This window comes from Peromyscus eremicus, chromosome 1 (genome assembly GCF_949786415.1).
Source record: "Peromyscus eremicus chromosome 1, PerEre_H2_v1, whole genome shotgun sequence".
In the NCBI taxonomy this organism is placed as follows: Eukaryota; Metazoa; Chordata; class Mammalia; order Rodentia; family Cricetidae; genus Peromyscus; species Peromyscus eremicus.
The window spans coordinates 7,665,574-7,953,931 of NC_081416.1; the positions used below are offsets into that span (position 1 = coordinate 7,665,574).

Consider the following 288,358-nt stretch of genomic DNA (forward strand, 5'->3'; position numbering starts at 1 on the left):
CCCGGTATGTTCCAATACAATGTGGTGATTGGAAAAACCTCTGAGATGTTTCAGTAGCATCACTGGCCAGCTGGTAATGGGTGCCAACCAGTTCTGTTTTAGGAACCTGCATTTGGAAGGATCCTGAGGGGGCACGATTTTCAATTCCTCTTCCAAACGCTGCCCAAAGGTTGGAAGAATGTAGAGCTGGCCATTCTTCTTCTAAGGCCTAGAACTCTCTAGCAGCTCTTTGTTGAGTGTGACACACCCTTTCTAGTCCTACCCAGCCACCATATCCTGTCACCAAAATGACCCAGAAGAGCTCCTTAGGACCGAGTTAGGTAACCAAAGTCAACACACTGTTGTTATGTGCTTGAAGAACTAACCTGCTGCCTCTCCCAGAAAACATATTTGCATTTCCCTGGGTTTTCTAGAGACAATGGTTTAAATCAAAGGAATGAACACAAATCCATTCTCTCGACAAATATTTGTGGCTTATGAGTCTCATAGCTCCAGGAGAGTTTACAAGGGTGGCCAGGTTCCGTGTCTCAGGGCAGCAGGGGAGGTCTGAGTTAACTTGCCTCAAGGGAAAGAGTGGCTGAAAGCTCCCCTCTACATGCTGGGCACTGCCTCTAAGGGAGACCCTTGGCCTCCATTCTCTCTCCACTGACCTAATTCCACATTACAAGAATGGCCTTAGGCTGTGAACATCCAAAGCTCAGCTCCAGCCACGTGTGCCTCTAACTGCCACATTTCAAAATGGGGATCAGGAGGTAAACAACACTGATTCTCTCTCATGTGATCACACAGGCTGCCTGAAGAAGGGGTGTACATCTGTCGTTTCTTCCTCTTGTGTTTTATAGTTGTGAGAATGTTGGCCCCACACACAACTTTTCCAGCTAAATTCCCTCAACTCAAAACTGGACCTTGAAACAAGCTGAAAATCATCCCCCAAATGAACTGCAATAGGTTTTTTTTTGGGGGGGGCATACATTTTGCTGAGAGAAAGAAAGGATGAACTTCCCATCATGGCTACGGGTTCCAGGCAAGAAGAGGTTCACAGTTTAGCTTCTTCCTTGAAGAAGGCAGGGACATGAGGGTTCTGATAGCTCAAAGCAAGCCAGGCCAGATAAGTAACTCCAGCACAACAGGGTAGGAAAGGGGATCGAATGAGGAACCCTGGCCTTAGTGACAGAGTGACACTGTCCACTTGTTTAACCAAATAATCCTGTCCAAGAACATGACAACAACTACTGCCTCAAAATACGTCTAACAGATCAAGTGCGTCTGCTTTACAGAATCTTTTCATTTAAGAGTTGTTTGACACTGGCTCTTTTCCTCCCCTCCTCCCCTTCCTCTTCTTCCTCCTTCTTTTCTTCCCCTTTGTCCTCCCCCTTCTCCTGCTCCTCCTCCTTATCATTTGTGTTTTGAGTCAGTCTAATGTATCCCAGGCTGGCCTTGAACTCTGGTCCCTGTCTCCCCTCCTGGTGATGAAATTCTGGTTGTTTATTCAGTACGGAGTATCAAACCCAGGGCTGCATTTACACCAGGCAAGCTTTCTGTCACCTGGGTGCTATCCCCGGTCTTGCTGTCTTCTTTATAAATGAGGGCTCTGAGATACAAAGACATAAGCTGAATATGAAAGAAAAAACACTTGCAGCTGCCCTCACCTCCCAATAAATGTCCGAGAGCTACATCCTTCAGCTATTGGCTCATTCATCCATAAAGTACACCTCACCTCTCTAACTAGAAGTGTCATCTCTGTAGCTCCCACCCTAGGACAATACTTTGCCTGTTTCTGCTCTTCTCTCTGCAAATGGGACACACTGCCATCCCGTCTGTACCAAGGCATGGTTATCTGTCCTGGGTCCCAACTGAGCTGAGCCCAGTGCTAGAATCGATGTCTCTAATGATATATGGGATGTCACAAGAGAAAGCTGCAAGGACACCAGGTGTTAATTCCTGGGGATGCTAACATTGAGACCACTATACACCCTGTCCCCATCCTCAAGCCAAAAGGACAGCCAGCTGATCCTTGACACATACCCAGGCCAGACTTTGATTGTACAAACCATGTATTTTCTTAGTCTTATGTAGTCATTTGCCTTGAAAATGCCCAACAGCTGTGCAATCCGCTGCCAGTTGTACATTACTCACGCATCACAGGGGAAAGTGCCACCATGGCTTCCAACTCTTCAGCTAACATCCAGACGGGCACCTAGCTTCTGAGCTGCAAAGGAGTAGAGACGGGTCTCCAAATTCCAGCTGGCCCTGTCCAATGGCTGTGAAGCCTCAGACATCTGGCTAGGGAGGTTGGCAACTGTGTGGTCCCTTGGCTGTGGCAGGCAGGATCACAAAAGGGTTTGAGCTCCACTGAACAGAGGCAGATCTGCTCTCTCCAGCCCAAGTCTGCAAACGTGTTCTTCCGGCTTGTCTTTCTGTTTCCGTTGCTCTCCATCTCTACCTCATCCATACACCATCTTCCACCCACTCCTAGGTTCCAACAATCCAGGGCAATGCATGCTGTTGTTGTTTTTTTTTAATTAGACTGTAAATACTAACTGTAAAAGACAATTGCTGTTTGCTGAAGACCTACTAGATGCCAAGGATTTCACAGGCTCTGCCTTGATCCCCATCAGCACCCAGCTAGCTGACCACTGTGATCCCTCATTTGCAAATGCTGAAGCAAATGAAACTTGGGACTTCCCGAACCACTCAGTTGGGAAGTGACAGAGCCAGGAGTGGAACCCTGAACCCATGGATTCTCAGTGTTTACTTTTATGCCTCAAAATTCTCAAGGGCCCTCCTACTAAGATCAGTATCCCTAAGCCTAGAAATTAGAAAAATGTCACCAGACAGGCTTCCCTGGGGTGGAGCAGGGACAAGGGGAGAGGGACAGAGGACCAGAAGGCTGTCAGAACAAGAGAAGCCTACCGAGGAGGCCATGCAGAAAGAAACTGCTTGTTGAGAAACTTTCAATTAGTGCCCTTGGGGCTAATTTATAATCAGGGAAATGAAGTGATTCCATTGGCCTCCTGTCGCTTTCCAAAATAAATCTGCCAGAGTCCGGGGCGAGAGGGAAGAGGGGAGGAGAAGAGAGCTTCGCTGTTTTAATTCGTTTTGTCCGCACTTTGCCAAGTGTAGGCCCAGGCTCCATTTATCCATGGGAAGGAAGCTGGCGACTGTCCTGAGGAGCCAGCCACTCTGCTGGTCTTGGTCCCTCTGCGGCCACATTTCCAAACGCGAGCAAAAACAGAGCCCAGCTTTGGAAAATGGGGCAAGTGCCCAGTCTGCACCGAATGAGAAGGGAGGCTGAGAGCTGCAGCCAGCTCTGCCACTGAAGGGCCTGGCACTTTGGTTAACTCCCTCCCAGCCAACAAATCAGGCTCCATAATGATGACGCCCCTCCCCCCAGCATCTCCAGGCGTCTGCGGACTCCCGTATTTTGGGTCAGTGGACATAGACTCAGAGTGGGGTCCACAGCACCCTTCTCCTTCCATCAGCACCCCCATCCCTCTCTGAGTCAGAGACGCATCTCTAAGGAATTAAATGGTGGGGCCAGCTCAGAAATCCAGGTCCGAATGTTCAGCTGATGCTCCAAGCTACAGCCCCAAACCATTGCCTCCATCCCCGCTTGCCACGTTGTGCCAACCTTAAGCGTCCCAGGCACAGTCATATGAAGTGTTGTCCCCCAGAGCTGTAAGCAACCAAAGACGAGACACCGTTCCTTTATTCTTCATCAACTAGCTCAGAGGCAAAAACAAAAACAAACAAAAACCACGGTGCTTTATTTTATTTAATCCCAGTGCATTGCTCTCTATAGGAACCTAAAATAGACTTGTTGTATTAATTAATCACTCTGTCATATGAGGTGTCACTCTTAACTAAATGGAGAGCCAGATCTTCACCAAGAGAGGGGACATATACCTTTTTCACAGACAGCTCTAAATAGATAAGAACAGAGCTGCGAGCAAGCTGGTGATGCTGGTGGGGAGAAACCAAATTATGCTCATTTGCTCAGAACTCCAGTATTCTGAGCAACCGTGCTGGTTCCATGGAGATGAATGTCACCAGCTGATAAGGTGCCCAAAGCCATGGGCCACTGGAATCTTCCTCTCCCGGATGCCCAGCACTGACCATGTCTGCAGGGAGCTGTAATCTTTCTCTTGGCACAGCTTCCTGGTCATTTCCTCATCTGTAGCCTTCTAACAGGGTAGCCTTGCTCAGCCGCTGTAGCAGAGGCAGGAACTACAAGGGTGCTAAGATCTATGTGAGATCTTCTGGAAGGTTCAGCACCCACCAGGGAGTCAGGGTCCTTTAAAGTCAGAACAGACATCAAATCAACACCAAGGCATACTCTCATCACAAAGGATCCATGACACACAGCTGCCATCATAGAGAAATTATCCCAGCTCCTAGACACATCAGCTGTCCCCAGTGGGACCACGTGGACTCCATGCCCATCCCATTACTCATGCTTTTCCGAAAGACCCACAGCGGAAGGAAAACACATCCTAGACACTCTCTGTGAGTGGTTTTTAGTCAATTAATAGCTCAGGTTACCAGCAACTGCTCAAACTGCCTGAAGATATTCCTGCCAAAAGAGCCAAGGAATACAGGCTGGGAAGGTGACCAGATGTCCAACCAAGCCCTAAATACCTTGGTTCCTGCTCTCCTGGCAAGGATGGGGCAAAGCGCTTAGAGTAGGAGATCATTCTCATCTTTTGAGTGCTGGCTACCCTGGTCTGCTCTCCAGGAGCTACAGAGCATCAGATGAGGGCTCCCGTCAGTGTGTCTCATGCACCAGTGTATTGATGTATCACTTGGGGAAGTGTATGCGGATTTGGATATAGGACATGTGAGGGTCCTCTGGTTCCACATCACTGGAAAATCTCAGAAGACACTCAAGTTGCTGGTCTACAGACCTCTTCCAGCACGAATACTATGTATAGATATATAGATATAGATGTAGATAGAGAGAGAATTTAGGATTCCTAACCACTCAGCACAGACTAAGCTATGCTGTATTAACAAATGAGTCCAAAATCCCCATGGGTAAACATAACCAAAATTTACTTCATGATCCTGCTGTGTCTGAAATTGGTCAGTGTGAGGGGTTTATGTCCATACTAAAAAGGCTTCATCTCAACATACAAGACTATGACCATCATGGATGAAGGAAGGAGTGTGTTAAGCCACACTCGGGCTCTTACAACATGTTTATATATTCCCTTCCCTTCAGATTTCTGAGACTGAAACAAGTCCCAGGACAGTGGACTGAGGTCTACTGTATCTTGTATTCTATGGGGACAACACGATAGACCCAAAGCTCAGGACTGGGGAGATGGCTCAGTGGGTAAAGCTCACCATGTGCAAACGTGTGGCCCAGAGTCTAGCTAGCAGTCCCCACATAAAAGCGAGGTGGCCTAGGGGCCTACCTGAATACCAGCACCTGGAAAGCAGAGCCAGCGGGTCCAGAGCAGGAAGGGTAGCTTGACTAGCCAAATCAAGAAAGTCTTACATGGAAGACCATGCCTCCATGTAGAAGGTGGACAACAATCAAGGAAGACATGTACATCAACATCTGGCTTCCACACATGTGCATGTGGCCATACAGGTGAACAAACATACATACACATTCATGTACATAACACACACACACACACACACACACACACACACACACACACACACATACACATTCACAGTCCATGGGCTCATAGAGTTTATATTCTACAGAGGGTGAGCAGGAGGCACATCAGGAAATTACAGCAGACGGTGAGTGTCCACAGAGTGATGGACAACAGGGTGAGGGAATGGAGGGTGAGGAAGCGAGATGGGACCTCCTTCACATGGGAAGGTCAGGGAAGGCCATTCTGACGTGAGAAACCAAAAGATGAGAAGGAACCAGTGGGGCAAGATGGGAAAAAAGCTGCCAGGCAGAGGGAAGAGCAATTGCAAAAGCAGGAAGCAGGAAGGTGCTGGGTGCTCACTGAGTGCCGTGGGCAGTAGCAGAGGATGACAGGGTCAGAGATCAGCAATGTCCTGATAGTGTAGCTCTGCTAGATAGTCCTGTCGCCTGACCCGGATCCTGGGATGCCCTTCTAAGGTCTAGAGACAGATGACACTAGACCCAGCAGCCTGAGGGACACGACCTTCCAAAAACACCCACCTATCCAGTTTTCTTGTCTCTCCTTCTAAGGCCTCGCCCGAGAGCTCCTGAAACAGCCTCTGTAAGCTCAACAGATTGCTCGTTTTCCTACTACCAAGATTTATGCTCGTCTCTCCGCCCTCAGCTGTGTGTTTGGTGCTCTGTCTCCAGATGGTCTGCCTTCTTAAAATTCTGTTCTATGTCCTCTCCACCAGTGCATAGACAACACTTCCTGTTTTTTTAAAAAAATCCTAAATCCCATCTCCTCCATGACATTCTAAAGACCTCCTGCAGCTGGAGCCAGCTGGTCTGTCCTTGAGGATTTGTCTTCTCCACAGGACTAATTTGGTCCAATGGCATGGACTACTGGTTCTCCCAGGATCCTTCTCTCTCCAAAGAAACTGTAGGCTCTTGGAAGACAGGAATGATGGAGCCGAGTCAATGCTCCCTTGAACACACACCAGAGTCTCCAGCATAGAAGCAGAGCTCAGGAGTGGTTTGATTCCTTAAGAGGCAACAAGTGACTCTGTTACCCATGAGCATGCCCATATCTGTCCAGGTAGCGCACTACTTCTATATGCTCAGCTCCCTAGCGTAGCACCTAAAGCTGGCCAGGGCTCAATAAATGCTTGTGGGATAATTCACTAGCTATTGGGATGTGTGACCTGTCATCTTTCGGTCTCCACTTCTCCAGCTCTAGGTGAGAAGTAGTGTGAGCTCCTTCCCATAAAGCCACCCTGAAAGTCAAGCGGGGCACAACCATGCACGGTCCGAGAGTGGATGGACAAATCCTGGCTTCGCAGACCTTGTAATTTTCCCATGGACACCACACTCAATGGAGAAGGATATGAACTTGAGGTGGTTGAGCACATCCTGCTTCCTAGAAGAGCAAGCAGGACCAAAAGACAAGAATAATAACAGCATCGTGTTTCAGGGAAGGGTGCCTGTGCTTCTAGAGGAGTGCCTCACTCCTGTCATGATCGGTTGTCAAGTCCACCAGCCCTCTAATTCTTTCTGCTTGAAGGGAAGAGGGAGAGTTGGAGCTGCCTGGTGAAAGGGGTGAATTTGAATGGTGAAGTTTCACATTTGGGGGGTCACACATCTCCTTCTCTCCTTTTTGTAGAGGCTTGTTTAAATTGGGTTACCCTCCAAAGGTCTGCTCCACCATCTCACACATCCTCTATATCAGAGAAGAACCCTGGGTTCCTAGAAGTATCCAGAAAAGCCAGTGAGTCCACCATCTGCTCAGAACAAGAGGTTCTGCTCCTCCTGAAGTTGAATAATACAGAAAGGAGACCATTCCCAGTACCCACATTCTCAAGTAACGTTCCACAGACACATAGGGCTGAGTAGAATTCTGACTGCTGTGGGCCAGCATTCTGATCTTAGGTGGATCCTTTAAACCCTCAAAATTTGAATTTCCCCCAGCACCTACTTCCCATGATTGCTGTAACAATGCATTTGGATGGTGCTTACAAGGAACTTACACAGTGTCTGTAATATGAACATACACAAAATATCTTAACTTATTTTCATTATTCTACCATTAAGACACAAGGTACAGGGGTTTGACAGGTCTCCATGTGGAAGCCTGGACACTCTGGTCTATGGTCTTCACATAGCTCTTCAAAATGTAAAAGTGTTACCACTTGATAATGCATACTCTCAAGACACAAGTGTCTCCTCCATCACTCTTGCCCACTTACACACTCTCAGAACAGCCACTGGATAATGATGTCTCAGTCCAGTATATCTGCACATTATTCAGCCTATCCAGGACAAACAGCAATGTCTACACCAGGCTCTGATGGCCACACTTTGAAAGGGAGATGGCAGAGACACACGATGAAGATAAAATCAAACACAAGCCCAAGTGCCTACTCAGCACGCACCATGACGAGCTTCCTTTGTCTTCCCGTGAACCAGGAATTAAGTCTGCCTCTCCCATTCCCCAGAGCAGAATGACAAACTGGAATTTGTTACCTAGCTCTGTCTCTATTCGGATTCTGAATCTTTTAAAGACAGAGACAAGTTTATGTATCTTTAGAGACCCCACCACCTGACACAACAGCATACATAAGAAATGCTGGTAAGGACTGAGGAGACACCAGCCAGGAGAGTGTCTGCCACACAAGTGTGAGGACCTGAGTTCACCCCTCAGAATCCATATAAAAAAAAAAAATCAAGCATGGGAGTGTATGCTTGTAATCCCATTGTTGAGGGAGTAGAGATAGGTGGATCTCTGAAGCTCAGTGGCTGGCTAGCCAACAAGGCTAGCCAAGTCGCCGAGCCCAAACCTAACGAAAAGACTTTGACTGAAAAATTACGAATGGTTCCTGAGGAATGACACCCAGGGTTGGCCTCCAGCCTCCACGTGTAAATACACACACATGTGTGTGCACTCACAGGAGCACTCACAAATGCAAGAAAAGTAAATAAATTAGAACATCAAAAAATGTCTGTTAGATACAGTTGCTTTGAGATCATCCTATGTATCCCTCCACCAGTGCAGAGAGTAGCAAGCTCTTGTCCATAATGATAGAGGCTGGGAAGCCAAAACCTTCACTGTAAGACGAAGCCTGCAGGGAGTGGGGGTGTGGCAGTTCAAGTTTGAAGGTCCTTTCCCAACAGAAATCCCTCTTCTTATTCCCCATTACGAGGAAGGTTGGACTTTTCCTATTGAGAAGATCTTCAACTGATAGAACGAAGCCACCCACATCACGAGCCACAATCTACTTTACCCACAATCTATTCATTTAAGTGCTAAGTGCATCTAAAAGATAGTGTTCCTCCTAGAGAGAAGCAGGAAGGAGACAGGGGAATCAAGGCAGGAAAGAGAAGATGGACTAGCCAGACAGACTTGAAATGAGGTGACCACCGAAAGAAATGAGAATGTCCAACTGGCTTGTGAATTAAGTAAATCTCAGGATGTGGAGTACCATGGGAACCCAAACAAGCCCTGGGCGTAAACAAAGTTGGCAGAAAGTGAAGTAGGTCATGTGGCCTGTCTGTGTACCTGCCACCAAGGTCAGTGACAAACTGTGCCACCTCCCTCTGCAAGCCAAGAGGCCAACTCCACAGTTTCATGAGATGTTGCCCCAAGCCCTGCAAGTACCTCAGGACCCAGGACAGCTAAGTGGTAGATCTCCCTGGACATGGGCTCCTGCAGAGTCCTGGCACCATGACCCCACCATTCAAGAGCTAATCGTGGACAATGCTTGCAAATTCCAAACTTAATTGAGACTCATAAGACATTTATATTCCGATTTCTTCAGTTCCATTACCAAGCTCTTGGGGAGCCAGATGAAACAAAGGATTAGCACATGTGCCAGCCAAGAAAGCAGAAGTGTCCAAACAGCCTGTCCCACCCCTACTCCCCCTCAAAACACTGATCTGTTACTTCCTCCAGTTTTCCAGAACAGGGCTGCCATGTGCAGGACACTCAGACAGCCATATTTCTTGGTCATATGCTGAATATTTTGTGTATCAGTTGGTATGGCTCCCATTGCTTAGTCTATGTAGGTCTGGCTCAGCTCCTATCCCAGATCTCTCCAAACTGCCCCACCATCAAGCAAATAAAGGGCTCACACCTGGGACAGCAGAGGCCTAGGTGTGCTAAGTTTCCAGGCATGAGCAGTGGGATACTTTGCATATCACCTCACCCCTTCTGGATCTGCCTAAAGGGACAAGTAGCCAGTTAAGCTGTCCCTTGTCTCTTGTGCATGGCCGAGCTCCCTCTCTGCAAGAACAGCTTCACAGCTGGAAGCTGTTGTGACACTCAGACCTCCAAGTGAGTGTGCAGGTATGACATGGTCATTGTCATCTCAATACTAAAACAGCTGTGTTTACCTGCATGAGACCCTCACCTTTACACCTGCTAGTGAAAGAACAAGAGACTCATAAGAATCATAAGGCCCAACCCCTCCAAGAGAATGCATAAGCAATTAATGTCTACCCAGGAGGAAGACTCTTAGGTAGTGTACCTGCCCAAAAGTTGTTCATGCACCTGCAAGCAACCCCAATAAATTCATTGATTCACCTGGCTGGACTTGGGTAGAATCACTTCTTCAGCCTGTGACTTAGTTAGGTTTCTGATGCCACCTACATGCCACTCAGAGACAAGAGCATTGCAGAATTCCAGGAGCCCAGACTCAGATGAGTGAAGCAGATGTACATTTCAGCCCCCGCTGCTCAGCTGCTGCGGTACCCCTGCCACAGGAAACAGGGGGGCTTTCCACAGGCAGGCCTAGCTAGCTACAGCCTGAGCTCTCCTCCTACTCCAGCTAAAGGGCCTCTTCTCAGATGCTCGGGCAGAAAATCAGAGGGTGTCAGAGCCACAGCTGGCACAGCTGTCCCCTCCACAGGTACCATCACTCCCTGGCCAACCCATGGAGACCTACAGGAGGCTGTGACCCGGGACTCAACTCTCAACTCCCTGAGTCTACCTGCCACTGATCTGAGTCTGAGCAGCTCAGTTAGGAGTTGGACATCAGTCTCTGAGCAGGCGCAGGACGGAGAATACTGCACCCATGCCAGTTCTGAAGCAGCAGGGAGAATCTCAGACCTCTCACCAATGCACAGGGCTTGGCAACGCAATCCCAGGACACATCTACCAGGGAGGTGCTTACAGATCAGTGAAGAGATGCATCTGGCAGAGGATGGAGAAATAGAACAATGTCTTTGAGGATAAGGCAGTAAGAACAAGAACATGAAACAGGAACTTTTCTTTATGCCTGGAATCTAAAACTAGCGCCCTGGGAATGCTCATGGAAACACTGCAGGAGAGAAGCAACCCACCTGCAGGTGTCTGGGGCAAGAGCCAGGAAGCTTCTGTGGTTCCAAGGGCAACCTCAAGTCCCTGGGGCTATTGCAGAAAGCTTACTCACCACCCCATCACAGGGCTGCAGGGGGAGGGGGGAGGACAAAGGCCATCACTCCCTCCTCCCTCCCAGGGAGTTACAGATTCTGGGTTCCCATCCCATTCTGCAGATGGTAGAAGTGAGACTACCAAAAGGTAAGTCTGATGGCTCCAAGCCAATCACGGTGGTCCCTTGGGTCCTGGACATGTGATTCTGACAAGATACAGGCCTCCTGGAAGGCTCTAGGAAAAGACCACCTCTGGGGGGAAAAAGTCATGGCAGTCATATCTGGATTGTCATATGGAGATAATGCACCTATCTGGTGACCTGAGAGGTGCCATTCCAGGGACAGAGCAAAAAGAACCTGAGACCACTCTACTCAGGAGGCGTAGCTGGACAGCATAGCCTCTGAACTCATTACCAAGCTAAGTTCTAGATGCAAATGTTCTGATAAACATGGTACATTATGTGAAATATGCTTTGAAGAGATCAAAGGATTTAAAAATAAAAATTTGTCCACTCAAAGAGGAAAATGGCAATTGGGATTGGAATGTGGGCAGTCTCGCTTTAGAATCTGGTAATCTGGTTTTGTTTGTTTGTTTGTATGTTTGTTTGTTTGTTTGTATGCTTGTTTGTTTGTATGCTTGTTTGTTTGTTTGTTTTACCAGTGACTGACTTATAAAATACCAACAGAATTGGAGGGGACATGGGAGAAGGCACAGGAGTAGACAGGCTGATTCTAAAGTTCATAAAGAAAAATAAAGAGACCAAAATACCAGTAGACATTCTGAAGACAAGAACTATGGAAAAGTGCATGCTATCGAGTTCCAGTATTTAAATCAATGTGTCACTAACATGCCCAGAATAACATCTCAATGAAATAGAAAATGTGAGAAACAGACAGCTATGAGTGGGATTGAGTGTGCAGTGAATGTGGCCTCTCAGAGGAGGGAAATGCGGAGAAATCCGTAAGTGTATGGGTCTATCTGGAGAAAAGGACAACGTAGGATCCGTGCACCACAATGAACTCCAGAGGGACCAGAGATTTAAAACCAAAGTGCTAGGGACTGTAAAGTGACCGGAAGGAAGCAGCAGAGTTCCTCCATAGCCTGGAATGGCATCACTAACTGAGGCTCGGATTTATAGAATTCATGAAAAATAAAACATAGATCAATTTGACTGATAAAAATTAAAATTGCTAGGCTTAGTCGGGAAAGTGCTACAGTTGGCATGGTGGAGCACACTTCTAATCCCAGAGATAAAGAGCTGGGAGAGGCAGAGCCCCAGGGCTTACAGGCCAGTCAGCCAAGTGTCTTACTGCAGCCCGTAAGAAACCCTTCCCAATTTACAGAGAGAAAAAGGAGCTGATGCCCGAGGACCTGGCCTCGCACTCTCATACATGCACACATACACACAAACAAAACTAAAATTTCTGCATGGAAAAAATGACAAGAGAAATCTAGGGGGACTATAACCAACCCATGTCACAGACTAAGGCCTGATCTCTCTAAGATGCGCAAACTTTTACAGTAGAGGAAAGAGGACAGTGACAGAAATGAGCGAATGGAAGAGAATTTACAAATGACTTTAAGATATGAAAGGATGCTCGACTACGTTCCTAATAAGAAAAGCGCAAACCAAATTGACGCTGAAATCGTGTCATGTACCTAGCAACTTGGCCAAGAGCCAAATTTGAACAGCCCTCTCTTTGGCAAGGCTGTGGAAACCAGGCCCTCAGACAGCAACAGGGAAACCTCCACAGACAGCAGTTTAGTAACTTCTATCCAAGTGACAATGCCAACCTAGACCTTGACCCCACAATCGCAGCCTGAGAGCCTCCCTACTAGACTTGCAGACACTGTGAGCGACGTGTTTGCAAGGCTATTTGCTGCAGCGTGATTTATTATAACAGAGGATGGGAAACAGACAAGCATTCGCCAACCAGGGTGGTGAGATAAATTATGGGTTATGGTTCATCCACCAAACAAAGGGAGATGCACAGCTGCTTGGAAAACCGAAGAATGGGGAAGCTCTTACGCACGCACACAGAAAGCGCCCCAAGATACATTCTGTTTAAAGGAAAGTGCGTGCAGGCTAGTGCTCATAATATCATCCTTCATGTATTAAGAACAACTGGGGAGCGAGGGGGATTTTCTCTTAATTTACTTGCATTTTCAAAAGAAACTAAGTGAACAGATAAAAGTGTTTTCCTTTTAGCCTGTGAGGCAGTGGATACAGAGAGGGGAAATTGGATGGGGGGATTTTTTTTCACTCTAAATCTTTTTGAGGGTTTTATTCCAAGAGAAGCGGAATTAAGGTACATGTGTACATATGTACATACACGTTACACACGTGTGTGGAAGCCAGAGGCCAAACTGAGATGTCGTTCCTCCACAGGTGTGGGTATACTTTGCTTTTAGAGACAGGGATCTCTCTCTTGGGAGGCGTGGGGAGCTGGTCAGCAAGCCCCAGAGATCTGCCTGTCTCTACCTTCCCCAGCTGGAATTAGAAGTGCATGCTGCTACACCCGATGTTTTACTTGGGTTCTGAGGACTGAACTCTGGTTCTCAGGCTTGCAAGGTGGGCACTCCACCATTGAGCTATCTCCCAAGCCTCTAAGCATTTTTGTTTAAATCATATGGATATATTACCTACCCAAACATTCATTTTTTTAATCTAATATTGTGTTTTCAACTTCTTTCACAGTTTACTAAGTAGGTGTAAGAACAGTGTCCTGTGGTCCCCACTCAGCCTCCTCCTATTCCAGATCCTGTACTGAGGCCGGGGACTGTTTAAGTGGAAAGGGATCAAAGATAACTAACTGCTGGGGGTGTTGCCTGGAAATAAAAACTATTTTTTTCATTTTGGTGGGTCGGCATCAAAATACTCCAATGTAATTCCAGAAATAGGAGACTGCAGGGGTACCCAGGTGCAGAACCCACAGCCTCTGCTTCCACTCTGAGCACCATCTTTCGTGATGGTTCTTGGTCCTACCAGCTCTTGGAAACATCTGGGAAGCTTTAACGATACAAATTATCAATTTAAAACATTTACCCATGTCAAATCAGCTGGACTTCCCTGTGATTATGGCTGAAATCACACATACGTGTGCATGTTTGATTAGCCACTCACTATCTTGAACAAGAAGCTCATAGGTGCAGGGTCTGTGTTTACTCTGCTCACCTCAGTGGAACAAGTGCCTAGCAAACAGTTGGTGCTCAACGTATTTTAGATGATTAAATGCATGAAAGGATTCTAGGATCTGCTGAAAAAACAGAGGATAAGAGAGATGTTAAGGCAAGGGCTATGTGGAGGCAGGCCCTGCAAGGTCCTAAGTGAGACCCTGTTAGGCCCAGCAGCCCCCAGGAAGGTGTCCCAAGCTTCTGTCCCCGCTAAGCCCTGAGCCATCTTGGCTGTGTTGAGATCCTACCAGGAGCTCAGGACATACCCATCCTCAGACGTAACTGCTTCACTGACAGCTCTCCAAGGGGCAGAGGACACCAAGTGCTTTGAAAGGAAGAGAGCAAGGCTCTCTTCTCTGGACACCATCCCTTCTAGAACCTCTAATAAAACCCAGATTTGCACATGATAGAAAGTAGCCAAATGAGCAATCCCCGTGTCTTTCTTGGGGTCCTGTTTTCCAGGTAGCCTCCCTGGTGATGTGAGTAGCAGTCCAGTCATCCTTGTTCCACATCTAGTATCCTCCTATGAGTGAGTACATACCATGTTTGTCTTTCTGAGTCTGGATTACCTCACTCGGGATGATTTTTTTCTAGATCCATCCATTTGTCTGCAAACCTCATGATGTCATTGTTTTTCTCTGCTGAGTAGTATTCCATTGTGTATATGTACCACATTTTGTTTATCCATTCTTCAGTTGAAGGGCATCTAGGTTGTTTCCATGTTCTGGCTATTGTCCAATGACAGAGAAATGGAATGAGATCTACATGAACAGCCTGGACATGAATGAGGGTAGTAAAGGGCAAGGGTTGAGGAAAAGAGAGCTTGGGGGAGCGGGAGATCCCAGCTGGATCAACAACAGAGAGGGAGAACAAGAAATAGGAGACCATGGTAAATGAAGACCACATGAGAACAGGAAGAAACAAAGTGCTAGAGAGGCCCACAGAAATCCACAAAGATGCCCCCACAACAGACTGCTGGCAATGGTAGAGAGACAGCCCGAACTGACCTACTATGGTGAAGGGATGGCCAAACACCCTAATTGTCATGCTAGAAACCCCATCCAACTACTGAGGGATCTGGATGCAGAAATCCATGGCTAGGCCCCGGGTGGATCTCTGGGAGTCCAATTAGCGAGAATGAGGAGGGTTTACATGAGCGAGAATTGTTGAGACCAAGCTTGGATAAAGCACAGGGACAAATAGCCAAACGAATGGAAACACATGAACTATGAACCAATGGCTGAGGGGTCACCAACTGGATCAGGCCCTCTGAATGGGTGAGACAGTTGATTGGCTTGATCTGTTTGGGGGGCATCCAGGCAGAGGGACCGGGTCCTGTGCTCATTGCATGAGTTGGCTGTTTGAAACCTGGGGCCTATGCAGGATCGCTTGGCTTGGCCTGGGAGGAGGGGACTGGACCTACCTGGACTGAGTCTACCAGGTTGATCTCAGTCCTCGGGGAAGGCTTTGCCCTGGATGAGGTGGGAATGGGGATTGGGCTGGGGGGAAGGTGAGGGGGACGGGAGGGGGGAGAACAAGGGAATCCGTGGTTGATATGTAGAACTGAATTGTATTGCAAAATAAAAATAAAAATAATTAAATAAAAAAAAAAAGAAAGTAGCCAAATGAAAGATGCCCCGTGGGATATCCTGCACATGCTCTGGGCCTTTTATCCTCCTTGTGTCTTGGTCCCTGACCCAACCAATCATTTCATCCACTGTTGCACCTAGTCTCTCTAGACCAATGGTTCTCAACCTTCCTAATGCCGTGACCCTTGAATACAGTTCCTCATGCTGTAGTGACCCCAATCATAAAATTATTTTCATTGTTACTTCATAACTGTAATTTTGCTATTTTATGAATCATAATGTAAATACCTGTGTTTTCCCATGGTCTTAGGCAAACCCTGTGAAAAGGTTGTTCATCCCAAAAAAGGGTCTCAACCCACATGTTGCGAACCACTTCTCTAGACCCTACTTTCTTCACCTGTAAAATGGAGCAGCAATATTGCACTTGTGCTTATTATAGAACAATGTATCAGTCCTCAACAGATGCCCCCTGGATCCAAATAAACCCAGTGCCCCTGTCCCAAACCCGATGAACAAAACAGCCCTTGAGGAGATCAAGGGTATGGGGCATATATGCTTTATGGGTTTTTGTTTGTTTGTTTGTTTTCTTGCATGTTTTGTGGAGCTGGGGACTGAACTCCAAGCCTTGCACGTGCTAAGCAAAATTGTATTACTCAGCTGTGTCCCCAGCCCTCTCTGCCCTCAGTATCATAGCTAGTGTCTCAGAGCTTAGTATTGGCATTCCACTAGTCTGCTTCCTGGCCACAACAATGGAAACCGCCCTGCTCTCGCATGCCTTCCATAGGGATCAGTACTTCCGAGATGGTAAGGCCACATAAACCCTTCCTCCCTTGAGTTGCTTTCGTTGTCTATGTTATCACAGTGACAGGAAAAATTAACTAAAATGTGCTATTATATGTGGATATGAGAGAATTTGGGAGAGCTTGGATAATATAAAATATATCATATGTAGTTCACTTGTTTCTTTTTTATGGTTTTTAAATGATACTAGAAATCTTAAATCAGGTGTACGGCTTACATTGTATTTCTGTGGGAAGCACAATTTGACAGCATAACTAAGGGGAATCAAGTCTGACAAAACTTGATGTCAAGCAGAAACTTCTTTTACACAGTTTTCTGAAGACAGGTGTCCTGGCTAGTTTTATGTCAACTTAACTCAAGCTAGAGTCATCAGAGAGGAGGAAGCCTCAAGTGAGGAAATGTTTCCATAATGTTAGGCTGTAGGCAAGACTGTAAGGTATTTTCTTAATTAGTGATTGATGAGAAGGGCCTGGACCATTGTGGGTGGTGCCATCTGTGGGCTAGTGGTCCTAGGTACTCTAAGAAAGCAGACTGAGCAAGCCATGGGGAACAAACCAGTAAGCATGGCTTCTGTATTGGCTCCTAGCTTCAGGTTCCTGTGCTGCTTGCATTCCTGACCTCTCTGATTTTGATGATGAACTGTATTGTGGAACTGTGAGTAAACTAAACCCTTCCCTCCCAAGTTGTTCTTGGTCAAGGTGTTTCATCACAGCAGTAGCTACTCTAGACAACATGTTGAGATTATATCCAAAATGTGCATCAGTTGACTTCCAACTGTTATTCTCATCTCTCTAGCAAACTCTTAACATACAGAGGAGATACAAGCCAGAGCATGTGTCAGATGCCCCGAATGGTCTAGGTTAGACCAGAAGAGGGTAGATGCTAAGAGAAGGAACCTCTGCTCTCATCCAGGAGTGATGTGCAAAAGCCTTCCTTCCTCCATGGAGGAGATGCTGGGGGCCCAAGTGGTGGGCTGTGCTTTTTCATCCCTGTGAAGCATCTAAGCCAGCTCTGTCCTTGAAGAGAGATAGGTTCTGGGGATACTTGGGGGTAGCCTGAGCTCCTTCTCCTCTCTGCGCATGCTAGTTCTAGGGGCTCATGATCCCCCTTCCCTCCCTGTGTACTAACTGAGGGTTGACCTACCTAGTCATGAGATAGATAGCAGGCTAGAATGGTGGCTTTAAGAGGAAGGGTCACCCTCAAACATAACTCAAAGGTGTTCCCCAAAGCTCATATATAGGAACTTCAGCCCCAGTGCAGTGTTGAGAGCTAAGACCTTTGGAGGAATGCCTGGGCCACACGGGTTCTTCCTGACAAACAAATCTATGCACTCCTGGACTGGTGGCTGTGTAGGATGCTGTAGGAGTGCCTTTGTTATAAAAGCAAGCTCTCTCTGGCCATGTCAGCCCTCCCACCACATTACAATGCAGCAAGAAGGCACCCAGGAGACTCTGTTCCTTTAAGGGTGTGGTCCCTGACAGGTTGACCCTGCTCCAGTAGATGGTCTCACACCCACTTGGACTCAGTGGATTATTTGAAAAAAGAAAAGACACAAAGTTATGAGGAGATGGAGGTAAGGAATAGATCTTGGAGGAATTAGGGAAGTTATGTGTATGAAAATGATCAAAATACACTGTATACATATATGAAATTCTCAAAAAATTAGTAAACATGTTATATTTTAAAAGAAGGCCCTCAGATGCTAAAGGACACTTTTCTCATGCTGTTGAAGTTCCCTTCTTCCAGAACCATGAGTCAGACAACCTTCTATTCTTTATAAATTACCCATTTGTTCTCAGGTATTTTATCACAGCCACAGAAAATGTCTCACCACAGCCTCCACCCTGTGCTTTCAGCTGGTAGGTGTTGGTTGTAGTACTAAGGCAACTCCACATAGTTAAAAGGGAGGTTTATTTTGTGGGGTAACTTACAAGTAAAGGGATAGGTTACAGGGTCCAGGAAAGGTGAGGTGCAGTCCAGCTGAGTTCTCTGGAAAACTCTGCTTGGTCTACCTCCAGCGTCCAGGATCCAGGAACCAAGAGAGCCAGCCCATCCGGATCTCAGGTCTTAACTGTAGGCGTGACAGTTCCAAAGCCTCAATGGGGGTAGTACTTCCAGGTCAAAACTGGAACAGCTACCCACTGCAGGTGAGATAGGACAAGATGGGTCTAGATCCAACTCAGAGAAAACCTATGGCTCAGCCATCACTGAACAAGGCCAGGTATCACACACATCAACAGCCACTGAGGGAAAGAAAGTGAGAAGCCCAGTCAACCCCTCCTGCTGTCACCATTTGTCCCCACAAGGTGAGGATCTGACTGACGAATACCTTCCCTGAAGGCTAGGTGTGCCCCATGCCAGACACAGTCTCCCCACCCTTCCTTCAAGGCCCAACATGAGCTGTTCTTCTATGAAAGCCTCTGCGCCCTCCCGTGGTAGCAGGCCCTCTGCTCAGTTGCCACCTCAACAGTGACCCCAGAACAGCACCTGCTGCCTCAGCTCTGCCATCCTCACCACAGTCTTCCCACCTGGAGAAGCCGCGTTGTTACACCCCAGCTTCTCTGAGGTCTCTGAGGCCCAGTCAGTCACGGCCCCTTCTCTGCTCTCACCACCACAGTGTGCTAAGCCAGCCACGTCCGGTCCGTGGCAGGCTGGAACAAGTGAGAATCAAAAGTCACTTAAGACTGGGGTGTGGGGTCATATCCACCTGTAATCCCAGCATTTGGGAAGCACAGGCAGGATTGACAGCAAGTTCCAGGTTAATCTGGGCTATAACATAAGACTCCAAAACCATTGTTTTCAAATCACTTTGCAATGCTTCCTGAAGCTCATTCAACTTGACATGGATTCAGAGAAAACCTTGAGTGAACCCTTCCGGAGAGCCAGGGGCCCCACTAGGGTACAGCGTCTCACAACCGCTCTGCCTTCTACCGGCTGATGATGTAATGAGAAATGGCTCACTGTGTCTTTAGTTTTCTGTCTGTAGGGCCACAGGCAATGACAGAGAAATAAAGAGAATGTTCCGAGGAAACCAATGCCACAGATGATCTTAGAAACAGACACAAAGATCTCACCTAGGAAGTGGCACTGTACCTGGGTCTTAGATGAGAGAAAAATGGGAGAGTTGTTTCAGACCCCAGAAACCGCAGCACCTGCAGAGGCAGAGGTAGGAAGGGGCACTGAACTCAGGACACCGTGAGAAAAGGGGTAGTCATGCCTACACTTTAAGGTACATGGAGCGCAGCTAGTGAAAGGCGCGGAAGAGGTGGGGTCCAAATTTTGAAGAGCCATTTGCGTAACTGGAGGCTGCAGGGTTATGTCTACGTTATTGGAAGATCCTTTCATGAAGCTGAGTGGAGGCTAACTCCCTATAGAGGAAATAAAGCAATACAATAGATACTGGACCCCTGTAAAAGAGAACAGATCTTTTATTTTAGACATCTGCTGACCACAAACTGGATAGTTAGGAATGGGGAAATTTCACTCATTCCCCCAAATAGAAGACAACATGGACACCCTCACTTTTACCTCCCAATGGCAGGCATTGCTAATCAATTGTAGCACTATTTTCTGCTGAGTCTGGCCCTAGCCACTGACTTCTTCCCAGGTGGCCACCATCTTTAATCAAGGTGGCGACTGTCTTTAAGCAAAGTGGCACACAAAATGAAGGCTTTCTATGCTTGCCCCAGGGAAACAAAGTCCAATATTGACATTAGTCCAAACCAAACATCAACTAGATAAGAGTCATGTAGAAGTTCCAAAGAAGTAGAATCCACAATAAGTACAGGGGTGGAGGGGGAAAGCTTGGGACTAATTTCACTCCAATTCAGAAGGCTCATACTGTCACCACTGCACCATGCATCTGGCAATATAAAGAGTTTCAAGGCTCTACCACTGCTGTGTCGGCCTTCCAATCTCCGTTCTCACCCGCACAAAGAGAAAAGCAGAGAAATCAAGTTGGGATTCCTGCTCAGTCCTAACAACAGGAGTTGTACCCTAGCCGGGAAAGAGCTGAGACTCTGTCTGACCTTGTCCCGCTGTACTACCCCAGCCCGGGGTTCCAGAGTGACAGCAGGGCCTGGTGCCATAGAAGAACACAGCTCTTGCTCTCTCCATGCAGCTCTTGGCAGGCGACTGGGCCATGTAAACAGCACTGGAGTCTTTTGATCCTTCCTTCTCTGTACTTGACCTCTGCCCAGGCCTACACTTCCTTCTCACACCTCAGTGTCACCTGAGAGAAGGAAATCAATGTCAGGCTTGTCTCGATGGAAGGGCTATCATCACCAAATCCCAGCATGGTGCTGGGTGAAGGAGTCTGCCTCCATCAACTCCCTCTTCCTTCCCTGGCAGGGTGCCACAGACAACTACCTGTTTGCTATTTGATCTCAGGTACAAAGCCCCAGGTGGTTATGACTGTCTAATAGTCTGAATCTCGCACCAAGCTTGAGGAAGAAACCAGTTCCCACATATGACACCAAGCCGGTGTCTATGAGGCCTGGCATTCCTTGGCTCCCAGAGGAAACCTCACAAGGACACACCATGGAGGAGAGACTTAATCCAGTGTGTCCTTTGGAGACAACAGTCTTGTCCATAGGCTAGTCTGGGGGGAGGAAGACTATGACAGCAGGGACTGAGGTTAGCTTGTCATAAGCAAGACTCATTTGGGAAGAGGGAACCCCAATTGAGAAAAATGCTCCTCCCAGGCTGACCTATGGGAAAGACTGTAGTATTTTATTGATTGATGATTGATGTGGGAGAGCCCAGCTCATTGTGGGTGGCGCCACCCCTGGGCTAGTGATCCTGGGTGCTATGAGAAAGCAGGGCGAGCAGGCTGTGAGGAGCAAGAAAGCACCACAACTCTATGGCCTCTGCATCAGTTTCTGTACACAGGTTCCTGCCCTGTTTGAGATCCTGCCCTGACTTCCCTCAGTGATGGACTGTGATGGGTAACTATAAGCTGAAATAAACCCTTTCTTCCCCAAGTTGCTTTTGGTCATGGTGTTTAATCACAGCAATATTAGCCCTAACCAAGGCAGGAGCTTAGCACAGGCTGACTATCATTTGAGCTATGACTTGCTAGCTCCTGGTATCCAGGAGTTAGGAGCTGGCCGTCCTGCGAGGTGGTTGTCCTAGTCTTTGGAGAGAACAAGAGGCCTGGAGCCATCACACCTTCCCACCAGGCAGCAGGAAGCTTCTTATTCTTGTCAGAAGTAAAGAATGAAGTTTCTGCTGTGGGAGGAACCCCCTTCGCCTGTGTCCTAGAATGTCAATATGGACTGTTTTCCTGCAGGCTCAAGTGCTCAATGCTTGGTCCCCAGCTGGTGGGTGCTGATGGGAGAGATAGGACCTAGCCAGAGGAGGTAAGCTACTGGAAGCATGACTTTGACATTAGACTTGGCTGAGGCTGAAGAGATGGCTCAGTGATGAAGAGCACCAGCTGCTCTTCCAGAAGACCTGGGTTTGATTCCCAGCACCCATATGGTAGCTCACAACAGTCTGTAACTCCAGTTTGTGGCAATCTAATGACATCTTCTGGTCTCTGCAGACACCAGTGTGCAAGTGATACATGGACATACATTCCAGAAAAACACCCATACACATAAAATAAAAATTTAAAAATAAATCAGTTGTAGTTAGACTTGGTACCCTGTGGTGGTTTGAAAGAAAATGGCCCCCATAGGGAGTGGCACTATTAGGTGTGGCCTTGTTAGAGGAAGTCACTGTGTGGGCATGCTTTGAGGTCTCATATTTGCTCAAGCTATGCCCTGTGTGGAACAGTTTACTTCCTGTTGCCTGCACATCAAGATATAGAACTCTCAGCTCCTTCTCCAGCACGATGTCTAACTGCACACCACCATGTCCTGCCATGATGATAATGGACTGAACCTCTGAAACTGTGAGCCACCCTAACTAAATGGTTTCCTTTATAAAAGCTGCTGTGGTCATGGTGCCTCTTCACAGCCATAGAAACCCTAAGGCATACCCTATCCCTTCTTTGTGGTCTGCTTTCTGCTCACCATGAGGTAAACAGTCTCCTCCACCACAAGTTATTGATGCCACTGTGTTCTTCCCCAGGACATGGTCCTATAAACTAGGGACCAAACCCTCTGGAACCCTGAGTCAGAGTAAATGACGCTGTCTTACACGGTTACATCCCTGTCTGGTGGTCACAGCACAGCAAAGGTCAACATGCTACTATCTCCTCCCAGGCCAGTGAAATTACAAGCAGATGCTACAACAGTCTTGGAGCCACAGCCACAGCCAGTCCAGGCTCCTGGAAACCGCGGTCTTTAATAATGTCACACCCCACATGATCCCATCCCAAAGCACAAAACTGGGCTATACAGCTGGCCCCAAAATGGGAACAAGTCATGGTTCTCCCATGTGAACATTGACACACACTATGAAAATAGAGAGGGACAGGGGCTCTGCCCTGTCACTGGCTGGTCCCACTAAGTTAAAGGAAGCGCTGGAGCTTCAGAGCAGGCAAGATCAACAGTGAATTGGCTGGTGGGGAGGAAAGAAGGCTTTTTTTTTTTTTTTTTTTTTTTTTTTTTTTTGCTAATGGAACTAAAAATACTGTGAGGTTTTTTGGAGGCTGAGTACTGCTTGAGGATGTGGCTGCAAGACATTTTTCACAACAGTATGGGCCACTCAGAAGCCTGCACAATGACCCACTGCTGTTCCAGAGCCCGCAGCCAGAAAGGCCTGTGTCTGCCCCCGCCCTCCCCCACCCCACCCCACCCCTGCCTCTGTTCATTCAGCACTCTAGTTCTGGTGCCTGCCCTTCCCCCACAGGCTGAGTCGCCCACATCCTGAGTTCCAGCCACTTTCCAGGGAATCTTTCTCAAACTTTCTCCCCAAAGCACCTCACCACCCAAGGGGAATTTGCAATGGGAGAGGGCTGTCTGAGATAGATGCCTGTCCACACCTCTGCAAGCGTGCAAGTCCCTCTAACCCTGTCTCAGCCAAGAACTCATGGAAATGTCTTGTTCTCCTTCCCTCCCTGGAGTTCAGGTTTGCTTTTGTGCTTAAAAATCCATTTCTCCAAGTTGTTTTGTTACTCCAAAAAAGAGGGCCCTGTCCTGTTAAGAACCCTTTGCTACCACGGCCAGCCAGGGAGCCCTGCAGCAGTGAGGCAAAACTAAGTACATCAGTCTCTGAGCTCCTGTGGTCCTTGAGGACTCATCCATTAATTCATTCACTTATTCACTAGGCAAAGAACATGGATATGCCATGGAGAAGCCCAGCCCTCCCTGGGACTCAGTGTATGGAAGAAACACGCGAGGAAGCTAAGTATCATCCATATCCGTGATAAGTGCTCCATTATACAGTAACCAGAGGTCATCCATATCCGTGATAAGTGCTCCATTATACAGTAACCAGAGGTCATCCATATCCGTGATAAGTGCTCCATTATACAGTAACCAGAGGTCATCCATATCCGTGATAAGTGCTCCATTATACAGTAACCAGAGGTCATCCATATCCGTGATAAGTGCTCCAATATAGTGTAACCAGAGGTCATCCATATCCGTGATAAGTGCTCCATTATACAGTAACCAGAGGTCATCCATATCCGTGATAAGTGCTCCAATATAGTGTAACCAGAGGTCATCCATATCCGTGATAAGTGCTCCAATATAGTGTAACCAGAGGTCATCCATATCCGTGATAAGTGCTCCAATATAGTGTAACCAGAGGTCATCCATATCCGTGATAAGTGCTCCATTATACAGTAACCAGAGGTCATCCATATCCGTGATAAGTGCTCCATTATACAGTAACCAGAGGTCATCCATATCCGTGATAAGTGCTCCAATATAGTGTAACCAGAGGTCATCCATATCCGTGATAAGTGCTCCAATATAGTGTAACCAGAGGTCATTCATATCCGTGATAAGTGCTCCATTATACAGTAACCAGAGGTCATCCATATCCGTGATAAGTGCTCCATTATACAGTAACCAGAGGTCATCCATATCCGTGATAAGTGCTCCATTATACAGTAACCAGAGGTCATCCATATCCGTGATAAGTGCTCCATTATACAGTAACCAGAGGTCATCCATACCTGTGATAAGTGCTCCATTATAGTGTAACCAGAGGTCATCCATATCCGTGATAAGTGCTCCATTATAGAGTAACCAGAGGTCATCCATATCCGTGATAAGTGCTCCATTATAGAGTAACCAGAGGTCATCCATATCCGTGATAAGTGCTCCATTATACAGTAACCAGAGGTCATCCATATCCGTGATAAGTGCTCCATTATACAGTAACCAGAGGTCATCCATATCCGTGATAAGTGCTCCATTATACAGTAACCAGAGGTCATCCATATCCGTGATAAGTGCTCCATTATACAGTAACCAGAGGTCATCCATATCCGTGATAAGTGCTCCATTATACAGTAACCAGAGGTCATCCATATCCGTGATAAGTGCTCCATTATACAGTAACCAGAGGTCATCCATATCCGTGATAAGTGCTCCATTATACAGTAACCAGAGGTCATCCATACCTGTGATAAGTGCTCCATTATAGTGTAACCAGAGGTCATCCATATCCGTGATAAGTGCTCCAATATAGTGTAACCAGAGGTCATCCATATCCGTGATAAGTGCTCCATTATACAGTAACCAGAGGTCATCCATATCCGTGATAAGTGCTCCAATATAGTGTAACCAGAGGTCATCCATATCCGTGATAAGTGCTCCAATATAGTGTAACCAGAGGTCATCCATATCCGTGATAAGTGCTCCAATATAGAGTAACCAGAGGTCATCCATACCTGTGATAAGTGCTCCAATATAGTGTAACCAGAGGTCATCCATATCCGTGATAAGTGCTCCAATATAGTGTAACCAGAGGTCATCCATATCCGTGATAAGTGCTCCAATATAGTGTAACCAGAGGTCATCCATATCCGTGATAAGTGCTCCAATATAGTGTAACCAGAGGTCATTCATATCCGTGATAAGTGCTCCAATATAGTGTAACCAGAGGTCATCCATATCCGTGATAAGTGCTCCAATATAGTGTAACCAGAGGTCATTCATATCCGTGATAAGTGCTCCAATATAGTGTAACCAGAGGTCATCCATATCCGTGATAAGTGCTCCAATATAGTGTAACCAGAGGTCATTCATATCCGTGATAAGTGCTCCAATATAGTGTAACCAGAGGTCATCCATATCCGTGATAAGTGCTCCATTATAGAGTAACCAGAGGTCATCCATACCTGTGATAAGTGCTCCAATATAGTGTAACCAGAGGGCTCCGGGAGCCTAATGAATGAGAGAGTTGGCAAGCCCTGGCAACCACTGAGTCCCTTGGCTGTAAAATGGGCATGATAGTCACACGGGTTAAGTGAGTCTTCATTAGAGCAATTCAAAGTGCCTTCCCGTGGTGCCCACCTGGTCCTAAGTGTTCACTGAGTGTTACATATTTACTTGAGACCTGAGGGAGGCCTGGCATAGGGGTGTAGGGATGAAAGGAGATAAATAACAGAAGTGTGTGCTAAACAAGGGTGCATCATGCTGAAGAACAAACAGTGAGTATCTCCTACACGAGTATATTCATTAAGAGACGTGATCCGGACAAGCCTCACCCCCCAGCTGTTGTTCCCTGGCATGTTCCTGCGGTTGGTACCGAGTGGTAATTAAGCCTCCGTGTTTTCCCAGGAAGAACAGCAAAGATGCCTGAAGGGCGGTGGCGGTCTTTGCCCTGTGGGATCCCACAGACCTGAGACAGACTGAAGAGTCTTCTTCCTTGGTTCCCCCAAGAATGACCAGATCTCCCCTTTTCCCCCTTTCAGCTGTTTGACTATCATTTCTCCACCCGGGGGTGTGGGTGGGACAAGACCACTGGAAAGACCAGTGTGGAGTGCAGGCTAGACCAGTGTGGAGCACGTAGAGAAGTGCAGACTAGACCAATGTGGAGCACATAGAGAAGTGCAGGCTAGACCGGTGTGGAGCACATAGAGAAGTGCAGGCTAGACCAGTGTGGAGCACATACAGAAGTGCAGGCTAGACCAGTGTGGAGCACACAGAGAAGTGCAGGCTAGACCAGTGTGGAGCACATACAGAAGTGCAGGCTAGACCAGTGTGGAGCACATACAGAAGTGCAGGCTAGACCAGTGTGGAGCACATACAGAAGTGCAGACTAGACCAATGTGGAGCACATAGAGAAGTGCAGGCTAGACCAGTGTGGAGCACACAGAGAAGTGCAGGCTAGGCGAAGGACATGGGTTGAAGCTCCAGGACAACCAAAGGGTAGCGCTACAGCTTTGGCATGTCACCCAGGACAGCTCAGACAGCTCGCTGGACTCCTGGCAGGAGCAGATACAGGGTGCAGGGTTTTAATGAGGTACAGTGGGGTGGGGGGATACAATGAGGTGGGGGTGACGGGGCATAACGGGGCATGGGTTTTGGTGGTGAGGCACAATGGCTACCCATACTGGTTCTCACTGCAAAGAAACAGTTCCTGGGATTCAGGGCTTTTAGTGCCCAAACCAGGACAGTCTGAGGCAAACAGACATGAGTAAATCACACTATAAATCCTGCATGGTGGTCCTGGAAATCCATCCTAACTGACTGTCATTTTCTCCTTTCCCACCTTCTACCCCACCGCCCCTTCAGCTCCCAGAGATTCCATGTGGGACAAAACCGAGGTAGCCCAGGCAAGAGACACTGAACCCACCACTGTCCTGCAAGAACTCAGTGGGCTAGTCAACCTGGTGTTGCCCTGCTTGGACAAGGGGACCAGAGTTTGCAGAAGTTGCACTTGGCCAGGACTCGATTCTACCCATGCTGAGAAATCTGAGGGAGTCCCCAGAGACCTGCCCAGCTCTCAGGGGTGTGCCCTGACTTCAAGGTTGCAGCAGGCTCTCTGCCATCCCATCAGAGAGACATTCTGTGGTTTCAATTACCAGTCTCCACTTGCATCCTGGTCCGAGCTTGAATGCCAGGCTATATTAGGTCATGCAAGCCAAGCCTGTTGTTCTTTCTCATTGGCCACACCATATTGTATTTTAAGGGGTAGTAGAAACAGAGGACAATGCCAGAGGGCAAGTTTCTCTCCTGAGTATACCCATATGCTACCTCCATAAATACGTCACATGTGGAGGTCCGAGGCCCATCACTTCTGCCATAATCTGGGACCAAGCTCTGAGACCAGGGATAAATCACTGAATAAGCCTGAGGCCTATGAGTCTTGTGCTCTCATGTGACTTTTCCATCCACTCCAGCTACTCCGACATCCATGACCATAAAATCATGCCGAACATCTGGTTTCTTGTGGCTCAAGGTGGAAGGACAAAGGTTCCACGCTGTTGAGAGGATCAGATAAATCACCATGGAGCAGCCCTTCCTGTCTGTCCTATACCCGCACAGACCCACCATAGCACTGCAGTATGCATGTCCTGTGTTCTGTCATGGCAATGGCAAGACACAGACCATTTACATGGTATAGCTTCCTCACTAGATTTAACCAAGGAAGGGGAGGCAGGATACCCATTTCCCAGTTGAGTACACTGAGACTGTGAATGGGGAGGTGATGTCATCATAGAGATGACATGTGAGAAGAGGATTGGTGCCTATTTCATTGGACCCAGAAACTTGGCTTACGGTCCAGGCCTTCCTTTCTGAATGGCCTACAGTGACACCCAATGACATTGGCTTCCTTTCCTCAGTGTTTGCCCCCAGGAGGGGAGGAGCACTGGGAGCTCCTCTATACTTAACTCCTGCTTCTAAGCTCACAGGGCTTTGGGCAGGGAAAAGAGGAAATGCTTTCAGTGACCATCCACTTGTGGTCTGTCCTTTCTTCCTGTGTATTCTTAATCTCTCTCTCTCTCTCTCTCTCTCTCTCTCTCTCTCTCTCTCTCTCTCTCTCTCTCTCTCTCTCTCTCTCTCTCACACACACACACACACAACACACACACACAGAGAGAGAGAGAGAGAGAGAGAGAGAGAGAGAGAGAGAGAGAGAGAGAGAGAGAGAGAGTAGAGGCACATGCAAGAAACCCCAGTTCCCAAAGACCATCTCTGGAACGGGCAAGGGAACAGAACTGTCCATCTGACGAGTCATGAGCCTGATGCCAGCGTGCCCAGGACTATGACTGTGGCATGGCTCCCAAGGGTGGGTAGTGGTTAGACTAAGGTGAAAGCAGTGGGGATGGAGCCTCGTGTCAGTGTTGCTCTTTAGGAACAGGGTTGGATCATAAGATTGCTGCATCCACAATATCCAATAAGGTTGCAGCCAGTGGAAGGGAGTCACAGATCAAACCTAGATGTCCTTCTTGATCTCCACAAAGGAAGGACAATGGCAAGTCCTCTGACCATAACTCCAAGTCCTTCACACTCTGTGGGTCAGAACACAGACCACCTACCAGGGATGGTAGATACATGAGATGTCACCAACTAACACAACTTGACCATGTTAATTTTCCATTTACATTCTATCTGGGATGCTTAAATACAACACATTAGAGGATGAAATCAGGATCCTCTTCTTACAATATTAGTTGATTTTTTTTCTTTACCACCATCTCTCCCTCCCTTTTTTTTCTATGAACGCTTCTCACTTTCTAACTGAAATCTAGCATGGTACCCTGGCAGAGATGTTTGGTATGGACTTGTGGATCAGAGGGCCTTTATTGACAGGTGGACTTGGTTAGCCAGTGGGTTTGAGAGAAGGAAGAGTCTAAAGTCAGAATTAGGTTCAGGAGGATGGAGAAGATGCCAGTAAAAGGATTCTGGAGCTCCATTCTTTTGTTTAATGAGTGTTTACGACTCCACTGAGCCTCAAAGGATGATCTTGCGTCACAGCTCGAGTTAGGGACTTGGAAACAGAATTAACCTCAACCACCTAAGCTAGGAGAATTGTCTGCTGCTCTGAAGTCCATCCCCTGGGCCAGCTCTTCCTCTGTGCCACCCCAACCAGACTGAGGGCTCCACTGGTATCAATATGCCAGTTTCTTCCCTCTGTCAGAGTTCTGTCATCTTCCACGATGGCCTTAGATGATGGGTAGGCACAGTGTGGACCGTGGAAAGAACATCTGCTCCCTTCTAACAACCCCAGCCAGTCTTTGGCACTCCATTATCCCAATCACTGTGGGTGGCAATACACTAGCTGCAGCCTGGACCTAGCCTATAAGACCATCTTGAAGCCCATCCCAAACTCCCAGACTGCGAGTGCTAATTTTCCAGCATCTGTTTGTCAGACCACTCATCTTTTATCGGTGTGTGGAGCACCTGAAAGACCTAAAGGAAGAAAGGTTGGTTTGGGGCAATGGCTTTAGAGTCTGCAGCACACAGCTGGCTGACACCACTGCTTTCGGACTTGTGGCAGGGCAGAAGCATCATGACAGAGAGGGTGTAGTGGACCAGCACGGCTCAGCTCACGGTGCCTAGGAAGCAGAAGAGTAGCAGGAAGGGGCCAGGTCAAATACATCCTCACTTTCTCTCACAAGACCCACAATTCCACCTACCAATGATGTGCCTAGATTTTGAATCTATCAATGAATATTGAGACAGAACCCTCATGATTTAATCATCTCTGGAAATGCTCTCACAGCACACCCAAAGGTGTATTTTTTTAAAGATTTATTTATTTATTTATTTATTATGTATACAGTATTCTGTTGCATGTGTGCCTGCAGGCCAGAAGAGGGCATCAGATCTCATTATAGGTGGTTGTGAGTCACCATGTGGGTGCTGGGAATTGAACCCAGGTCCTCTGGAAGAGTAGTCAGTGCTCTTAATCACTGAGCCATCTCTCCAGCCCAAAAGTTTCTTTCTTATTTATTTATTTATTTATTTATTTATTTATTTATTTATTTATTTATTTATTTATTTATTTATTTCGGGTTTTTTGAGACAGGGTTTCTCTGTGTAGTTTCAGTGTCTGTCCTGGATCTTGCTCTGTAGACCAGGCTGACCTCGAACTCACAGAGATCAGCCTGGCTCTACCTTCCCGAGTGCTGGGATTAAAGGCGTGCACCACCACCACCCAGCCAGAGGTGTATTTTTACTAACTTCCTAGATGTCTCTCAATCTAATAAGTCAACAATTAAGATGAACCACAATAGTGTCCAAACATATATAAGAAGTGGGGTTGTTGTAAGAGAAGAAATATATTTGGTAGGCAAACCATAATTTCACCTTGGAGCGTATAACAATTTATACATAGTCCCCATCATACACATGACACCAAAGAAATACAGACCAAAGCCAGCCATCTTACTATTTTTACCTCCATTTCCTCTGCTCCAGTATGGGGCAATTTCTAGAAATACTGCAGAAAAGCTGTGGATATGAAGAAAATAAAACCAAGTGTCCTACCCCATGAAGAACTTAAGATCTGCAGCCTACTGAAGAGGATCACATGACTTCTGCCTTCCTCACTTAGTTCCCATGACCTTTCCCCAGCCATGGGACTGGCTCAGATCTCATCTACAAAGCTGGACCAGCCGTCTTGCCTTCCCCAGGAAGGCCCAGGAACTGGGTCAATGGAGGGATTCCTAAGACCTTCACCACTGTTGCTGAGACAAGAAAGCAGGGCACCAGTGTCACCAAGCAAGTATCATCATCAAGAGAAACCAATACCCATAAGACAACAGCAAATGCCAAATCTAAAGCCTAGACAACTAAAGCATAAAAGAGAAAGTAACCACGGAGGTACAGGGATCACCATAACGACCAAGAATGCACTATGACAGTGTGAAGCAAGTGAGTTATGAGAGGCTCAAGATGAACACTAAGGACATGAAGCACAGACCATAACTGTCCACAGATGAACAAGAGCAGTGGTGAAGAGGTCCAGGTCTTGCCAAATCCAGGACACAGGACAAGTGGCCAGCCTCTCTCATTCTCATGTGCCCAGAGCAACACTGACCTTGAGGCTGTCCTTCAGCAGGCTCCATGGTTTCTATTGTTGCAAAACCAAGCCACAGCCTCCCCCAGAGAGTGGAAGCCAGGCTTACCTATGGCATAATAGCACTACACTGTCACACACACACACACACACACACACACACACACACACACACATGCATGCATGTTCTATACATAGGCTCTACACCTATAAATTCAACAACTACGGATTAAAAAGCAAAAAATGTTCAGAAAATAAACTACATCTGTACTAAACAGCTGTGTGTTGCTGTTATTCCTCAAACAAGATTATAATATAACTGTATATCATTAATAGTGAGTGTTAAAGGTAATACAGAGAAAAATTAAAGTCCATGGGAAATTATACAGATTATATACCATTTCATATAAGGGAATCACTTCTTGCAATTAAGTGATGGTTTTGTACACAAACATACACACAAATGCATATATGTGCTGCTATGCTCTCAAGGTACAGTGAAAAGTTGTTTACTGGCGGATGCCTCCGTGACCTTCCAGCCTGCTCTTCTCAGGCCCTTCTAGGACTCTTTAGCCTGCAGGACTGTACTAGCATGCCTGTACATACTACCTTTAGTCTCCAACTGTTTGAGGTTCTTGGAAGTCAAAAGCCCTGTGGTCCTATTGGGTTCAATCTTTTTTATTGTTTTGCTTTGTTTTTTTAGGTTTTTTTTTTTGTTTTTTGGTTTTTCGAGACAGGGTTTCTCTATGTAGTTTTGCGCCTTTCCTGTAACTCACTTGGTAGCCCAGGCTGGCCTCGAACTCACAGAGATCCTCCTGGCTCTGCCTCCCCGAGTGCTGGGATTAAAGGCGTGCGCCACCACCGCCCAGCGTGTTTTGCTTTGTTTTGTTTGAAAAAGATCTCATCTACCATAGCCCGGGCTAGCCTAGAACTCTCAATCCTGTGACTTTAGCCTATCAAATATGGGGATTATAAGAATGCTCTTCCACATCTGGCTCTTATCTCTGTAACTAAATCAACCTTTGGGACTATTTAAGGAGCAGGGACTGTGGTCATGAAGACAGGATACCTCTGCAGGACAGCAGTGTCCTGTTCCAAAAAGACATTATTTCTGTAACACACATCAGCATCTGTGTGGTGTGTCTGTCGTCTGCCTGTCTGCCAGTCTGTCTGCCTTCCTGCCTGCCTACTTTCAGCTTTCTGTATCACTCTTGACACCATGTACTCACATACATACCCACAGGGCCTGTGTGGTGTGGAATCATTGGAAAATGCCCTAAGAGAGACCATTTGGAATATTTTCATTGTTTTGCTAATATAAACGACATCACAGGGACTGAAAAGATGTCTTAGTGCAATGAAGTGCTTGCAGCAGAAGCATGAAGATCTGAGTTTGGATCCCTTGCACGGCACCCATACAGAAGCCAGGCAAAGCAGCGTGCATCTATATATAATATTATATAATACATATATATAGTCCCAAGACTGGGGAGATGGGATGAGAATCCCTAGGCTTTCTGGCCACCGGCCCAGCCAAATTGATGAGCTCTGGGTTCACTGAGGGATCCTGACTCAAACACTAGAGAGGAGAGCAAGAAATGTATCCAACATTGGCTTCTAGCCTCCAAGTGTATGATGACACACACATACATGCACCTGTACACATATGTGCACACACATGCATACAAACACTTATGTACACCCACACACTAAAAAAGAGTACCAGAGATATCTTGGAACAAACATCCCCTTTTCTTTCGCATCTTAGTATTTTTAGGAGCACAGCAATGAAAATAAACGATGCAGGCAGCATAGCCCTTTTTATTCATTGCCACATTTCTTTTTGGGCCCATTGTATATATCCTATCAGTTTATGCATGAACACACATATTTTCAGGGTGTCATTCAGAATATTGGCACTGGAAAGCAGACAGACATCAGCTGTGGCCATCCTGTACTGCCACAACCTTCCAAGCACTGGACTTTATGATTTTCTTTTTTTTTTTTTTTTTAAATTACTGCTCTGTCAAACCTCACAATTGTTCTCTGACTTATTTCTTATATTGCTAGGACACTGTTATGTTGGCCAGATGAAAATGCACTCACGTCCTCATGTGTCAGCCCTCAGCAAGGATATCTAATTCCCCTCATCATAATTAGCCCATCACAAATGTGCAGGATATGAGATCTTTCTTGACTGTGCTTCTTCCCTCTTGCCATTTCCCACTGTATCTGTTCCCTTTGGGTGGCTTCATTCTCGGTTGTGAGTCTTTTTAATTCTCATGTTCACCTTCTCTCCTCACAGGAGCACTCGATTCTTTAAAACAACAGTGATCGTTCATCTCCTCTCCAGACTGGAAACACTGCTATGTGTCCTCTTTGACCTAAAGAAAATGTCACTTTTGTCACAAAGGTGATGCACAGTCATTCCAGGAAAATATTTAGATGTATGCAAGAAAAAATTTCAGAGTAAAACTTGCCCACAAATGAATTTTATAATGTTTTACAGGCCGTTTTTTTTTTTAATATGTAGCAGGTTTCTCTATACTTTGTAATTAATTAATGAGATTTTTTTAATGGTCTGAGTAATTTTATGATGGTCAGAAAGGTTAAAGCGTTCGGATCGCCTGGTGGACTTCAGCCTGTGGAGTCGGTGGCAGGAGTAACAGCTGATACTTTCTTTCTTCCTTTTTGCCCTTTTCTCCCCGAGGACTGGGGTTGGAACCTGGGGCATCAGGCACATGAGCAGCCGCTCGACCACTGCGCTGAAGCTTTGCCTTAATTTGTTAGTTTCTAATTGCAGAATGAAATCATAGAGTGCGTACTCATGAGCATTGCTAATTTCTATATAAGATCAAATTTTTGTTGTACAGGTGAGTTTTTATTTTATGTTTTATTAGAAATGGTTATGGATCCAGAAATATCTAAAGTCATGTATTGAAAACTCTGCCTTTTACTTACTAAGGTTTTAACATTTTTTCTTTTTATTTTATTTATTTATTTACATCCCAACTACAGTTTCCCTCTCCCTCCTCTCATCCTAATCCCTTTCCCACCTCCCCTTTCCTGCCCCCATCCACTCCTCCTCTGTTTCTCCTCAGAAAAGGGCAGGCCTCCCATGTGTATCAGCCAATCATGGCATATCAAGTTGCAGTGAGAATAGGTACCTCATCTCCTATTAAGGCTGGACAGGGCAACCTGGTGGGAGGAAAGGGTCCCCAAAGCAGGCAACAGAGACAGAGACAGCCCCAGCTCCCACTGTTAGGAGCCCCACAATTGTAGCATATGTGCAGAGGGCCTAGGTCAGTCCCATGCAGGCTCCCTGGTTGTTGGTTCAATCTCTGTGAGCACCTATGAGCCCAGGTTAGTTGATTCTGAGTGTTTTCTTGTGGTGCCCCTGACTACCCTGGCTCCTGCAATCCTCCCCCACCCTTTCACAGGATTCCCCAAACTCCACCTAATGTTTAGCTGTTGATCTCTGCATCTATTCCCATCAGTTGCTTGGTGAAGCATCTGTGGTAACAATTGGGCTAGGCACCAACCTATGAGTATAGCAGAATATCATTATGAACACTTTCAACTATGTTTATAGCAGCTTTATTTGTAATAGCCAGAAACTGAAAACAACCTAGATACCCCTCAACTGCAGAATGGATAAAGAAAATGTGGTACATTTACACAATGGAGTATTACCCAGTTGTTTAAAACAATAACATCAGGAAATTTGCGGACAAATGGACAGAACCAAAAAAGATCATCCTGAGTGAGGTAACCCAGACCCAGAAAGACAAATATGGTATGTACTCACTTATAAGTGGACATTAGCCATAAAGTAAAGGATAACCACGCTACAATCCACAGACCCAGAGAAGCTAAGTAACAAGAAGGGCTCAAAGAGGGATGTGTGAATCTCATTGTGAAGGGGAAATAGAATAGACATCGTGGGTGGGTGGGGGAGGGGCTTGAATGGGAAGGAATGGGAACAGGAAGGATCAGGTTGGGGGAGAATGGAGGGAGAGAGTACTGGAAGAGACAACTGGAATCAGGGGCATCTCTGGGATGAGCTAGAAACCTAGTACAATAGAAACTCCCAGCAATCTATGAGGGTGACCCCAGCTAAGACTCCCAGCAATGGGGGATACAGAGCCTGAACCAACCATTTCTTATAACCAGGCACGACTTCCAGTGGAGGGATTGGGACACCAACCCAGCCACATAACCTCCGACCTATAATTTGCCTTGCCTACAAGATGTGCTGGGCTAAAGGTGGTGCAGAAATCGTGGGAGTGGCCGAACAATGATGGGTCCAGCTTGAGACCAGTACCATGAGAGTGAGTCACTACCTGGAGGGCCAGGACCCAGAGGCTAGATAGCTCAGAGACCTAGGATAGAACCAAGCAAGAATGGCAAAAAAAAAAAAAAAATTAAAATTAAAATTAAAAAAGTCAGTGAAATTATCCCTAATGATATTCTGTTATACTCAGGTTTTTAACAATTTTGTTTACCCTGTTTCAGAAATCTATGCTTGGTCATAGCTCCTATACTCATATGCCATCATTGTCTCTTAAATCTGCTAATTGAATGAAGGAAATGTTAAAACATGACTGTGAGTCAGCTAAAAGAATAAACATTTGAACAACAACAAAAAAGCCTTACCTAAAAACTCTCACTCTGAAGATAATCATCAAGAGCTTTTATTGTTGTTGTTATGTTGTTATTATTGTTAGGATGTCGTTATGTTGTTGTTGTCGTTGCTGTTGTCTCTATGTGACTACATTTGACTAGTATTAACCAAGAGTCTTCTCTTTGGAGAAATAAGGGACTGGAGAGGCAGCTCAGTGGATACAGCACTTGTCACTCTAGTGCGAGGAACAAAGTTCAGATCCCCAGTCCCCCCGTAAATGCTGGGTAGAAATGGGCACCTGCAATCCCAGCACTGAGGCATTGACAAGGAAACCCCAAGTCCCTCTGGCTGGCAGTCTAGTGGAACTCAGTGAGTTAGAGTTCAGGGAGATCCAGTCAATAAAGAGCATTTGGGGAAGGTAGTAGACATTGATGGATGGCCTCCACATGCACATGAACTCACACACATGCAAACACACATACACATATGCAGTAAAAAGAGAAATGTTCTATAAATATCAACATAATCTGTAATTTTTCCAAGCGGATTTGACTTCTCTTTAAATATGTAAAATGGTCCACTCTTTAAATGCTGCAGCGTTAAAGTTCCATTTTGGCAAGACTTTACTGTTTTTGGTTTCTCTCTATCTATTCTTACACACACTCACAATGTGTTACTCCAGCAGTGTGTGTATCCTCTCCATCACTGACAAGGCAGGGACTAGGTCTCTTCACCCTGGGAAGTCAGAATGGAAGCTAGCAGACCATCACTGATGCTATCGGGAGCTACTTTACAGCAGAAACTGCCGTGAACTCCCGATGATGCATCGTTATGTACATGCACACACGCCATTTTACAGATGATTCATTAAGGCATAGAGCAGTCAAGAAACTCATTATGAGTTCCCTTTGCTTCCCTTTATTTTATGTTTCTTCTCAGAACATACACCTGGACGGGCTGGGCAGGGAGCCTGGGAAAGACACTCAGTAGAGCGTGGCTCTGGAGCGTTTCCCTCACAACTCCTGGGGACCGTGGGGGCTGACTGCTGGAGGATGGGTGGGAATGAGGTAGAGACATCCACCCAGGACTCTTGAGCATCTCTGCCTTTCACAGAATCCCCTCTCCAGGCAGCCCTACACAAGTTTAAGGGAGCAGAGGAAGAGCATTTGAGATGCTTCAGGCAAAGCAAGCAGAGCCCTACAGAGACAGAAGTTATTGCATCACATCCAGGAGACAGTAAAACCAGCCTAGGACCACAGAGCCGTGAAAGCACTCACCTATTCCAGGAGCCTAGTTTCGAGGGTGTTTTATTAGAAACCCACTAGCCGACATGGGTCTTGTGCAGGTCTTGAAGTTCATCCAGTCCACCCTCTCACTCTATGGGTTGCACAAGGTCTTCAGCAGGCTGCAAAAGAGAAAGCCCAAGAGCTCAAATCCCTGTTGTGAATTCCCCTAAAGCCCGGGCTCTGAAGGCTGATGAGGGTGCCACACAAACCTGCCAGTCCAGCCCATTCTGCCTAGAATGGCTTCCTAAGAAAAGCCCTCCCAGCTCCCGAACTGGAAAGGAAAAGGCCAGCAACACAAGCACACACTGATGTGCCTGATGTCACACACAGCCTAAGCCTTGAACACCAGTGATTTCTTGTCCAACTTACACCTGAGGAAACTGGGGCCACCTGTTCAAAGCGAAAACCAAAGCTGCATGGTAGGACAAAGATTTCATTAGGTCTTTCTGATCCTGAAGCTTAGCTTTAAAATGGCCACCTCAGAAATGCCAGTGTGCGGTTTAGGTTTTATTGTTAATCTAACACAGCCTAGAGTCACCTGGGAGACTCTCGAAGAGGGATTGTCTGGATCAGATTGGCCTGTGAGCACATCTGTGAGGGATCATCTTGATGGTTACTTGACCCAGCCCATTGTGGGCATCACTGTTCCCTAGGCAGGGGATGGTGAACTATTTAAGAATGAAAAAAGCTAGCTGAGTAAGCCAACAGCAAGAATATGTTTGTTTCTCTCTACTCTTGACTGTGGGTGTTATGTGACTAACTGCCTTGAGTCCCTAACTTTAACTGCTATGACTTCCCTCGATGATGAACTATAACCTGGAATCATAATCCAAATGAAGTCTCTCCCCCCCACCCCACCCAGGTTGATTTTTTGTGGGAATTTGGGGCATAGAAATAGAAACAAAACTAGGCCGCATATCTTTTCAAGCCTGGGCACCTCTCTGTAGGCTCTTGGGAAAGGTCTCCGAAGAGAAAGGAGAGGGTGCAGGCAGAGAAGCAAGCACAGAAAGCCACGGGAAAGGCTTGTCCCAGAGCAGTGAGCTGCCTGGTTCCGGGCAAAGGAGTTAGAGTGTGCCACCGATTCCCTAAAGTCTTTGAAAACAAATGACAATTCTGAGGAATTGCTAGCACTTCAGTAAAGAGGGTGAGACCCAGAGGTGAGGCTTTTCAGAGGAACCCTGGGTGGTGACACTCCGAAAATACTTTTGCCCTTTCCAGCCAATCATGGCCATGCAGTGTGTGCTCTGGGGTTCTCCTGTGAATATCCCACCCACATACCACCCCTATTCCACCTCACCCCCACCCCCACCACTGCCTGAGAGTAGACGAGGCTGCAGAAGTTAGGAATAGGAAGGAAGGAGGGAAGACCAGCTCCATGGCCAGTTTCTACATCACCAAGGCCGACTGGTAATTCTCCAACGGAATTTTTGCGTTTAGCCACAAACAGGGATCTCTGAGACCAGGAACTGCCCTGAAAATTGGCTGTTCACAGAAGTGGGTGCCCTGGTGCAAGAGGGACAGCCCTAGGTCTGCAGAGATGGGCACTGCAGGGTGACCTTTTCAAGAGGGGGTACCCCAAGCTTCCCCGGGTGTCACCGCATCAGCCCCTAGTGAAGCCATCTCTAGCTCGGGTGACTGACACACACTCTCATCAGTTTCCACCCAGTGGCCACAATGATTGTTCCAAACAATTCCATCATTGCCCTCTCTCATTTAAAAAGACCTGAACAGCTCCCACTGCCTCCAGGACAACTATCTTCCACCAGCAGCTGCCTGGTCTGCTGCGTCCCCATCTCTGTTCACTCAGCACCACACCATCCTCCCGGGGAGACTTCATTTGGTTGCTCCCATCCAGCTCCCCCTCCCCATCTCCTTACCTGACTCACCCCATTCTGCCCCTCAGTTCTCAGCTCGCTGTATACTTCCCCAGCATCCTTTTTCTCTGGGATGGGAGCCTTTGTCTCTCATCTGTCACTCCTCTGGTACCATTTGTATCAGTCTCCCTCACAAAAGCAGTAGTTCTGATCTCCTTGTTCACTACTCTGCCCCCAACTCTACCAGTGTAACCACAGCTTTGAAACATAACCCTTAGATGGAAGAAGGAAGGAAGAAGTGAATCTGACATTTGCTCACTTCAGTGTCTCCATGCCTACACTAGGACCAGAGTATAAAAAAAAAGTGTGTCCAGGGAGTGTGCTAAGACAACAGTTGAGGAGAGCCCAGAGATAAGTGAGCAACAGAGTCAGGTAAGGAGATGGGGAGGGGGAGCTGGATGGGAGCAACCAAATGAAGTCTCCCTGGGAGGATGGTGTGGTGCTGAGTGAACAGAGATGGGGACGCAGCAGACCAGGCAGCTGCTGGTGGAAGATAGTTGTCCTGGAGGCAGTGGGAGCTGTTCAGGTCTTTTTAAATGAGAGGGAATTTTTAAATGAGAATATCCAGGGCTATGTGATGACATTGGCTTGGGCCAGTCCCTACTTCCCTGCACCCAGACCTCAGCCTTAACGGCATCTTTTCTAAGCAACTTAGTGGCTGCTTCTTGGCCTCTGAAGCTCATGCTCAGAAGCTCACACTCAGACATAGACAGTAAAGGCCCAGAGAAGTATGGCTGTGATTCTCTGGGGCTCCCCAAACTGCAGAAAAGAAGAGTAAGAGGATGATGTGTGGGTACGCATGTGTGCACACCTATCTATCTGTGTGTCTGTGTGGACACACATATGCACACACAGTAAGCCATGCTCATGACAGTGTGAAAACAGTCTCTCCCATCCACAAAGGAGAAGGCAAGGTCTGTGTTACTTTCTCTACAGCTAGCTGCCCAGGGATGCCAGTGACTGGCCCATGGACAAAGCGCAGGAGTTAGGCAGATGGCCTCACCCCAGCTCATCTCCCAAAGAGCAATCGTGTTGCCTCGTCCTGGCTTCAGGTCTGGTATGAAATGCTCTGCCCTTGCCTCTGCAGTGGCCCACCTGAGCTGAGCCATGGCAGGCTGACCCTGAGAGCTTTCTGTACTCTCTGAGTCTGCAGTGAGGACTGCTACCAGCAGATCCAGGTGCAGAAGTAAAAGAGGCAAGAGTGGAGATTCTCTGCTTCTCTTCCTGCCCAAAGGCAGCCTGGCTAAGGCCTCCCATCAATGGCATCTGCCAACGCTTTCCTTGCAGCATCAGCTGTGGGAGTTTGATCAGCAACTCTCTCACTTGGGCCTAAGGATGCTGAACGCCCCCGACCCGTACTGTCCCTTCGAGGCGTCTCTCAGCCCTGCCTGCACCTTGTGAACAATCCTTCAGTCTCCCTCATTCATCCCTTCTAAGTGTGCCATCTTCTCTGTTCAGATCCAAATTGCAAAGAGGTCCTACATTTCTAGCTTTGACCAAGCTGGAAAGAGCACTAACGGCTTCACCAGCCTGGCCTCCCTCTTTCCCTAGAATTCCTTGAGGCAGGAGAGTGTGGATGCTGAAGAAAATGGCGCCGAGAACTGGTGTTGGTCTGTCCAAGATACTTACATCCATCATTGCTGATCTAGCTCTGTACTGTTACCCTGGTCATGGGCAACTCTCTGACTACAGAGAGCCTGCTCTAAGCTTGAGGAGGGTCTCCTTGCAGTTAGAATCTGTGAGCCAATTTCACACTCCCCTTGATCTTTCTTTGCAACTTCCTCCTCTGATGCATGCATGTCTGCCTTCAATATTCTAGATCTTCCAGCCCAGATGAGCCAGATGGTCCTGTGTATCCATATACACAGAAAGCACATGCACACACAGACACACCATACAAGTGCATACACCCATACATTCCTGTAGTCGCACATGTACACATGTGTCCAGGCAAGCTTAGCCAACATCTGCCAACAACAGCACAATCCCAACCCTTATGAAGTACAGTGCTCCAGGAAATACCTGCCCTCAGGAAGCACAAGGCCCATCCCTACACGTGCTTCACCCGACGTGGACAAGAAAAAACAAATTTAGTGTTTTCTATTGTCTTAAAATGGATCAGCAAAAAAGCCCCCAGAGATCCCTGAGACAAGTGTCCCTGCAAACACGATTCACTACAATTTGTGAAACACAGCAACTGAAGGGACCTGTCAAAATTACATTATACGGACTGAACATATTCTATGTGTGTATTTATGCATACACACATACACGCACACACACACACACACACCATACACACATACACAAACACACCATACACACACACACACCATACACACACACATACACATACACACCCCACACAACAACAACTGATTAAAAAGAGGCCATGAATTTGAAACAAACAAAAGACAAGGAGAGGTGGTACATGGAAGGGTTTGGAGGGAAGAAAGGGAAGAGGGGAATGATGTAACTATAATCAAAAACTTATTTTTGAAAGGCACTACATAATAATAATAGATGAATAGACAGCAGGTGACAAGTGGTCACAGGTGGAGGAGAGATCTAAGGTTGATGGCCTTATGATGTACGTTTGATAGATAAGAGATAAATGCATAGACACATGAATAGACCAGAGATAGATTTAATTAGCTCTACAGAACACATGTCCAAATAACACTAAACCAATCAATGAGTTTCCTTTTGCAAATCCTTCAGAGAGATGGGCTCAAGGTCACATAGTAGTTAACAGCAAATTTGAGACTAGAAACCCAGCTTCCTGATAGCGCATCTACTTTCTTTCCAACAGGCCTTGATCCTTTTTCTGTATCGAACTCCAAACCCCAGGATTTCTGTCAATTGAAGGGATAGATGTTATTTCCCAACTAAACTCTGATGTTTGTGACTCTGTGCAGTAGTGTGGCCTGGCTCCCATTACAGGTACACTCTTTCATGAGAATGGTGTTTGTGACTCTGTGCAGTAGTGTGGCCTGGCTCCCATTATAGGACTCTGTGTAGAAGATGGTGTTTCTTTGCAAGACAGACTCTTGGACCCACTTGGAGATTGTCAAAGCCCAAGGTGTACTGAGGGCACACTGGCAGTGAGCTCTAGTTCTGGAGAGAACAGGGTCCTGGGGTCCTGGATAAGGAAGACAACCCTTTTAACAGATATCTTGAGTAGGGACAGGAGCTGGCCTTGCCACCCCCACAAACAGGCTGTTGAAATCAAAGCCAAGGTCTTGGCTGGGCCTGGGGGTCCATGGCCTGACAGCTCATCTGCTAGAACTAAAGCCAATCGCCCTGTTCTGACCTCAGCCAAATCTCAGAGCCCAACCCCATGTCCCCTTTGAACTTCTCCTTCCTATGTGCCCATTACTCCTTCTGCCACGCTGCCACTGTTCTTCTCCACACAGGCGCATCTTGTCTTCTTGTGCAACTCTAAAGCTAACAGAGGGTGGTGAAGACTCCCTGCCAGCTCCTACAGGGACAAAGGATGACTGCACAGTGCATGCAGGAAAGGAGAAGGTCCTGCAGCGCACAGCATGGTGCTAGATGCAGAGCAGGCAGAGAGCCAGTGTTTGGGACTTCTCAGCAGCCTTTCACACCCTACAACCAAACAGACTCTGTGATAGAGATAGGTGGCCACCGACAGAAAGTCCAGGGCAAGACGGGAGTAAGCCTGGGGTGATGCATAACCAGGCAGCTCTCAGGATCTCTTGGTTAGGCAGTGTGGAGGCTGAAGGGGCTCAGGCCACATCTGGGCTCTCAAACTCTGATTGAATTGAGTCATGAAGAAGGGAAAGCCTGAACCATGTTATTACCATCTCACCTGAGCTCTTGAACAAAGCCTTGTGGGAGGCAGCTGCTCAACTATCCAAACAAAAATGAGGCTCCTACCCTCCCCGCAAACCCATTGTCCTCACAGCAAGGAATCCAGCCAGACCCAGCAGTTTTACAGCCCAAGAAAACTGTATGAAGTAGCACCATCTCTCTTGGCCCAGAGGAGAACCAGGGACTGTGGACCGGGGATGCTGGACCATCTCCAATCTTTTGCTCCTGATGGTAAGATCCATTCGTCACCCCCACTCACTCCCACATGCACCTTCACAAACTGCTGCTTGAGCCCTTTAAATGGACAGCAAGTCCTACTGTGAATTCAGAAGCCCGATAGTCCACCATGGGCTCCAGCCCTCGTGTTCTCATTTTCTAGGCTAAACCCATTTCTAAGGCTTCTCTGCTAATGTGTTGAATGGGAGATGCCACAGTACCAGACCCTCCATACATACCACTGCCTTCACTTTTTGCTCTAGGCAGCAGTTGGCCTCCGGGGATACAGGCAAGGCAAACACCTTCTCAGCAAGCAGAGCAGAATAAAGCCAAGGGTGAGCTACGCGTCTATCTGCCTCTATGCCTGGGTCACACAGCTCTGGTCCTGGAGGCCTGCCAAACTGGCCTATTGTCTAGCACTGTTTGCCTTTAGGGCAATGGGTGCCCTAGAATAGAGGGATTGGAGTCTGGGTAAGGTAGGGTGAGAGCAGGCCTCAGTACCCGACCAGGGAGCCAGCCCTGGTGTCATGGGCCTGGGGATGATCTGTGAAGCCCGTGAACAAGGGTTACTGGAGTCAAGTGCCTGCCTTTCCTCCAGTCTTCAGGCTTGGAGAACCCAGATGACTACAGGACCTCCTCTAAAATCCCTTTGTCTTCCTCTCCCAGGCTCCTCTGTTCTGGGTCTCCTCTCAAGGCCATCTACTGCCCATCTCTGCACATGCCCTTTCACGGTAGGCATGATGCTGCAAGCCTGTCCGAAGGCACTTGGGACCCACTTCTGGGGCATGCAGAGCTGGTCTGCACACAAGCTACAGGTGGCTGTACAAAATTCTCTCTCCCATCAAAATCACATCCTGTCATTTGTATTTGTCCCTCAAAACCAGCTCCTCACTAAGGTCTCTCCAACCAGTTATAGCAGGAGACTTTCCTCACAGTCATGCATAGGGCTCAGCAGCTCCCTAACTCAGGGCAGCCTGAGGCCAGGGCTCCGCCATCTACATGTGTGGGAGCCTAAGCAAGCTACTTGCACTGGGCTGCCTCCTTAGCTATGGTATAGGGTGGGATCACCAGATCTCTAAGACCCTTCAGGCACTCAAGTACTTTACCCATCATTGTGAAGGTCTTGAACACTCAGAAGCAAAGGGGCAGATGTTGACATGAGAGACATACAACAAGGATGCATGCTTCTGGCTAGAGAATAGAAGCCACCAATTAATATATTATGTACTGATACCAAGCTATGGAGTAGCTAACCACATTGACTACTAGCACATTTTACTCTATGATACGCATTTTCAAGTGTATTCCAGACTTTGTATACACATGTCGCACTTTGGGATAGATACATGCTTTGAGGAATACACACACTTTGGGACATATAGACACTTTAGGATATGTACATACTGCACACTTGGGATACTTACACTATGTGTGCAATGCACTTACACTCAGAGGAATGTCAGCACCACAACTCTGGAAAGTCTGGGGTTAAGAACACAGACTTTTCAACCAGATGAAATGGAATATAATGAACTTACACGTCTGTTGACTCCGAGTAAGCCAGTTGCCCTCTGCACTCAATTTCTTTACCTGTAAAATGGGAATAACAATAGGACTTACCTCACAGTGTTCTAAAAAAGATTAAAGAAGGCAATGGCCAGAACAGGCACACAGTGGCTGGCATGGAAGGACGCATGAATGGTAGTTTGTCACTGCCCAGAGGTTTAAAGATAATTTACAATGTGTGTGTGTGTGTGTGTTATGGATAAGCCCAGAGCTCAAAGATTTGAAAACTCAGACAAGAGGACCACTTAATCCATGTTTATTTCACATTTGATCTGTAAACTTTATTTTTTAAAAATCCACTGTCATAAGCAACAAGTGCTGACATTTAGTTTTTTTTTCGTGAAGTCAGAGCACAGGCCTTCCCTGTCCACCTAAAATAAGTAGAAACCCTGCTGTAAACACGAAGTTCCTGCCCTACCCCACCCCCACTTTGGCAATTGTTAGTGACATGATCTCAGCCAGAAAAGCCGGGGGAAGGGAACACTTTCAGATGGAAGAGCTCTTGGGGCTGGCCCTGTACAGTGTGGCAGTCCATTTGTCTTCCTGTTGTTTACCTTGCGCAAATTGTATCAGGTTTGTTTCTTCCACATAATTTCCACTCCTGTGTAGCTAAAATCAGCAGCTAAAAGATTCCCCTTAGTCAGCATTTTCTGGGGGAGGGGCAACACACAGACAAGATAGAAACATACATGTTCTTCTTCAAGCCTTGGCCCCAGAGGAGTGGGAACCACAAGGTCAGTTTTAAAGTGAGTTACTGGGGCAAGTGGTGCCCCAGAGGATAATGGCTTTATACACAGGGCTGATGCAAGGCAGAAGGTTCATTTCCTTCTGTCTTTGTCCATCGCTGTAATATTTACATAGGAAAAGGCAATTATGCTGTTAGGCACAGGGGAGAAAAATGAACAGAAACCCTTTCCCTGTCAGAAAAATCTCAAAGCAGGTCCGTGTCCAAGAGACAGTCACCAGTTACTGGTGAAAAGCACTGAGAGCCACATAATAACACTAGGAAAGGGCTTGCATTGCAAAGGAGCTTGGTCTGGATCAGGTACAGCCACTGTCTCTGAGTCTCTAACTGGAGAGCATCTCCACGGCCATGATTCCAACATCACACCAAGGCCAACATTGAGGACTTCAAGGTACGCTATCAAAAATAATGTGTATTTACAGTGGGGGTTGGGAGGGCAGGCAGGGCTGCCCTGAATCGGCTTTTTTGTGTTTTTTTTTTTTTGTTTTGTTTTTTGTTTTTTAAGAAGGGAGAGTGGTAATTAGCCAGGGCTAGGAATCTTGGTTCATTAACCCTTTGGCAGTCATGCCCTCTCTAGCACTGCGCTTGCTCTGAAGAGTTTGGGAAAAGTCAGACTAGGGAGGAGGATGAGAATAGTATTAGGAAACAATACTGATCAGGGTAGCCCACCAGGAAAATGGCTATGGGTGGGGAGCAACCATAACAGCCACCAAAAGGCGCATGTGTCCCTCTCAACCAGAACTTCACACATGTAACAAAAGGTGCCCTCAGAGACCAAGGGGCTCCCTCCAAGTTAGATGATAACACATAGAGCAGGTAGGTCCTGGGTTTCAGAGTGCTGGGGCTGCCTGAGTAGACGCCCCCCTCGAAGCCCAGGGCCTGCATCGGACAAGCATCTGTAAGCTGGGCACATCCCACTCGCTCACACGATGCGCTTTCTGTCCCCGCGGCAGAGGATCTTCTTGAAGGCGCGGCGGAAGTCGTGGTTGAAGATGGTGTAGATGACCGGGTTCAGCGAGCTGTTGCAGTAGCCGAACCAGAAGAAGAAGTTGAAGAGCTGGTATGGCACGGGGCAGCCGACCGCTATGAGTGTGTAGGTGAAAAAGAACGGGAACCAACACACCACGAACACGCCGATGACCACGGCCAGCACGAACGTGAAGCGCTTCTCGCGGTTCTGCCGCCCGCGCCAGCGTGACGCTTTGGCGCCCCCACCGCGCTCCTCTCCGGGCCCCGACCCCGCAGCCCCGGGCCCCGCAGCCCCCGGCCCGCGCCGCGGCAGACTGTCCCCGGGTTTCACCTGGCTCGCCCGGGTCTTGCCCTTGGCCCGGGGACCGCGCTCGGGTCTACGGGGCCCCGGGGGCCGCTCGGCGTGCTCGGACGACGAACTCTCCTCTAGGTCCAGCGCATTCCCATCGCGCGGCCCAGCCGGCGCGGGCTCCCCCGGGGCGCCGTTAAGCTGGGTGGGGAGAGGCTCGGCCTCAGTGCCCCCGGTGCCCGCGCCGCGTTCCGGGCCCAGGCCGTTGGGCCTGCGATCGGCGCCCCCAGGCGGCGCGGAACAGGCATCCGGACCCCGGCGGCTAGGCGGCACGCGGGTGCGACGCTTGGCGATCTGGTAGATGCGCACATAGACCAGGATCATGATGAGGCAAGGCGCGAAGAAGGAACCGATGGACGACGAGATGACATACCACTTCTGGTCGTTGATCTTGCAGCTCGGCTCGGCCGGCTGCTGCCCGCCGCCAGCGCCCTTCTTCTCTATGGAGATCAGTGGCGGGAAGGAGATGACGGCCGAGATGACCCACACGGTGACGATGATGGCCTTGATGCGGCGCGGCGTGCGCTTCAGGTTGTACTCGATGGCCTGCGTGATGGACCAGTAGCGGTCCAGGCTGATAGCGCACAGGTGCACTATGGACGACGTGCAGAAGAGCACGTCGAGCGCCAAGTAGATCTCGCACCACACCTTACCAAAGTACCAGTAGCCCATAACCTCGTTGGCCAAAGAAAACGGAATGACCAGAGTGGCCACCAGGATGTCTGCTGAGGCCAGGGACACCAGAAAGAGGTTTTGGGGCGCTTTGAGCGCACGACTGGTGAACACCGCAATAATAACCAGTACGTTGCCAAACACTGTGAACAGCATGAGCAGGCCAGCCAAGCACACCAGGGTCAGTGTCACCTGCAGGGAGTAAGGGGTGGCCCGGGTGCCGCCCCCGGGCGCCTCCGTCCCATTCCAGCTGGTGTTGCCGGCGTCCGGCTGCAGGGAGCCCATGGGCGCAAAGCTGCCCTCGGCCAGCGGCTGCTCCTGGCGGAACATGAACGCGGGAGCCGGTTCTCCTGGGCCTGCTGCCAGCTGTCTTCCGGCCCCGCGTCCGTGGGTCCTCCTCTTCCTCCGGCACGAGGATCGTCCCGCCGCGCCTCACATAGGGAGAGGGCCGCAGGGAGCCCGGGCCCAAGCTGGAGGACCTCTAGTGGTCCATGGACTGGCGCCCGCGAACTGGCACCGGCTGGTCCTTCCGACGCTCCGGGTGGGCGCCTTCTTTCTTCCAGCTCCCCAAACACAGCCAAGTTTTATTTCTACGCGGCAGGATAGAGTAGGGCCAGCTGGTGGTTAGAGATTTATTCTTCAAGAAAAAAGAAAAGAAATCATCGGTGGCCTGATGATTTGGAAAGATGTCAGAAAATTATACAAATATATTTAAATAGACATCTATACCTTGACTCTTGAGCTGAGCCAAAGCAGGAAGTCTTACCCCAAGAGGCAGCCGAGGGGTGTTGGCGAGGTCTCAGGGTCCTAGGTCTGTCTTCTTACACCCTCGAAGCGATTTCCGACTCTGTCGCTGCCCCTCCGGCGCGATGGCGCGGGCTGGGCCGGACCTCGAGCGAGGGCGCGGACTCTGCCTTCTCTTGGAGAACCACGGGACTTCCAAAGTTGTATGCCTTGCTGGGGCTGGGACGCAGCGCACAGAGCTCGGGGGCGGCGGCGGCGGTGGGGTGAAGGGTGTGGGGGCCGCATGAAGGCGCCCCCCACTCCCTGTCCTCAGGGCCAAGCTAGGTGAGCGAGCCGCTCTCCAGGAGCCGCGGCCGAGGCAAGGGTGGCTGTTAACGGCGAGCTGAGTGGGCGCTGAGCGCAGCAGACCCGGTGGGGGGTCCGAAGACCTTTTGAGTTTTAGCAGGACTCTGGGCTGAAGGCGCTGGGGCGGCTGGGCGGCGTGCACCGGCTGCTGGGCGTCTGCACAGAAGCGGGAGCCGCTGCTGCTCCGCCGCGCTACGGTGAACTGGTTTTATAGCCCCAGGATGAAGCCGGCGTTGCCGAGCAGCTAGCGTCAGCCCCCACGTGGGAAGCCGACCCTCCTCCGCCCTTCGCGCCTCCCCTCCTTAGCTCTAGAGCCTGCACTAGCGTCGGACCCCAGAGAACGCTGCCTCGCAGGCTGGACCAGCCTTTTGGAAAGGCGGGTACTGTGAACGAGGGGCTTTAAGAGAGAGCCTAAGGAGTGGGGGAGCGGCCCCTGCTGGGAGTTGGCCGTGCAGCTCCGGGCGGGCCAGGAGATAGTAGCACCCAGGAAGGCACCGATCTAGCTGGGTTCTAGCAGGAAAGGGTGTCAGGGTGCTGGGACCCGAATTAGGAGACGCAGCGTTGCACAGGGGGTCGCTGGCGAAGCAGCCCCGCCCCAGGCCAGGCGCAGGTGCTCCTGGTGGCCGGGATGAAAGGTCCTGGAGATAAGCATGTGCAGGTTCCTATGGAACCGCTGGAGTGGAATGGACAGCGCCCACGCGTGAGCAGATCAGGCCTGAGTTATTCATTATTGGGAAGGAGAAGGCCACGTAGAGCTGTCTGCCCGACGCTCACGGCTTGTGGTCCGTACCGCGCCCCTTGAACAGCAGTGGGGAAGGGTCCTGGAGCCGTAGGCCCTGAGCCGAGACAGAACGAGAGAGCACTGACACCTGCTGGCCGCTGAACGTCACGGCTGGGAAGCGACTTGAGGCTCCAGGCTCCAGTCTCTAGTCCTTTCCTACATCTTCTCCTGTCTTGGGGCAATTCTGGATCTAAGCTCAAGGGAAAAAAGAAGAAAAAAATCCAAATTTTAAACTGCACTGTGTCATGTTGCAGAAATCTTCGGGTTGTATGTGTCTACCTCCGACGAGAGTGAGGCTCGAACCTTCTACAAATGTGAGGGAGTCCTGCGCCCTCCTCTCTGCTTGCCTTAAACTGCTGAGAACCGTTAAGCATTTGTTGAGGCACAGATATTTTATGAAGAACTAGAAAAGAGGAGCGCCACAACATCATAAGTAGATGTAAGCCTTAATCACTCTGTTTTAATCAGTACATTTTGTGTGCATGTATTAAAGTATCACACTGCAGTCCACAAATGTACACAATTATTATGTGTTAATCAAAAAGGTTTCTTCTGTTTATGGAAATAGAAATGTTAACTTCCCTGATTTGGTCATTACATGCTGTGCAGAATACCGAATTAACATACAGCACCTCACATTTGTACAATTAAAATTAAGAGAAAAAAATTTTAACTTAAACTCCACCCCACTTACATGTGCCTTCCCCTTACACCCCCAACACACACACACACACACACACACACACACACACACACACACACACACACACACACACCGGCACAACATCTTTCAGTGGGGGCAGGGTGCTAGCCAAGAGGAACGGCTATTCGCATGCTCTCTGGTAAGAACAGTAGGAGCGCAGGAATTGATCAAGGTTTCCAAGCATGCTGGATATCAGTAGCACCAGATTCACTGTGCCATCTGCACTCCAGATGAGCAGCAGGCAGATCGGGAAGTCCAGGAGAGCAGGAAATGTCAACAGAGTGGACATAAGACCTAAAGAAACAGCTGTCATATACTTCAGAGATCACTAAATCAAATGCCATATGCTGTCATTCAAGCCCAGATTCCAAGCTCTGAGAGGAAACCCCCGGACATCAAGGTGCAGGCTCAGGTCTGGCTGAGGACTGCAGGCTAAATGAATGACCTTGACCCTCAGTTCCAACTCCAGCTGATGTTTTCATCTCTGACTAGCAACAGGGTATTTGATGATGCTACTAAGTACTTCTCGGATGTCTCATCTGAATTCAGCACCTTTACTCCCCAACCTTTCCCCAGGTAGAGAGCCTCTGCTCCTGTCTTTGTGCCAAGACTTTCTTAGACTCTCCAGAAAACCAAGGAGGCTGACTGTGGCCTCTCTGTTGAGACTCTTGTCCCCTGTCTTCTCCTAAGTCTCTGCTCTGAGTCTCTTGGCAGGAGCAGGGACATTGCCAGTGTGTTCATTTGGAAATGTGACTGCAAGTGGTCAGCAGGAAGTGTCCCAATGATGTGAAGATTTTTATAAAGCCAATGAAAGCTACAAAGAATGAGCTCAGGATGAGAACCGCAGTCTGGATCTCGGATATGCAGACTTCTAGAGTGGTATCACAGACCCCAAAGGAGCTGAGGTGGATCACACAGTGGGAGTTGTCATTGGTGGCCTGAGGGAGATCCATCCCTGGACATACCCATGAATGTCTATAAATATTAGTAAAAAAAAAAAATAAACACCAAAATACCACTTCTTAGCACTGGCCCAGTCCAGGCAAAACACTAAGCAGTTTATAAGCTGCATATTATTTTGTCTGATCATTTGCTTATATAAATGGGGAAAATAAAGGTCAGAAAGGCTAAGTACATTGCCAGCCATTTATTGGACTGTTTCCTGAATGTAAGCCCAAGAATTTTTCCACCACCACTCCACCAACTGAGGCTCTGCCCTCAGGACACTGGCAAAGGCTCATCCAGAGAATGTTGAGCTATGGATGTTGCTCAGGGTGGAGTCCTTAACTAGCGTGTATGAAGCCTTGGGTTCCATACTCAACACCACTGCATAAACTGAGTGGGGTGGTGCATTCCTGCAACCCAGCACTTGGGAGATGGGAGCATGATGGTCACAAGCCAAAGGTCATCCTCTGTTACATAATGAGTTTGACCCTGTCACAAGGAAGGAAGGGTGTTGGGAAGTTACAAGTGCCCTTCTATCCTGGGAAGTCTCCTCCAGTTGTGACTACTACAGTAGGGCACATGTGGGGCACAGTGTGTGACTCACTCCGAATCTTATGCTTGCTGTCCTGGCATAGCATGGGCACACTCCATGGGAGACTGAACAGTTCTCATGCTCTGATATAGAGCATGAAGAGATGAGAATCCCTCCCTCTCCTGGGTATCAGTGTTAACTTGAATAAATTTACCCACTCACACACACAGTGGGCTTATGCTCAGGCCCACCCACTCACACACACAGTAGGCTTATGCTCAGGCCCACCCACTCACACACACAGTAGGCTTATGCTCAGGCCCACCCACTCACACACACAGGGGCTCATGTTCAGGCCCACCCACTCCACACACAGTGGGCTTATGCTCAGGCCCACCCACTCACACACACAGGGGCTTATGATCAGGCCCACCCACTCCACACACAGTGGGCTTATGCTCAGGCCCACCCACTCCACACACAGTGGGCTTATGCTCAGGCCCACCCACTCACACACACAGTGGGCTTATGCTCAGGCCCACCCACTCACACACAGGAGCTTATGCTCAGGCCCACCCACTCACACACACAGGGGCTTATGCTCAGGCCCACCCACTCACACACACACACACAGTGGACTCATCTTTTATTCCTAGAGCATCCCTGAAGAGGGATGCTTACAAATCACATTTCTGGGAGTGAGGATATCTAGTTTGCATAAGGCCCTGGGTTCCATGCCCAGGACCACTAAATATTTTGGAACAGACCCCTTGAGAATGTCAATTCACTAGGATTAAGGTGGGGTCTTAGTACTTGCATTTTTAATATCAATAATTCAATAAATACTACAGAGAGCACACACAAACCATTTTCTAAATGCTCATGAGAAGAATGAAAGAATGAATTCCACATCTGACTGAGCTGCCAACAAGACAGCAGGCCCACAAGTAGAAAACCAAAATGTCTAGGATTTCAGTCCCAAATCAGGATATAGCTACACTATGAACTAATTCATGGATATAGATAGGCATAAGACCCTCCCATTCTTATTTTTTTCTCAAAGGACGTTTAAGTTGGCAGAGGCACTCTAATTGTGTCAGTTAGACGATTTGCCAAAAAGTGAATGCTACTTAAGCTAAACAACGTTTGTCCTTGGCTTACATCTGGTTCCAGGGTCAAACAAGACCCAAGTGTGCCCTGGCCTCTCAGCCCCACTGTTACAGCTTGAATACAAAACGTCCCTCATAGACTTAGGTGTCAACAGTTTGATCCCAAGCTGGTAGCATTATTTTGGGAGGTTGTGGCAACATAAAGAAGTGAGAGACTTAGCTGAAGGAAGGGCGTCACTGGGGGCATACCTTTTGCTGTGCTTAGAACTCGCATGTCTCCCAGAGGCCCACCCATGTGTTTGAACGCTTGGCTCCAGCGGACAGCACTGTTTGTTTAGGAAGTTGTGGGTCCTTTAGGAGGAAGTGAGTCATTGGGGGTGGGCCTTAGGGTTTTATAGCTGGGCCTGACTTTCTGTTCACTGTGTTCCTTGATTGTGGGTAATGTGACCAGGACAGCAGCCTCCTGCTCCTGTCACCCACCATAAGGGACTGTATTCCATCAAACTATATGCCAGCATAAACCCTTTCTACCTTACATTGCTTCTTGTCACAACAAGAAAAGTAACTAACATACCTTTGAAGAGTTTGCCTAGTGCCTGTCCCTCCTGCTACCATGACACTCTTTCCTTCAGGGGCATGGGGCTAACCATGGACCAAACCCCCTGAACTGTGAGCCTAATTGGTTTCTACCAGGTATTTGGTTACATCAGTGAAAAGTAATTAATCGGCTTACCTTGATGGTAACTTCAATTTAACAGAAATGGAGAGCTGAGTCGGGGAGAACATTATTATTATTACTGTTGTTATTTTGTTTGGGGTTTTTGTTTGTTGTTTTAGAAGATGTGATTAAGGAAAAAAACAGCATACCTATTAGCATGTACTCCTAGGCAGTGTCAAAACTCTCTCAAATAGAAATCTGCCACACATTCATACAAACACAAGCCACCCTTCACCCCCCAGAGAGATGGTTCTTAAACACAATACTCTCACCCATCTGAACATGATGAGAAGGTGTGGAACACAATGTTCCCAACTACTGCTCATGCTGTGCACACAGCTGGAGCCACAAACATCTGTTAACTCAGAGCCTTTGCTGATGAGACAGGAGAGAGGGCTCACTAGAGGAAAATACTGCTTTTCTGGGCTTTTACCTAACTGCTCCATCTTACTTTTCCTATGCTGAAGCTTGTGGGCATGCTATGATGACTGTGAGTTGACGGGAGCCGGAAGGAAAGGGCCTCTTCCAGGCGTGTTGTTTGGGGCTGTCTTCCCCACCCCTCATGTCTCACACTGGTGCCCTATCCCTGTGGCTGTTCACAAACTCCACTAAGCCCTGCCACTGCCTTTGTCTCTTCCTAAAGCATTAGCCCGCCATGTGCGGGCCTGGAAACTGAAGCCAGGTGTTTTCCTTTCTGTGAAAGCCTCCAGCCAAGGCCAGAATCAATGATCTTGATGTCAGTATCAACTCCACTCTGAGGATGCCAAGGAAGGTGGGGCTCCCTGCAGGCTCTCTGCTGCACCCTTACTCTCCATAGTGTGTTTGTGTCTCCACTAAAGTGTGACTTTCCAGAGTTTGTGTGTACACATAAAGCATATCATCACCTACCGCAGGGTTCTGGAACAGTCCTCACAGATAAGTGCCTACCCCACCCCAACAAGCTGAGGAATAATGACCCTGCTTTGTCCAGACACATGAGGAAAAGCAACCCTTGAATTGGCTACGGTGAGCAATGGCTTTTTGTTCTCACACTTGACATGTGAGATAGCAGCACCAGCCCATGGGTACAAAGTAGACATTTGTTACCGACAGTAATAACTCTTAAGCTAACGTTCCATTAATCTAATTAGGTAAAGTGAGTCACCCTTCATGTTTGCTCAAAGAAACTACAGAGACAATGTGCCTAAAGAATGGAGACAGAGAGAGAGAGAGAGAGAGAGAGAGAGAGAGAGAGAGAGATGACTCTAGCTATCACTATTACTATTACTTAAAATGATCTTTTTTCCATTCTCCATAGTCAACACCACCAAGCACAAACCCTTCCTTGCTAAAGAAACTCCTGCCCAAAAGGTCCTGAGAGACAATTCAAGTGAGATATTGAAATTTTGGACTTGGGAGTAAAATAAAAATGAGTTCTGGCCCTGTTTCTGCCATTTAATAACTATTTCCTTGACTTCTCTGGCCCCTTGCTTCCTCATGTGGAAGACAGGAAATAGTTCTAGACACTTGACACGTGCTTTTAAATGGAGATTAAACGTGTGAATGCATTAAAAATACTCAGCTTAGACTTTGGTTTAATGGCTACAAACTATACATTAGGTATTTTTTTTTAATCTAGCAACACTGTCTCCTTTATTAATTTAAATATTCATGGAACCAATGCAAATAGATCCTATGATCTTAGCAATGGATTGTTAATAAACCAGCACTAGAATGTCTTAGCAATGGATTGTTAATAAGCCAGCACTAGAAACATGAAGGTAAGCAAAATTAACATAGAAGTGGGAAACACAGTTTTAATAGGCTTAATACATCTTTCTTAGATTTGTGTGTGAAAGGTAAGGGTGTACGAGAACAGCAGTTGATGTTCTGAACTGTTCATAATAAAAGAGGAAATGCATGGGGTTCCTTACACCAGAGAAGACATACAAACATGGGTAAACTCAGAGAACCAATAAAGTTGGGCTTAACAGGGAAAGCCTCTTGGCAGGGTCATCCATACTAAAATTTATAACAGATGGAAACTAGGAATCACCTCTTTTGGAGGCAATTCAAAGTAGGATTCACAAGTGTGTATGGATCTAGAATGGGGTGTAGACTAGACAGCAGGGGTAGGAGGCAGAAAGGAGGAGAGGAATCCATCTGTTAAAGCTGAGGAAACTTAAGCTGGATAAACAGACTGATGCTTCCAAGATGTTGTCTTCTGCAAGTTAACTCCACTGAAAACCAACAGAAAATAGATTAATTCAGGTAAATGACATATGGTTCAATCCAGGGGCAGAGATGGCTTTGGGGCAAGGTGGATGCAGCACTTTCTACCAGTCGCTAAGGAACAGGTTCATCTTCTGCTCTCTTGCTCTCCTTTTCTCTCCTTCCCTCCCTTCATCCCTTACCAAAGGAAAGAGGATGAAGCAAAAGCACAGGTTAACAGATACAAGGAGCCATACAGTTCCCAGCACATCGGGAAAGAAGCCACCACCATCTGTCCCAGCTCCTTGTCCAGTTTCACATGTGAAACAGTGCTGAGTCCCTTCTTTCTCTTCCTTCGACCCTCAGTGACTCCACAGCCCACACAACTACTCCCCACTTCCCAGTTGGTCTCTCCTCTGTGCAATCACACTTGGCTGGAATAAATGGATGCAAGAGCTTTAATTAACAGTAAAACTATTTATTGAGCATCTCAGTGAGTCAGGTCCATTGATGGAAATCATGCACAAAACATAATTCAGTCCATCCTGAGGACTCTGGGGGTAAATTTTATGTTGGGCTTGAAGATACGCAAAATATAACTGAGCTTTTCTGAAAAACAAAAAGTAGTGGGACACAAACCTTTAATCCCAGCACTCACAATGCAGAGGCAGGCAAATATGAGTTCAAGGCCAACCTTGTCTAAATAGTAAGATGCTGTCTTTAAAAAAAAAAAAAAGTATTTACAGAAATGATGGCACTCTTTAAGATCAGATTTCAAGACTTTTTGTCCAATCAAGTGGAAATAAGAAAGAAAAGAGAAATTTTAAGATGCACTATTCCGTAACAGAGGCATTAGGAAGCAAATCTACCCCAGCCACCAGATAGTCCAGTGACATATACTAAGCATTAACTAAAACATGTGAAAAACACAAAAAGCAACAACCTAAAAAATAAACAAACAGATTAAGAAGAAAAAACAAAAACTGAAGAAACCTACATGAGAAGTGTCTTTACCTTTCACCCCTCAAATCTGTCCTCTGGGTCTTAAGCTGGAACTCAGTGGGAGGTGTGAGCCACTGATGAAGATTGAGAAACTCCATCTCTGTGGTCAGGGAGCTCGAAAAGGGTCCTCTGTAGGCCAGAGAATGTGGGAACTCAAAGGAGAATAATTGCTTGATTTTTCTTCCCTCCAACCCTTGTCTCGGCAATTCCAGTTGGAAAAGTGTTGGTAACAGAGTGAGGGGGGAAGGTTCCTTTCTAAAGGCTGAATCAAGAAGGAAGGGCTCCAGTGTGCTGTGTCAGGTTGGGGAGAGCTGGCAGACACTTGCAGGTACTTACGGTCTTCCTAAGCACAGTGCATTTTGCATCTCCACCAGCAATCAGCAATTTGCCATCATCCTTAGTTTTCTTTTTGAGGCTTTAATAGGTACAAGAGGCTTCTTACTCATTTGTAACGCCCTGGTGACTGATGTCCAGGGCTCCTTTCAACTTCTTTGCCATCTGCATATCACCTGAGTTGTCCATTTTAAATTGTCCATTTTTAAATCAGTCATTCCCTTATGCTGAATTTTAAGAGTTCCTTGGGAGTTTTTTGTTGTTTTGTTTTTTGTTTTTTCCAAATTAAAGTCTTTATCAGATTTATCCCTTACCAGAATTTCCTCTCAGTCTATAGTGATTTTTCCTTTTGTTTGTTTCGACATTTTCCTGATAGTGCCTTTTGCAGAAAAAAAAATTTAAATAAATCTATTGACACTCAACTTACAAATGCTTTCCACAAACGTTCCTTTGGTGCTATACCTAAAACTGGATAGTCAGACACAAAGACCTCTAGAATTTCTCTAGGTCCCACTGCAGTGAGTCTCCTGCTGGGCGTGATGATAGCTTCAGCGTTGTGTTGGGTATTCTGGTTTTTTGCTCTCCATAGAACTAGAAGCTTAGAGTTTTATACGATCTATGTTTGTGCACATGGTTTATTTTAGGTTTTAGGAATTGGATTTGATTAGATACACAGACATACAAACAGAGACATAGTCAGATATTCCCCTATCATTGAAAAGGCCATCACTGCTGCATTGAATTGTTTTTGCTCCTTTGGAAAATTAGCTGCTGGAAGTTACCACAAAGAGGTTCTGAGTTTTATCAAGCAATTTTTCTGCACTGATTGATATGATCATGTGGTATTTTTCTTCTTAACCTGCTGGTGTCATAAATCATACCATGGCTTTCTAATGTTGAAATAGTCTTGTGTATCTGGCATAAACAATGCTTTGTTGTGTTGTATAATTCTTTTTGTACATTATTTTACTGGATAAAATTTGTTGATATTTTGTTGAGGATTTTTGCATCTAAGTTCATGAGATATTTGTGTATTATCTTTCATTGTAAGGATTTTGGGCTTAGTATTAGAGCAATTCTGACCCCAAAGAATAAAGTGATGGCCCCTCCTCCCATCTTCTGGAAGGAACTAGAGAACAGGCTGTAGAAACCATTTAAACATTTTTTTCTTTATATGCTTGATGAATTCTACTAAATAGAGGTACAGCTTCAGTTTCTTCAATAGGTAACAATATACATATTTTCTTATGTAAATTCTGGCATACTGTATCTTTCAAAGAAAGATACATTTTGTCTTAGCTATCAAATTTAGGGCCATAGGAATTTTTATAGTATCTATTACCTTTTTAGCCCCCATAGGAGCTGTAGTGACATCCTTGCTTTAATTTATGGTAAGAATTAGTAGGGTAGCAGGTCTTAGCCTGGCTAGGTTATGAGTTTACTACTGTTTTCAAATAACTCATTTTTTTGTTTTATTGATTTTCTCTATAGATTTCTTGTTTTATATTTCATTGATGTCTACTCTCTATTCTCTTTTTTTAAGGTTAAAAGCTTCATTTTATTTATTTTTTTTTTAAGTAAAGGCTCCTCCAGACTCTGCTTTCACCACAGCTTCGGAGGCAGAGTCCATAACAGCCGAAAGAGGCTTGGCAACAGGTGGCTGGGTCAGGAGGCTGAGATCAACTGGAAAGCAGAGAGAGCAGACGGAGTGGGTTGTCCACTCTTTCTTCCCAAGATACACAATGTAGAAAATATCTATAGCCTAGATTTTCCAAAGGTGTAGATATACTTTCCAAACTTAGGAATTAAGTCAACCACCCTACAAAACACAACTGTTATTAATTTATATTTAGACATGTTCTGGGTCCTGGGGGGAAAATGCAATCTGTCTACAACATCTGCCACTCCTTTACTCCGCTAGACTCCCTGAAGCCGTTCAGGACTACTGCCAGGAAGCTCCCTTTCTTCAAGGTTGTACTTACAACGCTAAACAACCTCTTCAAAGATGAAACTTCAGAAAGGAGGATTCCTTAGTGATCAACTAAACTCCCTGCCCCCACACTCAATGTGAGACAGAAAAGCACTGCCTCAGAGTGTTCCGCTGCATTATGTACTTCTAAACTAGTATTTATCTGAGACAGAAGATAATCTCAAATTCCTAAAGTCATGACCCGTTAAAAGTTTCTTGTACTAAAAAAAAAAAAACTATGCAAACAGAAACAGCTGCAGATGATGTATACATTACATACAGCAGACTTGAGTCTTGCACTTGAAGTGTTTTGGCTCAGAAGGATGACAAGTGTGAAACTTCAAGTTTAGTGTATGCATTTTGGAGGGTCTGAATAAACCCTCACTGGCTAGCTTAATCAGGCATCACTGTTTAATTCACAGCCAGGGCTGTGCAGGTGTTGTTTTATTGAGGGAAGCAACACATCGGAGTCACAATACTGCTTAAGGGGCCAAATGTCCCTGAGTAATTTCAGCAATGATGTGATACTAGATGAGTATGTAACCCAATCCCTTCCCTAGAAACTCCCTCATCTTGAAAGTAATATAGGCAAATTGATTTTAAAAAGGGGGAGGGGATTAATTTTATGACTCAATACATAACTGACCCCTTAAAAACAAACATCTTAAAACCCTAAACAAAGTAAGTTTTTAAAGGTTTCAGAAAACAACTTGGATCATATTCAAAAATGTATGATCAAACTGGAATTCTGATAATCCAAATTATCAAAAAATTCATGAACAAGTAACAGTGGAAGAAAACATTATTAATTTCCTGTTTGGATAATTAAGTACAAAGAAACTCACTGCATTAAACATGAAGGCAGCCTATGAAGAATAATTTTTGCAGTGGTTGTTCTAAAGGCTGACAGTCAGTTCATGGTATTCAAGTATCTTCCATGTTGTCATCTGCAGTCCCTAGCTGCAGACATTACTCTGAAGGCTGAAAAGCCTACAGCACGTAGGCCTGGCTGAGAGAAGTAGGCCACTCAGGTCTGGGTCTAGCCAGCTTTCTCTGCTTCCTGGTCCACTAAGTCACACACTCCACTACCAGACAGAGCAAATCTGCCCTGCCTTCCACACCATACCAGACTTAAATCTTTCTGAAACTAAACCAAAACAAACCTTTCCTCTCTTACTTCCATCAAATCATTTGCTTTAGTAACAAGAAAATAAACAAAATTGGTACCAACTAGGCATTTGGAACTTGGGTTTGGGACAGGGATGGGGTGGGGGTTGGAAGAGTACAGTACAACAGAGTAAAGCAGTCCTAGAACTGGAGCTCAGTGGGAAATTCTGGTGAGAATTCACCAGAGCACAGGGCTGACAGAAACACAGCCAACACATGCTGCTTACACTTCAGGTGAGGGAAAAAAGGAAGAGTGGGATGGGTGCTGGAGGCTATTCATGCTACATTCTGACAGAGAAATTTGGCCACGCTTTGTATGTTGAAATTCTGAGTGAAGTTGAATTTAAAAGTAATGGACTAATAGGAAATTTCAACAGTTTAATATCTAGGCTGCTGTGGTTAGTGCTTGCAGCTTTTACCCAATTTGCAATGATAACGAAAAGGTGGAAAAAAAGTCAGAAGATTTGAAACATGCAGTTTGGTGAAGAAAGAAGTATTAAACTCACTTAAAGCCATTGTTGATCTATCCCCTGTGATCCGGAAGAGATTCAGCATGATTAAAGAGGAGCTAGGCACTGGGCAATAGGGCAGATGCCTTGAGGGCAAGACCCCACCCATCAAGACTCCACCCATCAAAAACTCGGGGTAAATGACTTTGAAACAAAAATGCCTGCTAAGCCTCCAGAGCCCCTTGCAGTAAAAGGCACAGAGGCTGGCCATTTCCAAGGTTCAGCCATACAGCACTCATGAAGTTGTTACAGCTGCAGCTCAACAGGACATCTGGTTACTTCTTGAGCGGCAAGAATGTTATTTTTGAGGATTTGGGGGGCAAAAGATCTCAATACACTACCCAGACTATTATTGAACTTGAGCTCATCCTGCATCAGCCTTGAGTTTGAACCATCATGTGTGGTTAAGTGTATTCATTTCTTTTCTTATGAGGTAGTTTTTGTATTATTGGAGGTGGGGGTACTGGGGTTGAACTAAGATCTTGTGAATGATAGGCTACATTTTAGACTTAGCTACATCCCAGCCAAAATTTGTTCACTTTAAATAGCTCAGACTACACAAATTTAATTAGAAACTTTCAGAATTAACTCCAACTGCATTCCCCACCTTTTAAGTAAGCATGAATGAACTTTTGTTTTCTTGTCTCTCCAAGAGTTTCTGTTTTTATTAATATTCATCTATAAACCACCACCTCTCCTTTCTGTATGAAGTTCTAAATAAACACCTACAGAAGAAACTCTGAGGTTTCCATTTTACTGCTACAGACTAACAAACCAAAATTTACATGTTTCTGACAATAGTCTATGATTTTTATTTCATTAATCAAATCTTATGGAGTGTCAAAACATTATTCTTTTAAAAGAAAGGTAACTTTTTGTTTATTTTTTGTTTGTTTTCAAAACAGTTTCTTCGCATAGTTTTGGTGCCTGTTCTGGATCTCACTCTGTAGACCAGGCTGGCCTCAAACTCAGAGATCCACTGGCTCTGCCTCCCAAGTGCTGGGATTAAAGGTATGCACCACCACTGCCCAGCTAGAAAGGCAACTTTTTAAATATGGCAATTAGTCCCATTGACGTTTCATGAAAAAAAATTAACTCTCATATAGCCAGTCATTCATCATCTCTTCCTCAAGGATTAAGTATCTTTATTTCACTGGTATTCCTCCTCCTAATTGGAGTCTAGTTTCTTAGTAGAAACAGTCATGAAATTAAAGGGATCTTCCAAGACAGCTCTGACGATCTACAGTTTACATCTGAAAAAGGTTAATAATACACTATATGTAGCATTTCTACGTGTAAGACTGTGATCATTTTCCACCTCTATTGTAGAATAACTTAAATAAATGTAGGGAAACCAAATTGTTTAACATTTCTCATATATTTTCATTTCGAAAAACCATGTTTTACAAGGAAAGACACTAGACCACTACCTCTCAAGTTTAAGTTCCATGACCTTAATATCAATACATAAGGATATGATTTAAAAAAACAAACAAACAAACAAAAAAAAGCACACACACACACAAGCTCTAGGTAGAACTGTAATAAATTCCTTTTATAAACAAAATCTTAACTGAAAAGCCACAGTAGATGGAAAGGAGAAAGGATATTACTTTGTAAAATCCAGTGAACATCTACAATAGTTTTACAGCACATTTAAGCACTCAAGGGTTTTATATCTTTACCTGCCTTCCATTTCTTAGTTGCTCCTTACAAATTTGACAATTATGAAATCAGACTTGACCTCAAACCCAGTCTTGAGTTTGAGTGCCAGGAAAAGCAAAAGTCCTAATTTTTATCTCGATATTACAGTTTTAATTGTAAAAAATAGTTGTTTAGAACAAAATGCCCAAAAAAGAGGGGAGGAAAAACAGAAAAATAAGCAGCAATATTTAATTATATATAAGTTATTCATTATATGGAAGGTATGTTTTGGGATGGTATCTAGGATGCACTTGCTCTGTTGGGGGGGGTCTCTTCAATAATTAAACTGACCTAGACCAACACTACCAAAAATAAGAGTACTATGTAAGGGGCACACATTTACAATTTTGCTATTTGTAAAGGCAGTAAAGCAAAAGAAAATACTATCAAATAGTACATGCACATCCCACATAACTTCCATGGAACTACCAATGGTGTCAATGCAAGGTGCCGTCTTTCCGTAACTGTACTATACCACCTACTAACAAGGAAAAGATGAGACTGAAAATGATGGTACTGAACTGAATTGTTTGAAGCCAGTGCCCCACACATGGGGAAAGTGCATTTAGTTCAGCAGCAATACAGCACAGTGTGAAGATATTGTGCTTAGACACAGATACTCCAGAACAGAAAGATGTACAAGGCGAGTCAAGATATAAAACCATAGTACACTGTTAAATAACCTTGAAACATACACAGACTGCAGTCTTTAGAGAGAGACATTCATCTCATTGTACAAGGAAAGGGGAAAGTCTTTAAAGTTACCTACTGTAGTTTATGATATAATAAATACATATCTATATAGCATTGTATATACATATATAGAATGTGAGTTTATGTGTAATTTATTTGCCAAATTTCCATTAAATTTTTGTGGATCTGCAACTTACAGGAATGGAAAAGAAAAGAAAACCTTTCACCACAGATTTCTGCTCCCCAAAAGTAAAAATACTTATTCTAGGAAAGGTCTCAGTACCCCACCCCAAAGATTCACTCCAGATATTTACTTTACAGTTCATTAAAGAAATGAAAGTAATGGAAATTTTGATTTCTAAATGTATATTTTCTGTTTGCCAGCCGTTTCAACAAAGTATCTTATAATAGTTAAACTAACTGATGCAAATTCTTTAACAGAGAATACAAACTCTGTATCTGATTAAAACAGAGCAAATCAAAATAATCCAGTGATTCACTCTGACTGTAAACAATATATAAAATTTAAATTTCAAATTTCAAAATAAGTTAAAGAAAAAGTCTACCTTCAGGGCTTATGCTATTATAAAAATCTGACAATTTTAAGGGGAAATGTATATGAAAAGTTGCAACAAAATTTTTTGGCCCACATTTTCCTAAAAAGGAACACATATCTAACTATATTACTTTATCCCTTAAATTTAATGATTTCATAATTTGTTGGAAGATTTTTAAACAAACTGGCATCTCAGATTATATAACAGAAAACCATCCATCAAATTTAGCAAAGAAAACTTATATAAGCCTTTTTCTTTACAGAATTAAAAAAATCTAAATGGCTATGATTCCTCTATTAGCAGAAACACATAATGCAGTCTTTATAAATCTGCCATAGATCAATATCCACAGATACAGATATAGATATGAAACATTAATGGCAGTCTATTTTTGAACAGTGTGTGGGACCAGCAGTTTACATCAGACCATGGCACGATATGGACCCTGCATCTTTAAAAACTGAATAATGAACGAAGGCCCTCCAGCAACAATTTGAGGTGGGAGGTGACTGAGTGGACAGTTCTCAATACTCATGATTGATAGCTTGCTGCAGAGAGCCAGCTCAAAGGGGAGGCTGTGAAGATTGGGGTTGTCATTCAAATACAGTTCTTCTAGGTTTTCCAGTGTACCTGTTTAGGGAAAAAAAAAATTAATTACTACTCTTAAAATTCTCACCTTTGTAGATTTCAAACTGCACATATTGAAATCAACTGGGGAGACTTTTTAAAACCCCAATGTATAGGTCACTCTTTATACCAATGAAATCACAATGGTTATGAAGCTTAAGAAGTTTGTGGAGCTGGGCGGTGGTGGCGCACACCTTTAATCCCAGCACTCGGGAGGCAGAGCCAGGCGGATCTCTGTGAGTTTGAGGCCAGCCTGGTCTACAGAGCGAGATCCAGGAAAGGCACAAAGCTACACAGAGAAACCCTGTCTTGAAAAACCAAAAAAAACAAAAAAACAAAAACAAAAAAAAAAGTTTGTGGAAAAACTCCATTTTCAGACATTCTTTTGGCACAGTTGAGAATTCACATACGGATTTTTAAACCTCTATTTTCAAAGTCAAAACGTGGACTACTTGCCAATGGCATTAGGAAAGTATAAAACAACAGCCAGCAGGACAAATTGGTCTACATGTAGGATATTTAATCTCAGAACAGCCTATATGAAATAAGTTACTGTCCTGGTTTACAGTAAGACATTAGTGGCAGACATTCTCTATCCAAAGCTACAAAGCAAAGAAAGTGGTAGAATCAAATTTTAAATTGTCTACCATTTCCAAAAACATTCTTTACTACTTTATCTTGCTTCCAGAACAGGACACTATAAAGAATATATCATAATTCATAGAATTACTTAGGAACTACTCAACTATTACAAAACAGGATTACAACTTGCACTGTCTAAATTTAAAGTGGTCATGTTAATTTTATAAATAATAGATATAAATATTTGGAAAAAATTCTAAAAGTAAACTCAGGTATTGATAGCAATAAACTACTACTGTAAATCTAAATCCTAAATCTCTATGAGGAATGTTCTTTTGGAAGCTACGAATGGTGGCTTACACTTGTAGTTCCCATACTGGTTATTTATTATAAACAAAATCTAAGATAAAAAACACAGTCATGTCCTCACAGCACAGACATTGCTAATTTAATTCAAGCCCATCTAACTATTAAGTTTGGGAGAACAGAAGGTAATTCTACATTGAGAGTCACAGATAAAGTCTATTGACAGCATAAACACTCTAACCATTCTCCATACAGTATTAGCTCTAAGAACTCACGAGAAAACCACTGGCATTCCATTAAAAGCCTTGAGTTTGATGTACATGACTTTACAAAACAGTGTATTTATCAAGCCTATCTGTTTGAAAGCACAAATCAATCAGCAGTGTTAAGCATCCACAGGTTCATACCAATTTCCTCAGGAAGGTGAGTTAGCAGGTTCTCTCCAAGGCCAAGGTGTGTGAGGTTGGTGAGGTGACCAATGCCTCTGGGAAGAGTGGTCAACTGGTTGTTTGTCAAGACTAATTTCTACAAGATTAACAAAATAAAAAAGTTACACATACATCTCCTACAACTGATGTAAACTTAAAATGATATAACTAATGAATAAAATAAACAACAGAGAAATTAAGTTGGGTAAAACTTGCTTGGTAAATCACAAGATTTTCTCTCAAAAATTTTCATTTGTTAGGAAAATAAAAGCAGACAGTGTATTTTATGTTCATAAAGGAAAATAAGACAAAAATCTTTAGTTGGAGAATTATATCAGAATCTTAAGAAAAACTTGTAATTTCGAATAGTTTCCAAGACCTTTAGTCATCCAATTCTAAGGTCACCAGGAAGGAGTTTCACCTGTAAATCCTTGAGGTAAGCAATCTCATTGGGCAAGGACTCCAGTTTGTTCTCCTCTAGGTCTAATTCTCGTAACTTTCTAAGGTTTCCAAGACCATGGGGAAGCTTCTTCAGAAGATTGTTCGATAATATTAGAACCTAAACAGAAACGATTGAGAGCATGTCACGACTCATGAAATAACATTACACAGGATTCTTATGCAGATTAAAGCTTATTAAGCAATACTAATTCCCCAAAATTACTATTAAGCATAACAATTATAAAAAAATTAAATATTTAATTGACTAATATATCATTTTAAAACTAATGTAGATACTGCAAAGAGATTTTAATTCAATTACTTAGAAACTAATAAAAACAAGGAAATAATTTATTAACTAAATTTTAAAAGGAAAAACAAAATTAACTATTTGCCTTAAGACTGAAGTATTTTGACAGTGAATAATTACAAGTATTAATAACCTGATTATTTATTCAAAATTCTTTAAAATATTCACTTAAGGACAGTAAGCAATTGACTTATAACTATCTGTAACAATTAATAGTAACTGAAGTTACTATTTAGATACTTTTCACTACACTTCAGTATACCCTAAAAACACTAAATAGGTCAAAAGGACTGAGGAAGCTAGTCAAAGAAGTTATAATTCAGAATGGAACTAGGGAGACAATAATGGGAGCCGAGATAGTAGAAAGAGCAGTAAATTTAAAGAGCCACATAAAGTTGTAGCTAACTTTAAGTCTACTTGTTTGCCCCAACTTTATAAAAATCCATAAAAAAATACAGTAAGACCATTACAATAACAATAGCCACCACTAAAGTTTACCTTATATTAAATGCGTTTGTTTAGTGATTCGTTTTAATCTGAATTAAAACTATGGAGTACTATTACCTCATTTCACTCCTTAGGAAACTAAAGCTTTGGTAAATGAAATCTACAAATAAGGAGTGATCAAAGTATAACTGCATTTCAATTTGTTTTACTCCAAAGTCAATGCTTTTAACCATTACATCATACTATTTTACCTTATGACAGTGGTTATCAACCTGTGGATTGCAACCTCTCTTGGGGTCACATATCATATATTTACATTATGATTCATAACAGCAGCAAAATTACAGTTACTAAGTAGCAACAAAAATAATTTTACAGTTGGGTCACCACAACATGAGGAAGTATATTAAAGGGTTGCAGCATTAGGAAGGTTGAGAACCACTGCTTTATGATATAATACAACTCTAAAAAGTTAAAAAAAAAATCTTAAAAACAGTGTATTTACTATCTTACTAAGCTGTTTGTTAAAGATGAAAACTTCACTAAACAAAAACAGTAACAGTCATCCTTGACTAAAGATGGATCTTTAATTATGGGAAAAAGATTTTGAAAAGAAAAAAAAAAATCAACAGGGTGAAAAGCAGTACTCCAGACACTAGGGCTATACAGAGCCATAAATAAGGACAGCATATTACCAACACAGGGGGTGATACAATTAGGCCAAAGCCATATAATAAAAGGTTCTGAGTGTCAATCTGAAGAATCCATAATTATTTTGGCAAGCAATGCCATGTTTTCTAAAAGGAATTAAGAAAAAGTGTTTGAAAGATGCTAAGTTTTACATATGTTTCTCCTCAAAGATTCTGCATTTAAGTCTCTCAGCTTCTGCTAGGCAGAAGTGGTTCAGAGGCATCAACACCTCCCTCACCTCACTAGGGTTCTGCATCTAACGGAGTCCTGTTGTGACCATCTCTAATTACACTATATTCACTCACCTCAAGAGAAACAAGACCAGACACATCCTCTGGGATCTTTGTAAGCTGATTTGTGGCTAAATTCAATTCTACCATACTGGTCCAAGTTCCAAAATCCAAAGGAAGTGATGTCAACTGATTGTCCTGGCAGAGACAAGAAACACCCAGGTAGAACCACAGAAACAAAGCCACCATTTATACTTCCCTCGGCAAGCAAAATTCTTAAACAGAAAATTTTATTCTCATATTTATCATCTAAATAGAAAAAAAAAACAAGAGCTAAAACTTACCAATAAAACCTCTGAACTTCCGACATTATAATTAATTAAGATTTTATTTTGAGGTTAAACTAGAAGATTTTCTTCTTATATAGGTATTTGTACTGAAAATTTAAAAAAAAATAATATACAGAGAAATCACTCAAAATTTCAAAGATCCTAGTGACAAATGGGTTTTATCTACCTCATAATAATGTACAGAAATCACTGAGTAAGCCGGGCAGTGGTGGCACACGCCTTTAATCCCAGCACTCAGAGGCAGAGCCAGGCGGATCTGTGAGTTCGAGGCCAGCCTGGGCTACCAAGTGAGTCCCAGGAAAGGCGCAAAGCTACACAGAGAAACCCTGTCTCGAACTACCCCCCCCAAAAAAAAATCACTGAGTAAAATAAGAATGTTCAAATTAAGATATGGATAGGAGCCGGGTGGTGGTGGCACACATCTTTAATCCCAGCACACAGAAGGCACAGGCAGGCGGATCTCTGTGAGTTCAAGGCCAAGTCAGGCTACAGAGTGAGTTCCAGGAAAGGCGCCAAAGCTACACAGAGAAACTCTGTCTTGGGAAAAAAAAAGATATGGATAGGAAGCTGGCAAAAGAGCTCAGTGGGTAAAGGCATTTGCCACCAGCCTGACCAGCAGGACATATATGGTGGAAGGAGAGAACTGACTATTGTCTTTTGACCTCCCCCAACGAGCCATGTTGCTCAAGCATACAAACAAGAGCAAATAAATAAATGTAGTTTTAAAAATTACAAAAAAAGTACTAGTGCATATATAAGGAGAAAAATGTCAAACCTCACTTTTTTTTCCAAGAAAAAGTTTTGTTAATCTTTTATCACATTTGAAGAAATGTTAAGACAATGTTCTACAGTTTCACATTTATTTTACTGAAACCTCAGGCAAATCTGACTAGGCAAATATACTCTAACAATATCAGAGCCATTAAAATGTTATGTTCAAATGCAAAAACTAGCAAACACCTGCTTCACCCTAGTCTAAACCTATTAGAAACTGAGACGTCACTTATAACTTACACTGGGGACTGAACCCAGGGCCTTGTGCATGCTGTGCAAGAAGTCTGCCACTAAGCTAAGCCGCCAGCACTGCTACATCATGAATACTCATCAGGAAGGCTGTTACCACCACATTAATGATCACATGAACAGACTAAGAAATTTTATGCAGATTTTAAGATTATCTTAAATTAACATTTTTTACTTATATACATTCAAAGAGTTATCATGACAAAGTATAGGAACAAACTTTTGCAGATTTAGATTACTAAAGGCCACAGTTATGGTGCTTAGTTTAAAGAAAGCCAAAACTACGTAGTATACTATGACAGAACATTCTATCTGGAATCAAAGAAACCCAGGTTTCCTGGATTCCTACTCAGTCAGGATTAGGTATATGACCTTTCCATTATCGTCTCTGGACCTAAAATCTATCCACTACAAATTAAATCACAGCACTTATAATTTTTTCCTTCCACAGTAAACATATAAATTCACTTTATAAATGTGAAAGCTGCTCACTAAAGGGCGTATGGACAGGCTAAGAACCTGAGGGTTACTCATCAATCACTCCGACAGCCAAAGAGAAACACTGTCTTAAAAAGCACTGCTAAATGTAATTACATAACACCTAGGAATTTAATATAATAACTAGCACATTTAAAACAGCTTAAACCTGTATATATAGAGTTTTACATACTTTATCTTCTATTTAATAAACTGAGAATACTGAAATAGATATTTAACACTGTCTTAGTCTAGTGAAACAATTTTGGTGGTTCCATATTATTTCATTAGATATATTATTTTAAAAAATTAAACCATTCTGGTATAAGTTGGCATTTATGAAATAGATGGTTAGGCAATATATGTCCTTACAGTTATATGTCTACAGACACCCAGGATTATTTCTTGAGAACAAACTGCTGAGGGTATGCTCAGTTTGAAGACATCTAGTATCTAATAAGAACGGTCCTAAAGCATGCTTGTTAACAGTTTAGATTTCATCAAGAAGGCATCACCTACTCTCCACACTAGTAGAGAAAATATGAATGAGAATCACAGCATGCATGTATACACACACACACACACACACACACCCCAGATGGGCTTACCTTCATATTCAGCTTACTTAACACTTTAGCTCTGGAGAAAATTCCAAATGGGATTTTGTTGATTCGATTGTGTTCCATGTTGAGGGAATAAATGGTGGAAAACTGAGATGGACCTCCCACTGGATATAACTGGAAACAATTTCTAGCTAAGGTCAAGCTATTCAATTTTACAAGACTGGATAAAAGACTCTGTAAAAACAAAATAAGTATAAGATTCAGAAATGAAGTAATATTCACTTTAAACAAAGTAGCAGCCTTGTACAGGATAACGGCAGGCTGGTTCTGTGATCACATTCAGGGACAATCACTACATAGACCTAGAATTTACAGCAAGCCCATAGTCAACATCAAATTAAATGGTGAGAAACTCAAAGTAATTCCACTAAAATAAAGAACAAGACAAGGCTGTCCACTCTCCCCATACCTACTTAATAGAGTATTTGAAGTCTCAGCTACAGTATTAAGACAACTGAAGAAGATTAACAGGATACAAATAAGAAAAGAAGTCAAGCTCTCTGTATTTGCATATGATACAATACTATACTTCCTACATAAATGACCCTAAAAATTCCACTAGGCAATTCCTACAGCTGATAAACATTTCCAGCAGAGTGGCTTGATACAAGATTAACTGCTGTGGGATGGTCTGTATGTCAAGTGTGTTGCTGATTGGTCAGTAAATAAATCACTGATTGGCCATTGGCTAGGCAGGAAGTATAGGCGGGACAAGGAGAAGAATTCTGGGAAGTGGAAGGCTGAGAGAGAGACACTGCCAGCCGCCACCATGACAAGCCGCATGTGAAGATGCAGGTAAGCCACGAGCCATGTGGCAAGGTATAGATTAATAGAAATGGATTAATTTAAGCTGTAAGAACAGTTAGCAAGAAGCCTGCCACGGCCATACAGTTTGTAACCAATATAAGTCTCTGTGTTTACTTGGTTGGGTCTGAATGGCTGTGGGACTGGCGGGTGTCAGAGATTTGCCCTGACTGTGGGCCAGGCAGGAAAACTCTAGCTACAATTAACTTTAAAAAAAAAAAATCAGCAGCTTTCTTATAAACAAATGACAAACAGACTGAGAAAAAAATCATGGAGACATGCCCCTTCACAATAGCCACAAATAATATAAAATATCTTAGTAACTCTAACCAAGCAAGTGAAAGACTTGTATGATAAATACTTCAGGTCTTTGAAGAAAGAAATTAAAGAAAATATCAGAAAATAGAAAGATCTCCCAAGCTCATGGATCAGTAGGATCAACACAGTAAAAATGGCCATCCTACCAAAAGCAATCTACAGATTCAATCAATCCCCACCAAAATTCCAACACAATTCTTCTCAGACCTTGAAAGGACAATTCTCAACTTCATATGGAAAAACAACCCCAAACAATAAAACAACTGCTACAGGTCTCACCATTCCCAATTTCAAGTTGTACTACAGAGCTAGGGAAAATAAAAACAAAACAAACAACAGCAACAAAAAAATGCATGGTACTGGCATAAAAACTGACATGTTGATCGATGGAATTGAATTGAAGTCCCAGACATAAATACACACACCTATAGACACCTGATTGTTTTATGGACACACTGGGCAAAAAAAAAAGGCATCTTCAACAAATGGTGTTAGTCAAATTGGATGTCCACATGTAGAAGAATGAAAATAGATCCATAGTTATCGCCCTGTTAAGTCCAAGGGGATCAAAGACCACAACATAAAACGAGATACACTGAATCTGATAGAAGAGAAAGTGGAGAATAACCTTGAACTCATTGGCACAGGAGACTTTCTGAACAAAATGCCAATAGCACAGGCATTAAGATAAAAAATTAATAAATGGGACCTCTTAAACTGAAAAGCTTCAAAGGTCACCATCAATTGAATGAAGCATCAGCCTAAAGAATGGGAAAAGATTTTTACCAACTCCACATCCAACAGAGGTCTAATATCCAAAATATATAAAGAAATCAAGAAACTAGACATCAAAAAACTAAATAATCCAATTTAAAAATGGTACAAATAAAAACAGAGAATTCTCCATAGAAGAAACTCAAATGGCTGAGAAACACTTAATGTTCAACATCCTTAATCATCAGGGAAATGCAAATCAAAACTACTTTGAGATTCTTACACCTGTCAAAATGGCTAAAATCAGTAACACAAGTGACAGCTCATGCTGCAACAATGAGGAATAAAGGTAACATTCACCCATTGCCAGTGAGATTGCAAACTTACAGCCACTATGGAAATCAACATGGTGGTTCCTCAAGATCCAGCTACATCACTCTTGGGCATATACCCAAAGGATGCTCTATCCCACCACAAGGACACCTGCTCAACTATGTGCATAGCAGCTTTATTCATAACAGCCAGAAAGTGGAAACAACTTAGATGTCCCTCAACCAAAGAATGAATAAAGAAAATGTGGGACAGTTACACAATTTACTCAGTTGTTTAAAAAAAAAAAAATGACATCATAAAATTTGCAGGCAAAGGATGGAACTAGAAAAAAAAAAAAAATCAACATGAGTGAGGTAACCCAGACTAAGAAAGATAAATATGGTATGTATTCACTTATATGTGGATATTAGCCATTAAAAAAAATGATAATCAATCTGTAATCTGTAGACCCAGAGAGGTTAGGTATAGAGGAAGGGACTAGGGGGGACACATGGATCTCCCCGGGAAGGAGAAATAGAATAGATTTCAATAGGTGGACTGGGGTGGGAGTGGGGGACTTGAATAGGAGGATCAGGTGGGGAGGGGGAGGGGAGATAGGGTAGAGGAAGAAAATGTGGGTAGAGACAGTTAAAATTGAGGGGCATTTGAAGAATGGTATAGAAACCTAGTGCAGTGGAAATTCCCTAAATTATATGAAGGCAATCTTAACAAGGTCCTCTAATAATGGGGAAAGGGAATCCCAACTGGCCATCTCATCACCAAATGAGTCTTCTAGTACTGGGACTAGGCTGCATTCACTTGAGTTGTTGGCCAAGGGGGTCCCACAGAAATCCCCAATCAACCCAGACTGGTGCTGAGACAATGGGCTGCTCTCTGCAAACTGACTGTGGGGCCCCATTGCTGAAGACAATACCTACACAACTCACTAAACACAGAGAAGTCAAGATGGTACCTACATGGAGCCTTCACCCCCTACATTCTAGTGTCTTTGGTGCAGGAAGGCATTCTGGAGGCTGCCAAAAGAGAAACATAAACACAAACCCAACCATGAAATCTTTGACCTACAATCTGTCCCACCTGCAAGGTATGTTAGGGCAATGGCAGCAAAGAACTTAGGGGAGTAGCCAAGCAATGTCTGATTTGACCTGAGGCCCACTTCATAAGACAGAACCCACATCCAAAACTGCTTGGGTGACCAAGAACCAATAGCCCAAAGATCTAGGGTAAAACCAAACACTACTGGTCTTAAAAAAAAAAAAAAAAAAAAAGTACCACTAAAATGACTTCTAATGATATTCTGCTATACTCATAGATACCTTATTTAGTCCCTCTGGCAGATGGGAACAGATGCAGAAACCCACAGCCAGACATTACACAGCTCTAAAAGGAATGACTCCATCAAATCCCTCTCCTTAGAGCTCATGGAACACAATGGAAGAGGAGACAGAATATAAAAGCCAGAGGGAACAGAGAATACCAGGAGAACAAGGCCCTCTAAATCAACTAAGCAAGGCTCATATGAACTCACAGAAACTGAAGAAGCAAACATGGGGCCTACACAGGTCTGCACCAGGTCTTCTGCATATATACTATAGCTTTCAGCTTAGAATTTTTACGGGACTCCTGAGTGTATGAATAAGTGGGTCTCTGATTCTTGTGCCTACTCTTGGGGTTCTTTTCCTTCTTATGGGTTGCCTTGTCCAGCCTCAGTGTCATGGTTTTTGTTTTACCTTGTATATTATTTTGTCATATAAAAAAAAAATTGTTGCCTCACCTGACAGAAATTTTGGAGTCACTGTATCAGATTTCTAGATTTCTTAAGCAATAGGAAAAATCTCCCAATTTTTATTATTTGGTCTCCATTTACTGGAAATACTGTGGAGTAAAGAAAGCATATCTGTGGATGTGAAGTGCCCGTGGGTAGCTAGTTTGCAACCTCTATGGACTCTATATTTCAGTATGAGAAAGATATGGTCTGAGTCCACTGTGTGATCAATCCTACAGAGGTTTACTAGCATCTATCCCTAAGTTAGTATAAGATTAACATTAACACCTGTGCTGGGTAAGATGTTCAATAACTTAATGTTTCCTTTAGGAATATTAAATTTAATAGATGATTACACTTCCTGATATGTTTTTTTCTATGGTAAAATTTGAGGGCAGAAAAGCATCAAACAAGAGTTTTACTAAGTATATAACCTTATTGACCCCTATTTTAGCTTCCTACTGTGTAAGGGAAGTGCCAAGTATGCAGAGATAAAAGCATCTCTGGAGATAATACTAAACCCTATTAAAAAAAAAAAGCACACTGATTAAGAAAAAAAATAGAAATAATATATAATTGTATTATCATTAGTAATGAGTAATACAGAGGATGCTCTATCAAAGTCTGGGTCAAGGGATATCAAATCAGCATCCTGTGAGTCTGTTCATGGGATCTGGGCCACTCCCATAGAACCACAATATTCATTATGAGACTCACTAGAGATTGGTATGTTCACTAACATATGAGAAACTCTGCTACAGGCTAAGATAATTTTGACTTCTAGCTTTATCTTTTAATGCGTTGTGATTTTAACCAGTTACTTTTCTGAACCACAGTTTATTCACTGTGTGAAATAAAGATATCATATAAGCTCAAGTGAAGACTAAAAGAGACAGAAGACACAGTTTTTGCTAGTATGTAATAAATGCTTAAATTTTAAATCTTTGTATTCAAAGGAAAGAACACTGGAAACTGAGAGGAGGTTGAGATAAGACACTCAAAGACACAATCATAGACTACAGTTTAGAGTGTGTTAGTTTAAACTTGGAGCAGTTGAACATCAGCTAGTTAGAGATGAATTTGGGGTATCAGTATAAATAGCAAGGGCAGCAGAAGGCATGAAATAACTACGTAATGAAAGAACAGAGCAGAAATGAAAACTTGTTCTTTAGATAGAATACTGAGAAGGTATTCTTAACATTTTTGTTGTAGTAGAACTGGTAAGTGTGGTGATTAAGAAAACTTTGCATGACAGACAATTCAAGAAATACATTTTCAATCTATTTCATTGAAGTTTTCCTGGGTTTCTTGCCACAAATGTTATTGTAACAACTGACTTTGTTTACTGAACTGAAAAAAATGTTAGTATCTGAGATTCTGGGAAGGTGCAACAAGAAGGGAGCTTGGTGAGGCCTCCATTTCTTATGTCAACTGTGAAATACTACAGGCTGTGGATTCCAACCTGACATTTGCTTTAACAGTTTTTGTCAACTCCAGGAAATTAATGTCTGTTCCCCAATACAATGGTTATACTGAAGTGTAAATGAAACCATAAATGTACAGCTCTTAGCTTCAAACCTTGGGCACATGTGCCTAGTGTTGTTCAAATGTTTTCTTTATGTGCATATGTCTACATTAATACTAGTCCAGTCTCAGATGTCTTCAAATAGAAAAATGCACTCATTTTTACCAGCTCTGATTGCAGGAATGAGCCTCTCCTGCAAACTGCTGTCATGATTCATCGTCTCTAATTCAGCTTGAAAGTCTTTTCAGCGGCATCTAATGGATCTTACTGTTTTCCTTACTGAGTCTGTTACAAACAGAATCATACATTTGCACTGGAAATATGCTACTTCCAAAGCACATAGATTTTTTAAATAAGACTTAATGATTTACCATATTTGGGCAAAGCTAATCAAAGGCTTCCCCAGGGTCTGTACTTGAAAACAGACATATGCATACAAAAAAAAAAGCTGTCCTTTTTATAATGCTCTTATCACAAGTAAAAAGAAGGTTTACACTTCCATGCCCAAGGCATGGAAAAATCTTTGTGGGGTCCCTTGTGCCTGTTTAAAAACTAAAGAGAAAAAAGGTCAGGGCTGATTAGAGATTGCAAAAAAAGGATAAATAGCTGGAACAAAGAAGCTTTTGTGGTAGCATTGTTTTTGTTTTTACAATATCATAGTAATATAGATGCCAATAAATTGATATTTCAGTTATACAACAATAAATATGAAAATAACCACCTATGGCAATGTCCCTATCTTAACAGCCCAATAATTATATTTTTCAAATGTTTCAAATTTTTCAAAATGTTTATAGGGACCCAGTCTTTAAGAATATGGACACAAACCACACCCAAAAGGAAACTCTTCAAGAATTTAGCTGGGCACAGTGGCACACACATAATCTCAGCACTCAAGAATCCTGCTGAGGCAAGGGGACAGCTACATGCATGGGACCAGCATGAGCTACATAGCAAATACTAGGTAAAAAGCCTACTCTACAAGATCTTGTCTCTAAAAAAGCCATCACCACCACCAAGGAAAAGAAAGGGGGGGGGGAACCCTGATTAATGTGCTAACTGATCTATTATGGGTGAGTCATTAGAAAAGCGGATAGCATTAAACAGTATAACCTCACCCATCTTGATTAATCAGAATTATCACTATCACAGGACAAAAATCCAGTCTGGTTCTTGGAGCTGGCTCTCATACCTTGGACTTCACTCTTTATCTCAGGTAAATGATACATTTCTGCTAAGAAAAGGTACTGTCATAGTAATCTCAGGGGCCTAGCCTAGCAACTGCAACCATGGGAAACATCTTTATACTCTCCAAGATGTTTCCTGAAAATACGCACAACCAAATTACAACAAACCAAATTAATAGATGTTTTGTTCCCCTAGCAAACACATCAAATGAATTAAGTCTTTTTGTAAATTGATATATAGTTGCATTTACCCAACTTTCTTCATATATAAAGCTTGAACTTGAAACACAGAAATAGACACACACACACACACACACACACACACTCAGATATCACTTAGAAATGACTTTGTAAAGGTCAATGGGTAAGCCTACAATTCCTTCATTTAATTTGTTACTATGCTTGAATAAATAATAAATAATATATAATAAAAAATAACAAATAATATGTTTGAATAAAATAAGCAAACACATTGCCAAGGATGCAGAACTAGTGACACACTGTAATACAGGAAAGGGAAGAATTTAACTGCACATCACACTGGAACCCATTATCTACAAAAGAGGAGATGGCTCCAGAGTGCAATCATTAGTAAGAGCTGTCTCTTCTACTAAGACCAGAAGGAAGCAAGAGTAGGCAGTTGCAGGGGAAAGGGGACTGACTTCCTACCAGACCAATTTTTTTTTCTAATAGAATCAACATAATTCAAGTTAAAAATAAGGTGTTAAAATATCCAATTTTTTGGCTGTTATACACTAAATAGGCTTTGACATTACCACATCAATGGGGTAATAACGGGTCACAAGAGAGTTATAGCCAGTATTAATCTTGACAAAAAATCACACTATACAGATAATTCTTCCAATTATCAGATATGTCTATTCCAGCTGAACAGAGCAGTCCAGTTCTAATCAAGTCACACAGCTTGTTCTTAGAGGTCGTACTCCAGCTTCTCAGCAGTGAAGAGACCACAGCTAAATCTTCACTCTGGGTCTCCCCTTCTTCTCCACAGAAGCGACAGCATGCTCCTATACACAACTTTCCTTTTCAGAATTTACTTTAGTGGTGGTATGTGATAGCATATTCATTGTTTAAACAGTCCCAATCACCAAATTATGAATCCAGCTGTAAGACTGACTAGATTTCCCTCCATTTTCTTGCAGACTAGTTTCAATTACATTTTGTTTCCTCTAATCTACTTCTTACCTCTGGTAGAGTAGAAATGTTATTGTTCTCTAAATTTAACTCCTCAAGTGCACTGCATTTTGCTAATGATCTGGGTATTGCTGACAATCTATTGTATCTCAGGCCAAGACGATTTAAACTGGACAGGTTTCCTGTAAATACAAGAAAAAGGAATTTATCATTCAGAAAATATAATGAGCCTTACACTGTCATAAGCTACCCACTAGATAGTCAATAATTACTCTGAAGTACTATTACAACAGATCTTTAAACCAAGGGGTTGGTATTTGAGAAATAACAAAATACACAGCTTTAAGTGAATTTCTAAATGAACTATTAGATAAAGTACTGGCATCATTTAACAAGTTAATCTTTAGATTTAACTTATAACACGTGGTTCTGAGCATCTTACACAAATGATATCTAAGCATATCCAACCCAAACACACACTAGCTATTACCGAGCAAATAAATATCATTCCGCAGATATTTCCTAGTTTTACTGTCAAGACAACATAGGAAGCTATATATAAGCTCCCTGGATGAATATGGTTTCTACTATCATAAAAGATCCAAGCAAAACTTCCTAAACAATACATATAAATTTGTTTTGATATTTAAAAGGACAACAATAACAACAATTAAGCTGGGTATATTCCTTTGTCATGACTGATTCATTTCTAACTACAAATCATGACTGCTGTGTTGACATTTCTGGATGGGTCAGGTTAAAATGTCAAATATTGCCTTTATTTCTACATTAAATAGTTTCCCTAATGTTAGACATTACAGAAATGGATGATTGTGTCATGTGTTATTCTTCTTATTCTGATCACCATATGACCCAGTCTTCAGAATACAACACTGCTATGATAATGAGCATAGCTAACACAGCACACACAAAGCCTTGACACTATCGGGGAACAGCTGCTATTCCCTAAATCCTTACCTAGTCTCTCTTCAGCAACCAGCAACAGAGGTTATCTAAATTACTACTCATAGCTAGATTTATCCTTTACAATGTCATGATAACAGTCATACTTTAACAACATAAAGTAAATTCAATCAACTATCACACAGAAACCCTGCCAAGTATCTCTGCCTTCCCACTAGACTAGAGCTATTCTACAGGTACATCACTTACAATTCTCTTCTACAATCCTGTTGAAATTGCACCACCAAGAATTTATAGCTCTGGTTAAGCAAGATTCCAAAAGGTGTAATATAGAATATAAAAGCAACAATAAAACTATCACCTAGCAAAAATAAGTTGAGCTTGCCTTAAAGTGATCTCTAAATTAACTCAAGGTGCTTCACTGGTATCTTTCTGATGGCACTCTGGTAAGATGTGCCCACTTTAAAGGTGGATGGAGGGACAACACAAAACGATAAACAAAACAGAATTGACTACTTCTCAAAGCACCAGAGAATTGAGAGATCAGAAAGAGGGTAAGAATCATTCTTTACTATTGTTACTACTGCACTATGACTAAATATGAAGGTTCTATATATACTGGCAAAAATGGGGACATCTACATGTACAACAAGAGAATAAAAAATTGGAGATAGCAGAATACAATAGGAAAATCAAAGTGTTTTATATTATTTATAACATGTGTGCAGAGTACACACATACCAACTAGAAATGTGAAAATGCACCCTGAAGACTCAGAAATGCTATGGTTTTTTTTTGTGTGTGTGTATGTGGTATTTTGTTTTGTTTTATTTGTTTTTGTTTTTGTTTTTCTTTTGTTTTGTTTTTTTGCTTTTTAGCATGTCATTTAACTGGATAATCAGACAGCAACATTTACAAGCTAAGCCTGTAGATTAGTAAGTAAGTCTTGAAGAATTATGTATCAAAGGCAGACAATTCTTGAGTCTGGTATTATTAGTTCAAATAGTTAAAAGTTATATACACTTTGTGGGGTTTTTTTTATGGGTTTGTGTATGCCCATACATGTGAGTGGGTTCACAGGCTTGCCTGTGCTTGTCTGTGTAGGCCAGAGGTTAATGCTCCATGTCTTCCTCAACCACTCCCCACCTTTTTTTTTTTTTTTTTTTTTTAAATAAGACAGTTTCTTACTGCACTTGGATTTGGCTGACTGGGCTGTACTGGCTGGCCAGCAAGCCCTGGGGATCCTCCCATCGCCACCTTCCCAGATTACAGGCACACATTGCTACATGGAGGGAGATCTGTGTCCTCAGGGAGACTCCAGTCCTCATGCTTTAATGGCAAGTACTTTATTAACTGAGCCAAATCCTCAGCCCACCTTGTGACCTCTTAGTGAGCAAGGGTATGATCACAGAGGCTAATCTTTATGCTCACGACTAAAATGTTCTCTTCTCACATAAAGACTATTTAACTACAACATCTGATCTTAAAACAGACCAGTTTTAAAATGTTTCTGATGCAATTTACCAAAACTACGTAACTCCACAGGACTATTAGACTCAGAGTTGAGATTAAATTTGTGTCCATATTTGTAAGTCTACCTAAGTTATTACATCTTATGTTTCAACCTGTTTGCAAGTATGCAACATGCATAATAAAACATTTCAGATTAACTGCTATGGCTATTTTACTTAGTTGAGTCTTGAGTCTTGTAAGTCAATCTGTTTGCCACCTAGATATGTGGTACCTTAAAGGTGAGGCTAAGGGTGGGAAAAACCCTGCAGGCAGTACACACTTGAATCTTTAACAGAGTGAAAACATCCAAAAATACTATTCTCAAAGATAGTTTCTTGATACCTAAAACTCAACTTTATACTCTGAGATAACCCAGCTCTGACAGGCTCCTTGATGTATCTGTTATACTATACCTAATACTATGCCAATACTTCTGGAACCAATGGGGGTCACACCAATTATAAATGCTTATTTCTATTTCTGTATCCCTTTCCATATCCTCATAAATTCTATTGCCAAAACACTAATGCAGAGCCAGGCAAAGAATATCCACAGCTGAATAGTGCTGGAAGTTTATTACAATAGAGCAAACACTGAGAAGCATTAAAGTGGCACTAAATTCTGAAAACTATTATAGAAAGAAAAAAAACATAGATTTCATTCATTGAAAATATTTCCTGATACCAGTGTTATCTTGTCCAAGTCGCTCAATCAGATTCTACATTCTTAAAATACTCCTCTCCTCTGTCTCTTTGCTAGTTTCTCCCTCATTACCTCAAAACAAAATTATGTAACTAGCTTTGAAGATTAACCTTTAATACTTAATTCTATACCATAATAGTTGAGATAAATCTACTTTTCTTTTTATGTAACTGAGAAAAAACTAAACAACCACTTCTTTTCCTATCAAATGTATTTACATTACTTGACTAGTTTTTAAGGCTCCTGGCTCCCATCTACTGATCCAGATGCTGTTATATAAAATAATATCAGACATCTACTCTCTACAGATGTTTCCACCAATGACTATTATGTTCAGAGTATGATAGCAGCTGAGAGGCCTGAACAAAATGCTTTGAATATTTATAGAAGAGTAGGACAACTCCTAGCAGTAAAGATCAAAAACGACCTTATAAACCAGGTGAGAGAATCATTACTACAAAGGAACATCTCTGCCTGGTACAGCAGAAGGGAATAAACAGAGAAGGAAAATGTAAAAATGTAAAATGGAGAGGTGGGCGAGTGAGCCAGCTCAGCAGGTGGAGGTGCCTGAGGTGCTGAGGACCTGAGCTTAATCCTTTGGAGGGATGTCACAATGATGGAAGAAAACAGACTCCTGCAAGTTGTCCTCTGACTGACCCCTCTTCTGCATGCACCCATATATGACCATGCAAATGTGCACACACAAAATGAATGAATGAATGAATGAATATAAGAAAATTTATAGTTAAAAAATGAAATGTAGAGGTAAGATGTTTGGGTATTATACAATATGACATTCATTTTCATAATCAACTAAAGATATGAATTCAAAGGTCAAGAAATGTATCATGGCTTGAGGCTTTAGACATCTATTCTGTGACATTCGATAAAAATAGCTAAGAACACCTAGGCAACAGAGAAGAGCTGGCCCAGGTGGTGTGGGTACCTGTGAGCATGCCCCTGAGGGCGTTAAGAGGGGAACTGGCCCGTCCCTTGCTGCCTGATGCATAGGGTGAGCTAGCCAGGGTAGTGCTGGAGAGCTCACCCTGGTGGTGAAGACAAGGGAGAGCTGGCAGGCTGACCAACCCAGCTACCACCCAGGCCCAGAACCAGAGCTATGAGGTGGCCCACTCCAACACCCACCCCATCTATGAACTACTGGAGCATGTGAATGGGGCCAGTCCTGCAGATCCAAAGCTGCAGGATCTCCATGACACAGGGCAACAATAGGATACCCAAGAGGAGTCCCAGTGAGGGCCCAATGGTGACAGTATAGCAGAAGCCAGAGGCCTCAAGCCAGACCAGTGACTCACTGCAATGAACATTTGCAAGTAGAGATGAATGGACTAAAGGGTAAAGTGTGTGACTCACTGGGTTGCACTACAGCTTCCATGACAAGATTTTTTTTTTCTTTTATGTTTTCTTTTATTTAGGGGAGAGGGGTGCAAGGGCAGAGGGCAGATATGAAGGGACAGGGAGAAGAATAGGATCAGGATGCATGATGTGAAATCCACAAAGAATCAATAAAAAGTTTTTTTTTAAATGAGTCACAGATATTTTATAAAATTTCTTTTTTATGTGTTCTTAATGTAGTACAATACAAGAATTACTCAACAAATTCTACAAATATTTACTTAATTTGTAGAAGCATCATTGTAGAAAAATGAGCCACAATTGTGATGAGCAGAATTTTTAATAAAAATCTTAACAATGAAAAAATAGCTAAGAAGCAGCAATTAGTTACTTTTCTCATGGCTGAGACCAAATACCTGACATGAAGCAACTCAGGGGAGGAAGGAGTTATTTAGCTCACAGTTTAAAGACATCATAGAAGGAAAGATGTGCAGAGGACAGACGTACTTCATTCTATTTAACAGCTGTAAAGGAGTATGTGTGAGTACCAGTATCTATCTAATCATGACTCACCTACTGTCACATTTGTAATGTTTAGAGGAATTCAGTAATAAAAACCTTCATACATGTATCTGTGCGCACATGGGAGTCTTTCATGATGTGTCAGAGGATAGTTATTGTAAATTGTTATGAATGTGATGACCACACAGCAAAATTAATTTCATTTCCACAAAGTGAGAGATCATGTTCATTTACTCACTCTCTACAGCACAAGAAGTAAGATTATACTTTATTCCTTGCCTATGGCCATTGTTACAGTAAAGCCAATGAAGGTGGGAGGTTTCCCTCAAGCAGTGATCATGACAGCAAAAGGCAACAAATCTTTAAAAAGAACTAGAAGTAGATAAGGTATCTCTTTCTCTCTACTATGCCTTTTTCTATCACAGAAACATCTGCCAAGGAGTCTCTGAAGTTTACCAAGGAACAAAGGATTAATAATGGAAAGACCCCATAATTCTGCTCCACCAACTGGCATGCCTTGTTAAATTACTCTCCACAGTAGAACAAGAGATAAACACAATGCTTTAAATGTCTCTTAATCTCATTCTATAGTGACAAACATTAGTATGGTGATGGATTTCTAAATGCTTAGCACCTCAAAAGCCAGTAAAAGACCCAAACTAAATCTCACCCTTAAAATCAGGACAGATTTGCAAAACTAAACCATTTCAAACTAAAAATGTTGCTGTGAAAGTAGCCCACGATATTAACTAGGACCAAAACAGTGCCTCTACCTTTCCTGCACCTAAGCTCTGACCTCCTTTATGGTAGGGTTGGAAAGAAGTTGAATTTTTAAAAATAAGAGCCATGAGAAATCCATGTTTGCAAATACCTTATCACTTATTTAAGAGAATGTCAAAGAATCGTTCGCATTTAGCCAAGATCCTATTACTATCAGCAAAGTAAGAGAGACTGTAAAAATGAGGTAGGAAATAGCAAACTCATTTATGCTGGGAGGCAGTGCGACAGGTGGCCCCAGAAGTTTGACATTTATTGTGATTCTTCAGCAGTGGTTCCAACTCTTCTTTACTTGTAGTGGTTCTAACTACAAGCTAAACAGTGACTGTAAAATCAAGAAATGCTCTGCTTTAATGTTGAAACACTACACTAAGAAAACCACCATAGGCAAGTGTCTCTGTATAAATGTGGGCTGATCATTGCCAATCACCGACAGCTTTTAAGTGCTTAACTTTGACTATAAATTGTTCTGTGCTCCACTTTGACAGCTTGCTTTTTTATGCTGTCAAATGTTTAAAACATGGTGAAATTACATGGCTATGAATTAAAATTAGATACTTTCAATTTTGGTAAATATAAAGCATCTTTAGGTTAATTCAGTGTAACAGTTGAGCAAGACTATTTCAAATGGTCTTAATCTTATTTTAACGAAGTAGCAAAAAATCAGTAGGAAGAATACACCATTCTAAAGATGAAATAATGTCAAAGATGCATTTTTAAAGCAAACTGGAGAAAAAGAAAAACTAAAAGAAATGTAAAAATCCTGAATGTCAAAAACCATAGGAATAAAACTACAAAAAACCAACCTATTTGTTCTAGATAATGCTGCACTAAAATCACTTATAGCCTTTTTTTGGTGTGTGTGTGGGGGGGGGGGGTGTTGGTTGGTTTGTTTTTGGTTTTTTCAAGACAGAGTTTCTTTGTGTAACAGCCTTGGCTGTCCTGGAACTCTCACTCTGTAAACCAGGCTGGCCTAGAACTCACAGAAAGATTCCCCTGCCTCTGCCTCCCTGAGAGTTGGGATTAAAGGCGTGTGCTACCACACCCAGCATAACCTTTGTTTCTATAACCATAATCTCTCTGCCATTTCTTCAGAGCCTGGTGCAACAAAAAGACCTCTATGAACTGGCCTGTGCTTCAGCCATGAATGCAAGGTTTTGTTGCATTCTTCTCTCTTTATCTAATTTCAAGAAGAAATAAAAAGTTAAATGTTTATTCCACTTTAGACCTTTTCTCCCTGATTTTATAATGGTTATCAGAAATCCCAGAGTATTTTAAAAGCAGGTTCATCTCTGAACAAAACTACACTGTAATAACTAAAGGTTTTCCTTTTGTTCACAGAGAACTCTTGAAGTAGAGGAGGTTTCTATGCAGTCAAATGAAGACTCTGACGTAAGTGCCATCAGCTGCCCTTCTCTATTTCCGCTCTTTTCCCCTGGCTCAGGTGCTGAGTGACCCTGGAACTGCTGATGCAGGAACTAAATTATCGACAAGAGGGAATGTTTTCACAACAAGAGCTGATCTTACACAAAGCAGTGGAAACAACCTGTCTACCTAAGGTGGGGGTGGCTTTTGGAAATGTCAGGTATACATGACTCCAGAGGAGAATTGGGTGAGCAGCTGCTCCAGGACCAGCAATTCCACAGGGCAGAGAGTGGAGTTTGCTCACTGTAGCCATACTTTCAAAACTGGGCTATGATTAAAAAATAATAATGATAACAGTAATTTTTTAAGAAAAAGTATCAAGGGAACCATAGTTCAATTATAATGATCAAGCTTGCCACTATCTGTTCCAGATGAGCTGTTCTTCTCCAATAAAAAAGAAAAAGAATCTCAAATGTCAGCTGAGAACTACTGATGACAGAGTACCTGCCTAGCATGTGTGGAGCCCTGGTTTCAATCCTCAGCATCCCTAAATAAGTAAAAGAAAAAAAAATACATAAAATTTACATATGTAAGAGATCACAATCCAAATGTCCAAGTTTCTCACCAAATCTTAACCTTCAGCTACACAATCAACACAATTAAAACCTCAACATATCAGGATAGAAAGGATGACAAAAGACAAACATGAATTACTTAATAAGCAATACAAGAGAAATGATTATAATATAAAAATTCCAATAAGTACTATTTATTAACTTTGCCTTCACCCAAAATAACTATTTTATCTCCCGGCAACTAACAAATTTATTATCTATAAATGCAATATTATTTTAAATTCTTATTATTGTTTCCATTCTCACGGCTTTCTAATACATACTTGTGATCTGATCACATAAAACATGTGAGACATGAAGTCTACAATATCATCTTAATTACAAGGGATTAATAACAAAGTCAAGGGCTGGAGAGACAGCTCAGGGGTTAAGAGCACTGCCTGTCTTCAGAAGGCCCAGGTTTGAGTCCCAGCACCCATACAGCAGCTCTCAACCTTTTCTAACTCAAGTCCCAGGGGACCTGATCCTCTCTATTGGTACCAAGAAAAACACTCATACACATAAAATAAATAATGAAGTCAGATATAGCTATAAAGATACTCCCTTGCGATTTAGCTTGATTAGCATGTACAAGACCTGGGGGTTCAAATCCCAGCACCACATAAGAAATAAACAAATAGAAATTAAAACACAGAATTACCTCTATAAAAAGAGACATATAAAATTAAGAAAACTAGGAGAAAGAAGGTTCCGTGGGACAGTTACCTTTCTCTAGTCCTCCTCTACAGGAGATCCTCATCACCTAGCATAGTCTGTGCTCTCTCTCTGTGTGCAGGACACTGTACTTAGTACTCCTTAACCAAACAGGGATACAGATAAATCCACAAACACACTAAACATCACTAAGACTTCTATGAGAGAAGAAATGGTGGACCAATGACCATTTCCTAAATATCTATTTCATCACTGAAATGAGTGAAGAAAGTGATTCCTCAGCAGACAAGACAACAAAAACAAAGGCCCTTTGGCTAGAACTTGCTCAAGAAACAATCTAGTAGCCTAAGAATCCCAGTGACTCACTAGCCTGAGATCTGCACACAGTTTCACAACCTGGGGTAAGCTACATTTGGTCTTCCTGCCTATTTGCAGTAAAGTAAAGCAATGTTTTTTCTTTCTAAGACTAAGCAAAGTTCTGGATTTCATGAAAGATTTTTGATTTTGGTTTTGTTTTAGTAAGGTTATTTTTAATATGACAACCTCATGGGAGAAAAAAGTTAACACACTGAAATAAGCAGTTATTTTTCCCTTTACTATTCAACCAGTTGTTCAAAATTAAGCAAACTTGAAGACATTTATTTCAATGTAGGAACATCCAATAATAGAAACTAAACATGTCACTATGTACGTTTTAAGAACAGATACTAAGGTAAAAATTGACACATCTGTAAAGCTGGCCTAGAAGTATACTACAGAAATGTCATTGTAAAAGATCAGCACTGAGAAAACTTAGTTTTTAAACTTCAGAAATAAAGACATCATCCTTTGTATAGTTGGTCAAAAAAACCTGTCTCTTATAATGTACGAAAACATACATTAAATTCCAAAGGGCAGAACCAAAAGGCAGAGCTACTTCCTGACCCCATAAGGTCCCCAACCTAGTGACCGTGTGCCTGGCCAGACTGTTCAAACAACCAACAGCTACGGAGGGCATTACTGTTTCCATCAACTGTTCTGATCAAACTACTACCTGGTTGGCTTTAGCTAATCAGAAACTGACTAAGGCAACTACAGCAATCAGACAGCTGATGAACGGAAAAACTAGAACAATGAGATTAGAAAACAGCATTACAGTTGTTCTGACACTGTAACTGACACAGATCTAAGGGGTAAGATCCCCCAAAAGTGCAGGCTGTGGGCAGGGTGAGAACACACTCACTGTTTCAACTGCACTGTGATAAACTAATAGTCTATAAAGAAACTAAAATTGTTTTTAAAACATTGCTAATAAGGAAAAATTTTGACCTAAATGTCTTCAATGGTGAATTTTACCAAATATTAATGCCACTTTTTTTTTTTAATAGTTTAGTATGCTTCTGAGTTTTGTGTATCATGTAAATTCCAAGAGGCCAGGAAAAGGCATTGGATCCCCTGGAACAGGAGTTACAGATGGTTGTGAGCTGCCATGTGGATGCTGGGAATCAAACTGCAGTCCTCTGGAAGAATAACCAGTTCTCTTACCCGCTGAGAAGTTATGTCACTTTCATATAAACTTCCAAATAATGAAGAGGAGCATTCCCAACTTACTATATGTGACCAACTTTACTAAACAAACAAGAAACAAAAACGTATTTTATAATGATTTATGAGAATATTTGTCACAAATAAATGAATGAATCTAATTTTCAACTTCTACCAGAATGTGCCTTTTTTCATTATCTCACTTTGGCAAACAATTCCAATCTTATTATCCTCATTATCTGCTTTGTATGTTTTTCTAACATTTCACTCATGAAATAACCAACCTCTGTTTAGATCCGTCTCGACAGGCCTCATTAATTCCCTAGAAAGAAACTTCTGGGACTTGAGGAGACAGTTCAGTGGGTGATGGACTTACTAAGCAGGAATGAAGACCAAAGTTCAGACGCCTAAGCTAGGGGACAAAGGCTCATCTGAGTTTTAATCAAGCTCGTGAAAATATAAACTTGTACTGTACTACCTATCTCTTTCCAGAACTTTTCTCTTTTGTTCCTTTTAAACTTCATTTATTTTATATTATTTCTATCTTCCTGGTTTTTTGTTCCAGGGTATTTCTTCAACTTTAGCTTATAGGTCATTATTTTGGTCTTTGTGTCTAATATATAGCATTTTCCAACCAATTTAATTTGGTAAACACATCTTTTCATTTGTACACACATGTGTGTGTTAGGAGGAGAACAGGCCAGATTTCAGTGTCCAGTGTCTTATTACTCTCCACATCATTTTCTCTAAGTTTCTCAATGAACCCGAAGCTCACGAGCTGGCTAGACTGGCTGCCAGTGAGGTCCTGGGATCCCCCTTACTCCAGTTCCCTAGCACTGAGTTACAGGGGTGCCAACGAGTCCCGCTTTTGCTGTGGGTGCTCAGAATCTGGACTCAGTCCTCAGGACTGTACAGCACTTTAGCAAAGGTCATCTCCCCAGTGCTTGGTAGACATTTCTAAGAACTGTGTTTTGTTTCTCTTTGGTATCAGCCTGAACATAATCATGTTTACAAATACAGAACATACTCCCTCTATGCTTTTTCATCTGAGATAACTTTTCTTTCCATCCTAGCCATTTCAATTACTTTAAAAACAAAAAAAGTAGAAAATAATGGTTTCTAATATCCTGAATCATCCATCTGTTCTTTTTATATTTTAAGTTTAACAGAATACTCCTATAACTTGTTACATGATGCAGACAATTTTGCCTTTCCAGTTTAAAGAATAAATATTTAATTTGTTACCAGTACAAATACTAATATGATAGGAAGATCCATGGGCTAAGAACTAGAAAGGTATAAGTTGAATGGTAATTATAATATCTAAGTTTCAACTTGCTTTTCTCTGAGAAAATTATTGACTTACATTACTCAAGATACTTCCCTACTGGCAGGGAAACTATGGCCAGGATGTAAAAAGATGGATGGATGGATGGATGGACGATAGATAGATAGATAGATAGATAGATAGATAGATAGATAGATAGATGATAGGTAGGTAGGTAGGTAGGTAGGTAGGTAGATAGATAATAGACAGATGGTAGGTAGGTAGGTAGGTAGGTAGGTAGATAGACAGACAGACAGATAGACTGACTGACTCACTCCCCACCCAAAGGTTAATAACAACATCCCCCTCTAATTTAAAAAACAAACAAACAACAACAAACCCAAACTGAAAACATCCTCCACAATCAAAGACTTAACAAAACAGAGGTTAATATTAGCAGTCTGGAAATAAACTCAGAAACCAGAAACAATCAGATACTGGGAAGGAGTTTGCCCTGAGAGAGCTTTCCCAAACAAAAGATGCACCTGAAGGGCCAAGCTGTGCTTCTGGCAAGAGTTAAACTCTAAAGTCCTGCAGAGCTAGAACCCTTCAGGGATGTTCCTTGAACAGGGTAAGCCAGATACGAGTTAGTCCTCTAACAAGACACTTTTGTGCCATCTAAGAGACAACAAAAAACCCTCATGCACCGAACACAGAATTATTAAAATGGCTCCTCTAGAAACCTGACAGAAGCAAACAAAATAATTACTGAGATAGAATCATCATAAACCTAAAATGTTTTATTAACAGCATCTCTGAAATAATTTTTCAAACTATATAAATCAAATACAGATGACATTTTTCTAAATAACAAAGAATTTATTTAAAAAAAAACAAAAACTTTTTGGCTTGTATACATTTCTAGGCAATTGGAAAAAACAATACTGCAGGAGTATAAAATATTATCATAGCTCAATTCAATTGTTTGCAATTGGGCAAAATCCTCAAAATATATTTTAACCACCTTCAAAACATCTCTTACCAAATCAACATTACAAACGAACAACTTTTAAGTTATATTACTATGCTTTAAAAATTAGACAACAATGATTTTATTTTGCAATGTGGTATTTTAACAAAGAGATTCCACTAATATAATAGCATGTGACATTCTGAAATAAACTGAACAGAAATCTCTCCATTCTGCAGTAAGTGTGCACTAACTCAATGTTTTATCTTCTTTATAATCCCAAATGAATTCATTTCCTAAGATCTCATTTTTTCTTTATCAAGAAATGGAAAAGTGATTTAAAGTACTATTCTAAAAGTTTTACTACTACTTTGATAATGTTGAGTTTGTATTACCAAAATGGATCAAAAATAGTCCTTTCCATAATCATGTAGCTATAGATATCAGTATCTTCCTTCTCCCCTCATACCTATTGTATCTGGGAGGTCTAGTAGTTCATTGTGCTGCAAGTCAAGGTTGGTTATCTGTGTGCAGTTTCCAATCTCCTTTGGAAGGTGTTCAAGTTGATTGTGAGCTACATCCAGGGTAATGAGGTTACATAATTCACCTGTAAATTGATCAACATAATAAGCATTAAAGAATATATCAGGTAATATTTGTAAGCAAGGGAGCACATTTATGATTCCTAAGTTCTTTTACTTTTACTTCAAAATGGTAAATTATCTACTGAAGACACTCATATTGTGGAAAGAAATTTCAGCTCAAGCACAGAATCACAAACTATTATTTTAGAAACTAACAGCTAACGAAATTAAAATGATGCTTACAAACTAATGTTTCATCATCCTGTGCTGTGTGTTCTTGGTGCTGTCTTTTGGTCCTAGGGAATGAACCCAAGGCCTCACACATACTAAGCATGTATTCTATAACTGAGCTACATACAAACCACCCTCCCCTCTAATCCTGCTTTATATATTACTACACAAATGCTAATATATTCTTGACTTTTCAAAAACTGACTAATTTCATTAACCAAATTCAGCAAATGATATTAGAGACATCTTCTACTTCAATATATGTATGCTTTCAAAATGCATGCATGTTCCAGTGCTTATAAATGGCTAAATTAACATTTTAAATAAAATTCCTTCTCAATTAATAGAAAATGAGGTATATTTCCCCTATCCATTCTGGGTTAGAAAGAGGTACACTGACAATTCAGATTTCTCTTAGATATATAAATAATATTTATATTTATATATATTTATACTATATAAATATATATATATTTCTCTTAAATATATAAATAATAGACAGACAGTACAGTAGTTACTGGGTTCTGAAGAAGATGGGGGTTGCATTAAGATCTTTTTCTAGTTGTAATAGATTTGTTGTTCTGTACATGATGTGTTTGTTTGTTTGAGACATGATTTCTGTGTAGCCTTGACTGTCCTGGAACTCATTCTGTAGAACAGGCTAGCCTAGAACTCAGAGATCTACCTGCCTCTGCCTCCTGAGTGCTGGGATTAAAGGCATGAAGTTTGGAGATACGGAGAAAAGTAAAACAAAACTCTGAAACCTGAAATAAGAGTGTGGGACAGACTCCTAATTTAGATGTTTATAGATGAAGGCAACAAAACATAAATGTTTTATTTCATCAAAAGATACTTCCAGGAGAGTAAAAAGAAACCAAGTGAGAGAAAACATTTACAATCATGGATCTGATAAGGAATACAGAAATATAGAGTACATAAAGACCCACTATAAAACAACACCCTCCTCAGTCCCCAAAGAAGCCAATTTAAAAATTGGCTTAAGCTGAGCAGTGTCACAACCTGTAATCTCAAACGTAGAAGACTAACATAGAAAGTTTACAAGTTAAAAGACAGTCTCCCATCTGTACTACACAGAAACAGGATTCAAAAAGTAAAACATGTAAAGGAGTTGTGCAGGTTTTCGAGTAACAAACCCACGAATGGCTAATAAGCACAGGTAAAGGTAGTCAACATGCCTACATATTAGATGAGTAAAAGTGAGACAACTGATCGCTGCACCCATAAGGATACTTACTGTTGGAAAACAAAGTGCTGGTGAGCAAGTACAAAAATTAGAACTTTGAGTTCAGCTGATTGGAACAGAAATTGGTACAGCTTCTGTGGCAATCAGTAGAGGAGCTCCTTAAAAAACTATGAATATAAAGATACCATTACCACAACATAATTTTACCTCTGGGAATTCTGGAATTATCTAAAAAACAGAAAATGGAAAGCAGGGACTAACTCAAAAGTATAACAACAGTTACCTGTAGAACAGTACTCAGGGAACTATTATTCATCATAGCCAAAAAGTGAGGATAACCTCAAATGTCCAGAAATCAATGAGTAAACAAAATGTTGTATATATTAATAATAAATACCTTATAGTTCTATAAAGGAATGGAATTCTGATACATGCTAAAACTGGGTAACCTTGGAAAAATATGCTAAGTGAAATAAGCCACACACCACGGTTAATAAATTATAAACCCTCTTTATATGAGGTATGTAGAATAATATTTATAGATGGACAGTACAGTAGTTACTGGGTTCTCAAGAAGATGGAGGTTGCAGCAGTTTAATGGGCATACAGTGTTGTTCTCATATTATGAAAAAGTTCTACAGTTGAATAACGATGATAGCTGTACACTATGAACACACTTAATACCACTAAATCTCAAAATAAACTATGCCACATCTACTTTGTAACAATTAAAAAAAAAAGCCTATGCTGAGCTTTCTTTTTACATTGGATAAGAGGAAGAGTCTTGGGGCAGTCTTCATCTTGGGGATTGGCGGGTACCAGGCAAGTATATTTAAAAATATGTGTATACATCAATAAATAAAAGAATATACATAATAAAACAGAATAGAGATAAGTCAACAAATGTAAATGCTGCGTGTTCAGAAAAAAACAATATTGATATCTGCTGTGTGATGTATGGCAAATGTGCTGCTGATTAACCAATAAAACACTGATTGGCCGTTGGCTAGGCAGGAAGTATAGGTGGGGCAAGGAGGAGAATAAAGCTGGGAAGTGGAAGGCTGAGTCTGAGAGACACTGCCAGCCGCCACCATGACAAGCTGCATGTGAAGATCCTGGTAAGCCACGAGCCATGTGGCAAGGGATAGGTTTATGGAAATGAATTAATTTAAACTGTAAGAACAGTGAGCAAGAAGCCTGGCACGGCCATACAGTTTGTAACCAATATATCTCTGTGTTTACTTGGTCGGGTCTGAGCGGCTGTGGGACTGGCAGGAGAGAGAGATTTGTCCTGACTGTGGGCCAGGCAGGAAAACTCTAGCTACAGATATCACTTGCAAGACCTAAAATGATAAAAAGGAGAAAGAGAAGACACATACTACAAATATCAGCAATGAAACAAGCAGGTACATTCTACAATCTTCTTTTTCATTTTCAGGTTTTGAGACGCCTTGCCCTGTAGCCCCAGCCGGCCTTGAACTTGTGACCCTATGGTTTCAGCCTCCAAAGTGATGAGATTGTAAGAATGTACCTCCATTCTCAGCCCAGTTCTTAGTTTTGTTGTTGTTGTTACTGTTTTCTGGTGTAGAGACAAGTTCTTACTACATAACCCTAGCTAGCCCAGAGCTCACTATGTAAATCAGGTTAGTCTCATCTTGTGACAATCCTCCTGCCCTTGCCTCCCAAGTGCTGGGATTACAGCCTGGCCTACCAACTTTGAAATAAAGTAAGTATTATAAGCAACTTTATAACCATGATTCATAAATTCAAAAACTTAGGTTATACAAACAATTCTTTAACACACACACACACAAAAAAAAAAAACCCAAAACTCAACAAATAGAAACCTCAATGATATTCTAACCACTAATAAATTTTGTATATAAATGAAAAGTATTCCCTCCAAAAACTGCAGGCAGGCACAAATGGTTTCTCTGGACACTCATACCAAGTGCTTAGATAAGAATTAACTAACACTCATGTAGTCTCTCACAAAAAGTTGCAAAGAGGGATATATTTCCAAATTCATTTTATTAGGCTAGCATTACCTTGATATCAAAAACAGTCAAAGGTGGTACAAAAAGAAAACCCATAGACCAATGGCCAATTCCCTCTTTATATAATATGACACACATTATATACAGGGGAGACATAGAGACTTAACATATGAATTCTTCAATGCTGGTTCTGTACTTGAAAAATTAGCCAATTGTAATTCATTGCATCAATAGTTCTAAAGAAGAAATATTATCTGATGACTCATGTAAGTATTTGATAAAATTAAAAATATTTTTTGGGGGGGATTGTGCCTTTAACAATAAAGTGTATTGTTTTGTTTTTTTCATTTTAATTTTTTTAATTTAAAATTGTTTTTTCATTTTATATATCAACCACAGTTTTCCCTCCCATCCCTCCTCCCACTCCCCCCAGACTCCCACAACCCACCCGCCCCATCCACTCCTCCTAAAGGGTATGTTAAAAATCCTAATGAGGAACAGAAAGGAAATTTATATATGAATTTTTAACTTAATTTTCATACTGACACATAAAAAACTTAAAGTCAACACTCCTGTTCTCACAATACTAATGAAAAGGCTGTGGATCTACAACTCCTGTTAAGTCTTTCAGAGAAGTGAAGACAAAGGGCAAACTCACGAGCTAAAAACTACAGAGATGTGAATTCAGAGATTTAGTTACCAGAAGTAACAACTGAAGCTTAGAACAGTTCAAAGGTAACTGCTGCTACAAACTGTGGGATGCAGGGAGGTGACTGAGGAGACTGGCAAGCAGAGTCCCTCCTACAAGTGTCCCTCTCTCTAATGCCCTAATGCAGGCTCTCACAGCAAAGACAGCAGGAAAAGTATTTCTTTCACCTAGGCATTTAAAGCAACACAAACTCTAAGACAATCCCCACATAAGAACAATCTATTGGGCTAGATCTACACTAACATCTGCTCTGCTTGTTTTGATACACTTCAGATGAGTATTTTAATAAAGACCATGTGGCTATTTCAGTGTTCTCTTTATATACCTGTATTAACACAGAAAATTGTGAGGATTATATTATAGGATGCCAAAGGTTGTTGTGACATTAGGAACACTCTCTCAACATATTCGTGTGTGTGTGTGTGTGTGTGTGTGTGTGTGTGTGTGTATTATATTATAGGATGCCAAAGGTTGTTGTAACATATATATATGCATATATATATATATATGTATATATATATGAAATAGCTTTGATTGAACAGCTTATCTTCTACTTTAAATTTGTAGAAATATGTCAATGTTTTTAAAAGAGGAAGAGTAAAAAAATGTCTTGAAAGAAAAGGAAAAACCAATCTACATACAGAAGAACAAAAATAAGAATTACATTAGATTTTTCTTCAGAAACCATGGAAAGACAACAGTGGAATGAAATATAATAAACACAGGCAAGGCAGGGGGATCATAAACCTAGAAGGTCTGTTACCAATAAAACTACCCTCCAAAAATAAGGAAGAAACGAAGGCTTATAGGACTAACAAAAATTGAGGGTACCTGTATCCACTAGAACAGATGTACAAGAAATATTAAAATAAATTCAGAAAAAAGGAAAAAATACATACAGAAACTTAAAAGAATGGGATAAAGAAAGAACACAGCTAAAAATCTTAACTTTCTTACTCATAATTGATTTAAAAGATAGTAGTTTAGTTTGCTTTAATAGCAGTAAGATTATGGGAAATGGAAATGTTTTAAGGCAAACACAGAAGAAATGGGAAGTATTTGTCATAAGGCATCCAGTGGCATAGTGCTCACTGGAATTAATCTGAATGTACTAAACCTCAACAGCAAGCAAGCAATACCCCCTCATAAGGAAATCCAGAGTCTGGATCACCTGCAGTCCCAGCACTTGAAGCGTGGCCAGGAAGATCACTTGAAGCACACATGTAAGTACATAAAAAGAACAGCAGTGAAGGAAGAAACCCAAGGCTAACATTAATCAAGAGAAAATGGATCAGCTGGAGAAATTTCAGATAAAGCATACTTCAAAACAAAGAAAATTATCAGAGCTATAGGAAAATATTACACAATGCTAAATGAATGGGTCAATTCTTTTATTTTTTTGTTTAGAGCTTTAATATCTTTGATTCTGCAATAATCACAATATCCATTCTAACATTTGGTGAATGGTTCTCAATCTGAAGCATCATTTTCTCCGTTCTCAACTAATATCACTCTTTCCTGGATCCCCTGAACAAACAGCACAGATACAAGCAGCAACTAATAAGCAGCTAAAAAACCCTCCTTTTCTCCCCTTCCTTCCCTCCTGATCCCCTCCCCTTCTCCCTAGGGAAAACAACAATATACACCTACATTCTTTTCCATGTCTTTTACAGTGCTTAGTGCGAAGCATCACTTTAATTCAAAGAAAAAACTAATTTTGGATCCTAATACTCTTCACATCAGAATAAAACTTTTTGGTATTTCATCTTCCGCCTTCTGGCTGCCTGCCCTTTGACACAAAGTCTCTTTATGTAGTCCACATAGGCCTCAGTCTCCCAAGATTGGGATTATAGGCATGAACCACCACTCTTGGCTTGTCATCCTCTTTTCTAATAGTAAATGCCTAAAGCTGTTTCAATTCTAATTAAAATAAACTTCCACTGATATAAAGAAAGGTGCACAGCAAACCTAAAAGGGATCAGGCAACTAAATACAGCAAGTTAGATGAGATCAAGGAAAATGGCTAACTTTGGAGACTAATTACTATTCTGCCATCTTTCTCAAACTCAGCACTATGACATTTTTAGACTAGATTATTCTTTGTTGTGGAAGGCACTCCTGTACATAAAACAGCACCTCTGCCCTTAACCAACAGTCATCTCCCCAATGAGTCCTAACAATTGAGATGACATACAGGATGAACGAAATGGCTTTCACTTACACCCAAAGCTCCCTCGTTTGTTTCTGTAACTTAACAGTTCATTCTGACACTGAACAGTACCCCACTATGGAGGGACAGTTTAGCCATTCACTTAATGATAGACATTTCAGTTGCTTCCTATTTTTGGCAATAATAAAAGTGCTAATTAAAATATTCATGTATAAATTTTTATGTAAACATAAACTTTAACCCATTTGGGTATATACCTAGAAGCAGGCATGGCTAAATATATTGTTGTGGTGACATCATTTAACTTCTTAAGACAGGGACAACTGTCATCTAAAATGGTTGAACCATTTTGCATTCCTATTCATAATGGATAAGAATCCTCATCTCAATTAGAGATTATCAGTGGTTTTGATTTTAGACATTCTGATGTGTGTAAAAGTTACAAATTGGAAAGAGGATCTCAAAGGCAGTTTTATGGGGGAAAAAAACCTTAGTGGTGTGACAGTGTTTCTTCTCAAAAGCTTAAACATCTGTGGCAAATTATGATCTATATACAAAAAAAAAAAACCCTATAAAAAGTAGAACACTGTAAACGAACAAAAAGTGCAGAGTAGAACACACATATAACATACATATCATCATGAGTAAAGAGAAACACAAGTTCAGCTGAGTGGATTGTAAAAGGCTTGAATATACAAAATGAGCAAAAACTACCTAGATATTACAAGAAGAAGAAATAACATGACGGAGTAAAAGTAAAAGAAATGGGGAGGGGGGTACACACAAGCTCAGCAATCTCACTGTTATTGCTAAGTGTAATAGAAGCAAGTCTATAAGTTTACCAAAATCAGTGTTAATATACAACAGTACTACTTGTATTAACTGCTATTTTAAAACCACTGAAGAAAAACAAGAGGATTAAATGTTGGTATATTCATACTATCAGTCAAGTAGGAATGCAAATACACATGCTCTAACTTTATACAACATAGAAAAATAATGCCAAATAGAAGAGGCCAAACACACATAAAAGCATATATACATTATGACATCATTCCTATACAATCAAGTAAAATTAATGTATTTTTTGTACACATCCAAATGCTGTGTTACCTTAATGGACACAGCGGCTAGAGGTAATGATAGTGGAAGGAGTCAATGGTTGGTACTGGTGTTGTTTAACTGAAATGCTGATTACATGGTTTGCAAACATTCACTGCACTGACAGGTGCAATCTTCTGTAAACATTCTTCAATAAAAAGATATATAAAAGCATGACCTCAATTCTTTGAACACTTAATCTAAACCATGACAGAAAAACTACAAGAGGATTTGGTTTGTAAAAGTTGCAGAAATGGATAGCCTTCAACACATTTTAGGGAAAGAGTATTTTATTCTACAGAAGTTCTCTAAAGTATAAAATAATGGTTTCCAATTTTTTAAAAATATTTTTGTCTTGTCTCTAGAGAAAAATTACAATGTTTTCTATACTTTCTAAGCATGACACCATTCCATAATCAGACAATAAAATATGCTAGACATATCTCTTCCCAAAGTTGATAACTCAAACTAAAATCATTCATACTATTCTAATTGGTGAGAGTTTATGATACAGAAAGACAGTGTTCCACATCCAGGCAACAGTAATGTGACTTCTACTGTCCAGAGGTAAGCCAACTGGGATGTAAACTCATGTGCATCAAGGAGAAAAGCAAAGTAAGGGAGAGAAAAATTCTGCTTCCCTCCACTGTAGAAACTTCAGGGATTAAATGCTTAAATACTAAATCCCTGAAAACTATCTGCTCATGCCTAGGCTTCCCAATTTTATGAATACTCTTTGATTAAATATAATGCACACACGCACACACACACTTTACATACGGCCATTCAGGTAACAATCTCAATGACGATTATACAATCACACACATTTCTAAGATCTAAGAGGAGATAGATTATTACTACCTGAGCATTAATTCAGACAAAAGACTATGCATTCTCTTTCTGGGTAGCACACTAGACAGTGAAGAAACAGACTACAATACAATACAAATGGAACTGAAAGTTAGTAAGACTATAAATAAATGACAGAGGTGAGCTAAAGAGAACCTGTATTCCAAATTGGCCCTTTATTGCCTACTTTAGAAATTTCAGTATTAAGAGCCATTCTTCTGGATCTTCAAGGTCATTCATGATAAAGATTCCTTCAGGTTTGTTCATTTCTGAGATAGGAACTTTTTGTATAGACCAGGTGGGCCTCAAACCCTTAAGACCAGGATCTCCTCCTAAGTGTTGGGATTGCATGCATGTGCCAACATATCCAGCTGGTTAAAGATCTTTAATGATATGACTTAACTAGCTGGCCTTTTAAAGAAAAACTTGTGCACTGACTGAAGAGTCAGCAGAAAAGAAAGCAAGTCTCCATATTCTGAAACTTACACTACAGAAAGCATGGAATCAGGAATCAAAAGAATAGGATAAAATTGCTGTAAGTAAAAATGAAACAGGGCAAAAAAAATTGAAAATGTACATGATGAGGGCACTCAGGATGAAAAATAAAACAAGCACATACATGTCAGAACTTAAGGCATGGGAATGCAAAAATATCTGGCACCTATTAATATAAAACTAAGGAATATGAACCATTTTGACCAGATAATGAAGTACAAATTGAGGATTTTAAACTGACAGTTAATCAGAAAATTGTTCCAAAAGTCTATTTTCTCAGAGAGGAAACCTAAGAGTCTAGGGTAAGTCACTCCAAATAGACAGCAACCAACACAGTACTGTAAGAGCTACTGGGAGAGGTAGAAAGAGTACCAAGGACTGAAAGAACTCAATCCCTAAAGCAGAGAACATTAACAAGATTTCTTCTATTACAGCCATTATGGTTCATACTTATTACTACTAGTAATTGTTGTAATATTGAATTTACTTAATATTTAATTAATTCATATAGTGATTAAATAATTATCCCTCGAGTGGACTGAAACAAGCAATGTAAGTGGAAGTTTCTGTCCTGCCAGCAACTCCCAAATACCCAGAGCCGCTTCTCAAATAATTGACTCAGAGGCTTAATATTACTTATAAATGCTCAGCTGGTAGTTCAGGCTTATTTTACTAACTAGCTCTTTTACTTAAATTAACCCATAATTCTTTTCTACGTTTAGCCACGTGGCTTTGTACCTTTTCTCAGCATGACACTCTCATCTTGCTTCCTCTGTGTCTGATGACTCCTGACTCCGCCCTTCCTCTTCCCAGCATTCTTAGTTTGGTTACCCTGCCTATACTTCCTGACCAGCTACTGGCCAATCAGTGTTTTATTAAACCAATTCGAGTGACAAATCTTTACAGTATACAAGAGGGTTATTCCACAGCAGAGCAACTTGCAAAATATGTTTAAAATGATGACATGTGACATCTGTGATTATATTTCAAAAGACTGTGACTTCCACCTTGCTATACTCTGATTTCTCAAAGCTTGAGTTCCTTGATGAAGCAAGGTCCCATTGTCAGCTGATCCTGACAATGACATCTTGAACCTAAGTGTGGAGCCTTTCCCAGGTGGGCCTTGGCTAACCTGAGAAACCTTATGAAAAACAATCTTGTATTAGAAGTCCAGTTAAGACAGTTCTGACTGATGAACCAAAAAATTTGAAATAATTGCTATTTTAAGAGCTACGCTTTGATACTCAAGAGATAACTAATAAAAGAATTACATGAAATCCACATTTTTATTATGACATTACTCATAAATCTGCCTGTGGAAAATAATCTCATCAAAAGCCAGAGTTCTATTAGTCTATTAGCCTGGGGATGCACTTCAGAGTTATTAACTTTAGTAGCAGAAAAGAGAAAAATCACAAAGAACAGAGTGCCAAAATTTGCAGTACATAAACTCCTCAGACTCCTGTCCAATTCAAAAAATAATGATGTGTGAGGGAAGATTTTTGAGGAGCCTGAAAAGGAAACAATAGTTTGAAAGTAAAAAGAGCAGATCAGACCTCTTATAGCTGCCAACTACAGTGCCATTTTAGAACTGCAGTCCTACCAAGCCAGAAGGATTAGAAAACAGAGTATCAAAAGAGCTGTATCCCAGAGGAGTGAAAAGTCACAGCCTTAAGAGTAAGGCTGTTTACTAGGCTTTTAAGGACATAACCAAGCAAAACCCCTAAGAGCTAAATCCAAGTCTCTGCAAGGTTAAAATTACTTCAAGAAAAGTTAACTGTGGAGCAAAACAAACTTTTAACACGAGAGAGTGTTAAGAGAATTCATCCAAATCATCATACATAATCCATTCAAACCATGAAAACAATTACTACAAGTAAATATGAACCACAATGGCTATAAAGAACTAGAAAATGAACCCAGTATATAGGAAAATGGTTCCTAGGCAGTAGACAAGAAGAGCCAAACATGACCACGCTCTCCAAGACCAAGGAAAAGTGTATGAGCCTTCTGGTTACCAAGTTACTACCCAGGAGTAAGTTACAAGTTACAACAAGCAAAGAAGGACTATAGAGTCAAGACAACTGAAGTGCCTACAAGCTGTTTTAAGGAAGAATGTGAGTGACAAGAGCGTAGCAGTAACATTCATATAACCTGAAAGGAGGTCCCACCTAGAATTTGCCTAATCACCATATAGAAAGCAACTGAAGAATGGTCTGGCAAAGAGCCAATAAAAAGCAATCCAACAATTCCCAATCATAGTGGCACATGGCTGGGAACAGTCTGAATTCCTGCCATTTAGAAACACCCTCATACAACACAGTCTATCTGGAAGAGTCCTGAGAAAAGTATATTGGGGAAAACTTAGATCTAAACAAGCAGCAGTTAGCACTTTAGTTACAGTTAGCACCACTGTAACCAAAGCTGAAAAGGAAAACACAAAAGAAACTGATTCCAAAGTAACTGAACTGTAGGCCAAAATACATCCAGAATTAGTTAAAGTAATACAACAAAATCTAGACACAACAATGCTCTGACATCCAATTAAAATGTAACCAAGCATTCAGATATAGAAAGCATGATCTCTGATGAAGAAAAGAAACAAAAGCAAGAGATAACAGAACTATAAAATAAGAATACTGAAAAGACTACTAAAAATGAGCTCCACAAGAAAAAAAAAATGATCCTCACAAAATAAAAAAAAGAAGATATGGAACAAAAATAACACTCAAATATAATGCAGACATAAAAAAAGAAAAAAGTTTGAAATAAATATTGAATGAAATGAGATCAACTGACCAGCAGACTCAGTCAGAGACACAAAGATCTGACACTCCAGCATACCCTCGCTCCTCACTTGTTTACAGACTTACTTCATGGGCTCCTCTAAATACCCTGTGACTGAGTAACACACTCTAAGGTTATAATGATTGCTGTCTCCCTCCCACACTTCAAGCAACACAGAAACTGACAATCTTAGTACTTCTCTGGCTCAAATACTATTTCTAATTCTCTTATTGTCTCTTTTAACAATAATGAGAGCTTCTATCCTCCAGGTGTTTATTGTTTTAGTGAAAGACCTGACAATGTGGGAACACTTCACTTCCTAGTCTCTAAGATTTCTTACTGATCTCCAATTAATAGGAGTTAATTTAGTAGCACCTATGGCCTCTTTATTAAAAAGAATTACTTAGTAGCACCTACGGCCTCTTTATTTTTAAAGGAATTACTTAATAACACCTATGGCCTTTCTTTATGGATTTCCTTTTTCCTGTAAAGTTATTTACTGGCATTTGTTTAAAAAAAAAAACACACTCAAATAGTATTTTTAATAAAGAATGCCTGGATCCATAAAAGCAATTCTACTGCTCCTGGCAAAACTAAAAGAATTTAAAATTTTTTTAGGGGATTAAGGCTTACTATTTAAGGTAATACTGGAAATAACATTGTAATATTATTTAACACCAGAATGCTAAAATATGATACTAAGATATTAAAAATACAATGACTTATAAATCTATTAGAATACTAAACTGAAATATAAAATAGCAAAATAGTTTTTTAAAAAGTAAATACTGGGCTTCAGTAAATTCAATTCAAGTCATATATACTGAAGGCCTAAGATTGATCATCTAAAAAATTCAAAGAAAAATTACACATCAGAAACAAAGTATACTAAGTTCATTCAATTTTTTAAAAGCCACTGATTCTGTTTATTTTATATTATGTATGAACAAGTGTTTATACATTTATTACATATTGGTTACATACCACTTGACTTAGATAAACTATAACACTGTCAAGTGCTATGAATTGACTTTATTTTCAATAAATGTTATGTCAAACAGGTTAAAAAAAATACTACTGACTTTACTTTCTTGTCACATATCTTTGTGAAGGCTGTTTTGTTTTGTTTCAGGGGATGGAGGCCAGAAGACAACTTTAGGTGTCCTTTCTCCTCAGGACCTGAGGCTCACTGTCAGGCTGGCTGCTGCTCACTAGAACCCAGGCATCTGCACATCTTTGCCTCCTCAGCTCTGCAATTAAAAGCCAGTACCACCATGCCTTTTTATGCAAGTACTCATTGATGGCCATCTCTCCTGTCCTGTGTGAGTTGTTTTTAAATGGGAAGAAATGATGATCACGGTCTGCAAAAGGCATACTCTTTAACAATTAGATTATTCCACTAGCAAAGAAGTTCTTTTGACAATCAACATATGAAATTGATGCTGTATAAACATGTAGTATGTTACTGATATCATACAGAAAAATACTTTCATAAACATTCTAACTCACTGTTTGTATAAAAAATATTTTTGAAAACTGTAATTTAATAAATTACTTTAAAAAATTCTAAACCAGACATGTTCAACGAGAGAAAAGAAATTATAAGACAAAGATGGGGTTTATTTCTGGTTTCAAAACATAATAATCACAGTCTTCCTAGAAAAATAAAATGCTGTAAAAGTTCACTGTCCATAGCATCCTGAACTAACCTCTAACTCTGACTTCCATTTTAACATACCTCCCTCCAGGAAGAGACTGTTTAAAACCATGTCTTTAACTGGGAACTCAAAAGAACCAATGAGAACAGTTAAGGCAATAGTTATTTCCTATTTCTCTCTGGAAACAGAAGTTCTTGACTGCTTTTTGTACAATAAAGAGCCCATTTCAAGATTAAAAAATGAAGAAAGTGTCAGGTCCAAAAGAAACTCAGGACAAATGGCCTACGGCGGCGCCATTAGCATACCAAGTGAATGCTGACTTTCAGCTGCAGTACTGTGGCTCACCTCGCCCCTACATTAAACAGCTCCAGCTCATGTGCCTCCCCACCCCCAGCTTTTTATTCCTATATAACATTCTACTTCTGCTTGGTGTTGAGAAGGGTCCACTGTGGCCTCCTAACTGCTGAGCTTACAGATGTGCAGCACCATGCCCAGAAAAAGACATTTCTTCTTGAGAGCAAATCCTATGGAAGCAAATCCTCAAGAGAGAAAACTTGTGAATTAACTGAACTTTGGGGACCATGTATAATACAAACACCAAACAATGTTTAGATAAAGACTACTGTACATTTCTAGAGAAAAATCAGCATTTCTTTTTCCAATAGCCTAAACTTCTGTCAACAAGGAGCTAAAAGCAAAAATTAAATTCTGACTGTAGCTAATACTAAAGCATGTCACTCAACAACTACTTTCCTATGGGAGACATGGAATGAAGCATTTCCACCCACTGACTTTTTTTGAGACTATTTTAATAATTCAGGAGTGAATCATACTGTATATGCACATTACTTTAAAATATCTATATTGGATTTTCTAAATATATTTAAAAAAATTAATTTTCTTTATTATTATAGTATTTTAGTTTCATGGATATGCCCTTTGAATGCTGACTGCTCTTATACTCATGTCCTTACGAACCTGTGCATCCTCCCCTTTCCCACAAATCTCTCTCATGCAGTCTTGTCTATTCGTTTTATTTTGTGACCCACAAAGATTAGCCAGGGCCATCTGTGTGACCATGGGTTTGGAGCTGTCCACTGGAGCCTAGTGGGTGTAGCAGAGAGTACACAACTAAAGACAGTGATTCCTCCTTTCCCAGAATCTACTGGACTAACTGTTGACAGTACTGCTCTTGTGTGGGCCCAGTGTAGGAAACTGCAGTTGATGTGAATTACAATAGCTGTATCCAATGTAGGGAATGGCTTTTCGTAGCCTTTCACCCTATCATCTAGTTCTTACAGACTTTCTGGCCCCATTTCAGTCATGTTCACTGGGCCTTAAGAGGGGTAATAGAGTGATTTGTTTAGGGCTGGGTCCACTTAAGTGGTTTATTTTCTACATCCTGGGCAATCATGAGTCCCTATGAGGTTCCTGTGGTGGTATCAATAAGAATGGCCCCCATACACCCAAAATGTTACCAGGGAGTGGTACTATTTGAAAGGATTAGGAGGTGTGGCTTTACTGGAAGAAATGTGTCACTGGGGGGTGGGAGGGGGTGGGCTTTGAGGTTTCAGAAGCCCATGCCAAGCCCAGGATCTCTCTCTTCCTACTGCTTAGGACCCAGAAGTAGAAATTTGAGCTACCACCATGTCGGCCTACTTGCTGTCATGCTAATCCTCTGAAACTTTAGGCAAGCCTCAATTAATGCTTTTCTAAGAGATTTTGTGGTCATAGTGTCTCTGCACAGCAATAGAACACTAAGACAGCGCCAATGCTCACTGTAAGGAGACACTTCTCTGATTAGGGCTGGAAGTTGCTTAAGATAAAGTTAGTTTTTAAGTGTGTAGAGTTATATATAATATAATAAAACACATCTGAATTTTAACTAATATTTTTAAAGTCAAACAGAGAACACTATATCCCTGAGAGCTAAAGAACCTAAAAGTCAGGAAGTTTCCTATATCATCTACTATAAGACAATTCTTCAGTTAACAAAACACTGAACTCATCTTTGGTTATTCATAAGCAAACAGGCTGCCTATAACAAAATGAAAAACTTCTCTGAAGTTCCCAAATCCATTTTTTTATTTTGATATTTTAAAAATCTTATCAAATGGGCTCAAAGACATTATCTTTATAAATTTCTCAAAAAACTGCTAATGAATTAATATATTCCATATGGTTCATAAATTTATTCCATTACTAAAAAGATGCTCCAAAATTTATTTCAAAAGGATGGAGAGTTGATTTCTTTTTATACATCTATGCTCCTTTTTCCTCCTATACCATTCTTTTAAAGTTTTCCTTTGTTTCAGTATAATTTAGTTTACTACATAAGACTGAAATGAAATCTATAAAACTGTAAATAGCAATGCATGCATTATAGGTCTCTTTTCTGCCTCTCTGTATTAGATTTTGTTTGTTATTGTTGTTTCTGAGACTATGTTGCCCAGGATGGGACCCAAACCTTGGGCTCCTGTAATCATCCTGGAATGGGCTTCCTGGATGCTGCACACCACTATACCCAGCTGCTACACTTTATTTTTAATGAACATGTAAGTACTTTCAAAAACAGGGGTGGGGAACTACTTTCCTATGGTGTGTTCTTTCACAAAACTGTAATGTGACAATTGTCTGTGGTAATCAGGTGGAAAGTGGTACAAGTTTGAATAAACATTTTTCAGACAAAGAGAAGGTCAGAATAGGAAAGCTGATATAGCAATATACAGCTGATATAAAATATAACTAGAAAGATACTCAAAACACAGGTGTTAAGGTAACTTAAAAATTAGGCAAATCTCTTTTAAATTCATTTTTCTCTCATGAGAAAGCAGATTTCAGTTATCTGAGAAAGGTCTAATTGTATTTGTTTTGAAACTCACTTAAGTCAATAAAATAATCAAGGTGAGAAATTTCTAATATGGAAAGCACTCAACAAAATTACTTAGCTAACAAGTACTACAAATAGCAGCCCAGATCCTCTCACCAATTTCGGCAGGAAGCTGTTTGATTTTGTTCTCTCGGATGCTGAGCATGCTGAGCTTCGGCAGGTTTTTGATGTCCTTTTCCACAGTAGTTATCCGATTAAAGCGAAGGTATAGAGTGGTGAGAGAATCGAGCCTATAGACCACTGAAGGAATTTCTCTCAGTTTATTATGCCGTAAATCAAGCATCCGCAGCTTCTTCAAGTTATCAAGAGAGTCAGGCAAACTAGTGAGTGAGTTCTCACTGAGAGCCAGTGTCATGAGATTTACTAGACAGCCCACCTCCGCTGGAAGGGACTGCAATTTGTTACTGTATAAATAAAGTTCTGTTAGTTGAGTCAACTCTTTGATTGACGGTGGCAGTATATGTATAGACCTCTTGGATAAGTCCAAGCGCATCGAGTTCTCCTCCCGGCATTTGTTAAGCTCCTTAATTACCTCCGCATTGCTGGATTTTTTTCTAGTCCCAGGTGCTGGATTTGGCCGTTTGATCGTATTGTCGACTGAAAAAGCCACCCCTGGTTGGGCAGCACTGGAATCCTTCTTTCCATCTTTGGCATCTTTCCCTTTGGTTTTAGGTTCTTTTTCTTTGCTTTCTTTCCCAAAACCTCCAGAAGCTTTTGCCTCTTTTTCTCTTTCCTTGGCAGATGGCACTTTGGGATCTTTCTCTTTAGAGTCTTTTTCTTTGCCTAAACTACTACTCATGGTGACTCAAGCTTAAACAAAACACTACATGAACTCCTTTTATCTGCCAGCAATCCAGATCAAAGATGAAGAGACAAAGATCCTGTACAGTCAAAAGAGTGTTGGCATGAAGACGTAATCAGCTTGGAGTTGCATCCATCTGTTACATGTTGGCTCTAAAAGCACTATGCCCATTTCTGATAACTCAGTCCAACTGGTAAAACGGTGCTGATCAGTCAGTGATTCATTAAAATTCCTGAAACACAACACAGCAGTAAATTACCTTAGGTTATAATTTACATTATGGAAATTCTCTCCAAGCAATCACTGTGGAATTTCCCAGTTTCCTTATATCTTACACATTATTCAAGTCTCCTCTATCAGGAAACATTTATTGCAAATGACAAAAGCTAGCAGAACACATAAGACCTCCCTTCACAGAACTTACATATACTAAATGAGTTATACATAGAAAGTACTTAATTATTAGCTATTGTAATCTAGCCTACTTTTGAGCTCTAAAAACTTTGTATCATAGTTAACTTGGATTTTTTTTTTAACCTGAGACTGTAACAGTCCTATTAGGAATAAATTGTTATCCCCAATTAAACTGACACAGAAGCACAGAAATACCTTTTGTTTTTAGTATTTTAACTAACTAGCTCATTAATCTTTGGAGTACTAACAGAATCTAGAACAAATTCACCTGTACTTAACAAACACACTGACTCTGGTGTACCTACACTACTAACCAAACAGTTTTAGATAAACAGTAAAGACCTCAAAGCTGACATAGACTAAGGAGTGGTAAAGAAAAGTACAAAACAAACGAAGTGAGATTTGTAAGGGGAAAAGGCACATAGTTCAGGAGGAAGAGTTATAATAAGCATATTAGTTGATTCTGATGCATGGAGATAAAAGGGCTACCTTTGGAAATAGTGACAAAAAGTCATCTCCACTGCTATCTATATTTTAGGAACTGAAAACGAAAGATTAATGGCACAAGATTCTTTTAGGTATAAAAGGGGACTGGGGAGATAGCTGAGTTTATAACGTGCTTGTCAAACAATTATACACACATGAGTTTAAGCCAGCAACCATGTCAAAAGGCAGGCATGATGGTGTATACTTATAATCCCAGTGCTGGACAAGGAACCTCTAAGACTTGTTAGTCAGCCAGCATAACCTAGTAAGTCTGGGAAGAGTAGAGGAAGGGGAAACCATACCAGGATATATTATGTGAGAAAAAAAATCTATTTCCAAGAAAAGTAAAAACAAAATATCCCAGGCAGCAAAACAAAAAACAAAAAACAAAAAAAAAAAAACCACTAAAGACAAGTTGGCTTAAATAAAATCAAATGGATTTTAGTGGGCATCAGTTTCCTTTTGTATTGTAACACTGAGATGGACTATTTACAGGATATTGACACTTATGCCTGGATGTTATTAAAAACAGGAGTAGATGAGGGTGAAGAGAATGAATAGGATTGAAGAACATTACATATATATACATATATATGTATATATATATATATGTATGAGAATCTCATAATGAAACCCATTACTCTGCACACTAAATATAAGCTAATAAAAAGGGGAAATCTATCATTGGGACCAATGTGGTAACATACACCTGTTATGCCAGCACTTGAGAGGCCAAGGCAGGAGGACCATGAATACATATAGGGAAATGTTGTTTAAAGACAACAACAAAAAATTAGTCGGTATAAAAACTATAAAGATCATAATATTTTTAAAAGTCAGTAGGCCATGTGTACTAAACATTTTCTTTGGCCTTAACTGCAGATATAAAAGCTTTAAATATTATATCTTGAATTACAATGGACACATTAGGCTCCATACAAGAACATTCATTACTCCTTACTTCTAATTATCACAACCTAAAACTGTGGATAAAATTAATAAGAAAACAAGAAAAAGACTCTGAAAAGTATAGAAAAGGTGGCAGACTAGGGACCATAAGACTCTAGGAACTACCTAGTAGGTAGTTTCCTGGGATTTTCCTGTTGTTTGCTTCCTTTTCTTTTGCTGTTTGTTTTGCCTCCTTTATATCCTAGCCTGGCCAACAACCAATGGACACTAACAAGCAGCAAAGAAAGCAATGTTCCAAGAGCAGTTTTTTTCTAGTCAAAGGACTGTGGAGAGGGGGGCATTGTAGGATGGTACTTGTGTGACTATATCTGAACACAAAATAAGTCATTTCTCAGCATCCCTTCACTGCCACTGGAGCCACAAAAACTGAAATGAAAGCCTGTCAATCATTCCAACTTTGTACTAGCTTCAAGAAAAGATGCATACATCCCCCTTCACATTAGTCCAGCAGCTAAGGAGTATGAAGAAGAGCCTGCTGACTCTTCCTATCCTGCACTGAGCTAATTACAGGTCAAAGCAGTGCCCTCTCCCTGTCCCTCCTGTTTCTCCTCACGCAAAGCTGTATGATGAGGAAGAGCTCTGTTGATGATCTCTTGCCCTGCACCAAACAAGTGTTAGTGAATAAACGATATATCGTCTCCCAGCAGAAGAGAATATTAAGCAGAGGAGCAGACTACAGAAAGAGATTATTTCAATATGTTTAGTATTCCCAGACATAACTCCTGTGAAATCAAAACAAGTGCTCTGAGGACCTAACTGTTACACAGGATACTTATTGCATATCCGTATATGAGGTTAGTATTAGGAAGGACAGAAGCAGGGCAGAGCAGAGCACAACTGAAAAGGCTCAGAAAACTAAGTGAACCAATGGCCACAACAGGGGCCAAGACATTTGTTTGGAACCAATTCTCTGAGAAAACTGAAGACATATAGAAACCAGTTTCTCAAGATGTTTATGACACAATCTAAAATTATTCATTATACCAAGAACTAAGAAAATACTGACTCTAAAGAGAAAAGATGATCAGCAGATAGATATCAAAAGATCCTGTTGAACAATCTGATAAGAATAAAATACTTCAGGAAAATAAAAAGGCTCCAACAAATAATTATGCACACTCTTGAAAGCAAACATTTAAAACGTTTCAGAACAAAAGATACAAGGAAATAATCAGAAAAATTTACAACTAAAAATCATAATAAACGAAAACTGTAAAACTCACTGGACTGGTCAATACAAGAAAGTTCAGTAAAATCACAACATAGGTTTCTAAAACTCAACACTTACTATATCCTGGCCCCCAACTTGAGCCAACACCCCAGCTCAACCATAGGCCACATCTGCCTGAAGACCAAGCAGGCTGCTTGCTGACCTTCTCCATTCTTCTGTTATCCCAAATCTAATCCTCAGGGTCACCCCAAGCACTGCAAGAGACCATCTCCCCCGGCCTCCCCTTCCCCGAGCCTCCAACACTAACAAGCATTCCGGATGAACAAACAAGCAGTACAAGCCAGTAAAATAGGCAACACACTCTGAAAATCCAGAGAGGAAACGGAAACCAAGGAACACCACCTACCCAACAAAGACAAACCCAGAAATCAGCACCTCCTAGACCTATAATCACCCCAAACCCAGATGCCCAGATACCAGCATAAGAACATAACAACAGTTAGGGCAACATGACTCCACCAGAGTCCAGCTATCCTAACACAGTAGGCCCTGAATATCCCAACAGAGCTGAAGTACAAGAAAAAGACCTTAAAACCTAGAGGTCCTAAAGAGGAAACAATAAATTCCTTAAAGAAAGTCAAGAAAAAACAAACAGTTGAAGGAAAAAGAATAAAACTGCTCATGACTGAAAATGGAAATACAAGCAATAGACAAAACACAAATTGAGGTTATTCTGGAAATGAAAAATTTAGGCATGCGAACAGGAACTACAGAGCCAAGTTTCACCAACATACAAAAGATGGAAGACAGAATCTCAGGTATTGAAGATACGATAGAAGAACTAGATACATAGGTCAAAGAAAATGTTAAATCTAAAAAATTCCTAACACAAACATCCAGGAAATCTGGGACACCATGAGAAGACCAAACCTATGAATAGTAGGGAGAGAAGAAGAATCTCAGCTCAAAGGCCCTAAAATATTTCAACACAGTCATAGAAGAAAAATTTCCCCAACCTAAAGAAGGACATACCAAAGAGATTGGACCAGAAAAGAAAGACCCCTCCCCACATAATAATCAAAACACTAAACATACAGAACAAAGTAAAAATACTAAAGGCTGCAAGAGAAAAAGATCAAGTAAAAATATAAAGGCAGACCTTTTAGAATTACACCCAACATCTCAATGGACACTCTAAAAGCCAAAAGAACTTGGACAGATGTGTTATAGACTCTAAGAGATCACAGGTGCCAGCCCAAATTACTATAGCCAGCAAAACTTTCAATCACCACAGATGAAGAAAATAAGATATTAATATCTATCTACAAATCCAATCCTATAGATGGTACTAGGAGGAAAAATCCAAACCAAGGTTAACTACACCTATGAAAGCAATCTAATACCAGCAAAACTAAAAAGCAAGCAAACCCCCAATGCACATACATACCAACAACAAGGATGACGATAATAAAATAACAGGAATTAACAATCATTGGTCATTATTATCTCTCAATATCAATGGTCTCAATTCCTCAACAAAGAAACAGATTAACAGATGGAAACAAAACAGGATCCATCTTTCTGCTGCATATGAGAAACATCAAGGATAGACATCACATAAGAAGCAATCTGGTGTAGCTGTGGTAATATCTAACAAAACAGACTTCAAACCAAAATTAATCAAAAGAGATGGAGAAAAACACTACATACACATCAAAAGAAAAATCCACCAAGATGACATTTCAATTCTTAACATCTATGCCCCAAATACATGGGCACTCACTTTTGTAAAAGAAACACTGCTACAGACTAAATCACTTATTAATCATCACACACTAATAGGGGGGACTTCAATACCCAACTCTTATCAATGGACAAGTCATCTAGAAAAAAGCTAAACAGAAATGCTAGAGCTAACAGATGTTATAAACCAAATGGACCTAACATTTCATAGAACATTCCACTCAAACACAAAAGAATATACCTTCTTCTCAGCACCTCATGAAACCTTCTCCAAAACTGAACACATACTCAGACAAAGCAAGTCACAAGAGATGCAAAAAAATTGAAATAACTCCCTGCGTCCTATCAGACCACGATGGATTAAAGCTGGATATCAACAACAACGGAAAGCTTACAAACTCATAGAAACTAAACAACTCTCTACTGAAGGAAATATAAGCCAAGACAAAAACAAAAAGAAATTAAAGTCACTCTAGAATTCAATGAAAATAAATACACAGCATACACAAAATGATGGAACACAATGAGAACAAGGCTAAGAGGAAAGTTCATAGCACTAAGTGCTATAAAAAAAAAATTGGAGAGATCTCATATTAGCAATTTAACAGCACATCTGAAAGCTCTAGAACAAAAAGAAGCAAACTCACCCAGGAGGAGTAAATGATAGGAATTAATCAAACTAAGGGCTGAAATCAATAAAATAGGGAACAAAGGGAACAATACAAAGAATCAATGAAACAAAGAGTTGTATGTTTGAGAAAATCAACAAGATAGACAAACCCTTATCCAAACTAACTAAAAGGCAGAAAGAGAATGTCCAAATTAACAATGAGAAATGAAAAGAGGACATAACAGATATTAAGGAAATCCAGAGATTCATAAAGACATAATTTAAAAACCTGTACGCCACCAAATTGAAAACTCTAAAAGAAATGGTTAATTTTCTTGATAGGTAACACTTACCTGTGGTGGTATTGTGTTCCCCAAAATATTGTGCACCCTAATAAACTTATCTGGGGTCAGAGACAGAACAGCCACTAGATACAAAGGCTAGAAAATGGTGGCACACACACACCTTTAATCCTAGTACTCCAGAGGTAGAAATCCCTCTGGATCTCTGTGAGTTCCAGGCCACATTGGAAACGGCCAGGCATGGTGACACATGCCTTTAATCCCAGAAAGCGAGCCTTTAATCCCAGGGAGTGGTAGTAGAAAGCAGAAAGGTATATAAGGCGTGAGGACCAGAAACCAGAAGCATTTGGCTGGTTAAGCTTTCAGGCTTCTAGCAGCACAGTTCAGCTGAAAGCCATTCGGACATAGAGGCTTCCAGTCTGAGGAAACAAGATCAGCTCATAAGTTGGCCAGGAGGTTAGCTGTGGCTTGTTCTGTCTCTCTGACCATCCAGCATTTCACACTAATAACTGGCCCCGGGTTTGATTTTATTAATAAGACTCTCTAAGATTCATGCTACACTTACCAAAGGTAAATCAAGATGAAATAAGCCATTTAAATAGATCTATAATCCCTAGTGAAATAAAAGAAGTTATTGAAAGTCTCCCAACCAAAAAAAAAAAGCCCAGGGTCAGATGGTTTTAGTGAAGAATTCTAGATTTTCAAAGAGTTAACTCCAATACTCCTCAAATAGAAACAGAAGGAACATTGCCCAATTCATTTTATGAGGTCACAGTTACCCTGATACCCAAAGCACACAAATAAAGAAAATTACAGAGCAATTTTCCTCATGAACATAGATGCAAAAATACTCAAAAAAATACTTGCAAACCGAATCCAACAACACAGAAAAAAGATCATCAACCATGATCAAGTAAGCTTCATCCCAGAGATGCAGAGACAGTTGAACATAATGAAAATCAGTAAATGTAATCTACCATACAAACAACAACAAAAAAATGATCATCTCATTAGACACTGAAAAAGCCTTTGACAAAAATCAACATCCTTTTATGATAAAAGTCCTGGAGAGATTAGGGATACAAGAGACATACTAAACACACAGCAAGCCTATAGTCAACATCAAATTAAATGGAGAGAAACTCAAAGCAATTCCACTAAAATGAAGAACAAGACAAGACTGTCCACTCTCTCCATGTCTACTCAATATAGTACTTGAAATCTTAGCTAGAACGACAAGACAATTGAAGAAAATCAAGCCGATACAAAATGGAAAGGAAGAAGTCAAAGTATCTTTATTTGCATATGATATGATACTATACATAAGTGACCCTAAAAATTCCACTAGGGAACTCCTACAGCTAATAAACACTTTCAGCAAAGTGGCTGGATACAAGATTAACTCAAAAAAATCAGTAGCTCTCTGTTATACAAATGACAAACAGATTAAGAAAGAAATCAGGGAAACAACACCCTTCACAGTAGCCTCAAACAATCTTAGGGTAACTCTAACCAAGCATGTGAAAGGTTTGTATGATTAAAAAAACCTCATGTCTTTGAAGAAAGATATTGAAGAAAATATCTGAAGATAGAAAGATCTCCCAAGCTCATGGATCAATAGGATCAACAAAATTAAAACAGCCACCCTAACAAAAGCAATCTACAGAGTCAATGCAATCTCCATCAAAATTCCAACACAATTCTTCTCAGAGCTTGAAAGAACAATTCTCAACTTCGTATGGAAAAACAAAAACACCCAGGATAGCTAAAACAATCCTGTACAAAAAAAAAAAAAAAAAAAACCCGGTGCAGGCCTCACCATTCCTGATTTCAAGTTGTACTACAGAGCTATAGAAAACAAAAAACAAACAAACAAATGCATGGTACTGGCATTAAAACAGGGAAAAAGAAACCTGGAGACCAAACCAGCCACAAAACCCTCGAACTACAATCTGTCCTGCATGCAAGATGTGTTGGGGCATTGGTGGGGCAGAACTTGTGGGAGTGGCCAACCAATGTCTGATTCAACTTGAAGCCCACTCCACCAGAAAGAGCCCATGCCCTACACTGCCTGGATGGCCAGGAACCAGAGAATGAATAGCCCAGAGCCCTAGGGCAGAACCAAACACAACTGGCAAAAAATAATGAAATGATTCCTAATGATAGTCTGCTAGAGAGGCTTCCTCCAGGAGCTTTAGGAATAGGTGCACAGACCCACAGCCAGACATTATGTAGAGAGTCTAAACTGGAGGTCTCCATTGGGTCCCTCCACTCAGAGATCAGGAAGCTCCACAGAAGAGGAGGCGGGGGGGGGGGGGGGGGGGGGGGGGGGGGGGCGGCGGATAACATCAGGAGAACATGTCCACTGAATCAACTAAGCAGGGCTCACATGAGCTCACAGAAAAACTGAAGCAGCAAGCACCAGGCCTGTAAGGGTCTGCACCAGGTCCTCTGAGTATATGTTATGGCTGTTAGCTTGGTGTTTTGGGGGACTCCTAACAGTGGGAACAGGTGTGTCTTTGACTCTTTTGCCACTCTTGACACTCTTTTGCTAATATTGGGTTCCTTTGTCCAGACTCAATATGAGATCTTTGCCTTGTCTTATTGTATCTTGCTTTGTAGCATTTGGCTATTGTCTCTTGATATCCTGCTCTTTTCTGAAGAGGAAACAGAGGGGGAGTAAGTCAAGGGGAGAGTTGAGAGGAAGGAGCTCGGAGGAGTGGAGGGAAGAGAAACTGTGGTCAGGAAATATTGTATAAGAGAAGAATCTACTCTCAATAAAAAAAAATTATTAATTTTTTAAAAAAGAAATGAAAGACCAATGGAGAAGGTAAAAGAATATAGATAAAATGCAATGTTTCTCTTCTTCAATGTTTTACTTTTGAAAGCAAAGAAGGCTGTTAACACATAAACAGTTAACAGTCAAGATGGCAATATCATAAAATGAAAAGAAAAAGACTTCAACTATGCTAAGTACATTCTCCTTGCAATGGTAAAATTTTGATACAAGTAAGAGTGATAAAAATTTAAGAACAGATACTGTAAGACATAAATTAATCACAAGGAGGAAGAGACAATATAAGGATATATACAATCACTACAGATAAAATACAATCCTTAAGACAATGTTCAGGTAATTGCTGAGGCCCACAGAGGCTATCTAGTGAGAAATTACTTAAGGTCAGAAAATCTGAGCTTGCTTTACCCAGCAGGCTACGTAAGGAGATGACTTGGCCATGGGTATGTTTACCAGGTGTTTGTAAGGGGGACACTTGGCTCTACAGTATGCTTTGATCTTGCAAGGGGGAGGTCTTTTGCCTCTCCCCTTAGTATATTATAAAAAGCCCTTTTGAATAAACGAAGGGGCTGCTGGGTATTGACTCAGGCCCACCCAAAGCTATTCTGTGTCTTTATCTTTCTTCTCATCTTCTAGGTCTATCTTTCTACCTAATATTTTCTCATTCCTCTCTCCTCCACCCAAGAACCCTTCGAAAGGTGGGAGCAAGTTGGAGCTGGTCTCCCAGCAGACTCACAGAGGTAATCAACAGAGCAGCAGAGAATACAAAGATTATAAGCCAGCACATTTAAATCCAAGCACAACAATGTTAAATCTAAACAGTTCCCACATAGCAATATACAATTAAAAAGACAGAATGATTTTAAGTACCATAAATAATCTATAAAAAAGTCAATAAAGACACAAAGGGCAGTTATAAATTGGATTTAGGGCCGACTCCACAGGAACCTCATGCCTGGTACTGGAAACTGGGCCAGGAAGCTGGGGCTGAATCAGTCACAGAAGATCATGGACTACTAAATGGACACAGAAGCAAACTGTCTACTAAATATGATTATTGTTATACCCAAAGATTGGTGCAGCTCTCAACCCTCATCATAACTCTCTTTACAAAAGATGGTGGTTAGTATAGTCACAACTAGTCACCATGAACAGAATAAATGACAGCAGAGTACCCAACCCTAAATGAGACATCTCTATCATGCCTCCTCCCTGCTGGACTCAGGGAAGATCAAAGACGAGAGGGTACAAATTGAGCCAGTAGTTGGAGGAGGGACTGCTGTGAAACAGCATTTTCTAGGCCTGACAAGGCCACTGTACATGTGAACTCACAGTGGCTATGGCTGCCTCCACAAGACCAGCATAAGATCAAGCCAGTATGAACAGGGAAGGGCTCAGAAATTCCCACCCCTAGCAGGAAGCTATTGATAGTTGATAGCTGGGGAAGGTAGAGGCAGTTTTCTTAACAGGTGTGCCTCCTGGTAGGCTGCCCATGCTCTAGAGGATGTCAATACACCAGTGTGCATACAAGCAGCACTAACTGGACTGTGGGTTAAAGGAAAAAAAAAAATAGGGGAGAAATAGGAAGGGTGCTGGGGAGAACTGGAGTGGAGAAGGGATACGTGTATGAAATTCTCAAAGAATAAAAATACATTATAAAAAAAAAAAAACCTATGGGAAAAGATACCATGTAAATATCAATCAACAAAATCTAGAATTAACCAATCAATATCAAAGTAGCATTACCAGGGACAGAAAGAGAGCTGATATAAAGATAGTCAAGTCTCTAAGAAAATAATACATCACTAAATGCATGTTGTCAAAACTATAGAGCTTCAAAATATGTAAGTATTTTCGTCTGATAAAAGAAGAAAGACCTGAGCTGGGGAGATGGCTCAGTTGGTAAGGTATCTGCTGCACAGCATTAGAACTGGAATTCAGGTCCACAGCACTAACATAAAAGCTGACAATGGGCCGGGCGGTGGTGGCGCACGCCTTTAACCCCAGCACTCGGGAGGCAGAGCCAGGCGGATCTCTGTGAGTTCGAGGCCAGCCTGGGCTACCAAGTGAGTTCCAGGAAAAACGCAAAGCTACACAGAGAAACCCTGTCTTGAAAAACCAAAAAAAAAAAAAAAAAGCTGACAATGACAGCATCCATCTGTGATCCTGGGGCTGGGGTGGAGATCCTGGGGGCTTGCTACTCAACTAGTCTGACTAAAGGATCCAGGTTCAGTAAAAGACCTTCTCTCAAAAGTTGGTGTGGAGAACAACTGAGGAAGAATCTGATTACTGACCTCTAGCCCACAAAACACAACACACACACACCAAAAAAGTAAAATAAATATACACCCACAAACACACATACACACACGCACACGCACACACACATACACACATACACACACACACACACACACACACACACACACACACCCCTATGGGGGAATTACCTCACTATAGAATAACCAACAGTAACTAGGTGAATAGAAAATAAAAGTAAAATATACATGTATTTCCAGGGTCCATGCAATATATACCAAAATAGATTTTATCCTAAAACATAAAGAAACTTTAAATTTTAAAGAAGTGAAATCATACAATGTATGTTCTCTGACAATAAGAAATAAGACTAAAAAGCAGAAGCAGAAAAGATAATAAAATTCTTCAAACTTATGAAAATGAACACACTGCTAAATAATCTATGGGCCAAGAAGGAAGTTAACAAGGAAAATTATTCATTAAGCAGAATGAAATTGAAAAATATCAAAATCTATAGGATGTAAGCAGCATCTTAGTGGGAAATATTCAAACCTGAATGATAATATTAGACTATATAATCCCAATAATTTAAATTCCCACATCCAGATACTTGGGAAAGTAAATGAAATCCAAAGAAAGTAGAAAGAAATAGGCAATAAGAAACCCATGAAATCAAAGCTAAAAAAGCAGAAACTCAATTTTTAAAAATTCATAAAACCGATAAACATTTATCAACTCTGACAAAGATAAAAACAGACAAATGGGAGAGATCACTGAAGAGCCCATATTACAGGGACAACAGAACACTTGAAGACAATTCTGTAATGATGTACAACAGATAAAAATGGGCTAAACCCTTTGAAATCACATACTATAAAAACTCAAGATTAATTATATCTGAATAATTATCAATTAAAAAGAAATTGAAAGCAGTTATAACCCTTCCAAAAGAGGAAACCGTCAGCCACAGATGTGCCAATGAATTGTGAGAAACATCCAAATAAGAGTATCAGTTCAGGAGCATGCCCTAAGGTGATGGTTCCCACTCATGATATCCCAATAAAAAGTTCAAAAAATTAAAAAAGAATATCAATTCTACATAATCTCCTCCAAGGAATAATCATTTTGAGGACAAAGTACCCTATATCAAAACTAGACAAATGAGTTAAGCACAAGCAGCTATACAGGTCAATAATCTTCATGAACAGCAATACAAAAATCTTCAAGAACATGGTTGAAAATTAATTCCTCTTACCACACTTGTTCTACAGAGTTGTCAAAGTCCTAGCTAGGCAAAAAGAAAGGGGGAGGGAAAAAGGAGAGGGAGCAGGATCACACATACAGAGCAAATATACTTTCGTTTGCAGACATGATTGTATGATACTGAACAGAATATCCAAAATTTCCTTTAAACTACTAAATGAGTCCACCTCAGTCCTAGAACAAATTAGAAAAAAAATTTACACCAAAATTTAAAACATAATTTCATTTGCATTAGCTCCAAAAATAAAATACTTGTGTATAGTCAATCACATGCACACAAAACCTGTATGCTTACAACTACAGAACACTAGCATAAGCAGGAATGAACAAAAAGTTAAACCCCTGTCTCAAACAAGGTGGAAGGTGAGGACCAACAGGCTGACCTCTGGCCCCCATGCATGCTGTGACAAGTGCTGTGGATATCTGCATGCTGTGAATGTGTTGCTATGATTGATTGATAAATAAAACGCTGATTAGCCAGTAGCCAGGCAGGAAGTATAGGTGGGACAAAGAGAGGAGAATTCTGGGAAGTGGCAGGCCGAGTCGGGAGACGCCAGCCTGCTGTCCAGGGAGCAGCATGTAAAAGGCACACAGGTAAAGCCACAGAACATGTGGCAACATATAGATTAACAGAAATGAGCTGAGTTTAAGTGTAAGAGCTAGTCAGTGGTAGGCCTGAGCCAATGGCTAAGCAGTTTTAATTAATATAAGCGTCTGAATGATTATGTTATAAGTGTGCTGCAGGATTGTGGGGGCTTGGCGGACCCAGAGAGAAACTTTCCAGCTACCAACAAGTATCACACACACACACACACACACACACACACACACACAGGACAGAGCTCAGAGACAGAGCCATTATCTTGAATCTGTGAGTCCCTAGGGAGGACAAAATAAAAGGCAAGAAGACCAACTAAACTCAGTAAATTCAGCACTTTTTTCTTCATCTACAAACTTCCTTATCTGGAAACTCTTAGGATTATTTCCTTTTTATAAACTTTATACACAGCTTCAAGCACTACTGCTGAACTATTTCACTACAATTAATCTAGCAGTTATTAGTTTCAAATGAAAAAGTAAAAGAAAGGGGGAGGGAGCACTACTCTGTGGTAGAGAGTACTCACCTAGCATTCAGAAGGCCCTGGGTTCAATCCTAGTACTGCAAAAAATGAAATAGGTATTTTTAAAACCCTTGTCCTAAATCACATATTTTACATAAAATTTAACTCCAAATGAATCAAAGACCTAGATGTAAAAAAAGTGTTAAAACTTTTAGAAGAAAACTTAGAAAAAAAATTACTTAAGAGATGGGGTTGGGCAAAGTCAAGCAAGAGATGACACCAAGTAAAATCCTAGGGAAAGAATATGCCAGCCAAGTTCTTCCCATGTGGGAAGCATTATGTAAATACTGATTTAAAACAATCCTGTTTCCTACTTTCAAGGTGCTTATATTTATGTAGGGGGATAAATCATCAAAGAACTTTCCATAATGAGAAAACACATTAAGGGCAGAAAGATCCAAGAACACTAAGAAGAGCTAAACATAGAAGACTGTTTCCCAATTGTGACTAAGGGAGAAAGGGAACATTATAGTTAAGGATTTTTATATTATGCTGTAAGTTCTGAGGGTTTACTATGTTATGATACAAAATCATTTTCCCCAATTTCCCTGTACTCCATGTATTTTATTCCTTTCTCTTTCTCTTCATGAGCCCCAGCAAGGATATTTCAAATTCCTAAACCATGCATTGATGTCACATACTAAAACTATGGTTCTTTTATACCAAAAAAAAAAAAAAAAAATTGTTTGGAGTTGTTGTAAGTTACAGATGAAACTTGGTTGGCGGCAAGTTTCACAAATTGTGATCAACCTACTGAATGAATAAACCTGAAGCACAGTGTTGAAAGAACTGCAAGTTATCCACTAAACTGCCAAAAACTGATTAAACTGTCTATCATCTTGGAAATATATCAACAGAAAATGGCAAAGTCTATATTTTAAACCAAATACAGACATTAAATATGTATTAGAGCCACTTTGGGAAGTGCCTATTCTTTAAAAAAAAAAAATTAAGTTAAATTCTTGTTATATTACTCTGATATACCTCTAGTTTTCAGGGTAACCTCTTCTTATCCCACCCCCTAACTTCTAAAGCCACTGTTTCAACTTTCTTTTAAAAAGCACTAGGTACTTTTTGGTTTGTCTTTTTATGATGTCAAGGACCAAATCTAGAAGGTTTCACACATGCTAGACACTCTACCATTGAACTACCTACATTCTCAGCCCCCAAAGTTGTTACAAACATCTATTAAAATACACATGAAATATGAAATTATAATATGTATTATATCAAGGCGTCCTTCCTCTCCTTTACCTCAAAGCACTTTTCTCCAAATATAATGATATGCATATTAAATTTGAATTTTACTCATTTCACTCCTGGTACATTCCTTCTTCAAACTAGGATCCACTTGCTTAAAGTGGATCCATGTCTCAATTTTCAATTTTTATTCAAGTAATTTTCTCTTTGTTGCTTATACCAACATTAAACTTTATGTTTTCTAGCTGGATAACCACAAGTATACTGTACAAGTTAAGTAAAGTAGACCTTACTGAAAATGCTTGGGACCAGTAGTGGTTTAAACTTTCGAATTTTCTGAATTTTGGAAAATTTGCATAAACTTTCCCATTTTAGCATCCCTAGTCAAAACATCTAAAATCTGCCGGGAGTGGTGGCAGTCTAGAAGCAAAGCCAAGCAGATCTTTATAAATTCAAGGCCAGCCTGTTCTGCATAGCAAGTACTAAACAAACAAAGCCTAAAATGCAATTTGAAGCACTAGAGAAGTGAAGATTAGGGGTACTCAAATTCTATAAAGGAAAAGAAGAAAAAGGAACAGCTGATTGCTAGATTTAAAAATGAAAAATTAATTATCAGAAGGTCACTAGCAACACAATAAAATCAATAAAGAAAAACTCCCTTGCTAGACTAAAGGAAACTTGAGAAACTTCTGGCTTCACCTGTTGGTCACAAACTGAAAGACTAGTGAGAGGAAAAGGTAAGAAAGTTGCAAATGGGAGCACACTCCCTTCCCATTGGCCAAAACTACAAATACATGAGGACCAAAGCAGTAAATGAGACAGAATCCTTCCAACTTCTAATAGCAAGACCCTCAAATTATCAGATATTTAAAGCAATCTCTAATGTAGAGGTAAACTGTTACTCTAAACTCTCATCATGTCAAGTAGAGCTCAACTCATTTTTCTAGATATCTTCATGCATTCGTTATTAACTGACCCTCAATGAAATGGCTGGTAATATCTAGCATTATTTATAACTAGCATTATTTATAATGACGTTCTCATGAGTGAGCTGTTTACTATGCACCTATGAGTAAAATGCTACATTGTATCTGGGGCTTATTGGAAAAGATAAAATTCTTACTCTCAATGATTTTAAGTAAGGAAGAAACGGACAAGTTATAAAACTTTAAGAACAGAGGAATTGAGAATGTGATGAGCAAGACGAGGTTAAAAGTTCAACAGGACTCACAAGCTTGTAGGCATCAGCTTCCTGAGCACAAGAGAAACCATGAAAGCACTACGAAATAGTAATTTTCCCATGACTGGAAGTCAGGGCCCATGATATGACTGGAAATATAGGTTGTCAAATCTTGAAAAACTTGTTACACAAGTTTTATAATTTGGACTTTATCTTGCAGACATAATGATCTACAAATATTCTGGGAAGATGACATGGATAAATATGAAGAGAAAATATATTCCTAAATGGAAAGGGGGATATAATCACAGGTAGACTTTTAGATTTATATTTGATATACTCCAAAATTGTTTTTACAAATCAAATGTTCTCTAAGCAGCAAAACAGTTAAAGAGAAAGTAATCAAATAATAAAGTCCCGAAAGTCCCATCAATGCCAATCAGTGATAACCATTTGGGATCTTAGCAATCCTAGGAATTGGCCCAAGAATGTTAACCAAATGAGTATCTATGGTAAGAAGTAATCTGTATGTTCTCCAGGTAATTCCAGTGCAGGGCTAAATTTGGAAAACACTTCAATAGCCAATAACAAACATAATAAGGGTATAATTAAATTAATGTAGGAATTTCATAAATTCACTTAGGGTTGTACCAATGTTTAGGAATTTTATGGGCAGAATATGCACACAAGAACTATCTTTGCATACTATATCATCTTCAAATGCCAACTAGATGAAAAATTGTTTGTAATAAACACACAGAACCTATATCCATTTTACCTATAAGCCTCAACTGTTTTTGAACTTCTTAAATTATAAAGGTAATGTATATATTCCAGAGAGAGACAACTTTAACTTAAGGTTTACTTATACCTGACAGTGACTGATAGCCATACTTCTGTAACAGTTTATACCTAAAGCTATCAGTGGTGATATATGTGTATGTTTTATTCCTCGTTATTTTCTAATGTTGCACTTGAGCATTTTCATATTAACATGAAAAATGTGTACCAAATGCATCATTGTTCCTTAATTGTTATTGTGTCAAAAATCCACATGCTGACATATAAAATAAATTTCCTTATATTTTACTTACCAATTGATTAGGCTTTTTTTTTTTTTCCGAGACAGGGTCTCTCTGTGTAGCTTTGCGCCTTTCCTGGAACTCGCTTTGGAGACCAGGCTGGCCTCGAACTCACAGAGATCCGCCTGCCTCTGCCTCCCGAGTGCTGGGATTAAAGGCGTGCGCCACCACTGCCCAGCTTTTAGGCTTTTTTAAATAAGAGTGTTATATTATAAAAATTTATTATGTAAATCAGAGATTAAGTTTGATGTATTTTTAAACCACTGGTTTAAAATAACCAAATAAAAATAATAGATGATAGGAATATTTTACAAGACATTTTAGAAATAAAAATCAAAGAAAAAAATGAAAGAAACAGACCCAGAATTATGTCTGAGCTGACAGATTAATGGCAGTGGACTGCTGCTATCAGAAAGGAAGTCACTGCCTTCAGAGGATAGCCACTGCTCAGTCATGTTCCAGTAGACAGTTCCGCACCCATCCATCCCAGTGGTGCTGTGGGATGTCTTTCTGTACACTGAATATGTGTTGCTCTGATTGGTTGATAAATAAATCTGTTTGGCCTATGGCAGGGCAGGATGAAGCCAGGCAGGAAAATCCAAGAAAGATAGACAGGAAGAGAAAGGGGAGGCAGAGAGACACCAGGCAGCCACCCAAGGAGTAAAATGCCAGCAGACTGGTAAAGCCATAGAACATGTGGCAAAAAATAGACTAACTGAAATGGGTTAATTTAAGATATAAGAGCTAGCTAGCAAGAAGCCTGAGCCATTAGGCCATACAATTGATATTTAATATAAGTCTCTGAATGATTACTTTATAAGCAGTTGTGGGACCTCAAGGCCAGGCAGGACCCAGAGAAACTTCTGGCTACAAATGGCACCCAGACATGGTGGCAGAGTTTCCACTTAAAACCTGAGAGAGCATAAGAACAGATTATAAATGTAGCTAACAACACCTTCCTAGTTCATGTCGCTCATGGCGGGGCTAGGTCCATGTCCCCTGGCTGTGGCAGTTCGTGGCGTGCAGGCTTGAACTACATTATGACAGATTCCCGACAAGTTACATAGAGGTTTCTCCAAACCGTGCAGCGAACTGCATGGCAGATTTAGCTTTGCTAGTATAAACAATAAATAAATAAATAAATAAATAAATAAATAAATAAATAAATAAATAAATAAAGGTTTCTGGGCTATACGCTGCTTTGATGGAGGCATAGACCCACTGCTTCCAAGAGTTGGTGGTGCACATGGCTCCCAGAGCTGGTGGTAAATGTACACCCCCATATTGGGAAGCTGAAGTGGGCGGAGTCAGCAGCCATGGCTTTTGCTTCAGTACTAGCCACTGCAGTTTTAAAACAATAGATTCACAATAAGGCAGATTCAGATGGAATAAGACTTTATATGGTTTAGAGTGTTTGTAAGAATGTACGCAGGCTTGGAAGAGAGAAGAAAATGAATATAGACAGTTATATAAAGAAACAGTTTTAAAAATATTTAAAGAGACAGTAAAGGTAATATAAAAAATAAGCCACATAAAGATGGATAGTATACAGAGAGTCTGGATTGTGTTGTCTTTGGGATTTTTAACTGCAGAGACATTTGACTGTAAAGGCTGCTCAGTTTATATATATATATATTTTTTTTTTAAAGGTATCTTAATTTCAAAATTTATGTCTAAGGATACCTTGCTTTGGAAAAGAGGTTCTGCTTTTGTTTCCACAGAAGATGAAAACCTGTGGACTGCTTCTTCCAGGCTCATATGGTTAGATCAGCCAAGACCCCCTGAAAGGTCTCTGATGACACCACGGCCCAGATGATCTAACATCCAGAATGGCTTCTATGCAACTGGCTCGGACAATGTAACGTCACAGACTATTCCAGTCAGGACATGACCATACTTCTTAATTTTCTCAGGATCCCCATAAGATTGCCAGCTTCCTCAACCAGCAAGAAGTAGTATGAGAAGTTATACCCAAATTCCCAAAATATTGTTTATAAATGTTTATTTTTATTTAAAGGGAGTTGATTATAAATGCAGTCTCTTTCTAAAGAAAAAGGGATAGAATAGATACGATAGGATGAAAGGGTAGATTATTGAATCTACTTTTAAAGAGCAACAACTTGTTTGAAATGTTTTACATTGCTATGGATTTTAGTTTATTGATACAAATTTAAAGTTAATTTTGTTATACTGTATATATATATTTCTACTTTTGTTTAAGGTATTATGTTTGTGCAGCTCATTTGAAATTATAATGTATAGTTAAGAAATACAAATTAATAGTCAAATTTATAGTCATGTTAGTTAAGTTTTTTAGATATATAAAGATGTATTTCAATTAGGTGGGTAATCTTCAAGCACTTCAAAGGCCTACAGAATATGGCATTTAAAATGTTTTAAAACCTTAGACTTTCCTAGACAATGAGACATGTCTGCTCCTGGCAGCACCAATTACTTCAAGGAGGATGATGGGCATTGAAGAAACTCATTATGGAATTTGCTTTCTTTGTGGCAAAACTTAACCACTGGGCAAAAAAGTGCCCTTGCATTGACTGATTGACAATATGTTGTACAAACTGGACAAGTAGGACCCATAAGAAGGTGACCACTGAACTTAGCAAGGCGAGATGGTCCTTCAGGTTCATGCTTCGCAGAAGAAACTGCCAAACATTCTACAGGACACAGAGAGAAGCAACTGAGAGACTCTAGACCTATGGGCTGAAGAAGGATGTCCCAACGTTGCAGAGGAACTTTGGGTGATTGTCCAGGCAGCCAGCTGTCTCTCATTCTAGATTTTTGGAAGTTGCTTACAATGTACTTCCTGTTTACTTAGGTAATAATATAGCCTTCTGGGGTCTTTGATGTAGTTGAAGACTAAATAGTTATAATTTTCTCTGGTTATGATAAAAAGATAAGTTAGATATGAAACCTTAGACTCACAAATACAGGATAAATAGAATATTTTCTTTGAATTTGCCAAATATAAACAGACTAGATATTGTAACTGTAATTCCTGCTTGATAACTGTTTTGTTATATGTAATTTTACTAGGTTAAAGTTAAAACCTTCCTTTTTGATTAGAAAGAAAAGGGGAAGTGCTGTGGGATGTCTTTCTATACACTGTGAATATGTGTTGCTCTGATTGGTTGATAAGTAAAGCCACTTGGCCTATGGCAGGGCAGGATGAAGCCAGGTGGGAAAATTCAAGGAAGATAGGCAGGAAGAGAAAGAAGAGGCAGAGGGATGCCAGCCTCCCGCCCAAGGAACAACATGCCAGCAGACCAGTAAGCCACGGAAAACGTGGCAACATACAGATTAATAGAATGGGCTGAGTTTAGTTATAAGAGCTAGGTAGCAAGAAGCTTGAGCCATAGGCCATGGCCATACACTTCATAATTAATATAAGGCTCTGTATGTTTATCTGGGTCTGAGCAGCTGCACAACTGGGCAGGACAAAGGAAAATCCTACACAGTGGGGGAAACAAAATAACAAAGTCTATAACATCATAATGATAAAGACCCTAACTAGAATAGAACTAGAGGTAACACACCTCAGCACATTAAAGACTACATATGACAGACCCACAGTCAACACTATCTCAAATAAAGAAAAACTCAAAGGAATCCCATTAAAAGCAAGTACAAAACACCAATGACCACCATCCCCACAACTTTTCAATATATTACTCCAAATACTGCCTAGCATAAGAGAAGGAAATTAAAGGGATACAAACAGGAAGTCAAATTATCCTATTTGCAGATTATACATAAAAGACCCCCAAATTTCTACCAGAAAATTTCTATAAATGATCAACAACTCACTGGGCATGGTAGTTTACACTCTTAATCCCAGCACTCAGGAGGCAGAGGCAGATCTCTGTGAGTTCTAGACAAACCAGGTCTACATAGTAAGTTCCAGGAGAGCCAGGGCTATAGAGACCCTATCACAAAACAAAGGAGATTAACACTTTCAGCAAAGTCACAGGATACAACATTGTCCTAGAGTTACTATTGTCATGATCAAACACCACAATCAAAAGCAACTTAAGGAGAAAACACTCCCATTTACAATACTGTGAATAAACCTAACTAAGGAGGTGAAATAACTCTACAATGAAAACTTCAAGTCTTGAAGAGGAAGACATTAGAAGATGGAAAGACCTCCCATGCTCATATGTCCACGGAAATTGTAGAAATAACTATCCTACCAAAAACCATTTACAAACTTAAAACAAGGCCAACAAAAATATACAGAATATTCTTCACAAAGAAGAAAAAGGGAAAATCCTAAAATTTGCATAGAGTCACAAAAGATCCCAAACAGCCAAAGCATGGGGGACAGGGAATACTAGAAGGATTCCTACATCAGACTTCAAACTATATCACAGAGCTATAAAGAAAAACAGCATGCTACTGGCTCAGACACAGACATGTAGGTCAATGGAATAAAATAGAAATCCAGAAGTGACTACACATAATTAATAGCTATCTCATATTTGACAAAGATGCCAAAAATACACACTGGAGGAAGACAGCATCTTCAACAAATGGTGATGGAAAATTTGGATGCTCATATGTAGAAGACTAAAATTAGAACCACAGCTATCATCCTGCACAAAAATCAATTCCAAGTGGATCAAAGACCTCAATGTGAAACCTGAAACTCTGAAACTACTGAAAGAAAAAGCAAACAGTATCCTACAAGATATAGGTGCAGGAAAGGACTGAATAGGACTCAATTAGCTCAAGAATTAAGGCCAAAAGATAGGGCCTCTTAAAACTAAAATGCTTCTTTCTGTATAGCAAAAGAAACAATTGTGGAAGCCCACAGAGTAGAAATTTTTTGCCAGCTATAATTCAATGGAGGATTAACATTCAGAGTATATAAAGAACTTCAAAAAACAGAGAATCAAGAAAATAAACTACCCTATCAAAACTTGGGCTATGAATCTGAACAGAGTTCTCAGGAGAAAAAATTAAAATGGCTAAGAAGTATCTTTAAAATTATTCAATATCTTCAGCAATGTGGGAAATGGAAATTTAACTACTTTGAGATTTTATTTTACATATATCAGAAAGTGAACATCAAGAAAATAACCAACAACAAATGCTGATGGGGGTACAGGAAAAGAAGAAACCTCATTCACTGTTGGCGGTTTTACAAACAGGTATCATCATTACGGAAATCAGCATGGAGATTTCTCAAAAAGCTAAAATTAGATCTACTATATGGCCCAGTTGTACCAATCTTTGGCACATAGTAAGAATTGTTAGGAGTAGGGAGAAGGTAAGGTAGAAATTATGTAAATACAGTGGTCATGCATGAAATTCTCAAAAAAAAAACTAAATTAAAAAAATCGAAGTAGGATGGGGTCTTGGTGGGAGGAGGAGAACTAGTGTGTTTGAAAAGGGATGAGAGAAAGCAGTTTTAAATAAAGTAATAAAAAGCATATACATAGAGTATTGTGAAGATACTGACTGGTACTTGTAGAGAAGGTAAATATTCTGGGATGGAAAGCTGAAGGGCTCATAAAGAAATAGTAACACACATGAACCAAGTAAAAATAGTGTCAGAGAAGCAGTATAGGAGCCAGCAAGAAGAGATGGTTATCAGTGAGTAAAGACATTTACCATACAAGCCTGGCAACCAGAATGGATGCCCAGAACACGTGTAAAAGTGTAAAGAACCCACCAGACTGGTTTTCTGACCTTATACATGCACCACGGTAAAGAGCCTCTGTCCCCTACCCTACATAAGGTACACACAATAATAATTCTTGAAGCTGTCAGTTCAGCTATTTGCAACTTGGAAAGAATAGTGAAAAGGGTGTACATACAGCATAAAACTTAGCCTTAGAGAAAAAGGATCATTTTTTTCTTTTCAAGTAGATTAGAATGGACTCAGAGAAAGCTTATTTATTTAGAAATAGAAGCAGAAAGCAGTTGAAGTATCATTATCTACAATTATACATAGTGGAAGGGCAGAAGCAAATTCATTGTTGACAACATGATTGGAAAAAGCACAGAGACAAACAGCCAAACTAGTGGAAACACATGAACTGTGAACCAATGGCTGAGGAGCCCCTATGGAACTGGACCAGGCCCTCTGGATAAGTGGGAACAGTTGATTAGCTTGAACTGTTTGGAAGGCCCCCAGGCAGTGGAGCCAGGACCTGTCCTTGGTGCATGGGCTGGCTTTTTAGAGCCTGGGGCCTATGCTGGGACACTTTGCTCAGCCTTGGTGTAGGGAGGAGGGGACTGGACCTGCCCCAGCTGAGTCTACAGGCTGGTCTGACTCCCCAGGGGAGATTGCCTTGGAGGAGGTGGGAATGGGGCGTGGATTGGGGGGAGGTCTAGGAGGTGGGAGGAGGGAGGACAGGGGAATCAGTGGCTATGTGAAATTAAGTTAATTATAAAATATATATATATATATGAGAGAAAAAGACAGAGAGAGAGAGAGAAAGCAAGAAAGAGAGAGAGAGAGAGAAAGAAAGAAAGAAAGAAAGAAAGAAAGAAAGAAAGAAAGAAAGAAAGAAAGAACGAACGAATGAACACATAAAGAAGCTCAGGTACCAACTTGTAATAACAATAACCTCTAAAACTGTAATTTTCCCCAATCATATTTCATAATTAGTATTTTATTCCTAAATTAATTAAGTTGAGAGAATTTAGAAGGCCAAGTATGAAGAAAACCATAAAGGATTATACAGAGCAGGCTAGGCTGAAGTAAGGCAACTGAAAGGACAACGATAAAGGGAAACAAGGAACTAGAGCACCAGTTAGAATCTGGGTGTACAGTTTGAAAATCTGATGCTTTCTGAAGGAACCATATACAAAATACCAACACAATGCAGTTTGTAAAAATGATAATCATAATGACACATCATTACATATCTTTCAGAGACCTAAATAAAAAACAAGATCACAGCCAAATGCCAATGATGTTACGGAGAGAACACATATTTCACATGTTATAGTGTGAAGGCAAAACTGTGAGTATAGCTACTCTGGGAAACAGGAGACACTGTACTATACACACCATATATCTTGCAAGTGCAGTTGTTAGCATTTATTCCTAAAACTTAAAAAAACACATTGACACAAAAATCTGTCCGCCACTGTTGATAGGAATATTAATTATGATTGCAAAAACTGGAAATAGCCCAGATGTCTTTTAATGAGTAGTTAAACGAATCCTGATACATCCACACAAGGGAACCTACAGAGCAATAAAAAGCAACAAACTACTAATGTATGTAACAATGTGGATCTCAAGGGCATTGTGCCTAGTAAGAATATCAAGCTCAAAGAAAGGGTGGCATACTTTATAATTCCATTTATAGAACATTCTTAGCATGATAAAACTATAGAAATGGAGAGCAAAGCAGTAGTTCCTTAGGGATGGAAGAAGAGATGGGAGGGAGAACTGGTTTCTGATCAAAAAAAAGTCTGTATTTTGACTGTGATGGTAGTTAAACAAATCTGTTTATGAGATTAAAAATATGTAAAACTACACACACCCAATGAATATGTGAAAGAATGTATGCTGCTTTATAATCTAATTAATAGTGTTATACCAATGTCAATTTCACAGTTGATACTGACATTGTACTATAACTATGCAGGATACCAACAGCATGAAAAGCCAGGTGATAGGCTCTTTTTGTAAACTCCCATGAGTCTGTTATTATTTCTAAATAAAAAGTTGGAAGTAGTTCACTGATACAGTCTTACAAACACTACATTAAACTTCAAAAAAAAAATTACTTCTGTCAAGTTTTGAAGAAGTATCACAGGATACCTTCAATTACCTGATAAGGCTACTGAAATAGTCCTTCCCCTTTCCACTTATATATGAGAGGGGCTGGATACTGGCTTAATAACAAGTGGTCAACAGCTCATTCAATCATACCTATGTAATGAAACCTCTGTAAGAATCTCTAAACTACAGGGCTTACAGAATTCCTGGTTTGGTGAATATACCAAGGTGCTGAGAAGGAATAAAATATTCATACTGTTTTCCCCATATTGCCTAATACATGTCTTCCATTTGACTCTTTCTGTGCTGTATCCTTTATACTAAACTAATAATCAAAAATACAATTTCCCAAGTTCTATGAATCCTTTTGGGAATTCATTACCTAAGAATAGAGTTTACAGCTAGTTGGCTAGAAGTCTGTGTAGCCAGACAGGCGATTTCAGTGAGGGCAGTCTTTTGACACTGAGCCCTTTTAACCTATGGGATCCGACACTAACTCCATGTAGTATTCAAAACTGAACTGTAAGATTCCTACTTGGTGTTTAGAAAATAAACTGGAGAAAATCCCTACTATATTGTCAAGACTGTAGTGAGCAAAAACAATTCAAACATATTTAAAGTTTATAAACACAGAAAAGAAAGAATAATTAGTGATTTTAAAAAAAAAAAAAAGATAGCTACAAACTCTTCAAGGAAGAAAGTGTGCGCCAAGAATTTATATCCAGACTAACTATAGTGCAGGATTAAAACAACAGGTAAAAAATAGCAAATATGTAGGCCGGGCGGTGGTGGCACACGCTTTTAATCCTAGCACTCGGGAGGCAGAGCAAGGTGGACCTCTGTGAGTTCAAGACCAACAGACTGAGTTCCAGGAAAGGTGCAAACCTACACAGAGAAACCCTGTCTCGGATTAAAAAAAAAAAAAAAACTCAGTTCTTATGAACTGACTTTGAAAGTTCAGCCAAGCAACAGCTAAGGCAAAAAGACAAGCTGTGAGTACTGGTCTCAAGACTATGAAAAAGTTGTGACTGCCAAATACACTGTAAACATTACAATCCCTAGCAATGTTGAATGATCAGCAAAAAGTACAATAAAAGGATTGATGTATACTTACATCTTTATGCTGAACTGTTTTATACCTTTATATTTGTTACAACTGATCTCAATCAGTTGTAAAAGAGGATGCCATAATACAGGTAAGTTTAATATGTTCATCTTAAGTCTCAGACTAGATCACATGTGCGCCATCTCTCACACACACACACACACCGAGAAATGCAATATATATATATATATATATATATATATATATATATATATATGGCTTATATATTTATATGGTTACTTGGAGCTGCACAGGGAAAGCGCCCTTTCCAGAAGCTATAGGTTAGTAAACAAAAAGTCTAGTGTCCAGTGTGGGATACCCTGTGGGGTTATTAGTCAGGGGGAGGGTACTAGAGACTCCCAAAATAATACAGGCTATTGCCATTGCTCTTGGTTACTCACTAAAACTTGATGGTAAGACACCATATGTTTTGATCACAGAATATGGAGAAATCAAACTGATCTGAAAGATTCCTCCCTGTTTTCTCAGTGCTAGAATGGGCTCCTGGGAGAGAAAGCCACCAAGTCATACCCTGCTGTGAATCCTGTGCTACAGTAATAACTAGCCCGGCAAGATTTACCCATGGATGCAGTAGTGGCATGAATGCTACCAGAGTAACCAACCGATTTTTTTTTTTTTTAAATTGGGCTTAAGGCTCACTGTACAGGAAGGAACTCATACCTGGTACTATAAACCTGATCAAGAACTCATGGTTTGGGAGACCACAGGCCCTACTACTATTATTTTGCTCTGGGCCAATAGTATTAAACCACCATCTAAAGACTTATCCTTGTACCCAGACTAGTACAACTCTCACCCCTCACCAGAGAAGCTTTTTGCAAAGCAGACAGTAGTGAATACAGACTCACAGCTGGGCAAACTGCACAGAGTAAGTGGCTGTAGAGTGCTCTGCCCTAACTCACACCTCCTCCTCCTCCACAGGATCAGAAACACCGCAGATGAAGGGGCAAAAGATTTTAAGTGCCAGATGTTGGGGAGGACTGCTATAAAACTGTTTTCTGGACCTAACAAGATGCTATACTCAGGAAGTTACAGCAGCTAGAGTTGTTTAGAAAAAAATCTAACCAGCCAACAGTCTGGCATCAGGGAAAACGTTCAGTAAGTCCTAAGCCTTACTGGAGGGACTATTGCCAGCTGAAGGCTGCTGTGGTAGAGAGTCAATTTTCTTCAGCACCCATGCTCCAGTGGGTGCTGCCCTACGCCCATGCACATTTGGGCATTACTAACTGAATTAAGTAGGCTGAAAAAAAAAAACAAACAGGAAATTAGGAAGGGGTGTCAGGGGAGTCCAGGAAGATTTGGAGGAGAAGGGGAGGGGTCTAAATACTTTGTAGTCATGTATGAAATTATCAAAGAATAAATAAAATGGGTGCTGAAGAGATAGCTCAGTAGGTAAGAGTACCTGTTGCTCTCCCGAAAGACTCAGTTCAATTTCCAGGACCCACAACTGCCTGTAACTTCAGTTCCAGGGGATCTAATATCCTCCTCTGGCCTCCATGGGTACCCAGCATACATATGGTGCACATACATATATGTATGTAAAACACCCATATACATAAAGTATTTTTTATTTAGACTTTAAAAAACAAAACTAAGCAGAAGTTTCAGAGTAAGCGAGAGATGTTATATTTCTTCTTTTGAATATTGTATATTAACCATGTGTTGACTTAACAAAAACTACTAAGCTGCCTTTAGAAACCTTAAGGAATCTGCTGCTGAAAACAATGCTGTTAGGTGTTTTTCTCTGACCACCACACACAAAAGTGTATTTCTGTATTTCACAGGTCATATAAATACCAATTTTCAGACACAAATATATTTCTCCAAATTAGAAAAGTTCAGTATTTAATATGTTGTGATGTGCATAAAACAACAAAACGTTGGAAACTTAATGACACTAAAACACAGTATAATCCACTGGAATATTTATAGACATTAGTTATCATACACAGTATAAATGTATGATACATGAGAATTTCATATATACAGTAAATTCTGGACCCTTTCCATATAGTTATACATCATCTTTTCTTATTGCTATGACTTGTGGTATGGTTACATCAATTTATTCCTGTATCAACCTCCATATAGGCTGATTCTAATTGCTTTCTTCATTTATATTAAAAAATATTTTTGCCAAGACAGATAATGCCATCACTGGCCATAAACCTTCATTCATCAGAACTATTATTTCTGTAATGCACATTGCTGAAAGTTGAATTAAGAACCAATATACATTTAAAATTTCTATAAGAGGTACTGTTTTCTTTCAAAGAGCCTCCATTAATTTATATTCCCAATCTTTCAGATTATTTATCATCAATCTACTAGACAGATATAAAGCACTATGTTAATCTATATTGATAATGAGCAAATCTTTCCATTCTCCTACTTTTATAAAATGTTCAGAGAAAATGTGTCTAATAGCTACATTGTGTTTAACACATAACACAGTTTTAATTTTTCTGAAATAACTACAGCTTAATCACTGAGAGCTTTACATTAAAAAAACTAGATCCCTACTTCTCATTAAAAACATCAAAATACTTGGGGTTCACTGGGTCCATATTTCTCAGCAACAACAATCAACTGACACTGAAAAGAAGCTATCCTCTGAGTGGTCTTGGCCACCTACATCATACATTGTTATGCTATGTTCATGTGTTTATGTGATATGCCTGATCTCCTGTCAGAACTGAAGGTTAGGGTCCCTTTACTTCTTTTTAGAATTTTTTTGTTTTAATTTTGTGTCTGCATGAGTGCCATGAGTGTGTGGGTGCCTGCAGAAGGCAGAAGTTATCAGATCCTCTGGAACTGGAGCTATAGTGGCTGTGAGCTGCCTAACATGTGTGCTAGGAATTGAATTTGGGTCCTCTGGAAAAGCAACAAGTACTCTCAACTACTGAGCCATCTCTACAGACCATAAGGGCTTCATTTATATTGGGTTACTTGGTTACAGGATCCTTTGCATGAGAAGTATATTAATACCCTATTTTGTGTGCATGTTGTAAGCCTTCTTATCTGGGATTTTTCTTTTAACCACTCACAAATATGTATGAAATTTTAAAAGTCTAGGAAAACACCCAACAAATGTTAGTGATGTTACCCTTCAATTAAGGGTGATTTTTTAATTATATCTCTATGCTGAACATTTGTTAAATATATTACAATGGTCAACACTCCTTTTACAACTTGTAAACAACAACAAAAATAATCTAATACTGGCTGGGTAAGTTGGTTTTTAAACTGACAAAGAAGAAAAACAAATAAAACTTTGGAAGAAAGCCTGACTTGTATAATAGAAGAGAGGTTCATATAATGAAGCCTATAGGAACTTTATTAAATTGAGTCAAAGTTACACACTTTCTACAAGTGGTATTCAAAGGTCATAAAATGATCCAACTTATAAGTGGACAAACATGTTTTGGGACATTAGCGAAAAGACAATTTTATGCAATTATGAACCTTAAAAATATAATTAACAAGTATATCTTCATTCAGTCAATGTTTATTACATTATTCTTCACACATTGTGGTTATGTTCAATGCACAATACTTGCTATACACTTACAGATAAGCAAGTAAAGCAATGCAAAAATGTGTTGGTAAGCATAAAGAGAAGACAGTGAACGCAGGCCTCAAAGTAGAGGGATCAGGAAGGTCTTCCTGAGAGAGATCATTTATGCTGAAATCAACCCTTACCTCCTACATCTCTGTTATTACCAAATTCTATTAATTTCTTCTCCAAAAACTTTTCCTGACAGCCTCTCTGTATTCCCAATGCCACTATCAACAAGGTAGACTCGGATCCTACTCACAATCAGGTATAAGCAGTTCTCTCTAGGGCTTTCTTGCTTGCCTTACCATATCCACCTCCATTCTGTTCTTAACATAATCACTGTAATTAGAGTGATCTTTCAAACAATCAAACCTAATAGGTTACTGTCAAAACTAAAACACTTAGAAGTAACCCTCAAGATAAATCCTGAAAAACTTAACAGTAATTTGCAATCTTTTTAAGATCTGGCCCCTGTTTACTTTTGCCACAACACTAGTACTTTCCAGTTTACACTCTGGTCACATGAACTTTTTTCACAATCACATCAGGGCCTACCATTTCTTGTAACTAGTACTTTGCACAAGTTATTTCTTCTGTTACAAATACAGATATACAGTTCTTCACTAAGCATACTCCCAGGAATCCCTTCTTATTGAAAAGCCTTTCTGCATAGCATCTCTTCTGTCCTCCCACTGGAAAAAACAAAAAACAAACAAACAAAAAAAAACACTGTCAAACAGATTTAGTGGCCTACGCCTTTAATTCCAGAACTTGGGAAGCAGAAGCAGGCAGATCTCTGTTGAGTTCAAGGCCAGCTTGGTCTACACAGTAAGTTTCAGGACAGCCAGGACTATATACACAGTGAGACCCTGTTTCAAAAGCTAAAAATAATAATAAAAAAAAATACACTGTCAGAGCACTTAACACCCTGTAGCATACTTCTCAGGTAAGGTTCTTCCATTTAAAACAATGAGTAAATAGGAACCAACCTATCTTTTTTCAGTTATAGCCCAGGAGTTAGAATAGTATTTCAGTAGTTGTATTTACTGAATAATAATAATTAATAAATGTTCAACTTATGCTTTGGTATTTTATTGTTTTGCTTTGGTCTTTTAGGACAGGGCCTTCCATATATTCCAGGATAACTTGGAATTTACTATGCAACCCAGGCAGGCATTTACCTCCTGATCCTGCTGCCTCAGTCTCTAAAGTGTCAGGATTACAGATGTGTTACCACAGGTGTGCACCACCATACCTGACTTTTCTAAGTTTTATACACCATGCTGGGCATCTAATTCCTTACATGAAGAAGCAATTTTTACATGAAGTGCTTCATAACACAAGATATTAGAAATGTATTTAGCATAAATAAGCATAAATCATAAACATTTGCTAGACATGTTTAAAAAAATATAACAAACCTGCTGTGGGATGGTCTGTATGTCAAGTGTGTTGCTGATTGGTCAATAAATAAGTCACTAATTGGCCAGTGGCCAGGCAGGAAGTATAGGCGGGACAAGGAGGAGAATAAAGCTGGGAAGTGGAAGGCTGAGAGAGAGACACTGCCAGCCGCCACGATGACAAACAGCATGTGAAGATGCTGGTAAGCCACGAGCCACGTGGCAAGGTATAGATTAATAGAAATGTATTAATTTAAGCTGTAAGAAAAGTTAGCAAGAAGCCTTCCACGGCCATACAGTTTGTAACCAATATAAGTCTCTGTGTTTACTTGGTCAGGTCTGAGCGGCTATGGGACTGGCAGGTGAGAGAGATTTGTCCTGACTATGGGCCAGGCAGGAAAACTCAAGCTACACAAACCCTTATCTCATATATGTGTATAGGCTACTTAAAACAATCAACTCTCCTTTACTCAGATTTTTATATAAATACCTAAAAGATGGCAAGACTACAGGTGGAATTTTTTTGTTACTGTTTATAAAGTTCTGAAAAGTTCTTTATTCTTTCAAATGATTTAAGGATAAAAATAAATAATTCCTGCTCCCAAATGACATAAAACTATTTTTCAAGGTAAAGACTTTAAAAAGAGACTCTTCCAAGTCAGAAGGACAAAGTAGTAGTCCAAAGAACAAGAAAATATGTGATATTAATATGCTTAAATAAGCACTGTTGTTTTCAAGAGAACTGAAGGAGTGCAACCTTACACAGTTAAGTGAGTCTGAGGTAGGATTAGTTTTAAAGGAATTTCTGCCCATGAAAAATTTTTCTGTGTCCATATTAATTAGAATGTCAAGAATTCATATATATAATACCTTCAAAATTATTACTTTTCCCCCATTCCTTGATAAGAAAGTAAGATAAAATACTAATAGTTTGGCAGATGTGGAGACAGGATTGATTTATTTTATATTGTTATAAGTGAAAGTTTTCCAAGGTAACTTATATTACTTTATATATAACTTAGATTCCAGATTATCAAATTTAAAACAAAGAGCTGCAAATTCCTATTTAGCAACCCACAACACAAACCTTAACTGGGACCATAACTCTCTTGTACAACTTTAATTTAACATGTGTATTAACTGTAAACTGCTCCAGCAGAATCTCAACATCAGATACTGTAATCAAGCATTATCTGAAAAGCTTTTATACCACAGGAATACTACAGAGCTAAAAATTTACTTATAAATATTCCTTAAACTGTCTTTCTCGCCAAAATCTCCAAACTGGTCCTATACATCCTAAGTATTCCCAGAATCTCCCTGTGTGAACAGGTAGTAAATTTAAAAAATTGGCTATCATTGGGGCTCAAAGTATATCACCCAAACATGACTTTTTGGAGACCAGTGTTCGCCATCCAAATGTATTTCCATTGGCATATTTTCATCAGATTATTCTATGACTGACATGTTATCAGAATCAGGAAGAGAGATGCTCGTGTTTGGACTGCTGAACTAATGGCCTTGTACATGATAGGCAAAGCTTTTTAACACTGAGCTATAAGCCCAAGCCCTTTCTAATATAACTATTATCTGGCTTTACATACATCACAAGGCTGTCTTTATTGATATACAATCCCTCCAGTCACATACCTATAACATAAACCCCTACCACCCCGAGAAGCCCACACTTCTATCCATTTCTTTATTCTACATCTATTCCTTCTATAAAGATGCTATATTGTCTTTAATCATCTGGTCTGTCTTTGAATCTCATATTTTGTAAGACTCCTGTTTTAATGTGTAATTAAATTCAGTTTTTCTCTTGTTAATCTATGTCAATTTAATTCATAGTCCAGCCAAGAACCCAGAGGATAGATGAGTATAAAACAAGAGAAATAAAATGTAATTACTACTTTCTTACATATGCTAAGATCACTATAATACCCAATAGATTATTTTTGGTACTTTTAAGCTATTAAATTACATTTAATGCTTCATTTCTATATGCATAAACCCACAGTCCTTCACAGTCAATGACTGCATAAATACTTCTTACTACTCTGTAAAGTCAAAAAAAAAATTACGTAAAATAAACAGCAAGTTGAGATTATATGGTCTTCAAAGGATAAAACTTATTAGTAATGTGCCATGATTATAAAACAAATGGCCTTTCCATCATTTAGGTAGTCCATTTTTGATACTTTAAAAGATCTGCATGTTCAACTATATTACCTGCCTACTATTCTAACAGTATGGATTTAATATAACTTTTTATTAAATTCATGTACATGAGTGTTTTTTCATATGTATATGCATTATGTACATGCCTGGTGCCCACAGAGGTCAGAAGAGGGTGTAGGATCCCTTGGAACTGAAGTTAAAGATGGCTGTGAGCTCTCATGTGGGAGCTGGGAACCAAACCAGTCCTCCGCAAGAGCAGTCAGTGCTCTTAACTGCTGAGCTAACACTCCAGCCCAATGGTTAATATAACATACATGACATCTTTTGGATTTGAAAAGTATCTGTGCATTTCCAAACATTTCAAAGCAAAACCACCCATATAAGATCAAAAGAAACATCAAACAGCCGTGACTAATTTAAGGGTAAAAGGAATTTCTCTCATCAAATGATACTCAAAATACTGAAAGGCAGCAGATATTATACTATTTTTATAAATTAACACATTAAACCAAACCATACAATTTCCAATTGGATATGCAACCTTCTAAATGTAACCCTCCCTGCTATGAACTGAACTCCCTGCTACTATGGCTTATGCTTAGCCCATTGTGATCATCATTAGGGATGGAGCCTTTGGGAATAAGTGGGTTTTGGTTAGATCGTAGGGGAGAGGGATGCCTCAGTGGATTAAATGCTTGTTTTGCATGCATGAGGATCTCAAATGAAATCTGCCACACTCAAGTAAAAAGTCAGCATGGAGGGGGGGTATGTCTGTTATCCCAGCACTGGGGAAGCAGATATAGGCAAGGCATGGAGCTACTGGTCTGCCAGAATAGTTGAGCTGGTGAGCTCCACATCTTAGTGAGAGACTATATCTCAAAATACTAGGTAGAGAGTGAGAAGAAAAAAAACACCTGACGTCAACCTCAACTCTGCACAGGAATGCACACTCACAGGCTTAAGTCACATATAATATTTTTAATAAAAGCAGATGAAAATTATTCACTAAATTTTTTAAGTACTATACACAGCATTGTGGAAATATTGGCACTGTAGTTACCAAACTTACCCTGGTTTAAAAAAGAAAAGAAAAAAAATTGAGACAGAGCTGGCCTTGAACTTACTATCACTATGACACCAAAGATAGCAATGAACCTTCAGTCCTCCTATCTTCACCTTCCAAGTGCTGGGCACTATAGGCACAGTCCACATCACCTGGCTTAGCAAAAAACCGTAAAGCTGTTCTGAAAATAGGGACTCTGTTTTTAAAAAGTAATTTTATTTCTCAAGCTTCAAAATAACTTTTATACTTCATGCATAAAACATCTACCATTCAATTTATGGCAAACTTTCATGGATCATCCTATCTGATTATGTTTAGGTCTTTAGTGCTCAAAACAAAATCTGCTAGTCTTAAATAGTCTTTGTACTATCATATACTTTGTTCTTAACCCATGTTCTGCATGTACTACAATAAGCTATTATATAACAAGAAGATGAAAACTTCAAAATACTGCAGCACTACAAGCCATTTAGTATGCCAATTTCCCACCATTGCTTGGTGGGTGTTCTGAATCGAGGCCATATTTCTAGTATTAAGAATTCCAGAACACTACTTCCAAAGCACAAAAATAAACGTCTTCAAGATTAAATCATAAAATTTACTATTTTAAGCTTCCTAGTATATAAGGATCTCACTTCTATGAATTCAGAACTATGATTAACACATGGAGATAAGCCAGTTTTTGTTTTAACAACAAAAAGTAACTTTTCTTCTACATACCCATATATAGTCACAGAATTCAAGATATCTTAATATTAAGATATAAATGCAATATTTAAACTAGAAATAAAGGCTCTGAGTTAAATGTCCAACCCTCTATCCCAAATATATACAAACTAAAGCTTCACAATTAAATACACTTGCCTCCATGTCATCCAATCCCTTATACAACACTAAATTCTAGTAAAGAAATAACTAATCTTGAACCTACATTTCCCAATGCAGATGACTGAAAGATGACAAGAGAAATAAAGCTTACTTCCAGTAAACAATAAAAACTATAACACTTTGGCCATTTTGTCATGTCACTGTAGCAGGCTACATTTTCAAACAACATAATCAAGAAAAACATGCTACAAAATGTCACATATTGCACAGCTAACCCAAAAAAAACTAGAGGTTACATACAAAATTCCACATTAGAAAAATTTAAGGTAGTAATGGGTTACTGTACTATTTCAATACTTTCACAGATAATACTTTGTTTCCATTGACTTTGTCCACTAAATACTCATTGAGATCTGTTATATTTCACCTCATTGGGCAAAATTTTCCAGTAACAAAAGCTTAATGCTAAAAGCTCTAAATCTTATCATTCAGATTGGAGATCTTTCTGAAATACACATTTTTTTTTTAATCTTTAACAATTATACCAGTTGACTTCTTTATGATACTAGATTATCCCTGGATTATTCTATTTATAAGACAAATGACATCTGGAAAGGTTCCACATGCTTACAAATTAAGGTGCTATAAATAAAATACTATCTTTTTTTAAAAAAAAAATGTCTTCCATTTGCCCTTTCTGTTTGTTTTGAGACAGGGTCTCTACAGCACACATTGGTCTGGAACTCAGGACAATCAATTGTTGAGATTACAGTCACCACACCCAGCTCTCAACTCTTTTCAAATAGTTTCCCAGGCTCTTACTGTTAACTCTCTTACAGCCTATAAGAGTAATTTCAGCCTTTTTACCATTCTGTAATTATTTTAATTGCATATTTTAAGAGTTTAAAAAAAAGGTCTAAATTAAGATCTGAGGTTATAAGGATTTGAAAAAATGTGTATTTGAGAACAAGAATGTGTTCCTATCTCTTTGTCCTTTTTAATAGCCTATTCAGTTTGTCTGGGGCTCCATATTATTAATAACTTTAAAAGTAATTTTCTACTAAGACTCTACAAGGTCAAAACACTGTGTTAATACATTAAAGAAACAATAAAGACAAGCAGCCAATGCTCAATGTAAATTTCATGTTTCAGCAAAAAGACATTAAACAAATCATTACAAAATGATGGATGTTACAAAAGAGAAAATATAGATTCTTTAAAACTAGAGGTCAAAAGTCTCTCAAATGACATGATATCAAACTGAGGCCTGATGTTCAGTCCGAAAAGAGATATATATGGGTAGTACCAAAGCAGACAGTATCAGAAATTGTTAGTTTCCTAATAACTTTGAGATACATGGGATGTTATATACAACATTTTAAGGTAACTGTGAAATATGAAAATCAAAAACAAAGAAGAATATCTCGAATTTCTGTCTCACTATACCCTTCAAGAAATATTAAATAATACTGGATAAAAAATTATTTAATGTCTAAATGTGGTATCACAGGCCCATAATCCCAGCACTTGGGATTGGAGAAGATGGCTGACTCCAGGGCAGCCTATGGTACCTAACAAGATCCTTTCTCAAACAACAACAGAAAGTTACTCTGTCCTCAAGCACAAACAATGAAAGCACACAAAGCTTTCCGTCAGGGTCTAACTGCTGACTACAGAGTCAGAATCATGTAAAGAATGAGCACTGACAAGTAAGTATAAAAGTAAGTGTTTATTATACTCAGAAGGAATATGTTTATATAAAAAAATTAACTGTGTTCTAAATAAATATCATTCTTTATGTATCGCCTAAAAGAAGACTTAAATATAAATTTGAAATACATCATCAATAAGCCCCACAATTATCACAAACTAAGCTCATCATCCTCTTTGTATTTCATTAAAATATTAATCAAAAATTCACTTAGGTAAAAGTTTTAAGCAATAATCTCAATACCCCTTAACATTAATACAGATCTATAGTTCAAGGCCCAAACTGAATTAGGTACACAAGGAATAACCACTAAAAATATAAACTATAATGAAAATCTACAGTAGGGCTTAGAATACTGGATGGCATACCAGGGAGTGGTTCAGTGGGTTAAGCAGGTGGCCACAGAGCCTGAGTTACACCCAGGGACCCACATGGTGAAAGGCAGGACCAACTCTGGCAAGTAGTCCTCTGACCTTCATACGTTCACTGTAACATTCATTTGTCTGTACACATACACACTTCAAATAAAATTTTAAAGGTTTTCAGAAAATATTACTGGAATCCAAATAGCTAGTCCTCATAATTTTCAAAATGAACCTAAGGTCTAACTCTTGTCTTTTTTCTCTACCCTTCAACTACCACACATAGAGCACATCCTCCAGTGAGCTCTGCCAGTTATACAAGCAGTCTCAGTCTTAACACATCTGAGTTTGTCACGATACAGCTGTTACAGCACTTGTCACACTGTGTAAGTGTGACTTGTCCAATTCATTAAACAAACTATTTAATGGAAGTGGCAAACAAGGGGTATTACCTCTGCATTCTCAGCACCTAAGACAAGTATGACATACGCAAATTGTAACTATTAAGAACTACCTAGCGTAAGAGAAAAGTAAAAAGACTGCACTACTAAGAAAGGCTTGAAGGCACAGCGGACAATATAAGAACTACAAAACAAGAAAACCTGAAATATTAATTGATAAAATTAATTTCAAATTCTAAAAATTACCTGTATCAGGACAAGCCATTTACTCATTATCTCTAGGATATTGGGGGGGAAAATCAAAAGAACAAGGCATGGCAGCACTCTCCATTCAATCCCAGCACTCAGGACACCGAAGCAGGAGGCTTGAGTTGCAGAGCAGTCTGGTGTTTAAGGGTTTGAGGCTCCCTTGGGCTATGTAAGTAAGACTGTGTCTCATAAAGGTGGGAGTGGGGAGAGGAAGGAAAAATTAAAGATCTTTTTGGCATGTGTGCGCACTGGTGTACATATGTGTGAACATACAAGTCAGCATAAGGTGTCTTCCTCTTTTTCCTCTTTCATTCTCACACTTGTTTTAAGGTTCTCTTAGCACATCTAGAGCTCACCACTTCACTATATGGAGGCAAGCCGCCAGGACCTGCCAGTCACAGCCTCCCCTAGTGCTGGGGTGACACAAGTCCATGCTGGGGATCCAAGCTCAGGTCTGCACACTTGCACAGCAAGTATTATACCCACTGAGCCATCTCCCCAGCCCCCAAAGAAAAGGTTTATCAGCTATAAAATCATATAATTAAAATGGTAGGACTCCTAAATAGAATAAATAACATACTGAACCACTATAAATTCATAGTGCTATAAAGATATCACAAAAACAATTCATAAAAACCTCTCAGGTATATTTAATGGGCTGATTTCATACTTTTTAAAAATAGCCTTTAATAGTATAGATACAAGCAGTATGTTCATTCTTCCCTACAAAAGAATCCTTGTACAGAATGCACTACCTTTTGTTATCATTTCTGACCTTCCTAAGTTGTAATGAGGTAGTATGAAATCTAGTTGGCTTTCTTTCAATCCTGACAGTGAAAACTACATACTTACTCAAGAAACACATGTTACCATCTCAAAAGCTTAAAAGTGCTTTATAATTATAATATTCTTTTTATGTGTTCCAACTGTTTCACTGAACTAACAATGCTTTGCTAAAAAGCTGAGGACAAGGAGAATACATCAAATAAAAACTATTTTACCTTAAACAGGTACCTATTTTAAAACACAATTTTTTTTTCAGATTTAACAAATGTTTTCTCCTTCCTGTACTGATTAACAAGCACATTTCAGATACTCTGCAACATGCCAAGTTCAAGCACATTACAAGTACCTTGTAATTTATGAAACTTCAAACTGTAAAAGTCAAGATTAGACAAGTAGATAAGAATATTGGAGGTTTACTTCATTAAAAGAAAATATTTCTAAAAAGATCTACCAGGCACAGCTTTGATTTGGTGTAGCATGCATATGAAGACTAAGTAGTTGCCAGGTGGTGGTGGCGCACACCTTTAATCCCAGCAATTAGGAGGCAGAGCCAGGCGGATCTCTGTGAGTTCAAGGCCAGCCTGGTCTACAAAGCGAGTTCCAGGAAAGGCACAAAGCTACACAGAGAAAGAAACCCTGTCTCGAAAAAACCAAAAAAAAAAAAAAAAAAAAGACTAAGTAGTTAAAAAATGTAAAATTAGCAGATAGTTCATGCTTTAGTTCATTAGCCATAAATTATAAAATGTATAATACAAAATACATAATTCATGAAATATGGTAAGTCTAACAAGAAATAAATTATCTACCAACCTTATTTACATGATTCATTTCAAGTATTATTTTACATATCATTCTACGGCTAAATTACAAAGCCAATGTCAATTCATTTACAAAAAGACATTTACCCATTCACTAAGAGTCTAATAAACATAAACACTGACACTTCCTAATATAATATCTAAACTCCCTTAATAATTTAGATAGTTTTGTAAACAAGAAGTCTTACACCAAGTCTAAGCTACAGACCTCAGAACTCACTGAGGTAACCTATTTTTGATTGTCATTTTGGTTTGAATTACGTTTTAGTTAAAGATTTTTATGCCTCTTCATACATGAAAGACACATGAAGGGCAGAGCAACTGAACCTCAAAGACATTCTTTCATTTCATCTTCACCCCCTAAATACTCATACCCTTACATCTACACATCTGAGGTCTAGTTTTTGTTTTGTTCTAAAATGCCACCACTTTTTATATGTGGATTACCTTTTAAAAAACACTAGCCTTTCAGAAATATTATAATATGTAAGAAATATTGATAATTCAGCATATTTTAAAAACAAGTATGACTGAAATTCGGCTACTTGCACAAAACATCCCAATTTTATTCACAATTGATATGGGTAATCAAAGACAAAAAAATATACATCTAGGGCTGGAGAGATGGCTCAGCAGTTAAGAACACTGGCTGCTCGTCCAGAGGACCCAGGTTTGATTCCCAGCACTCACATGGCCACCCACAACCTTCTCTAACTCCAGTTCCAGGGGATCTAAGTCCTCTGGCCTCTGCCAAGTATGCATGTGCTACAGACACATGCAAGCAAAGCTCATACATATAAAATAAATACATTTATATCTCAGCAACTGTTCAGAAGCCATCATGAGATTATTTCATATAGAACACTTCTAGTTTATACCTGGGACAGGGAGAGCCATCATGTCCTGTCCCAAGTCACATAAGGTACAGCTATTTATTCATTATTTATTTTTTACTTATTTATTATAGGGCTAAAAAAATCAAACACAGGGCAAATACTTTACCACTGAGCTACATCCTCGGCCCAATGTGATAATATTTTAAAAGAATTTCTGCAAGCGTAGCAAAAATAATAATGTTTGTGTTCCTACTTAAACATAAAGTGCTTCAAATGTATGACTGGTTTGTCATTCACATGATGATTTAGTATCTGTACTTGCTACAATTACCAAAAACAGCTCTGATCTACTTTCTGATTATGACATCTTAAAAAAAAAAAAAAAAAACTAAAAAGTAATCCAGGTTCAAAATATTAATACATCTCTTTAAACTACTTTTCAATCCATACTAACTTCTGAATAATAAGAGAAAAACAATGACATATCATAAAACAAATGCCAACAGAGACAAATATGGTTTCTTCAGAACTGAACAAGCACCTTGGGAAAAATGTACTCTTAAAGTGAGGCCAAGACCATAACTCCAAACTGAGATTTCAAGAGTGTGATTTCATGTTAGCTTTCTGTTATGTTTAATCCTTTGAAAGGTACAAACCTTAGACAAAACCCTTCTTTTGTCTATTTTACTTTGCAAATGCATACTCAAACTAACATAAAAATACTTTGTCTTAAAAAGTTTAAAAGACTTTACACTTAAATACTTTTTAAGCACTCAGCCAAAGCTCCATGTGTGGAAAATGATTAAATATTTAAGTATTTATCTAAAATCTTTAACTCATATGAAAAACTTTTGATAAATTAAAATATTTGTAATTTATTTTGTAGACTTACAAATCTCTAAATTTCTTCAAATACATAGCAAAAAACAGTTAAAAAGGCCCTGCCAAGGAGGGGTGACAGTGAGGACTAGGAGTACACTAATAAATCTGGGTCTTAAAAGTCTTTGTCAATGCTGACGACTAAAACACAAAAACACTTGGTTGCACAAGTATACCCTAGGATTCTGAAACACAGCAACCCAAAGTTTTTGATTCGGCTATCCCTGAGAGGATGCTGGAACTTCTGACATCTATGAAGAGTGTACAAGATTATACAGGTGTAAGCTTAAGAAACTAATCATCATGCTGGAGACCAGTGTAGCACACAATCCACATCTGCAACCTAATTTTTACTTCAGCATTCCTACAATCCTCAAGAATATTATGGTCTAGGTCGCAAAATAGTTTCCCCTTTTATACAAACCAACAGAAAGAAAATCTAATCTGCAAGTGTAAAGGTGAGATGAGATGGAAAACACAGCCCCAAAGCATCTTCTTTCCAATTCCCGAATAGACAAGCATTCCACCTGTTTGTAAAGCCCTACTTGCACAGTTAACACAAACCCTCTGAAAGGGAACGGGGAAAGAGAGGGGAGGGGGGAGAGAAAGGGGGAGAGGCGGGCGAATGACTGCTTCGGAGTCCTTATTCTCCTACCTAGGCATGGGGGAGGGGATGGTACAAAACAATGGATACCGAGGGGCTGGGGGAAAATCGTTTTGCCCTGCAGCCTCCGGCGTTCCGAGCTGGGGGCGGGGAGTTACACTACTTTTCCTCCAGCCCTCAAAGGCAGCACGGAGATTGCCATCAGGCATGTTGAACAGGGCGGTCTCGGCGGCCACAACTCCTTTCACCCGGCAACACACCCAAAGCCAATTCACCACTCGGCACGCAGGGTCTGTGGGAAGGAGACCGCCCAGCGCCCAGGGCTTCGGGGAGGAGGCGGAGACCCCACCCCACAGCCCCGCCGCCCCGCCGCCCCGCCGCCGCGCCCGGCCGGCGCCAGCCCGCCCCAGCCGTCCCCACGACCCCCGCCGGCCAAAGCTCCCGCCGGGTGGCGCCCAGAGCCCAGAGCAGCTCGAGCGCGACTGACCGTCCGCCCCGGGCCCGCGCCCGAGCTCCGGGGCTGTCCCGGCCGCCCTCTCCGCAGTAGGCCCGGCCCGGCGCTGTCAGGGGCGGCCGGCTGCTCTCGGCGCCCCGCGCGCTGGCCCCGTACGAGCAGCGGCTCCCAGGACCCGGGGCCCCGGGCCGGAGCACCCCGGAAAGCGGCCGGGCGCCTCCCAGGGCCCCGACCCCTCAGGCCGCGCCCGGCCCCGAGGCTCGCGCCTGTCAGGACGTGTGGGGCCTCCCCCTACCGACGGCCCGCCCGGCTGCCCGACAGGCAGGAGGGCGGCAGGACCGACCCAAAGGCGCCCTCCGCCTCTCCCGCCCCAGGCTGGAGCCCGGACTCCACCATCCCCGCTCACCTCCTTCCTCCTCCTCCTCCTAGTCCTCCGCTCCCAGAGCGACGCTCCCCTGCCACCGCCCCCCCGCCCCTCCCCCACTCGCCCCGCCCCTCCACACACTCGGGCTCCAATCGCCCCGCCCCGGCCCTCCCGAGCAAGCCCGGCATTCGCTAGGGAGAGCGGGTGGGCGGAGCCAGAGCGAAGGCAGCCGTCCAATCAGAGAGAGTCGTTGGTGCCAGCGTCCCTCTCCCCGCCCTTTTCCTTTCCTCCGCGGCTGTGCGCGGTCTCCCGCCCACTGGGCGCCGCTGGCTAGCTCTGCCACAGAGAAAGCCTCCAGCCGGCTAGAGCAACAACTCCCAGTCGGAAGTTACGGTTGAAGTCCGGGCAGCCATAATTGATAATGGCAAGAGGCGTTTCCTGTCTCCCGTCTGACGTACACACGTTTCCTTCGTTCTGTCCCCGTTACCCCGGGCAACAGCGGAGCGGTCTGGGAAGGAACGAACCCGTAAGTATACCTACAGAAGAAGTGACCTGACAGCCCACGGTAGACGAGTTAATTCGTACTCCGGAACTGCAGGTTTTGTTTTCAGGCCCTTTACTGAGACGCCTGACCACTTACCTAGAAGAAATAATTTAGAGCTTCAAAACTCCCTCGCGCCGGAAGTTGCGCTTGGCACTTCCTAGTAGGGTCATAGCCAGAAGGTGGGAATCGTCGCCCCAGCCTGCGCCCCGGGGGTGCCTCAGCTCCCAAGCTTGAATAGTGAGGTGAGTGCCCGCGACGGCCCGCGGCCGGCCGGCCAGGCCGGAGGAACCGCGTGGAGGGAGCCCTGGGAAGAGTAGTAGGGCCCAGGGCTGCTTCCGCTGGCGGAGGGTTTTCTTTCCGGCTGGTGGGGCGGTGGCCAGCCTTCCCTCCGCCCCTCTAAGGTTCCCGGTAGGGCGAGGCCGGTCCCCCGCCTGGGCTGGCCCAAAGGCCAATCCAGGAGCCTGGGCCCTAGCAACTGCTAAGCGGAGCTCCTGACCACGCCTCCATGAGTTCCTATCAAGTACAGTACTCCCTGACCTTTAGAGACTGTACATTTCAGGAACAAAAAGGAATTAATTTTCACCCCAACAATCAAAAGAAAAAGATGACTTTCTAGCCAACCAGCAAAACAAGACCTTCCCACCACCGCCAATTTTCTTTTTGTCCTGCCTCCCCTTTCTGGGCTCTTTTTAAGGGTATACTGTAGTAGTCGTGGGTGTCTACGATTTAACAAACAACTTAATGCTTATGAATCTCCTTTTAAAGAACACTTAACATGCTTTATGTGTCCCCTTCAAGACATTATCTCATGCGATTCCTTCTGTTGGCTTTTTGAGTCAGGGAGTCAGTCGTTCTAATATTTATATTCAATTTATTGAATACCTAAAACTACAAGAAAAAGATAATTTTCAGGCAAATTAAGAATTGCTTATAACTAACCAATCGATAATGAGAGTGCAAATCTACTTTCTCTGTGTTCCAGGCAAAAATGAAGTACTCTTGTCTCTTCTGGGGTTAGTCTGATGTCACCTTTTGTGAGTTTGTGTCCATGATTCTGTAATCCTTGGAGATGTGTTTCCAAATTCCAACAGGAAGTGATTTCTTCCGAGTTTATATAGCTCTTCTTACATATCTTATAATAGTCATTATTTAATGTGTCAGCTGTTTACATATTTTTAACTTCATGACCATGCTTATGCCTGAATAAAATGGTTTGTATGAGATTCACCTGCTCTGAACATAATGGTGCCTTGACAAAATGTTGCATAATTAGCTATGTCCTGGATGTCTAAGATACTCCTAGCAGTGTTACTGTTCTTCACTATATCAGAAATTGAGCATAGTCCCTGATACTCAGTGTTTTCTTAGTTTTAACCTCTGAAATCTTTACAACGTAATCCCCCTCCCGTATGTTTTATTGTGAAAATGTTCAGACATTACAAAGGTAAAAGAGCTAGGTGTAATGCACTCAGGAAGCTGAAGCAAGAGAATCTCAAGTTCAAAGCCACTATGATACATAGTGAAATCCTCTCTCAAAAAAAGGAGGGAGGATAAGGGAGGAAAAAAACTCAGAGGCTGTATAGACATACACCATTTACCTATGTAAAATACTTGTTAACATTCTACTATATACACATTTCTTTCCTCTTCACATTCCTACTTTATTACTATTTAAAAATAGGTTATAGGTCTGCTGTTAGGCAGACACCCCTAAGATTTCCTACATGAATTTCCTAAGAATTTTGAAATAGAGAAACTGAAGAATATAGTATCATTACAACCAAGAAAATTAGCAATTTTGTAACATAAATATAGAGAATATACAAATCACAATCCTGTCAAAAGTGTTGTATTGTACATGGACATTACCACTCTAACTTTAGAACTGTCCCCATCTTCTTCCCTTCTGTGACATGGACATTTTGAAGAAATCAACCCAGAGGTACTGTTGAAAAAGGGATCCCTTTCCTTACTTCATGTGACCTAAAGTTAGACCAGAGGCTTAAGCCTTTCTTGTTCATGACTACATATCAGTATTCTTACTTTCCCAGTTGTGTTCTCAAATGCAACTATATGTACCCTTGCCATGTGTTACTAGTGAAGTCCATCCAATTTAGCATGCTAAGGGTTTGACATTTAATTTGCCTGTGTCTATAGAGTACCCTGGTACCCTGGGCTGGCAATAAAGACTGTCTCCCTTTAATAAATGTTGCTACTTCGCCTGTGGTTGAAGCTGGTGCAATGAAATCTACAGCAAAGTATACTGATGTCAGCGTAGTTTCTGGAGTTTCAAGTCCTGGCACCCTCCAGACTGCTGTTGAAAGATGTGTAGCTCTGTAATTCAAATCCATGAACCTTGATGTTATCACAGCAGATACCGCAGCAACTGTTGTCCACCTGGCCACAATCCAATTGAGGCAATATTATTTTCTCCCTGAAATTCTTCTGCACGATCTAATTGGTCCTGTTGTTTCTATGACAGCTTTCTGGTAGTAAGCATTGCCTATTAAAAATTGCAAAATCAAGATTATGCTTAACACTTAGTTCATTAGGAACATTCTCTGCCTGGTAGATAAAGAACTGTGGAATTTAGTTTATAATCACAAGAAGAAAACTCCCAAGAATGCAAAGCTCATGTATTCCTCCTACCCTATACTTATTTTTCATCTTGAAAGTGAAAAGAAATCTCTTAGGTTAGTGTAGAATGTTTTTAGCTCCATACTGAAAGTTAAAATAACATGTTTCAATAGTTGCTTTCTTTGTATAGGAGGAAGAGTGCTCATACGTGATTTTGAAATAATTTTAACTTAGTACGTAATTCAAGAAGGCTAAATAATATAGTAGTTAAGACTAGGTTTTAGGATCAGACCTGGATTTCGGGAATATGACCATTCACTAGCTAATGTCTATGGGCTAAATTTGAACAGAATTCAAATATTATGTGAAGTACTTTAGCTTGCCTCATAGTTCACAGAATGTGGTCAGAGTATGATTGTTATTAACTTCTAAAGCAGTATAATTTAGGCACATATTAGGCATTAAATATTTAAAGATCAATGAGAGAGAGACAGTTCTCCAAGTTTAATGTCAAAAACAAAAGATTCCAATTCATTGATTCTGGAGGGCTTTAGAAAAAAGTGTACATTTTTAATAATAAAACAAGACTTTTATGCACAAATCTGAGATTTGAGGAATGAGCTTTAGAAAACAATGTAAACTATCAATTCTCTTTCCTTACATACTGTGGAAATAGCTAACCAATTATCTCAGCTACTAATTAACTTTTTCACAAGGCTAAAGGTTAATATTTTTAAGACTGTCACCTAGAACTGAATTTTAAAACAGGTTATTAGAGAACAGTATTTTACATGAGATGAATATGAACTTAATAGTGGTATATGCTGTTGGAGTCTTCCAGTGCCTATGACATCATCTAGCTCCTCCATGAACAGTTCCTGTTCTGAGACTTAGGCACATTTCAGAAACTAGACACCACACATTTTATTAACATGAGTCTGAGTTAATTAGCCAAATTGAGCATGTTGCAACACATTTATACTAGCAGATGCCAGCGAGCAAAGCAGAAGAGAATCTACTATGTCTCCAACTGTCTCATACCTGATGTTTCAGTTGGCTTCTCCACATGAATGTTATCAGTCCATACTCCACTGGCATATGGGCAATTGCTTGAGTAAAACTGGGTGTTACTACTGTATGTTTGCTGGGAAACATAGTCTTTCAGGGCTCACTCTCTCACCTTTTCCTTACATTGGACAATCTATACGGAACTGGAGGTGTAGCTCAGTGGTGAATGCGTGGCTAGTATACAAAAGGCCCTAAATTTAATCCCCAGTACTGCCCCATTCCCTATTCCAAAATCTATGCTTTTGAAATTTCAGTCTTCATTTAACTTCAACTTTTGACTATCACAAGATAATTTTTGTCATTGTTCCTAAAATTCTATGCCATGCCCCCTTGAAACTGCACCAGCCAAACTGAATTTACTTTGAAAGAGCTAGCTTAATGAATTCACCAAAGAATTTACTTTAAGAGCCCTAACAATGAATATCCTTTATATAATAGGATTGCTTCTGGTGCTTCCATCTCTAGGATTTGAATCTTAGTGCCTAGTAGTCCAGGTTCAATGGTTTTCACCCATAGTACCAGCTACGCTGGAGGATGAAGCAGGGAGATTACTTGAGCCCAGGAGTCCCAAAGCAACCTAAGCAACTGCATCCAGAGCCTGTCTCAAGACAGGGAGGGGAAGTTGGAGAGATGGCACAAACATTAAAGACTAGGTTTACAACTAAAAACCAAACAAACAAAAGTCAATCACTGCACAACTGGTACAGTTAGACAATTTGGCATATAATGTGTTGTAGTGGCTCTGTATTTTACTGCAAGTTAAATGTTAGATATGCTTAACTGCTGAGCTGATAAGGGAAGGGAAGCAATGGAAACAGTAAGGACTAGAGAATCTGAGAGTACGAATTTAGCAAATACTGCCAAATACAGCTAAAATTTGAATTTTATGTCGAATCTGCAGGTTTTCAAAATTGGTTCAGATACTTTTTAAACATCCAGCAGACCAGAATAAAAAAAATAAACTAGTTTGGGACTATAAAGCTACTGGTCTATGATGTCTATATTTCTTTTTTTTTTTTTTTTTTTAAAGATTTATTTATTTATTATGTATACAGTATTCTGCCAGCATGTGTCCCTGCAGGCCAGAAGAGGGCACCAGATCTCATTACAAGTGGTTGTGAGCCACCATGTGGTTGCTGGGAATTGAACTCAGGACCTCTGGAAGAGCAGTCGGTGCTCTTAACCACTGAGCCACCTCTCCAGCCCCGATGTCTATATTTCTTACATAAAAACATTAGGACTTGGTTTAGAGTCTCAAAATGCTTTAAAGCACTATTACTTCTGTTGGTAAGGCTCAAGTCACTTGTCATCTCTGCCAAAGATTCAAGATAGAATTTTAACATATAACAGATTTCTGTTCCCTTGGTTACAGTCTATATAGGTTTCTACTCTTCGCTGCTCACTTAAAACCTTCAACATGATTTCAGCCTTGAGTTATATATATTATGAAGTACATTTGTTTTATCATACATACAAAAAAATTTAAGGATACAATTTGGCAATGTATGTTGCTTTAAATAAGTTTAAAAAAATGTTTAAAGAAAAACACTTTTAAATAAATCATGCCATCCTATTTGTAGGTAATACAATGTCTATAAAGATTCAAAGGTCTTTGGATTTAAAAGATTCCTTAATGGCAGTGTAGAACAAGTCCATCATGACATGAAAATTTGACCTAGGATAATAAACCATACTGAATTTCTAGGCATTTTTATATCTGCTCTTTACTTGGAACTTTGAATTTTGGATAGATATTGAAATATGAAGTGTTTTGTATGAGGAAACCAAGCTGCATAATGGCTAAGAAATGTAGTGTCACACAGTTATGTATCAGTGTAACTTCAGTATCTCATAAGTATGTACATGAAACAGAGCAAAAACAGCTAGCTAATTAGTATAGAGAACAACTCTGTGCCCCACTTAAAATAGAAATATAGATTACTAAGGAAGAAAAATTTTCAGCTCAAGCTTGTTTTACACGAGCTTTTGTTGTCATTGCTTGTTTAAAGTACATGGAACTCCTAAACTACTCTGAAGCATTCCATTTCAGACTTTAGAGATGGGTTTTCTATAATTAGAATAAGCTGATAAGTTTATTTAATACAGGGGGAAAGAGCAATAGTGAAGACCAAAAAAAAAAAAAAAAAACAGGTTAGGAGTGGTAGGCAATATTAAGGAGACTATGAGAATGACTTCTGGCACAAAACCCAGTATTCCTGTGAGCTAGAACAGTTTTAAAAATGGATCCAAATCCTGGTCTGGGTCTTACTTTTATGTTTCTGATCAATATTCTTGTAACTGGAGTTATATTTTAGTAATCTGTCTCCCTTTCTGTTTACCACTCTTGTGACCACAGCTTGTATTTTCCAGATAGCTACACAAAGATATGACCTAAAGCTTATAGCCCTGTTTAGCTATTTAACATATTGCCTATCTGCTCAAAATGTGGCAGCTCTGATGGCACATTCTTTTAAAACATAATATTTAGGGCTGAGGCTCATGGTGGAGCACTTACTTATCATACACAAGACCCTGAGTTGATTACCAGCACTGGAAGAAAAAAAAAAAAAGGTCATAGTCAAAAAAAAGTTTGCCTTCCTAATGCTGTTTTCAGGCTGGTATCAAACATGACAACTAGAATACTTGATCTACAAATTAAGAAAGATCATTCACATGCTACATGTATTGTCTGTGACAGTTGCTGAAGAGAGAAAAAAAGCATACACTTTAGTTTGTATGCCAGTTACTTTTTAAACATGTACACATTCCTAAGACTTACTGTCTGACTTGTTTTTTACCTTTCTAACAGTAATTAGTGGCTTAAAATTTGCCCATTCCAACAGATTGTGAAGATGTATTACTTTAGCCTTCAATGGTTTCTACTCACTGAGGTCTCTTCTCTCATCTAACATCTTAAATGTTTGTGTTCTTTTGATGGGCCTCCAAGCTATTTACCCAGATGTAGCATAGAGAAAACTGAGAAGAGGACCAGGTTAATGGATTATGGCAGATGAGAGTCCAAGTCCTTTTTCTTCACTTTACAACTATATAATCTTAGACATGATTACTTCTTTCTAGTCTTTTACAGTTCACTTGTATATATTGGAGGATGAATGGGAGGTGGGTAATTCAAGTTTTCTTATTTTTTGGCTGCACCCAACGTAATTCAATTCTAACATTACCTTTTTGAGGTAAAAAATACACACACACACACACACACACACACACATTCTGCTCAAATGTCTTAGTTAATATGTGCGACTTTCCACTAAACACTGATACTATGAAGCTAAGGTACATATAGATATATTAATTCTTTGGTTTGGTTTGTTTTGTTCGAGACAGGGTTTCTGTGTGTACCCCTAGCTGTCCTGGAACTCACTCTGTAGACCAGGCTGGCCTCAAACTCAGAGATACCCCCTCCCTCTACCTCCCAAGTAAGTGCTGGCATTATAGCCATGTGCCACCACAACCCAGCTAGATGCATTTAAACTAATCTGTGTTTAAGATCATTACTAAGAGAGTATGGCTGTATAGAGAATGATGGGCATCTATAGCCATACCACTGTGAACAGGACTGACCTCAGAAGCTAAGCAAGTTTTGGCCTGGTTGATAGTGGGTGGGATGATGGGTGAATAATTCTGAAATGTTCCTCCTTACTGGTACATTTTTCATTAAATATTAGTAATAAGCCCCCATAACTCTTTTTTAGACTTCATTTTTTCTGAGAATCTAGTTTTATGACATCATTATAGTGGTACAGTACAGTAAGAATTACTAATATTCATTCAGCTCTTATGTGCTAGGAATTGATGTGAGGCTTTATATGAATTCTGTATTTTCCATGCATTAGTATGACATGTATGCACCTACACGCATACAAAATAAGCAAAATCCTAGAATGCTTTAAAAGAAAAAGTGCTTCTCTTAACTGCTGTGTATACTTGTCTTTTTACCTAATCCCATCACCCACCATTTTTCACATCCTTGAGTGATTGAGTGTACCTCTATCGTTGATACTGATGTGCAGCTGACTCTCTGTTCCTCGATCATTCCGATCTTCCAATTGGACTTACACACTTAATGAACCTAAATCTGAATTGTGGTGTCTTAAGTCAGTGTTATATTGCTGTGAAGAGACACCATGACCAAAGCAACTCTTATAAAAGAAAGCATTTGAGGACTTGGTTACAGTTCCAGAGGTTTAGTCCATTATCATCATGGCAGAAAGCATGGCAGCATACAGGCAGAAATGGTAACTGAGAGCTACGTCCTTATCCACTGGCCATAAGACCCTGGACTTAGCATGGGCTTTTGAAACCTCAAAGCCCACCCTCAGTAACACATTTCCTCCAATAAAGCCACACCTCCTAAACCTTTCAAATAGTGCCACTCCCTAGTGACCATGCATTCAAATCTATTACCCAATGGGGGTCATTTTCATTCAAACCACCATACATGGTCTTTATTCTTCCTTTCAAATTTGAATTACTACCTGCACAGTCCAACCATTTTAGCTTTTCTCAGTCATCTTTAATCATTTTATCACCCAAAGAGAGTGGTGAGTAGAATGGTAGGGGAGATTTATTGAACATCCCTTGCATGTTAACATCTGTTCTCATTGCTTTATTTTGTAGATTCATCATCTTAAAACAGTTGTGTCTCCCTTACTGATCCTAATGCCCATGCTGTCTCTCCTAAGCTTGCCTGTCTACAATGTGTTTTTTAAAAAGGGATCACTTTATATACCTTGAAGTCATCCAGTTCCCTGATATGTTTTCTATAGGCTAGAAGGTATGGTTTTAGTATATAAGCTTTTACTGTGTGGCCACTTTAGAGATCTATATATGTCTACATTAAAGTCTAACAGATGTCGTAAGAACACACTCTTAACAAGTTCATATAAACCTTGGTCTTTGGCTTTCAAAGTCCTTTATTGATATTGTTATTGTGAAATTGCTGCTTAAAGGAAAATATGTATACCATTGCTTTTGCTGGCTTGCACTATCACCATCCTCTTGGCTTCTCCTTCAATATTCCATTCCATACTTAAACATCCCGTTGCCTGTTGGGTGTATGGTGTATGTGTGTCTATGTGTGTATACACATATGGTACAGCATATATGCAGCCAAAACCTTCAGCAATCAGTTCTTCCCTGCTACTGTGGATTCCAAGGGTCAACCTCAAGCAAGCACTTTTACTGCCTAGGTCATTACACAGCACGTTTCCTCCTAAGTCTTACAAATATATCCTCATTCACATAGCCAAACGTCAGCATGACCTTGTCATCCATTCTTCCTTTTTTTCTTCTCTGATTCCATGATCCAGCTGGTTGCCAAGACTGTACTATCCATTACCTGTACTAGCCTATATTAAGAGCCTCAGTTGTCCTCCTAAAACAACTTTTACGTCTATTCAGGTCCTTTTGTCTTCAATCTGTTTTAGTGATTGTGGTGGCCAGTGTAAGACCCTGTCTTAAAGATACTGAGAGCAACAGAGAGGACACCTGACATCCACCCTAGCCACTGTATGTCTAATGTGCACACAGCCCATAAGCAACTGTCAAAATGCTGTACTTGTGTCACAGAGTGTTCTTCTGACAGGCAATAGCAAACAGCTGTTATTTTTGTCAATTCCTCAAATACTCTGCAAGATGTTTCTCTTTTCATATTTAAGTAGTGGTAAAAGACAGTTTTTTCCAAGAATGTCTAAACTTTCTACTTACTAAGGAAAGAAGATAAACCATCTTGGATTGACCTTTACAAATTATTCAGAAAAAAAATGATTTCAAATTAGCTTTATTATATTGTAAATAATGGTGTTTCCTTAGTGTGTGCTCCACCTAGTGTCTTATGACACATCTAGTATGCTGTAGTAGATGCTGTACCATAGAGCATTTTTAAAGGAGTCCAGGATCAAGTAAGTTTGACAAATAATACATTTTCATTTCTCCTGCTGCAGATTCATTACATACTTTAGTATACTGAAGTTTCAGGAAAGTCTTGATGTTAAAAAGAAAAAATCATTTTTCCTTCATAGAGCATCTCAAATTTTAGTTAACTATAAAATTCTTTCAGAAAATCTATTAATATCTCTAAGTACAACGTAATGTGATTTATTTTACAAATCAGTAGTATTTATGCCAGGGTACACATGCTTCCAGATACCTAAAGACAATCAGGGCAGAATGAAGGCAAGCAAGGCTAAGAATAATGAACTTGGAGACCATTAACTTCCATGTGAAGTTTCTGATGCTTAATTCCCTAAAAAAAAAAAAAAGAGCCTGTAGATAATCATACCTAGTCTTATTTCCTTTACCCCTCCCTTCACAATCACCTAACAACAACAAAAAAGAAGGAAAAAAGGCATTTTTCCAGCCAGTGTAGAAATTTACTGCAATGAAATGCTTCAAGGAATGAAAGCTCTTGGGTGCCAGAGACAGTAAGTAAATAAAGCTCTTAACTAAGGGCTTTGAATTATTAGGTAAGGTTGAGCTTTCACAAGAGGAACTGCTCAGTACTCCGCTTCCAAAACTACTCACAGAAATGTAGGCACTAAGGATGCAGCCCATTGGTAAAATGTTTGCCTAACATGCACATGAGGAAAACTTAATTTACTAGTTTGTTGTTCACTAAAACAAATCATTAGTGATAGATCACTATGACTTTTAAATATATAACAAGTTCAAAACGTGAACAAAAAATTTTCCCATTCCCATCTCAGTACTTATACCTGTATAAAGGAAAAGTCAGACTGTAGCAATGCCTGTATAAATAAAAAGTAAGATTGTAGCAATCCAAAAAATTCTCAGCCAAGCATATGTGAACTGAGAAAAGTCTCCTTAATAACAGATGTGTGGGCAATAACTTTATCAATGTGTAGTTTAAAGTTATAAAATATATTTTAAATATCATTTTGTAACCAGCTAATAATCTAGTATGATCAGTAACATAACAAGTGGGAAAATGTTACATTAGATTAAAATTGTGATAGAAATACAGAGATCTAGGGATAAAATGAATAATACAAAATCTCTAAGGAAGAACTTTTTTTATTTAAAAAGAAAATGTTAGCTACCAAATTGCTGTTTACAGTCAATGTTTTAAAAAACTGATATTAAGTATGTAAAAATCATGTCCTTTATAACTACTGCAAATGAAAAATGTATGTTAATTTAGAAACGTGTAAAATGTCTCTAAGACTCTTCAGGTAAGAATTGAAGACAGCTTGCATTCTCAAAGTTAAAAAGGACACTTTTGTGGTGGTATTGTGTCCCCCAAAATATTATGTACCCAAATAAACCTATCTGGGGTCAGAGAACAGAAAAGCCACTAAATACTTAGGATAGGCAGTGGTAGCACACGCCTTTAATCCTAGCATTCCAGAGGCAGAAATCCATGTGTTCAAGGGTACAGCCAAGCATAGTGACTCACGCCTTTAATCCCAGGGAGTGATGGTAGAAAGCAGAAAGGTATATAAGGCGTGAAGACCAGGAACTAGAAGCCTTTGGCCTGGTTAAGCTTTTAGGCTTTTAGCAGCAGTTCAGCTGAGACCCATTCTGAATGAGGACTCAGAGGCCTCCAGTCTGAGGAAACAAGACCAGCTGAGGATCCGGCGAGGTGAGGTAGCTGTGGCTTGTTCTGGTTCTCTGATCTTCCAGTTCACCCCAATACCTGGCTCAGGTTTGTTTTTATTAATAAGAACTTTTTAAGATTCCTGCTACACATTTTGGTGATCTTCTCTTCCAACTTGTCCAGATACATGATTGATTTTAAAAGACTTTCTTAGACAAGTCTTTCAATGCTCCAAAAACGGTGAAATATCTTATGACAAAGGTTTCCTTTGAGTTCTTTTCCATTCATTTTAGACATCCAGTACTATGGTAGGTTTGCATACCTTCTCAGGATTTTGAGGTACACTGCCCATCAGAACTATGTTCTCCGAGAAAGATTACCAACTTTAAAAAGGAAAGGAAGCGTCAGACTTTTCCAGTTACCCAGACCAAGGGCTTCAAACAATGGTTTATTGACACTGCATTTAGCAGTGTTAAAAATCTGAGTTCCAATATGGTAAGAGTAAGTTTACTTCTTCATTTTAATATTTGTCTTAATGTGCCATCACAATCTGGATCATTTCTTATTCTGAGATAGTATTCTAGTCTATACATAACCCATAATTTAACTCTTGGGCAGTTGGTGAAAAAGTGGGCTCAGTATTGCTAAACATTTTGCTAGTCAATGTCATTTTAATGCAATGCTGAATGGGCATCCCTACTCCTAAGCATTCTGCTGTAGTTTTATTAGGGATGATAGCTCTGAAGAATGCTTGGTTTTAGGAGATAGACCAAAGAAGCTCTATAAAAAAAGCTGAAAGAGGGTGTCCATTTCCATAAGCCTTCTTTCACTGTGGAAGTTAGCAGGCTTTGGATCTGTCCACAATTCCAAGGCATAGCACATAAACTCACACACATCAACTCTTTGCTTAAGTGTCATCCTAATGGGACCATCATGATTTTCTTATTATAACTGGATTGCCCTCTTCCCCCATTCAGTTTAAACTTGTATCTGCACTTAGCTACCTTCTGTTGTTTCTCTTCTCTTATCCCCCAGCTGTAGGCTACAAAAGGCAAAAGATTTTTATTTGCACTGATGAACATTGTCTGACACATGGTAGGCCCTCATTTACTGAATGGTCATGGCAGTTTTTCAATACACATTTCATTAATAGGTGTTTGTTGTATTTCTCTTTTGATCCATCCGTCTCTGGTTTTGTATACACCCCATCTGCTTTGATAATGAGCTTAGAAGTAGTCACAACTCCTTAGAAAACACTACACCCTACAAACACTTGTGTTTGGATAATGGCAGACTGCTATGAGGGGGAAAAAAATGTTCCTTCCTGTTCTAGACTCCCAGGGCAGTTAATTATCAAAACTCTGTATCCTGGCCAATGCTAGCCATCAGATCTCCACTTTGCTTATTTTAGCCCTTCCCTTCCTGTTTCTCTCCTGTCAAGGCCTAAGGGGCCTAGAATAAGAATCAGTCCTACTAAAGCAGAAACCACGTAAGCAAATGAGGGCGCTGATGTTACTCTCACAAGTGTCAACCCACTCTTCACCAGCCCCACACCCTTTCCACTAACAATGGCTTAAACAGAAATGAGCACCAAGTATCACTGTTCTCCTCAGGCTGTATTTTGGATGTGTAAGAGGTACAAACCAAAGGAAAACAAAGGGTAGTGATTTAATTATACAAAGTTGGAGTTGCTCTTTTTATAAACAGCTAAAACTTAACCTACCAAGATAGACAGCATTTTGGTGGTATGTATGAAAATAGTTGTTATGCTTTACTTTTCTCAAAATCAGTAATGCCCATCCTTTTCAGTGGCATGTCAGGTCTTACCTGATGCAGGCACAGTATTTTTTCATTGTGATGTTTTTAATGGAGAGGTTAGGAGTTCAGTAGCTATATTCAGTTTAATCAAGGATATGCACTGCTATCAGCCTTAACCCAACCAGGAAGAAAAAGGATGTGAGTATTAGGTTTCAGGCCTAAATAGCAAGGAAGCATGTATTAGGAGCTATGCATTCTAAGGGAATTGCAATAGTACACTTACCTCACACTCCATTTAGTGATGAGTGGCTTTCCTGGCCTATTCCTTATACCATGTACTCTCCCTGGTAGAGCAGAGAGAGAGAACAGGAATAAAGTTTGAAGATAGGAGTTCTGCAGAGCAGATAGAAGTTCTCAGGAACCTAGACATTCTCAAGTAATTTGAATGAGAAGATAATCACTTGAAGGATACAAAGTAGAAAGCTTTTATTAGGACTAAGTAGTGGAACAAGAATGACAAAGAACAAAAGCAGCTTCACTTGGTTATAATTAATTTGCAGTGGGTGGAAAAGCAGGCACCAAGCCAGCATCACCACCTTATAAGTAATAAATCTTGGTAGTAACATTGCGAAAGACATATAGTAAGGTTGCGTCAGTGTAGTGAAACATCACTAAATGGGTGGCACTGCCTGGAAAAGCATATTTAGAAAGGCATCATTCCACAACTTGATCCAGACACTTAGAGCAGACAGTATAGTTGAATCTGGGATGTAACATTTGTTGCAAGGGCTGCAGGTAGCATATGCTTAGATAGCCATAACAATGCTAATAGGAAGGTGTATCCTGGTCCTTTTGAATATAGTATCTCAGTAGGTCTGCTAAAAGCATACTTCATGTCTGTTTCTAGCTTGTTTACCCATTGTGTTGCTTTCTTACAGATTACAGCTGTGCAGTCAGGAAAGTAGAAATCAGCTGTTAGCAACTTAAGAAAAAGAATGTTAAGGAAATGTTGCCTATTACCACCTCTTTGTGCCTCACCCCTTTTCAGTTGGTAGTGTGGTAGTTTCAGTGGTATCAGTGTCTCCTCGGGAGAGAAGCTGTCAGTGAACCAAGATGGCTTCCTGTATGCCTTTTCTCAACTGAATGATTTCCTCTTAAAACACACAAAAAATGCCAGGCAGTGATGGCACATACCATTAATCCCAGCATTCAGGAGGCAGAGGCAGGCACATCTCTGTGAGTTCAAGGCCAGCCTGGTCTACAAAGAGAGTTCCTGGACAGCCAGGGCTACACAGAGAAACCCCGTCTCGAAAAAATAAAATAAAAAAGTACAAAAACAAAACTGAAGTTTTACCAATTTTTTCTTAGGATGGGAAAAGTTAGATAACATTTCAATTACTCACTATTGAATAAATATTGACAAGATCTTAATACACATAAAATGTCTCACTTTTATTTTAGAGGAGAACCACAGAAAACTGATGAGAAAATCTTGCATGTAGGGTAGTTTACTTTTTATAGTATTTGTGATTTCAGTTATGGTCTCTAGTAAGTATTCGTTGGGAATTTTAATGTTAGTAATTGATTTCTCATTGAAGGAGCAAAAGCACTGTATCCAGCAGTTATAGATGGCAGAAGTGAAGTCGATGTTCCATGAAGTCCTTCCAAAACAAGGTATGTATATCTCACAAGTATTTTGGCTATAGACTACTATAGACTTATCAGGTAATGGGCAGTATCACACAGCAGAATAGCTAAGTATCTGCAACTACTGTGGTTACATGCCTCACTTACTGTCCACTCTCATGTCTATTATGTTTTCGTGAGTAGGTTGTAAAGAAATTCTCACTTTTTTCAACAAAAGGACATCAAATTAAATACTGTTTCTTATAACTATAAATCCTGTTATTCCTCAGTGCAGAATATAATGTGAAAGTCTCAGTGAAATGGAATTCAAAGGAAGATTGGAAATATGGGGAAAGTAACCTAAAATCAAACTCTAGTAAGAAAAGCTAACCATTCCAGTTAAACAACTCATAATTTGAGCATTCATGTTAAATATTGCAGCTTGCTATATTTTTGTGTTGTGTATATATTCTTCCAATTAAACATTTGGCCCAAACAGCTCTGTTGTGTATCAGCTCTGTTTCCTGACTCTTCAGTATTGAGAAACGTTGCTTGTGGGATTACTGCTTTGTCAGTCCAAGAGCAGAAACTTTTTCATTGGCAGTAAGATTTTAGACTTACATTCTAGTTGCAAATCAAAACCACCAGGCATCTTTCTCAAATTAACTTCTTATTTCTTATTAATAGGGCAGTTGTCTGTGGAAGATGTAACCACAATGGTGCTGTGTAAACCCAAACTTTTACCCTTAAAATCTCTGACTCTGGAAAAACTGGAGAAAATGCAGCAAGCAGCACAGGATACAATCCGCCAACAAGAAATGGCCGAAAAAGAAGACCGGCAAATAGCCCAGTGACGAGTACCACTTTAAGGGGACAGACGCCCCCGCCCCATCTTACCTGTTCAGGAACTAGAAACTACTCTATAAATATAGGCTGAAAATACATAATCAAACTGGACATTCAAAATTTAAAAAACAAATTTGGGAACTTAAACGGTTTGTATTAAAAAGAAAGCTTTGTATCAAGTTAGGGGATTTTGGAAAAGTTTTTAAAATTATAAATTACCTTATTTGCCATACCTATTGTTATGAATGTAAGAAATTAAATGCATCTTTCATGGATGAATGATTTCTTCATGTTTATTAGACACCTAAATCTGAAAATAAACTCTGTTCTTGAATACATTGTTGGGCTTAGATATTACCCCAAAACCAACTTAACCGGTTATGTACCATGTTACGTTTAATGGTATGTAGCCTGACCATAATGACAACAGCAATAACAAAACTGGTTTCTTAAACAAATTTGATTTTTTGAGAAACCTTTAGCTATTCTGGAGTCAACTAAGCTTTTAATTACACTAATTTTAAGAAATAGAGAATTGCATAACTTGAGTACCAAATACAAAAACCTAGAAATGCTTATTATAGCCATCACAGTAATAAACCTAAGCAGTATGAGCTTAGAAGAGCCCATGAAGTATGAACAGTAGAGTTTTCTTTCTAAGACTCTTATCAAGCCCCGTAACCAAGAAACTATTTTGAAAATTATAAATGTAATGGTTTACTGCAGTCAATTACCACAGACCTTGAAACCTTGCTAAGTAATTAGCCTTTATAAAAGAGGCTAGAAATAGGATCTCTCTTTAAAGTAACTTATTTATTGGTAATTACAAATTGGTATTTAGATAAAGTACTTGGAGAATACTTTCTTAAACATGTTAACAGAACTTAAATATAAGAGCTGTTTATATATTAGACAAATGCTGTGGGATGGTCTGTATGTCAAGTGTGTTGCTGATTGGTCAGTAAATAAATCACTGATTGGCCATTGGCTAGGCAGGAAGTATAGGCGGGACAAGGAGAAGAATTCTGGGAAGTGGAAGGCTGAGAGGGAGACACTGCCAGCCGCCACCATGACAAGCCGCATGTGAAGATACCGGTAAGCCACGAGCCATGTGGCAAGGTATAGATTTATGGAAATGGATTAATTTAAGCTGTAAGAACAGTTAGCAAGAAGCCTGCCATGGCCATACAGTTTGTAAGCAATATAAGTCTCTGTGTTTACTTGGTTGGGTCTGAATGGCTGTGGGACTGGCAGGTGAGAGAGATTTGCCCTGACCATGGGCCAGGCAGGAAAACTCTAGCTACAGACAAACTTCATTAATCTCCAGAACAGTAAACAAAAGATGGAAATATACATGTATTTCCCTACTATAACCTTAAAAGGCAGTTTTTCAACTATTACACTGCTTTAAGATTTTTATGTGTATGTGTATATGCCACCTATGTGCAGTGTCCATAGAAGCCACGAGAGAACATCTGGTACCAAGAGGGCTCAAATTACTGGAGGATGTGAGCTGCTACCCAATGTGGGTGCTAGGAATCCAACTTGGGTCCTGTGAAAGAGCAGCAGTACTCACTACTTCTTAGCAATCTCTCTAGTCCTGTTTTATTCTTTTAATTAAAATCTGAAGGTTAAAAAGAAAGTTTGTCATAACTTGAATTTACTAAGCTCAAACGTACTTGTTTTGAAAGCCAGGCATGGTGGCCCATGCCTTTATTCCCAGCACTCAGGACACTGAATAGACACAGGAAGACTACCATGAGTTTGAGGACAGCCTGGACTACCTAAAGAGTTATCAGGCCAGCCAGAGATACATTAACAAGGCTCTGTCTCAAGGAAAAACAAAACATTTTTGTTTGTCTTACACTGTTAGGATTGAACATAAGGCCTAATGAGGTTTATATGGAAAACCTAAAAGATGTTTTCAACAGACAAAATAAATGAACTCCCACTAAAGAGTCAACACTGCTTCACGGTTTATTTTGTTGTACATTCTTGTAGAACCGGGTTCATTTTTCCAGTTTTGTAGAAAAATAGATGTTCCAGCCACCATTTACTTAACTGTCTAGTATTTAAGACCAATCAATATGTTCCCTGGAAAGATGAAAAAGTCTCATGACTAACTCGTCTTTTAAAAATTCTTTAAGACAAAAATGTGTGTGTGTGTGTTTACTCCCAAAGCACAGCATTTCCACAGCAGCAGCCAACATGGGGCTTAGTAGCGTCACTTCACCCCTAACTAAAGCTTTGTATAAACCAGTGATTTTACTACAAAAAAAAACACTGTCCTTGAAAGGAGTGGCAGTCAGACATCAATGCAAAACTTGGAATGATTAGGTCATAAACATGGCACTTAGAAAAAGTAGCTTATCAGAATAGTCCACACTTAAGTGGTTGGTTACTCTGCTGTCCCTCCTTTAATTTCCCCTCAAAGAAAAAAAAAAAAAGAAAGAAAGAAAGAAAAAGAAAATACTTCCTTCAAAAATCCCCATTAAATGTATGTTTATAAAATTTCAGAAATGCCTTGTTACCCGACCCCCCCACCCCAAAAAAAAAAAAACTGCACTAACAACTCTTACAGTTCAGATCTGCAGTTATCACACCTAAGATTGTAAAAGTTCTTGTGTTCAGTAGCTCTCTGGTTTAAGACGGCCTCCATCTCCTTCACTTACAAAACGCTTTCTTCCCCTGTAACAAAAAGGACAAAAACAAGAGTAGGTAAAAATCTGATTCTATGGCAAACATTAAAACCTTGACTTCTGTGTTTACATATTTAAGACTTAAAGAGTTCTGCTGTTTCAAGGCCAGCACGTCTGAATTCCTTTGAAAAGATGTTTTTTACCTACTAGATACCTTAGCCTTAGAAAACATCAGATAAAGAGCAAATATGAGTAGCTTAGATAATTACTAATGAACTTCCTTATCTACTTAGTTATTAATAAAAGTTAAATAGAAAATAAAGACATTTTAATTAGACTTTAGTATTTACTTCTACCTTATGTGAAAGCAAGTGAGCCGAACATAAGGACTTTAAACATGAATGAGAAGTATGGAACTATAGAATTTAACAAAATATAGTTTTGCCCAGCAAGGTGGTTCAGAGTGGATAAAGTCTCTTGCCAGCAAACCTAATCAATTCTGGGACCCACCAGTTGACCTCTGACCTCCACATATGTACCATGACATGAGCACATAAAGCCACATAAACAAATGAATAAATAAATGTTAACAAATAATATTGCCAAAATGTTTAATAACTAAATTTTCCTTGACCTTAGAAAAGTCCTAACTGGTAGACAACCAAATGAGAATCTGGCTCCTTCTAGCCTCTATGCCCCATAAGAGGATTCTTGACTGTCATTTGAAAACTCAAGCTCTCTACTAAAGTAACTGTACTCTAGCTACTGTAGCAGCACTCTCCCAAGAGAACAGCTGGCCAGCAGCCTACATCTGTAAGCATAAACAGACTTGTTGCAGCATTAGCCCCTACTCTCTTTCCCCAGACCAACAATGTACAAGCATGCAAGATCATACATGCATGTGCATTTAACACACACAAAAAGCTAATGTTTAAGAGAGGACAAAAGTCAAAGTTGTTTGGTATTATGCTTTACAACTGTAGGAACTCTTCAATGACTCCAGAGTTAAAGCCCCAATAAAAATAACCAGACTTTCAAACACAAGCTTTAAAAAAAACAAAAAAAAACAAAAACCTTAAAAAGCAACCATAAGGTACTGACAGGAATCTGCTCTTGTTCTTAACAGAAAGGCTGAGGACTATGCTAAGGTCAGGGTGGGATGAAACAGTGACAACAAGAGACTGAGCCAAGGTGGAAGTTTCACTGATGCTGTATGACACAGGACATCTATCCACAATCTGCATTTCCAGACATTCCTACTCCACCATCTTCCTCTCTCTGAGCTTCTAAACTTTAGAAATAGTTTATCTCAGACTCTTCACAAAAACAAAAATTCAAAGCTTACATTTTTCAGACTTAAAAAGAACAAACAAAAATGTATATGAAATGTAAGTTTGGCTACAACTAAATATTTAACTTACTACATTACAGCCTTATTAATTTTAAGAGGAAAAGCCCTTATCACCTCCTTTAAGTTATATCCTAGAAGTACAAATATAATTCCTTCCAAATAAAAACACTCCCACATGCACAGTTTCTAACAATAAGTTTCTCCATCACAGGAAGCAAAGGAAGCCACTACAGAGTACAGGAAAAGTGTTTAGACCTTTGACGTCTCAGAAAGTCTGAATTCAAACTTTGCCTATACAATGCACTGGTCATCAGACAGTGAAGGTTCATTAAATAATCTTCCATTTTCTGTGCTTCTAGTGATAATACCTACTCTTTTTTTTTTTTTTTTTTTTTTTTTGGTTTTTTTTTTGAGACAGGGTTTCTCTGTGTAGCTTTGCGCCTTTCCTGGAACTCACTTGGTAGCCCAAGCTGGCCTCGAACTCACAGAGATCCGCCTGGCTCTGCCTCCCAAGTGCTGGGATTAAAGGCGTGCGCCACCACCGCCCGGCTGATAATACCTACTCTTAAATATTTACTAACAACCTGGTAAACATCTATGCTATATAAAGTTAGTTCCCTCCAAATGGTAGTCCTGTCCACAGTTCCAAGGTGACAAACAAGCTTCACACTTGTTTCTCCATAACTCTTAAGTAGACAGTTCTTGATTTCCAGTCACTTCAAGATAGATACTACTTCATTTTTCTGACAGCAGAATGACAAAAAAAAGAGAGAGAGAGAGAGAGAGAGAGAAAACTATCTTAGCTCCCCAAGTATCTCATTCAGTATTTTACACTGAGATAGTATTTAAACACAGTACCTTGATGGACAAAGATCTCGGACTTGTTTGGAAATGATTCCAGCCTGAAAACATTCCTCTACAAATCTCTCCAGCACAGAGTATGAGTGTGGGACATCCAGATTAATATCTGGAATTTCATTGTAAATTCTCTCATAACCCTAGAACAAAATTATATATGCAACTGTTAGCATGTATAAAAATGTATGATGCCATGAAACAACCCACCACTATACCATAAACTGATACAGTGCAAACTGGCAAAACAAGTCAAGATTTGAACCTTGAAAATAAAGTATATTTGCTTTATTTAGAAACTCTCTAAAAAGCACTAGGCAAATATTAGACAATGAGCAAATTCCCTGACTATTTCGTCATCTACATTTACCATCTTGTATAAAAATATAAAAATACCACCATTCAAAAAACATGTACAATTTTAAGTAGGACAAGAAATGCAACTTAAATGTTTCTTCTAGGTGTAAGAAAAGGAAAATATCGTATCTCACACACTTAACAACTATACTTTAAAAACAATAAAGACTAAAGTGTTGTTTTCCAAAACTAGTTACAAGTTTCACATCCAAAAGATTTAAGAAGTCAAACAAAATATACCGGCATACTACACAGCACTAAAAGAAATGTTCATTAACAGTTCATAACCTTTATTCAATTATATAGTTCAGGTATAAGCCTTTTAAAAACGTATTTAAAATAATGTCATACATACTCTTTTCATTTGGTCTATGGTAATGGTAGAAGACTTCCACAAGGATTTTAATAAATCTAAGATCATCTTGAATGCATTTTCTCCAGTTGATTCTAAAACAATTACAATGGCCTAAAAATTAAACAAAAAGAATAAATTAATTTTTGTTCATCAGTTCATGAGAAATTCCTCCTAAAAATGTTATCAGATCTCTCCTCTAACATATAGTGATTATATGGTTTTTGTAATGATTACATAAACTTATCATTTTAGTTTTTTGGTTTTTTTTTTTTTTTTTTTTTGGTTTTTCGAGACAGGGTTTCTCTGTGTAGCTTTGCGCCTCTCCTGGAACTAACTTGGTAGCCCAGGCTGGCCTCGAACTCAGAGAGATCCGCCTGGCTCTGCCTCCCGAGTGCTGGGATTAAAGGCGTGCGCCACCACCGCCCGGCCTCATTTTAGTATATTTAAGGAAAAAAATCTTTGTATTATTAAATAAACATTGGTCACTATGGTGTAAGAACCCTTGACAATCCTCCTTGGTGTGAGAATGTAATCTTACTTCATACACAAGCTCGTGGTGAAAATGAGGTACTTCCAGCTCCTTAAGGCAGTGTTCAGCTTCAGAGATATCTCCAGAGAGTAAATACTCTTTAAGCAGCATATCAATCTATGAGATTTAAAAGTTGAAATGTTAGAATTCCTAATTTTTAAAAGATGTGTACTCACCTAAATGATTTATTTACATTCATACCAATATTGAACATACGGATTTGACATGGTGGTGTCATAAAAGAACTTTTTCATAATTAAAAACTAAACTCCCACGCTTTGAATGTTTCGTTTATAAAGCAAATGCAGTACTTTTCAAAAGAATTACTAGTATCTACAAGTAGGTTTTATAATGTAGATGACCTAGCTTGTAGCTGTAATGCTCCAATGCATCCTATTAAAAATAAGTGATTTGCCAGGCAGTGGTAGCACAACCCTTTAATCCCAGCACTCCGGAGGTAGAGGTAGAGCTCTCTGAATTTGAGGTCAGCCTGGTCTACAGAGTGAGTTCCAGCCAGGGCTGTTACACAGAGAAACTGTCTCGAAAAACAAATAAATAAAGGATTTGGGGGCTGAAGAGATGGCTTGGCAATTAAGAGCATGCAATGCTCTTGCAGATCACACACACACACACACTTCAAATAATCTTTGAAAAGGGCAGGGGGTTAAACACCACTAGAGGGCACTAACGTAAAGTCTCCTCACTTTTTAGAATGCCAACAAGTATCAGGATGGTCTTAATGCAATGACAGTCAAAGGTAAGAGATGGAGCATTACAACAAGAACAAAGATTTCCAGTTTCTCTTTTCTCTACAATTGAGGATTTAAAACTCAGCATCTCAAAACATTTAGTAGGAGTGGAGAGATGGCTTAGTAGTTAAAAGCACAACACTTTCTCTTCTGGAGGACCCAAGTTCAATTCCCAGCACCCACATGGTGGTTAACTACCATCTATGAGGATCCAATGCCCTCTTCTGGCCTCTGAGAGCATTGCATACATGCATACAGACTTATATGCAGGCAAAACACCCAAACACATTAAAATATTGAATTAAAAAATAACATTCAGTAACTGAGCTTCAGTCACAGCAAAGGAGACAATTCTTGCCTCCCAACTAAAGCCTGTATGGTATCATTTCTGGCTCTAGAGAAAAAAATGATAATTTTTTTTCAGCAAAAGAGCTTTTCAACTAAAAATAATCTTCCTTGAAAATTTTCTGGGAAAAGTACATCTGTATCTAGAAATTTGACTGGCTGCATAAATTACTTTAAGTATCCTCTACTTCAATTTCTATAGTATCTTCATAAAAAATAGAGTAAAATTCTACCACTAAACTACATCCTAATTAGTAATTTCTTTTTTGTTTTAAAAAAGTCTGTACTTGAGGCTAGGGATCAGCTCAGTGGGTAAGATCGCTTGCACTACAAGCATGAAGACCACACTCATATAAACAATATAAGCAGGCATTATTGTGCATAAATGTAATACCAGCAATGCTGGGCGGGGGGATCGCAGCAGCTCACTAGCCAGTAGTAAGTCAAGATAAAAATATCACTGGCTGAGTGACAGACTCTGTCTCAAGGCAAGACAGTGGAGAGTAATAGAGGAAGACATCTTATGTCCATATGTGCACAGGCACAAAAATCTCATGCCTCATATGATGAGTGCACCACATCATACAATACATATGCACTACACACATACACAAAGAATAGTTAACATAAATATATGTATTATATACTTAATATATTCTGTACATTTACTATTTCTAGTATTTTTACTAAAAACTATAAGATACGTATTACTTAAGTTATATCTGTCATGCCATTAAGAAAGTGAACATGAGGCTGAAGAGGCAGTTCAGTGGTTAGCAGCACTTGCAGCTCTTGTGGTGGACCTGGGTTCAGTCCCCAGTACCCACACAGTAGCTCACAACTGCCCCAACTTATAGAGGGGCAAAGGCCTCTCTGGCGCGCGCATGTGTACGCGCACACACACACACACACACACACACACACACACACGTTACATACAGACAGGCCCCCACACACATATACATAAATCTTTAAAAAATACTTATTTTTTAAAAGTGGAAGTACTTTTACTTGAACCCTTGCTCCCATTTAAATGAGTACCCAAAGTAATGCCAACTTGTAATTCATATATTGTTCTCTTTATTTTCAATCTCTTTTTAAAGATAATTCACATATTCTAAGAGTCTGTCAATTTCTCAAAATATCACCTTCAGAGAGTATTATCATCTTAACAATATTGTCTTATAATCCATGAATGTATCGTATCTTTCAATGTTTTCAGTTTTTAGTGTCTAAGACCTGAATTTCCTTTGTTAATTTTCATCATATTCTATTTTTATGCTTTTATAAATACAACTACATTTTCATTTCTAATTTTCATTCAATCCTAATGTATAAAGAACTGAATTTCATGTATTGATCTTGTTATTGTGCAAATTTGCTAAAGTATTGGTTAAGTTTGGGTTCTGGGAGTTTCTCTGTAGATTCACCTGGATTCTTCAACCTATGTATCACTTTGTCTGAGAATAGAGCTAGTTTTACATCTTCCTTTCTAGTCAGGATACCCTTTATTGCACTTCCTTGCCTAATATCCCTGGGATATTAACAACTTTTATATTTTAACTTTTCTTATAATTCTTCAAATTTTTAAAAGACAATGCAATCATGACCTGACATATCTATTCCAACCTATGTAAAAGCAAAAACGGTCAACACTGTAACTACCCATTTGAGCTCCTTCCACTTAAAGTAGAGATATCAAAGAGACTGGGGGTCAAGGCAACAGCTCAGTCAGTTTAGTGCTTGTCATGCAAGTTGATGACCTTACTTTGATCCTCATTACCCACGGAAAACACTGGGCATGGCACACTTCTAATCTCAGCATTAGAGACCGAGACAAGGAGATACCTGGGGCTTGCTGTCCAGCCAGCCTAGCTCTAGGTAAGATCCTAGTGAAGACTGGGACAAAAGAGAAGGTGACAGTTCCTAAGGAATGAGACCGGAGGTTGATCTCTGGACTAAAACACACAGACACACATGCATACACACATATGAACATGCACACACAAAAAAAACTAATTAAAAATCAAAATAAAGAGTACACTAAAACAAGTACATAAACTACAAATGTTCTAACTGCCGGTCTCCAAGATCTACGTTAGACATTACATTTTTTTTTCCACTTGTTAAAGAACATGAGAGAAAATCCATAGGAAGCAAATCTTGCATTTTAATGAAATAACTCAATTACTAAATTTTCTTTTAACAAATGTAATGAAGATCCTTATATCTATGACCCCGATCTACTCTAATGTTCATAATTCCTAACTTGTAATCTCAGACTACCCAAATTGCTTATTTATATATATTTATTGAATAATTTTAAAAGAAATAGCATTTTAAGTTAAGACTAAATACTACTATAAACAAGATTTCAGGCATCCCTTAGATGTTCAGAGACAGTGTTCTTAAGATTCATGACAGGCCTCTTAATAGTCATGCCATTAAGTCTCAAAAAAGGTTAAAAAAAAAAAAAAAAAAGCAATAATTATGTAATTATTTTCTAATTTGTAGATTATTCCATTTTTTTACTTGCAGGTATACGACCACATTGAATTCTTACCCACAAAAATACTACCTAGTAGTTGTCTTATTGTTTTCTCTTTCAAAGGAACACACATAAGTTGAAAACAATGCTTATTAGGTACCTCTTTAACAAGGTGATTGACAGACTGCTGCCCGCCTCCAGATCCCCACACACTATCTTTGCGCTTTCCACCTTTAGACATACTCAGAAGCACAGTAGCTTTATCCAAAGCAGCTCTACCAAAAAGAAAAAAAAAAAATTTTTTCACTTTAATACACAGATATGCTTGAGGTTTAATACATTGTCAATAGTTTACAAAGTATCTATGTACTGACAACTTTTATATAACAAAAAATATATGATTTTTGAAAATAACTTTACAAATAAAAATTAGGTAGCAAAATATTTAACATTCTCACATTCCTTTACATCTGTTTCTCATCAAGAAAGACCAAAATACATTGCAAAATAATTGACATATAACCAGGAAGGAACATTTCACATACAACTTTTATATAGATTCACACCTTCCCATCCAAGGAGGTCATTCCACTGTAGTGGGTAGTTGTTCTGTCTACGACCTTGAAGCACCACCCCTAGAGATGCAGCAGGTAACTGCTCCACATGACTATGACCTTGAAGTACATGCCCATGGGGCGTGGCCTCACAGACCCTTAAGAACTGGGATGCACGAAGGCATCACTCTCTTCCCTCGTGGTACTTGGTTGTGGGACTGATCCAGGCAGCTGGAACAACGTTCCAGAACCTGTATCAATTCTGTTCTGTACAGTGAGTTTTTCCCCTTAATAAATCCTTTGCCCTTTAAACAGACTTCATGGATTTCTCATTATATGTAAAGTAGCCCCACAAAATTAGTATCTGTATCTAGGAAAATCTGAGGCATAGCTGTCTAAATCTAAGTCTCCAGGAAGTTTATAAAAGTAAAACACCACATTGGGCTTATAATTCATTAAATCAAAGAACTAAAGTGAAAAGCACATATTTTAAGAAAAGATTTCTACAGAATTCTAAACAAGGTTCACTAACTTCAGGTGTCAGAACCAGAAGGCAGGGTGAACACTATCCACCCCATGCTTTCATTTCACAAGTAGGGAGATCAGGACCAGAGAAGGTTAACTGGAAATGAGGAAACCTAGTAAATTGGCTCAGAATTCCTGCATTTTATTACTGTCCTCTTCTTGTTAGTTCATGTCAACACTCTTTTAACAATGAAGAACAGATAAATGACAACTACAATGTCTGATGATGTGAGTGTCACTTTACAGGATGTTGTAGTTTCCTGTTCTGAAATTCTAAGAAGCAAAAATTAACTTACCTAGCCTGTACACAATCTACAGTTCCTTTGTAACTATCGATATAGGTATTACATAAAATTCCATCTCCAACAGCTCTGGCAATGAACTGGCCCACCAACTATAGTAAGAAAAAGAGAACTATGTAAAAAAAAAATAATAAAATAAATCCAAAATAATCCTTTATTAGGACACAACTTTGAAATGGATAAATGATAAAACTTGCTGAACTACACAATAGCTAAAATACATGTTGGGATATGCAAAAATATCCTTTTGTTATGCATGACTTATACTCCTTTACATTGGCCTTCAAATTAATGCCACCAGGACTGAAAGCTACATTTGTTTTGCTCACTACTTAATCCTCAATATTTTGCACACTGCCCCATTCTTAACATATAATCAATAATATCTGTTAAAATGACCTACAGTCAAGGAAAAACAACTCCCATTTCTTAAATAAAATAACCAACTATAAAACGTATCTTGTGGAGAAAAGCTATGCACAAATGTTCATTTGAAAGTATGACCACAGCATGATTTACTACAGAAACTAGAAACACCTTCAGTGTCTGACAATAACGACAATAACTGTGTGGTTAAGGAGTGCACACAAAGCACAGTACACTGTAGGCCATAAGAAAAGATATTTGATGCATTTTGTAAGAAAAATAAAATCTACAAAACAATCTATGTGGTACAATTCCATTTTCTAATTAAATAAAGGTAAACGAATATTGATAAATAACTAAAAAACTAGAAATAAAAAAATTATCAAAATGTTAACAGGTTTATTTTGGGTTTTTTTGTTCTGACCTTTCTTCTACAATTAATAAATAATTATAAAATTCTATAATTAATATAAACTCAGATGATCATTTTCAAGTGTGTATATAAAAAGGGGAAAGAAAATAAGTCCATTTCATTTAGTAACTCTTTATAAATTGATTTTTATGCAAATGTTAACAGCAACTACATGTTTTCAAAGTTACAAAAGGGATGTGATTACTTATAATTCTGTTTTAATAAATGCCACTCAAGTAAGTCAATTATAACTGTTATAGCAACATACATTAATTCTTGGTAAAACAGTGTAGATGTAATAAAAATGTATGACCAGAAAATACATGTATTATATATGATCTAAAACGACACACAACTGGTTGGGAAGAAGTCAGACATAAAATCTAGTTTAGTTTCATCAAGACTGTTTGAAAAACAGTAGAAAGGCTGGGCAGGTTAGAGCTCAGTGGTAGAGCACTGCCTAGCAGTGGGTAGCCCTTGGTCTAACAGACAGTACTAAAAATACAAAGTTGGCGGGGAAAAACCAAAAGATGTGCAGAGCTATTTTCTGGATGGTAAGCAATGTGCATCATTTCCCTTCTAGGTATTAAGATTTGCTAGGAGCATGTATTATTTCTACTGTTGTAAGTATAAAAGGGAAAGGAAGTGAATAAAAAGGAAAATGCCACAAACCTGTGGTGCTCTAGGAGTATCCAATGCTAATTCAGGTAGATCCTTCAACAACTTATCAAATGACTTCTCCACATCATTTGTGCTCATTACTGTCCCACAAAGGTCAGAAAGAAGCTTGGATGTCATTTCTCGATGACTGGCCTTCCCCTCCAATGCTAAGGACACTGCCAACACAGGCACTCCACTTTTCATTTCACCAAGGTTTAAATCTCTTAACATTTCCTATTTAAAAAATGAAAATAATTACTTGTCACTATAGTTTGGTAAAAAAATTTTTTGCAGTCATGCTTTTTACCTACATTATACCTCCCTTTCTTTAGAAATATCAAAATAGACATATTTAGCAGGTTTAAAACAGTAATATTGATATAACCTTTAACTTCGTGAACATCAGTACATTTAGAATGTGAAGAAAACTGAAAATAGTTCATTCAATTACTTAATTAATTAATCCTCTGCTTTACAATCTGTTACTATTATTTCTACAAATACTTGATGAACATTTGTGGAGAAACTCATTTTGTATTACAGGCTGTTTACATTACTCTACTTAAATTTTTCTCTTGAAGACTGGGTTTGGTGGTATATGCCTTAAATCCTAGCACTTGGGAGGCAGAGGCAGGCAGATCTCAGAGTTCAAGGCCAGCCTGATCTACACAGTAAATTCCAAACCAGCCCAAGCTACACAGTGAGACCCTGCTTATTCTTTCATGTGAAATTTAAAGTGAGATCTTTAGTGTTTAAATGGGATTACTGTTTTAAATGATGGAGTAAAAAACTTTCCTACTAAAATACAATAGCAGCTAATATTTATTAACCACTCAACTATGTTATCAGGCATTATACCACCTCATTTAATGCTCAAAATAACCTAAAGTGGCATACTTGCAGTAGTATGACCTTAGAGGCAGAGTTCTAACTTGGTTATTTAACACTGCCTACTTCTTAAAGTTTTCTTGAAATTTTTAAGCCATGATATACAACTAGGTGTATACTAGTACTACTGTCACAATGCACTAAGTAGTGTCCTGGTTAGTAACCACTTCCTACACCCTTTCATCTCCCTCAACTGCACTTTAACAACCCACTGGTTTAAACACCATACCCATCTTACCAGGATAATCTTCAATCATGTTATGTAGCAAACTCTAATTGCTAAGTAGACTTCATATGGTTAAAATCACCTGTTCCATGATCTCTATTTTACATTTCTACAACACTGCTTTTAACACTATTTAATCACAGGACACAACTGCTACAGGTAAAGATTCAAATATCACAGTCCTTGCCTTCACTGAACTGAGCTGTTCCTCTGAACATAATGTTCACCTGTCATTCATTTCCTTTACTTGACTGACCTCCAGCAGGGCAGGACATGCACGGGTCACAAATTTCTCCACATGGTGTGTGTTATGGAATGGTTTCCTCCAAGACTGAAAATACCTTCAGGCAGGGAAGCTCTTTTAACAAGAAGGTAAATAACTCAAAAGAACTTCAGGAAGTACCTGAAACTGAGCAGACTTACTAGGTCTTTCCCCACCAGAGTGAAAGAGACAAGTTGCACAGAAGACACTCGGCCAAGCTGAGCTACAAAGATTAAGACCAGAGTAGCTATCTGGAAGCAGCAGAAACCAGACGAGCTGACTACAAGGTTTAGACTAACTGAGGCACCTGTTTTTACAGGTTGTGCAGTGTGCTCTGGGTTCCCAGTTTTGTGAGCCGTCACCCATACTGGAGTAGAATTTGGCTATACAGCCATCTTTAAGTCATTTCTTCACCTGAAAGTAACCCCTCTCCTGTAAATAACCCCAGTAAACCTCACTGATTCACTAAGTTGGAGTTTGGTGTATCTGTACTTTGGTCTGTTGAGGGTTCCCTATCTGGGATGAGTATGTGTGTGTGTTGTGTATCCCCAGGAACAGTTTTGTCACACAATGTAATTGGCACCCAAACAAGAACATGACAGAACCAAAGATGAGCTAGGGAGAACTGAGTGCAAGGTCCTGACTATGGATAGTGTAACTGGCCCCCATAATCTCACAGGGGTAACACTATTAGAAGTGGTCATGGTGTCCCTTCACAGCAATAAAAACCCTAAGTTTTTAAGTTAAGTATTTAACTAAGTTGGTATCAGGGACTTGGATATTGCTGTGATAGGCCTGATTATGTTTTTGTTTGGAGAAATTTGGACTTTGGTACTTTGGACTGTGAAAGCACTTAGTGAGCCCTAATAGTAGGAACATGGAAGACAGAGATGCTAAGAGTTATCTGAACTGTTGAGGGCTCACTCAAGAGGTTTCAGAGGAGAATTCAGTATGTTGCCTAGAGAATCATTCTTGTCACTATTTTGGTGTGGGGGGGGGGGGGGGAGTGGCTGCCTTTTGCCCTTGTCCAAAGAGTCTGCCTGAGGCTAAAGCAAAGAGTTTTAGATTAATTCCATTGGCAAAAGAAATCTCAAAACAGCCTAGTAGACTCTGTCATGTGGATATTAGTGGTAACTCTACTGAAGATTTATAATGAAAAGGGGCAAGCTGAACAGGGTAAATTACAAAATGTAAATTTAGAGGAGAAAAAAATACCAGGTAGTGGAATGGAAAAAGAACACCAGGAAGTGGAATGGAGCTAAATCCTGTGTTCAAGGAAATAAATGATAAGAAACGGAATAAAGGGAGTGGTAACCTCAGGGCAAGAATCCAACTAAATTCCCAACTTGTGGAAAGAAACTGAAGTTTAGAGCCGAGTATGGTGGTACACACCTTTAATAGCAACACTCAGAAGGCCAAGGCTGGTAAATCTCTGAGTTTGAGGCCAGCCTGGTCTAGAGATCCATTTTCAGGTTAGCCAAGTTTAGGCAGTGAAGGACAGAAACCTGGTGATGATGTAATTGAAGGAGTAAGCAGTAAGCAGTAGATCTTGGCAGCTTCGGCCATATGGTTGAAGGACAGAAGAAACAGGTTATGGAATTTGCCTCTGGCACCTAAAGAAAACTGCTGAGGCCAGGCATGTGTCAGGGGTGTCCCTGAATAGAAGCCTAGTAGAGAGGCCATTGCATAAGCTGTGAAGTTGAAGCCTGGATTGCCTTAGAGACTCCAGGATGTTGGAGATGCCAGAGTTGTAGAATACCTGATGAGGAAAGCTGCTAACAGGGTGTGGAAACAGTCCAAGAGAAAGAAGTGTGTTGCAGTCAACAAAGCTGAAAGGAGTTGGAATCTGAAGAGCATTTGACATTAGACATGGAGATGCAGTTTGGAGTTTGCCCAGCTGGTTTTCAGTCTTGCTTTGATCCAGTATTTCCTTGTTATGCTTCCCTTCCCTACATTTTGGACTGATAATGAATATCCTGTGTCATTATATGTTGAAATTATGTGATTTTTTTTTAACTTGATTTTTATAGGTGATTACAGTTAAGAGATTGCATGAATCTCAGAAGAGACTTTGAACTTTGGACTTTTAAACACTGCTGATGGCTGTGATAGACTATAGGGACTTTTGAAGTTGAACTAAATACATTTTGCATTATGATACTGTTACAAACTTATGGGGGCCAGGGAGTGGAATGCAGTAGTTTGAATGTAACTGGTCTACATAATCTCATAGGGAGTGGCACTATCAGGAGGTATAGCTTTGTTGGAATGGGTATAGCCTTGTTGGAGGAAATGTATCACTGTAGTAGTGGGCTTTGAGGTTTCTTTCCTATGCTCAGGATACCACCCAGTGTATCTGTCACTTCCTGTTTCCTGCAAGATGTAGCACTCTCAACTCCAGCACCACCCTCTGCCCTGCACACCACCATGCTCCCTGTCATGATGATAATGGACTGAACCTGTGAACTGTAAGTGAGCCACTCCAATGAAATATTTTCTTTATAAGAGTTGTCGTGGTCATGGTGTCTCTTCACAGCAATAAAAACCCTAACGAAGACAGACAGCAAGGCATGCAACTGAGGCTGAAAAACCTGAGTGGGAAAACATCAGCAAAGGAAATTCCAATAGTTGTCCTTTCCTTTATTGTGTTATTGCACTTTTGTGTTATGATTGTGCTAGAGGTTACATGGGTATTGCTATGGGTAATGAGACATAAACTAAGGGTGAACTATCAGGAATGTCTGTGGGAGAAATCCCAGGATGTCAGTCTTTGTCTCTATGGTATGGGTAGCATGTCGGCTTGATGAGTGGGGTCCACCATATGGATATGGAGAGGCTCTGAAACAGTTAAAAGTTGCAACAGGTTCTCAACTTGTGGGGTACAACCCCCTTGGGGCCACATATCAGATATCCTGCAAATCAGATATTTACATTATGATTCATAATAGTAACAAAATTACAGTTATGAAGTAGCATTGAAATAATTTTACGGTTAGGAGTCACCACAGCATTAGGAATCTTGAGAACCACTGGTCTAGAGGAAATGTTGCAGTCTTTAAGATTAGTACACAAGGGTCAAGATTGTCAGCAAGCAGCAGCAGAGGCTTCCTGGTCACTCTTAGGTGTAGTTAGAAATGCACCTGAGGCTGAAATGGTGGCCAAGCAGGAACTTGTTTGCGCAAAGGAGCAATTGCAACAAGAAAGACAGATGTGACTGGCATCCTCTGTGTTAAGACTCTAATTTGGCAAAGAAACAAGAGTATGGGATAGAGGTGTTGGCTTGTGACTTCTTAAGGTTCGGGGGTGAGAAGGAAAAGAGATATGTGCTCAAAAGCCCTTCCTCGAATCCAAGACCTTGGAACCCATGGTAAGATTCAAAGTGAAGAAGAGATCACAGTAAAACCAATAGAAGATACCCCACAGGCCCAACCTTCAATAGAAAAAAAGGGAAAATCTAGGATCCAGAATATGGTCCAAGGTAAGAAACTGGGATGATCAGCAAATACTCAGTGCTTGAACTACTGGAAGTAAAGAAGATTTTTAAACAAGCCAACAAAGAGCCTGTCACAGCATGCTTGTGAGGCTGTGGATCATGGGAGTAGATGGGATCAGTCTGACTACTGTGGAGACAAGAAAACTGAGTGATGTAACTTCCCACCCCTCCTTAAGGTAAAGGCTGCATAACCTGAGACAGTGTGAGAGAAATCAGTCCCAGTGGATTGGCTTATCAGAGCCATTAGGCATACATAGCTATCTCCATCTAAAGTCCCCATAAATATCAGGAACTGGAGGATCACAGAGAAGAGGTAGATGCTGTTGAGGGCACTAGGACTAACAGGGTCTGTGTTTGAACCCCAGTTTTCCCTGAAAATCTCAGTGCCAGGGATGGGCAACCACCTTTTGAATTGTTGGCCAGGGAAGCCCATGAGGTCCTACAAATCATAAAACCTATTACTACTGTTATTGGTTGTATGTCAGAACTAGATGGCTGTGGAGGCCCACAAGGTTTCCTATCGAGATATGAGCTTGATTCACCCAGCAGAGCTGCATTAGATGATTGCTTGACCATGTGCATAGTTTCTAGGTGATTGGAAGGGTCTACACTTAGCTGAGCTAGGGGGAGGTCTTTTGCTCCACTCCTTGGCATTCCTATAAACAAGCCCTTTAGAAGAGACAGGAGGGGCTGGTGGATAAGGATCCAGGCCCTCCCGAGGCTATATCCCGTGTTTCTATCTATTTCTCTCCCCTCCACCCTTATATCTAAATCTCTTATCCCTCTCTCCTCAAGAGTACCTTGGGGTAAAATGTGGGAGCTGGTCTCCCAGCTGGCCTCCTACAGATGGCACCAGGAACAGGGACCAGGGACTTGGCGAAAAGAGAGGGGGGCACTGCAGGTATAAGGAGGCATGCCTGAAAAGGAATTAATATATAAAGGCGATGGTGTTTTATTCTTGGGAGTGAAAGTTAGGCGGCGGAATGTCAAAGTTGAAAAGTGAGGCTGCAGCGTATATTTCTCTCTATCTAGGTTTCTTTCTTTCTCCCTTTCTCTCTCTTAATTTCTATCTATAAAATTTGAGAAAAAAATTTAAGGTAGAATATAGGAATATAATGTAAGAAGAAATTTAGAATAAGAGTAGAATTGGGAATATTGGGTAAAAAGAAACTTAGGATAAGGTGAATAAGATAAGCAACAAGACAGAGGAATTATGTCCTTGATTTTCCAGCTATGGGACTATGAACACAAACTCCTGGGAAGAATCAGAGAAAAATCTATCAAAGATGAGAAAAACAGGCAGAAAAGATTCCTGTGTAAGCTTGTGGCCTGCAGACAGCTGAATTCTAAGTCCTGAGTGGCAGAGCAAAGACTTCCCTGAGGCAGATGCAGATGAAACAAAACCCTCTATTCTGCAGACACCATTACAACACCGTACAATCAGAATTAGTTTCTATTTGCCCATGAAGCCAAAGTTTAGAGAACAGAAATCTTGTAAAAAAAAAAACTTAGCAATCTCTCTCTAAAAAACTAAAAGCTTTGCAGACCTTTCCTTCTCATATCTTTTTTTCCTCCTGTAAGGTCAAAATTAGATACACCTGGAAATAACATCTATTAGAATAAGAAAATTCACCTGTAATTGCTCTAGGGGAGAAAAAAAAACAAAACTCTTGAAAACATGGCAAATCTTCTTGAGTAGTCCTGTCTCTCCTTCAAGCCAATAAGAACAGCACCCAGAATCTCCTGCAGCCAGAGCCTATGCTCGAGAAAGTACAGGCAAAAAGCTGAGCAGGGGAAGCATCCCCCAAGGTAGAACCACAACAGACATGGTGCAGGACCTGGGAAGGGGCTGCTGGTGTGGAAGCAGTTAGCAGAAAAACTGAGCCTTGGCTAAGGCATCAGGGACTCTACATCTTGGGGAGGGGACAAGCAGGGAAAATCAGAGGATCTATCCTGGGGGAAAAAAATCTCTCTGAGAAAGCTCTCTTTTCTATTGGGGAAAAGACGTTTCTGAAAAAGCTTTTATTTCAAGTATTTTCACTTTCACTGACCCAGAAAGGCAGGGGAGCAAGCCCCAAGGGACTTTCACTTCTGGCACCAAGCACCTATCTGAGTGCACATGGACATGCATGACCCACTCCAGGAACAGTGTCAGGTGAAAATTCTGATTAGAGAAGTACACCTTTCAAACAGTAACACAGGCGTCCTAATGCAAGCTTAGGGAATTAAAAACCTCCCGTGGTAAAGCAGAAGCTTGATTTTTGGCACAAATACAGACCATGTGAACAAAGTTTTCTCCTGGACCCAGAAAGGCAACCTGGGAAATGTAGTTCAAATAGTAGTTTGGGAAATGTAGTGACAATATACAGAAAGGCAGTTTGGGAAATGTAGTCCACAATGTAATAGCATGATGCTATGTGGAAATGAAGTCCACAACAGAGACGCCAGTATTACACTGCCCAAAAACTGTTTTTTCAACTTTTTTTTTTTTTTCAGCTCAACATGCTATTTTTTCCACAAGCTTTGTTAGCTTGTATCCAGGGAATGAGAAACAGGTGACCAGCTTGCCTGTCAGGAGGCAATTAAAAAGCTAATACCATTTGTCAACAAGCCACTTTGAAATCCTTTAGAAAACAAGGGAAAGTGGTCCATACACTCAAAAATTACTCTGGGTATGAAAAAGAAACTTACAGGATTGAGTTGTGCTAAAAATGCAAGAGGGAAATATTGGAATCATTAAAAATGCTCAAGGTAATCTTGAAAAGTAGCTTTAAAAAACTAAGAAGAGGAAACTTTACCCTCAGTTAAGCTTAGAGCCACTGATAAATTACACTGACTTCAAATTCTTAAGAAAACTTTCAGAATGATATCAAAGCTGACCATGAACTCCAAATTTTCAGAAATAAAGCAGTGTTAAGTTTACCTATGAGTTTTACTATGGTAACTCATGATTTACATCCTCTCTATCTAGTTGAATGAAAATATAATAGTTCAGTTAAGAAATCTCTTCTGAAAGTTTGTAAAATAATCCTACCGAGTTTGCTTTTGAATGTAAGTTAGTTCTGTTAAGAGATTCTTCTAGATAAGTTGGTAAAATAGTTTTACAGTTTCAATTTGAATGTTTGTAAAATAGTTTCCTTTTGAATGTTTGTAAAAAGTGTATGTATAATGAAATATTGAATGTAAAAAGTGTAAACGTTGAATGTAAAAATTGTAAATGTTAAATGTAAGTCTAAATGTTGAATGTAAGTCTGTAAAAAGTGTAAATTTTTTTTGTTGTTTTTTTTGGTTTTTTTGTTTTTTTTGGTTTTCGAGACAGAGTTTCTCTGTGTAGCTTTGCGCCTCTCCTAGAACTCATTTGGTAGCCCAGGCTGGCCTCGAACTCACAGAGATCCGCCTGGCTCTGCCTCCCGAGTGCTGGGATTAAAGGCATGCGCCACCACCGCCCGGCAAAAGTGTAAATGTTAAATGTAAGTTCATACTAGAATTGCTTTTATTACTCTTTTACCTTCAGATATATTTGAATACTTTTTATGATAGCTTAAAATATAATTTTATGTCAGTAACCCCTGGAAAACTTAAGTGAAGATGTCATAATTAGGGGAGTTTTTCTGTCTTCTTCCTAAAAGTTTCCACTCTTCTATTTCTGTTAAGAAAAGGGTAGGCCTCCCACAAAGAGGTAGGCCTTGCACAATGGAGTTAGTTCAGACAGAAAGTCTACTGCTGTGGTAGGGACACATGTACAGATGAGCTACTTAAACAGCTAACAGTGTTTTTATAATTAGCATGGGTTTTTGTTCACTTGAGTGGATACTTTGAAATGATTTGAAATGACTTTTCTCCTCAGAATCAAAATCTTGATCATCTGTTAGGAGAGAGTTTTGATCCAGGAAAAGGGCTTGATACAGCTAAGACTACTGTAATCACCTTAGATCCATTTCAAAAAGGATAGTCCATCTTTATTATCCTCTACTCCTTTACTGGGAGATGTGGCTACTATGGAGACTGCTGTGGATGTTTGCAAGCTCATAGTAAGGACTTGGGTCAGAGCTGAGTCAAGCTCTGTCCCCCCTCTTGCCAGTGGCTTGCAGCCAAAGATGGGCAACTTTCTTCTTGATAACTCCCTGAATGTAATAAGGACAATCTAAGACAGGCACAGCCTATCTGAGGGGCTTAGGGAGTCCTTTACTATATCAAGAAGGGGGAATTGTGGAGGTTCACAAAGGTTTCCTAGCAAGATATGAGCTTGCTTTACCCAGCAGAGCTGCATTAGATGATTGCTTGACCATGTGCATAGTTTCTAGGTGATTGGAAAGGTCTACACTTTTGCTCCACCCTTGGCATTCCTATAAACAGCCCTTTAGAAGAGACAGGAGGGGCTGGTGGATAAGGATCCAGGCCCTCCCGAGGCTATCCTATGATTCTGTTTCTCTCCCCTCTATCCTTCTATCTAAATCTCTTATCCCTCTCTCCTCAAGAGTACCCTGGGGTAAAATGTGGGAGCTGGTCTCCCAGCTGGCCTCCCACAGATGGTAAGACCCTATTGCTAAAGACATTACATGTGCATGTTTTGACTATAGGACATGGAAAAATTAAGATGGGGCTCAACTGGAAACTCCCACCCTACTGGCTGGCTTTCATAGTGCCAGGAGGGGCCATGCAGGCTGCTGGTCAACATTCCTGTTTGGCTACAGACCCTGAATGCTGAAATACCAAGATACTAAGCAGGATGTTTCTATGTGTTCAATAGTGTCCCAACTATCATGGCTAAGAAAAACAGTTTACCAACTAGATTCAAGGCCTATGCCACAAAAGGGAGTTCATGCCTGGTACTGTAAGCTAAGACAAAAACCTGTGGCTGGGGAGGTCACAGGTCCCAATGGGGGATACAACTTGTATGGCTTTTTAGACGGATGTGAAGTGCCTATCCAACTGCATTCTAAAAGTGTGTTTATGCCCACAGATCACTATTGTGATCAGCCTCAACTCCTAAGCACTGGTGAAGCTCCTGACAAGTGACTGTTACTGTGGCATGTTAAGGTGGCCTATTTCTTAGCCATAGGTAGACATCTATAGTCACCCCCTCCAAGGTTCAGAAATCACTACAAAAAAGGTGGAAAGAATATAAGAGCAAGAGTAAGCGGTGGAGTGTTGTGTAATAGTTTCCTCTAAGATTAAAACATCCCATCCTGCAGGGAAGCTTTTTAAGCAGGAAAGTAAACAACTCAAAACAGCTTCAGGAAGTCCTTGAAACTGAACAGATTCATTAGGTCTCTCCACACCACAGTAAGCAAAGCCAAGCTGCAAAGACAACTTAAGCAAGCCCAGTTGCCAAGAGGGCTTTGAGACCAGACCAAGGGCCTGGAAGAAGCAGAAACCAGCTAAGCTGCCTACAAGACATTTGGACCAACTGAGGCACTGGAAAGAAGGAAGCTCTAATGTGCTGAGCTGCCTGCAGCTGTGCAGTGAGCGCCAGGTTCCCAGTTTTGTTAGCAGTCACCATGCTGGGGTGGGCTTTGGTGATGCAGTTATCTGTGAGTCATTTCTGCTCCTGTAAATAACCCCTCACTGTAAGTAACATCAATAAAACCCCTCACCCAATTCCTGTAAATAATCCCAATAAAACTCATACGCTCACCAAACTGGACTCTGGTGTTATTTGTACTTTGGACTGTCATAGGTTCCCTATCTGGAGTGAGTGAATGTGTGTGTGTTGTGTTCCCCAGGAAAAGTTTGTCACACAACAGTATGTTATAAACAAATATTTGTTTTATATTGAAATTCTATAAATCCAAAGATACCAAAACTATGTAACAAACAAACCAAGGAAGTTGAGCCTGGATTTTAAGAATTATAAATGTCTTTCTGTGGTGATATGTTGTGTACTCCAATAAAGCTTGCCTGGGGATCAGAGGACAAAGCCAGCCACTATATTAAACATAGAAGTCAGGCAATGGTAGCACATGCCTTTAATCCTAGTATTCGGGAGGCACAGATCCATCTGGATCTCTGAGTTCAAGGCCACACTGGGAAGAGAGCCAGGCATGGTGGCACATGCCTTTAATCCCAGCACTAGGAAGAAAGTAAGATGGCAGGGCAGAAAAAGGTATATAAGGCTTGAGAAATCAGGAAGTCTCTCTCTTGAAGCTGAAGATTTTGTAGAGGTAAGAACATGATGGGCTTGTTCTATTTCTCTGATCTTTCAACTTTCACCCCAATATCTGGCTCCAGGTTTGTTTTTTTTTATTAATAAGACCACTTAGCAATTCATGTTACATCTTTCAATTAGTACTGTTATGTTTTAGGCCTGTAATTCCAATGAAATCAGCAATTCTATTTTACCCTTCTAGATTTAATCTATGAACAAATCACTATAAACATATTAAGTATTCCCATATAAACTATGATTCAAAACTTAGGTTGATTCTCTTGGTGCCATATTCATTCTTTTTCAAATATCTGTATAAATGTTTTGGTTTTTGAAGAGAATATAGATACATTTTAATCTCATCCAGAACCATAAAGAAATCCTGAGGCCCCTGAAGAGGTTTCAACACAAGATCTATAAATTCCCTAAAATTATCTAACTTATAAAACCAAATTCTATAAACATATAAAAATAGTGGTTGTGTCAGACCTAGGCCCTCTGCATGTGGATGACAGTTGTGTAGCTTGGACTGTTTGTGGGGCCCTAGCAGTGGGATCAGGATATGTCCCTGGCACAGGAGCTGGGTTTTTTGGGAACCTATTTCCCCTGCAGGAATGTATTGCCCAGCATTGAAGCAGGGGGAGGAGCTTGGTTCTGCCTCATCGTGATATGACATGCTTTGTTGACTCACATGGGAGGCCTCCCCTTTCTGAACAGCAGAAGAGTGGATGGGAGGGGTAGATGAGAGGTGGGGGCAGGGAACAGGAAGAGAGGAGGGAAGGGAAACTAGTTGGTATGTAAAGTAAATGAAAAAAATTTAATTAAAAAAAAAGGAAAAAAATAGTGGTTGTGTCATTTCCCCCACAAGAGAAATGGAATACAGGTTTCATCAGAGCCCAAAAATATGTAAGAAAAATTATTTGAAGAAAGAAATTTTATTCTTTTCTTTTTCCTTTGGAAGCCCTATATAGCCTAGACTGGCCTCAAACTGTCCTACCTACCTTCCCTCACCAGTACTGGAATTTTAGGCATAAACCACCAAGCCCCTTGTCATTGTTACAAATGGTTAAGAAATCTGTCAGTGTTACAAAACAAAAACCACAAACTTATCCAGAGTAATCCAAAATCATTCTAGATATGTTTCCCTTATACCAGTGTTTTTTCTCCCTCCAACTTAAAACCTACCGCAACTTCATTGGTATCTCCATGCTCAAAGTACTCTTGTATAATTGGTGTTAAAGTCTTCTCAAATGCTGTCTCATCCAGAGGCAAAACCACAGTTTCATAAACACAGTTCTCCTGTAGAAGGGAAATTATAAATTAAATATTTAGATAAAATGAAATTATCACTTCACACTCCAACCAATTAGTGATCACCAGTAAGGCAGGATAAAGACATGCTACCTGTTTTAATCACTTCGGAGTTTGTATGCCACTACTTTCATAAAATTTCAGTTAGCCAAAAGACATTAAACCCACTAACTGTGGCAAATACATGATTTTCTCCCAAACTCTGTATTTCGAGCTGACTTGGGGGGGAGGAGAGCTGTCTCCCTCTGCGCTCGCGCTCTCTCTCTCTCTCTCTCTGTGTGTGTGCGCGCGCACGCGCATGTGTACAGGTCAGAGAACAACTTCCAGGAGTTGGTTCTTGTCTCTGCTGCTATGCAGAACACTCCATTCATCTGATTCTTCCAACTCCACCTCCCATCTCACCATGGCATGTACAGTTTTTAGGTGGGTTACCCAATTCTGGGGATTAAACTCAGGTTGTCTGGTTTGTGCAATAAGAGCTCTTCCCTACTAAGCCATCTCCCTGTCCCTTCACCTCATTTTTTGAGACAGTCTCTCACTGATACTACAGCTCCCATTTATCAAGTCCTGGGGTCCTACAGTCTCCACTCCCCAGTGCTGAGATTACAGATAGGCAGCATTATGTCCAGCTTATATGTGGGCACTGGAGATCCACACAGAGATCCCATCCTTGCACAGAGCCATCTCAGCTCTTGTGCTAACTTTTAAACCCCTCTCAAAACCAATTTTTCAATCCAAAACCTTTAAGATGGCACCTATTGTATACTGTCATTAAAACTTGGCTTTTTAACAAGATTAAGTATTCCTTATATATCAATATCATCAAAAGCAGGAAGTTTCATAATTAATATAGTAAAAATAATAAAGAGATCACATTGTAATGATTGAAAAATGTAAGAAAGAGTAGTTCAAGTGAAATTTCAGTAAGATTAAAAGTCTATCACCAAACCATCTGTCTCCTCTACAGAAAAGCTAAAATATTTATCTGCAACTGTAATTTGAAACACTATTTGCAAAATATATTTGAAAGACTAATATTTAGCAGATTCCCTGGTATTTCAATCCCATAGGCTTTAAATATTTTTATATTCTCTTAGAAATCTTCCCATGTCTATCTGTCAACCAGTAAGTACATAAATACAGATAATGAAAAGAGACAACAACCTAGCACACACACACTGACATCTTCAAGTTGTAATTTGTTATCACCATTTTCTATCTATACAAAGTATTTTTTAATTTAGAAAATTTTTCACAAGATCTAGTATTTACTTAAAAATAATCCAGAATATGGAGGAAGGAGGTAAATGGAGATATAGGACTAAATAAGATTTCCTGTGAGTTAATACAGTGACACTGGTGATGCTCAAAGGTAAGTAGAAAGTTCATTCTAACAAGTCTACTTTTGGAATTTTTCCACTAAAAAGGTAAGGAACACTTCACAATGATGCATTACAACATTCCTTACTAAGTATTATCATAAGAGAAAATGCAGGTGTTCCCAGAACAACATATATGTTAGTCCTTATGTTAAATAGTGACACAAAAAAGGAACCTAACACCTATAACCCAAAATACCCAAGAAAACTCCTTTATCATCACTACTAATCCAAGCCAATAAAGACCTCCAAGCAGAAATTTTATACACTTGACTATCAAAAACTAGTTTTCCTCATCTAAAATTAACTCAGCAATCACAAAGTACTGAGTGTATATGACTTTGCTATACATGTTGTGTGTCCCTTTACTACTATAGAGTGCTCATATATAATCATATACCATTTGACATTCTTATGAGTGAAAAGTTAAGAAATCTTACAAACATTGAGTATATAAAAAAATAACTGGTACCCACCTGGTCATCATCATAGTTTGGGTCTTTCACATCCACCTCCTCCACATCATACACCTGTCCAGGTGTACCCCAGACACCCTTGCCTCCTGCACCACCTGGAAGTTGTTGATAGTTCACACATATTAACTGAAATCTGAAATAACTTCAATGTAAAAATTCTTATGCTAATCATTTTCCAGTTAAGAATTACACTTGAAATTCCTATTTAGATCATTTTTCAATAGTTAGGTTATCTATTTCCAAAAGCATGAAGTTGAAATAGCTTACTTAGAAACTACAAAGGCAGAGTCTTTAAAGTATTTTTTTAAATCCGAAAACAGCCATGCCACAGACCTTACACAAAGTGACACTATGGTTGACACTTCTTGGAACTAGAAAGAAGGAAATTAAGAGACACATGTTGGGCCAGTAAATGTGGCATTAAAACCGCAACCTATGATTCCACAAAGAACCATAATGACCACCATCAAATGCTTTAAAGTCTAATGTTCTTCCACATAAAGGACACATTAAACTACGCTTGGAAATTAGCAGTGTGTTAACAAATAACTAATTGCTATTTAAGAACAACAACACTGACAGTTGCTTCTATTTCTGTATACAAACCAAAGAGTAAAACTTCAACTTGCCAAGTTGCTTTTCCATATCAAATGTGATACTTTTATAAGGCCAAATTAGTCTAAAATAATACTTTGAAAAAGTCTTCAGAATGTCATTGTCCCTTTTTAAGTTTTCATTCTACCAATACCCTCCCTTTTTATAAGTTTTATTTCTGACACTGCCCCTCTGCCTTTCTTTTTTTAAGTTTTCATTCTGTACTTGGAGTATAATCCCTGCCAACATAGCAGACCAGAACCAGGTAACTATCATTCTGATCCAAATGATTATGAAATTATTCACAAAAATAATTTCTGAAAGACTACTATAGTTTATCTGAATAGTTATATATTTATCTTTTCTCTTAACAAAAAGTTTTCCATAATCATCTTTTTGTCTTGGCATTAGTTCTAGGTTCATTAATGGAAGATGCTAAAATCCAATCTCTGTTTCATCCCCAACCCTCTTCTAAGCACTTTCATCACCAGATCCATTTAAGTTATCAGGGTGTTAATTAAGTGTATAAATTGAAGCTCACATCATTCAAAATTCAGTCCAGTCTCCGAATTCTACCAAAATCCTACTATAGATCGAAGTTGACAGACCTTCATCCAACTAGTGTTAAATGTCTATCAGTATTCTGGGCACTGGATACAGCAGTGAAATAAATCAATCCACTCCACCATTCAAACAGCAAAGCTAGAGAGAACCCACACCAACATCTACAAACATGTTACCAACTCTATTATTATTATTATTCTTAAACAACAGACCAAAACCAGATTCATTTGATAAGTTATGATTAATCTGACTACTTTCATTGTGTGTATAAAATCCGTAACTGAAAGCATCAATGTTTTACTATATTTCACTAGGGGAAAAAAATAAAGTACTATTCCAAAGAAAAAGAATCAACCTTAAGAGAAAGCGATGTGGGCTTCGCTCCACTGCAAATGTATATGCGACCCATAAACCTTACAACTGCCTGTACCTCTGTCCTCTTCCCAGCGCAGGAACTGGTTTCCCAGTGTTTCTTTGCATGGCACACACTAACCTTTCTTTGGCAGCCCCCTTCCTTTCCCAGATCGGGACCGTCTATCTAACAACCTTCCTTTTGGACTGGTGGGCACAGTCACTCCACTTCTAATGACTTCACTTCCATTATCACTGACGGAATCGCCTCTGCCAGAGTCCCGGGACGAGTTTTTCCGTAGTCGTCTTTTTGCCTTGGCATTAATTCTAGCTTCATTAATAGAAGATGCGGAAATCCAATTTCCATTTATTTCATTCTTTACTTCCTCAGTGCCAGCATTTTCTTCATCACCAGAAAAGAGAGAGTCACTTAAGTTATCAGGATCTTAAAAGAGAAAACAAAGAAACCAAACTGAGTATTTCCAACACCCACTGTTATGTCAGGTACAATTTAATTTTATTACTACCCATGAAATTAACATTTTGTAGTTAGCAGTAGTCATACATTGACATGGTTTCATCTAATAAAGGACATTACCAAGGAAAGTAAACGAAGACACTGAATTTTAACTAATAAGGTCTAAAAAGGAGCCTCATGTTTGAAAAAAAAATTATGCTAGTAGAAGATCGTAAAACTGTAGACTCATGAGCAAAGAGTTATGAAAATAGAGATAGTAAGACAAAAACTCTTGAGACAATGGAGATAAACACAACAAAATGTCTATTATGCTTTTTAGGCTCTATATTAGACACTATAAATTCAGTAATTTACACAAATGAGAAAATTAAGGTTCAGAATTGTATTTAAAATTACTTCCCAAACATTCTCTGTTCAGTTATAAATATTTAGGAAATATTAGTAACTCCCAAAAAGTCTATAATAAATATTTGGCAAATATATGTAATCACATGTAATTGTTGAACTGACTGCCTTCAACATAAGGAATATTCTTAAAATCATCATCTCCAACTCCTAACTTATTTCCCCAAATTTCTATCTATGAAAAGTTCCCAGCCTATACAAGTTGGCACATTAGCACCTAAAATCATTCCTACTGTTCTCTTGCTTAGAAGTCATTTAATTACTAATCTGCTATCAGAATTCTTCAAAATACACCCCAAATCTTAATCCTTCCATGAATATCTCCCTAAAAACTCAAGCCACAGTAATCCTAAACATTCATATAATGATCATTTACCTCATCATAGAAATCCATGTTTTACTTTTTAATAATTCTTTTCACTGGCTATAGCTTCAAAGAAGAGGCTATTACTAGACTGTACTGTCTACCAACAACACTGAGTAGACCACGCTCCACCCCATTTCAGATGTCTCTGAAGACTGCCTGTCAACCTCAGCATTGCTCTGGAAAAGTTTTTTTTGGGGTTTTTTTTTTTTGGGTTTTTTTTTTTTTTTTTTTTTTTTTGGTCAGAATTCATTTACCACTACAGCAGTTTTGTTCAGGATAGATAACTCAAGTCAGAGCCAAATCACCCAAACTGTGTGGTGCCTAATTATAATTATAATGTGTAAAGTTGATATATAGGACTTTAGTATGTTTTGTGATAGTTTAAAAAGTAAACATTAAATCAACCTCTATAACTTATATTAGTACTTAATCCTTTTCGATTCTTAACAAAAAGGTACAGATGTCAATAAGGAAATGCTGTGATCCCAAACACACACACTCAGTATATTAAGGTGTCCCATGGGTCTCAGCCTCTGCCTTCAATCTTCAGCCTTCTCTAAATCAAGAGAGTGGTTCCTAAAGCACACCCTTTGTGTGCTCTCACAGGAATGTCAAGTCTTCTTTACTAGGCAGTGTGTGTGATGTCACTGACACCTGGCCCCTGCTAACTGCGCCACCCTCGGTGCTGACTATATATTTTTACCTCACATCGTCAAATGTAGCTATGGTATCTTCTTTCCTTTCGAAAGTCTTCCTACTTCCTATCGCCTCTCTGTAGAGCCAGGGCATCTTCAACATGGATAAGGAAGTGCTTTAAAAGTTTTACTATCATGTTTTCACATAAAATATGGAATAGTGTCAAGGTTGCTCACAAGACAAAGTTTAGGATACAACTTACCAGTGGGGTTTACATTCAGAATCTGATCATTTTCTACATCCATTTTTCCTTAATTTTGCTTGCACTGATTATACACAAATTATGAAATGGAAGTCTTCCTTTAAAATCTATGTTTTAAAAAAGAAAAAAGTTTCAGCATCTTCTAAGCTGACACAATTAAGGTAAATTCAACTTACTTGAATACAATGTGAAAAAAATGCCTTTTTAAAGTTTGCTTTACTTTCACAAATAATCTAATTAACACTTAGTTTCAAATTTCTCCACAAGCTCTTCTGAGACCAAGAAAAAAAAAAAACTGAGATTAAAATACAACAGATTTCAGCATGTTGCCAATGACTCCCTTAAATTTGGGGTTTCAAGACCTATTTACAACACATATTTCTTTCAACTTAAAGAAACACATACACACCAAATCTTTTAAGATTTACACCTCCCCCTCGCTCTGTGTGTGTGTGTGTGTGTGTGTGTGTGTGTGTGTGGTCAGCCACAGGCGTACAGGCAGCTGTGCAGTCCAGAAGAGGGCACTGGATCCCCAAAGCTGGACTTCTAGGAAGTTGTGAGCTGACTGATGTGGTGTTGGGAACTGAACTCAGGTCCTCTGAAGAAGACTAGGTACTCTTAATCCATGTTCCATCTCTCCAGCCCACATTTAATAGTCTTAAAATTAACCACACATTCATATATAGGAACACAACTATTGGAATAGTTCTCTAACAATAACTTATATTTCACATATTGATCTTTCAATCACAGACTTGGAAGCAGAAGCATCTGCCATTTCATGTCTTTTTATGAAGCGCTGAGATGGGGAGTCATTCTTTTAAGTAACCTTTTCTATTATGAGATTTATTTGTAATTTATTTTTAACATATTGCTTTTACAATCTAAAATTTTCATTCTTAAAAAGAAATAACCTGTTTTAGTAACAAATGAAAGCCAGACGTGGTAACCAAATCCATAAGCACAGCACTCTGGAAGCACAAGGAAGGATCATCAGGAGTTTACAGCCTACATAAGTGACTGTGCTAAGGGAGGCGCAGACAGCTGACAGGACTCAGTGGCAGCATGTGCAAGACCCCTTCGATTTTATATTCTCCTTTAAAAAGGGTATTAACTTGTGAAACAAAAGTAACCTTATGTTAAAGTGATGCCATAACTGTTAGGCTACACCAACACGTTACCATACTGCTTGAGAAACACAACACAGTAAAAATCATCCTCTAATTCTATTCAGAATTAACTGACACATGGATCTAAATGATCATTTCCCAACGTTTTAATTTCAAATAACTGAGGATTTAGAAAAAAACGAATTTTTATGTAGAGATTCAAACACATATAAGACCAAATACAGTTTAGAAATGCAAACACTTAGTACTTTCCATGGCTGGAAATGCCACCTTTGGCTTCCTTTCAGAGTATGAATTACATGTAATAGGAAATCTGTCACATGGGATGTGATCTGAGTTTAAAGTTACATTGTGAAGTTTTTTTTTTCATTCTTCATGCAAACATAATCTTTGAGAAAATACTTTCTGCAGCATCTACCCAATAAAGGGAAAAGATTATAAACAATGCTTATCAAGCCCTGTATAAATCAAAATGAATTTTAAGTGCATTATTTCGTGTACTTCATGTATTCACTTTGCATACAATTCAAGAGATTCAGGAGAGTGGGTGATCTGTGCAAGGATAAAGACCAGTACAGTAGAGGAACCACTACTAGAATCCAGACCTGTAAATGCAGGACCAGAGCTCACAGCGCCCTACAGGGAAGGACAGGGAAGGTCCGGGGTAACAAAAAAAGTGACAACACAGACTTGTTACAACAACTGTTAAACACTGCTTTCCAAACACTCAAAGTAACTAATCTATGATACAGAAAACGGCTATCAGGAAATGACTATCACAAATAATATACTGCTTTATTAAGTAATTATAACAAAAATAAAAATTTTTAAAAAGTTCCTTCTCCAGACCATGACAACTGGAACAAACAATCAGGAACGGAGTCACAGCCCACAGCAGCACAGCTGTTCTAAAGAACAGTATGTTCCACTCTCTTCAGAGTGGCAGGATTTTTTTTTCTTTTTTAAAATTTAACAATCTGTATCTCAAACTTAAGGCAAAGGAAAAAAAATCTAAACTCCATTTGCTCCACAGTAATCTATACAAAATCATTTCCAATGAGGGGGAAAAAAGCATGCTTTACAAGTTAGAAAAATTAAAGCTGAAATTAACTGTTCTCCAGTGTACTTCCTAAATAACCCCATAAATTACTGACATTTTTGGAAGTCAGAGTTTAGACCGAATGTTAACTAGAAAATTACTTTAGTTCTTTTCTGGGATACAATCACCTAATTAGCAACTTACACTCAGCTAAAAGCACTGCACCACAGTAATGCAATTGCAAAAGCAATCACTATAGAAAATAACCGTGTACATTTATTTTTGCGGTCCTTACAAGTATTTCTCCCTTAACATTACCACACTAGACAAACTAATCAAATTATAATTCAAAGATGCCACCGGGGTGTGGGTGTGTGTGTGTGTGTGTGTGCCTCAGTCGCAAGCACGTTATGGGTATAAATGCCAATACAGATACATATGCTAAGACTCCGTTTTTAAAAAGGAATATGGGCTTTCCCAAAGCCTCAAACTCTAAATCATGGAGACTGTCACAACTGTGAGTCTCCCAAAATGTTTTAAAAGCCTCCTGTAGGCCTCACACCCACCACTCACCCAGGCCAGTAGCTGCATTTGAATCATAGCACATAGGACACTACAGCGGCTGGCTACTGAGCCAGTTCCCAGGAGGGTGTGGGGGGAAGAAATGGGGAGACCTCCATCTGCAGCTTGGGGGGTGAGGGGGGGGGCACCCTCTGTGTACATTACAGCACCGGATAGACACAGGCAGCGGACACAGCATGGGGGCTCCCTTCTCGGCTTTGTTTTCTCCAGGTGGTATTCTTTTTCTTTTTAGGGCTCCTGTGCAGGAGATGGCAAAGAGGAGTTGGCGCAGGGCCTGGCGGGCGCCTGTCCGCGTCCGGAGCCCGCACGGGCGGACGGCGTTCCCGCAGGACTCCCACCCTCCGGCAGGGCCAGGCCCTCCAGGATCTGGGCGCGCAGGCAGCCCTCCCCTGACCTCCCCTACCGACCCGTCCCCCACCTTCAACTGCATCGGGGACGGGCACCTGAAGGCTCCCCTCGGCCACGAGCGCCCGCCGCCGGGGAAGGGGCAGCGGAGGAGGGGGCGGGCCCGCGCTGCAGCGCCCCGCTCCGGCCTCGGAGACCGAGCCCCGGCGGCTCCCCGCAGCCCCGGGCGTTGGGCGAGCGCGCCTGGGCCTGAGGGCCTCCAGGCGGCTGCAGACCCGGGCTCGTCGCCCCGACCGCCGCGTCGAGGCCTCCACGCCCCCTCCCCCTCCCAACGTGCGGCAAGCCTCCCGGGACCGAGGGCAAGCGGGAGGAGGACGCCGCCAGCCGGAGCGTGCGAGCCGCGCCCCCCCGACTGACCTCCTCCGGCCGCCGCCGCTCGCCCGGGTCTCCGGTCCACCTGGCCCCGACCCCGCTCCTCAGCCTCCGCCGCCGCCTCGGAGCGCCTCTGGCCCCGCTCGCTCTGTTTGTTTTTGTTTTGTTCTACCCAGTAACACGGGGGCGACAGCGTGGCGTTTATTGGCCGAGAGGAGGAGGTCCGGCAGCCAATCGTGGCGGCGAAGCTGCAGCCCAGGCCGAGAAGGAGGGAAGTGAAACGTGGAAAGTCGGGGCGGGGCGCTGGGGGGGGGGGCACCGACGGTCGGCGCATGCGCAGCGGCTCGGGAGCCGCTCCGCGGGAAGTCGGGGGCGGGTGGGGAGGGCCGGAGGGTTGTGCCGGAGTGGGGGCTGGGGTGCGGCCCGTCGACCCGCCTCGCCCGGTCTCTCCCCAGGGCGTCGGCAGACTCAGCCAACTCCAAAGCTGTGGATTTCCTGAGGTCCCTCCATTTCTGGGCGTGTAGAAAGCCATTCTCTTCCTCTGCCCCTGGCCCTCGCTCACGCGTGGCTCCTACCGTGTGTCCACGTGCTCAGAAGTTTCTCGCAGCAAAGGCCTAAGCCCCTTGAGAGAAAAATCGTTCCCATTTCCCAGATAAAGAGAATCAAAAACTGAAGGCCCTTTGCTAACCAGCCAGGCCACTGTGGTTCTTGCTTTCTGGATTTCAAGGCTGGGTTTCTCAACCATGGCTACGGTTTGCGTATTGAAGCAGCCTTCTGCAGCTGTCTTGTGTGACTGACTGTTCCTGCTGTCTGCCATCTCTGTGGCTCATCTAGCTCTCATTTTGTCTGGGTCGTTATCTCCTGAGATAGTGTGCAGTGCCTTATAATCTCCCTGTGCCCTTGTGAAAGGACTGACCTGCTTTCTCTGGCCATGTTTACCTATAGTCTGCAGCAATCGCAGAATGATCGCTTGGTCTTTTCAAAACTGAACTGCCTCCTCGCTCAATAGCAACCACCATCCCCTAGCTTATGTCTTACTGCCCAGTCTCCTGCCTGGCGTTAACTAATTACACACACACACACACACACACACACACACACACACACACACGCTCCTTCACAAGCACCCCACTGGGGTTCCTGCTTCTCAACAGACATCCTACAACCCACAATGTGACTTAAAGGCTTTGAGGCCATGTCTCCACACCCTTCCTACTCAGTCCATGGGTACCCCTTCTCTGAAACCCACTTGGGCAGCTCACTGATCCACGTCCTCCCTTGTGTCTTGACAGCTCTTTATCATATCATCTTGAAATGCCTGGTACATCCATGTCTCTTGGCCTCCCCCAGTCTTTGTCAAGTCTCACGCCGATATGATTCATTTTCTGAAACCTAATTCCTCGGAGTATTGGCCTATCGTGCCTCTGGAGGCACTGATCCCATTCTACCTGGCATTCTTTTATCTGAGTCCCGGTCCTGGCTTGTCTCCCAAAGAACATGGCCTTGTTGGACACAAGATCTGTGTCTCACTCATCCTTTGTATGTGTGCTTAAGAAGCCGCTTTATAGATTTATTAACCCATGCAATAAATGTACATTGTGTGAGTTCACAGAGGATTCTAGCCGTTGGTGATCACCAGCTCTTGGTCAGGGGCTTCTTCACATGGCCAGCATCTGAATTAGCCTCATGAGTCATGATCATTATGTAGAATCAGAGCTCCCCAGCCACTCAGTGTTGTGGCTTGTTTAACTATCTGCAGCTGTCTCATTTCTCTCCCCTAATCTGTGGCTGCTGCTTCTTTTTCCCCCCATCCCTCTCTTGACTTTGGTTCTTGACCCTTTCTCCCAGCCTGCCACCAACTGCAGATGCCTGCTAAGTTCTTCCCTTTACTCACTTGTTTAGCACAAGGTCTAGCCAGGTTTTTAGGGCAAATATCCCCAAACCTCTGAAATAAGAATACAATATAATCCCCAGTTTAAAAAGAGCACCTTAGACCTCTGAAATCGTGTTAGCAAATCTCCCCGGAAGAGGGATCTAATAGAGAACAAAATATAAAACTGTCTGTTATCAAGTCTGCCCTGGCAAAGGAGACTAATGGAGAATAAAATATTCACATCCATTTTGCTCGCCGTCTCAACCCTCGCCCCAATATCTGAAATCCCAAAACCCACCTTAGTATGTTGTTGACCAGTCTGGGCCAGACAGGAGTGATGTTCTAGTCCCAGGTCTCCTGCTACCAATAACAACTCCACTTCCTCCTCAAGACTTCTGTTTCTTTACCAGTAAAATTCAGATGGTATTTTCAGAAGCATATGAATTTTGCAATATTTTAATAGGCATCCTAAAAAAAAGTGGGGGAGAAACTGTTTCATAGCCACATCTTGGGAAAAAGGAGTTTCAAAAAAGTTAAACTTTCCTTTACTACGCACTCTTAGCATCTTTGGTGGGCAGCCCAAGAAACTTGACGTCTATTTATTTGAACACAGAATTCTTAGGCTTCAAGATAGCCCAGAACATGTTGCAAAAAAAAAAAAAAAAAAAACAGCTTGGGAGTATAGATGATAGCCACCATCACCAACACTGCTTCTAGCCAAACTGAACCCTGGTCATCTGTGCCTTTATAGCTAAATGTTTTAAAAGAATAAAAATTAAAGAATGAACTAGAAATAGAAAAATAACCAGGTGCCAAGAATTCTTGCCTAGCAAATCAATCTACACGTATTTATTGGCGGCTTATTCTGTGAAAAGCACCTAATTTATCCATCTGTGTTCTTGGCAAAAGGCACTTTTCTATCCTAGGAGAGCTAATACCTGAGGCCTAGGACTCCCCAGGCTCTCCGGCCACCATGTGTACTTTCATGTCACCTTATAAACTCTCATAGACCTTTTGTTACTTAAAGCCCTTTGCCTATGGGCTTCACATTTATTTTGCTGTTAGATATGAATTTCCCTTCCTCTTCACTCATTCATTGGAGAATAATGGGATTGTAACTTCCATTTCCTTTCATAACAACTCATTCCAGGAAAGAAAAGACCAACAATAACTTAGGACAAGCCACCTGTTCAGAAGTGACAGCAGAATCTTTGCTGTATGCTCAGACGGGCATTACGGACGGAGCTCAGTTTCCCAATATGCCTCAGATTTAAGCCCTGTTAAGATGCACAGAGAAGGTGTATTTGGCTGGTTGGGGTCTGTGAGAAGAAAGGTGATAGAGTTGCTAAGTTTTGCTTTGAAGTTATTGACTTTGTTCCTAACTGCATTGCTTTGGGCATTTTCAACTTCTCTTCCCCAGATCAATCGAATGCTCCACTATTCTGGACTGTAAAAGAAGGAATTATCGACTCTGAGGGGTCACACCTAGAGATACTATGCAAAGAACGTAGGTCGCACCACAAGAGTCCTGGGAATGAAAAACGAGAGGTGACAGAACTTTCCTCTAATATCTGAAAGGATTCAATGAGATGCTGGTAAAATAATTGTCACACTCAATCTAGGAGCTGTCTCTGGGTGCAAGGCTTTGATAATACAACGTCCCCTCCATCCCAAAGGCAAGAAGAGTGATGGTAGAAGCCAGGCATTGTGGCCATACCTGTAATTCCAGCAGTTGGCAGAGAGAAGCAAAAGGACTACCAGGAGTCCAAGGCCAGCCTGGGCAACAGCATGAAGCCATCCCCTAAACAAGCAGAGAGTGACTGACAGTTGGTGCTAGGCCCGGCATGCTAATGAGTTTGTATGAGTAAACTGCCTAGAAACACACAGGTGGAAGGCAAACTCCTGAATGTCTGCAGGTGGCTGTGGAGCGCCTCAGAGCCAGTTCTTGCTTTGGACAAAGTCACATTTGAGATCTGAGGGCTCTGACTGAGCACTGCTCAAGCTCCTGCATGAAACTGAGAAGCAGCCATCTTTCTGGGGAGTGAGAGTAGATCTAGCCCACTTCCTTCCCAAGGACTTGCAGATGAGATTGTCATTTGCATCAGCTTCATTCACAGGCACAAACAGCCTTGGTCTCCTTTTGTGGAAGCCAAGATTTTAGGAATTTCCCCAAGAGGCCATGTCTTCTTTAGCACAAACGGTGAAAGACTTGAAACATGGCCTAAAGAGGAAGCTGCAAAAGGACTCCTAGTGACGACAGCTGATGTTTGCCTTGTTTTAAGGTTCCCTGAGCACTTTCGTGTACACTTTCACAGTGTGCACAGTGATGTGGATGAGACACTCTGTGCTTCAGAGGCGAGAGAAATGAAGCTTAAGCAGGTCTCTAGTAATCATGGGACTTTTATGCTGAAAGCAAACTTTTCATTTACTAAGTAGAGAAACAGATCCAGAGAAACTGAGTGAGTTGTCCAACCCTCATAACTAGTTAGAATCAAAGCCAGAAGAGAAAATAAGGTTTCCGCACACAGGTCGAGTAGGGATCCTACAGACAGGAAGGGTCCAGGTGTTTAGAAGCCCGGCTGGACGACATTGTTTCCACAGCTCAGTCCTGAGTCTTTTCAGTGAAAGTCAGATATCTGGACCCCAGCACCTTCTGCTCTCCGGTGACTCCATCTCATTTGAATGCCCTGCAAGTAAAGACGCAGGATGGACTAGGATAGAGAGGATGTGCCTGATGTTAAAAATGCTTCATAGACATTCTCAAGAATCTCATTCCTAGGCTGCAGAGCATGGCATGATCAGAAGCATAGCACAAGTATGCTATGCACAGGTAGATGCAGCACCTTACCACAGGATAAACCAAGGAGTGCTGAGTGACTGGAAGCATTTACTTCAGTTCAGCTCCTCAGAGGTTTTGCAGTACTTATTTTGTGGTCTTTTATAGGGCTTATTTACCAAGTCAGTCCTACCACCTTAACAAGTTAGAAACAAGCTCAACTAGAGATGAGGAACTCCAGAAAAGCTCATTTCCCTTTAAAAGAAAAGAAAAGAAAATTTTACCACATCTCCTACACCTACACCTGCCCTGACTTCTAAGCCTGTGAAAAATGCAGCTCCTCGGTCTTTTGCAAATTGGTCATGGAGCCCCATGCTTTCCTGCGCTTATGATCACTGCTCCGCCCTACCCTTAATTACGTGGTGTTGGGCTCCTCCCCTTGCATCTCTGAGGGCTTTATTTGCATTCTTCTGGAACACTGTGTTCTTGGCTAGGCATCATGTCTCAGAATTAACCCTCTCTTCTCCCTGTTGAGTGCCTGAGTGCGTATCGTTACCATTATGGCCTCCTCATCTCTGGATCCACACAGCTCCTGCTTGCCTCCCAAATACCAAACACGAAGCTAGTAATGTCAAGGGAGCCTGGGATAGAAATAAGAGAGTTCTTTCCTGATAGAAAATAAAGAGCAATGAATGACCCGGAGTTGTGATCAAGAGAACCAACTCTACAAGGGAATGCAGAGAGGGCTAGAAAGGGGAGCTGGGTAGGCTCGAGAGAAAGAGGGTGGCACACTGAAGAAATTGATTAATTAACAGAATTAATCAAACTTCTATTTATTTTGAACAGAAAAATAAAATTAATGACAAATAATAGAATGAGGGAAGCCAAAAATGATTTTTAATGCATATTGTGTGTGTGTGTGTGTGTGTGTGTGCGCGCGCCTGTGTTTACATGTGTGTATACATGCATATGGAAGCTACAGGACAACCTCAGGTGTTATCCTCAAGAACACCTTCTACCTCCTTTGAGACAGTCTTTCATTGGTCTGGAGCTCACCAATTATGCTAGCTGGCTAGCCAGCAAGCCTCAAGTGTCTCCTTGTCTCCACCTCCTCTGTGCTAGGAGTACCAGCCCAGGTCACCATTCCAGGCTCTGTGTGTGGGTGCTCCAGAGAGAACTGCTATCCTCAAGCTAGCAAAATAAGCTATTTCCTGACTGAACCGCCCCCAGCCCCTAGATAGTAGTCTGTGTTATTAAATGTCTCTAACAGAAATGAAGTCAACTCCATGGAAGATCAGAAACAATGGAAGGGCATGGCAGACAGCCTAGTGAGGACAATTTGCCCAGATTACAAGAGAACAGACAAAAACTAAGTCCAAAAGAAAGGGTGCAGTCTGTCTCCGGGCAAGCGCAGAAAGAGCCATGACTGGTCTCGCTGCCTGCTGCAGCCTGCCTTTTCCCACGTGATCCTTCGTTTGTGCCTCTCCTTCTGTTTGCAACACACACGCGCATGCACGCACACAGGCATGCATGCACCTTTTTCTTCTTTCTCCAAATCTAGGACCACCACTAGGCAAACTAGGCCTGGCATTTTTAAACCACACCTCCAGAAAATCCCCAGACTCTCAAATGAGCATAACCAGGGACATAGCTGGCAGTTCTTCAGCACAAAAGGCAAAGCTGTTCTCCAAACAGGACCTAGCAGGCAACAAGCAACCCTCTGGGAACCAAGAATGCCAAGGAAAGAAAAATAACTGCAGAGGGAACAGTATTCTTACCAGTGTGTGTGTGTGTGTGTGTGTGTGTGTGTGTGTGTGTGTGTGTGTTGTGTGTATGTGTGTGGTTTGTGTGGTGTGTGTGTGTGTGGTGTGGGCGCGCGCAGCCAAATGTGGTGTTTTAGATAGTTCTCTTTGAAGGCAAGTAATCTAGGTCAATGATTTATTGATGGGCTTCAAAGGGTGTAAAAAGATCCTAAAATGTATGCAGGTTTTATTATGAATATGCACGTGACACCACAGCTGCTTCATAATATTTTTCAAAAGATAACAGAAAGAATCATGTCACCAAAACGATCCGGTGTGGGGAGCCAGTACAACCTTTGGTTCTATGCTCAGAGTGAGTCTCCACCAGGATGTGCCATCACGCTTTCCTTTCCTCTGAAGGTCAAGCCAGGTGGCTTTCCCAGGAAAGCAGCTGCGCCTACAGCGAACACTTCACAAGGCTGATTAACTGATTAGTTCCTCAGGGACTGGAGAGAGGTTGCAGGTCCAGAGACAAATTGCCTTGGGCTACGTTAGCCCCTTAAGTAGCGATTTATTGCCCACCTCTGTGTGACCTCACATCCTTGTGACTATTAGGTAAATTTCTTTGGAATGTACAAACAAACCCCTGCCTTCCCACCAACCCAAAGCTGAGACTGTCGTCAGAGCATAGCATGGAAGACCTGAAGCAGTGGCTTCCCTGTGGCCTGCCTACCTGAGCTACTCGCCGATGTATTTGAAAAGTTTTTTTTTAAATTTATGACCTTTGTTCTGTACTATAAAAACTTCATGGAACTGTTACCATGTTAAAACATGGTATTTACAGTAACCTAAATTTGTGTTCTTGGGTCATGGTTACGTTTGGCTCCAGAATAAATCACGTTTTATCCCTTTTGAGGTCAGAGTTGTGGGTTTAGTTTACATCATCACAAAGTATCATTAAAGGAACTACAATTTTAAAAATTGACTTCAAGGACAACAGTGGAAATGCCACCTTAGACACCCTAATAGTTATTCTAGTTATAAATGGCAGCTCCCTCCCCGTGTCAATATGCCAGCAATATAAGTTGAATCTCCAAAAGTTTCCTAAACGAAAGGCACAGCCACATCACTCATGAATTTATTGTTAAAAGTCCATGAAGTTATTGGAGAGGAAGCATCATTTGCTTCCTCTGGAAATGTGCCCTGCAGGTGTTCTACCATACAGAGGTGCTGGGATGCAGTAGCTTAGGAGACTGCTTATCTTCATTCAAGGAAAAGTAGTGTTATAGGAGGAAGCCTGTGTGATTTTTCCACAACCCGACAGTTTCAGTGAACTGGCACTCTTTTGTGCACATTTCCTACTAATATCTTACGGAACACATACTGGAAAACACCGATTCAAGAGAATGGAATCTGATGTGGTTTTCAGGTCAGCTCCTGAGGCTCCTTGCACAGATGCCCCTAGGTCTCCATCCACATGCTCTTTTCTTTATAGTTACTCTCATTTTTAAATATGTGTATGTTTGTATGTTTTTGTGTGTGTGTGTGTGCGCGCGCGACACGCACACACACACGTAAGTATAGTGCCCATCAAGGCAGAAAATAGCACTGGATCCCCTAGAGCTGGAGTTAGAGGTGGTTGTGGGCTCCTGATGTGGATGCTAAGGTCCAAACTCAGACCTTTTGGGAGACCAGTATGCGTTGTTAACCAAAGAGCCATCTCTCAGGTCTAATGCACTAGACCCCCCAAATAATCTCTGAGTTGGCAGACAACATACAATTCTGCTTCTAGCCAGACCTTGTCCATATTTACACACATTCACAACCAGGAGTTTTGATGGCAGTTTTTGTCTTATAAAAGCTACCTTCTCCTAAGCACCCTTCAGAGCGGTGGTTCTCAACCTGTGGGTCGTGACCCCACTGGGATTGTACAACCTAAGACCATCAGAAAACACAGATACTTACATTACAATCCATAACAGTAGCAAAATTACCACAGCATGAGGCACTGTATTAAAGGGTCGAAGGGTTGAGAACCACTGCTTTAGAGGGTCTGGGAAGATGGCTCCATGGTTAAGAGTACTTGTTCGTTATGCAGAAGACCAGGGTTTGATTCCCAGCACCCACAAGGCAGCTCACAACTGTACGTACATAAATCCAGTTCCCAAGGTTCTGACACCAGGCACACAGGTGGTGCACATCGTACACACAGGCAAAACACTCAGACACGTTAAAAGTAAATCTTAAGAATCCTTTAGAGATACCCGACAGGTGTTGAGGCACTGGAACTGAGAGGAACCAACACTGCAAAGCTGTGTCAGCTTTAATCGTAGTAGTGAATACTGTGCTCAAAGCCATAATCCTAAAGGTGGCCGACTAGCTGGCTAGTGGCCATAAACATTGATGGAGCTAGTTTCTTTAGAACTATACAACTGCTTTGAAACCCAAGTTTTGCCAAGCATGATCACATGACCTTACCAGACAAATGCCACTTTCTCCAAAGGATCAGTTGTTCCCACAAATATTGTTACCCTCTAGAAGAGCCTCCTATCTCACTTAGAATGCTGACTCTAGCTCTCCCTCAAAGATGTCTGAGTCAGTAATAGCCCTGACAACGGCTTTCCCAGGGAATACTAGAGGCCTGGGAATACTTTTAAGTACTGCCTGTGAAATGTCTCCAGCTCTTGCACAATCAGAGGGAAGTAGCCTCGGGTAGTACATTAAGACTACATTTTCTTTCTGAATCCTAAGCCCAGGAAGCCTTATAAAATCTCTGCAGGCAGAGAGCAGGGGGAAGACCTATTTAAAAGTAGAGGCTGCAGGCCTAGAGGGAGCAGGGCCAGCAACAAGCTAGAACGTGTTCCATGGAAGAGCTTCTTCCCAGACACAGTGATGGCAGTTTATGTGACCTGGTATCCAGGGGGGACCACATGTCCAAGCAGGCTGTGCTGGGAGCCACTTCTATCCCATACAAGAAACCTTTTTGCGGGGGATGGGGAGGTTGAGACAGGATTTCTCTGTGTAGCCCTGGCTGTTCTGGAACTCTCTCTGTAGGCCAGGCTGGCCTCAAGCTCAGAGATCTGCCTGCCTCTGCCTCCCAAGTGCTAGGACTAAAGGCATGCACCACCACTGTCTGGCACAAGGAACCTTTTAAAAACACCCCCTTATCTTCTCTTGGCTCCTTAGCCTCATGAAATCTAAACAGATTACTTCCCAGATGAACTTTGCTCAACAAATAAAATATTCCCTTTGAGCCAGTTACCTCACATCCACTGACCCTCAGTCTCCTCTCCTGAAATCAGAGATAATTACCACACCTTTTGTACTAGGGCTATTGTTCCAATTAAACAAAGTAATATTTGTAAAGTTCTTAGTGGGAAGCCTGACATCTTGTAACACCTAGTACGTTATGATGCCTGCTTGCTATGGGTATTTACTTCTTGAGTCCTGCTTGAGCCTTCAGAGTGGAATAATTTTCCCCTGGCTAAACCAGAGTGGAGAGGGCCCATCACTCCCATCATCTGCTTGTGTAACCTCAGGCTGGCCTCTGGGCTCAGCTTTTTGTTTTCACATTGATTCATTCCCTCATTGGAATTGTGGATTTCTTAAAGACCAAATGTTGGTGCTTGTAGGTGCTTTGCCAACAAATAAATGCTTGGTAAAGAGTAAAGAAACTAATAAAACTTCTATTTTCTGTACAAGAGTTTGTCTGGGGCTGTCCTCAGGGTTTTGCTTCCTGGTTTGGCCTAGTGCATCCCTGTCATTTGCTGGGCCTGCAGGGAGCTGTTGAGGGGCAGGTGGGACACAGCAAGCAGCCCTCAGTGCTTGCTACTGAAGCCTAACTATCTGTGAACATGCCAAGAGTGGAACTGGGGTAGTTCTGCCCCCCTTCACCCCCACCCCAGGAATGGCAGGAAGCTCTAGTTCTCCAGGCCCCAGCCACACTGGATCCCAGGCATTATGATCAAATTTACACGCCCAGTCAGCCTTGGCTGAGGCAGAGTTGAATGCTCTGGCTCAGCCCAGAAGGCCGCCTTCCTCCAGCCAGTGAGCCTGCATCACTGGGGTGAGGCCTGCTTCAGAGGAAGAGCCGGCAAAAATAAAACGAGGGTGTACAAGCCGCACAGGAAGTGGCGGGTCTGGGAGCCAGAAGAGAGCACGGTTATTTAGGTGACTCACCACAAGAAAAGCTCCCCGAGCAGACACAGAGCAAAAGCTGGAGTCTGTTTGCATCCAGGAGTTCCTTCGTTCAGAGGTTAAGCCTGCAAGCTTGCTGTGGTCAGGCAGGTCTAGGTCTGCAGTCACCTCTGCCAGAAAACGGGCTTGTACATAATGAAGTGACCTCTCTGAGACTTACTTTCCTTATCTGGGAGCCACTGGGAGAAATACAAAAACAGATATGCATATGCCAAAAGTAAAATTTTACATAATAAACATTTTCTTCATTATTGAACATTGAAAGTGAAAAAAAACTAAAGGTCTCTACAATCTCATTATAGGCATAACACTCCTCTACACACACACACACACACACACACACACACACACACACACACGCACAAAATTAAGCACATATGACATACAGTTACACACACTATTCAGACACATATACATCATATACAAGACAAGAACATAAATCTCTCTCCCTCCCTCTCTCTCTCTCTCCCCCCCCCCTCTCTCTCTCTCTCTCTCACACACACACACACACACACACACACACACAGAGTTGAGCACACTTATGAAGCAACAGCTCTACAGTTCTTCCGTTGGCTGCTTGTTCCCTAACTAGGAATAGCTTGCCCTCCTTTCAACTGCTTCTAGACCAGAGTTCCTCTGAGTGGGGGTCGGCTCATGATGACTTTGTTTCCTTTTTTCAGTCCACCGTCAATCGACACTATTGTGTGGGTGTTCTCTGCAGCACTGGTCTTTTCATTGGTTCATAAATCTAGGAGCCGATGGGACACTTGAAAAAATTCATAAGGACTCTGCCACTTATCGACTAATTCATGCCCAGCACACCGCAGAATGCCTCTGTGTCCTCACCAAACCCAGAAAAACACTGCTGTTATCCTCTTTGTACAACAGATAAAGAAACTGAGGCTACGAGGTGAAACACTTGCCTGTCCCCACCCAAGCAGTAACAGGCAGGGCTGGGATCTAAGCCATCTATGGACACTGAGTTTTCTACTGTCTTCTGTAGTCTTGTGACATAAAACCCAGTTCAAGCCCTCAAGGAATTCCTTATCCCTTGCCCTGAATACAGCCCAGACCATTTTTCTCCCATGATTCCACTTAGGCTTTGCTTGGCCCAAGCTCTCTACTCCTCCCCTTTGCTCCCTTGGAGCAGGAGGTTCACTGGCAGAGAGACTGGTGGCCACCACTTCCCCACCCCTGGCAGCATGGCCAACACAAACCCTTCGCTGGAGAACACCATGCCCTGCAGACAAAGGCTCTGTGTGATGTTCGATTACCTGCCCACTGGGTCATCTGTGAAAAGCCCCAGCTGGGGTAGCTGGGCTGCCAGGGTTCAGACAAGCAGAGTTCATAAACAGCTTCTCCAGCCACAGAGCTGGGAGTGGACTGGAGCCAGCTACTGCCTCCCAGACCTGGCCGTCCAGAGCCCTTTTCTGGGAAAACAGCAAAGCAGCTGGATCTTTGGATGTGGGGCTATGGGCTCTTTCATGGGAGAAAAAATGGGCTTCTGTATCAGAGAGGTCCTTGTTTAAATCCCAGGTCCCCCACCTTTTACCTGACTTCAGAAAAAATGGCTTCTCCTGGCCAAATCTCAGTTCCCTCAGCTCTAAACGAAGGGGTAACCACACTGACTACCCATTGTCCAGCCCTGGCTTTCTGTCTTGGAGGAACTGAGCACCTGATGCTGAGGTCTCTGTCTGCAATGTTCTCTAGGCAGGCTGGAGTGGAAATGTTCTTCCTGCAATGAGGAATTTGGATGCCTGGCTGCACCTCTAAGGGTGAACTGGACCCTGTGGCTATGTTCCTGGTTTACTTCAACAAACTTTATTGAGTATCCCACAATGTATACCATATCAAGGCTTCGGGTACAAAGATAAGCAGAGGCCTTGCCCTTAAGGAACACACTGATTAGGCCAACAGGAAAGATAGGACCCACAAAAATAAGGATCATGTGTGGTTAGGAGCGATAAATGCATTAGCAGAGGACAGATCAAAGCTGAGGAAGGGTGAGAGCAGAGAGGGTGACTCTACCTGGGCAGGGAGGGAAAGCCATAGCCACGTTCTCATGATCTTGAGAGATAGTTTGGACATGAGAGAAACAATGGTCAGCAGCTCACGGCCATGAGAGTTGGAGCAGGGTGGAGCCTTTTGTTTAAAAAAAAAAAAAAATCATCCCAGTGGGTTTTTGTTCCCTGAATGAAATAGTTCAGAAATTTCAACACAAAACTGTGCAGCAACCTAAGAGTGTTGCTCGCTGTTGGCCAGTTAGTTCCGTTGTCTTGTGACCACTTTCTTCTCTGCCCTCTCACCCAGCCATCTGTCTGCACGAGGGATATAAAAGGGAGGCATATGGGGCCAGAGACAGGCAGCTCGGGACGTAGACTTCTTAGTAGACAGACTCCCATGATGCTTTTGCTGTTCTAGCAGCTTGTGCTGGTCTACCTCTCGGCATTCTAAGAAGTCAGCCTTTTGGGGACAGGATGTGTCAATGAGAAGCAGCTAGCCTAGGCTGTATGGGGTGTGTGTGTATGTGTGTGTGTTCGGGACTGGGTGTTCTGCAGCTGATTTCCATCTGGCTTTGAACTGTGCAGCCTTCAGCACATCTCTATCTAAAGAAGATAAGCTTGACCCAGCTTATCCACAGGACCCAGCTGCAACAAACCAGCACTCTGGAGGTAAACACAGCTATTTGGAAAACTCTAATCCCTGAAGTTACAGACTCCTGCTTCATCAGTAGAAGGAAGGGATCCAGGTGCACCATGGAGCTGGTTAAGCCTCCTGGAGAGACAGGGTCTACATCTGGCCCATGCCACGACAAAAAGTCCAGGAGTGGTTCCAGGGACCTCTGGTCCAGCCAAGTATGGAATCGAGGAAGACACTCATGATTTGGTGCTTTATCTGTCACTCACTGGTGTTGTATTCTTAGCAAGGTCATGTCTCATTGGCATCCATTCTTTCACTGTAAAGTGGACATATTTCATCAATGTGGAAACCAGGAAGAAAATATCCCCCAAAGACCTACAAATGAGCAAAAGAGATGACCTCACCACCTCGGTCTTCACTCAGAGAAAAGTCCCATTAGGCTTGCTCCTGGAGGCCTGTGCTTTCTTTGTTTACATATTGACCAACAGGCTTTGTTTTCAGGCTTCCAACCATAGGTGACATGTGATTATTAGCATGAGTTTGGCTGCTAGAGATAAACATGCTGATTATTGATAGAAGGCAGAACCTTAAATGCAACAGGACCAGATATTCCCGGGACAAACAGGTTTGTAAACGTCAGTCACTTGGGCCATCCTACCGGAATGACTGCTATAAGAGCTTTTAGAACATTTCAGATGATGGGAGGCCCTGTAGAGTTTAACAAGGCAACACTTTACAGAATTTCATTGTAGGAAACAAATTATCTTTAAATATTCCCAACTTTTAAAGTTTGAGTATTTATAGGGGACCGTCTCCAAAGTGTTAACGTCTAGACCCTGAGAAATAGCTAGTCTTTCTGAAGTGCTCTGGCCACAGCTATGTCAGCTGACTGCATACAAATGTGGCCCAGGGATCATGTCAAAAGTCGGAGACAAAGAAGTCACTCCGTGTCAGCAGACTGCATACCAAATGTGGCCCGGGGATCATGTCAAAAGTCGGAGACAGAGAAGTTGCTCAAAGGGTATAAAGGCCATCTAAGCCAACAACCGGGGCAGCGATGGGCTATCATATTCGTGCCCGAGCGTGTTGGCAAACAGGTAGGATAGTCCAAACAACTGTACTCATTTATCAGTTGGCCCAGGGTGCAAATTTGTTTGACCTTTACTCATGTTTTTAGAGGGTGGATTTCCTCCCAACATGTGTGGTTTACCCACTCGGGGAGGAGCGGGGGCGGATCAGGAAATAAGATTTGTGGCCAGACCAAACACCTAAGTTCAATGAGTTGGTGTGCTGTCATTACATCTGTGTGAACCCGTGGGGTTTTAGAGAAACGGAACCAATTGAGCATGTACCTCTGCTATGTATCTAGCCCAGCATTTGAGAACAAAGAGCACCGAACTGCCCAGGGCTGTCCTGGAGAACCACAAGGCAGCCTAGGCCAACAGGAGGTCCTGGGAATAAAGGCACCCTCATGACACCTTTCTCTAAATATGTTTCAGCATACAGATAAAGGCAGTTTATGTAGAACAACACGAAAATGCAAATGAAAAGAGAAAAGTTAGAAATATCTGCAGTGCCATCATAAATAACCAGTTACCACTTATATTAATAACCACCATTAACAAACTGTCATAGCGCTCATATAAATGAGTGCATTAATGAGATCATAGTCGGCCTTTTTTTTCTTAACTAAAAAATAAAAATTAAAAAAAAAATTTCCCAGAAGGGCTGCAAAGTGCCACCTTCAAAGCAAGACACAGAGTTTACAATCAGAACTCGTAGCAGCTGCAGATGCCCGCACTGGGCTTGTAAAAGGGTAAGCCTACCAATAGACTGGAGTGGGTGGAGGAGGCTGTTCAGGGGGTCCTACCCCTCACTGCTGAGCTTTTGCTACTGATAGATTCAGGGAGAAGGAAGACCATTGCCTTCAGTTGTAGAGCCACGGAGGACGCCACCAGGCTCTATTGGATAATTCCAATCCAGTGGGAGACGAAACAAAACCAGAAGTCATGAGCCTGGGGGACTGGTCAGGAGAAGGACAACAAGTCTGGTCCCTTGTGGTCTCCAGGTAACATTTTCTCAAGAGAAACATAGCCACCCCAGTATCTGCCATGGAATTCTGAGGCTCCTGTAACAGGAACAGGCTAGAAGAAGAGCAGGTACTTAATAGGCATGGAGGAAGAAAAGAGAGGTTATGGGGGAGAAAATAATAACACATTATGTGTATGTGTGAAATCATCAAATAACAAAATAAATTAAGAAATCATCTTCCAGCTGGGCGGTGGTGGCGCACGCCTTTAATTCCAGCACTCAGGAGGCAGAGCCAGGCGGATCTCTGTGAGTTCAAGGCCAGCCTGGGCAACAGAGTGAGTTCCAGGACAGGCTCCAAAGCTACACAGAGAAACCCTGTCTCAAAAAACAAAAAACAAAACAAAAAAAAATTATCTCCCTAATGCACTTAGAGGATGAGAGAAGAAACTCTCACAATAAAACTATGACTATGTGAGCAACTTAAATCCTTCCTGTATTCCCAAATACAAACTCCTGTGTGCTAAAGATACACAAATAAATAAACAAAGCTATAAAAATATTATAAGAAAACCCAGGAAACTAATTGCATAATGTAAAGATGAGGAGGCTGCTTAAGCAAGATGGGAACTCAGAAGCAGATCTGAACACTGGGGCATTCTGAACTCCTCCATGATGAAAGACAGGGCAGATGAGTTAAAAAAGCAAATGCCAGCCTTGGGTCAAATACTTTCAGCTTTCAGCAGACAGGGATTAATATTTCTCATCAAGCACAGACCTCTAGTACCCACTGCCTTCTGACCTCCACTCCCACGCCTCCTGGGTGCTTCAAAACATTGCCTTTTTTCTCTCTGTGGACAGATGTCTACATTCCGTGTACAAAGAGTGCCCAACTTGAACATCTGAAAAGAAAAATAGGTGAGGAATATAAATAAAGAATTCAGAGAAAAAGGAAAATGGTTAATACACCTAAAAAGATGTTCAAATTCACTAGTTGTCAGAGAAATATAAAAGCTTAAAAATTAATAGAATCCGGTGCTCTCAAGGATACATGGACATGGTGCTCACACTTTGCTAATTTGAGTTTAGATCAACACACTTCAGAACACGCTCATTTGGCAGACTCTTCTGGGATTCTGTGTATCCACTTTTTGACCCAGTAATACCACTTTTGAGAGACTGAAATAACACAAATTCAGAACATATATGTTCATTGCGGCAAGATTTAGAATAGGAAAACATTTTAATTTAAATATTCATCAGTAGGTTGTGTTAATTATCACATGTCCATATTAGGAAACAATTCTTAGCGAATGAGAAGGATATTTTGTGAGTGTGGACTTTGAAATGATGCATATGATGTGTTGTTAGAAAGAAACAAAAGATGTGTCAGACCAGTAATATTTGATTCATAAAAATCTATATATTTGACCTATTTGCCTTTGGAAAGTCTGGAAGTATTAGAAACCCAGTACTAAGGAAACATGTCTAGGATGGGGAGTTGGTTGGGGAAGGGAAGGGGCTTTCTCTTACTTATCTCCTTAATGGGATCAGTCATTATCTTGACGTTGGAAACATGTTTGCTGACACTTAGAGGAGTTATCATTTGTGGGACTTAGGAGATGGCTTAGTGCATAAAGGACTTGCTGTGCAAGCAAAAGAACCCAAGTTTGGATTCCCAGCACATACTAGGCATTGCAGCACATACCTCTTCCAGGGGCTAACTGGCCAACTCATCTACCTGAACCAGTGAGCTCCAGGTTCGTGAAAAAACATTTCTTAAAAAATATGCAGAACGATAAAGAAAGACATTCATTGTTGACATCTGGCCTCCACATGCACACACATATGTACATATATGTATATGCATGACTGAGTATGGACAAGTGTGCTGCTTACACACACACACACACACACACACATACACACACACACACACACACACACCCCAAGCTATCACTTGCCAAGTGACAAACTGCTAAGTGGCGGAACCAGGACTCTAGGAAACATTCCTTAACCCCGAGCCTAAATTCATTCCACATTGCCCAGCTACCCCCCATGTGGGTGAGCAAAACCAGCTTACTATATTCTGCCTAGTCTCTTAAGGATCAATTAGGCAGGAATCAGTCTATAATCAGCCATGCAGTCATTTCTTGAGTGGCTTCTGGACAGGGGTGAGCTGCTACGTCCTTGGTAATGTTCTTCCAACCTGTCTCTCTGTTAGAGGAGCCTCGGAATTCCATGGCAAGTGCTGGGATGGTCACTGAGGCACACAGATGTTCTTTCAAAGCTATGTTTCCCTTGAGAAAATATTACCCAGTTTAGGTGAGGTTTTCTACCTGCCAAACTGAAGACCATGAGGGGACCAGACCACCAACTGATGCTGCCTCAGAGCACAGGGGTGATGGCCCCAGTGGACTGGGACTACTGTTTCCCCTGGGTACCATTTCCTCAATTAGAGCAGGGGGTGGAGAAGACATCAGTTCTGTAGCCTTACCCTCATCCTTTCTGGGAGGACTACGCACACTTCTGAAGGCCACAGCCACAGCAGCAGCATGCCCACAGGACTGAAGGCATGCCTGTGCACCAAGAGGGGCACACTGCACCCCTGCTGTGCTGGGACCTACTGGAGCACAGGAAGCTGAGCCATTAGCCATCCTCCCTAGAGAATGGGGTAGGCATGGGGGAGAGCTACTAACCAGGCAGCGCCCTGAGTCCCACGTCTTGTTTTTCACAGGCTGTGCTACCTTTGGCTGATTCTCTGGCCTCCTGCCTGAACCAATACCACAGCACCACCCCATCCTGGTTGACATTCCGGACTTGGCTTCTTCCCTGCGGGTCTCATGGTGCTCACCTGATCCTACCTTCCTTGTACACCCAGAACTGCTCCAACAGAGTCCTTCTGGGAAGACACACTCTGGCCAAGACAACCCAGTGATAAGCTGACACATTTAAAGTTCCCAGGCTGATAGGGGTCATCAACTTACCTACAGGCACATAAAGGCCAGCCAGTTTCCGACATCCTACTCTGGAGGGCAGGCTCCCCAAGGACAGTGGCCATGTTGTGTTTCTACACAGAACCCACAGGACTTCCTGCAAGAGCTACACAAATATTGGATGAATCTACTTACACTTCTTTCTTCCTTGCCACATATGACTCCTAAAGACATTGCAGATGACCTACTTAAGCAGAGACTGGCAGGGTTTTTCCAAAAACAAGTAATTAGGTAAATATTTTAGGTTGTGTGAGTCTTAAGAGACAAAAAGTGATGTTATTGTCTATGTACTTAAAAGGCAGAAAAGAGAAAACAGATTTCTATAAGATTTTTTTTAAGAGAAGGGTTTCAAATAGTACAGGCTGTTCTTGGACTCAATATATAACCAAGGATGAATTTGAACATCTGATCCCCCGCCTCCACCTTCTGAGACCTGGATTACAGGCATGTGCCACCATACCCTGTTTATGTGGAGCTGGAGACTGAGCTTAGGGCTTTGTGCATACATGACAAGTATTCTACTACGTGATATACACATCCAGCCCTCTAAGATTTTTATTGATGAGGTTAAAAGTATAAAAATAACTGAGTATAGCTTTTTGTAATACAGGTCTCCTAATGAGAAAAGTTAACTTCCTTTGCGAGGAACAATGTTTGGCCTAGTTGGGATTCAAAATGTCTTGTATCATTAAAATTTACTTCAAATGTTTATCTGTGTATGTAACATGATTTTTGTACTGCACCTTTGAAAGTGGCAGTTGAATTTAACAATATGTATATCACAAAATGGTTTTTTTAGGTTTTTTTTTCTTTAATAATTTTTAGGTTGCAGGAGTAAACTAATTTGCCAGTCCTTTAAGGGTAATGAGGATTAGGATATTTTCATTCTTTCTCCTGTCTCTGCCCTTAAAATCTCCTACTTAAAATGTATTATTATTTCATTTTACATGTATGTGTGTTTTGCCTGCATGTATGTCTACACACCATATATAAACGTGGTACTCACTGAGGAGAAGAGGATTTCAGTTACCCCAGAACTGGATTTTACAGATGGTTGTAAGCTACCACACAGGGCTGGGAAATGAACCTGGGTCCTCTGGAAAAGCTGAATCACTTCTCCAGCCCCCCAAACTTTCTACTTTTTACAAAACTCTTCAAGAAGGGAACAAAGCTAGACCTGAGAGCTCACAAAAGCACCTAACAGCATATATCCCTGCAACCTGGAGAACTCACACACTATTGCCCAACAGCCCAGAACTGCAGGGCAAGACTCAGAGAGCCTGTGGGTTTTTCCTTTTCCAAGGCTAGCATTAGCTCTTTGTCAACGACATGAAAACCGAAAACCACTGGTTCTTCCTTAGCCTAAACCACAGGGAGAGGGGGAGGTCTCCGAGAGGCTGTATTTAATGAAAAACAGTTGTGCTTGCCTAGTCCTGGCCACTAAGGAAACACATTAAAATCCAAAAAATCTCATTGCATCTTGAAAAACATCATCAGAGAAGATAACTGGTCACAGCACAGAGTCCAGTGTTCGTAAAATAACATCAGTAATGTACAGCAGGTATTATTTATTTGTGGGGCTATTTACTAGGTTAGAGAGAGCGGAGGTGCAACGGAACCCACTATGAGAGTTTTATTAGGGCGGGGAAAGTGGATAGGCCTACTGGAAATGAATAGTGCGGGAGAGTTGAATCTGTTTTTATAGGTCACCTCGCGCATGCACATATGAGTTTACACAGCTATGTCATGCATGTGCATAGACTATGTGACCATGCAGCTCACAGATTATGTAGGATGTAAGGCCCTGGCGTGACTGAGCAGTTTGCCTGACTGCTGGACATGCGTGGTCATGTAGCTAGGAGGTGGCTACAGATTATAATATTGCACCCTTTTTGTTATTATAAAAATAAGGGGTTAGAAGTGGTGGGTAAACAGGAATGGAGGCTCCATGTCTCTGAACTGCTTCCAGATGGTTCCGTGTGCATGGGTTAATTTTTTGGGGATGGGGAGGGGTTTTTTTTGAAGTAGCTGGTGTCCTGAGGTAGGCTGAATTGTCTTCACCGCTGCTTTTAGCCCTGTGGAATCTTCCATCGCGGTTTGGATCTGATAGCTTGGATCTGACAACGTGCTGACAAGGCAGAAGAGAAAGTTTAGAAAAAAAAATTTACCTTGGGGGGAAAGAGGAGATGACATGAGGGGGGTCCCAGGATGAGGGAGGGGGTCCCCGAGACCATGAAAGTTTGAATGATACTTAACTGAATTGGATCTGACCTGTCTGGGTGGGTCCAAGTCGGCTCTGGAGCGAGGAATAATTTTTAAGTTTACAAAGGAGACAAATTTTAAACATATTAAGAAGCAGCCAAAGGGAATTTAAAATCCTGAGCTGGCAGCCATGATATTATAATGTTTAGTACCCTGCTATCAGAATTTCTTTTTTGGGGGGGCAAGTTTGGAGACAGGGTTTCTCTGTGTAGCTTTGGAGCCTGTCCTGGATCTCACTCTGTAGACCAGGCTGGCCTCAAACTCACAGAGATCCACCAGGCTGTGCTTCCCGAGTGCTGGGATTAAAGGCATGTGCCACCACCACTCAGCTTGCTATCAGAATTTCATTGGTTAGTGTTAGCGAGCGAGCGAGCGAGCGAGAGAGAGAGAGAGAGAGAGAGAGAGAGAGAGAGAAATCTAGAACATGCTTCTTCTATTATTATTATTATTATTATTGTTATTATTATTATTATTATCAATTAGGCTTTTTATCTTCACCTGAGACAAATCTTAAGGCACCTGTTTCCTTTTATTACTTCAGCATCCAGGAGACACAGGTGATTGATTGCTGAGGGCATTTAACAGTAATAAATTGCTATATTAAAGTCTGTTTTTTTTTGCAGAATCCAGAACCTTTTGAGTCTGGGGATATCAATACCTCTGCAGTGTTAGTGTTTCTTACCGCCTGGGTATATTTGATGGTCCTTGCACCTCTGGCTCTATGGCTGATGGTGGTCCTGTAACAGTTAGCTGAGTAATTAGTTAAAAATTTGAATATGTTATTAGAGACACAGAGGGAAACTGATGAAGCAGAATGTGGTCGGTAGAGACAGGAAAATGTGGAGGGGGAATCAGGAAGAAAAACACATCTGGAGTTCCCAATCCAGTGGGATTGAGTACAGTTGTGGGATGAAACCTCATTCTTCTGGAATTGGTGACAAGGCAGTTGATCCCGGTGTCCTCTGGAATTTAAGAGAGCAGGGCTCTGTTTGTGTCACTGTGTATGAGGAGGAATTCCCCGGGGTTAGGGGTGAGGTAAAAGGCTTCAGGTGAATCCAGTGTGGAAAGGCTTCAAGCTTAGCAGCTGTGGAGGTTACAAGAATTACCTTGAAGGGTCCCTGCCATTTAGGAGAAAGGGGTGAGGGGCACTGGCCCAGAGGGGAAAGAAGGACCTGATCCCCAATGTGGATTGGCGGTGGACAGGGGTTGTCACATGGCTGGGGTAAGGAATGGTCAGCAGAATTCCATAGGAGAGAGTGGAGGTGATGGAGTAGGGAGGTGAGCAGGTGGCCAGGGAGGGGCGGGGTTTTGGACAGGAGGCCCAGGGTTAGAGCCAGACTCCCAACAGAGTTCAGAAGGTGCTCATGAAAGGGGCCGTGCAGCCGGGCGGCGGTGGCGCACGCCTTTAATCCCAGCACTCGGGAGGCAGAGCCAGGTGGATCTCTGTGAGTTCGAGGCCAGCCTGGGCTACAGAGTGAGTTCCAGGAAAGGCGCAAAGCTACACAGAGAAACCCTGTCTCAAAAAAAAAAAAAAAAAAAGAAAAAAAAAAAAAGAAAAGAAAAAAGGGGGGGGTTGTGCAGGAAGAGCCGAGAGACTGAAAAGAGCTAGAGGCAATAATTTCACCCAGTCAAGGTGAAGTTCCTGTGCCATCTTCATAAGAATGTTTTTTAAAGAGCGGTTGGTGCGCTCCACCTTCCCTGAGGACTGAGGATGGTAAGGGATATAGAAATGCCAAGGGACGTTAAGAGCTTTAGATAGGGTTTGGGAAATCTGGAAGGTGAACTCCAGCCATTATCAGACTGGAGAGAGGCAGGGATCCCAAATCAGGGATGATCTCCCGGAGAAGGTCAGCGACTGTCGGAGCCTGTTTATTAGAAACCAGAAATGCCTCCACCCAGCTGGGGAAAGAGTCTATGATTACAAGAAGATACTTAATTCATCTGACAGTGGGCATATGGATAAAATCAAGCTGCTAGTCAGTCTCTGGAAGGGAACCGTTAGTCTGGTGGGTGGGAAAAAATTGGCTCTGATATTTGGAATTGAGATCTGACTTTTGGCAAATTTTACAAGAGGCAGTAATAGTTCCTAAGTATTGTAAGTCCTCAGAGGTAGGCTGTAGGTGGGCTTTGATGAACTGAGACAGAGCCAGACTATTAGGGTGAAAGAGTTGATGTAGATAGGACAGAATTTGCCTAATGTCAGGGGCTGACTGTGAGGATGTGGGTTGTACTGTATGGATTCCCTGTGGTGGGTGGGGAGACTTGGCCCTGGAGGGCCACTGTCCTCAATGCCTGGTCAGCCTGATTATTTCCCTTAGAGATGGCTGTCAGTCTGATGAGACCGGCAGTGAATAATTCCTATAGCTTTGGGGAGATGGGAAGCTTTTAGCATGGCCATGATTTGGCCTGAGTTAGAAATGGATCCTGCTTTTGCTGTGAGAAGCCCACGCTCTTTCCAGATGGCAGCGTGGGACAGGAGGATATAAAAAGCATATTTGGAGTCTGTATAAACTTTAGGGCCAGGTGGTGGTGGTACATGCCTTTAATCCCAGCACTCGGGAGGCAGAGGCAGGCTGATCTCTGTGAGTTCAAGGCCAGCCTGGTCTACAGAGCGAGATCCAGGACAGGCCCCAAAACTACACAGAGAAACCCTGTCTTGAAAAAAAACAAACAAACAAAACCATTTAGGGATTGCCCCTGTGCCAACTGGAAGGCACAGGTGAGAGCTATCAGCTCAGCCTGTTGGTTAGTGGTGTGTGCAGGTAATGCCTGTGCTTCTACCACCCCAGTATCTGACACTATGGTGTAGCCTGCTTTATGGGTCCCCTCATGTAAAAAAAAGCTGCCATCTGTGTACCAGGTATAAGTGGCCTGAGGCAATGTGCCCTCCTGTATGTGTGAAGGACAGGGCAATAGTTCCCCTAGGGTTTCAGTGCAGGAATGAGAAGAATAGCATTAGATTGAGGGAGGAGGCTTGAAATATTAAGGGGTGGGCAAGTCTGGAAAGTAAGTGTGGCATCCTTTAGTAATGCCACCTGGAGAGAAAGAACCCAGGAAGGAAGTAAAGTTTGTAAGCCTTTATAAGTTAAGAGATGGGACAGGTTGTGGTGGGAGAAGAGAGTGGCGACCCAAAGGTTAGCTTCTTTGATTCACGAATGAGGAGCTCAGCAGCCGCTAAAGCTCATATGCAAGGTGCCCTCCCTGAGTGGTGAGGTATGCTACAGGTATGCTACAGGTGCAAAGGAGGGTCCCAGCTGGTGCCCTAGTGTCCCAAGGGCAAATCCCTGTCTTTCTGTTACATAGAAGGAGAAGGGACAAGTTAGGTCTGGGAGGTGAGGTGCTGGGACCTGGAGGAGAGCCTTTGGAGCTTCTGGAAGGGTTTAGTAATTGGGTGAAGGAGGAGTTCATGCAGGGATCCCAGAGCTGCCTCATATAAGGGGCAAACAAGGAGAGAAAAGGATGGGATCCAGGACCATAAGAAGCTAGCTATTCCCAGAAAGGATAGAATCTCCTGTTTAGTAGAGGGGACTGTAAGAGACTGGATTAGATGCTTTCTATCTATGGTAATAGCCTTGTGGGTTGGGGTAATGGTTAGACCCAAATAGGTGACCTGAGGAGTGGACAGCTAGACCTTGGAAGGCAGGTCTCTATCACCCTGGCTGGACAAGAAATTTAGTGGAGTTTGGGTAACTTGTAATGGCAGGTTGCAGAGTAGAATGTCATCTGCATACTGTATTAGTTTAGAGCCAGGGAGGGACAGAGAGAGCAGGTCAGGGGCCAGAGCCTGACCAAATAGGTGTGGATTGTCCCTGAATCCCTGTGGCAAGACAGTCCAGGTCAGCTGTATAGACAGAAGCCTGTCAGGGTCAGTCCAGATGAAAACAAAGATATTTTGAGACTGAGGGCTGAGAGGAATAGAAAAAAAGGCATCCTTGAGCTCTAGGACTGAGAAATAAGTTCCTGAAGGGATAGTGGAAAGAAGTGTGTAAGGGTTAGGCACCACAGGATGGAGGGGGATCACTGCAGAATTAATGAGCTGAGGTCTTGAACCAAGCGGTAGGTTCCATTAGGCTTCTTAACTGCAAGTGTTAAAAGGAGAAGACGTTGGGCAAAGCAGCTTTGTTCTGAGAGATGATAGGCTTAAGTCCCCTAAGGCTCTGGAGTGCGAGAGGATCCTGAGCTTGGGTGATGTACCGGGGAGGGTCCTGCAACTGGATAACAATAGGGGGATGGTGCCTAGCAACAGAAGGGTTCTGGGTGTCCCAGACTTTGGGGTCCACCTGAGAGGCTGGCAAGGGAAATGACATGTTAGAGCTAGTGGGCTGGGTGGCTAGCAGGAGGTAGAGAGGAGCTGCTGGTGAGTATGGAGTCAGGTGAATGTGGGGAGCAAACGAAATACAAACTCCTACCTTAGCCAAAAAAATGTCTTCTTATTAGGGGCACAGGGCAGGTTGGCATGACCAAAAATGTGTGGATAAGAGGGATACCCCTGAAAATACAATTAAGTGGTAGGGTCTGATGAGGTAGGTAAGGCTGTCCCCCTACCCTGACAACAGGGAGATGAGAAAGGGAGGTAGGACCTCAAAATTCCCTCAGGACTGAGTAAGTAGCTCCAGTGTTCAAAAGGAAGGAAATGGATCACCCCAGTACTGTAATGGCTACCCTAGGTTCCCTGTGGGAGATGACGTTGTTGGGTCAGAACCTGGGCACCTTCAATTGTACATGGCCAAGCCTAGGAGATCGGCTGGAGGGTGATCTTTCTTTGATGTCCCCATGCCACGAGGTGCATGGGGTGGGGGGCAATCAACTGACCGATGTCTCTCTTGGTGGCACTTTGGACAAGGTCCAGGAGCCCCACATGGCCTTCTTAACCACATTTAAAACAGGAACCGGAGGGCCTTCAGGCGGCAGGTCAGACAGCCTGTGCCAGCATTTGGCAGTCTTGTTTATGGTCTTTCTCATCTCTCCCATGGTACACCATAAAAGCCAGTACTAACACTTCTGCCTGTGGGGTCAGGGGCCTCTCTCCAGATGCTTAAGTTTAGCCGTAATGTTGGGGAAGCTCTGTGAAACGAAATGGGTCATAAGGAGCTGTCTGCCCTCTGGGCTCTCAGGATCTAGATTAGTATATTGTAAAAGAGCCTTTGTAAGTCATTCCAGAAATTGAGGTGGATTCTCTTCCTTATCCTGAATTATGTACTTTAGCTTTTCATAATTTTCATGGTTTGAAGGTAGCCTTATGAAGACCTCCTAGGAGGCAGGTTGTAAAGCGAGCCCTAGCTAGAGTGCCACCTGGGGTATTATAATCCCACTCTGGGTCCCAGTCGGGAACTGCTTCTGCTCCAGGAGTATGTGCTGTGTTAGTCTGGTGGACCTCATCTGCATGTATCCTAGCCTGTTCTCAACTCATCTGAGCTCCTCAGGAAGTAGGTTGTCAGTAAGGATCATGTATACATCATGAAAGGTGAGACTATAGGATTGGGTAATATATTGGAATTATTTAACAAGGAAGTAGAATTAGACATATAAGAACCTGGTTTTTTCTCTATCTGAGAAAGTTCTGCCAGTGAGAAAGGAACATGTACCTTAACTAGTCCATCCACCCTGGCTACCTCTCACAAAGGGATAATGGCTGCCAGGTTGGCCTGACTGGGATGTGGTTCCTTAGCAGCTTGAGAACGCAGGAGAGGAGGAGTAAAGGTGGGAGCCAGAGACAGGCAGTTGGAGCGGCCGCTATCAGAGAGGAAGAAGGAGCTACTGGATAGGAAGGAGCTGGAGGAGCTGAGGAGCGGTGGAGGAGAAGGAGCGGGAGGTCGGAAAGGGGAGGGTTCATTAGCAGGGTCTAGAGCAGTAGTGAGAGGTTCCTCTGGTTCAGGTTGCATAGCCAGGAGCACTTGGGCAGGTGAATGGGAATCAAGGAGAGGGGGTTTTGAGCTGAGATAGAAAAAAGATTGGATATAAATCTAAAAAATGTCTTCTCATTAGGGGCACAGGGACATTTGCCCGTTTGCTGAAGTTTAGATAACTCCCGTAAAATATCAGGGTCCAGCGAGCCATTAGGTGGCCATTTTTAATTGTTATCTAAGGGATACTTAGGCCATGTTTTAGTGCAGAGGTGGATAAGCTTAGAAGTCTTTATAAGGCATTAAGCTGAGAGGTTTGAGGGTTTCCAAATGGCATCCCAGAGGAGATGTGGGGCTGATGGGATTGGAAACTTTGTTTCTCATGGCTGCAGCAGAGAAAAAAATAAACATAAATAAACAAACGAGATCCCATGGCTAAAACATCTCAGGTGTCCCCAAGACCAAGCGAGGATGGATAAGTGGCGCAAGTCACTCAGTGCTCTGTGAGCAAAAGAGCGAGGCCCGGGCAATACAGCCTGAGACAATGGTCCGACAGACAAGAAACGAACAAGAACGGTATCTCAGACTGCAGTTGTGGGGGATGGGGGCCGACCGTAGCCAATAAAAACGTGGACGGGGGTACCCCCAGTCCCAAGGACACCAGAAGGACATCGGATGATCGACAGTTGTTCCCATGGGTCCAGGGAACTGTTTACGCTGGCTGGTAAAAGGAAAACTCACCAATCAAAGCAGCTAGTTTTGTGCAGAGCGATGAAAAGTGGGCAGTTGCAGATGAACCAGCCTCGGTCTAGGATCCTGGCACAGGGCGCCGTGAGAGCCTGCTTTGTCACAGCACAAATGCTATTTCTTTGTGGCGCTATTTACCAGGCGAGAGAGAACACAAGGTGCAACGGTACCCAATAAAGGAGTTTTATTAGGGAGGGGAAGTATAGGGAGTGTGAGTAGGTCTACCGGAAACGAATAGTGTGGAGAGAGCAGGGAACAGGTGGAATCTGCTTTTATAGGTCACCTCGTGCATGTGTATATGGGCTTACGTAGCCATGCCACACATGCGCATAGATTACGTGATCACGCTGTGCACAGATCACGTGACCATGGATTACATAGGATGTAAGGCCCTGGGGTGACTAAGCATTTTGCCTGGCTGCTGGACAGTGCATGCATGATCATGTAGCTAGGAAGTGGTTATAAATAATAACAGCAGGGACCCGGCTAAGAGGGTTGGGAACCTGTGAGAGCATCAGTCATTCATTGGCTCGTTATTAAGCACATTTCTCAAAGGTCTGTGATGGGGTGGGCATGTATCAGGGCTTAGGCATACAGAAAGTCAGATAGACACAGCCTCTCTTTTTTTGGAGTTTATGGCATTCATCCCTTGGGATATTAATTTCAGAATCCCCTCGTGGACCCCCAAATCCATGAATGCTCAAGTCCCATCCCTAACTCCTGAAGTACTGCTTCACAAGGTGCATCTTGGAGCACCACGTCACTGGAAATAGTTTGGAAAGCACAGCTCTCAGGACCACTGTGAACTGTCACGTAGGTTGTACAAGGGACAACTCCAGTAAAAGCATTCACATAGATATACACATCCATGTGACTCCTAAAGTTACAGGACCAGTAGCTATGACATCTGCAACTGTAGGGTAAAGCCCATATAGGCAGCATGATATTAATATGGCTCAAGTCCTAGTTCTTGACGGTTCCTACCACTTGGATGACAAAAATTTTCCTGGGGAGATGTAATATACATGTCTACTCACCCTGATAGGGAGCCCACAACAGACCAAAGTACAGATATACCAAATGATGTTTATTGGGGTTACTTACAGGAATGTGGGTGAGGGCTTCTTACAGGAGCAGATACGACTCAAAAACATCTGCATCACCAAAGCCCACCCCAGCATGGGTGACAGCTCAAAAAGTCTGGGGACCTGGAGCACACTGCACGGCTTGCAGGCAGCTCAACAGGTTGGAGAGTGTCCTTTCCAAGGGACTGGGTGGTCCAAACATCTTCCAGGCAGCTCGGATGGTTTCTGCTTCTTCCACGCAGCTGGTCGGGTCCCAGCGTCTTCTTTGCAGCTTGGTTTGCCCAGGTCTTAGCAGCTCAGCTTTCTTCAGTCTGATGAGGACTCTCAGCATTTATTGCTTCCTCTAACAGGGAGGGGTCTAGTGAATCTGGTCTGTTTCAGGGACTTCCTGAAGCTGTTTTGAACTGTTTAACCTCCTGTGTGAAGAGCTTCCCTGCAGTGTGGAACGTTCCAATCTCAATCGCAGAGGAAACAGTTAAGACAACAGCACTGTTGACACAAGCTGAAGCTACTGCCCTTCATTGCTTCCCCAAAGACTAGCAGAGGTACCTGAGACTTTGCTCTCCTTTGCCTTTGTCCTGTTGGTATAAACGTCAACAATGAGAAAAGCAAATAAAATCTAAATATGAGTGCAAAAATAGTTTTGACCTTATGCAAAGATCTGCAGTTTATACTCAAATGGTCACAGACTTAAGCTGAGCAAGCTCAGAATAGAACTTTTTTGTTTTGTTTTGTTTCTGAGACAGAGTTTCTCTGTGTAGCTTTGGAGCCTGTCCTGGAACTCACTTTGTAGACCAGGCTGGCCTCGAACTCACAGAGATCCACCTAGCTCTGCCTCCCGAGTGCTGGGATTAAAGGCATATGCCACCACCGCCCAGCTAGAATAGAACTTTTTAAATGTTCCCCTCCCACATCAGTAATAAGGAGGAAGTGCTCTGATTGCTTAGGTTTAGAACTGTTGAATACCTACCTGGATAGGACAGACCTAGCCGGACTGTTCAAACTACAGGGAATGCACTCCACAAAGGAGCAGTAGCATCCTCACAGGATGACGAAGGAAGGGACACTCATAGGCAAAGCCAGACTCTGTGTGGCTCAGTAAGTAGTTGGCCTGACCAGGGATTAGATCCACTTTAGAGGAAGCCTTAGGCCAGCATTAGACAAGAAAATTAAAGCCGAGAAGGTTCCCAGGTGGGACCCTGCCCACCTAGGACACCAGCTCCTGTAGCGAGTTTGGCAGCCTGTGAACTCAATTCAGCATGCAGGACCCAGAGGCCAGAGCCCATGTTGGCCAGACCATGTGTGTTCACAGAGGTCGGTGCTTTCTTCTGCAGCAACTCTCAACAATGGTGGGTGTGACTGTTTATACATTTCCTATCTTGGTCAGGCTTGGCTCAGGAATGGGATGCCAGTGAGTCTCCAGGGGTAGGTGGTGGGGACGAGGCAAAGGGGGTTCCAAGGTCAGAATTGAATCAGCTACATGTAATCTTTTGACTTTTTGTTTTGTGAAAGTGTGTGTTCACATGCATGTGGGTGCAAGTGGATGTACATTCACGTGTGCACAAGCCACAGATTGATGTGTCTTCCTCAGTTGCTGGATATCTTCCTCAATGGCTCTCCACCTTGTGTCCAGAGGCAAGTTCTCACTCTTGAAGCCAGAACTTGCCAATTGGGCTAGTCTATCTAGCCAGATTTCTGGGGGGATCCCCATCTCTTCCTGGAAGGCACTTTATATGAGTCATCTTCCCATCCCATGCCCAACCTTTTAACATTGCAACATGACTTTTTCATCTGCAAAGTTTATATTTAAGAACTGCACAATTGAATTACAAAAATATAATCCACCAAAGATTTCATATTTTAAGTATGCTTAAGATTTTGTGTTGGGCTGCACTCACAGCCTTAGACACACGTGGCTGATGGGGCACAAGTTGAGCATGCCTGCATCTACAAATTGATGAAAATTAGCTATGTCACCCAAGGCAACTGTGGCTTTGAAATGGCCTTTGCTCAAATACAGTGCTCCCTGCCTAAGGCTTTTCACTTTTCCCAGTTAGCCCTCTGCACCATCCAGCTTATATTCAAAACCATAATGTGCCCAGCAGATCTGATCCTTGGAATACACCTTGGCTTTTCTTGACGTCATGTTTTCCCAGATTTCCACCTAACCTTCTGGTTGCCTTTTCTCAAACTCCTTTGCAAAGCACTTATGTGATGGTAAGCTTTGGGGGCTCTGCCACAAGTCCCCCCATTTTTCCCTCCAAGGTAGTCTGATCTGGCCCCGTGTTCTCAATTTCTACCACATTTCTTTCTTTCTTTCTTTCTTTCTTTCTTTCTTTCTTTCTTTCTTTCTTTTTTTTTTTTTTTTTTTTTTTTTTTTTTTTTTTTTTTGAGACAGGATCTCTCTGTGTAGCTTTGGTGCCTGTCCTGGATCTCACTCTGTAGACCAGGCTGGCCTCGAACTCACAGAGATCCGCCTGTCTCTGCCTCCCAGGTGCACATTTCTTTCTTAAAGCCACTGCAGGCCATCCCCATTTCCACATGCACACACAGACGTTCTTTGTGTGCTCTTTGCTCTCTGCAATTTCTTCAAGAGCCTGGGATAGTCAGAGTAATTAGCACACTGTTGGCACCAAGAATGTCTGTCCCCCCACAAACATACACGGGGGAAGGAAACCAAATCATTATGACCACCCTGGTGTCTACACTGTGGTGATGGGGATGTGAGGGTGCTCATGTGACCTGTTTTCTATCCATATTTAAGAAGGCTATTCACATTTTTAAGTGCATAGAGACATTGAGAGAGGATTGGGATGCAGTTCCTTGAGGATACGTTGTTGCGCCTTTCAGTGCAATTTAGGAAATGAGACCATTCCACATGCCAAGCGTGGAGAGAAGGTGTTGTGAGGGTCTGAGGAGAGACACAGACGCATGCCTAGTCTCAACTGAGGCATGCACAGTCATCCATCCCCAGCACACTGCCGCATCTTAAAAAATATAACCTAAAAGTACTGCACGTGTCTACTGGGATACATTCCTTTTAACACTTGAACATCCCTGAAAACAGGACACATCTCATTAATGATTGTGTGTTGGAGTTTGATTAATGGTATTATTTCTTTCCCAATTATACAAAATATAAGACTAAGATTTATAATTGATAAGTTAACGTTGTCTTGGGGTAAAGGAAAAATAGTATATGGCTTCCCCCAAAGAACACGAAATGAGAGCAGATCTAGAGTCCACAGCAACACATTTCTTTAGGTTTCCAATTCTCAGGCCGCATGGAATAAGCCAGCCCTCCTGGAATCTTCGCCGGAGGGGCCGTTCTTTTTCCCCCTGCCTCTGGCTGCCCTTCCCCTTTTCCCTGGAACCAGTCTCAGCCATCCCTGGCTATTTCCCAGCCTCCCTCCTCTGGTTTTTCCTCTAAGCCTGTTTTTAGTCTGCTCTACTTAACAGGAAAGAGAAGAGAAAGCTAGCTGGATGGATAGAAATTATTTAGACAGGGTGGAGGGAAAGAAGCATGAACAGTCCCATAGAGATAGCTGTTGGGCTAGGAACAGGGCTACAGGGAGATGGAGGCAGGTTCACAGAGCTACTTACAGTGAGGGCCAAATGGATGGAGGGAGTGTTACCAACAGCAGGCATCCTGGGAATCCTTAGAAAGTAAAACCTTCAACCATGACGGCTGCTCTACATGAGCTTCACATGCACATGTGCACATTCACACCTACCAACGCACACAAACACACATATATACTTCTGCATGTGCTTAAACACTAGGTCAAAGCCTTTCTATGGGTCTGAATCCTACCTCGAATGAGGGAGGGGGAGAGGCAGAACCTAGATAACTAACTGCCTTTTAAACAGATGAAGATGTCCTGATAAGAGAGGAAGAAGTGGCCCCATCAGGTGACCCAGCCAGCCAGTGGCAGAGGCAGGTCAGGAAATGATCCTCAAGTGCTAGCCAGGCTGACTCAGACAGGAAGATTGAGCAGAGAGCTTGGGGACTGGTCTTGTCCCAGGTTAGAAGGCTGTGTTAACCTCCATGGAAACTTGAGTCTCATTCCTGTTTCTCTAGAGTAACGTTAGCCACAAAAGCTTGGGTGACAAGCTAGAGAAATGGCTCAGTAATTTAGAGTAATCACTGCTCTTGCAGAGGACCCGAGTTCAGTTCCCATAATCTAATTGACAGCTCACAAACACCTGTAACTCAAGTTTCCCAGGATCTGATTCCCTTTTCTGGCTCCTGCATGAAGGTGATGCCCATAAACTCATTCAGGCAAACACCTATACACATTAAATAAATAAGTAAATAAAATCCTTTTAAAAGTCTGGACAATACAGGGAAAAAGAAACAAGCCTTCACTCAATGGAGAAGGCTTCCGAACTGTGGTGAGATGTAGAATCATAAGGAGAAAGGGGAGGCTGGAAAGACTCTGGGAGATAGATGATGTGTGCCCAGGACCTTGGAGGAAATAAGAGCAAGCTGAGAGGAATCGTCTGCAAAGGGGCTGAAGGAGGGATCCCTAGTCTGTCCATCCTATTGTCCCTGGACTTTGGGTCCTCAGTCTCTACGGTGGTGTGTCAGGGCTGGAGACGGACTGTGCCAGTGTGCGAGAACATAGGAGTAGCCTGGCAGGCAGGTGGGTTCCCGCCCCTCTGAGCTAAATGCTGCTCACCTGATAGCATAAGGCAAGAAGCCAGCCAGAGACTGCTGAATATGCGCCCCCACTCCCTGCGGGGTTCCGGGCAGTGGGAGTATAAATGAGAAAGGAGCGGCTGTGCTCAGGAGGAGCTGGACAGGATGTCAACACATGCAGTTCCTGTCTGATCTGCAGATCTCACCACAGAGGGGAGTCATGCCAGCTGCGCCCTAGCAAGGGCCCAAGGCTTCAAGGGTTCAAAGTCTTTGGAAGAGAATAGAAAGATTTCTTTGGAAGGATGGAAACCTTGGGTAGAAGACCCAGAGTCCTCACGCCTCTGAAGCTTTGTTCCTTGGGGGCCCCTGCTGAGCTTCAGCGACTCTTCCTCAGCAAGGTTCTGAGGATTGCTGGTTGTAGGTGTGTGTCTCTGAGAAAGTCAGGGTTAATTATTAATCACCTGGCCAATTCAATCAATCTAGACCAAGGTCTCTCTCTGCCAGGCTCCTCTACTCCACCTGCTGCCCACCCCCATACCTCAATGCCTTTTAGATGATTGGAGGAAAAGGTGCCAGGAGCTCCCCACAGTCCTTGGATTGGTATGAGGTGTGGGCATTGGGTAGGCAGGTGTGGTTTCCAAGGTGCAGGGTGAATCAAGGCCATCCATCCAGTGTTGACACAACTGTCACAAACAATGCTTTGTTCCAAGCTCTGCCTGGGAAGGTCCTGTGGAACTGAGTGGGCCTGGCTAGGTGGGGATACAGAGCAAGGTCCAACAGGATTGAGGAGGGGATGCCCCTAGGGACAGAGAGATGGAGGCTGCTGAGGAGGTCCAACTCTGTGGCTACAAAGGCTTATATTAAAAGGCTGAGACAAAGATTTGTAGCAATGTAAGTAGGACCATAAAACCATCAGAGCCAACTCCCAGGCCTAGGGTAGGGGGAGCTAGAGATGGAAGGATGGGCAAAGCAGGGCAGGAAGTAGGCATGGTACTCCCAGGGCCCACCGTTACTATAGCCAACCAACTAGACCTGTGCTCATGGCGTCTGGTTACTGGGCAGAGAGTTGGGGCTCAGGCCTCTTTTGTTCCCGCTGGTCCCAGGGATGGGTAAGGGATGGGTAAGGTAGTCCTTCATTTAGAAGTCACTGATCCTGGCCCTGTGGTAGACACAGAGCATCAGAACATGTTCCCTGCCCTTGTAGCTTCAGTGACTTCTGTCTGTCTCCTAGGCTTGTAGACAAATCCAGAATCATAGAGCAACATGATAATGGATATGAAGGAGAGGCCTGTATGTAAGAGTCTAAGGAGAGAATACAAAGAGAAAACAGCGAGGAATAGCTATGAGGAGTGGATGGGGAAGCCAGAGATAGTCAAGAAGGATTAACACTAGAGGTAACGTGAGGGCTGGGGATGTAGTTCAGTTGGGACAGTTTTCCTAGCATGTGTGAAACTCCGTGTTCCATCACCAGTACTGTATACAACCAGACACACACCTATAATTCCAGCACTAGGAGGTAGATACAGGAGGATCAGAAGTTCAAGGCCAGATTGGATATGCGAGTGTCTCAAATAGACAGACAGACAGACAGATAAAAGTCGTAGATGTAAAATGTGAAAGAAAGTTGTAGCTGTCAAGTAGTAAGAACAGAGGCCCAGGGAAACCATTGGCAAAGTCAAACAGCTGAGAAGGGGCTTGTTTGGAGACCAGTGAAGTACGACCACAACTGAACTACACACTGGGGTGGCAGGAAGTGGGGATGAGTGGGGGTAAATATGAAACAGAGCTAAGTTGAGTGGGGTGAGTGTCAAGCTAAGGCATATGAGGAATACACAAAACCAAGACCTGGGCCCCGAAGACTCCTGCTCTCAGAGGCACTTGCATGCTGCCGAGAGCTGAGCCCTCACTGCACTGGGAAGATGAGGACACATGTGTCCTTCTCTACCCTGTGGCTCAGAGTACGAGGGTTATGACACAGTTGAGGAGAGAAGCAGCCACTACATCCTATTGAGATGGGCTGTCTCAGTTTTACTCCAATACCTAAGGAAAGGCACGTGGGGAGATGGAGGTGACAATGGGTGACATTTCCCAGCCTCATGACAGATTTGCTCTCAAGGGTCCTGACCCCTAGGGAATTGTGCCCATCCAGAAAGCCACCCTCCTGGGCTTGAAGGCAAACCAAAGGAGTCCCAATACTACTCTCTGCAGGCCACACCTTATCAGACAGACAGGGCCTTACCTCACCTGAGGGACTCCTTACTGCTCAGTGGGCAGTGCCATCCCTTCCCCAGGGCCCCAGTGAGTGATTGCTGGAGAAGTGTTCTCCCAGAATTCAGATAGGCGGGTTCCTCACACAGGCTCTCTGTTGTCTGGGATGGCCAGACACGACAACCATGTGAAGGAATAATGGCAGCCTCCTCCACATCTGATGGACATTGGTCCCAGAGTCCAGTGGACATTGGTTCTACAAGTTCAACTCATCAATGGGAGACATTTCAGGAAGAATATGAGAATAAAACAGAAAAGCTCTGCGGACTCTAGGCAAAGCGCTGATTCTCTAGGCTGGGGAGGTGGAAGTCTTCGGTCACTGGGACATTAACCTTGACAATAACTTCCTAGCCCAGAGGAAAAGACGTCCTAATGACCTCTCCAGAGGGCCTTCCATTGTGTTCTATTCCAACAGTGGACTGTCAGTGCCTCTGTTCTCCAACACCACAGCATCAAGTCCTTCTAGAAAATACTCAGTGATCTACAGAGATTCTAACAAGGGGGTTAGACCACACTTCCCCTTTCTGCTCCAGTCACATGTCATACCACTACACAGTCACCTCTACAGATCACATCCTTGTTGTCGCTAAGCTTCTTCAGTTATCATTTAAAAATCTCTCTTGGCTAAGTCTGCTCACTCCTGGGCTTTTGGCACATCCTCTCAGTTGGAAAGGGTGGCAGGTAAACAAAGGGTTTCACTAAAGAAAAGGTAAACACTTTAAAGAACCAGCTGGTGCTTGGGCCAAGGGAAACAACCTTTGGGTCTGAAGTCCCCAGAGCTCTGAGAGAGGAGAGCTGAGCTTTCCTTCCCTGACCTGCCTGAAGCAAGAGGAAGCTGCAGAGCCCCAGGCACTTCTTTCATCCAGTCCCTTCTGTTCCCACAAGACCCAGGTCCCCAGGCAAGATCTTCAGAGTAGGGAATCGGAAGAAAATGGGGTTTTTCCCTCCCTCCTCCTTCCCTTCCTTCTTGTTTCAAGAAAGGTGGGGTCCTTTCTTGATCTTTCTAGGAAGGGGAGGCATGGCGCCATTGCTTTCTAGAGTTTAGTAATGAAAGAACTTGCTGTAAGCAACCAGAAGAGAGCTAAGTGATCAGAGCACTCAGCACATTGGTGGTACACCCAGAGCCACGGCCTTCGGGAACAAAAGCCCAGGCTTGAGATGGGCAGAGGAGACAGAGGCCAAGGTCATGGTTTGAAGCCCAGTGTGGTGATGCACACCTGTAATGCCAGCACTCAGGAGACTGAGGTAGGGGATCACCATAAGTTCAAAACCAGCCTGGAATGCAGAGTAAAAGCTTGTCTTGAAAGAAAAGGGAAGGAGGGAGGGAGGGAGAGAGGGTAGAGTAAAAATTTGTCTTGAAAGAAAAGGAAGGAAGGAAGAAAGGAAGGAAGGGAGGGAGGGAGGGAAGGAGGGAGGGCAGAGTGAAAGCTTGTCTTGAAAGAAAAGGAAAGGAGGAAGGGGAATGGAAGGGGGAAAGGATATGAAATAAATATATGCTTAGAGTTCAGCTCGCCTGCTCATAGCTTGTCTGGTCTCTCAGAGCCTCATTTTTGCCTACTGGGGAAAACATCAGCATCTATGTTTCAGCACTGTGAAGGAGCCAAGGGACACAGTCCCTGCAGAGTGCACATAAGTGGCCTGCAGAGAGCCTCAAGAATCAGCAGGGCTGATGCTGGCTTTACTGGTTCATGCAGGAAAGAAAGGAACCCCAGAGTTCCTGATGACACTGACATGCCCTGGCGATGCTCAAACTCCCCTCACTTCAGTCTCCCCAGAAGGAGCATCTCCAGAGGCTTTGCTAAAGAGTGGGCACTTGCAACCACTAACAGAAAGAGACCCCAAAGAAGAAAGGGCTCAGAGGGAATGGGAGGGGATAATGGGAGGGTAGATGTGGTTGGTGGTTTGAAAGAAAATGGCCTCCAAAGGGAGGGGCACTGTTAGGAGGTGTGGCCTTGTTGGAGTAGGTGTGGTCTTGTTGGAAGAAGTGTGTCACTGTGGAGGTGGGCTTTGAAGTCTCATATATGCTCAAACCATGCCCAGTGAGACAGTCTACTTCCTGTTACCTGCATATCAACATGTAGCAGCTACCTCTCCAGCATCATGTCTGCCTGTATGCCACCATGTCCTGCCATGATGATAAATAATGGACTGAACCTCTGAACTGTAAGTGAGCCACCGCAATTAAATGTTTTCTTTGTAAGAGTTGCCGTGGTCATGGTGTCTCTTCACAGCAATAGAAACTCTAAGACAGTAGATATAATCAAAATACATAATATACATGTTTAAAATTTTAAGTTTGTAAAAAGTAAGACTGTGTGTCTAAGCCCAGTACCTATGAATCCCACTGAACAAATCCTGCCTCATGCCTCACTCTCCTGACCTCATTTCAGCTCCCACCAGCTCCATGTGCCACAGCCAGGCTCTCCTTTCCTGTGTCTCACAGTCATGCTTTCTAGACCACAGTCCCCCCACTCCCTTGAATGGTCTCCATTCATCTCTCTCCTGCATGTGTGCCTAGTAAAATAAATGCCCCTTCTATTCTAGGAACTGATGGGGAAGTCCCTAGTTGTCAAAGGAGGCAGCTGACACCACCTGCACTGAATTCCCTACAGACTTGCTAAAATGCAAGCGCCCAGGCTTGACGTTGATCAGACTCTCCATGAGAGGACTGAATCTGTCATTATGGCAAGCATCCAGGTGATTTAGATCAAGGATCTGCCTTCCATACCTTGTGGACTGACAGCATCCAAAGAGTCACCTGAAAAATTCCCTGCATAATTTAATAGCACTTTATGTGGCCCAGCAGTACCACCCAGACTGAAATCTAAATAAGCTGAGTTGCTACAGGTAAGTCACTTCCCCTTTCTGCACCTACCCCTGACCTTTCTGTCTCTCTTGCAAAAATAAAGACCATACTGCGTACAGGAACATGTGGGTGGAGGAGACTGAAACAGGAAGATTACTTGAGCTCTGGAATTCAAAGTCAGTCTGAACCCATCTCAAAACATTACAAACCTCAAAACATTACAAAATCCAATCAGTCAATAAACAAACTAAGAAGGAAGGGAGACTTTGGGGGTCTTTGGGGCCATCCTACTCTTAAATGCTTGGGGGTCTACCTAAGACCATCATGGTGGAAAAAGAAAATAAGAGCTCTCAGGGATGAATCTAGACATCAGGCCACCGCCTGTGGAGACACCAGCACTTGCTGCTGATGCTCAAAGGGCACAGAGACCTTAGGCCAGGCAGAGGCCAACATCAGCATCTAAGAGTGACTAATGCACTGTGAGGAGCAACTCCAGCCTCTACATCACAAAAGTCAGTCAGGGCAGGTGTGGGCACAAGGTGGGATCTGAATGTAAGGGGACTGGCCCCAGGCTATGGGGACACCAGAGAGCAGGTGAGAACACCCAGGCTTGGGGAAGCAGCTGCAGCACAGGGAGTTCTTACCGGACATGGGCAACCATGGAAGAGCATGTAAATGGACTGTACTCTCCAGAGCTGTGCACATCCAGCAACAAGCTGGGACTGGGCACCTGGGACTGGGCACCCCAGGCATCCTGGGCCCTGACTGAAAGCAGGAATAAGAAGAACAAGTTCTGGCCCATTCCTGCCTTTGATTAATTAGGGTACAGACAGCAGCTGCAAGGAAGAATGTTCTCCAGTCCTGCTGGGGACTAGAGGCCTGAGCTCAGCCCCAGGCTGGTCATCATGAGACTGAGGTGGGGGTGGGGCCACAACAGGCTCAACAGGAATTTTCTATAGATCTGTAACCTGCTACAATAATTACAGGTGGCCCTGCTCTGCCCTCTGGGTCCAGGCTGCCCATCCCATCCTCATTGACTCAAGAACACTGCTAACCAGGAAGTAGGGCACAGAGAAGGTTCTAGGCCATTGGAAGCTCTAGCCAAGCAGGCTTAGAAGATTGGTATAGCTTCACTTGAACCAACTCAGGAAAAGTGGAAGGTTGTGGTGCAGATTACATGTTGCAACAACAAAGGAGATTTATTACCTTGAAGCATACCAGATGTTCTTCCCAGCAAACCTCCTTAACCCTGAAAGTGATCAATATCACCACTTTCTTTTATGCCCATGGAAACAGACCCAAAGAGTGCACAGAGCTAATTACACAAAGATAGACCTCTGCTCGGGACAGTGTCCATGACAGCACTAACCACCAGATCTTTGTTGTCTACCATCAAGACGGCCTGACCCTGGTTCAAGACAGATGGGTTCAGTCACTAAAGGTTGGGGAGCACTGGGTGGCAATACAGGTTTGTGAGAAGCCTCTTGACTCCAGAAGGGTCATCAGAGACCCCTACACCACTGAAAACTTCCTCCTCTCTGGTTTCCTAACCAGGGCCCGAAGTAGCAGCTGTTTTGTGGTCTCTGCTCAAACCTTTAAAACATCTGAGAGCTTTGGAGATAAAGTTGGTCGTAAAGTGTCTCCGACCTGTTGTGAGATATGTGATTACACTGTGTAAAGATATGCCACTATGATTGGTTTAATAAAAAGCTAAATGGTCAAAGCTAGACAGGAGGTATAGGCAGGACTTCCGGACAGAGAGAGCCCTGAGAAGAAGAAAGGGGGAGTCACCAGCCGGAAGCAGAGGAAACAGGACATACAGAAGGAGAGGTAAATCCATGGGCCATGTGACAGCACGTAGATTAATAGAAACAGGTTAATTTAAGAGCTACTTAGGAACAAGCCTAAGGTAAGGCCAAGCTTTCATAATTAATAATAAGTCTTCATGTCATTAATTGTGAGCTGGCAGCCCAAAGAAAAGTCCAACTACACTGACTTTCACAAATACCATGACACATACTCAATAAATAATTGGATAAAATTTAAATAAGGTGGAGAGAGGTCAAGAAAGATACCTAACATCAACCCCTGTCCTCCACATGTACTTGCATATATGTGCACCACACTCACAGGTACAGTACACACACACACAGACACACACTTGAAAGTCAAAAGGAGACCAAATGCTAGCGTAGAGTGCTATGAGCCCCTGACCAGATATTGAAGGACCCCTGCATAACATAGCCACTCAGAAGCTTTCAAATTTTCTTTATTAAAAACCATTTTTTCCTTTTGTAAAAACAAACACTTTGGGTCAATTACATAGATCAGGAAAAAAAATGATGACAATTTATATAAGACACTCAAAAAAATTCTAATATTTAATGAGTTCAAACTTAAAGTAACTAGCAGTCCCATTTCTCTCAAAAGTTCACAAAACAATCTCTGGTCCAGTTCAAGTATACTCTTAACAGATCACCGCCTCCGACTGTCCAAGAATGGAAAACCTGAACACTTGATATCAACAAGTTCACCCAAGCCCCTGCGAATGCAACCTGGATACCTCCAGGTGCTCACAGTGAGCATAAGAGAACACAGGCTTTCCATACATTCACTCAGGGTGCAAATGAATCTTTTGTGCAAGGTAGCAACCATTCATGAGCAACCTTGGGGAGAGACATTTTGAAGTGATTGGTGAAACACTGAATAGAAGTTTTAAAAAAGAAATCAATATCTTCCTGGTTGTTTTTACTACTGCATTGCGTGTAACACACATAGGAACAAAAAGTGCAAGGACCATGCCAATGGAATTATATAAAAATAAATATATATGCATATATACACACACAAGTATAGAATCATCCATGACTTTAAACTGAAGGTTGTGACTAAAAGTAGAGACTACCTTCTCTTCCTCCCTTTGGAGGCTTTTTCCAGAGTGCTCATAAGGTCAATTTACCATCAAGGGAGGCTCTCACTGCTTGAGAACTGGGCCGTGTGGATTTCCACAGAAATGCTACTAGCATAAGAGCCAGCGGTGTTGGTGAGGTCTGCCTCACTCTGCTAAAAGATAAAGGGTCCAGCCTCTGCTAATGTGCAGGTCTAGTCTCTGATGGAGCTGCTAATGGGTTTAGGGATGTGGCCAACAGCTGTTCCCAGAAGTCAAAGTTTTTCTGAGAAATGGGAGCGACTTTACTGATGACCACAGTGTCATGACCACAATGCTGGGTTATCGTCTGGGGAGTCCACCATGGGAATGGTGGGGACTGAGACACACTATTTAATCTTCACACTTTGGATACCACCTTCCTGAAGCATCAACTTCCCATCCCTCCTTTCCAGACTGGCCTGTCTCCCTCCTCTTGTGGCCTTAACTCCTCTTTCATGGGTTCCAAAAGTTCTTTCCTGGCCAGGAACCACAGGCCTCAAGGTTTACATATGGTCATTTCTTTTCTGTGCCTCAGTTTCTTCACTAATAAAATGTTGGTGTTGAACGACATCATTTCTCCATTCCCCTTCCATTTGTGCAGAGTACAGAATGGCAATGTAAGGGGGAAGAAAAGACATGACCCCTGTCCAGTCTACTTGCCTTTACCTGGGAACATAAACAGGCAACTTACATAGGTAAACCATCCACATGGAGGAAACCTTAAGGAAGGCATGTCCACTCATGGAGACAGCACCAGGCTCTCTCTGACCTTGGGTCCACTCTATGGCTCAAGTGGAGCTCATGTCCTTTAGTACCCTTGTCCAAGACCTTCCATTAAGACCCTTCAGTCCACATGGGATGGGGGTGCTGACCCCATTGGGAATCAGGGATCTGTTCCTCCTAGCATTTTAACATCCAAATCGGCATACGTGGTCTGTCCATCCCCACCTAAAAGTCCCCAGAAAAACAAGTGTTTTAGTTTCTCCTTCGATGGGGGATCATTTTCAAATCATTCTAATACAGAGTACCCGAGAGTAGAGGCACCAAGGGTGAATCAAGGTCAGATGCCAGTGCCTTGATCCTGACTTTGGCTGATTCACCAGGGTCCGCATGCACCCGGGGCCCACACCAATTTCCCCCTTTAACTTTAGGGAGAAGCCGTGGCTGACCTCAAATTGAGGTAAACTGTAATCTACCCAACGTCACTGTCCTGAATAGAACAAATCCAGGCCCATCCTTAAATCAAGAAGTTTGGATTCAATCTACCAGAGCTTCTACAATGTTGGGTTCTTCTTTGCTCCATAAAATTAATATGATTTTACTTTAAGTCTTTAGCCTGGTGATTTTCTATAATAACTGAGGATGTACGACTTTTCTGAAAACGGGGGTGTCAGGGCTGAGCACATAGCTCAGTTGGTAGAGTGTTTGCCTTTTTGCTGGAAGCCCTGGGTTTGATTCCCAGCACCACAGTGCCTATGGTCACAGCACTCAGGAGGTAGAGGCTAGAGGATCAGGAGTTCAAGATAACCCTTCAAGGCAGTCCCTGGACCTCATGAGAATCAGCCAAAAAACAAAGACCCAGGGCTTCTGGGCTAGGCATAAAGCTCAGTGGAGAGCACCTGCTGAGAATGTGCAAGGTCCTGGGTTTAATTCCCAGCACTAGCCAAAAACTGAAAGAGAAAAGGAGCCTTTTCATAATGGTGGGGCCCAGCTGGAGGAAACCTTAATGAAACCATATCTACCTCTGCCAACTGATTCGTTGGTGATCCCTCTCAAGACTGAAGAACCTGGCTCAGCTCCCCTACTCTTGGGACACACAGAAGCCAGATTGCAAGACCACCTCAGGCTCACTGAAGGGACTCTCTAAATCCAGGGATTCTGTTAAGCTTTTTCCTTGCATGACCCAGCCTCACTTGACTGACCTACCATAACCAACCAAAAATATGAACACAGTGACAGTCCCTGAGAAGTTGGATTTTATGGAAAGGAAATGAACTTTGGCACAGAAGGGCTAGGTGAGAGAAGAGAGAAAAATGAAGAAACAGGAAGCTGGTCACCCTTGGAGGGCGGGACTTAGAAGGGTGAGTTTGCTCGTCTCTGGGAACAAGGTCAAGCACCGTGTCCTGCCGGGCTCTCCTTCTTCTCTGCTCTCAGTTCTGTCCCTGAGGCCAGACTGGCCCTAGTTCAGCAGGCTTCCTATCCAGCTTCCAGAGACAGTGGCCATGGCAGCAGCCATATCAAAGCCTTTTCTTCTCGAAGTGTGGCACAATCCCGCTGTCCTCGGGGCTTGGACTGCCTGCCCCTTCTGTCTCCTTCAGGCCCTCCTCTGCCAGCTGGGACAGGTACTTCTGTGGAGGAGAGAGAGACAATACAGGCAGAGAGATGTCAGTGGTGGCAGTGTGTGTGTGTGTGTGTAGGACCCCTTTTCTAACACTGTGGCAAATGGAGGCCACGTCTCCCATCTCCAGTGTATCTTAGGGCAATAGGACCCCATTATATTTACAAACAATGTAAGTAGCTTGTGAGAAAAGTAGAAAGGATAGATACTAACCATAGCAACCACGCTCTTCTTTGTTGCCAAGCACTTGCTAACCGCCTGGCTTACACTAACTCAACTCTCGTGATAATGCTACCTGTTTTCCAGAGAGAGTGGCAGAAGGAGAGATTGTAGAGGGTGGCAGAAGTCCAGGACTGGCCCGCGGTGACATCAGAGATTCTCAACAGTCCTGTGGGGGAAGGCCTCGGGCCCCCTTAGTGGACTGAAAATAGCATGTCCTCTCTCCAGTGAGTGCTTGCCTCCACAAAGCTAGAAGCACTCAGAGCTGTGATTGGCCATGGCCACTAAGCCAGCTGGGGCTGGTCTGTGTTCCGGATATCTGGGATCAGCTCTGTAGGCGCAGATGAGGGAAGGCCTGACTGCATTGGAGCAGCAAGAACAGTGTAGACAGAACTTGACTGGTAATTATAAAGGTCAGGTCCAGTTCAGTGGTCAAGTGTGCAGTCTCAGCTAAGAGATGTCCTGGGTTCAAATCCACACTCTCTGCAGGCAAGCGACTGAATGTCCCTAACATCTGTGAAGTGAGGGTAACCATGGCAACCTGGAGAGCAGTCAGGGAGTGGGGCAGTGTTTGCTATAAGTGGAAAACCGACAAATGCCTCACAAAGCACTCGGCATAATGCCTGGCACACGGTAAATACTCAAGAATGTCAGAATTTCTCATGAGCCGAACCTTCTGTAGGACTGGGAGAGTCCCTAATCTTCCCCCACCCCCGCAGACAACTCATCTGTTAAGTGAGAGCAGTGGCATCTCCCTCACCCTCCACCTGCCGTGGAACTCTAGCTTTTGGAGGTGGGCGCAGTCTGACTTGGAGCCGGACCCCTAGCAGATGCCTGTGGGCGAGGCTGCTGCTGGAGAGCCCCATCTTCTCCTCTGCCAGATTCGAGAATACCGAGTGGATGCGTACCCTGCATATATGTGTGTTCTTTGCGGCTTGCAATCACTTCCATGCCCAGTAAGGCCTATGCTGGCTGTGCCAGACCACTCCCCGTGGGTTCACATAGAGCCCTGACCAGCGATGGCATAGCAGAATTTCTGGAAGCTGTACTGAGGCACCTTCCACCTGCTCCTGCCTCCCAGGGCATCCCTGAGCCCCCACTCAAGGCATCCTGATGAGTTGCCTGACTTGAGTCAGCCAGCACCTGCTATGTGGGTCGCAATTCTTCTCTTTTCACAAACATGCAGTTTGGAATGAAGTGGGAAAGGAGACAGAGGCAGAGGCATTCTGCCAAGGCCCTGACAGAAGTCCCATCTAAGATGGCTGGGGCAGAGGCTCCTTGCTCCCTGACAGGTACACCAGGGGAACTTGAACTCAGATTGGACAGTATGAGGAGCTGAGGCCATGTCTACACCCAGTGTATCCAGGGACCACAGGGGTGGTGCTGGCCTGCTGTGGGAATGGGGGGCAGTCTGGAGTCTGGCCCTAGAGGCCCTGAAAACCATGCAGATCACTGCCCTGGAACAAAGGCAGCGTCTGAATTCTTAACTCTCTTGGGGAGAGTTTGAACTCTGGGTCTCCTTGGGGGCTATACAATTCCACCAAGAAAAGACCAAAGATTCTCACACTGAGGAACCCAACATTCACAGAAAGACTGTTAAAAGAAAGATTCTCGGCCTTGGTATGTGGCTCAGTGGTATTTGTCTAGTATGTTCGAAGCCCTAGGTTTGATCTTTAGCACCATAAAATTTTAGAAAAGAAGATTCCTGGGTCCACACTAGAACGAATAGGAAAGCAGGGGGAGTGTAGAGCTCAAAGATGATGCATTTTAAAAAGATGCCAGCTAACTCAACGGGAAATCAGTACCAGGCTACCCCAGGACCCTTCCAGCTTGCAAACGGCCTGAAGAGAATGAGGAAGTCTATGGGTTGGATGACTGTCCCGGAGTAGCTCTGCTGTGCTCAGTCTCAAGTCCCTGCTCTAGTCAAAGCAGGCCACCATTCCCTGTCCTCCCCAGGAGGGACAGGACACATGTCTGCAGTGCTCAGAACAGCTGCTCCCTAGAGGGAAATCAAGAGGCTTAAATGACCTGTTTGGGCCCAGCCAGAGACCATCACTTACATGTGGGAAGCCAGATCAGGACGTCACAGGCGTGTTTTGAAGATTAACTTAGTGGAGTGAAAAAAAAAGGAGTGACAGAGAATCAAGTGATTGGGGCCAAGGCCCAGGAGTCCCTCTCAGCACAGCCTGGAGCGAATTTACAGCTTTTTCTCTGAGTTTCAGGTTCCTTGGTGATAAAGCAAACCCAAGATTCCTAACTAGATGTTCACATTAATCGTTTCAAGAGCATTCTTAAATTACACGCTACTGCTGCCCCCAGTACGTGACCTAGAGCATGTACTCCAAAACTCCAGGCAATTCTAGTTCACATTCTTGCTCATGGACCACTAGATTTGGTCCAGCACAATGTCTCAGTGGGAGAGGGTGTGTGCCTCCAGGCCCGTGGACCTGAGTTTGATTCCCGGAACTCAAATGGTGGAAGGAGAGAATCAGTTCCTGCAAGCTGTCCTCTGACCTCCACATAGATGCTATGTACGGTATGTGTGTTCCTACCTTCAGGACAAAGTAAATAAACGTAAAAAATAACACACACTGTCTTAAAAAAAACAAACCATCAGATCAGTCACTCTAAAAAGTTACCTGTGAGAGGAATACCTGGCCTAAAACTAGGGCAGCGACACCCCAGGCACATCTTGGGTTGAGCCATGTGGCTCAAACTCTGGTTATTCATTTTGTGTGTGGTGTTCATGTGTCTATACATTCGTGTGTGTGTGTGTGTGTGTGTGTGTGTGTGTGTGCATATATAGTGTGTGTATATGTGTGTACCTATATATGTGTGTATGTATATGTGTGTGTATATATGTGAGTGTATGTATGTGCATGCATGTATGTATATGTGTGCATGTGTATGTATATATATATGTGTGTGTGAGTGTATTATGTGCATGTGTGTATGTGTGTGTACATATGTGTGTATAGGTATATATGTGTGTATAGGTATAGATGTGTGTGTGTGTGTGTGTGTGTGTGTGTGTGTGTGTGTACAGAAGCCAGATGTATATTAAGTCTCTTTCTCCATCACTCTCTACCTTATGTTTTGAGGCATTTCTCTCACTGACCTGGAGCTCACCAGTCTGGCTAGACTACCTGGCCAGTGAGCTCCAGAGATCTTCCTGTCTCTGCCTCCCCAGTGCTAGGATTATAGGCGTGCATAACCTTGCCCAGCTTTTATGTGAGTACCAAGGAGCCAAACGCAGGTACATGGCAAGCATTTGACTGCCTGATTCTCCTCCTTGCCTCTCAACTTTGGTTGACAGTAAAAATGCAGCTGCCTTGAAGCACTCAGCCCCTCAACCACACCCCTGCAAATGAAATACATGTAAAACCCAGCCTGTGCCAGGACTTATCATGAAAGCTACGTTCGCATTAGGTATAGACATGGCCTCAGCTCCTCACACAGTCCAACATCAGTTCAAGTTCCCCTGGTGTACCTGTCAGGGAGCCAGGAGCCTCTGCCACAGCCATCTTAGATGGGGCTTCTGTTGGGGGCCTTGGCAGAATGCCAAATACTAGTATGCTCACTGACTGTAAGACACTTTTGAAAACCTGTAATGTCTCTGAAATAAAATTGCGTCTTGCAGTCAACAATCTCTTGCTCCATTTGCCCCATTGCTTTTCCTAGTTGGTGTTAAACTGTCTACCAGGCTGAGGGTGTGGCTCGGGCACAGAGTATGGGATAGTATATTTAAAGGCCCAATCCCCAAAGAATAAACATGAAAAAATGGTATTTACTAATAAAGGCATCTTAGATTGGATGAAATGTAGAGTTCAGGACATTTTATAAGCGACATTTTAACATAGTGCATTGCTTAGTTGTTTCCCTTACCCTTGGTCTCCCACACTCAACTGGAACCTACAAGTGATTTGTCTGGATTTGTTGCTGTTGTATCCACAGTGCCTAGAACAGTTCTGCATGTATGCGCTGCAGCCTGTGACAATCCTTTGTTGTGCTATCTGAACATTTAAATGGGGCAAAACTGTGGTTTTCATTCCAGTAAAACAGGTTATCTGCACGGAGGGAGAGAAATGGAAATACCCATAGCTGAAGCACCCAGGCCTGGCTGAGAGAGCTGGCTGTACCTTGTGTCAGGAGAAGACCAGCAGAGCTGTGTTCTCCATCTAGCTGGGGTGGCCAGTGTTTAAAAGGCCACGAGGGTGCTGTAAGTACTAAAGCAGAGTTGATGCTCTGAGCACCCTTAGGAAGAAGCCATTCTGTGGGACAGCTGTTCTCCACGTGGTGGGAGGAAGTATCAATTTACAGGAGCATGCCCAAAAGGTATGCTTGGGGAATAGCAAGTCCCTGTGGCCTTGAAGATGAGAGTCAAGTCAGAAGTAAGTGAGGCCCAAGACTTCTGGGTGCCGGCTTGTGAAGGGAGACTGGGAATTCTCACGAAGGTGTACAGCAGGGAAGGCGAACAGTTACCTGTAAGTTCCTGTAGTGAACAGCACTGCGACAGTGACTGACTTTGGCTGCCTCCTCACTGGTGTAGAACAGACCACACAGCTTGCAATAAAAGCCAGTCCTGGGAACCACGAACTCCACTCCTGGGGAAGGGCGGGGAATGGACAGGCAGCGTTAGGAAAGTGGTGGGGACGCCACGGCCCCGCCTCATTTGCTGTTGACTTTGGCCGTTACCAACTCCTCCAAGCTTCACCTCATGGTCCACATTTGCATCACAGCCACGGAGAGCAAGTGCCTACGCCACTCACAGGTGGTTGTGAACGTCGGGGCATGCTGCACGCAGGGCAGGGGGCACACGGCAATGATTGCTCCGAGTCCTGCCTTTCATGTCTGAGTCCATGAACCCGCCTGTGAGGAGAAGGAGGCCTCTCTACTTGTCTAAGGACTTCGTGTCTGCTTGGTCCCCCTCTCTGCATTTGGGACCAAGAGTATAGGAAAATTCTCTGTATTTTGAGGTTTGTTTTAGGATCATTTTTATTAAAGAAAAATAAACCTAAATAGAAGAGGAAAATTTACCCACTCACTCTAATGCAAACATGTTTTCCCATGTGATTTGTCGTAGACCAGGCTGGCCTCAAACTCACAGAGATGCACTTGCATTGGCCTCCTGAGCACTAGGAACTAAGCCTAGGATATTCAGGTCCTACATGCTGGTTGGAAGTCTTCCCTGTGTGAGCAGAACACAGCAGCTGAGGGAGGGGGCTGCTCCCACTTCCTCTGCTGGGACAATCTGGGGAACTGGGTGGAAAGGAGAAAAGCAATGTGGCAACTTCCTTAGGGAGGAGGACGAGGTACGCATTCCCCAGCGCCCTGAACTCCTAACCACAGCCCGCCCTCTTCTTCCTCCACTTGGTGCTCAGTACACAGGAGATCCTGAACTTGTAAATAGAACTTTCTCTTACATCTCAATAATAATAATAATAATAATAATAATAATAATAATAATAATAAATTTATTAGTGGGAAGCAGTTGTCTGAGGGAGGACAGGAGAAGCGAGGACGCCCAGGAGGACTGCATGCAGCCTGCCAGCCCAGAGCTCCACACTGCAGCTTGGAACTGTCCCTCTGCTGTCCCTCTACTGTGCCCTATCCGCCTGCTGTCTGCAGAGCCCTCAGCATTCAGCCACAATCCCCGAAGTGAAAGGGTGTCACTCAGCCTAGCTGTCCCAATGTCCTTCTCCTTCACCCTCTGCTCTTACCCTCTATGCAGAGGATGGACACGTGGTCCCACTAGGTGGGGGGGGGGGGGCTGGGGGGAAAAGGGGTTGGAGACCAAGCTCAGGCTGCTGCTGCTGGCAAATGGGCATCAAACAAGGCCCAGCACCTCTTTCTTCTGTTGTCACAAAATAGTTGCGTGCTGGCTGCTGCTCCCCAGGAGCATCAGAGACACAGAACCCAAGAGAAAAGCTGCTAGGAAAGAACTTAGCCAGAGCCCCGCCTTCTGTCCTGTCCCACATCCTACGGGCAGCAGGGTGCAGCTGGGCTGTGTAAACCAGACCATGGACTCCTCACCCCTGTCCTGGGGACCCCAGGAGAAGTAGAACCACCTCAGGTGAGTCCACAGAAACTGAGGCAGGAGCCAAATGGTGCAGCCATGGTTCCTTTCAACCAGAGGGTTACAGCTACCACCTGTGAGATTTCCCTTGAGCAAAGTCCCCTACCACACAGCCAAAAACAAAACCAAAAAGCTTGGAAGCAATAGTAACAGTGAAGGAAAATGGCATTAGGGTCAGACAGGCAAGCCCTCTTATTTAAGCTGTGACCTCAGAGGCCTTGCTGGACTTCTGTGAAATGAGTTGTCTGTAAACTCGGAAGAATGATGGATGACACACACCTGTCACTTTGTGTGGTGCTCAGAAAAACATTAGTTTAGGAACACAGAAACCGAGCATCCGAGCCCTGGGCTTCACCCACTCTCAGCCTTTCCCAAGGCTGCCCGGAGAACCACTTCCATGGCTTGGCTGTAACTTTCTTCCCAGGCCCTGCCCAGTGGGTTGGGTCAATCCCAGTAATCAGAAGACAGCATTAGGGAAGGATGAGTGGAGGCAGAGGCTCCTCAAACGACAGTACAACCCAGGAGCTGTGAGGACACCACAGTGCCTGCCACCACTCCCTTAGGATGCCCAAACGTAGGGACCAGAGAACGGTGGTACCAAGAAACACTGCCATAGCCATGGTGAGATCAGGAGCCACCGAGTGCTCCATTTATGCAGGCTTTATTAAGTACTGTCATTAAAGCCGCATTTGCCTCCTAATAATAGCTCCTGGCACGGATAATTATGACTCTGTCATCCTAGTAAAGCCCGTGTTGGAAAGAGGGGGACGCTCACCTTTGCCAACGGTGCTGTTTGGTTATAGTAAGAGCAGGCCTTGGCAGGCTCACACTGCCTGGAGTCACAGAGAGCTGGCCTGAATCACAAGTGCCCTTCTCTAGCCGTGAACACCCCCAGTCCCTGACAACAAGATTGACCTCGCCACTCTCCCAGTGGGGTGCCCTGTCCTTGCATCCTGTATTTCACCTCTGTGCTCTCCACAGGGACCGGAATGCTGTCTCTCATGTTTCTAGAAATCTCTCTGCAGTAGTGGCCAATCCTGGAGTGTAAAGGGTTACAGCCCCGTGGAGAAGTAATCCCAAACAATCCATCAGACCTTCCTAAAGTCCTGTTACTGGAAGGCACTATGGCCAGCCCTACATTCATTTCCTCCTTAAAATAAGTCTACAGGGAGACTTCTTTTACTAGGTTCATAGAGACAACGAGCTCAAAGCAAAGAGGTTAAATAAGTTGCTATTTATCGCCCAGCCATCAAATAGCAGAGATGTAATTTGAACCCTGGAATGAGAGGCCACAGTCTGTGCTCTTCAGCACAGAAATGGCCTTTCCTTTACTGTTCCTGAACTGAAGGGCAGCTGGCAGCATGGCTAGGAATCAGACATCCCAAGTTCCTGAACTAGATGTGTGATCTTGAGAAAGCTCTTTGATCTCTCCTCCTGTCAAACACAGAACACAGTAGCATCCCTTCCTGGAGGGCGTGGGAGTGTGGAGACCAATGAGCTATGGACTTTCTGGGCTAATGAAGATGATCTGTAATAGCTCAAGCGGGAAGCAACTTCAATGCCCATCACCAGGTAGACAGAGTGTGGTATATCCAAATCCATAAAGCAGTACAGGTGCATACATATGTCAAAACAGATAAACCACGCTCTTTAAATATGTGTCCTTCATTGTATGCCAATTACACTCCAATATAGCCCTTTATAAAAACAAAATCAGATACCATTTTCCTCCTAACAGGATGGCAGAGATTAAAACCTGAGGTAGGGAGTGGGAGTTCTCCCTGGAGGTGGCACTGAAGGCTGTTAGCCTCTTTTTGGAGTGCAATTTAGTAGCAATTATAACATTTTCAATGCAAATCTACACGGCCCACAACGCACCCAGGCTTGGCTAGCATCCCGTCCCACAGAAACGCTGGCATGTGCACAAAGGGAACCACAGAGCACCTGTGGACAGCAGCAGAGGACAGAGGCCAAGGACACACTCCTAGAATCTGAATCCTAACACCAGCCCTTCCCACCCAGGAGCCCTGTGACTGCATCTTGGATTCCCTACCTGTGAAGCAGGGATTTCAACTATCGCCTGCTTCGTCCATGTTTGGAGAGTGCTCAGTAAAGCATACAGAGCACTAACAAAACTGAGTGGTGACCAAGGACAGTAAAGAAAGCTTAGCTGTTACCACATGTTCACCACGGAAAAACAAACAAACAGGAAACTGCTTAAGTGTTCATCTGTAAAGGATCGGCAACCAATGGTGCAGATTTCAGGGTGGAGTGTTCGCAGTGGTTCAAAAGAGAGTGCTCTCTGTGTACCGACGGGAAGAGATCTCTAAGACCTGCTGCTAGAGAGCATGGAGTGTGCGGGAGAAAAATCATTGAGCATGACAGCAACCACCTCTGAGGCTGGGGAGGGACAGTTAAGACCAGTACTGACTTTACATGGTCTTTGTTTTTTAATTTGTTATAATAAGCTTTCACCCTTTCTGTAGTGGAAAGCAACAAGGGAAAGACACGTGCAAAGAAGCAGGAGTCACTCTTAATTTTTGCTGTCACTTGATTTCAAGTTCCTGCTTGAGATTTGCTCCTCTCTCTGTTCCCTCAGGGTGCAAGGCACCGCACCACGTGATCCAGCAGCACCTCGTGATCCAGCCAGGGTTTGCTGAATGCATGACTCCATGGACTAGCTGAAGCCTCTGAAAGGCAGGTTCTGCAGCATCGGTGTCTGGAGTTACAGTGCCTGAGAGCATTGTGATTCATTCTAAGGAGAGGGATCTGTGGTATGAGTGCTTGCGTGAGGATCTGAGTTCTAATCCCTGGCATTCATATAAAAATCCAAGCGTAGCTGCACCGTCCGGAAACCTCAGCATTGGGGACAGAGAGAGGCAGATCCCAGGCGTTGGCTTGCCAAGGCCCAAAGCAGTGAGGGGAGCTCCTGTCTCAAGGATAAGGTGAGAAAAGCTAAAAGAGGGTCCATCTGATACCTCCCTCCGGACTCTATATCACCTGCATGGGTACACGTGCACACACACACACACACACACACACACACACACACACACGCACGCACACACTATACATATGTAAATTTTGTTTTGAAGATACTATGCAGCAAGTTTTCTAAGAACAAGATTTGCCGTTTTTCAATCTAATTCTATAAAAGTGACATATTACAGAAATAGAAGAAAAATTATAGAGAAACATGGATGGGAAGAAAGGTCCAGCCTCCACACTGGTGTCTTCCCTGGGTCACCGCGTTGCACGGCTGTCGGTTTCTAGAACGTCCTTGTGACACTTCCGAAGACACTTCCCCAAGCATCAGCTCTGAAAAGCTGTTCCTCCTCTCCCTTCAGTTTCTAATCTCTCAGAGCCAACGCAGAGATCGAGACCTCAGTCCAGGAGATACTCACCAGTGTACACCACTGCCCTACTCACTCACTAGTGTACACCACTGCCCTACTCACTCACTAGTGTACACCACTGCCCTACTCACCAGTGTAACCACCGCCCTACTCACTAGTGTAACCACCACCCTACTCACCAGTGTACACCACCGCCCTACTCACTCACTAGTGTACACCACTGCCCTACTCACCAGTGTAACCACCGCCCTACTCACTAGTGTAACCACCACCCTACTCACCAGTGTACACCACCGCCCTACTCACCAGTGTATACCACTGCCCTACTCACCAGTGTACACCACTGCCCTACTCACTCACTAGTGTACACCACTGCCCTACTCACTCACCAGTGTACACCACTGCCCTACTCACTAGTGTAACCACTGCCCTACTCACTAGTGTAACCACCTCCATACTCACTAGTGTACACCACTGCCCTACTCACTAGTGTAACCACTGCCCTACTCACTAGTGTACAGCCCTGCCACACTCACTAGTGTACAGCCCTGCCACACTCACTAGTGTATACCCACCATACTTTCATAATTAAAAACCCACCCACTGGTCCAACCCCTTCTGTGGATGAGGAGACTAAGGCTCAGGAGGGCAAGGCTTGTCTGCAGACACAAGAACATCCATAAACAAATGGACAAGGGCCCAGTTTCTGTTCCATGCTCCCTTGACAACTTCAGTCTACTCAGTGGCCTCAGGGAAGCAGGTCTTTCAGGGAGAAGAAGTCATGCAGCGTTGCTCTGGGACAGTATGGGACAAGGACACACAGGAAGATGGCAGCAAAGGGCTTCCTTTTAGTTCACAACTGGGAGGCGGCTGGGCTCTGGGCTCCTGCTTCCTGCCTGCACGAGGCCTGGGCTTCCCTGTTGGGAAACAGGCCTTTCTAGTCAAGGTTCGGTCTGCTCTGGGAGCCTGAAACTGTAAGAACTTTACCATCGTGCAGATCTGGGTTATTGCGTCATCCCTTCAGACAGCGATGACGGCAGACCTGGAGCTCCTCCACGTCACCTCAGAACTGCCGCCATTTCCGGAGCAGTTCAGGAAGGCCTGTGCCTTTCACCTACCGAGAGGAATGCTGAGCTCACTGAACACGTCCTCCGGCTCCCAGGAAGGCAAAGAAAGAGGCTCCTTCAGCTCTGCTTCAGTGAAGTCTGGCGATCGCACATCCAGAGATTTCAGTGCCGTGTACCTGGAGTTTTCTGCAAAACATGAGCCCGTGGGGTGGAGGACGGGGACAAACCACACACACACACACACACACACACACACACACACACACACACAAGAAGAAAAAGAAGAAAAAGAAAAGAAAAAAGAAAGAAAGAAAATAATGAAACACACAGCAGGCCTCAAAGAGTTCCTATAATTCTATCCCCTGCACTGTGTGACTGGGAATTGTCCCTTGGACTGCTTAATCACATGAGGCTGGGGCTGCTAATTAGAACCAAAGTGCTATAATTAAGAGCATTTTCCACTGCCAAAAAAATGCCACACGCCATAAAGCTTGGCACATCTTTGCACTTGGCACATGCGGATGGGTTGGTAATACCTTCACTTGGATGATCCGCCCTTCGCTACCCCCAATCAGTATCACTCCTTCTCTACAGGCAGAAGAATCCTTAAAGGGCAGAAATTGGGCTGACATCCGCCAAGCCTGAACAAAGAGAATGCTGCTCTCACCCCACGCTTGTGAAGCAGCACTATTAAATATGAACTCCAAATGTTGAGTAAGTTAATAGACCTCCAGACCAACACTTGTTGAGACCCGTACCACAAAACAAAAAGGGGCTCAATCAGATAGGGGTGAAAATGTCAGTCTCTTTATTTATGCTTGCTCTAGATGGGCCAGGCCTCTGTTTCTCTAGCAACAGCAGACTGATCAAGACAGTTTCCATGGAGACTCAGATCCCGGCAGGTGAAAAACTGCTCACTCAGGTCAGCTTGACATGGAGAAAAGCCCAAGCCTCTGGGCCACCCACCAGCTTGAGCTACCCACAAGGCTCTGGGATGAGATTTTTTTTTCCCCCCGGCTGGCCCCTGTGTTTTCTGCTTCACGGGTTTTACTCCAGCCTTGGTCATGTTGTAAGTTCTCTATAAAATGAATCTCTAGTTATTTTCACTGTAAGAGTCTTAAGGACTACTCACTCACCCTCCACCTACCCCCCTTCCCCAGCTCTGGATGGATCTGTTTCCATCTGGCAGAGAAGCCAGGGGCTTAGCCCATTTTAGACTCCTTAGTTCATGATGTCACAGCGCTGAGCATAGACACAACATCACCTCCGGGGGAGGCAGACTTGTTTCTAGAATAAGTCCTCTTTCACTATCTGACCCTGGAGAAAAACAGGTCTGAGGTAGTTAGAAGGGAAGCAAGCCAAGCCCTTTAGCAAAGTCCCACCTCTTCTCTGTGCGATTTTCTTTCACCTGCCCCCTCATCAAAGAAGTAATTACCAGGGGGTCTCCACTGTTCAGGAAAGGGCAGCAAGCCATCAAAAAGAATCCAAACTTTTTTTCTTTTCAAACACCGAAAACTCAGCCTGATCTTAGTTGCCTGTGCCTATGTGGGACCCCATAATCAGAGAAATCGAGCCTATGTGAGGCTGCCTCTCAGAACTCAGGTGGCTCCTGTCAGATTTCTTTCCCCCCATTTGCCTGAGAGCTCTAACAGTCTAGCCCCGCCTTCAGGGGCTTCCTTCTACACATGATTTTCTGCCTCAGCTTTAAAGTGAGTTGAAAGTTCCCGTATGTCTGTTCCAGTCTGCACATGCCCACATGTCCTGAGGGAAGCAGTGGTCCAGTCTGCCCAACCACCCGTGGAGGAAAGGAAGGTAGTTACCCTCGGTCAACGCACCTTGGCAAGCCTGGCCTTGGAGGTCGCTTTCAGTAGGGGAGCTGGCTTTCTCTTCCAGGGGGCTGACTTCATGATCCCCATCTTCAGGGGACCCCTTGGCTTTGCAGTCATCGAGAAAAGGGCTGGCCTGCCGGGCCCTCTCATCTGCTGGCTGGAGGGAAGACATTTGCTGGGCTGTGGGGGCCAGACGCACATCTGAGCCCTCTGCTCCTCTTGCCTCCTTCTCACAGCAATCTGAGACCTCCAGTGAGAGGCCTGTCGCGCATTCAGCTGGCTTCCGCTCAGCATCCAGATTTAGGCCAGGCATCTCCATGTCCGTGTCATTGGGACAGCTTGTGGAAGTAGATGGCAGTTGTCTGGGCAGCGTGAAGCTGATTTCTGTATCCCCATTCCCTATGGTTTCCCCCTGCTTGGTGAAATCTTTGGCCAAGTCCAAACCTAAGGTGGCTGTCACACAGGGGCATATTTCAGGGAGGATTTTGTCTTTCTGGGCAATGGGCATAATTTCTTCCAGCTCTGGGATGTCTGGTTCCATGATGAAGTCTTCTTCCCCTACTTCATCCACTGTGACCAGCTCCTCCATGTTTGTGGGATACCAGCTGTCCCCCTCAGCCTCACTTCCGCTCTCCCAATCTTGTTCCTGTATAAGGATGTAGAATGGGTATCAGATGGTGACTAGGAATATTCACCCAGAAGCTGTATACATTGCCTATAGAAGCCCTTGCGCCAGAAAGACCCGAGTCCATTCTTTCTTCTCCGTGGGGAGCATTTACTGGGTACTTAGGGGATGGGGGCCCCTCCAGTCTCACTTTACTCCTTTACCCTTAGACGGCGTCCAAATTGGCACAGGCTTCAGAATAAGCCCTTGATGCCTGATCTGCTGTTTAAAATGACACAAAGGCTCCCTACCCATGCTATGTAATAGGTATTCGGTAAATATTTTTGAATGAATAAACTATAAATGCAACATACTTATCAGAGCTGTTTCTGTGTATGTGTGGACATCACTAAGGTGACTGAAGAAAGACCACCCACAAATGTGCTCCAAACCCCCTCTCTCAGCAAAGGTGCAACTTCCACGCTCACACTCGCCCTCCTGTACTTTTCCCTTGCAGTTCCCAGCAGCCTAGGGATTGGCACACAGATTCAGGAGGGTAGTTTCCCCTGACCGGAAAGGCATGAAACTGGCCATCATCCAAGGACATTTGTTTTGCCTGTGGAAGCCCAGCCCAGGAGGACGATAATTGGATTTTGATTTTTAACTAAATAAAAAGTCTTTAAAAATTAACAATATGTCTTGTTAATCTCAGGGTCTGGGCCTTCCGCTGTAGGACTCCAGCTTGCGTACTTGTGTCCCGACCCACTAGGGACCTGCCTATTTTGGGAGCCTGGCTCTGAAGCCTGAGTCTTTTCTGGGCATGTTTTCTTTCAGCAGCACAGCCAAGTTGCTGGAGAGGGAGGTGGAGCCCAGACATGTGGCTGAAGATCTCCCCAGTGAAGACATCTAAAGACCTCCACAGAGCCATTCCTCCAGAAGCGCTAGGCCGTCGGTGGAAGCACATGTGGAGACTCACTCACATTCCACGTAGCCACTGTCAGGCAAAACTGACTCCTGTAACTGAGTCCCTGATGCTAATGTATGACATCACCGTGAAGACGGGGACAAATTTACCTTCTTTGTCCTTGTCTTTTCTGGATCAGAGGACTCTGCCCCTTCCTGCTGTCTGCCCGCTGATGGGGGGCTTTCTTCCATGCCTTCCTGTTCCTCAATTCCAGCCTGACAAGGGAAAAACAGCAAACACGACCAAGAGTGAGCAGAGAGGCAGGAGAAAGAGGGAATACAGAAAGAGGCAGATCTACATGCTTCTCCCCTGATCCCTCACAGTGCTAGGGAAACTGAGGCTCAGATAGGAGTTGCTCACTCACACAGACAGACAGACAGAAAAACATTTTGAAGCTGGCCCATTGGCTTTCGGGGGACAGAAATCCCTGGTGACCTGAGTGTTTGCAATGAGAGTGACTATAAGAAGCTAAAAGTGACCTGACTTGTGCAGGCAAGACGCTGGCCACTGTGGTGACATTTCCCTCCAATTTTACACACACACACGCACACACACACACACACACACACACACTCCACTTTATCTCTTATGTGTAGGAAGGGAGTTGTCGCCCCACTGGTGCTGTGATCCGAGTCAGTCCCTTGCCCTCCTCCCCCCTGACAGTCCCCGCCCAGTTCAGGTCCTCAGGCTAGTGACCCACATCTAGGAAACAGAGCAACTGAAAACAAGTGTTTGGTTTGAGAATTAGGGTTGCTAGGCAGCAACCAGGGGCAGCAATCTGTAGTCCACACAGTAGTTTTACAATTTTGAAGTTACATTTGTGTGTGTTTGTGTGTCTGTGTATGTGCATGCACGTGTGTGCACGCTCGTGTATGTACACTCACATGAGTACAGGTGACCATGGAGCAAAAGACATCAGATCTTATGGAGCCAGAGTTACAGGCACCTGTGAGCTACCCATTGTGTGTGCTGGGAACCAAACAAGGGTTCTCTGCAAGAGCGGTGTGCACTCTTACCCACCGATCCCTTCCACCAGCCCTGCAAAGTTACGTTTTAAATGATTATATAAGTAACCACATAAAACCCTCAACTTTGCCTCTTGGCCTTCTAAGACTAAAATATTATCAATCTGATCCTTTGTAGCAAAGGCTTCGGGTCTGGAGAGACGACTCTGCAGTTATGAGCACTGGCTGCTCTTCCAGAGGACCCAGGTTTAATTCCCAGCACCAGCATGGTGGCTCACGGCTGTCTGTAGCTCCAGTTCCTGGGGGTGTGATGCCCTCCTCTGGCCTCCACAGACAGCAAGCATGCAAGTGGTGTACAGATAAACATGCAGGCAAAACACCCATACACATAAAATAAATAAATATTTCTAAAAGAAAAGCCTTGCTAATTCTCACTTGAGAAGTTTCTAGAGTTTACGCTCCCATGACTTAACCCTTGGTCATCAAATCAAGGCTACTCCCTAGGCTTCCTTGGGATAGGAGACGTTGTATTTTATCAACATTCTTGGCTGAAGTTGGTTCAAAGTAAAGGTTCTAGTTTTAATTACTTACAACCAGACACACCCTCTTGAGCTGATAAAGAGCCAATTGGAGCAGGAACTGGGGGGTGACTGGTATAACTGGTTATTACTGGATAGGGACAGCTGATGCAGGGGAATCCACTCTGAGCTTTCCTCAAGTCTTCTGTGGGCAGAGCAAAGCAGCCCCAGCTGTCCTTCAGCTACCAGAGCCAACGATGGCCATTTACATTGTTGTTGTTTTAATCTCCCTGAATAAATTATCCCTAGCCCTTCCTTATGAAAATAAACTCCCATTTATGAGTAGTTCCTGCAGACATAACTCCTGGTCAATACAGTGAAGCATCCCATCCAGCTCAAGCTTGGGGAGCAAAGGGTGGTAGCCTTAATGATGTAGCCAGAAGCCCCTTACCACAAAAACCTGTAAAAAGGAGCAGGGGGAGGGAGATTCCAGGTTTCTCTTTGCCCTCTAGACAGCTCTAGGTGAGAAGGGCACTTTCGGGGGAACAGACAAATGGAATCCATACCCAGCTCCCCCACCTCATAGACAAGGCAGTAGGTCTCAATGGTGGTAAGCAGGTATTGCCACCAGAGAGCCAGGAATCCTGCTCAGCTACCGTCTCTTTTCTATTTTCTACAAGGCAATCCAAAAGGCTCCTCTGAAGATGGAAAAAGAGTCACATCCCCTGTGCACTTTCTTGTCAGATTTCCTTTATTTCCCCTTTCGTTGAGGACTGAGAATCTTTAATCTGCACTCAAGGCCCCGCATGCTATGGCTCCTGTGGACAGATGCATCTCACCTCCCAATACATTAACCACAAGGAGCCTTTGCATACGCTGCTCCCTCTGTCTGACCTTCCTTGTCACTCCCAAAGTATGCAGCCTTCCTTCAAACCTCCACAGGGAAGCCTTGAATCCCGTACAGCTACCGACAGCATCTCACAGCTCTCCCGCTTAGCATCACTCCTGCTCTGTTCACTCGAAGAGTGACATGGCCTTTCCACCGTGTCCCAGAGTGCTGGGGTCTCTGAACCGAGCACGAGCGGTTTTTCTATTTCTTCTTGTCCTCCTCCTCCTCCTCCTCCTCCTCCTCCTCCTCCTCCTCCTCCTCCTCCTCTTCTTCTTCTTCTTCTTCTTCTTCTTCTTCTTCTTCTTCTTCTTCTTCTTCTTCGTTTTTCAAGACAGGGTTTCTCTGTGTAGCTTTGGAGCCTGTCCTGGATCTCGCTCTATAGACCAGACTGGCCTTGAACTCACAGAGATCTGCCTGGCTCTGCCTCTATTTCTTCTTCTAGATTGTTCCCCCGACCCTCCCGTCGGGGTTTGTCTTCAGCAAGTCTCCAGCTGTGTGAGACTTAGAGATGTGGTTCAGACTACCCATTTTCGTGTGTGTGTGTGTGTGTGTGTGTGTGTGTGTGTGTGTGTGTGTGACATGCATATGTGTGTACATGTTTGTGTACAGGCACATATGTGCACAGCATGTGTGTATGCATCAGAAGGCAACTCGGGTATTGGTCCTCATCTTCCACCTAGTTTTAGACAAGGCATCATTGTTGTTTGCCGTGGTACCACACTAGGTGGCCCACAAGCTTCCAGAGATTTTCCTGTACCTCCCATCTCATCATAGGATCACTGTGATTATAGACATGTACTAATATGTCCAGCTTTACCTGAGTCTGGAGACATGCTTGCAATGAAAAATGTACCCACCCTGGACTTTCTAAAGCACGAGAGACTCCATGCATATCTGTAGAGCTGGGTCTTGTCTAAGAGGAGGGAGATCTGGTGGCAGGGCATGCGCTCGGCATGGTAGCCACCATCTGGAGCTGAGCAGTCACCAACCCTTGCTTGGCCTCACTCATCCTACCACCTCTCTGGCTTGGCTTGCCTGGACGCATCGCAGTCCTTGACTCCTCCCTTCTAGAAGGATGGGCTACAGCTTCTTTCCCTCACCCTCTCTCAGTGACTTGATTTCTTTCCTATTTGCTGGGGTTCTAAGGTCAGGTCTGGATCTGGCCACCTGTTCTCCACCTGTAGAGATTTCAGAGCATCTGTCAGGAGCATAAGCTCACTAATCACTATCGGGGTCTAATAATCACCCCTACTTAGCAAACACTAGAGTGTGGCCTGGCTCTCAGGAGTCAGACCTTTGCCTCCTCCACAGACACTTGTTCAACACCCATGCTGTGCCAAGCTCTGGGCAGGGACAAGGCTGTGACAAGGCTGTAACACAAAAGATTATTGCCTCGTAGAGATGGCGTCTGGGGGTTGTGGGGTGAGAGCAGACACTGTGTTACACAATGCTACTCAGCAATGTGTACACAGATCACCCTGAGCACAAAAAGGCAAGAAGAGACAGAAGTGGGCAGGATGTTGAGATGTTACACAGCAGCCGTAAGCAACAACATAGATGCTAAGAACAAGCCAAGTGGACTTCTGGGGAAGGAAGACTCCATGCCAAGGGGATCCTGTGCAAAGGCCTGCCAACTCACCCTGCTGGCCTTTCCTTGAGGCACTGAGACACCCCCAACTTCTTTACCACTTCTGAGCAAATACAGCTGTCCTGTGGTGTCTGCGGGTGTGTGTGTATGTGTGTGTGTGTGTGTGTGTGTGTGTGTGTGTGTGTGTGTGTCCCAGATTCCTGTCACATGCCAGGGTCTGCAGGTGCCTAAGGCCCTTATATAAAATCCTCCTATTTGCCTGTAACCCCCACATATCCTCTCACAAACTTTAAATCACCTCTGGATTACTTTTTATCCCTGGTGCCATGTGAACACTATATGAATAGTTACTTTACTGTCTTCTTTAGACATAACATTTTTTTTAAGGTTTGTAGATGTTCATTCAAGACAAAACTTATTCACAAAATATTTTCAATTTGTGGTGGGTTGAATCCACAAACATGGAAACCAGGGATACAGTTTTAAAAAGTGTATCCTCTTAAAATTATCAGCCGGCTTGCCAGGTTCTCAGAACCCAGTGTAGGTCTTTAACAGGGCACAGAGAGTCTGTCCCACCTACTTCTCTGACGTCACGTCCTGTGCAGTTCCTGGTTTGCCAGTTGAGAAAACATGGCAGACTTTGAAATGGACAACAAAGATTACTGGTAGGACCCCCTGTCCTTCCTCTATTTATTTATTTATTTATTTGTTTGTTTATTTATTTATTTACTTACTTACTTACTTACTTAATGAATTACTTATTTACTTAACTGGGGTTTGAATCCAGGGCCTCTTATAACTAGGCAATGCTCCACCACCGAGTTTCATCCTAGTCATTCACATTTTTAATTTGAGTCAGGGTCTCACTAAATTGCCCAGGCTGGCTTCTGTCTTCCTTCTGGCTTCCTTCTGCTTCTGTCTACTTCTCTGGATTACAGGTCTGTGCCACTAGGCCCAGGCCTGGTATCCTGTTCATAGAATGGTAGGCATTTTTCTACCACATCCTGCTAAGGTATCTGATTCTTTGGTGGTCAGTAATTTTACATCTGTGCTGAAAACTGATCATTGATCCTAATGCAGACACTTCTTACTCATCAAGATGCAAATGAGTTTTATCCAGTGAAGACTCAGCCGATTCCCTGTTTCCTGCGAAAGACACCAGTGAGTGACACCTCACTAGCAAATCTCTGTTTTGATTGCTTACTTAAGTTGCCTGTTCATTAGCCCCTCTTTTGAGCTGACTTTATATCATATGCTGTTAAGATGTAATGTAGGAGCTAATAAAAATCTTTGGTGTGTGTTCACTGTGTGTTTCTAGCAGGATCATGATTTATGTTTAAAAAACAAAATCTTTAAGCATGTCCTACAAATGCAGCTGTGTTGAGTATCTTCAGGTTCTTGAAAACAGTCATTTGCTTTCACTTCTGCTTGCTGCAGCTTCTACCATGAATACCAAACTGGTTTCTGTCCATTTTTAATACCCAGCTCGAATACCCTCTACACATAGCTTTTATTCTGTAATGTCAACTGCTTACAGAGCTGCTGATCCACTGTAAACTTGGGTTCTATTATATGCAGATTATTTTATGTTTGTTAGACCTGGGCCTCTACCATTTATGGGCTATGTCCTTTTCACTGTGGTTTGCTTGTGTCTAGACCACCACCTGGCACCCTTCCTGAGCATGGAGGAATGAAGACTGGAATAATAAGAATAATAGCCCAAAGTGGCTCTTCAGTGTTCATGGAATTAAGAATTGGACTCCTTATTTGGACTGTCACCAACTCCTTCTTCAGAGTGACTAGAAGATACGCACAGAGGATTTTAAGGATTAAGTTTCTTATGAAAACCCCTAAAACTCTACTACCTCATCTCCGTTTAATAGGAGGCCTCAGCTAAAAGGAAACACAAATCAAGTTAGAATTCCGACATTGCTCCACTGCTATCCTCCAAAGTGCCAGCTGGTTGCAATGTGCCTTTATTAAGACGAAATGAAAGTCTTATCTGGAGAAGCTCACCATGCTTGAGCTCACAGCATAACTTTGAGGGTGGTGGCCATTTCTCCTTTCCTGTCCTTGGAGCCCCAGGGCCAGTGATACTTTTGGCAGGTGCATAGAATGGAGCAAGATCTAATCTCCCTTGGGTAAATGTGGGTGCCAACACCGAGGAACACTCCACCCTGGGCACACAGAACTACAAAGGGCCTTTCCATCAAGTCTCTCCTTAACTTCTAGTGAAGGCAACAAGGTCCCGTGGGACTTGGAGCTGGATCACTCACTACGACTCTGGCCGTCCTGTTTCCAGCCCGGTCTCCTTGATGGAATAGCATCATGCTCTATGTTTTCCCCCTCTGGAGTAACAGCGATCCTGACTTTGTGGGGTTGCTATGAGGATTAAGTGGTAGTTGACAGAGTGTACTTCGCACAGTACCCTGCACATGGCAAACGGTCAGAAACATTCATTGCTTCTGCACACGTTCGTCATCAATATACGAGGCTTGTGGTTTCCCTCCAGGCCAGCCTCACCTTCCCTAGGGTTACATCTGCATCATTACCTCATTCTCTGCCATTCTGCTTTCTTTTTTATCATCAGCTCCTCCTTGGTCTCTGTCAGGTCTCTTGGCTTTACTTTTCTCACTCTGCTTGGACTTGGCAACCTCCGGAGCCCTAGTGATCTTGAGTTCCAGTTCATCCTCCTTGCCCGAGTCCTCCGGGGGAGGGTGTCGAGTTTCCCGAAATCTGGCCTCTTCTTTCCGCCTGGACCTTCCTGGTATTTCCTGCTGCTGCTTGGGGTGTTTGTCCAACTTGGCTTTAGGCTCCTTTCGATAATAGCCATCTTCTCGGCCTTTGTAGCTGGACAAAGAATGGAGTTGGCTGGGGGACCCTGACCTCGGGTACTTTTCCCGGTGGCCCCTCCCTCCTTCAAGTCGCTCATCCAACTCAGCTTTGTCCAGTTGCCTGGGGTAGTGTTTCCGGTCGTGTGCCCAAACATCTGTCCTGTCTCTCTTGTCCTCCCCGTTCTCCCTCCAGGGGACGGGCTCTCGGTCGTCTTCCCTCCTTGCATAGGGAGAGTGCTCCCAGGAGTCCCGGCCATTGCCCCAGTCGGCCCGAGAAGGGCCTGGTGGACTGTGGGAAGAGCTGCAGGAAGTAAAACTTGGAGTGTGGGATCTGGGGGAAAGCGATCGGCTCACGGGGCTTCGAGAACGTGGCCGCTCTGCACCGTATCTGGGAGGAAGGAAAAGTCAGTGTTTAGAAGCTGCAGAGCCCATACCCCACACCACCCAGATGTTGACGCACACAGTTCCTCTCAGAGATGTCCTTGGAACCCACCTGGACATTTGTCAGTCACAAGCCAGCTCTACACAGGGTGGCCAGGAACATGCCTGTCCTCCCTCTTGAATTACAGGCATGGATTTCCACCTAAGCCGCTCTCTGCCCCCTCCCCTACAGTCTGCTCCTAGGAGCTGGGAAAAGATTATATTGGTTTGGCTTAGTCCTACTTTACTTCCTCTTGGAAGCTCTGTTCAGGATACGGACCCCAGGAGAGTCTTTTCCTGGGGATGTACAGGGTGAGGACTCCGAGTAAAGGGCTAAGTGGTGCGCTTGCCATGTCTGTCCTTGGAGACACTGACTACCCAGACCCAATGTCGCTTGCTTTGAAGAAGACCTGAAGCCACTCCTCCGCTTGGACCCCATCAGACTATAGGTGACTTATCTTCCTTTTTTCCTCCCATTTAGACCTCATTACAAGCAGTTAGGATTCTGGGAATGGAAGAGGGCTGTTTATAGTTGGGGAGTGGCAGGAATGAGGAGGCAGGCTCAGCAATCCCCAAAACAAAGAATTAGGAAGACATCTGAGGGTTGGCAAAGGTCTCAGAACTCAGACCTGTTCAGATTTGAGAGGAAGACAGGAAACCCCAGGAAGTGGCTCTGCCTAAGGTTTGGAGCCAAACTTCAAAGTCTTCCCACTCTAGTTGCCACATAACCACAGGTGCCATGATCTGTCCTTATACACACCATTAAACCCCAAGTAACCACCCTTTTAAATAAAAAAATCAGACAAATAAAAATCCCAATCCTGAACACTCACATGCTCTCTGAAGGCTATTGAACGGATCACCTGAATCCCACACCTGACACCCTAAAAGGATGGGACACTTTCATTTCGTTCTCAAATGTGGAACAACAATGTACCCCTCACTGCCAGGACCCAGAGCTGCACCTCTTCCAGGACTAGAGGAGTCTCTTCAGCTGGACACTTGTCCTCTACAGTTAGGTTAGAGCACCCCCTGTGGCCACTCTGGAGACTGCAGGCCTGGTTATGTTTTCCCATCTTAAGGGTCATAAACGTCAGTTAAAAGAACTTAGTTGGGCAATTATAGCATTCAGCATCCTACGGAACTGATGTTCAAGGAATCAGGTGGGTTTTTCCCATCTACATCCTTACTTCGACATCTACATTCAGCTTGTGAAAAATCAGTAACTGGCTACCTCTAAACAGAATCTCTGACACCACTATGTACACCCAGGATACGTCAGTAAAGTGACAGCTTGCCCCACAGAGCCAGACACAACTCCCAATTGCTGTATTCCTTTCCAGCACAAGAGGAACAGCTAGAGAAGCCCAGCATCCCCATCTAACCTGAGCACACTTCCCGTCTATAGTGGCACCTTTCATATGAACAGGGAGGAGTAGAGGCTAGAAGGACAGACCGATGATCAGAGCCAAGGGCAGGCCAAGTTACAACTCAAATACCCCAGGCTGGCTAATTTTATGTCAACTTGACGCAGGCTAGAGTCATCTGAGAGGAGGCAACCCTAATTGAGAAAAGGCCTCCATAAGATCAAGCTGTAGGCAAGCCAGTAAGGCATTTTCTTAATTTGTGATTGATAAGGGAGAGCCCAGCCTTGTGGGTAGGGTCACCTCTGGGCTGGTGATCCTGGGTGCTATAAGAAACCAGGCTGAGCAAGCCATGAGGAACAAACCAATAAGCAGCATCCTCCATGGCCTCTGCATCAGCTCCCGCCTTCAGGCTCCTGCCTTGTTTGAGTCCCTGTTGTGGAATAATCTTTTTTCACACTGTGAAGATGTGTCACTTGGATTGGCTTAATAAAACAACTGAATGGTCAATAGCTAGACAGGATATGGGAGGGGGAACAGAGAGGACGCTGGGAAGTTGGAGTCACTAGTCAGACACAGAGGAAGCCAGACATGCAGGAGGAGAGGTAAAAGCCATGAGCCACATGACCACACGTAAATTAATAGAAATGGGTTAATTTAAGTTATAAGAGCAGGTTAGAAACAAGCCTAAGCTATCAGCTGAGCTTTCATATAAGAAGCCTTCATGTAGTGATTTGGGAGCTCGTTGATGGGACAGAGAAAGACTCACTACATATGGCAGGAAAAAATAGTTTAAAAATAATAGTAAAAGTCTTTAAAGAAAGAAGTAAAATAAAAAAATTTTAAAAAAAGAAGTCAGAGAAAGACTTGCCACAAATGGCATCCAATGTAGGGGTATGTATTTCCACATAAGACCTGAGAAAGCTTTAAAAAAGGTTTCAAACACACAAAATTAGTCAAATGTGGCTTCCTAGTCCTGCAGTCTCTCATGCAGGCCAACGTACAGTGATGCCTTTCCTGGCCATTGCCTGTGGGCTTGAGACACCAGTGGGCCATGAGCTAAGCTGCACAGGAGTTTAGGTTTTGCTCATGCAGGCAAAAAAGGTTACAGATACCCAGCAAAGCAGATTCAGATGGAAAAACCCCCAGATAGGTTACAGTGTGCTTAACAATATGCATAGGCTTAAGAAAAAAAAAGAAAAAGAATTTAGACAGTCATAAAAAAGTTTAAAAATAATGAAGTCTTTAAAGAGAGAAATAAAGTAATAAAAATATAGTTATAAAAAGACAGAAAATACACAGAGAGTCTGGATTCTGTATGGTGTCTTGTTGAGATTAATTTTTTTTATTGATGAGCAGCAAACAATAGTTCTAAGAAACACTGGTTTATGGAAACTGCCAAATTAAAGGAACCTATATATTTTTGAAATTTCTTAATTTCAAAATGGAAGTCAAAAAATATGTTGCTTTGGAGAAAAAGTTATGCTTTTGTTTCCACAGAAAATAAAAGGCTGTGGATTTACTCGAGGTTAAAGAGGATCAGGTTTGATGGGGGAGACTCCCTGAAAATCTTGGCTACAGATATAAAGAAACAAACCTAGAAAAACTACATAAGACAGGTGACATTAGAGATTCAGGGATCTCTTTCTGAAGAGAAAAATGGGAGATATAGTATAAAAATGATGAGATAAAAGGGTGGATTGTTGTGTCTACTTTTAAACAACCACTAGTCTCAAATATTTTACATTGGTATGGATTTTTGTATGTTGATACAAATTTAAGATTATTTTTGTTAGAACATACTGTACATCTATTTCTACTCTTGTTTAAGGTACTGTACCTATGCAGTTAATTTAACAATGTAATGTAATTTTCTAGTCCTTGAAAGTTATTATTACAAACTATTTAGGATAATAAAGAAATATAGGTTAGTAGTTAGTCACCTATAACCATCAAATTTGTAATCATGTTAGGTATGTTTTCAAGGTCAAATAGAGATATATTTTAGATTAGATGGTCTTCAAACACTTCAAAGATCTATAGAGCATGACATTTAAATTGTTTTGTAACATAGGACTTTTCATGAAAATGAGACACATCTGCTCCTGGAGTACCAATTTACTTCAGAGAAGATGATGGGCATCATACTTTCAGTATGGTAAAACTAACCATTTGAGCAAGAAACTGCTCTTGTTTTGACTGCTAACAATATGCTGTATAAACTGGACAAGCAGGACACAAAGGAAAAAGACTACTGAAATTTGCCAAGATAAGACGGAGCAGTCCTTCAAAATTCCTGTTTCAGAGAAAAGTCTGCCAGACATTCTGCAGGACACACAGGAAAGTGACTGCTGAACTTTGCCAAAACAAGGGAGGGGCGACAGTCCTTCAAATTTCTATTTCACAGAAAAGTATATCAGTTATTCTAGGCTTGTAGGTCGAAGACAGATGCTCCAATGTTACAAAGGAACCTTGGGTAACTGCCCAGGCTATCAGTTGTCTCTGCCATTTCTTAGTTTTAGAAGTTGCTTTCTATGCACTTTCTGTTTACTCAAGTAATATTTTATCCTTCTTAGCTCTCTGATGGAGATTGAAGAGTATATAGTTATAGTTTTACAGTTTTCCTTGTTACCAAATTCAGAGAAGAAACTTACTTAAGAGATGTAAAGTTTATAAGGTTAAAAACTTAAAAGTTTAAGTTGTTTATCCAAAATGATGTTTTAAGGTCTAAAAAGATATTTTTAGAGTGATTATACAAGTTATAATAAAAATGGTTTAGGTATAAAACTTTGGACTTATCAAGAGAGAATAGATAATGGAATATTTATCCCAAATATGCCAAGTGAAGATAGACTGGACATTGTAAGTGAGATTCTTGCTTGATGATTGTTCTTATTGCATATAGTTTCACTTGTTAGAGTTGATACCTTTCCTTCCTATTCAGACAGCATCTGATATTTGTTCTTATTGTATACAGTTTTACTATGTTAGAGTTAAAGCCTTTTCTTTTTATTTAGACAAAAAGGGAGAAATGTTGTGGAATAATCTTTTTGTACACTGTGAAGATGTGTCACTTGGATTGGTTTAATAAAAAAGCTGAATGGTCAATAGCCATTCAGGATTTTCAGAGCAAAGAGAACTCTGGGAAGAAGAAGGCAGAGTTGCCAGCTAGACACAGAGGAAGCCAGACATGCAGGAGGAGGTAAAAGCAATGAGCCATGTGGCCATACGTAAATTAATAGAAATGGGTTAATTTAAGTTATAAGAGCAGGTTAGAAACAAGCCTAAGCTATCAGCTGAGCTTTCATATAAGAAGCCTTCATGTAGTGATTTGGGAGCTGGCTGGTGGGACAGAGAAAGACTTGCTGCAAGTTCCTGCCCTAATCACTTTGGCTAATGAATTGTTATAGGGAAGTGTGAGTGAAATAAACCCTTTCCTCCCCAAGTGACTTTTGGTGATGGTGTTTCATTGCAGCAGTATTAATCCTAACTAAGACATCCCCTAAGAACAAGAAGCTAGAAGATATTTTAACCTCCAGGTCTCTGTCCTAAAACCCAGAGCCTCACCTGTCAGCTTCTCGGAACATGTCCCTCTCCCTCTGGGAATGGATGTCCTGGATGATAGCAGCCACATTTTTCCCAGGTTTCTAGGCAAAGTCAGAGAGGTCATTAGAGAACACTGCAAGTGTCCGTGGGAAGCAGCCATGACCTGCCTTGCTCATTGCCCAGCCTACCACAGGGTAAATGGCATCTTTTGAGGAAAGATAGAGGGGTTGATCCAAAAGATGAGGAGTGTGAGCATGAGGAGGACCAGAGTAGGGCTCAGGGTCCAGAGAGCAAGGCATGTGAGCTATGGCTTAATAAAGCAGATATTTTTTAAAAAAAAAAAATAGAACTAAAAACTCTCAATCACAACTGGGCAGAGTGGTGCACACCTTTAATCCCAGCACTCAGGAGGAAGAGGCAGGCAAATCTCTGAGTTCAAGACCAGCCTGGTCTACAGAGCAAGTTCTCAGACAGCCAGGGCTATACAGAGAAACCCTACCTCGAACAAAACAAAAAAACTTCTCCATTAACCATGTCAAGTGTTGATAAAGAGTTCTATTAAGAAGACTAATCAATTACTCTTTTCTTCTGTACCTTTTCCTATGTGACTTACAAAGACTTCCAGAGCCAATCAGACACTAGTGAACATCATGTATCTCATCTCATTCTGGGAAACCCAGGTCTAGTGGACAGAGACTGGAATTCTGCCTTCTCAGCAAGGCATGGCTGCTGTTCTGCTATCACTACAGTCAAGGGTAGGTCTGGGAGAAGCACCTAGTAAAGATGAGAATGGAGGAGGACCTGTCTGTGGTTTCAGAGAAAGAGTCTAGGGACACAGGGAAAAGATGTAAAATGTTCAAGCCAGGGAGGGATCACCTGTCAGATGTAGACACAAAGGAAAGGACAAAGAGAAGACTCTGATCCTGAGACATGGAAGAGCAAGGACACAGACCCAGGGAGTCAGCACTAGTTGGGACAACTAGCCCCAAGAGTACCTCACACCTCAGGCAAATGGTACTTGTATTCAACAGAAAGTATAAACCTTGACACTTTATAAGCATATGCAATGCTCCATGCAATTACCAGATTTCCCAGAACATACACTGTCAACTGTCCCCATATCTGCTTGAATGGCACCAAAACCTTGCAGAGCCCAAGGCTGTTGTGAAGAGGCCAAGGCTGGGCCAGGGGCTGGGAAGAACGCTCCTGCCCAGAATGTTTCCTTCCACCCATACTCATCCCAGACAGACATGTCTGGAATCCCTTGAGCTAGTCTTTCTGCCTTCCCTTAGACGTTGGCCACTGCTTTCATGCAGCCAACGCATGACAAACAATGGAGCTTGGGAACACTAATGGGAACCACCAGGATCAATCATGTCTATGTGACAACCTGTGCGACATCAAGGAGGCCAATTCCAGGTCTCCAGTCTGTGGCTTGTGCTGGAACAATTGAAGAAGGCAGCAGCTGAAGAGTACGTCCCCAAACCAGGCAACTTCTCAGAGCACAGTAAAATCCCCGGAGTGGTTTGGACAGGGGCTTCTTCTCGTAAAAAGTTTTAGAGGTCAATGTTTTCTACTCTTGTGGAATTTAGTGCCTTCCTGGTTGTTCCTTTCAGAACCAGAAAGGCAGGAATAAGAAGAGGAGTGCAGCCTTGTGGGGCAGCAGATAGAGGAGACAGGTTTTACAGAACCCCCACCGCAGGGCAGGCAGTGTGGTCAAGAAGCACTCAGGCTCTTCTCCAGGTGTAAGTGCCACAATGCTGCCACCATTCCAGAGAAGTGGGAGTGAAAGAGAATAAAGTCAGTCTATGATGCCATTTGGGATACCTTGTTATTACAGGACAATTTGGATACACAAGAATGTAGAATGAATGTACACCGAATCCTGTCTAATCTTGTGAGATTTGTATTCTGACCTTCTTTTCCCACCCTTGAAATTCTTTTGAAGCAAATCTCAGCTGTCACATCTCTTCCTCTGTCCTATGGTGACACTGATGCAGATCAATACCCACACAGGAGGCCAGCACGGTTCCCACTGTCAATACATCTTCTAATACAGGACAAGAGTCTAAGCCCCTGGGGGTCCCAGGAAAGTGCTTGCTACTGACAGAGAGGGACCAGAAGTTGGAATCTTAACCGTGTGAAAGTTGGTTCTGTCCTCCAACTGGCAGAGTCTGGGGTCACGGCTTATTGAATGTGGGAGACTCACCTTCTACATCTAGAAAGGCAGAGTAATGAGACCTGTTTGGCATCAGTCACCAAAAGCCTCAGGGCATGACAAACAGTGCCCTTTGAAAGCTGCTGGGATGGGGGTGGGGTTTAGGTCTTCTGACAGCTCTGCAGATGTTGGTCTGACCTCCAAAGTCTAGGGAAGATGCTGAAACCTTCTCTATGAGCCTGAAATTCATCAGACCCAGGCTCTGTTAGCACAGCCCTAGTTGTTTCTGACATGATTGGACTTCCCAGCCTGTAGGCCTCTCCTTTCATCCAGCTTCTTCCTGGAAACTCCCCTCTCTGTACGGCTAATTCTCCTACCCTACATGGCCTTGCCAATCAAAGCACAGCCTTCCCCTGGCCACAGAGACTGGTTCGGGGATGGGCACGTGTGGTGAATTAGTCCAATCAGAATGACTGTCAGAGGTTTTGTGGGAGTGAGCCTGGTTCTCTCTTACTGAAGGAGATAGGGCATAACACCTGAAGCTAGAGCTGCAGAGGGCTACCACGCCATCTAGAGGAGAGAGCCTGGGGCTGCTGGGGGCCATCCCATGAAGCGCTCAGAAAACAAAGCCAGAACAGAGAACAACAACATCTTGATCTCATTGGTGCAAAATCCAGCTGTACCTGCAGTCAGCTACTCCTGCACTTTCGTTCAAATGAGCCAAGAAATTCTTTCACCTACACCAATAGGCTTACTTGCCCTTGCCACAAGTTTCTGTTACAGGGAGAGAGAGAGAGAGAGAGAGAGAGAGAGAGAGAGAGAGAGAGAGAGAGAGAGGAGAGAGGAGGGGGGAAGGGAAGGGGGAGAGGGGAGAGGAGAGAGGGGAGGGGAGAGGAGAGGAGAGGGGAGAGAGGAGAGAGAGAGAGAGAGAGAGAGAGAGAGAGAGAGAGGGAGGGAGAGAGAGAGAGAGGGAGGAGAGGGGAGAGGAGAGGAGAGAGGAGAGAGGAGAGAGAGAGAGAGAGAGAGAGAGGAGAGAGGAGGGGGGAGGGGGAGAGGAGAGAGGGGAGGGGGAGAGGGAGAGGGGAGAGGAGAGGAGAGGGGAGAGAGGAGAGAGAGAGAGAGGGAGGAGAGGGGAGAGGGGATAGGGGAGAGGAGAGGAGAGGGGAGAGAGGGGAGAGAGAGAGAGAGAGAGAGAGAGAGAGAGAGAGAGAGAGAGAGAATGTGTGTGCGAGAGCTGATTCATGTCAATTCGCAGGCCATAAAGTCTATTACACACAGTTGGAATATGCTGAAGGTCACAATGACCCAGAGGGACGATATGACAACATGAGAGCTGAAAACCCATAGCAAAGGTCAGAAAACAATGTGTTCCAGGCCTTTGCCACTTCAAGTGTACTCTTAGGACCAGGAGGGACAGCATCTGCTGGGGGCTGTCACAGAAATGCAGTCACAGCCTTGTCCCAGACCTGCAGAATCTGAACAATTCTAGCAAGAGCCCTGGTCTGGTGACGTCGTGCACCCTGGATTTGGGAAGCTCTGTCAGAATACTGTCTCTCCACTGTTCTGCCTGGGCGACTGTGAGCACAAAACTACTCAAGTTCCTGCTCTTTTGTTTTCGGTTTTCATGTGGATGGTGGAAAACCTAACAATGCGATGTAAAAAAATACCGTATCTGGTGCAAACCCAAAGTAGTCTCAGGGTTTTTTGTTTGTTTCTTTTTGTTGGTTGGTTCGTTGGTTTTATTTATTTTGTTGTGTTATTGAGACAGGGTCTAGTTCCTAGAGGGTAGCCCTGGCTGACTAGTAACTCACAAGACAAGGTCAGCTTGGTCTTGAATTTATAGTTTTACCTGCCTTTGCCTCCCCAGTGCTGGGGTTAAAGGCCAACGCCATCACACCCAGCCAACAGTCTCATGATTTCATCATGGATTGTCCAGTAACTATGATCTTGGGCAAGCTGTGGAACTTCTATTAGGCTCAATATCTTCATCTGTAAAAGTGAGATTATAATACCTGTCTGGCAGGACTGACGTCAAGATTAAAACAGATAATGCATGGAAGGTGCTTAATACATTACTTGCCCCAGAGGAGCAGGACTCAATTAAAGGTGTACATTATGCTGTACTCTTATAATTACTGTGATTATCCGCCCTGCACACCTCACAGGATAGTGATTGTGAGACTGAAAAGAAAATTGCCTAAAATCAAAGAACTCAAGTACAGTCCTGAGCTGATCTGAGTACTGAGGTTCACAGAGGTTAAGAAGTTGGCTCAATGCAGAAAGGGGCAGAGCCTAGGGCGGTGTCATCATTTTCCAATCTGGCATAGGTCACATATTCGTTGTTTCTTTGTTTCTGTGTCTCTCCTCCCATCAGACTAAGTTCCTCACACACTTACTCCCGCCATGCCCGTGGCACCAGCTCAGTTGCCACCCATAGTGGGCACTCAGGGAACGTTTGCTGAATGCAAGACTCAGACCACAAGACGTCTTGAACAGTAACTCCACACCACTCCAGACTGTCTCCCTCAGTAGAGTATTACTATGCCTTGGAACTACAAGAAACTACTGTTGTTCACCCTAATTCGAATCTTATGACATTCCACTTGGAGGCCCAAGCTCCATTGGGAACTCAGAGTAGAAATTCAATTCCAGTCCGCAGGGGAAAACAGGAGCTGGCTAGGTACAGAACAAGTTGGGCTTTTCACCTGTCTCATGCTTTTATTACAGAGAAAGAATCCAGGTTGGGCCTAATGTGGAACAGTTGGTAAGGAACTCCAGAGGCAATAATGTAAGCAGAGCAGAGAGGGGCCTAGGGTGACTGGTTAACATATTACCCACGTCTGCTATGTTGACTTGCTAGAATGTTTGTCCTTGCTAGAAGCAACCTTACCCTTTGTCATCTGATGTCAACTCTCAAGATTAAGGGCAGATTAAGAGCTGTGAGTTGTGAACAAATTGAACCCCAAGTAAAGATGGAAATGAACTAGGAATAAAAATCTTATTAGGTGGAACAGTGGAAAGCCTAAAACAAGAGGGTAGTTTTAAACACCAATACGACAATAATCAACCCAAACAGACCAAGTGCTCCAGTTAAGAGAACAGCAAATCAACCAGGAGACACAATATAAAAGAAAACCACAGGCAGATAACTTGGAAATAAACTTCCCACCAAGAAAACCAGAGCCAGTAAACATATGGAAAAAAGTACTCAACCTTATAAGTACTTCATCAGGAAAATACAAAATAAAACTGTAATAAACCAGAATACTGCACCCGCCCCACACCCAAATATAAAAATCAGACAAATTAAGGTTAGCAAGAATGTGAAACACTACAAAGCCTCATATTCTATGAGGAGAATATTAGACTGTGACAAAACACTTTGGAAAGAACTCATTGTCACCTAGCAGAGCTGAGGTGAGCCTGCCTGGTCATCTAGCAACTCCAACCCTAGTGATTCCTGTACCACCTAGTTTATGCCCCTGTGCATTTGTACCATGACAACATGCTTGACAAGTAGATTAGCACTTACGTTAATATCCACCAACTGGAAACCACCTGATGTCCATCAGCCATGAGATACATACACAAATGGCAGAGCCACGAAACACCACGAAACATCGTTTTATAGAACAATGAAATCGACATGGAAGACAAAACGTTGAACAGAAATAGCAAGACAATGTGATTCCCTTCATATTATGTTTAAGAATGGGCAAAGCTGCTGGGCGGTGGTGGCGCATGCCTTTAATCCCAGCACTCGGGAGGCAGAGCCAGGCGGATCTCTGTGAGTTCGAGGCCAGCCTGGGCTACCAAGTGAGTTCCAGGAAAAGGCGCAAAGCTACACAGAGAAACCCTGTCTCGGAAAAAAAAAAAAAAAAAAAGAATGGGCAAAGCTAAACTCCATGGCTTAGGCGGCATGAACAGGGGCTAGAGCTAAAGCAACAGCATGGAAATGATTATCCTTAGAGCCAGGAGAGTGGAACAGAAGAGCTGAACAGAAGGAGGGCCCCACCGACTTCTGGGTATTGGCCATATTTTATTTCTTAACTTTTGTGGTCCTTTCATGAGATGTATGAGATGTGACTCAAGATCAGTATTAAATTGCAACTAATTGATTCTATACAGATTATACTACTCAAGAAAAAAAGGAAACGAAAAGAAGAATGCAGAACAAGCTAAAACGAAACCAAAGTTCACTTTGAGACTGACTGAATACATCTGAGTTCTGAGAGTGGACCAGCTAAGTGTTTCTTAGAAGGACTTATACAAGCTTCAGACACCTATGGAGAATGGAAAAGAGACCAGGAGACCAAGGGGAATGCTGGAGGAAGAAAATGTATTCAGAGCTCTGAATGCACCAAGAAGTTGTGTTTAAAGGTGGAATTATCCTCATCAGAACACAGCCAGCCTTCTTCCTCCTTCAAGACTTCTGGGTTGGTCTTTCCCTAGCTCCCAACTAGTCTTAAGCACTCCTTTCCTCTTGTACTCACCTCAGTGCTCAGTGAAGAGTTTTTTATATATATATTTTATTGATTGATTGAGATTTCACACATATATTTTGGTTATATTCTTTGCCTCCCCTACCTCTTCCCAGATCCCCCCTCTCCCTTCACTGAGCAATTTTCTTGTCGTGTTGTAATTTCCATCTAAGTGACAGCCTCAAGATCAGTGACCAATCTTTTCGTTGTTTCCTGAGCTCTCCTTCCCAACAGTACTTAGACAGACACCTGGTAAGCAAGAGGGCTCAGCTGATGCTTGCCGAGTGACTGACTGAATGAAAGATTGCTGTACCTTCAGCTGCAATTCCTTGTATCGCTTGGACATCCGAATGAGTAACTTCTCACCATTGATCATAGCAGACTTTTCTTGGTAGTACTGGACCATAGCCTGGGCAGCTTCTGTGTAAGCCATCTCTAAAAATGCCTAGGGTGGATAGTAAGACAGACAGTGGACTTGACTTTAATGACCTTAAACACAAATCAGTACCAGATAGGATTCCATGTTGATGAAGCTTAAGAGCAGGTGACATAATCAATGGAAACAAGTTGGAGTTGCAAGTCCTTCTAGAGTGGGGTTGGGAGACGACGGAAAACCTGATCTTCTGGAAATGCCCTTTATCTTGGACTAGCTGCTAATTATATGGGTTACATATGTAAAAAAATTAATGGAGCTGTACAATGAAGACAAGTATACTTCATGCTCTTGGGAGTATCTGTTTTATAGCTCAATAAAAGGAAAAAATCAGCACAAGAAAGAATTCTCTTTGATTCCATGTGTTCAAAGAGAACTTTGTATTAACTTCACCAAAAGAGCTCATTACAGGATGGCTCCCATCCTAGTTTCCATGGTTACCAAACACTATTCTTAATTATGTATGTGCATTCTGAGTTACATCATCCTATGGAAGGCCTTCTGGGATGGGAGGGCCTATTAACTCACAGTTCTCATGTGGGCTCTTGTGCACGTGGCCTTGGGCTGCCATTTGGTGGTGGTAACATCAGGAGACTAAAGCAGAAGCCCAGGGGACTACTTGAGCTCCCATTTGTCTCATTAAAAAGAAATATATTTGAAAACTCAGAGGCTATAAGCCCCTAGATTCAAGGATGGCCAGGCCGCTGTGGCTTGGAGAGAAGAAGCCCCAGACCATACTGACATGGCATCTTCCCTCTCTATTTCACTGTTCTGATAAACACAAAGAAATGGGCTTTTCACTCCATGTCTGCAGTTTCTAATAAACTGTGTTAATGGACTTGTCTATTTACCCAGTAGCTGGTGGTACAAATCAGTGGCTGTTAGAGTTTTATATTTGGTTTATGGTGGTATGGACTGATGCTGGTCCCTCTATGTTGAGCTCTATAAAAGAGCAAAGACACTCTAATCCATCAATTTATATTTAGGGGACAATAGCTTTCCTATGTCAGTGAGCAACTCATACCAAAGTGACCTTCCTCAGCTCACAAAGGCCTACTCTGCCTGTGACTAAGGAGCTCTTGTTAGGAGCCCCTCGTCCTCCCCTTTCCTCGCCTCCTCCTCCTCTTTCTCTACTAGTTAATTTCAGCTTTTTCTTTTTAAAACACAGTACTGTGAAGTATGTGTGACAAAGAAGGTTGAATTCCTTAGGGTTTTATTTCAAATGACACCGCCCACTTCTCTAAGGTCTCTCGCTTGATCCAAACACTAAGCACGTCTAGCTGTCAATTCTCAAATGGGGCAAATACTAATTAATCTAGGAAGCCTGTTGCCTTAATGTTAAATTTACCCAACTCTGTACATTTACCCAACATAGAACTCCTGAGATGAACACACAATGAAGTCCTCTCTCCAGGCTGAGCAATGGAGACTGCTGCAGCTCTGCTGTGGCCTTAAGTCCTAGAGCTCACACCTACCCGGTACCTATTCTTTAGCTTTATAACGCAAAAACAGCGACTGAAGCAAAAGCAAAGGGGGCTGGAGAGGTGGCTCCGTGAGGAAGGGTGCTTGCTGCAGAAGCATGAGGACCTGTTTGGATCCCAGCACCTGTGTGCATGGGCGGAGACCAAGAGGATTGTGGGAGCTCACTGGCTGCTTTCCTAACTCCAGGTTCAGTGAGAGAACCTGTTTTTAAAATATATATATGGCTGAGAGTCATAGGGCAGGACACTCAACATCTTCCCCTGGTGTTCTGATAGAAGCCTCCTGAGTTCAGCTCCCCTGTGCTTTCTATCAGTTCCTCTCTGCTCTCCGGCTAGGTGACCTCACATATGGACACCAAGAACAATTTAAAATGTCTCTTCCCTGGCAGTTCTTGTCTGGGTCCACACCCAGGCAATCAGAAGTGATCAGTTTAGAAACTGGGGCTGTAGTCTTGCTCAGGAGATCCACAACACAGCGAAGATTGAAGATCAGCAGTCTGTCAGCTCCTATTTGAAGGCCAATTGGCTTTTCCATGTAAAGGAGGCCCCATACTAAAGTGACACCTTCCCTTCCAGGCAATCCAGCACAAGCAGGCATTGAGAACCAGAGGAGGCAAAAGGCCAGCCCAGCAAAAACCCCTGTGCCCCGTCAGAGCGGCCAACTGTGCTTCACCTCTTTACGTTAAAAATGTCTGCCGTTTCCTTTCGCCACCGTGTGGCTCATCATATATCCCCCAGAGTGATCGTATGGAGGCCTACCTGATTAGTTGACTTCATGAGGATGTAATTAGTGACCTTGCCAAAGGGCAGCCCCAGGTTAATGACGTCATTCTCAGTGCAGCTGCCCTCTGGGAGATTGCAGATGTGCACCACTCGTCCGGCACCGTTCCTCTGTGCAAACTGCTGGGGACAAAAAGCAGGGCTGAGTCTTCCAAAAACATCTGTCTCTACCCCTGTCCAGACACTCCAAATGGCCATCTTCCCCTAGAGAGTGCCATTTATAAAGACCAGTGCAGGAAAGAAACACATTCACAGATACACACAAATGCCAACTTTATGCCTTCTAGCTACAAAAGGAATTCATATTTCCAATGAATAGTAATATAAAAGACTGGAGAATATCTAAAGAAATGTCCATATACTGTTAGTGGGATTGTATGTTGACACCTTTGAAGATATGTTTTCTCAATATTAAATAAAAATTAAAATATATATAGGCCAAGAGCCCACTTTTAGAAGAGTGCCTGAACTAAAATTAATTAAATTAATTAAAAGGCACATGTGTACAAGACATTTACTGAATACTTTATGGGGTAGCAAAATATTTTGGGAACAGCTTGCATGTTCAACAATTGGGGAATGCCTAGGCAAAGGACAGTTCAAGTGTATAATGGAAAACTCCATAGACATTAAAAGGAAGCCAATGTGCTAATACGGAATATTTTTCAGACAAATTGTCAAGTGAAAAACAGGTTGCGAATTAGCATGCATACTATAATGCGTTTGAAAGGCAAAATTATATGGAAATGGGAGAAAACAAGTACTGCAAAATTTTTGATAATTCTTGGAGGTGAGTGGCAGGAACCTACGAGTTAATTATCCTCACTTCTACAATTTTGAATGTTTGAATTTTGTGGTTTGTTTGCAGTGAAATTTTGAAAAGGTTATCAGCAAACACAGAGAAAGGCGTGGAGCGAGTATCAACCTGTCAAGGCCGGCTACCCTCAGAGAAACAGAGCAGGACAGGGAGCGAGGACGGACAGGTTTAACCTGTTTGAGATAGTCCTTATATTGTTCAACTTATAATTTTAAAAAATTCCAGTACATGAAAAAGTTGACAGGAAGGTTTTTGGAAAGCGAATACGGGTACACAGATATTCACAGCACCAACGTGTGGTTTATGGCAATGGTTTTTCCAAACAGTTTTCAGCCTTGGGGATCCTTTCTTCAAACAAAAACCTGCTCAGCAGCCAGGTACTCTCAGCAAATGAAAAAGGGGCTGTTCTGGTCAAACGTTGAGGTTCTAAACCTGCCTCCACCCCCACTAGGTCGATCCGAGCCAGATCTAAGGGACACAGTTGTCAAGCAGGACCTGTGTCTATTTCCAGCTCCTGGAGGACGTGTATGGATTCACTGGTCAACGTTGAATCAGTCCTAACTTCCAGGAGCTCAGGAATCAGGAAGCGGATACCAACCCAATGTGGGAGGGAAGGGCGTAGTCTTCAAAGCCCAGAAGACCTAGTGCCACAGCCTACATTAGCCATCATCACTTTCCCCCCGTAGGGTGAATTTCAGTGCCTAATTATGGTCTGACTCTGCTGAGGTAACAGAAAGGGAGTATCTCAGGCCTCATCCTTAACAAGGGCTGGTACTTAGGGAAACACTACCATGAAAAGCCCTTGTTTGTCTCACCTGAGCTGAGGACAATTAGACTCAATTATCATTTCCTTTTACGGTTCCACCTTGAATTAGAGAAGCTTCAGGTGCTCTGTCTACACTCCACCCTCCACTGATGTCCAGATGTCAAGCACTTTCCCAAAGGGGAACACTGATTCAGCATGTGGCTCAGAGGAGCCCCTACTTCCCCTCAGGAAGACACCCTCCCACCCCCACCCCACCCAGAGTCTGAGCCTGGGTAGTAAAGACTGAGCCCCTCTGTAATGAGGACAAATGGAGAGCTATCATGGCGAGGACTGGGACCGTCACCTCCCACTGGGGTGATCTGAGGTAGATCCAGCAGAACTCCCGAGCAGAGCAAAGCCGCTAGTTCTCTGACTTTACACCAGGAATGTTAAGTCTGGGCACTCTGGTGGGCTCTTAGCAACGCAGTTTCTGTCCCTGTGCCTGTGACCTTGCTGCAGCCAGCCTGAGTGACATGTGCTTGGACAACACAGCAGCCAGACACGCAGGGTGATTCTGGGCAATCGCTCTCCCAGCCTGTCCAGGTGCCTAGTGACCAGGCCCAGGAACCAGCATCCCTGAACTGTGTACTCACTCCGGCCTGAAAGGACAATTTAAGAGAGCTTTATCTGAGCCCAGCAGAATACACAGGACACTCATCCCAGAGAACAAACCCCCAAACTGCCAGTCACCGAAGACCTATTCATGCTACAGACTTCCACATCAAAGGCACTGAGATAAATTCATCTCAAACTTCTCACTCACATTTTGAAGATTCGATCCTTGACCCTCCCCACACTCTAGTTAGAAATAGAAATGGACTTTTCGTGTTTCTATAGATGCTATTGGTATTCTAGTCAATCATCTCAATTTGGAGCTTCCCAGCCAGTGAACTACACACAGGTTTTAGATGTACTGAGATACTGATTTTCTCGACCTGGGGGCCATAGACCTCCAATGGCAAATCCCTCACTTAATCATTTTCTAAGTGAGCCATGGGATGAAAATCTTGAGAAGTGCCATATTCATGGTTTGTTCTGGGTTGTCTGGTTTCAGGTGTGATAAACCTTATACTGTTAGAAAGATAAATTGTTTATATGAATGAAATTATTTTGCTGATGTTTAGAAAACTTCAGCCTACATTCTTTACTATCTCTTCTGTAGATATGAAATGCAAGTTAGACTCAAGCCATGCTTGATTCATAAAAAAGTGAAGTAATAGGTATTATTGCTCTGTTCTTGAAACAACTTATATACACATGTCTATTATTTGTCCTATTCCCTATGAAAGATCTTAATGAGGAGAGAGAGGGATGGCCAGAGGGAGGAGGGAGGCAGAGGAAGTCCCTGGGTGGTACATCCAGAACGAAGTTTCATCCCTGAGGACTCTGACAACTGCAAGAGCTGTTGATTAAGCAGTGAAGGCTATGTGGTAATCCCAGCTTGGGTCTGCTAATTAGCCCTAAATGGTCTTTAGGGTTAATGATACAATAGCCTTTCCTGTATCTGTAGGGAATACCTTCCAAGACACTTAGTGAATTTCCAAAAGACAAAAATACCAAATCCTGTATATACTAGTTTTTCCTACACTTACATACCTATGATCAGGTACAATTTATAAACCGGGCATAATAAAAGATTAATAACATCTACTTATAAACCAGAACAATTATGACAATATATCATAATAAAAGTTACTGAAGACTTACAAATAAACTTATGAATTGTTTCTGGAATCTTCCATTTAATATTCTCAGACTTCAGTTGACCTTGGGTGGCAGAAACTGCACAAAGTTAAACCAAGGATAGGGAGGACTACTGTATTATGGTGAGGGGTGCTAAACAATGCCTTTGGCATTCTAACAGCTGAGGTGATATCATGCTCTACTCTACTGATAGGGTGTCAAACTAGATACGGCTTAAGAATGCCTCCATACTTTAAGTTCTTAGACAACACTGCAATTTAACTCAGCAGGTAAAATAACTGAACACCTAACTTAGGAGCAAACTGCTGGGTCTCATCCAATCATAGGCAACTAACTCATCAGCCAACGTTCAAATAAGGCCAACAGCAACACCCTGTGCAATTGCCTTTGTCTCCCTTCCTTCCCTGTCCTGCTTGCTAAGCTGTGGGGTGCGGCTCTCCACAGGTACTAGGGGATGGTACTAGGGGATGCATGGATCATTCTTTGGTCAGTTGAGCCCTGTGAGACTTAACTCATCCAATCTTTTCTTTTAATATTGCTCAGAATCATCAGAAAAGTCTGACTGACATTTCTGTGTCTTGGAGTAGCAAAAAGGGATAACTAGGTAACTCATTAACTTTGACAGACAAAAATATTTCCAAACATGGAATGCATGTGGGTACTTGAGGTAGAAATAAGTGGGTGGGGAGCGACTTATACGTTAAAATCTGGAGGCGTCCTGACGAATGAGAACCTGAGTGTAAGAGACAGAGGACCTGGGTTCAAGTCTCAACCTAGCTACTGATTAGGAGTGTAACCCATTTCTCTTTACAGTCACTAGTTTCCCAATACCTGGAACAAGGGAGGTGGCTATATGTCTAAAGTCCTTTCCAAATGTAAAATTACTCTGCCTTCTATCGCTAAGCTTGAAAACTCTAGTCCTCCTGGAGGCTTTGCCAAGCAAAGTCCTAAAGTGCCGTGACTTCCCATGACAGCACAAACAGGAAACCCGGCTCCTCCCACCCCAGCATGGCCAGTGTACCAGTGAGTGTACCAGTGAGTGTACCCGTGAGTGTACCAGTGAGTGTACCAGTGAGTGTACCATTTGTGCCCCCCTCCTTGTGACCAGCTGCTCAGCTACTCCTGTCCACAAGCCTGTTCACCTTTCGGGATGGTGCTGGTGATTTTAGCCTTATGGTATTGCAGATAGGCTCCTGGGGCCAGCACCCTGTTTATCAGCTGCCCTGCTCCAGGAGGGCAAATTCTCTACAAGAGTGGCCAGTGCTCTTAACCACTGAACCATCTCTCCAACCTTCTCTTATTTTCTTCTTGAGACAAGGTCTCACTGTGTAGCCAGATACGCATGGTGCCAGATACGCTGAGATGCACTGAAGACACACGGATCTGGGGTCTCTCTAGCGGACATTCCTATGTCTAGTGCGTGCTTTCCTGACTCCAGGCACCAGGGGCAGGCTGGAGGGAGGGGACTGACTGTTAACTGCATCCCCGTATTTACTGTGAGCCAGTTACCGGGTTTTTCTAGCCCCGGGTTTGCCTGTCCATAAATCCAGGAGAATAAAATCGATTCCACAGGCTGATTGAGAAGATGAAATGCCGTAAGTCAAGTGCTTCCATATAATGTCTGACCTCCAGCAGACTCCTAAATAAACATTTGTCCCCTTGCTCCCTCCTACTATGGAAGGGGATGCTGTGATGATCTTGGATTGGGGGAAAATACAGCTGGAATGATGTGAGGGAATATCCATATTCTTAGGAAATCAAATGAACAGTGTTTTCAAGCTATTCTTAAATGATGATTCAGGGAGGAGAATGCCTGTCTGACTAACGGACAGACAGACAGACAGATGCTGAGACACAGAAAAGAATGATGAAGTAAACGACAGGAGAGAAAGGAACAGTGAATCCTGGAAAGAGTCACACTGGAGTCCCTCCTGTCTTTTTTGTCAGTTTGAAATGTATCAAAAAGTATCAATTTTTTTTCAAGAGGCGCTCTGGGGTAGAAGCAGATGGATTTTAAGGAAATGCTTGGCTCTCATCAGCCTACATTTTGGCCGTGAGGTGCTGATGGGCTCAGTTCACACCCACGACCCGGCTCTGCTGCTGAGCTCCCAGGAGACATGCATGTGACAGGTGCACTTGAGACTTTCCAGCCCAAGGTCAGATCTCTAAAAGAGCTAAGGTGTCAGGGCTGTAACCAAAGCCCTAATTACCAAGCTGAAAGGACAATCATCCTTTGCCAGCTATGGGAGGCACTGACCTCAGATGGCCCGTGTGGGATCAGTGGCTCGGGCTGTGTCTTCTAACGTGCTGGGCTACTCTTCTGCCTGATGCTGCTTCTAATGGTTCTAAGGCTGGATCCCAGACTTCTCAGCTTACTCACAAATCTTTTATAGCTGGGTGGAAATGCGAAGAGAGCAAACAGAATCGTGGCTAAGGTTCTGAGACCTTTCAATGCCCTTTGGTGCAGGTAGAAACAGGCTCTGTGTATGAGTTCAAAGAGATTATGTTCAAATACCTCAGAATTATAATGAGGGCTTGGCTCAGGGCAGCAGGCCTGTGGGTGAGAGAAGTTTCTAGAAGCGTTTCCTGCAGTTACAGATTGTAGATTCTACCTTCAGAAAACGATTTCTGGGCTCCAACTGGGTGTGTTTGGGTGATCTCATTTCATATGGCAATCTCTGGGCCTCTGCTGGCTGTATGCTAAATGCCCATAACGAGAGGCACAATGGTGCTTCTGAACAGAACACGCAGATAGAGATGGGTACGGATTCCATAGCTACGTATCTGGGATTAACTTGGAGTAGCCACAGATGCTGCTCTCACTGATGCCCTCAAGTAGGTTATCAAGCATACCAGGTTCGACTTAGAGTAAATCGCTTTTATTGGAGTCAGGATTTGTCTGTGGCTATTAGGATGTTCCCATTCTGAACAACTTGATCCCCACAAACTTTAGAATCATAGAATGTTAACACTGAGGCCTAGCGAGGCATGGTGTCACACACCTTTAATGCCAGCACTCAGGAGGCAGAGGCAGGCAGATCTCTGTGAGTTCAAGGCCAGCCTGGTCTACAGAGTGAGTTCCAGGACAGCCAGGGCTACACAGTGAGACCTTGTCTCAAGAAGAAAATAAGAGAAGGTTGGAGAGATGGTTCAGTGGTTAAGAGCACTGGCCACTCTTGTAGAGAATTTGGTTCAGTTCCCAGCATCCACATGGCAGCTCACAACTCTCTGCTACTCCAGTTCCAGGGTATCTGACACCCTCCCCTGGCTTTGTAGGCACCAGGCATGCATGTGGTACACATTCATACATGTAAGCAAAACACCCATACACATAAAAAATTAAAATAAATTAAATTTAGTTTTTTTAAATGAAAAAAGATGGGAAAATAAACTGTGTCCTGTGATCTGATGTCTATGTACCTTTTTTAAATTAAACTACCTACACACAAAAGTTGTGGCAAATGTAGCTTGACTCCTATTTTCTCTGCAAAGTAGGATTTTATATATTATATATATATATATATATATATATATATATATATATATATATATATATATATATATGTTAGTGTTAGAATTATTTCTACATCATGGTGTATTACTTTTGTAACAAGAGGAAAAACAATAAAGATTTATTAAAAGAAAATTAAGAAACCCAGAAAATAAAACCCACTCATGTCCTGTCTCCTTTGTATTGGTCTTTGGTGGTTTGGGCTAAAGGGACAGAAGGAATGACCAAGCCAGGACAGAACCAAGAAGGGCACAGTTAGTGTGGGCCACACTAACCCTCATGCACAAAGACAGTGAGAGCCATGCTCTGAGCCGTGGATTCAGCAGGCCTGGCAGGACAGATACATGTCCTAGATATGGCTAGCAATCTGAGGGCCAACATGCACCTTCAGCCTTCTACAAACATTCTGTTTTCCTTAGCCTCAGTTTCCTTATTTATGAGTGCCTGGAATACAGGCTATTGGTGAGAGAGCAAAATTAAAACGATGTGCACCATCTAGGCCCAAGAGGGCCATCTGCGGCACTGTCACTAAAGAAATGTGAAGGTGACTATGAATACCGCAATGGTTTTACGGGCACACCCAGACAAAATATGTCTTTAGCGGGTGCAAGAAACCTATTTACAGCCTGAGGAGTCTGGACGGCCCTTCTAGAAACCTGATTACTCTGTTTATGACAACTCAGACAGCCAGGGAGAAGCCACAGCTCTGTCAAATAGCTCAGCCTAAGTGAAAGGCAATACCTATGTCTGGGGACCCTGAGTAGCGGGAGAGGGGCTGGGGACACACACAAATCGCAGGCCACTAACAAAGCAGGCCACTGTCACTCCAATGTCCCATCTCCATCAAAATAAACACGGAGAGGAAAGATTCTGACTGGGGCAGAGACAAGGCGAGTTTAGATCCAGCCCAGCTGCGGCCAGACAGTTTGCTGCAGCAGCTGGTTTCTGTGGGAGTTTGAGATTTTTGTGGCAGATTGGGTGTGTTCTGCACTCCCAATCCTCTGGTCCCAGTGCCACTTTGTTTTCCTGCTTAGAAACAGGGAGCTTTCAAAGTAGCCATGGGTTTTTGTTGTCACACAAACAATAGCGGTCCCACTGCGACAGAGTCTTGGTTACGTCTGGTTTTGCTCAACAGAATATGTTCCTGGAAAGATGTATGTAAATGGACTCAGAAAGAAAAGGCCCCGGTATAAGTGTAAGGCATGACTGCAGAGACAAATGCATCATAGCCCCATGGGATCTCTGAGGGGGGCTGTGAGTTTGAATTTTCTCAATAAGCGTGTAGTTTGTAAAGAGAAAAAAATGTATAGCATACAAAAGAAGCTCCCAGCGCTCTCTGGAGCCTGGCAAAGTCTCCTTTGGTGAGAGTAGCCACCCTCAGATGAATTTCTTGGTCTTTGGGGGTATCTGTAAGCAGGGGGCGGAAGCCGACGATGGTTCTGAAGGGCTGTCCTGGGCCTTCCCAGAGCCTATGGAACACTTTTCGGTGGCAGCTCAACTCCTCAGCTTGTCATCTCCCATCCACACTTTAGCATTTCACGTTTCCCAAAAGTGAGACAGGCCCTCCTCTGATTCTACTTGGCAGGATGAGCTAACCGCTCACCAGCATTTGCCAGAACTCCAGTGAATGATGGGGTACCGGTAATGTAGGAACTGGAGGGAGTCCTTGATCCCCCCCCATAGCCTTGGGGAGGTTCATGCAACCCCCCAAACATCATAGAACTTATAATGATAAAGCCAGCCAAGTGATGCTCCTCCTCTCCTGTCAGGGTCTACAGGAAGCACTCCTGAAGCCCGTGCTCATCTTGGAGGATGCTGCAGCAGTACAGAAGAAGCTGCCTGCCCATCACTGGAATCTTTACAGTGTTCCAGGGCTGCCCAAGGCTGGGTAAGTCCCTGCACCCTAAGGTTGCCTCAGCTATTCCTCCTTCTGAGGAGTTTATGGGGTGAGGTGTAGGGAGAAGGAAGAGAAATTTTCTAAGGAAAAGAACCACTGCCAGGAGGCAGCCCCTGAGAGCCTGGAAGCAGGGCTGTGTGGCTCAGTGGTGAGAGTGTGTCTCCCAGATCCTTGAGCTTTACACCACCTCCATTTTCCAGCATTGTAACCTCAGGAAAGGTACCAAGTCTCTCTTGGCCCCAGTTCCCCAACTGTACAATAAGGCACTAATAGTACCCACCTATGGGGCTATCTGGAGGACTAAATGAACTAATACGATGCAGAAAGGTTAGGAACACATTAAGCACAATAAAAATGTTAGCTGTAGTTTATGGCATCTGGGGTCTCCATCTCCTCTAGCTACCTGTGTAGAAAGTATAATGTCTTATCAACTTCTCACCTCTAGCCATTTAGAGGAAGTAGCACTCAAGAGGTTTTTTTGGATTTAACACAAAAGGTTAGAACCATCATCAATACACGTCATCACATGGCTTATGTTTATCTGGTGTGAATATAATTTAAAGTGCTTCACGGGCACCTCAAATCATCTAAAGAGAAACAGATGGGACAACCCGGCAGATTAGCCAAGGAGAACCCTGGCACAGAAATGGGCAGAGTCACAGCAACACAAAGTGGTTTTCAAACTATTCTAGGTACCTAAAGTGGGAAGAAGGACTCATTGCCCAGGAACAACCATTGTTAGCTCTGTACAGGACTGTGCAAAGCTTTGCCACATACACCATCCACGTATGTGATGGACACTCTGTGGTCCATCCCAAGCCTCATTCTCAGCCTTGGGCACTGGGCTAGAAGATCATGTGTTGATATGCCAAGATGTAAGGCATAATATAAATACGTTACAAGCCATGTGAAAACTTAGCAATTATTCCTACCTCTCAAAGTCATCATTTGGAGAGTTACTGACCCTATTTAAGGAGTGGAGCTGTAGAGAAGGAAAATGACCTGCCCGTGGCTCCACAGCTGTCAGCTCCAGACCTAAGACTTGAATTTAGGTCTCTTGAATCCAAGGCCAGAGGCTCAGTGGTCAGCACCGGAGAGCAGGAATGATACCTGGGACAAACCCAGAACTGTCCTGCCTATGCCTCTCACAGCCTCTTCTAATTTCTTCCATAAGGGGCTCTAATGATGCCAGTTCTTTACCTTGTACCCAAACCTCAAGGTGGAGTCAGTGTGCAAGCTCTGACTCCAGTTTATCTGTCATCCAGTCCAGCCTACCCGCAGCTTAGCCACAGTCTCCTCCTTTTCAGTGCCTGGGGCGAGGGCCCCAGCACATGACGCAAAGGTACCTCGATGGCCCATGCTGCCTGAGAACAGTGAGGAGCAAGGATCAGAGTGCCAGATCATATACCCAGTGACTTGACTTCAAAGGCAAAGGGCAGACCTAACTGAAACCATGTATTGCTCTCCTGGGACTGGCCCAAGGCTGCCTTGGTCCAGGCGTAGCTCTGAGAGGTGAAACTGA

The 288,358-nt window shown here is 42.3% G+C and overlaps 5 protein-coding genes and 1 long non-coding RNA gene across 16 annotated transcripts in view; 2 read left to right on the forward strand and 4 right to left on the reverse strand.

The window, feature by feature from the left end:
• Nucleotides 1-46,505: 46,505 nt before the first annotated feature.
• Adra2a (adrenoceptor alpha 2A) lies at nt 46,506-48,039 on the reverse strand. Its single transcript, XM_059245948.1, has one exon. It carries the CDS (start codon nt 47,901-47,903, stop codon nt 46,506-46,508), a length of 1,398 nt encoding a protein of 465 aa, XP_059101931.1. The 5' UTR covers nt 47,904-48,039.
• A 15,112-nt stretch (nt 48,040-63,151) lies between these two features.
• Nucleotides 63,152-150,402, reverse strand: Shoc2 (SHOC2 leucine rich repeat scaffold protein). Of its 3 annotated transcripts, XM_059256456.1 has the most exons (10): nt 149,611-149,633; nt 120,730-120,764; nt 106,886-107,823; nt 90,584-90,721; nt 77,961-78,091; nt 70,094-70,282; nt 67,711-67,833; nt 65,939-66,076; nt 65,497-65,614; nt 63,152-64,204 (listed from the first exon to the last, which is right to left on the reverse strand). In XM_059256456.1, exons 3-10 carry the CDS (start codon nt 107,586-107,588, stop codon nt 63,996-63,998), a joined length of 1,749 nt encoding a protein of 582 aa, XP_059112439.1. In that variant the 5' UTR covers nt 107,589-107,823; nt 120,730-120,764; nt 149,611-149,633; the 3' UTR covers nt 63,152-63,995. The 3 variants fall into 3 exon arrangements, with proteins under 3 accessions (XP_059112439.1, XP_059112443.1, XP_059112436.1); XM_059256460.1 differs by lacking the exons at nt 120,730-120,764; nt 149,611-149,633 and adding an exon at nt 150,209-150,402; XM_059256453.1 differs by lacking the exon at nt 120,730-120,764 and having other exon boundaries at nt 149,611-149,680.
• On the forward strand, nt 149,839-165,595 carry Bbip1 (BBSome interacting protein 1). Of its 4 annotated transcripts, none has more exons than XM_059256507.1 (4): nt 149,839-150,094; nt 151,095-151,146; nt 164,690-164,765; nt 165,405-165,595. In XM_059256507.1, exons 3-4 carry the CDS (start codon nt 164,720-164,722, stop codon nt 165,569-165,571), a joined length of 213 nt encoding a protein of 70 aa, XP_059112490.1. In that variant the 5' UTR covers nt 149,839-150,094; nt 151,095-151,146; nt 164,690-164,719; the 3' UTR covers nt 165,572-165,595. The 4 variants fall into 4 exon arrangements, with proteins under 4 accessions (XP_059112490.1, XP_059112477.1, XP_059112495.1 ...); XM_059256512.1 differs by lacking the exon at nt 149,839-150,094 and adding an exon at nt 150,101-150,354; XM_059256494.1 differs by lacking the exon at nt 151,095-151,146 and having other exon boundaries at nt 149,844-150,094.
• Nucleotides 165,596-167,515: 1,920 nt separating this feature from the next.
• Pdcd4 (programmed cell death 4) lies at nt 167,516-206,283 on the reverse strand. Of its 5 annotated transcripts, XM_059256470.1 has the most exons (14): nt 206,104-206,283; nt 201,530-201,699; nt 195,891-195,997; nt 193,885-194,187; nt 192,234-192,328; nt 190,253-190,366; nt 178,063-178,284; nt 176,607-176,704; nt 175,392-175,506; nt 171,659-171,766; nt 171,121-171,231; nt 170,412-170,551; nt 168,143-168,251; nt 167,516-167,657 (listed from the first exon to the last, which is right to left on the reverse strand). In XM_059256470.1, exons 3-13 carry the CDS (start codon nt 195,931-195,933, stop codon nt 168,191-168,193), a joined length of 1,410 nt encoding a protein of 469 aa, XP_059112453.1. In that variant the 5' UTR covers nt 195,934-195,997; nt 201,530-201,699; nt 206,104-206,283; the 3' UTR covers nt 167,516-167,657; nt 168,143-168,190. The 5 variants fall into 5 exon arrangements, with proteins under 5 accessions (XP_059112453.1, XP_059112468.1, XP_059112447.1 ...); XM_059256485.1 differs by lacking the exons at nt 201,530-201,699; nt 206,104-206,283 and adding an exon at nt 199,404-199,656 and having other exon boundaries at nt 168,167-168,251; XM_059256464.1 differs by lacking the exons at nt 201,530-201,699; nt 206,104-206,283 and adding an exon at nt 199,404-199,656.
• Nucleotides 206,284-224,139: 17,856 nt separating this feature from the next.
• LOC131895502 (uncharacterized) lies at nt 224,140-228,185 on the forward strand. The gene is made up of 2 exons (XR_009375200.1): nt 224,140-224,229; nt 227,929-228,185. It is a non-coding gene; the product is annotated as an uncharacterized LOC131895502 (long non-coding RNA).
• Nucleotides 228,186-241,842: 13,657 nt separating this feature from the next.
• Rbm20 (RNA binding motif protein 20) overlaps nt 241,843-288,358 on the reverse strand; it is a 208,789-nt gene continuing 162,273 nt past the window's right edge. The window contains exons 6-14 of one of the 2 annotated variants that reach the window (XM_059245968.1): nt 278,082-278,222; nt 275,722-275,853; nt 268,791-268,870; nt 263,158-263,827; nt 256,756-256,860; nt 255,069-255,723; nt 253,300-253,434; nt 247,232-247,353; nt 241,843-242,540 (exon numbers count right to left, since the gene is read on the reverse strand). In XM_059245968.1, coding sequence (XP_059101951.1) covers nt 242,430-242,540; nt 247,232-247,353; nt 253,300-253,434; nt 255,069-255,723; nt 256,756-256,860; nt 263,158-263,827; nt 268,791-268,870; nt 275,722-275,853; nt 278,082-278,222 — 2,151 coding nt within the window. In that variant the 3' untranslated portion in view covers nt 241,843-242,429. Of the gene's footprint in view, nt 242,541-247,231; nt 247,354-253,299; nt 253,435-255,068; nt 255,724-256,755; nt 256,861-263,157; nt 263,828-268,790; nt 268,871-275,721; nt 275,854-278,081; nt 278,226-288,358 lie in introns of both variants that reach the window. The other variant, XM_059245975.1, reaches the window with a different exon arrangement.

Bases quoted from the DNA above. Each gene is read 5' to 3' on its own strand.
- Pdcd4 (XM_059256470.1), bottom strand. From the start codon at position 195,933: ATGGATGTAGAAAATGATCAGATTCTGAATGTAAACCCCACTG. The intron at 176,705-178,062 runs GTTTGTGGCATT...TTCTTACTATAG, and splicing joins ATACTCCTAGAGCACCACAG to TTGGTGGGCCAGTTCATTGC. The intron at 168,252-170,411 runs GTACTGTGTTTA...TTTTTGTTACAG, and splicing joins CGAGATCTTTGTCCATCAAG to GGGAAGAAAGCGTTTTGTAA.
- Bbip1 (XM_059256507.1), top strand. From the start codon at position 164,720: ATGGCAGAAGTGAAGTCGATGTTCCATGAAGTCCTTCCAAAACAAG. The intron at 164,766-165,404 runs GTATGTATATCT...TCTTATTAATAG, and splicing joins TGAAGTCCTTCCAAAACAAG to GGCAGTTGTCTGTGGAAGAT.
- Shoc2 (XM_059256460.1), bottom strand. From the start codon at position 107,588: ATGAGTAGTAGTTTAGGCAAAGAAAAAGACTCTAAAGAGAAAGATCCC. The intron at 66,077-67,710 runs GTGAGTGAATAT...GTTTCTGTTTAG, and splicing joins CTGGTCTTGTTTCTCTTGAG to GTTCTAATATTATCGAACAA. The intron at 65,615-65,938 runs GTGAAACTCCTT...TTAATCTTGTAG, and splicing joins CTTACCTCAAGGATTTACAG to AAATTAGTCTTGACAAACAA.
- Adra2a (XM_059245948.1), bottom strand. From the start codon at position 47,903: ATGTTCCGCCAGGAGCAGCCGCTGGCCGAGGGCAGCTTTGCGCCCATG.